General features: G+C 33.7%; 4 protein-coding genes and 1 long non-coding RNA gene across 5 annotated transcripts; 2 read left to right on the top strand and 3 right to left on the bottom strand.

The window, feature by feature from the left end:
- Positions 1 to 2,648: 2,648 nt before the first annotated feature.
- Positions 2,649 to 3,712, bottom strand: LOC140443252 (uncharacterized). The gene has a single exon (XM_072534394.1). The coding sequence runs from the start codon at positions 3,476 to 3,478 to the stop codon at positions 2,720 to 2,722; it is 759 nt and encodes a 252-aa protein (XP_072390495.1). The 5' UTR covers positions 3,479 to 3,712; the 3' UTR covers positions 2,649 to 2,719.
- A 294-nt stretch (positions 3,713 to 4,006) lies between these two features.
- On the top strand, positions 4,007 to 33,933 carry Rat1 (5'-3' exoribonuclease 2 Rat1). Its single transcript, XM_072534392.1, has 13 exons — positions 4,007 to 4,243; positions 4,406 to 4,909; positions 5,216 to 5,447; positions 5,707 to 6,011; positions 6,097 to 6,306; positions 6,770 to 6,932; positions 11,649 to 11,799; positions 11,899 to 12,067; positions 12,126 to 12,215; positions 15,047 to 15,378; positions 15,938 to 16,156; positions 17,668 to 17,798; positions 31,993 to 33,933. The coding sequence occupies exons 1-13, from the start codon at positions 4,169 to 4,171 to the stop codon at positions 32,205 to 32,207; spliced, it is 2,796 nt and encodes a 931-aa protein (XP_072390493.1). The 5' UTR covers positions 4,007 to 4,168; the 3' UTR covers positions 32,208 to 33,933.
- A 45,413-nt stretch (positions 33,934 to 79,346) lies between these two features.
- On the bottom strand, positions 79,347 to 81,968 carry LOC140443248 (uncharacterized). The gene is made up of 3 exons (XR_011951189.1): positions 81,724 to 81,968; positions 81,379 to 81,623; positions 79,347 to 81,319 (listed from the first exon to the last, which is right to left on the bottom strand). It is a non-coding gene; the product is annotated as an uncharacterized lncRNA (long non-coding RNA).
- Positions 81,969 to 125,184: 43,216 nt separating this feature from the next.
- scro (scarecrow) lies at positions 125,185 to 250,899 on the bottom strand. The gene is made up of 7 exons (XM_072536535.1): positions 250,601 to 250,899; positions 241,985 to 242,231; positions 234,747 to 234,946; positions 210,862 to 211,022; positions 201,682 to 201,777; positions 155,976 to 156,062; positions 125,185 to 125,641 (listed from the first exon to the last, which is right to left on the bottom strand). Exons 1-7 carry the CDS (start codon positions 250,608 to 250,610, stop codon positions 125,375 to 125,377), a joined length of 1,068 nt encoding a protein of 355 aa, XP_072392636.1. The 5' UTR covers positions 250,611 to 250,899; the 3' UTR covers positions 125,185 to 125,374.
- On the top strand, positions 178,837 to 180,548 carry LOC140443050 (uncharacterized). Its single transcript, XM_072534095.1, has 2 exons — positions 178,837 to 179,012; positions 180,039 to 180,548. Exons 1-2 carry the CDS (start codon positions 178,962 to 178,964, stop codon positions 180,546 to 180,548), a joined length of 561 nt encoding a protein of 186 aa, XP_072390196.1. The 5' UTR covers positions 178,837 to 178,961.
- Positions 250,900 to 266,627: the final 15,728 nt, after the last annotated feature.

The raw sequence follows: 266,627 nt of genomic DNA, 5'->3' as shown, positions 1-266,627 counted from the left end.
GTTTATAACAAGAGGTCTAGTTGGCACAGAAAAGACCTTGAAAATATCCACCTAGAAATTGAAAAGAGCAAGCAACTGAGAATTAAAGGTAAAGCAGAAGTGATTTGTTTCCCTATCAACGGAATACTTAAGCCTCTTACATTTGACGGCGAGACCTCCTGGCCAATGTATAAAAGACAATTCGAAGCCGCTGCACAAAATAATTGATGGACATATGAACAGAAGACAACAGCTCTCATATTAGCACTTCGATGTAAGGCTATCGAAATTCTCCAAAACATCCTAGAGGACGCACAAAAGAACTATGAGACCTATATCCACAATAAGACGAAGCAGCGACAGCTTAGATGCCGGCGGACTTCTCAATAGTCACCGAGCAGGAAGAAGTCATGGGAATGCCTACGGACTCTCGAGATCATGCGAGGAGTGCAACTGCCGATTCCATAGAGGGCGGAAATAATGAAGAAGCTCTAACCGAGGAAAACCTCTAGCCTGAGCAGAAGAAAGATCCAGATCCAAATCTAGTCTGTGAGCAGAAGAAAGATCCAGATGTAAAGCTAGTCCTTGAGATTACGAAAGATTCAGATCAAAAGCTAGACCGTCAGCAGACAAAATATCCAGATTTAAAGATAGACCGTGAGTGGCTATAACGGGCTTGGAACGAGAGAGACACTGTTTGGAATGAACGTACTTGCTCAAAGATGTCGATATATATCTGTAGATATATACTGTTGTTTCATTGACTTCCAAAAGGCATTTGATCGTGTTAAGCACTCTATATTGATCGAAGCTCCAAAAGACATTGGCTTGGACGGCAGAGACGTTCAAATAATTGCAAATTTATATTGGAATCAAACAACATCAGTTTTAGTGGATGGTGTGGAATCACAGGCTCTTAATATTAAAAGAGGAGTACGGCAGGGATGCCTTTTGATACCCCTGCTTTTCAACGTTTACTCCGAAAGAATTTTTAGAAAAGCACTTTCTGAAAAACAAGAAGGAATACTTGTGAACGGTGAAGTCATCAATAATTTGCGATATGCGGACGATACGGTACTCCTAACTTCTAGTCAAGAAGATCTGCAAACACTACTTGATAGTGTCGTTGAGAGTTGTAGGGAGGCAGGTCTGGATCTGAACGTACGGAAAACCAAAATACTCAGTAATATGGTTGAAGAACTTGCGAGATTGGTATGGTGTTGATACAAGCATGCTATTTAGGGTGGCAGTGAATAAAATTAAGATAGCTATGATGGTAACCAACGTTCTGAAGGGACATGGTACATGAAGAAGAAGTGAGTGACTGGATAGCTGAGCTCGACCACAGTGACAAGAAATTGCCAAATATGGGCAAGCAGTGAAGGGCTATTGGCTTCAGTGAGCTTGTGTCTGCTAGATGACGTCATCACTCGTAAATGCGAGAGTCCAGATGAAACAAAAACATGGCTTTAAGTTGTTCTCCTAAGGTTATGTGTTAAGAACATGCTTTCAGATCTCCATGATAGCCATTCCGGGGGGCATTTTGGGATTAATAGGACTCTGGCCAGAGTCCATGAGAGCTATTATTGGTTAATTGTCGGCAAGATGTGGAAGAATGCTGCAAACGATGTGACCTGTGTACATTGAAGAAGGGACCCAAAACGAGACTTAGGGGAAAACTCAACAATACATCACCGGGACTCATGGGGACGAGTTGCTGTTGACATTCTGGGACAATTTCCAGTAACAACATCGGGAAAACCACATTTCACGGCGTGTTTGCAAAGGCACGTCTTCAAGAAATACTTTACCAACTGGTAAATTTATGCTAAATTTTCGTTGAAAATTTGTCCTACGTATTAAATAAGGGTTCTCGTTACCCCGTATGTGGTAATTATGAAAATTATACACACCATTTCTTGTCAAACATGCTTCATCCGCACATAACACTAGATGGAAATTCAGATTCTCTGACGAGTTTATCTTGAAACCTACAAAATGTTAATCTTTGAGGAAGATCACCTTGGTGTAAATCTTGTAATTTTTGATAGTGGTATGGATGTAGAAGTTATTCCCAAAATGTTCTAAGATCAACATTGTCGACATGCCAATGATTTAAGCCACTGTTCCTGTACTTACATTTGGATTATTATCCCCAGCATCTAAAATCTCGTCTTCTACATTTAATTCATCAGATCTTTCGGGATACTGATGTACATAAATTTGGACAGCTAAATTACTGCTACACTGCGCTTCTCCATAAATAATCAACATATGACACTCACAAATCAAAAACATTTTCGCAGTGACACTAAACACGATTGTTCCAACTATCTGTTTATTAAAGTTGTGACTGTATATGTTTAGATTTTCGTACTGCACGTCGTTGACAGATTTCTTTTTGCACACCAAAATATATTTTCTTTTTTTGGTCAAACAGTTGAATTTAAAAAAAATGTTATAAGATTTTTTTGCTCTACATGGTGCCTTCTACTTATACCTTTAAGGGAGATTATAGATTAAGTTATAAAACTCATATGAAGGAAGCATTAATAATGAATGTATATAATACATCTAATATTCTTATTTCAGCTGTTTTGAACTGAACATGATTAAGATAATTTGAATTGGTTTACTAGTTGAAATTTAGGAAAATATGAGCATAAATATTTAGTAGACATTAAAATAATATATTTAAAATTATAACAATTTGTTTATTCAACTTTATTTCTAAGACAAATTATTTCCTAATAAATACTCTGGGTCTCTCAAACATCTTAATAGCTTCTTCTATTTTTTGCAATTCACCCTCAATTTTCATCTGCTTATTCCTAATTCTTAAAGTATCACAAGTTAGAGGTAAACTATTTAATTCGTTAATTAATTTGTCATAGTTCTTTTTATATGTAGCTAAAGTTTCAATTCTTTCACTTTCTGGTAACACTGTATGTCCAGGAGGATACTGAGGTTCTAAAGTTACAACTTCTTTTACAATAAGTGGGACTTCAGGAGTAATTGTTGAGCTATGGCCTTCTTTTATATTAGATACTTCAGGTGTTATAGTTGGACTATTGATTTCTATCAAAAGGCTATCATCAAAGTCAGTTTGTACTGATCTGTCAGAATATTGAGGTTTACATTTTTTCTCAGAAACAGTTTTCTTTGGTCTAAAACCTTTTGATTTTGATAAATTTTTAATCTTGTCAATTGCTGATAAAGTTTTATGTATTGATTTAGCATGAATACTTTGATCTTTGGTGTGAGGAATGGTATTTTCTTTTGGAACTTTCAAATCCCCTAAAGAAAGTGATTTCGTTTTATCCCTAGGGAAACGTTTAGGGCTGCTTCCTCTACTTAATGACTTGGTTTGCTCAACCTTTTGAGCTTCTTGTACTATACTTTCCAAGTGTTTGAGGGCTTTAATATTTTCTCTTATAAAATTCTTTTTTGGGGTTTTCTTGGGTTCATCAAATATTCCACCCAGAGTTTTTAAGGGCATGTTTTGTCCTGTAAACTAATTTTTCATAAGGAACTGAATCCTAAATATTTATATATGTGTAAATTCAATTTATATTGATTATTTACAATAATAAAGTTCATTATATCTCAAGTATCAACGAATATAAAGCGTGTTCAGGCACTTCAGGTGAGAATAATAATTAAAAAATGCAGATTAAGTTTTGTATGTTGTACGTCAAAACAAAACATTTACAACCTTTTCATTATGTCAAATGTCGTGTCATAGACCTTTGGCCTGGTTGATAGAGGCGGATAAGTTATTTAGGCCATTTTAACTAGTTTTTCCCAAGATATCTTAAGAACACAATTTCATATACTTTATTTGACTACGGGTTGCTTTAATTGTTTTTTTAGAAAATTACATATTGGTTACAGACACAAAACGGATATAAAAATGGTTCCAAGAACAGTTTCGAACTACGAAAATTATTTCAGCCAACACAATTTATTTTGACAAATAGAATTATCTCCTCCTTGTTCTGGGTCTCTAAACTCTAAATAACCTGTCGCTTGTCTCTTGTCTCGTGAATGGTGGTTGTGGCTGCTTGTGTTTTTATGTTTGTATTTTCTATTTCTGCCAGCCTGTAATTTTTCCGATATAGAGAAATAATGTAAAATACAAATTAGTGTAATTAATTATTTCACTATTTTCGTATTTTAGTTCAAAATCATGGGTGTACCAGCGTTTTTTAGATGGTTAAGTTCAAAATATCCAAGTGTGATAGTGAATTGTGTGGAACAAAAAGTAAGGTTAAAATTGTATTAAATTTATGTAGTAATTATTTGATAAAACATTGTAACACTCAATTTTTTTTTATTTTTTACGATAAATCTTTAATTGATGAATTGTTTAATAATTACTTTGTTATTATATTTGTTACCTTTAGTTTTATATTAATTTTTTTAGCCTGTTGATGTTAATGGGGTGAGCATACCAATAAATTCAGCAGAACCGAATCCAAATGGAATCGAATTTGATAATTTATACCTAGATATGAATGGTATAATTCATCCTTGCACTCATCCAGAAAGTAAGCCAGCGCCGAAAAATGAAGATGAGATGATGGTAGCAATTTTTGAATGTATTGATAGATTATTCAGAATTGTAAGGCCAAGGAAGTTGCTGTATATGGCCATCGATGGTGTGGCACCAAGGGCTAAAATGAATCAGCAAAGATCTCGACGTTTTAGAGCATCTAAAGAAACTGTTGAGAAAATCCAGGAGGTAAAAAGAATTAGAGCAGAATTGCTGTTAAAGGGTTGTGTTTTACCACCTGAAAAACCAAAGGAAGATCATTTTGATTCTAATTGCATTACTCCAGGTACTCCATTTATGGCTAGGTTGTCTGATTGCCTAAATTATTATATTCTTGAGAGACTTAATAATGATCCTGGGTGGCAAGGTATTAAGGTAAGCAAACTATGTATTTATTGCAACATCACTTTTAGTTTTACGTTCAGTGTTTAACTATTTTGTTTAAATGATTTGTATTCATGGATTCTTAACATATTATATTAGAACATATATACATATCAATTGGATATTTTGTTGTAATAAGACAACCTTAAGTTTTTGCTACAATTTTCTATTTTGAGACAAAACTTCGTCAATATATATTAAATTTCTCGTTTTTTCACAAGATAAGAACTTTTCACCACTCTTCATGAGCAAAATTAAAATTTACACAAGATTTCTTTAATTTTGTTTGTTTTTTAGGTTATACTTTCTGATGCAAACTGTCCTGGAGAAGGTGAACACAAGATAATGGACTACATAAGAAAACAAAGAGCTCAACCAGACCATGACCCAAACACCCAACATTGTTTATGTGGGGCTGATGCAGATTTGATTATGTTAGGTTTAGCTACACACGAACCTAATTTCACTATTATCCGTGAAGAATTTAAACCAAATCAACCAAGACCTTGTGAAATTTGTGGTCAAATTGGTAAGTTTTTATGATTAGATAAAGTTAGAAGTGCCCTTACGATTTCTGATTGTTTTTCCACAGCTTTTTGTTAGTGATACCTGTTTATTTCAAATTATTAAATTTTCAGTTAAATTCTTTAATTACCCTCTTATCAAATCTTAAATCTCTAAGAATTGTCTGGAAGGAGTTTTGAGTCTGAGGTTTGGATAGGATTTTTATGTTTTTATTGTCTTAATAAGAATTTATTGGCATAAATAATGTGTTTATTTGCTTTTAGGTCATGAAATGAAAGACTGCGCAGGAGGAAGTAAGTCAGAGCATGAAACACCAGGTGTTTCTTTCGGATCAGAACCAGATTTTATCTTCGTAAGACTGAATGTCTTAAAAGAATATCTTAAAAAAGATCTCCTTATGCCGAATTTACCGTTCGAATATGACTTTGAAAGAGTAATAGATGATTGGGTGTTCATGTGCTTTTTTGTTGGTAATGATTTTTTGCCTCATCTGCCTAGTTTGGAAATCAGGGAAGGTGCTATAGATAGATTAGTACGTCTTTACAAAGATTGTGTTTATAAAACAGGGGTAAGTATATATTGATCATAAAATAAATGTAGTACATGAACTAGAAACCTATTGTTATTTATCTATTATTAAATTTACATTGTAGGGCTATTTAACAGATAGTGGTGATGTTAAATTGGAAAGAGTCCAGATGATAATGTTGGAATTGGGAAAGATGGAGGATGAAATTTTTAAAAGTCGACAACAAAATGAGCTTAAATTTAAGGCTAGACAAAAAGCAAGAAAGAGGCAACAGGCATATAATGAATTTAAACCAAATTGGAATTTGGTAAAAGGCACTCAATTTGAACCAAAGGTTTGTACTACTTAAAACTAGTAGTTTAAAAATTGTTAATCTCCCAATACAAAGAAACATGTAGTAAAAGTATTTCTTAAAATAACATCGTTTCATTAGTATATTTTAAAATATTGTTGGCTAATGATTTCTAAGGTGGTGAGATCTTAAAATATAGACAGGTGATATTCTTCTCTTTAGATCTCTCTATCTAATCTTTTTGATGTTTGTTCATACTGTTTAATGTAACTTCAGGCAAATGCTAGTAAAAGATTATTATCATGTATCTTATACCACAAGTTTCTTGATATTGATTGGTGATATTGATTCAGATCTGTGCAAAAACTTACAGGCATACCAAGCGATAAGAAATATTCACTTCAAAAAGTGAATCTCTCATTTGTAATATGTAAATAGTTTTTAAGCTATAGAATATAAACTACTGTGATAATTTTTTTTATTCTTTTTATATTTATATATATAGGCTATTGGACATCAAAAGACATTGGTGAATGTAAGAGACGAGGCATATAGTATTAGAAAAGCGGGAATGCACACACAATCCAAGGTTGATATCAAGCTTCAAACTACAAATGCTAAAACTGCATTAGAGTCAATGTTCAGACCTGCTGGTAGTTCAAGTTCAGGTAATATCATAATTATTGTATGTCATTATTTAGTACATGATACACCTAAACTATCAGATCACTCATATCAGTTTGCCTTAAAAAAAACTTAATTCAGAAAATTCTATGAATATAAAAAAATATAGAAATCTTTAGATGAACAATATGGGGATAATTAATTTAGAATTAATATATAATCAGTCCTTCAATTCAGTTGATATTAATTTGATCTACAATGAGATTTATACTAAATGTCAAAACATAATTAATAGGATTTCTCCAATTCTTACTTCTACATAATAGGATGCATGTATCTTGGTATGATAGTAAAGTTTTAAGTAGAACACAGAAAAGGGTTAATAGTTACAGAGAATTCAGAGTTGGCAGAGGTCAAGAAAGAGAAATAAAATGGAATATTTTTAAGTTTCACAGAAACACAGTGTTAAACTTGTTATATATAAAGAAAAAATTACTATTTAGATAAGATTGATAGGCCTTTAAATAATCTTAAATGCATGTTGATAAACCTTAAACAACTTGTTAATCCAACATATACTAAAAACAAACTAAAGAAGTATTTTGTAAATAGTATTGAGGAAATTATTGCCAATATAAACTGAAGTGAAATAAGTTTTCATAACTTTAATGCATATTCTAACTTTTCTAAATTTCAACATTTCTAAATCAAATCATTAATTCTTGGGATATTAGTTGTAGTACATATGAAACTCTTAACTGTAAAATATTGAAAAATAACTCTAAAATAATATTCCAGTCATTTTATACTTTATTAATACTTGATTAAAGACTGATAAATTTCCTGATGCATTATAGGTCAGTACTATATAGTTCCCATTAGGTGAACTAATATCATCATCATCATCAAATCTTAGAGCTTATTACCAGAAATCAAATTTTATTTAGCAATCATTCAGGTTTTCTTAGAAACCATTCATGTGGGATTACATTGCAGTTAACCATAAGTAGCTTTAAGGCAGAGGTTGACCAAGATAAATGTCTAGTAGCAGTATTTATTGACTTAAAGAGAGCATTTGAATCCATTGACAGAAATCTCTTAATAAATTAATGGGATATCGATTTGGTGGTTTAATCCGTAGGTGGTTTAAACATAAACAGAGGGTTGGAAGAAAATATCTATGTAAGATGAAATACAGTGTAATCTTGGTGTCCCTCAGAGAAATGTGCTTGGCCTACTTCTCTTTATACTTTATTTAAATTATTTAAATTTATTAATTGATTGTGACTTTGTGAATATGTTTGCAGATGATACTTTGTTAAATTGTTATAGTAGTGATATAAATATTGCTAGTTGTAGAATGAATGTAATACTTAAAGCAGTTAATGAATATTTAAAATTAAATAAACTTAAATTGAATGTGACCAAGACTAAAGCCACGCTACTTACCACCAGGTACAAATAACAAACCCTAAATTTGAATAACTTAAGTTTTTAATGACAGTGACATAATTGAATTTCTCAACTGTATCAAATATCATGGTTTTCAAGTAGAATGTTGTCTAGTGTTTAGTGACGACCTTGAGTTCATAACTAAAAAATATAAAAAAAAACTATATTTTGTATCCTATATATTTGCTCCTCTATCTGTGCAATCCAGAATAACAGTGCATAGAAATATAATCCAACCACATTTTGATTATTGTTCTTCGATCCTATATCTTTTTAATCTTAATCTGAAACAGTCAGGAGACATTTGTTGGTCTTAAGTGTTTAATTTTGTATTCACACCCGCACTGATTAGACCATAGGAGGTCGAAAGGACAGCATAATGCAGTGTTGTTTACTAATTCAAACACAGACGCAACAAATTGTGTTCCTATGACATGTACTATCTTAAATACAACAAAGCGATAGCAAGCTTTTGCTAGAAGATGTAAACTTTTACACATTTTCATCACTTAAATGTGTACCATTCGGCTGTGTGATTTGTAATAAAAATAATAGCAAGATACTAGTTTTATTGAAAAAGCATTACAGAACGGTCATGATGATTTGTTCTCTGTTGTATTTCTCATTGCTGTTTAATTATTTTTGTTTTATGAATGATCATTACTTTGGTTTTCTGAATAATTATTTCATGAACCATTGTCTGAGTTTCTTTTTTGTCTGGCATTGTATCTATCTTGAATCGGTTTTTCTACAAAACAAAGGCTATAACGGGATAAAATGGTAAAATCTGCATTCAGCTAGACTCTTATTTTTAATTAAGCACTCAAAAGTATATTGTATTTTTTTAGAAATTGCTTTGCCAAATTTTTAGCTCCCATCGTGGCCCAAGGGTCCTCTATCGCAAAAAATGTGTTTTTTCGGAAAAAAACAAAATTCCTGAGTAATCCCTTGCTTAAAAAAATCTGAAAAAATTGATGAACATACATTTTAATGCCCAAAAATACCCTAACCTATTTTTTTTTGAAAAATTTAAATATTTTTCCTAAGCTCAATTTTAATCCAAAAAATCTGAAAAAAAAAATCAGTGTTTTTGGGCATGAAAATATTTAAATGATAATCACAATTTGAATAAATGGGGGGAAGGGGCAAAAAGCGATATTTTTTATGTTTAAAATAACTTATGTCCTTAAAAATCACTGAAAAGTGCAGTTTTTTTTTCTATTTTAGAGTATGTTTCAGTCTGAAAATGGCCAATATGACTTTGCTATTAAAAAAAAAAGGAAAAATAGATCAAAAATCGTTCTTCATTCACTTGCAGTTGAGGTTATGTGCTAAAAACATGGGAAAAATATAAAAAAAATTATTTATAAGTTTGACAAAAATGACATACATAACCTAAATTTTTTTTGAAAAATTCAAATATTTTTCCTGCGCTCAATTTAGATTAAAAAATCTGAAAAATATCTGAGTATTTTTGAGCATTATCGTTATCGTAAGAAAGTTAACATCAACAGAAAAGAATTTAAGGCAACCACAAGATAATACAGAAGTCAGAATAGCGACCTATTAACATGTATTGGGTAAAATACTTTAACCAGGCACTTAATATAAAGGAAGAAGAAGAAAACGTGGAAGACGAAAGATATGAGTAAGGGGAACAGACGAGAGAGAAGAGGAACCACCAACGATTCTTGAATGATGCAGTTAAAAAGCTAGCCAGAAACACCCGGAATAGATAATCTCCCAGCTGAACTATATAAAGAAGGTGGCCATGATGTCATAATGGCATTACAGCAGCTTATAAAAGAAATATGGACACAGAAATCCCTCCCCAATGATTGGAATATTGGAATACTTTGCACCATACACAAAAAAGAAGATATCTTTGAATGCTCTAACCACAGAGGAATTATGCTTCTAAATGCAGTGTATAAAATATTTTCCACCGTACTATGTCACTGTATGACAACATTATGCAGAACGGATAGTAGGAAAATACCAGGCTGGTTTCAGAGGTGGTAAATCGACAATTCATCAGATTGAAACCCTGAAACAAATTTTGGAAAAAACAATGGAATATGGCATTGATACTCATCACATATTTATAGACTACAAAGCAGCCTACGACTCTGTGAATAGAAGAGAAATGTTCAAAGCAATGAAAAAGCTGGGAATACCAAATCAGTTGGTAAATTTAACAATATAATTAATTCAGGGGGAACTGTCTGAATTTTTTAAAACAAATAACGGGCTGCGCCAGGGAGACCCTCTCTCCTGTATACTGTTCAATCTGGCTCTGGAAAAAGTAATACGTATGTCACAAATCACAACCACTGGTTCAATATATAATAAATCAGTGCAAATCCTGGCCTATGCTGATGATATTAATATTTTTGGGGAACAGAAAACACTGTAGGAGAGGCGTATGTAGCATTAAAAGAATCAGGTACAAAAATATATATGAAAATAAGCACGCAACCACAAATTCTACGACCACTTGTTATAGAAAACGACGTCATCGAAGCAGTGAACAAATTTGTATACCTGGGAGATCTCCTTAACACTGAAAATAATACTACTGCAGAGATAAACCGCAGAATTTGCACGGCCAACAGATGCTATTTTGGGCTCAATCTTCCCCTTAAATCGACAATTATATCGACAAATAAAAAAATAAAACTCTACAAAACAATAATATGCGCAGTTCTAACATATGGTTCAGAGACCTGGACTCTAACAAAAAATAATGAAAACATGTTACGATGTTTCGAAAGAAAAGTACTAAGGCGAATCTATGGAGTAGTGAATGACAATGGAGTGTGGAGAAGACGATACAACTTCGAACTTTATAGAATATACCAGGAATCTGATATCGTAAAACATTTTAAGATAGGACGCCTGAGGTGGATAGGGCATGTAATAAGGATGGAGCAAAATGACCCAGTTAGAAAAACCCTCCTTGATAGACCCATTGGTCACAGAAGACAAAGACCCAGAACATCAATGAAGACATGAGAAATATGGGAATACATGCTTGGCGGAGGAAGGCGATGGATAGGGATGACTGGATAGAAATTCTTGAAGAGGCTAGGACACACGCAGGGTTGTAAAGCCAGAATGATGATGATGATGACACTTGATGTCACCTAATGAGCTAAACATTGTCTAATCTTTAATCCCAAATAAGAATTCAGCCGAGTGCACATTTTACCATCTTATCCTGTTATAGCATTTATAGCGCTTGTGTTAAATATTTTAGATTAGCGCAAAGAGTATTTTACGTTTATAATAACTATTTTATTTTTCAGGCAATGACGAACCTCGAGGAGAGAAAAGAAAACATGATGACGATTCTGATGATGATCAGGCTCATGATGAAGTTAGGTTGTGGGAAGATGGATTTAAAGATCGGTATTATGAGTCTAAATTCGATGTTGGACCTCAAAATTTAGAGTTTAGGTAAGTATGTTAGTCTAAGGAAAGGAATTGGTAGTTACGCTAGTTGTAAAAAAAACTTTTGTAATCTTGAACAGTTTTATCTAATTAAGAAATTTTCAGGTATTCTGTAGCATTACATTATGTTCGAGGATTATGCTGGGTACTTCGATACTATTACCAAGGTTGTGCTTCGTGGAAATGGTATTTTCCATACCATTACGCACCATTTGCGTCAGATTTTTGTAATATAGCTGGATTAAGCACTGAATTTGAAACTGACACAAAACCGGTAATAAAAATTTGTTATCCTAATAGAACCTTCTTATTTACAGTGATATCTTTTGTAGTTTAATCCACTAGAACAACTTATGGGTGTTTTCCCAGCTGCCAGTTGCAAGCATGTACCTGAACCATGGGCTGAGTTGATGTCGGATCCGGTAAGTATCCATATTTAATTATACAGGATCTTCCAATAGGGAATTTATTTATTTATTTATTGACGGGATAATTCCAATAACAATAAAATACAATCAAGAAAAACTCAATTAGGCTCCATGCTCCATGAATCATAAATCTAGACAGAAGTAATAAACTTATTATTATAAATAATTATTTAAACAGTAACAGACTAGCCCAATTGTGTCAATTGTCACTCCTCCTTCAATCATGATTTTATTTATTCCTATACATCGTCAACTATTCTCTTAGTCTTACATTCTTACTCACTTTCTTTATCTTTTTACAATTCTTCATGTCTATTATTACTATGGCATTCTGTATCATCCTAACTAATTAGCATCTAAGTATCTACATTCTCCAATCTAAACACCAATTAATATTATTAACCATTCAATCATTAATTCTCCCACATCTTTCTTTAATACTCTCCCATTTTTTTCACAGTCTTAGGTCTAGTACACCTTCTCACATCTATCTTATGCAACTTCTATCTATTTACTTCTATGACCAATTTTTACACCTTCAATTCGGTTTCCAAATTACTCCCACACCTCAAATTTTAAATTATCTTCCCCTCTTCCTTTTGCCTCTGATAGTTTACAAATCTGTTTCCTTCGTTACTTTCAGTCTATCATCTCATAACCTTAATTTCTCTTTACAACCCCCCAGCTTACCCATTACTAGCTGACCCGCCGAATTTCCTATCGCCTTAAAATTAAATAATTTATAATAAGTTCAATAAGCTCCTCTTTCGAGTCTGTTAAGTAACAGAAATCTAGGGATAATGAAATGAATCCGGTCAAGGTTTTTTCTTTCTACACGTAATTTGACAGGGTACGTCAAAATAAGGTATCTTTAAATAAAAGTTGTCTGGTCTGTATTTAATTTAAATACTGGCAGCATTTTATTTTATTAAGTAATAAAGGACGCACAACTCATCATCATAAGTGGCTCGACAATCCGTTGAGGATCTTAGCCTGCTCACAAAGAAGTCGCCACTCCTGTCGATTCCTGGCAACTTCCCTCCATCTTCTGACACTTAGAATCTGTAGGTCTTCTTCCACATCATCAATCCATCTCCTTCGTGGTTCGCCTCTGTTTCTTGTGCCCTCTGGTTTTGAAAATGTTAATCTCTTCATGTATTCGTGATCTGACATCTTAACAATGCGTCCAGCCCATCTAAGTCTCTGCACTTTAACGAATTTCACAATATCTGGATCGGTATATAACCGGATCGGATATAGTTCAAAGTTGTATCTTCGACGCCATAGCCCATTTTCATTTACGGCCCCAAAAATCTTTCTAAGAATTTTTCTCTCAAAAATACCAAGAAGTCTTTCATCATTTTGAGATAAGGTCCACGTGTCAGCCCCATATATCAAAACCGGTCTTATTAAGGTCTTGTATATATTGAGCTTTACTGCACGTTTTATATTTTTATTTTTTAAATGTTTCTGGAGAACGTGAACAGTTCTGTTTGCTATTGCTATGCGTCTTTTTATTTCGTAGCTTGTTGTGTTTGTTGCGTTTACTAGCGATCCAAGATATGTGAATTCTTTGATTTGCTCAAAGGTATGGTTGTTAATTTGAATTCTCTGTTGGATATTTCGGGGGTTTTTAGAAACCAACATATATTTGGTTTTTTCCTCGTTTACCAGAAGTCCTAATTCACTTGCCGCGTCCGCAAGCCTTGTAAAACACAGCACCATGTCTCTCATACTTCTGCCCACTATTATATTGTCAGCGAATGCGAGAATTTGCGTAAATCTATTAAAAATAGTTCCATTCATTTTAATATTTAATTGTCTGATTTCCTTTTCCAATGCAATATTAAAGAGGAGACACGACAGCGTGTCCCCTTGTCTTAGACCATTATTAATGTCAAAGAACATAGAGTTTTCTCCTTCAATTCTAACGCATGAGCTTACGTTTTGCATTGTTAGTTGGGCCAACTTAACTAACTTAGGTGGGATCCCAAAGTCTATCATTGCATTATATAATGCAGTTCTTTTCACACTGTCATAGGCTGCTTTGAAGTCGACGAAGAGATGGTGTTTCTATGTTATATTCAAGTGACTTTTCTAGAATCTGCCTATATGCTTGGATTTGATGTGTAGTTGACTTTCCAGCAGTAAATCCGCATTGATATTGACAAACAATATCCTTTGTAAAATGTTTAAGTCTTTCAAACAATACATGGACGAAGATTTTATGCGCAGATGCTAACAGAGTAATGCCTCGATAGTTCTTACACTCCAGTTGATCACCCTTTTTATGCAACGGACATATTATTCCCTTTAGCCACTCTTCTGGTACCAATTCATTCTGTCATATAAGTACTGTTAGTTTATGAATTGCTGCAAAAAATTGATCACCGCCTTTTTTATACATTCCTTAACAGATTACATCAATTCCTGGGGCTTTATTGTCTTTGAGTTTTAGGATGGCATTTGACATTTCTTCTTTTGTTGGGTCTTCACTGTGTAGTTGACGTAGATTTTGTTGATTTTCTATGTTGTAACCTCCATCAATATCGTTTAAATTTGGATGTTCGCTGAAAAGGACGCACAACTGCGAATGCGTATATGTCAAAATAAAGGTGCTTTTATTAAAGGATGACTTAAAATACGTCTAAAATAACTCTATATTTATTTTATTATTCATAGCTTCCTTTGTTAGTCCTAATATGGCGCCATCTATTAGTTATATTGCGATTTAAAATGAGAGAAAAACTATTAAGTTCGTAATTTATAAAATAAAATAATTTCTAACACTTTTTTTTGTTAATAATACAATTTTTAATTTCCAGGATTCCCCGATCATCGATTTTTACCCAGAAGACTTCAAAATTGACTTGAATGGTAAAAAGTTCGCCTGGCAAGGTGTGGCTTTACTCCCGTTTGTAGAAGAAACAAGGCTTTTCAAGGCATTAGAACCCTACTACAAGAAGTTATCTCCAGCCGAGATCAAGAGAAATATTAGAGGAGACGATAAGTTATATGTAAACCCCAAAAATAAGGCGTTTGATACAATGTCGGGTTTATACAATCAGAAAGTGGACACTGATGCTGAGTGTGCTGTTTCTTTTGATGGCATGAGAGGAACTATTCTAATATCAGAGATAAATGTTGTCGTTGGAGGGTAAGCTTTTGTTTTATTCTGTGATATTTTGTTTCTTATAGAGATTGTTGCATTCTTTAGCGATTTTATGTATAAGATCGAACTTTGGTTGAACTTTTTTACTTCGTTTACTTTATTCAAGATTTTCAAAATATAGTGATATTTCTGCTATATTTTTATAGTTCGTTACAAAACGACGTCCTCTCTGCTATTTTTTAAAGTAAGTTTGGGAACAGGAAATAGTTACATGGGTTTAAATCTAACAAATACGGTAAAAACTACCAAAAAGTATACAAAAAATGATTACCAAAAAAGCAAACACCAAACAACTTTCAACATCACCTTTACGTCCGATCTGATGGTCTATAATTCTTTAACAGAATGCAACAATCCATCAATCCAAGGAAATGTCAAATGGCCCGCTTTGCTATTTAAAAAAATTGAGGATGTGGCTGTCACCTAAAGATGGTTTATCGAAATACTGACAATGGTATATGTCTAAGGCAATCCATTTCGTCTGCACACACTTATAGATTTATTACATGAATTTATACTGATTGTCATTTATGTTATTTTTCAGAGGCTTGAATTCTCCTGTATCTGATTTAGAACCGATTACTGAAAACAAAGTATGTACAGTAAGATTCCGGGATCCAAAATATGACAAAGGATTTATATTTCCGGCGAAAAGGCTCGAAGGAGCTAAAGATCCTCCAACAGTTTTAAAACCAGGCGATCTTAGCAGAGAAGACAATAGGAATTGGAGACCACAAATTGGAATGGCCAGGTCTAACACCAGGTTAGTATTGATTAAAAAGTTTATTTAAACATTATGATGTTTAAATGTTCCATAAGGTTTGTGAATAACAAATTTATATTGACAATTTATTTATTAGATTATTTGTCCATTGCTGTTAAACCAAATAGCGAGTGGGATAAAAAACATAGACATTCTCATAAATTCTAACGGCAATGAATTGAAATTTTAAAATTAACACAGACGAATTCAACAGATTCTGAACATCTCCCCATTTTTCTTCATTTTCTTTGTTTTCTTCAATAACTTGAAAACCATGTTGAACATTTTTTTAAATTAAAAAATTACTTCAGAATTATACATCATCTTGGTCCAGCTGTTTCCGAAAGTTATACAGTTCATAAATTGTTTCAAGAATGTTTAGGCCCGCTAGTGCCGACTAATTTATAGTTTTGCATTTAACTTATTCCAGTAGTCTCTTTTCCAATTGCTGATATGTGCACAGACTTTTTCCCGTACAGTCCATGTCAAGTCAATGAAAGAAAAACATTATCTATTGCGTATTTTTTATTATTATATACAACATGGTGTGTTAAACAATCGTAGCAACTAAAAAAAATGTACGTCAAACCTTATCTTCATCCTTTATCCAAACCTTTATCCTTTTTTCAACAATTAATAAATTTGAATATCGTTCTCTCTCTCTCTTTCTCTCTCTCTCTCTTTCTCTTTCTCTCTGTTTCTTTCTCTCTCTCCCTCTATATATATATATATATATATATATATATATATATATATATATATATATATATATATATATATATATATATATATATATATATATATATATATATATATATATATATATATATATATATATATATATATATATATATATATATATATATATATATATAAGAGTAAGAAAAAAGAAGTACTTTTGACTCGTTTGGAAAAAATATATAAATGTTTTGGATGGATTGGAGTCGATAAAAGGGGCTATTGGTTAACTATTTATTATCTCGAGCTTTCAATTGTGTTTACAATTATTATCAAGAGCTGCTAAAAAAGACAAAATATCTTACAAAGTTGAACTAGAAAGAAAAAATTTTTTTGTTAACTCACCAAATAAAATTGTTTGGTTAATAAAATTGCTGCAAATACATTTCCAAAAGAATTAATACAAAAATGTCCTTATCTAATAAATGCTTCTCTGAAATTTTAATATAATTTTGAAAACATTTTCTTTACACAAAAACAATTGAATTTATAAATAATTTAAAGTAGCGACCAATTACAAATAAGCCTCAATGTCATAAATGTCAACTTAAAATTTTTGTTTTTGACAATTATATTGCCAAAAATAAAAGCCGACCCACATAGGGATAAAGGCATAGATAATGATTATGACTTTTGTCAATACAGATAGTGCTCTATGCAGATTATTTGAAATTTTGATGTTTTCGCATGGTAGTAATTGATTAGTTTAACTTTTTATGGCAATTTGAAATTATACTGGGCAAGCCACAATAATTTGTTTCTTTTGTTTTAAGGGCATCATTGGATGTTTCCGGACATAGAACACTTTCACACCACGTACCGCGAGGTGGATATTCCAGATCTATGGGTCAGTATGGTAATGTTCCTCCACCAAACAATTTTGACAACAGGAATTCTTATAATGGTATGTACTGAATCAACTTTCCTTTCTTGTACATTTACATTGTTCATTGTAGTTATTTGTTCAGTGTTGAAGCCTATGTAAATTTAATTATCATCAATTCGATTGCACTTTGTAAAATTTGCCGGAATTCGCCAATCATATGATTATTTTGACTTTACATAGCTACGTTAAAATATAAACTTAACGTACATTTGAAAACATTTAGGCCGTTTTGCAACTGATATCGTATATTCTTACAACTGTTTGGTTTATCCGTTATCTATTCATTGTATCTGGGGTCTATATAGAGTGAGATATATTTGGTTAAAGTGCGGCAGAGCAGGACGGAGTGCTACAGAGTGATATACGTGACATCGTCACAGTGCGGACGACGCAAGAGTGTGACAAAGCGGGGCACACTTAGAGCAAGAATGTAAAGCACGTCGCATTAAGTCATTCGACATTACGTAACTGTTCTTTGCAGGATGAAAGATCTATATTTACAGATATGATATGTCAGAGTTGGCTCTGATCAGAGCCTGGTTGAGCTGTCGCTAGACCTATCTATGCTTTCGGCTGACAGCTGCTATTGAATCTGTTTTTATCATCCAAAGCTGGATTTAGACCTGATAAAAGCGGTTCCTCGCAAATACTTCAGCTAATTCAATACATAGATGGTTTCGAATATCGCAAAATTAGTGGTGCAATTTTTATAAATCATAAAGTTGCCTATGATACGTTAACCAGAGGCTTCTTGGTGAACCTTATATTATGACCAAACACCCGTTTAATTAACAATTTGCTTCAAATCGCAGACTTTTCCTAGAATTATAAGGAAACAGGAGTTGCTGGAAGATAGAAAAGAATTGGCTGCCACAAGGATGCATCTTGGCCACAACTCTATTTAATATCTATACAAACGATCAACCCTTGCTAGCAGGCGCACAGAACTTTATATACGCGGACGATTGTGCCATTTTAGTCCAGACCGACGACATTGAAAATATTGAAGGAAAATTATCTGAAGCTCTTATAAATCCTACTGCCTACTACAATACAAATCACCTAAAACCAACCAAAACCTGGAACATTGCTATACACCAAAATATTCCGGCGTAACCGTGGACCAAGCCCTTATGTACAATATCTACTGTCATAACGCAAAACAGAAAGTTGCTGCTAGAAACAACAAAATATGGAAACTAATAGGTACTTTTGAGGTGGAGGCGCAACCGCAGAACTGAAAACTCCGCAGCGGAATATGCGGGCCTGGTATGGTACAGATCATGCCACGACCATGTCATGTAGATACAGCTCTAAGTAAAACTTTCCGCATTACCACGGGCTGTCTTAGATCCTGAATCAGTAAGGTGTACTGTTTGGCCAGTATAGCACCGCCTAACATTAGACGTGAAGTAGCAGCTTGTAGCATCCATCTCACACCAACCTTCTCTATGGCTATCAACCTTCCCTTTAACGCTTTAAATTCAGGTATAATTTTCTGCATATCACCGAAGATCTGACTCAACCGGCGCCAGAAACTGGAAGGGGCTTGTGGACAGCTTAAAGTGAGAACAGTAATGAATTGATGTTGCCTTTTTAGAACCCTCACCTAGATACAAAGAATGATAGCGTTTTATAGACTTTCTGCTGGGGTGATAAAATCCAGAACTAACCGAATAAAATGGGGCTTCCCCTGTGAGTCGGCCATATGCGACTGTGGAAAAGAGCACCTGGTTTGTTCTTTATGCCCAGCCACATGCCCAATGGAGGACATGGTTTGCGCTGTACCAAATGCGTTTGACATCACCAATTTTTGGCTAACCAGTGTGTAGCAGTCCAATTTTTATTTTTGGTTTACCCTAATTATATATATACCTTTTATCTGTTATTTATGTTATTTATATGTAATGTATATACGTCTATTTTAAAATGTATGATGCTTCTGACATGAATAAACAAAAAGTGGACAAGAACAGGGTGGGGCAGAAAGTATGAGGCAACACAAAGCTAAATAGGGAGTTGACAGAGAGTTATAAAAATATATAAAATATCGAATCTTTAATGTACTCCCAGATCTATATAGTTCCTTAATTTATAACAGTGCTCTAATTGAAACTAAGAGGGGCCATTTTAGGTTTAGGGACAACTCCTCGTTATATAGCATGTTCCTATGAAATATTCTAAGGTTTAGCAACAATTTGATAGTCAAACTTTCCATAGAGACATGGAGATGATTATGTTGTTGTAATCTACTCTCAGAAAACTCCTACATTTCAATATGTACAAAAAATTAAGAGAGATAACGGAGACCTACAAAAAGTCAGATCGATGTACTTATGGACATATATAGAAAAATAATTACTGATCTAAAATATAAATTAAAAAGATACACCATATTATATGAATTATTTGGAGACAAAGTCTTCCAAAGATAAACAGTGAAACAGGATCAGAAATATTAAATGAAGAAAAGTTTTGCATAGATAATGCAAGGAAAACTTATTTTTGTATAACTACATATGTACACTCTTTTTAGACCACATTCTGTTCTTATTCTTGACAAAGACAAAGATAACACTACTGTTGCTATAGATAAAATAGAATACAATAACAAAACAATAGTATTAAAAAAAATCAGAATATTATAACAATAAACAAGCATCCAAAGTTCGGTGTTGAACACATTACAGGATTCACAAAGTTCGGTGTTGACTACACCGATTTTATATAAGAGTTGAGGTAAGCTTGCATGTCCAAATTTCAGCCTAAAATGGCCACACTATCATTTTTTGTAAAATCATAATCTTGGTGCCACAACACTGTCGGAATACTTTGATGTCACAGTGTGTATCGTGTGATGCTATTAGAGCAATAGTTTTTCCAATGCAATTCCCATTTTCCCTTAAAGTTACTCTTAGATATCATTAAATATTCTTGAGCTCCTAAATTGTTTCTTAGCAAAACGCTTTGTTTGGCTAAGGAATCTGCAACTTCATTGCCACGAAGTCCTAAATGAGATTTTACCCAAGTGAATTTTAATTCGTATTGACTTTTTTTAATTTATGAATTCTTACTTTTCTTAATTTATGAATTCATCACATACTAGTATTTTGTTTTGATGCGTCGGTATATATTTCCAGAAAAACTGACAGATTTTATATACAGGCGCTTAATGTATCTTTACTTATCAAAGAATTCTCGTTGTATACAGGAATATTAATTTCTAATATTAACAGGAATATTAACCTGTCAAAGAATTTAGATTTATCGATTGAAATAAGTCTTTTTAAACCACTATTGTGAGTACTTGTACTCTACGTCTAAAAGCCATACATAATGGAGGAGAAGGTTTTTTTTGACCAGCACGTGTTATTTAAATCGTGATTATTTAAAAAGGCTATTTTATCTAACAGAGTAGGGTTAAAAAAAAAAGACTTAATAATAAATTTTCCTGATAACGATTCCGTCCGCAAAAATTAGAGGTACTTGTACTCTACGTCTAAAAGCCATACATAATGGAGGAGAAGGTTTTTTTTGACCAGCACGTGTTATTTAAATCGTGATTATTTAAAAAGGCTATTTTATCTAACAGAGTAGGGTTAAAAAAAAAAGACTTAATAATAAATTTTCCTGATAACGATTCCGTCCGCAAAAATTAGAGGTTCTAGTACTTTACTTTAATCCGAAGTGGTTCCACAGGCGTTGAACACATTGCACTCAAACAGAGACTTACGGAAGTATTTTGAATGATTTCCAATCATTTCCAATGATTTCTTTAGGGTGTAAGGACTGGCTGATCCATATAACGTACATCCGTAGTCCAGGATGAAACTAATAAAGGCTTTGTAAAAAGTTAAACATTTCTCCTTATGAAACAAGTTCTCCTTATGAATTAAAAAAAAATGTACCTTTTAAACATTTTGATTCTACACTTTGTATAAATGGTTTCCAGCAAAGCTTCTTGTCAAGAATAATTCCAAGATAAGTTGCAGTATTGTGCGAATTAATGTTAACAAACAGAATTAATTTATAAATATGATTTATTTAGGCCAAAGGTAAATTTAGGTACACTTCCATGAGATTTTTTCAATTATTCATCCATCCACCATATTCACTAGATTTGATTTCTTTTTGTGTCCAAACATTAAATTCTAGGTAATAACTAATCTGGTTGTAACAAATATTTTGCAAAAATCTAAATCTTTTCATAACCTTGCTATCATGGATCTGTCTTTAATTTTCAGCAAAAAAAGTAAAACTGCTAGGAAAACAAACATTTCCGCGTAAAGAACATAAATTATATCAAAAGGATTTACTGTAAATAACTTATTAATACTGTAAAAAAGATTATAAAAGGATTTCTTTTAGTTCGATTTATAAATTAGACAGGTGTTTCATATTTTCATCAGGTACCTACTAGAGCAATTTACTTTCGTACTTCTTATGCTGTACAGTATAGTGGACCATTGGCTGTCGAGTTTATAGCGATAATCCACATCAGCAGCAAATTCGTGCAATACAGTATATTTATATGATTTTCGAACTCTTTTCGAATTCATCTGCCGAGAGTTTAGTTTTTACCTAGTTAACCTATCGAGCTCCTTTAACTTGTTTATTTCATCAAATCCAGAATTTAGTAATATCATTCACTCTTCTCCTGTATATATGGTGTGACACATTTGACGCATTTTCTACAAGTCCACTTTCCGACTCATTATTGGGGATTCGCCGCCTCGAATATATAATATTTGTGCAATATTATCATAATTTGATACAAAAAATTCAATAGGAGCACTTGGTGTTGTGGTTTAGATCACATCCATATGACATAAAGTGTGCGATAGAAAGGGAGAGAGGAGATAGGAATCGTCAATCGTGAAATTAGGCGTGTGAGTGTCAATGACGGCCGTACAAAGGCCGCAATTACGCGGTCGGTCGCTGCCGACGGCAAAACGCTGTCAGACCGTCATTGTTACGTCACACCCACAAACAAACGAACAATGCGCGACAAAATTGTTGTTGGTTCGAGCTCACGGCCTTCTTCGTTCGATTACCGGCTACAATAAAAGGGGCGGGAGGGTGGCAGAATGCGTTTTGAGAATCAAATGCGATTATAGAGATACTGGTGAATTAATAACATGCATTTGTCACAAATGATTAAATATTGCAGCTACTTGTCAACGATATGTTGGCTGGATATTGATGGTATTACAATGAAAACAACTTTTAAGTAGCAAATCGATAGAATGCGTTGTTTTTTTTTACATTTTGATAATTTCTGTTTTAAAATTGTGGTATTTTTGCGTATCAACGAATTATATATTATACCTAAATTTAACCGGTAACTCTAATAATGAGAAAATATTGTCAAAAAGGTGTTTTTGGCAATACATTTCTTCTTCTTCTTCTTCTTCGTCTAGCCATTCACGTCCACATCTGAACATAAGCCTCTTCAAGTCTTCCTTTCCATTGTTTTTTATTGTACGCTACTTGTAGCCAATTTTTCCCGGCAGTCCTTTTCAGATCATCTGTCCATCTCATAGGAGGTCTGCCTCTGGGTCTTTTGTGTTGGTATGGTCTCCAGGTTAAAATTGATCTGTGCCATTTGTTTAGATCGCTCCTAGCTGTCCAGCGTATTCCCATTTCAACATTAATGATTTTTGCACCACATCGGTGACTTTGGTTTTCTTTCTTATCCATGTGTTTGTTTTCTTGTCCTTAAGTGATATACCTAGCATTGCTCTTTCTATCCCGTGTTGAGTGACTCTAAGTATATTCATATTCTTTTTTGTGATTGTCCATGTTTGTGCCGCATAAGTTAATATCGGAATAATGCACGCATCAAAAACTTTAGATCTAAGATGTAATTGAAATTGTTGATTTCTGAGTATATAGTTCAGTTTACCGAATGCTGCCCAAGCTAACTTTCTTCTTTTTATTTCTTCAGTTTGAATTTCCCTATTTAGTATTATTTTTTGTCTTAAGTATATATATTCTTCAACTTTTTCTATAACTTTCTCGTTTATTATTGTCACGGTGTCTTCGGAGTGCATGACTTTTGTTTTGTTTAAATTCATTTTCAGTCCTATTTTAGAAGATTCGGTATGTAGTTCTAAAAGCATGGTTTGCATTTCTGGTAGGTCAGTAGCTATCAGGATTATGTCATCTGCAAATCGTAGATTACTGGGGTAGCGGCCATTGATGTTTATTCCCTTATATTTCCAATTTAGGTTTTTAAAAACGTCCTCCAAAACTAAGGTGAACAGTTTGGGTGATAAAGTATCTCTCTGTTTGACTCCCCTGTTTAGTGGTACAGGGTTCGTGTGTTCATTTTCATTTAGGTAGTATGTAGCTGTAGCTTGGTTCATAGTTTCTTTTATTAAGTTAATATATCTGCTGTGTATTCTACAATTTTGCATTGCGTTTATTACGGCCGTGTGTTCTATGGTATCTAGTATGGTGAGTTACTAATGTGGAGGTCCTGCGTAGAATGGGGAAAGAATGTGAAATTCTCATGACCGTCAAAACTAAAAAGTTGGAATATCTAGGACATGTAATGAGAAATCAAGAACGTTACGGCCTTCTCCAGCTGATTCTCCAAGGGAAGGTAAATGGTAAGAGAGGACCTGGAAGAAGACGCATTTCCTGGCTTCAAAATTTACGAAAGTGGTATAACACGACTACCACTGAACTGTTCCGCGCTGCAATAAACAAAGTAAAGATAGCCAACATCCGGAACGGATAGGCACTTTAAGAAGAAGATGTGTAAAAGTGTTATTGTTCGCACAAAACATCTAAACAGGTTCAAACAAGAAAAAAACGTTATCGCTAATAAGGCATAAAATACAATTCAAACACATTAAACAAGTTTTGATCTAAACACCAACAAAAAGCAAACAAATCTGAGTGTCCGTTTAATTTTGCACCCTAGTGTATTTTAAATAACATATCAAATATAGAAAAGCATTAAATATTTAGTACTTACAATTTTGCCGCAAACTGAACCATAAACTTTGTACATATTCATAGATAGCTCTGTAAGGTATAATCCAAGTAGCGACATTAGTTATTTTCGGCATTTTAAAATCAAAATAGTAAACAAATTAAACAAGCTCAACTGACGATGTTTAATAACTTTCACTTTTGAGAACAAAATGATTTGCAATACGACAATTCTATTCATACCCCACGCAATAAACTTTTGAAACACCCTTTTATTTCGGAATTATAATCGTTTACCAAGATTGGAAAATAACAACGAAGGGCCAACAATTCTGAAATCTGAAATCATAAATGCAATTAATCATCTTAAAACAAATAAAAGCCCAGGTCCAGACGGAATATACCCAGAAACGTTAAAATTAATCAGCGAAGAAAATATCGAAATATTTGTCCTTTTATTCAATCGCATTTATGATACAGGTAAAATACCCCAAGATTGGCTGGAGTCAATATTCATCCCACTACCAAAAAAGCCAAACCCACAACACTGCAATGAGTTCCATCTGATAAGCCTTATGAGTCATGCAGTAAAAGTCCTACTAAAAATCGTACATAATCTTATCTATAGAAAGTGCGAAACAATCATCGGAGACGATCAGTTTGGATTCAGAGCCGGCATGGGAACGAGAGAAGCCCTGTTCAGTTTACTAGTTCTCGCCCAAAAATGCTACGACCAACAGAAAGATATATTTATATGCTTTATAGACTTCGAAAAAGCATTTGATAGAGTAAGACACGACCTACTATTAGAACGTTTGCAAGAAGTCGGTTTAGATGGAAAAGACATAAAATTCTTAAAAAACTTGTACTGGAACCAAAACGCCAGAGTTAGGATCGAAGGTTCCACATCCGCAGAAGTAGAAATTAGGAGGGGAGTTAGACAGGGATGTGTTCTGTCGCCTCTGCTGTTTAATCTTTACTCCGAGTTTCTATTTAAAGAAGCATTGGAGGATTCCAAGGATGGAGTCAATGTGAATGGCGTAAATATCAACAGTATCAGATACGCCGATGATACAGTGTTAATTGCGGATTCCGACTTAGGTCTACAACGACTCATCGACAAGACCAACTTGACCTGTGAGCAATTTGTTATGAAAATAAACATTAAAAAAACCAAAGTGATGTCAATCCGAAAAAACCAAAACGTACCTCAACCTTGCACAATAAATGGGCACATTTTAGAACAGGTCAATAGATTTAAGTACCTGGGACGTTGGATCGATAGCAGCCTAAATCCTGATCTAGAAATAAGATCGAGAATAGAACAGGCCAGAAAATCTTTCGAAAAAATAAAAAAACTGCTTTGTGATTCTCGAATCAAACTCGAAATTCGACTACGTTTATCAAAATGCTACGTCTGGTCGACTCTTCTATATGCAGTTGAAACGTGGACCCTTCAAACATCAACCGTAAATAAATTGGAGGCCTTTGAAATGTGGATCTACCGGAGAATACTCAAAATTTCATGGACATCGCATACCTCAAACGAAGAAGTGCTGCATAGAATAGGCAAGGAAAGAGAACTTTTTAACACAGTAAAAGTTAGAAAAACATCATACCTAGGCCACATACTGAGAAATAATAAGTACCAATATGCCCAACTTATAGTGAAAGGAAAAATCGAGGGAAAGAGAGGCATAGGAAGGAAAAGACTATCGTGGCTCAGAAACATCCGACAATGGACAGGGCTAAATTTTGAACAGCTAATAAGAACAGCTGAAGATAGAGAAGAGTTTAAAATTGTAGTAGCCAACCTCCATTGAGGAGAGGGCACTTTAAGAAGAAGAAGAAGAATCGGTTACCTGCTACAACAATACCAAGAGTATTAGGTAGTATCTATAAGTACTATCGGTAATATTGAAGACTGAAATATTGAAATAAAATGAACTTTGGAATTTCCAGTTAGTCATACCATTAGGAATCTAAGGTTGGAAAAATATTATTTAAAATCCTCAATTCGATATAAATTGACGTTTATGCATTTTATGCAATTTTTTGTATAAGTATGGAAAATCCCTAGGTATTTGCATACAATATGCAATATATGCATTTTGAATATTTGCCAAGTCTAGCCGTTACATATAATTTGATCAAAATTATATAAAAAATGTGAATATTGCTTAAAAATATCGTATTACGTTAAAATTTTAAAAATGTAAATTCTATTCATCGATATCTATCTTTATAAAAGCAAAAATCTACAAATCGTTCGTATGTAGTGGATCTAATTCATTTTTGTTGCGTTTTAGTTGTGTTTTGTTAATAAGTGTATTTTTGTAGCTTCCTTTCCTTAAAAGAAGTTCAAGAATAATATATTATTGAACTATCTAAGTGCTGGAAGGACTTTATTGTAACCTTCTTCGAACTATCGTATTAAGTTAAGTTTACCGGACTAATCTAAGTTTATACCGGACCGTAACCGTCAAGAAAAGAGACCGCGAATCCGATAAACCCTGCACTTGACACCAGACACCATCAAAGCACTCCAACTTTGAATTTCTATTGTAAATTGGATCTTGCGGCCGATGGCGTGTCCATGTCCAGTTGCCTGGCCCTCTTTCTATTGTCGAACTCTTGATTGAAAATCCTTTGTGGTCTGGAACTCAGGTATTTGCCAGCGATTCACTTCTGATAACTTAATTCAATATTCTATAATAAAATTGGCATATGCGTGCGACAAGCTCGAATAAATAGGATTAACAGTATATCGGGCAGAAATTCTGAAACTAAGGGGTATATTCTTTAAACAAGATTACAAGAAAAAACTCACATTGACCTCTCAAAGCATACTCTTAATTTTCTTTTAGGGGAAGTCTAGGTAATAATCACTCTAAATACTTATAAAAATATTCTGAATATATCTATGCGGTTAAAAAATATTTATTTATTTTCACACACCGACATAGAGGTCAATAATTTAAAATATTTTACCCCTAAATGAATAAAAATTTTTGCCCCTCAGGAGGTAAGATTCTCTAAGTAATTAAAAATAATTAATAAAGCCTTATGTATAGATGTAATAACAGCAGAAATATTAAAGACGTTTCAAAAAAAGCACAGTAAAAATCACTTTTCGTAGCAATTAATACTCAAGTCGCCAGAGACGAAATTGCCATTGAACTTCTAAAAATCATACGAATAAGCTGAATTTTATGTCAATTTTGGGACCCCAAAAAATACGCAAAAAAGTTAACCACTCCTACTCCCGGCTTCCAAAAACCTCCCCTTTAAAAAATGTTTCGAATAAAAAATGTAGCTGAAATAATTTTCAGCAAAAATGTATATTAGCACTTTTTCTGTAGAATGAACTGTTCTCTCAGAAACAACGATTAAAGCGTCCGGCGATTTTGAATATCAGTTACGCGCGCGAAATCAATTTTTTAGAGAAAAGTTGTATCAACTCGACGGTAAAAATTTGATATCTTTTAATCAGAGTGTCCTATCGACACAAATCAAACTGCATTTTAAAGGTGAATAGTACAGCTTTCGTATGCAATTTTTGCATTTTGCCGCAAACAATGTCATTTTCTATAAAGCTGTTAAATAAATAAACGTTGCGCGATTTTTGTCATTTTATTAAGATTTTCATTAGATCAATAAAATGTATCACTTTCATTGTCCGGTCGCTGTATAATTTCCATTGTTAGAGCCTAGGGCATTTGAAATATTTCTAAAAAACGCTGAATTAAAACTTTCACATTACAAACGATCTAAAAGGTTTAAAACTACTCCTTTTGGATTGCAGAAGTATATTTTTCGAAACAACTTCAGTTAACTCTGCCCAATATCGTCTTCTTGGAAGCATTTCACGTGACTTACGATCGTTTGTAATCTGCATAAAATTGCATAAAAATTGGGAAAGCCGTTTCGAAGGAGCGACACTAATTTCATAAAAATCGGTTCAGCCCTTTCGGATAAGTATCACAACCAACTCTGTGATACTAATATGGCTATTAAAAGAAGGGGTTAGTAATAGAATGGTGAAAATTAAGGACTGTATGTATTTTTATACATACAGTCGTCATAAAAACAATATTAAAAAAATTTGTTTAAAAAATAAGAAAAAATGTTTGGTGTGGACCACCCTTACCCCTTAGGGGTATGAAAAATACATATCATCCTATTCTCAGACATACAGAATATACATGTAAAATTTCTTAAAAATCGGTCCAGCCGTTTCGATACGATCGAACGAAAACCGATATATTCAGTGTTACATTCATCTATTAGTTATATTGCGATCTAAAATGACGAAAAAACTGTTTTTGAAGTCTTTCAAAAAGGGATTCAAATCTTAACTGTCTTTTCCTTTTTAACAAAAAAGGAATTATCTAATTTGGTACAGTCATTCTGAAGTGATGCCTGTACAAACATTTCGGCGATTCATTTTTGTTAATATAGATTCATTGGAATAACAGTGGTGCCATCTGTCGAAAATTGGTCGTACCAACTTAGAAACCTTCTTGGGCTCATGCACAACAACTTTGACAAAGATCATTACATGATCAAATGTATAGCTTACGATTCTATAAAGGACATACAGACAAACATTCATATTTATATATTATATAGATTGATTTCGCGCACGTAACTAACATTCAAAATCGCCAGTCGCTTCATTTCGGTGTTGACATTTGCCATTCATGACATGACGTCTGTCAAAATTTTAAGTTTTAAAAACAATTAGTTTGGTTTTTACAGCCGTCAAAAGCAAGCACATTTTGTGTTTCAGAGAAATAGAAAAAGTTGAGTATCGTTCGGTGATTAAGTTCCTCCACAAAAAGGGTAAAACGAATGTGCAAATCAAAGCCGACCTGGACGAAGTTTATGGTGAGGTTGCACCTTCGTTAGCAACAGTAAAATTTTGGAAAGTTGAATTTGTTCGTGGTCGTACGAGTGTTTTTGATGATGAGCGTCCCGGGAGGCCAAATGATGGCACCACGCCTGAAATGATCAACAAAGTCCATGACATGATTATAGCAGGTCGAATTAAGCTCCGCGAGTTAATAGAGGTCCTAAACATTTCCTACGAACGCGTACACAACATCATTCACCATCATTTGGACATGAAAAAGCTATCCGCGCGATGGGTGCCGCGTTTGCTGACAATCGATCAAATGCAAAAACGTGTGACCACTCGGGTGACGCTTTGGCGATGATACGGCGCTATCCGAAGGATTTTTTTCGCCAATTTATCACCGTTGATGAAACCTGGGTGCATTATTACACACCGGAAACCAAAGAAGAGTCGAAACAGTGGCGCAAACGCGGCGAAGGACCGCCGAAGAAGGTAGTGCACATTCGGCCGGAAAAGTGATGGTGACTGTTTTCTGGGATGCGAAGGGCATCATTCACATCGACTACTTGGAAAAAGGAAAAACAATCAATGGTGAGTGCTACGCAGCATTATTGGATCGATTCGATGCCGAATTGCGTCGAAAACGGCCCGGTTTGGACCGCAAAAAAGTGCTCTTTCACCAAGACAATGCACCGGCTCACCAATCGGCCGTCGGCATGGCAAAATTACACGTTATGGGCTATGAATTGGTTGAACATCCACCGTATTTCCCAGATCTTGCCGCCAGCGATTTTTTCCTGTTTACAAACCTAAGAAATGGCTCGGAGGACGCCGTTTCGCAACAAATGATGAAGTCGTCGCTGAAACTTCGGCCTATTTTGAAGAGCTCGAGTAAAAGTACTATTCGGATGGGATAAAAAGTTGGAACATCGTCTTACTAAGTGTATCGAGCTAAAAGGGGACTATGTTGAGAAATAAGTCGATTTAATTCCAAAAAACTTGTTTTTTTCTATCAAAGGCTAGTTTTATATCAATCCACCCTCATATACGATCAAAAATAAGAAAAAGTAGGTGACATAACTTCCCTGTTGACAAAAACCGATTTTGCCTCATTTGACAGCGGAGAACTTATGTGTGTACATTGTTTGGACTGTGCTTTCGAATCAAAATATTTTAATAAAGTTGGCATTATAAATTCCGCGATAACGTCATATTAATTTGACACTTAATCCCTTCAACAACCCAGTCAAACAGTTATCAAAACGTAGACTCAGCCGTATGTGACTGACGTGTTTTGACGGGGGCGGAAGCGGCGTCGAACGTTAGCGACGTCCTCGTAGCGTCGTTTGTTTGTTTTAATAGTTGATTGAGGACACGCGTCCGCTGGGGGCACGTGACCTTTAGCGCTTTGGCCCTTTTATATTGTATGTTTGATTGCAATTATTATAGGAAAATGACGGTTTACTAGAGGTACTAAGGTTAAGGATTGAAATTAATGGAAAAATAGTAAGAGATAATTTTATTATCGATATTTGTTATAAGTTAAGTTACTTGATTTAACAAATTATCTATTTTCTTCAGTATCTCGTTGTAGTGGCAGTCGCCTGTTTTATTTCCCGATCTAAATATGTTTAACGCATTAGAAACAAATGCTGATGCACATCCAGCGTGTAAAATGATGAGACGTCTTAATATTATAGCTTACAATTTACAATTGTTAATATGTGATCGGAATTGATTCACGTCCGCTGTGGCTGCTTCGGTCGGCAGTTGAAACTTGGAGAGAGAGATTTGTATGTGCAATCTTTCGCAGGGTCAAATTTTGGTCAGCGCATTGTTGCAGCGAGAGAAGTGGGGTATGAGCGCTGTTGTCAGTTTGGATTAAGTCCGAACAATGATAGTGACGCAGAAAATACGGAAGAAGGAAATTGAGATAGAAAAAAAATAAAATAAAATATTAAGAACTGTTAGAAATAAAAAGCTATTTTATTATTTTTTATTTTCATTAGAAATAAAAGCTATTTATTATAAAATAACTCCTAAATCCTTCTGGCATTTACAATTTTTAAGGAAAAATAATAACATGGGAAATTAAAGCTACATTTAAAAACAAAAAATGTATAAAAAAATATAAATCTTACAGTTCCTCTACCTGGAACCTTCTTCTGAGGTAATTAAAAAAATCTTTCTATTCTACTTTCATTTCTAGGTAGAGAAAACGTAACGCAAAGCTTCTATTTGTGACTTTAATTTCCCATTGTATTTGTTTTACTTAAAACTAATTATAATGTTAAGCATAGCCGTTAAGATTAGACTACCTCTACTATAATGTTTCTCAAATTGATTTATCAGTTTAATAGTTTTAACGGTTGTTTCTTTTTTTAATTATATTAAGTTTACTTGTTGTTACAGGTTACAGAAATCAGAGACAACAAGGTCATAATTATCAACATCCATACAACAACAATTATAACAGTAGCTATGGAAATCAGAGCAATTACGGCAACCGTGGCAACTACAACCAATACGGGAATCAAGACAGGTCGTATAATCGGGATCGACAAGGAAGACCTCCAGGGCCGTACAGGGATAGATACGAAACGGGAAATAGATATTCCAGAAGATAAATTGCAATTTATAAAAAAGATTTACTATATATAAGAACCTTTGGGTTCAAATCTAATATTTACGAACGTTGAGATCTCCTAATTTTCTCATGAAATAAAATTATGAATGGTGTATATGTGTACACGACGATTTTAGTGATTTTCTCTTTGTTTGTAAAATATTTGAAATACGATTTTTTTATCCCGGTATTCTTTAACACGACTGGTTAAAAATACTACAAGATAAGTCTTTTTACTACAGTTATTTTTATATTTGCTACAGAAATGCTGATCTTTAAGAGTAGCTTTCGTCCGTTTGGAAGCTAAAAACAAGTAACTTTGTACATGAGGTACAAAATATATTTTATATACGATTCTCCAATACAATACTGCATCAATCCAAATCAAATTTGGTTTGCTCTAATCGGCTTTTTTGCTTAATTTGTCATTATTAGCATTTATAATAGATTTAAGCTTTTAGTGAAATACTCGGAAGCAAGTATTTTGTTCGTATGTGTATAATTTTACAAATAATAAAATTGAAGTAGGTCTTAAAGTAAGAAACTTTTACGAATTCTTTTATCACGAATAATATAATTGTGCATCTCTTATATCCCTACGTTACTCTCCTGCATTGATCAATCCACTTCTTTCTTCTACGATAATGGAGTTCTCATTTCCTTCTTTCCTTCATAATGTACGTTAATATTGTTTGTATAATAATATTCTATCGTTGATAATTCATATTTATTAAACGTCCAAACAATTTGATTTGTCTTCCTTGGATCATCCGATTGAATGTTTTTGTAATATTCGTACGACACGGTATACTGCATTCCTATCTTACTTATCTATAGCAGAATGAGTTTAGCATTTGCGTATATCGTTCTCGCTTTGCAATTCTATTTTATCTTCCCTACTCGTACGAACCTTCCTGTTGCGCTTTTTATCACATCGCTTCTAATATCAAGTCTGATGCTCTTTGCCTCATAGTGAGTAAGATTCCTGGTGAGACCACGTTCAAATATTTTCTAATTTCCTTATTATATAGCTTATGTTATCTTCATCGAAAGCAATCATAGGAATAGTCTTTCGCGATTAAAGGAATATACAAGCAGTCTTCTTCAATTTAAATGCCTATATATCTGCAATTGTCTCTCACACGTTTTTTTTAACCTTGTTAGGGTGCGTTCATTACTGAGATCATCGCATGGTATCCTCGCCTAGAGCATAGCACTGACAGTGAACGCTCGCATTTAAAATAATGCATTTATTTTACGTGGCGATGATAATATAACACCATCCTATGGTCCGATCGAGGGTCGGCGCCTCGTTATGAACGCACACTAAGGTGCCAGCGGTCATCTATAATCCCTTTGTCAACTTGAAACGAACTTGGTAAAGTTATAATAATAAATATCATACGAACTAATTTCACGCAAACTGAGACATATATACAGGTGGGTACGGCAAGAGTTGGACGACTCAAAAACAATTGGCTTCTTGTTGAGTTGTTACAGTATTGCATTGGTGCCTCGAATGAATCACACATTACAATAAATATGTAATGATAAAAGGTAGGAACTTCTTTCAACAAAAGGTAGGAGTTGAAAGAAGCAGTATTTTAATGTGTTTGACAAATTGTTACAAGGTGTTTGGAATTAAAGTGTATAAAACAAAACTTTTTGTATTGTACCTCAAAAGTATCTTTTGTCATAAAAATCTAAATAAAAATTATAGTCTCAAATATTTGTTTTATTGGAAATTCGAAGACTGCTATATTACTGTTGAGATATGGAAAAATCGGCGTGGAAACATCCAATCTGATATCAACATCCTAAAAAGTTTGACCTATCGTAGTTTATACAATCATTTCGATCAAAAGATAGAAATAAATTAAGATTTTAATGTGATCATTTTAATGATCTTCGACGTGGGGCATAAAGAGCATTCTGGCGACCCCTGGAAGCGATTTAATTGGATAATCTCTTCACCAGAGAAAACTAGATAATGAGAGGAATGAAACCAACCTTGGTAACGCCTTTAATAATTGAAGGAATATCTGTATATATACAGAAGATTATTATCCGACATATTTGATAAACAAGAAGATAATTATTACTCCCAAGAAACTCTCAGTGGTACTACAAAGCGCAGGCCTAAGATAAATAATATGAGAACTGTTCTGAAAGATCTCATGGTCAGCATGGAAGTAAAAACATTTCAAAACCTCAGGAACCTTGGAAATATGCACGCTTAAAAAAATAAAAACGAATCTTAAAAACATTACCTATTTTAATTTCATTCTGAATTCAATATGAAGTACTAAACACCACTGGTAGAAGAAAAATAATAAATAATTCAATTACTTTACTAATGCAAAAACTAGTTCGACTCTGTCTTGTTAGGATAACGTACTGAAGAGAATTAAATGTTTTCATGATCAAATGCTGATTTGATCGTTTCGTTCATCGATTGTCACCGTATGAGTGCTTCAGATTCACGAAATTTCAAACTCAGTTTACAATATTTGTTAGGCCGGACATAGACGTCATATCTACTGCTTTTACTCGCGAAAGTAATATTGCCATTCCCACTGTTGAGATTAGAGGATGATGTATTTGTGTCTAATTGTCACAACACTACGTAGGGTTATAAAGAAACGGACCAGAGTGAGAAAGACCTGGAGAAATGGACAGAACAAAAATACCTTCAGTTAGTTCACGACCCAAAGTTAACACATCCTTGCAATCATTGAAGATGGGGACGAGGGTACAACTCTGACAATATATTTGACAGCTTAATCTAATCTAAAACCAACACCAAACATGTATGAAAATTTTGTTGAATTTAATAAAATGGCACTCAGGTACCACCAGATGGGACGTAAGGGCTTGAAGAATCACGTGCCAACACTCACACGGTGCCTTACAGGGGGACTTCGACCAATCAATTCAAAGTCCAAAGTTCACACTGCGTAAATTCCATTATCGATGGATTTATGGTTTTTCTTACACCAGGAATTAAAATAAAACAACATTTTGACAGGTGGAAACTATCCAGCCACAGAGTCTAAAAGAGTAGAGCGGAGCAGAGCCCCGACATCGGACTCCTAGGGTGCAGAGACCCTATTTGGGAGCCGAGACCAGACTGAGGCCGAGAGCAGAAAATGTTCAATATTTATAAGTATATTAGTATTTATATGGCATTTTCAGATCTCTCGGCCAATGATAAAATTGGAAACGGTTTTAAGGCGGGGCGATGCGCATCAGGGTGCGTATTAGTCCACGACTTATGCACCAGGATAACACAGGAAGTATGTCCCAATAGGTTGTCGGACAGAATATGTAGCAGGTCCTGACGCTTAATCGAAATTCTTAAATATAAAGGTTTCAATCTAAGAAAAGTCACCGGATGAATCCAAAAATGTCTCACCTAAGGGGAGTATTGGTACCCCTTGTTAATAACATAGAGTGTGGTTACCGCCTAAACAACCATATGCTAAAAAAAAGTTGAACATAACACGAAGAAGTGAGCTATATAGATCACTGCAAAGAACCGAAATATTTTGGGTTAAGACTGGATTAAGCTTTTACACTTAGAATAAGTTGGGAGCTCAGCCAACGTGCTAAGCCCTAGCTTTGTGTTTCTCTACAGCAGAGTATTTGAGTACTCAGCTCTAGTTTGATCCCGCTCTGTCCACATTTTTCACGTTGATCACGCTACTAATGAGACTAGCCGAATAATATCTGGTTGTTTAAGATCGACTGCAGCCTCTACGATAGACGATAGACGCTATAATAGGTATTGATCTTCTCATCATTAGAAGAATTGTGGTTTCTGAAATCTAAAAGAAGAAACAGGAATTCAACATCGTGTAAGAAACATTCACCTGCACCATGAAGACGTGAAGAAATAGCTAAGAAACATCCACTGCAGAATCAGTACATGAAATAGTAGCAGTTCCGACAAGCAGCTTTCTTCAGTAAAACCTTAATGAAGATAAGTAGGTAAACATCACATACACAGAAAAATAACAAAAAGGCTAAACTTTTTATACTCACTTATTTTCCTCCTGAAGATACCAAAGTATTCTGATGACAGATCAAAGAACAAAACTTGTAATGCACAATTCTAGTCTTGTTGAAAACAAAACAATAAAAATAGGAATTATATTTAAAGATAGAAAAATTAGAAGGAATTTCTTTAGACAGAATATAAAATTCTTTTTTAGGGATAGATAAACAAGAAAATAAATAGCAACAGCATTACATATGACAATTTTTAACATATATTTTAAAAGAGAGAAAGCCACCTTATAAAATCAAACATACATCAGGTTCAGGTCCGAAATACACCTGATCTGTACTTTCCTTAGCTGCTACATCGACTGCCTGATTCCTCCCAATATCGGAATGCCCAGGCACCCATTTAACAGCTTCTTCTTCCTATGCCGTCCCCATTAACGGAGGTTGGCGACCACATTTCTAAAAGTTTCTCTGTCTTTTGCAACGTGGAATAATTCGTCTACAGTCATGTTTGTCCAGTCTCGAATATTTCGCAGCCATGACTTCTTCTTTCTACCTATTCCCTTTTTGCCATCGACTCTACCCTTCATGACGACCTGCAGAAGACTATATTTAACATCCCTCAGTATATGTCCAAGGTATGCAGTCTTGCGTACTTTTATTGTTCTCAACAATTTTTTGTCTCGATCCATCCTTCTTAGCACTTCCTCATTGGTGACCCTGACAGTCCATGGAAGTCTCAACATTCTCCGGTATATCCAAAATTCAAAGGATTCACGCTTCTTAACTATTTGCGCTTTTAAAGTCCATGTTTCTACCCCGTACAATAGTTGGGACCAGACGTAACATTCAACAAACCTCAGTCTCAGCGCAGTATTCAGATTTTTGCCACAGAACAATTGCTTGAATTTTAAGAACGCTGCCCTTGCCATTTCTATTCGTACCCTGATCTCTTGGTCTGAATCTAATTCTGTGTTGATGTAAGCTCCCAAATATTTATATTTTGTCACTCTCTCTATTTGCTGTCTACCAAAGGTTAGTTGTTCATTATTTATTGGACTCCTTGATACTTTCATAAATTTGGTCTTATCTGTGTTGATGTCAAGTCCCATTTGAATGCATTCACTATTTATTGCATCTAGTAAAGTTTGTAGTTCTTCTTTACTCTCAGCCATAATTACCGTGTCATCTGCAAATCTTATGATGTTTACGATTTCTCCACCAATTCTTATTCCCTCTTTTCTTTCCGATAAGGCTTTTCTGAATATGACCTGTGAGTACACGTTGAAAAGCGTCGGAGACAAGACGCATCCTTGCCTGACCCCTCTCGCAATCGGTATATTATTTGTTTCTATATCGTTCACCTTTACTACTACTTTCTGGTTCCAGTATATAAACTCAATGTCTTTTTTGTCTAAATTGATGTTTTTTAATTCATCTATTAACTTCATGTGCTGCACTCGGTCAAAGGCCTTCCTAAAGTCTAACATTTAACAGCTAGTTTGTTATTTTTAGCTTGCAACTCATTCAGAGCTTTAAAACAGGTACCTAATTATGCAGCTTTGTCCTTTGATAGGATTTATCAACGCTATCGAAGCTGATTCAGAATTTCTTTTCTGTGATCTTGCTAATCACTGTTTATTAAAATCTTCAGTAAACAGGACATGGCGATTCAAGGCCTTTATGAAATCAAGACAAGACAAACACAACCTACATCATATAGTTGTCGATTTGGTATTCACATTGAGAGCACATAAAAACTTCAGATTCACCTGCCATATTGTTTCCTCTTTAGTAAATTAGATTTTATAAAATTATTGATTGTTCCCTCTATATTTAAAAATTAATTTAGGCCAGTCAATCCGGCCTTAACTTAAGACAAAACACGCAATCTCCAACCATTACTCTGAATGGAAATTTTTTCCAAGTAGTAGATGAAATAAAGCTTCTTGGCATTATTTTGGATAAAAAGCTTTCCTGGAGACCACACATTCGAGAACTTAAGGGTAGCTACCTTCAAAGAATGAATCTTCTTAAATCACTAGCTCTTTATAGTTGGGGAGCCGATGAGGAAACACTACTAAAAATATATCGAGCTCTTATTCGCTCCAAACTTGACTATGGTAGTGTTATCTACATGTCATCAAGTAAATCACTACTACGTTCACTAAATGTAGTCCAAAATACTTCCCTTCGACTCTATTTAGGAGCATTCCGATCCAGTCCGGTGGACAGCATTCATGTAGAATGTTTCGAACCTTCGCTTCATCTAAGACGATAACAACTTCTACTGCTCTATTTCGCTAGAGTTTCAGCAAATCCCACAAGAAACCTCAACTGTAATAGACAATTACCAGTTACTAATAATCCTAGAATGGTACCGTCCACTATACAGATGTTAATTTCTTATTTAGATATCAATCTGTTGTCGACCAGCCCTGTACTCCTCCATGGATATATAAACTTCCAAATTTCAATATCGAATTATCCAAATATAATAAGAATGAAATATCACCTTCCGTTATCAAACAAAGATTCTATGAAATACTACATCAATGCAAGTTCGATAAGATCCTTTACTCAGATGCATCTAAGATTGAAGAAGGTGTTGGCTGTGTTGTTACAACGACTACAACCACCGTCAACTTGTTTCGATTCTCCAGCAATCGCAGTATTTATACTGCTGAACTATATGGAAAAATAAGCGGTGAAAACTCCACGCAACGATGATAAAACTATAGCAATATGTACGGACTCTTTGTCCTCCATGCAGTCCATAAGAAACGTACATTCTATCCACCCAATAGTTCAAGAAATCCAGAGTATGTGTAATCGCCTTCAAACTAATGGAATTACAGTAACAATATTGTGGGCCCCATCACACGTTGGTATTCCAGGTAACGAAAAAGCCGATCAAGCAGCAAAACAAGCATGTTCTCTTAACGTAACAACAGACATTCAAACATCATCAGATTTAAAAAGAACAATTAAACATAAAATAATGGACCTTTGGAATGATGATTGGAAAATAAGCAATACCAAGTTAAGCGTTCTACAACCAAACATTTTCTACCACCAGCTCCCACCAATGAAAAGAAAGGACAAATCTATCATTCGAAGATTGAGAATAGGGCACATACGCCTTACACATGGACACCTAATGAATTCCAGTAATCAGATTTTGTGCCAGTACTGCAACACCACGACTTCCGTAACACATGTACTTCTTGACTGTCAACACTACCTAGCGGCCAAAAGAAAATACAATCTTGGTAACAACCTAAAAGACATACTTATCTCAAACAGCAGCAACTATGAAAATGTATTAAACTTTTTAAAAAACACATAGTTATACAATTTAATTTAAAACAAAATGTATTATAAAAAATGTATTGTAACTAATTTGTACCCAATGTAAAGTATTAACCATGTAAAGATGAATGTAAATTGTACCTGTGTCAATGACCATTAGCTGTCGAGACACTACTTTTCCTTGAGAAAGGTTATAATTTTTTGTGCGTTACCTAGTCATTAGTGTTTTTTCATTATTCATTAAATTATCATTTAGTTTTTATCTTTTTACTATTCAACAACAGCTAAATTGATATATTTTATAATAGATCATCTAGTTTTTTAATATTTATTTAATAAATTATATTATCACATTCAACACATTGTTTTAACTAAACAATGGGCTTAACATAATTGAGAGTTCATGTTGTGGGACCTCTCCCGAAGGAAAAGATTTTTCCGGGCGAAATTTTTTGACAGAAATTGTTTAAACATTTTTTAAAACAAATTCCAAAAATCACCTTTTTTGTCCCGAAAAACTTTTTTTAGATTTTTTGTGTTATTTTAAACAAAAAAAGTATCTTGTCATTTTCTTTAAATTAAAGTTGGCAGTTTTAGATTTATAAGCGATTTAAAATCTGAAAAATGCTAAAATATGCATTTTCGAGGCTTGAAAATTTATAGGATTAGAAAATGCGTATTTTCGCATTAAAAAATGTTTTCCCGAGCAAAAAAGGTGATTTTTGTAATTTCTGTCCAAAAATTTAGCCCGGCGTCCTTCAGACTTGATTGAAAGGGATATTTTTGAACAAGAATCCACAAAGAAACAGAATCAGAAACATTTTTCCTACGGGAGCTGTCTCACAACATCAACTAGGTATATTAAAATAAAATAAAATATACTAAAGCCACTTTCGGTATTTCCAACTTAAATTTTACTGTAAATACAGAGAAATACAACAACAAATCTTTTTCTTGAACAGCAAAATCGTTCTTCCGGATTTGTGTTGTTGAAATATAATAATTTATCCTGTTTATCCTGTTTTATACAAAAACAAGCGGTTGTGTTTTAAAAAATCTTACCATATAAATAAATCTTGGAATAAAAAATCTTTTGTTGCGATTTTTAAATGATATGTATTGCAAAATTGGAAATTGAGTCACCATATTTCCGTTACAAACCACTCGAAATAAATAATGATCATCAAAAAATGAAAGTAGGTATCGACATAAAGGAGCATGTAAGTAGAAGTAAAAAGGCCACAAACAATGGCGAATCAGATTCCGTGTCAGTGCACTCTAGATGAGAGAGCAAAGGGCTCCCTGACGGTGTTTCGAGTACTCTTGTCGCAACTTCAGAGAATTTTCAGCTGGTCGCATATTGTGAAGTTATGGTAATGCCCTTTGTATATGGGTTGATGCTGTGACTGCACTGTACGTGTGGATTGCATTCTTAAGTACTTTTTACTTTGACTTTTGGCCCTTCTTGTATGTACTTCTTCGCTCTTGCCGTTACTTACGAGGTTGTATTAATTTGTTCAACGATGCTATAAGTCATCCTAATAGTTAATGTTTGCAATATAGATTAATTAATAATATCTACATACACTGTAAAAAGATATTATATCTACCGGTAAATATTATAAAAATTTCATCTAAAGATATTACAATTTTACTAGGGCTACATTTCTAAGAAAATAATATCTATACCTAGTATTTATACTATTATACGATTTTAAATATAATGCATTAAAGTTTGTTTGCTAAGTGTGGCAAACAATACCTAACAAAGATATTCAAAATTATAAGGTTATAACATCTAATAATTAGGATAATTTATTATTATAAATATTAAGTGTGGAGCTTTTTTACAAAACTGCATAAATCCACTTTTCAAAAATTTTCAGGAGACGTAAAAACGTGCTGCAGCTGTTGTACTAAAATTTTCGAAATTTCAGAGAACGTAATCAATTGAGGTTAGATTTAGAGAAATAAAACGTTAATTAACATTATTTTTATTGATTTGCATTAACAAAATATAGCCACGTGTCTGTTGGAGATATCGCGTTTTGTAAAAAAAGATGGGAGATATTAACTTTTGTCAAACTAACAATCTCTTAAAAAATAAAAAATATTAAACGGTACCCACTAAAAAAACAAAAAAAATGGGGAGTACAAAAAATTTAAATGTGAACATTTTTTGGCTCATCCTTCAAGCAATCACACTCGCCATCATGGTAGTTGTGGGTTTCTGGATTTGGATCACTAGTAACTTTGTGTTGAAGAACATTAATATACCAATGAAGATCAGGGATATCTTTCCTCCAATTTTGTCCAAAGTGGATTTGCGATAAATGAAGGACATCTTTTTTTTTTCTCTTCAGTCACCGAATGAGATAGTAGGATTTGGGGAAGAGCCTGAAGAAAATCATTTATATATTTTTTACAATGCTTCTAAAAGTTTCTGTTTCACTATAGAACCTATAGTTGGCGCAGCATTTTATTTTGGTTGAAGTATGCCGGTCCCTTGTTTTGATTTTCTTAATAATGAGGCGTTTGGTTTGACTGATTCCTTTATTTTTTGATAAATCATTTCAAGGCTTTTGATATCGTATATCACCCAGTCTTGTCCCAGTTTCTGGACAGAGCCAAACTCCTCGTAAATGGAAGCATACTCTTCGATCGAGATGATGGTATCAGTTTTTTTCAAGCGCTTCTCCACACGGCCAAAAGCTCGATCAGCTGGAAGAAAATTGTAGCCACGAGTCGGAAAGGTTACATGAATTTTCTGTACATTCTCTGGAGCCTCATTTTTAAGTCAATGGCACAAAACATGAACGATATGAGCAATTTTACTAAAAATCTTGACATCTTAAGTGATGGATGAGTGCAGATCCGATTTCATTTACTCCTCTGCTTCCCTGCGTTTCATTCCACGTATAAAATGTTGGTGCCTTTGTGTCAATACACACAGCAAAATACATAGAATGCAATTTGTCGGCGATAAAAGGCATCGCCGATTGGAGTTTTAGGGTGTGGGTGCACTTGTTGCAAATCAAAAACAAAACTATAAGTATCACTGGGAACTTCCTTCATTAGGTTGTAAAACGCATCGGCTCTCAGCTTGTGAATACGAAGTTCAGTAATTGGACTAATTCTTTCAACTGAGCCGCGAGCGTTTTGTTGAATAAGATATTTAAGACGAGTGCACGTAGCTCATGCGTCTGTAGCTGGAGAGGAAAATCCAATGTTAAAATCGGTTACAAAAATACGGTGAAAACATGAATAGCTCACGTGCAAATCGGCATCCTTAAACATTTTATATAACTTATTTACACTTAACTCTGCTGAAAGATAAACTCTCTTACTTTTTCCTCTTCCATAATGAGATTCGACACAATTTAGTTTACGAAGAAATTGACGGACTGCTTTCTTTTTGGCTCTGAAAAAAGCTTCTCGTCGATAATCACCTCTATTTTCTTTGGGCAGCAGACCTTGATTGACGACCTTTCCAATCCGCAGTAGTCGAGAGACAGGTATACCCATTGAGAAAGCAAAAAACTTTTTACAGAGAGACTGACAGTTTCTGACTATTGAGAAAAAATTTCACAGAAACCGTTCTTGTGCGAGTTACAGAGACAGGCGCACCATTTCCCCTTCTTCTTTGGGGCTCGAAAGCAGAGATATATTCCATCAAAACAAGATCTTGTTTCTCTTTACCCTCTGTCATGTAGACTGCTTGTCGATTAATTTTTATATCATCGTAGAATACCGTAGCACAACGAAGATTTTTCGAATTATGGGCACATGATCTGGTCTTCTGTTTTAGAAACACTAAATGAGTATCACTTTCCTTGTACTTCATAATTTTTGAACGCCCTCTCTCACTTGTTTTGATGGATTGTCTTTTTTTAGATCCCACCGATAAATTAGCAACAGTATCCATCTCAAAATAACACGCAAAACACAGAAACAACGTTGACATACAACGAATTCACAACATCCCGTCTCATCGAACGGAAAGTAGGTATAGGTAATGGATTTTGACAAGAGCTATGACCTTGTAAATAACAGGTAAACTTGTGTACTGCATCGGCATGGCTCATAGCTCTAGTCAAACATCTATTAAAAGATCTTCACGGTAAATTCCGAAAAACAAACCTGGAATATTATTATTATTATTTTAAAATCGTGGACCAATTGATTAACTGTAAACTACATAAAAGAAAAACAACGTTAAGGTATGTTATTTAACTAATTCCAATCATCAATGATCCAATCTTTATGACGTTTAGCCTATTGAAGCTTTTTTTTCTTCATGGCTGGTGCGAGTAGCGGCTTTTTTGCAGGAAAACAGGTTGAAAAACCCAGATCGTTTAACTGCAATTGGTGTAATATTGATACCAGAATGCATTATTTTTGCTATACCTCTACAGATAATCTCATACAGCGTGGCATGGCGTGGCTACGCTAAACACTGCTAGTGAGACCCGTGAATAGTTTTAGAACTAACGAATATTATATTTTGTTGTTGAGTTATATAAAACTGGCTTATTATATATTATAATTAAAATATTGTCATTTTGTCTTTTAACCAATTATGGGATATATCACATTTTTGCTAACATCCTAAGTGCCCTAAACTTTGTTGCAAACACATCGTAAACACAGTTGCTCGAAATGACATTGTGTAGTTTACCTCCGAGGTCCAGATATGTACACCCCTTTTTGTACAGCCACCTTCTTTATATAGTTCAGCTGGAAGATTATTTATTCCGTGTGATTTGTTTCTGGCTAGTTTTTTAATTGCATCTTTAACTTCAAGAATCGTTGGTGGTTCCTCTTTCCTCTCGTCTGTTTCTCTTACCTCGTCTCTTTCTTCTTCCAGATTTTCTTCTTCTTCTATATTAAGTGCCTGGATACGACTTACACTACATCTTTCTTTGTTGTTAATAGGTCGCCATTCTGACTTCTGCTTTGTCTTATGGTTGCCTTGAATTATTTTCTGTTGATGTTAACTTTCTTATAGAATGCTTTGAATTCTTTCTCTCTGTTGAGGTTTTCTATATATTTAAGTTCCTTATTTAAGTGCTTTCATTTTTTTCTTTTGTGTATCTTTTTTCTTCTCTTCTTTTTGTTTGGTAATTCTCTACAGATGTTCTAGTTCGCCGGGAAAGTATCTTTCTGCAGGCTTCATTTTTTTCTTTTGTTGCATTCTTGCCTTCATCGTCAAACCAATAATTTTTACGGGTACAAATTTCTGTTAATATTTCATCATTCGCTGCTGCTTCAATATCTTTGCTTATTCTGGTCCAGGATGAGTCTATATCTGTCTGGCCTTCTTTATTTACATTTTGATTCCTTAGCCTGTTGATTAGCAACGAGTTACAAACGCAGAAGTGTTAAGAAGGCTACAAAAGGATTGCGAGGTCATAAAGCACATCAAAACAAGAAAGCTGGAATATTTAGGCCACATTACCAGAGGTGTGAAATATGAGATATTAAGGCTCATAATGCAAGGTAAAATCAAGGGTTAAAGATTCATAGGAAGACGAAGAATTTCCTGGCTGAGAAATTTAAGAGAGTGGTATAGTTGCATCTCAGTAGATCTTTTTAGAGCAGCCGCCAATAAGGTACGGATAGCTGTGATGATAGCCAACCTCCGATAGGAGAAGGAACTACAAGAAGAAGAAGCCTGTTGGTGATGTTTTCCGAGTACCGTTCTGCAATTGTCACATCTCTCAGCTTTTGCACGTTCCATTTTTATCTATCCATTTTATTTTCTTTACTGGTGTTTGAAATTCTAGCCCTCAATGTTGAGATCACGATGTGATCTATCTGATTCATTGTTTTTCCATCTGGAGAGGTCCAGGTTACCTTGTATGTTATTGTGTTCAAAATAGGTACTAGCGAATGTCATATTTAGTGTTGCTGCTAAGTTTATCAGTCGTAATCCATTATCGCTACTGATGTTGTGTAGGCTATTCTTTCCTATTGTGGGCATAAAAACTCGCTCTCGTCCTATTCTTGCACTCATGTCACCTAATACAATTTTAATGTCATTTCTGAGACATCTCCTGTAGACTTGCTCTAGGCCTTCGAAGAACTGTTTTTTTATTTCATCTGGTTTGTCATCAGTTGGGGCATGTGCATTGATCAAACTGTAATTAAAGAATTTCCCTTTTAAGCGCAAATTGTACATTCTTTGACTGTATGCTTTAAAGTCAATAATAAGGCCTTTTGTTCTTTGATATCCGATAAATCAGTTTTTAATTTTCTTTACGTGTAAAAAATAGCACCCTGTTTATTACAATTACAATTGTGATGTATATTTATTCAGAGATCTGACTCAAGATGAGAAAATTATCTCATCGGTTTGAATACCTTCGATAAAATTTGAGTACTCCACGTATATCAAGAAACATATTCAAAGACTCTACAAAACAAAGAAAATTTAATTGGGAACAAGAAAAGCGAAAAAGCAAAAGGGTCGTCGAGTTTCCGAAACAATAGGAAAAGGGCAGGAACTTGGAAGCAGAGAAAACTAAGGGCCGGAAAGCTGAGGGCGTTTTTTTCGTGGCAATTGGCAATTTGTCAGCAATTAAAACAAGACATCATTAAATCAACAACTCGGGATGCTCGATGGGCTTTGTTAGGTCACGTATGGGCCCTCGCCGAGTGGCTCTCCCCCTTTGTGATTTCCTCCCTCTCGCCCACTACGTGTTTTGATGATGCGGCTGAACTGTAAGCGGTCGATCTTTTAGTTTAGTCTTTAAATTTTTCTTTCTGCATTGTTACGGATTTCGCGTATATCCATTATAACTTAATATTAAAACCAATTTAGAATTATCTGCAAATATACGAGTTAAATTCCCAATGAAATCATTGTTATTGCGTAGTTTATTATTCGAATATGCAAAATATATAGTAATAACTGAAAAAAGGGATATTAGATTAAGCTTCTACTTGAGATTTATAGTCATAACAATAAAAAGTCGTAGTTTATTTCCAAGGGACATACAGTGCTGTAGATAACATGACAATGATCGTTATAGTCAGTCCGCTGGTTATTTGCATATGTGACATTAGGAACGACTTATTTTTCGTATTTCGCCTCTTAATGTTTCTTTTGTTTTTCCAAGGAATTCAATTAACAGGTCACATACTGATATATGTTAAATATAACAACTAAAAATGATATATTGGCTGAACCTGAAATATTTAGGTTAAACAATTTTAATAATAATTCTTTGTTAGAATTTTTATGTTTTGTTGATGTTTCTTCTTCTATTTCTTGAGTAAGTACGGCTGTAAGACCAGTATCACTAGCGTCAAATTGGTTGGTGAAGGGTTCATTGAAATCAGGTTAAACGAGAACGGGAGGGGAGACTAAAGTTTATTTGATAGCGATAAAGGATTTTTCCGCATCGGAAATCCATTTTATAGACTGGTTTTTCCTTCGTCATTTAAATGGTTATTTATAAGAAAAACGAGAGTCGAAAACTTTTTGACAAACGCTTAACTTCAGTCGAATTAGTTGGTCTAGAATAATTATTGCCGAAAACTTATCAGGGTATATAGCCAAGAAATTTAAGGCTATATTAAGGTTGTCGTGTTTAGTGGCATCATTTAGCGAAATGTCGTCAAAGCAGAAAAGAAAATTTCCTGATTTATTTTTAATTAATAGAACAGGGGAACTCCAAGGGCTATTTGAAGGTTAAACAACTTTTAATTTTATCTAGCTTTTTTATCTTGCTCACAATAATTATAATATGTGGTTCAAATTTTCCACGTGTCAGCAGAAACATGACCCGACACAGAGGACAAAAAAATGCTAGAGACAGCAGAGATGAAAACACTTAGAACAATTGATGGCAAGACACTATGGGACAGAGCTAGCAGTACAGATATGCGACGTAGATGCAAGGTGGAAAACATCAAGAACTGGGAAATCAATAGAAGAGTAAAATGGAACGATCATGTAAGCCGAATGACAACAAATAGAGTAGGAAAGACAGCAAGAGACGATTCCTCAATAGGAAAACGATCAGTAGGAAGACCACGAAAACGATGGAACGACAACTTACTGAGTCATGTCTACACAAAAAGAAAAAGAAAAGAAATTTTAAACTGAGACATAATAACACTGATAAAAGAAATTCTGTAATATTCCGATTTTAAAAAAGATAAGACGGAAAACAAGCATGCTCCAATTTAAATCTTTTAGTATTTACAGAGTATGATTTAGACGGACAGAAAGTTAGATGAGGGTAACTTTTTGAGCAGAGTTTATTATAAAAAGACCGTCAGGTTAATATAAAATATAATTAATATAATATAATATAAACAAATAGGTTAATAATCAAGCTTTTAAGTATTCTTAAGACCAAAAACATAGATAGTAGAGATCTACAAATATCGAATTTGTATCAAAATCAGAAAGCAAGAATAAGAGTCGAAGGAAAACTGACAGAGGAAGTAAGTATACTTAGAGAAGTTCGACAAGGGTGCATACTTTCACCAGTCTTATTCAACGTCTACAGTGAAGTGATATTTCAAGAAACTTTATTGGATATTGTGGAAGGTATTTTGGTCAACGGAAATAGCATTAATAATATTAGATATGCAGACGATAGGTCATATTTGCAAGTGACATGGAAGATCTACAGTACATAATACAACATGTATACAATGCATGTAAAAGGTACGGACTGCAAATGAATCTCAAGAGAACGAAATCAATGATATTCTCAAAAAAAACACAAAATGTAGATAACCTGATCATCAATAATACAACGATCGAAAGAGTAACAACATATAAATATTTAGGAACGTGGCTAACCGAAGATGGAGATCAAACAAAAGAAATCAAATCTATAATAGAAATCGCAAGAAACACGTTTATAAAATTGAAGAACTTACTTTGCAACCGTAACCTTAATCTAGAGATCCGCACAAGAATGCTACGTTGTTACGTTTTTTCTACTTTACTATACGGCATGGAAGTGTGGACAATAAAACAGACTGAAATCAAAAAATTAAACTCCTTTGAGATGTGGTGCTACAGTAGAATCCACAGAATATCGTGGACTGAAAAAGTAACTAATATAGAGGTATTACAAAGAATGAAGAAAGAATGTGAAGTCATAAAAACTGTTAAAAATAGAAAGATTCAATATCTGGTGCCAGGAAATATGTGGTTTTGCCGAGTCTCTTATCTCAGTGAGGTCTTATCTAAAAACTAAGCGAGGAAAGCCTTATTTTCAATATTTCTTATAATGTGTCCAAATACTCCAATTTCCGTTTTTTACTATGACAATCACTTTACGTTATATTCCCATTCTGCTGAGAAATATAGGATTCGCCACTCAATCATTCCGTGAGATTCGCAGTAGAGACCTATTCGTTTGTACACATCTCAAAAGCCTCCAATCTCTTCATAGATGACTCCGACTCAGTCCAAACTTTCACAGTGTATCCGTTCTTCTCGTTTATATGTAAACCTAGGACGACTATATCTTTGCTTTCTATCAACATTGTCCATTTCTGATATTAGATTAATATTCGCCTTACTGATGATGTGTGATCTCTAAATTTATTAAATAGAACGAAAATTAAACGTCAGTTACTCTTTTGTTACAATGGACTTTTCTATCCAAACTGTTTCTTAAAATTAGTTTCTGCAGAACGATAAGTAAGAAACAAATGACAAGAAAATCCCTAAATTCCTTCTAGGAGAGAGAGAGTTACATGAAATGCACTTCCGATTCGGTTCTCATCAGGTGACAGCCGAGCAGTCTCGATTTTCGAACAATACGCGCATAAATAGTGCATTAGGGCTTTTTATCGTGATAAGTGCGTTCTTTTTTTCGTGCAAGGACAATAGTATGCTGAGCCGGAGTTTCTACTATAGCACAATAGCCACTCGAGTTTGGTGATGGGAATATCGTTTCGGAGGCGATCGTGACATCTACCGTTACAAAATACCTTTTTGGTCAATTAGTACATAGGACATTATTACAACCTTACATATTTTATACATGTGAGTTCTCTAGTGCTAATTACTTATTACTTCAATTTAATTATTTTTTATTTTCTTTAATAATAAACTTTACAATTTGGTAATCTTTTACGTGTCCCTGGAAAACACGGAATAAAGCTGTTAACCTAGAATAAATCCACGCATATTTTTAAATATTAAAATCTTAATTAGGTATTTATATTTTAAATTATGTAAATAATTTTTATTAGTCAAAAAGTAAAAGATGGTGAATACTAGACACCAGAAAATACAGAATATTCATTTAAAAGAGTTTCATCCACTTAGCTATCATTGCAGTTGACATTTTTGCAACTACTGCAAAAAGTTACGTAGCAGAACACTTTTTCAATCAAAACGAAGTTTTCAATTAATTTTTATAGAACAAAAATAAGTCTGAAGATGAGTCTTGCAGTTCTGTGATACTGCCAAAAACTTATTATATAACAAGAAGAACGTAGATGTCAAGATTGCATAAAAATTGGTAATAAGAATAATATTCTCCTACATTTTGTCAATAAATAAGAAAAGTGAGCCAAATATTGCTACCCTAAGGTTTGGTTCCGAATAAACCCTTAACTAAACTAAGCAAAAATTGAATAAAGAATACTTTTTTAATGACGTTGCGAATGGCATTATTAGGATTACAGATCTCCTATTATTGCCACTCATGTCAATATTAGACATTGCAGAACTACAGTTAAAAGTAACACATTTTTCTGAAAAAATAAAGATAATTAAGTAGTATAAACGTAACAAACATTTCTGAAAAATATAACTGGAGAACATTGAGGGCAAGCAAACTTTTCTTTGTCATCTTTAGTCAGTCCTACACAGGCCTCGTGAACATAACGATAGCACACTATGCAAAAGCGCATATCTTCTTTACATGTTACAAAGAAAACAATACTACAATTCTTTATTACTTGATTTCTTTGTCGTACTGCTCGTTGCTTTTTTGACAACTTTGATTGGATTATTCAATTTTGATATTGGTGCGAACAAATCTTTGATAACTTGTTAGGCTTTACTGTTTAAAGCTGGCTTTTTCTTTACAGTGGTTAATTTCCGGTGTAATCAGTAGTCCTGTATCTTTAAAAGAGCTGTTTAAACATTTGGAGTCAGAAGTTGTTACTTGATTAGACCCCGGATTACATTTTGTTGTTTCTTTTGTAACCGTATTTCCTTTGTGTTTATATTTTAATTCAATTAGTGGACTGTCATCTTCAGAGCTGCTGCTCCTCTTAGATATTTTCATAGGTTCATCTTCACTAGAGACATCGTCAAGTGAGTCATCGTGAAGACTAAAATCTGATAATGATTTGCTACTTGAGATAGTAATTAAACGCTTCTTTTTTTTGTTATTAGTTTTCTCTTTCACTTGATATCCGTTTGTACTCGCCTCGTTTTTATCTTCTTCTCATGGCGCCGTCTTCTTTCGAAGGTTGGCGATCCAAATGGCAATTGTAGTTTTGGAAACTGCTGCGCGAAAGATCTCTGCGGATGAGCGGTCGAACCATCTCCTCAGGTCTTTCAGCCACGAGTTCTGGCGTCTTCCTACTGATCTTTTGCCCTGTACTTTTCCTTCCAGTATAACTTGAAGTAATTCGTATGTTTCGCCTCTCAACACATGACCAAAGTATTGCATTTTCCTCTCTTTAATTATTCTTAGTAAATCTTTTTGTTTACTCTTTGTACCCATGGAATCCTCAACATTCGTCTGTATATATACATCTCAAAGGCATCTATTCTTTTTTCTATTTCAGAGTCCATTGTTCAACTTTCACAGCCATACAGTAAGACAGAAAAAACGTAACATCTGATCATTCGGATTCTAAGCTGCAGACTAAGGTCTGATCTTGTATTGTTTTTATATGCGGGTTCAATCGACTTGCTAGAACTTCTAACGACATCTGATAAATCTTGGGAGCTACTGTGGTTTACTTCGTCTTCTTCTCTGTGAGTAAACAAGCTTGGTACAAAGGCAGCTTCAGGTATAGCGTCTTGTCTAAACGGATAAATGCTGGTGGCTGCAAAACAGGAGATAATATTTGATGGTGTATTTGCTTTTGGCCAAACTGGAGTAAAAATTTCTCCAAACCTCATTTTGGTAATCGCCTCGACAGAGTTTGTTGTTAAAAACTGTAGAACTTCTTGGTCCCAAAATGTCTTGATTTTAAACACTGATTTGTACATAGGTTGCAACTCGTGTGACCTGTTGCTAAGAAGACAAAATAAAGTTATGTCCATGCGGTTAGCTACCTCAACTACGGAAATATCTAGGTGACTTTTAGCTTCATCAAATATTAGTGGGGTAGAACCAGGGTTTCTGAATGAAGAGAAAAGTTTAAGACACAAAACAAATGCTTTGCATGTCATACTACCTTTATTTGTGACAATAGCTTACGAGCCAAGGGACAAGTGATCAGACCATTCAAATTTATACTGAATTAGACCGGTACATGTTGACCAAGCGCATTTCCGCAACCTACAATTGACACGTTTTCTCCGTGCTCGGGTGCGGTTAAATGTACCGGTTTTGCTCGCTTTTAGCAAAAACAATTTGTTGCTTATGGATTGCCAATTAGCATCCTTTTTCGTGCATATTATGTTGCCCGGTTTATCATATAGGTTTAGGTATCTTTCAATTTATGAAAGAAGTCATCGACGACTGTTTTATTCATTTTTTGGGCTCGAGCCATATTCATTTGTTGAGCTTTTTGCCTAGCTACATCTGGATGCCTGTATAAGAATAACTTAAAGAATTTGATACCAGCTTTATTTTACTCTTTAGAAAACGGATTTGGTATGATTTGTTGTAGCGTAACAAAACACACTTTTCATTAGAATCTTGCTTGTAATAGGCATACCTACCTCAGCTAATCTGTGAATTCTTTCGACAAAATCATTTTCTTGTAATGCAGACAATACCGGTAATCTTTCAGGCTTTCTTATGGGAGTTTATGTTCTGTGATGAAGACCTAGCATTGAGCTAGAAATGTTATAATACTTGACAGCACCTTTGATGGACCTTCCGTTCGCTATGGCTTACAGCGCCGAGCGTAGATCTTCTTCTGACAACTCAGCTCGTTTTCTTAGCATTCTGTAAAAGAGTTTAATATTTAGTCCCTAACATTGCCATTGGCAATAGTCCGAACGTTTTCATTATTGTTTTCTTTTTTTTTTTGAATATTCTTATGAGTTCTGATATTATTCTCGTAATCAATGTAATATCGGCTGCAAAACCGATAACTTGTTGTCTCTTGTATATACCATTTACCATCTATTATATCATCTGTCTCTATAGCACTTTGTCGTAGGATAGTTTCTAGGATAAGGTTAAATAAAGTTGTGGACAGTGGATCTTCTTGTCTTAATTATTTTTTTACCGTGAAAGTCTCTGACAATCTTCCTTCCGGGATCACTTTATTTAATATTTCTTTTATTTTTATTTCCACTAACTTAATAAGTTGGGTAGGTATGTAGACCTTCCTCTTCTAGATCCTCCCTGATATTCACCTATTATTTCAGATTCATATTTTGTTAGTCAGTTTCGTATTAATAAAGCCAATATCTTATATGCTACATCCAATAAAGCAATTCCTCTATAATTTTGGCATAGGCTTTTATCTTCTTTTTTATGGATCGGATATATGAATGCATTTTTCCAGCCATGTTGTAATTTCTCATTTTTCCAAATTCGTTTTATTAGGTTATTTATTCGTTTGAGCAAAAACTGTCCACCTTCCTTGAATATTTCTGCTGTTTTATTACCGTTTTCTCCTGGACTCTTGTTATTCTTCAGCTGATCTGATGGTTAGTTTATTTCGGCTTCATTATTGCATTGCTTCGGTCCTGTTTGTGTATTTCATTGGTATTTTCTTCTGGGTTCAGCAGTCCCTCAAAGTATTCGGCCCACCTCTCTAGTTTTCATGGTAAGTTACCTATTAGCGTGCCTTCTTTACTTCTGCAGCAGCATGCGCTTCCGGGACCCGTAGCTTTATTGACTTTGACTTCTTGGTAAAAATTCTTAATCTCTTTGTTTGTTATATGGTTTTCCACGTTTTGTAACTTCATTTCCCAGTATTCTCGTTTCTTTTTTCTGCAGGTCAGTTTTGCTTTTATCTTTGCTGCTTCATAACTTCTTTCTTTTTCTCTTTTTTCCCTTGCCATTTTTCTAATTACAGCCTGTATTCCTCTTTCCATTTTTGTTATGCCCGAATCTATATATATATATATATATATATATATATATATATATATATATATATATATATATATATATATATATATATATATATATATATATATATATATATATGCTCTGTTCTACTATATCTCCTACTCTTTAAATTAAATATCTAAGTTGTTGCTTCAATTTCTTTCTAATGATTTGACAAAGTCGATAATCTAGGAAGAAATCATAAGGTTTACATAGAAAAAATGGAACAGATTCCATTCCCATGTAATGGGGAAGCCCTACTGCATCCGCGCATTTAATGCAGAACATATAATGCAGATGGAAAATAATTCATTCAAATTTGTATAAAACGCAACTGCTAGCTTTAAAGAATTTTGATTACATCACGTTGGTAACATCTACCTCCATAATTAAATACAGGCAAAGATAAATGGAAAACTAACACAGTGTATACCAGCACAAAGCGGAGTCAGATAGGGTGACTCGTTAAGCCCTCTTTTCTTTAATATAATAATGGATGAAATAATACAAGCAGTACGTAAAGGTTATGGTTCAGAATGGGTAACAAAGAAATCCAAATATTATATTATGCAGACGACGCCGCATTAATCGCCGAGACAGCAGACGAGCTCCAAAGATTAACACACATCTTCAATACAACCGCCACGAAATACAATATGATAATATCAGCAGAAAAAACCAAATGTATGACAACATCTAAATGTATGACAACATCTAAATACCCACTACGATGTAAAATCGAAATTGATGGGAAAATAATAAAGCAGGAAGCAAGGTTTAGATATCTGGGAATAGATATAACTAGTTACGGAGATGTTTAAGAAGAAGTACGACAACAAAGCTTAAAAGCAAGTAAAGCGGCGGGATCTCTTATTGACACAATTTGGAAGAACAAACACCTAAGATAAGACACAAAAACAAGAATCTATAAAGCAGCAGTTAGACCTATATTAACTTACACGGCGGAGACAAGACCTGACACATCTAAAACGAGACGACTACTAGAAACAACAGAGATGAAAATACTCCGACGAATATCAGGGAAACGTCTGTTAGATAGAGCATGCAATATAGAAGACATAAATGGATGGGTGACAAAACGGAAACAGGAGTGGAACGAACACATTAGTAGAATAGCAGAGAATAGGATAGGATAGTACGAATAGCAGTACAGTACAGTAGTACAATTTAGGAGGCTAATATTGAAGAAGAAACATACTTTAAAGCCTACATACAAGAAGGAAGAAGAAGAAGAAGAAGAACGTTGGTAAAATAAAAAGATGTATTCGTTAATCCCTAACATAGACACACTGAGACTATAAAAATCCAAAGAGGAGTTACACAAGGTTGTATACTCTCGCCAATATCTATTATTGTTATCGCTGCGTAAAATCATGGAATGGACAGGACTAGACCTCCAAACCTTAATATAAAACTCAAAATAGCAAACTAATTTGCAGAAGTCATCACCAACCTTCGTTAGCGACGTGTGTCTCTATATAAAATATTTTATTTTGAATTAAATACACAATTTGCTCCTTAGGATAATAAAATATTGAATAAAGCTTTCTACGGCTTTTGCTATTTACACTAAATTAATCAACGAGCGAATATCGTTCCAAAATATCGTTCCACTGAAAATTCTTCTCTCTAATAAACAGCATGCTGTACAATAGCCACTCGAGTTGTAGCTGTAGGTAGCGGGTAGCGAGGTAGCGGGTAGCGAGATGAAGACCACTTGAGTTGAGCTCACTCTGGTACGTTCACAATTTTATTCAGGAATAGAATGCATCGTTGATGATGACTAGATGATGATTAGGGGAAAGGTTGATGTATTATTTAGATTTTCTTTTCAGAAACACAAAGAAATCATACATTTTTTGGAACCTCGACATATTCCGGCTCAAGGGAAATGAGTGTGGGTGATGGGGAGAGAATTTTTTAACTAAGATTCTGAAATCACAAAAAAACAAAAATCTCTATATTATATATAAACATATTTATTTTACTATTATGATTTATATATACAGGGTGAGCCACCGAAAACTTTCCACGCAGATGATACTTATTGATTGATAAAAACAAACAAAAAAATCTCTCGGATCCATCAATTTTAATTATTATCATAGTTATTAAGCCACAAAGTGAAGGTAGCCTTCATCTCTAAAATCTTATTTTAAGTCATAAAACATAATGATGGTATTCGATTTTTATTTCGATGCAGGGCAGCGGCAAGCCGCTTATACGTATTTCAACCTCTTTAGGTCTCATCAGAGCGGCATATGCCACTGCTCTGAATCGAAACAAATTCTGTCCCGTCTTAGGACAATAATTATCGAAATAATTATTTACAGACGTAACAACGCCATCTAATATCAACAAGAGAAATCATAAGATTTTTTACCTGGTGAAACTGAATTCAAATCTTTAACACTGTGCTTTCTACAACTTAAAAAGCAAATAGATTGATGAATTGGTCGGTAAGGGAATCTAAAATATGCATTTCACAAGCCGTTTATTATGGTCAAAATTCGTAGTAAATTCAGTTTCTGGTACTCCAAACAGAGTAAAGAAATAAAACATAATGACGGTATTAGATTTTTATTTCGATGCAGGGCAGCGGCAAGCCGCTTATACGTATTTCAACCTGTTTAGGTCTCATCAGACCGGCATATGCCACTGCTCTGGCCATAACCTCTTAAAAATGCTTAAAAAAGGATGCGAAAAACACACCCTAATTTGTACGATGCTTTGACAAATTATTGACACCAAATTAATAATGAACGAGCCGCTATTGCAATACCCGGATTGTTCCAAATCGTTTAATCTCACAACAGATGCCAGCAATTACGCTATCGGAGCAGTACTTTCCTAAGGACCAGTTGGTAGTGATAAACCAATTGCTTTCGCCTCCAGAACATTAAATAAAACAGAAACCCACTACTCAACAATAGAAAAGGAAATGTTAGCAATAGTATGGGCAACTAAGTATTTCCGACCACATTATTTGGAAGGAAATTTAAAATACTTTCCCATAACCCTTGCAATACCTATTTTCCTTAAAGGAACCGAACTCTACATTAGCACGTTGGAGATTAAAATTAGAAGAATTTGACTACGAGGTTAGTTACAAAAAAGGCAAAGTTAACACAAACGCAGATAACACAAGGGGAATTAAGGACATTGATTCACAAATTAAGAAGTTTTTGATGATTTAGGCGACATTGAAGATAATAGATCGTCAACATATATTAATCCAGATGTGGATCGAATAGTTAACTTGATTGTAAGGGAAAAAGCAAAACAATTAATTCCAGAAAATATTTGCCTTATATTAAAGCTTAAGTAGCCAGTCTCGTATTTTGTGGATTTATAAATCTTAATAAAAGTAGAATATTAAATTAAATTTTTGCCAAATTTACATTAATTCACGCTAAGCTAACAAAGCTAGTCTAAGTACTTAAAAAAATAGCAAACCCCATTTTAATTAAAATTTTTACGGTATAAACCCAATTGTAGAAAGCACTCAGTCAAGAATTTTAATTTTCTTCTAATAAAATCTTTGTAATTCAGAGAGGTGTGCCTTTACAGGGTATGGGATGTATAAGAAAATGTTTTGATTCATTTTATTAAAGATACACTTTTTCAAGAATGGAAATAGTTTTCGTAGAAGAAATGAAAAAACAAGTTTATGGTTAAAAAAATGACTACATTCATCTTTATATTCTTCGCTTTGTACTTCATATTCTAGCAAGTTAACTTTAGAACACTTTTTCTACCGATTTTCTAAAGTAGGTAGGTATATTTTTCATGTTCCGACATTCTTTAATGATTCTACAGGTTTTCTGTCTTTTTAGTTTAAAAAAATTTTAGTTTAAAATAAGTTTATTTTGATGTTTCAATTCCCACTTCAGAAATCATTCTCAAAATACCTAAACAGACTTTCGGACATATTTGATGCCTGAATGTCACTATGAGCATCACGTTCTGCATTATTTAGTCAACAAGAACAAACCCCGAATGCAACCGAAGTATAGGATTACCCCACACCTGCTTACATTTTTTTTGTACAGGCCGGTATCATACTGTAAGGACTGACCTATAAACCACTGTATTGTTGCCCGTATCTCGCGACGAGGAGGCATGTACTATTATTATAGGATCATCATTCAATCTTCGCTTATCCACTGCTGGACATAGATCTCCCTCATAATTTTCCATCTATTTCGATCTTGTGCCTCTTGCATACAATTCCTATGACAACGTTTTAGATCGTCAGTCCAACGTGTTGGTGGACGACCTCTGCTTCGGTAGGCATCATCTCTTGGTCTCCATTCCAGTATCCGCTTTGTCCATCTATTATCTGTCATTCAAGCCACGTGACCTGCCCAGTTCCATTTCAGTGTTGCTACTCTCTCTACTGCATCAGCCACTCCTGTTCTTTGGCGTAGCTGGCGATTTGGGATCTTGTCTCGTAGTGAAACGCTCAACATAGCACGCTCCATCGCCCTTTGACACACACGGATCTTTTGAACTGTTCTCCTTGTCATGGTCAACGTTTCGGCACCGTAAGTTAACACTGGCAAAACACACTGATTAAACGTTTTTCTTTTAAGGCATATTGGTATATCAGACGATTTGAAAATATGGTTCAGCTTGCCGAAGGCTGCCCAAGTCAGTCTTATACGACGGAGAAGCTCAACGGTTTGGTTATCTTTTCCTATGCGAATCTCATGACCTAGGTATTTATAGGCCATTACCTGGTCTATGGATCTTGTTCCTACGCATATATCTTCGCTGACTACAAGATTTGTCATCATCTGGGTTTTAGATATATTTATTTTTAATCCCCCTTCTAGCGAGGAAAGGTAGAGCTGATTTAAAAGTTCTTTGGCCTCATCTATCCTATCAGCTATTAGTACAATATCATCTGCAAACCTTAGATGGCTAAGCTTTTCTCCGTTTATGTTTATGCCCTTGTCTATCAGTTTTGCCCTTTTACATATATATTCCAAAAGCGTAGTGAACAGTTTCGGCGATATGGTGTCCCCTTGGCGCACTCCACGTTGTATTGGGAATTTCTGGGTTTGACCCACTCTAACACTGGCTGTTGCGTTTTGGTATATATCTTTAATTATATTTATATACCGATAGTCAATTCGGCATTCTGTCAAGGCTTCCAACATTTTTTGTTGATTTACGGTGTCGAATGCCTTTTCATAGTCGACAAATATTAAAGCTAGTGGTTTATTATATTCAGTGCATTTTTCTATAAGATTTTTTATTACCAGTAGGTGCTCGTTTGTTCCATAGCCTTTTCTAAAACCCGCCTGTTCTATGGGCTGATAAAATTCCAATTTATTTTCTAGTCGTTTCGTAATTATTTTTGTAAATAGTTTATAAATATGTGAAAGTACACTTATGGGCCTGTAATTCCTGAGGTCGGTAGCATCCCCTTTTTTATGAAGTATGATAATTTCTGCGTTATACCACTGGGTTGGTGTTATTGCTTCCTGCAAACATCTAGTGAATAGTTTGGCAAGGACCTGCCATAATCTTTTTCCAGCCACCTTCAAGGCATCTGCCACTATTTCATCGCCTCCGGGGGACTTATTGTTTTTCATTTCTTGCACTGACCTTCGAACTTCATTGGGTGTTACGTCCGGTAAAATTTCAGATCACTGATTGATTATCTTTGGTAATGATCCATTCCGGTTACATTGCTGTTCTTTGTATAGTTGTCTATAAAAACTCTCTATCGTATTCATAATTTGAATTCTATCCTCAATGATTTGCCCCTGTTCATTTCTTAATTTGTGGACGTTTTTTCTTCCAATGGACATGCTCTGTCTGAGTACTTTCAAGCTTTTGTTTTCTTCTATTACTCTAGTTATTTCCATCGTATTGTATCGTCTCAGATCTTTTCTAACTTCCTTTTTAATTTTCTTATTCAAAATTCTTAGTTCGTTTTGGTTATGATCCTGATTTTCCCTAAGTTTTCTTCTTTCCTCTAGAACATGTTTTGTGTTGTGGCTTAATTTTTTGTTATTATTTTCAGGACGAGGACAGTATTTCTTTTCAGCTTCTTTCAATATTTGAGTAATATTATTGTTCATTTCATTGATGCTGATATTCTCTAAGTCGTGTGTATCCAAACTAGTCTTAATATTTTCTTCGTATAGATAGGATAGATAAGATACAATCTAATAAAAGACTGAGAAATCAATTATACTAATTTATGGTGGAGGAGCTAGTACAAACACTAAGAGTAAAATAAATTTTAAATGCATGTAAATTTTATTAAATTTTATGAACATGAACTGAAAGAATTATTGTAGATAGTAAGTAGATAGAGTTCCAATTCACCTTGCCTACGGTAGTTCTAATCATATGTTAAAATACAATATTGTTTGAAAAACATCAAAAGATAATATCAAGCATCAGTAAAAAAAATAATTTTTATATATTTTTAAAATTATATAAGTTTATATAAAAGTATAAATAATGGTGGTAATTTTCGACCGAAGAGGACCAGTGGGAAGACAAGCCAGGGGAAGACCAAAACTTAGGTATCAAGATAACATAGAGGATGATCTAAAATCCATCGAAGTTAAAGCATGGAGAAGAGTTGCCAGAGACAGAGGCGAATGGAAGATTGTTCTGAAGAAGGCTTTGGCTCATAACAAGCTGTAATGCCACTAATGATGATGATGATAAATAATGGTGGCCAATATCTATATAAATCTAAATATATATAAGGGAATAATTTTTTTTTGCTTTATTACCGATAAAAACGTTACAAAGTGCTGTTTTCCAGAGAAATATATGTGGAGATACTGAAATTTTAACGCTTAAATTTAATGGTGAGATTTAGCAAATATGGCAGCTTTTAAAAATTATTTTCAAATAAATTTTTAATTTACAGCTTAAAAGTTGGGGGCTGTAGCCAAAATGAAATGACTGCTAAATTAAATGTTAGCAAACATTGCCTACTTTACGTTAAGAATCATTAACAAGAATAACAAAGATTCCAACGACCTATATGTGTAGGTACAGAGAATATTACTGACGAAAAATAATTCAAACGATTTCTCAAAGGGCATATGCAGAGCCAAGCTCTGATGATACCTAATGAGGTTGCAATACGTATAAGCTGAAGGCAAGTGCCCTGCATTAAAATTAAATCTAAGACCGTCTTTCTGTTTTAGTTTTTTTACTTGGTTTCGAGTACTAGAAACTAAATTCACTAAGAATTTTTACAGTGATGAACGGCATGTGGAATGCAAATTATAGATTCTCTTATCGTCTAATTTATCAATCTGTCTGCTTTGCAAGTTGTAGAAAGCGCAGTGGTAAAAGTTTGAATTTAGTTTCGCCAAGTAGGAAATCATAGCATTTCTAATATAGTTTTGGGAACCTTTATAAATCATGTCAAATGTTAAAGTAGTATCGTAAATCACAGTTACATACTCTGATTATTGATTCCTTTTTAATTATTCTATTTATAAGGAACATTTTTAATGTGTTTTCATACATTGATTTTTAAATCATAACAACCTAAATTTTTCAAAATTAAAAAAAAAATTCTGTTATATCTAAATAACCCTAATGTGTATTTAATCCCCCACCTACGTCTCTGATTGTTAAACAACAGTTCAGCACCTCTGACGCGACGTTTGCAAATTTTAGCGATAATATAATATTCATAGGTTCCGGCGAAGGCGTCTTATAACAAAGGGTCCTGGGGAGCGTCTGGGACGCAAAAGGGGTTGTCTCCGGTGACGTGCTGAATTTGAATGCACCCTCACACGCCTCGCTTTGCATTCCGCTTTCTACTTCCCTATTCTATTCTTCCTGTTCCCGTACGATAAACGGGACGTGTCGATATGCTGGCGATCGTCTATTGTTACCGGAAGCTACTCGACGAGATTGTCACATGAGAAGAATTATTAACCTGGAAATATTTTATTTGACGAATTTTGCATTCTCTCATCAATATTATAACACATCGGTTAATTTGTTGGATAATTTTTCGACTGTTCTAACAACCATTCAAATTTCGTCATTTTGTGTCATGTGGAACAATTTCACCCAATCATGTCAACATTAGACTGATAATTGCATTCAGTGCAATTTTCAATCCCTATGACAACACGATCGAGTTTGACAACTTCATCCAAATAAATTTCAAAATGTCACGTTTCGGCAATGAGAATGTTCAAACTATAAATGCGCTAATCAAAGAAAAAATTCCCAGAAATACAACCTACAGTCACAAATATATTTGTGGATATTCGGCGGATAATTTTTCGAAAAAAAAAAAATCATAACGAAACATTTATTTATTAAAAGTACAGTTAGTGAAAGTACAATTATTAAAATTTAAGTTAACATTAAAAATTAAAAATTACTGGTCATGGCAATCAGAATTCTATAAAACCATACTTGAATCTCGATCAAGAACACCACAACAAGATTATAAATATTATGCGTGGTAATAGATCTTCTATAGTAGAGAACAGCAACGAATCTAATGTTAACTTAAATTTTAATAATTGTACTTTCACTAACTGTACTTTTAATAAATAAATGTTTCGTTATGTTGAGTTATGATTTTTTTTTTCGAAAAATTATCCGCCGAATATCCCTCGGACATTGATGAATGCCTCATAATTTCATGACAAATTTCTCAAGCTCGTTGCTTGGTAACAGCACTCAGCCTTCGGCTTCGTGCTGTTACCAAGGAACGAGCTTTCGATTGTCATGAAATTATCTCGTCTGTTATCAATGTCCTAGGGATATTACTACTGAAAATTAATTTGTTAGTAAGTTTTATGAAAAATATACTAATAGTTCAAGATAAATCTTGTTTGAGAAAATATTTTTCTGTTTTTCTTCCGTTTAGAGAGTCTTTTATTTCATCTTGTTAGATTCTTTTATCTTTAGAAAGGCTGATAACAACCATTTCATTATTATCTTCATCATCATTGGCTTGATAATGATTTACGCTTCAAAAATCGTTTTCAATAACGACTTAAAAATAATATTGTCAATATTTTTGAGTTGCGTTCCTGGAACGACTTTATTTTGGAAGATAGTTCATTCGATTACATGAAATCAACTTAAGATTACCCAGAAAAATCATAGCATGTGATTTGTCTTTAAAAGGTAACCACATGCAATAATGAAAGTAAAAAAACTCCTGAACTACTGATCCCACAGTAAATCATGAGGAAAAAAATATAAAAAACCTCATGATACTATCCAAAAAAATTATCCAAAGATAGAAAGAGAGTTAAGTCTTTATAAAGTTCTGCATGTTCTAAAACCTAAAATACAATCATCAGATATTAATTTTTTTTAGTCGTATATGCAGTTTGTCAAAAAATATGAATTCTATGAAGAGTAAAGTAGGTACCTTTATTTTTAACAATATCGACAATCGTAGAAACTTTCATTCCAATTAAAAACTACGGTTTTTATCTTTATCTTTAAGATATTTACTATGAATGTTCATTTAATTATTTTTTTACTGTATTTCAAGGTATTTTGTTGTTGTTTTTATCAGAGTTATTATGTGGATACCTTTGTATCAAATTGCCATAAGTGTTTAAAAAAAATTTTTTTTTTGAATGTTTGAATGTAATAGTTTTTGAGTTTATATTTTAGATTTGGTCAGTTTTTGTCTATAGCACTGGAAAACGCGACTGTATATATTGTATTTTATGTCTATGGATTTCCGAAGTGGAAATCGAAACGTCAAAATAAACTTATTTTTAAAGTAAAATTATGGCTTATTCTCATTAAAAATAGTAAATTGTATTAAATTGCCACAAGAAAATAGCTTCAGAACAATATTCGAGAAATAGATTAAGAAAGCTATTAAGAAACACAAAAATCGCAAAAAGATGGACATATGAAATTAGTCCAAGAGATTGGAGAAACGTTTACATAAATATCATCCATAAAAGGAATACAGGACCAACTGATTATGGATTATGGAAGAATTAGCAATAAATTTGGTATTACATTACTAAAGCTCTACAAAATTGTCTTAAAAAGATAGAAGAGTCCTGGATATTGAAGAACAAAGTAGATTTCGAATGGAATGATCCTTCGTGGACAATATGTTACCTGTTTCTTCTTTAAGTGTCATATAGTTTCAAGGGTATAGACTTTCATCCGCATTTATTCGTAATTGTCCTTCTCTGGCCAGCGTAAAAATTTCTCCTGCATTTCAAATCCTGCACCAAACTCTTATATCTCTCACCCACGAATTTTACTTTATTCCTGGACCTCTTCTTCCTTTTACTTTGGACATCAAAATTAATTAAATACTACTTAGATAAAGAATCTAATAATGAAGAGAGTCAAAAGAGAAATAAAAATTTACAGGGAAAGTCCGGTTCCAGTGTTGAACAGTACTACACGTTGTAGATAGATGGATAATTGATTGATGTATATTTAAGGTAAGCATTACCAACTATATTCAACACTCGAAGATATTATAATCAACACTCAAAGATATTGTTCTTATGATTTTGCTCACATTGTAATTATTTTTAAATATACCCACTGTAATCCAGTTTTAAATTATTTTGTAACTCGAAAACGATTAAGTTTATAAAAAAAACTACAAGGGACCTACTTTGTTCAGAAAATCCAAAAAAAAATTGTTCGGGCCAAAAAAATTGATTGTTACAATTTATTTAAAAAAATTTGGACAACTTTTCGCCTGGGCGACCTATTGAACCTTATTTTGGGGTCTCTCATGAAAGTGATTATGCAAAAAAATCTCATGTTAACATTTTTCCGAATGTACCCGAGTTTTTCGCTTTGTCTAACAGCAGTGTGAGAATAAAAAATATTTAGGTAATGTTTTTGCGGATTGTTTCAGTAGCTCGGTCTTATCAATAGTTCCAAATAAAAGTGATAAGTGTACACTATTTAATTATATAACTTACTGTTACTGTTACAGTTACTGAAACCGATGTAATTACACACAAACCAATATATAAATTAGTAATATTTCAATAAATATCCACATAAAATCTTTAAACTCCTGTCATTTTAACAAAGAAAATATTCCTCGTCAACAAAAGATGATTATCTTTCAAAAATTAACCCTTAAATACTATAGCACCTTCATTGATGCCCAAAAGCCAACATCAATGACTGCATGTCAAAATAAAGAAAACTTAAGGAAGACAGCCAGTCATCACCGCAGTGGGTGGGCAACTTGGAAGAAAACATTCTATCGAAACAGAGTTGGCTTTGATATCAGCTTGAATTCATAAATATATTAAGCAATATATTTTCAAATATCATGAGGGCTCTGTAGTCTAACTGATTAATTTCATTTTAAAATTTTAAATAAAAACAGCCAGACAGGTTACTCTTAAAAAGAAACAGTGACTAAAAAAAAGGTTTAGATCTGTAAAAATAATAATGGCCACAAATATATAAAATACAACATAAATATATAAACCAAGAAAAAAATATTTAGAATCAGATGAGGCGATCTAGGTTAATAGAAAAAAGAATAGAAGAGTTACAAGAGGACTACATAAAAACGATACGGAAATTTCAAAATATATTAAAACAAGTAATGAGGAAAAGTAAATTTCGTAAAAGGGACGAAAGAGAATAGACGAAAGCCATATCGGTGGAACCAAAAAATAGACATCCTAAGAAAAAAATACATAGAGACAAAAAGAAAATACAAAGATTCTAAAGAAGAAAATAAACAAGGCCAAGAGAGCATGCTGAAACATTTTATGAGAAGCAATAAAACAATACATCTTGGGGACGTCTACAAAATATCTCTAAAACCAATAAAGACAGAAATGCCTTATAGTTTAGAGAATAATAGATGTGAGATGACAATAAACCTGTTTTCTTTTCAAGACAAAGTGGAACTAAAACAAACCACGTTAGAAGACATACCAATAGATTTCACAATGGAGGAGTTAAGGGAGGCAGGGTTAAAGCTCAAAAAACCACCGGTGGTTCAGATGGGATACTACCGAAGTTGATAAAAATATTAATCACCAGAAGTGTTATTGCGTGTCTGTGATTATTTGCCTAAAAGACAAAAATTTCCAGATGAACTAAGATTAGTCAACCTGGCACTATTATTAAAGCCGGGTTGTCAAAGGAGCAGATAAATTCGTTTAGACTAATTTGCTTGCTGAATATCCTGGAAAAAACATACTAAATACTTATAAAAATACTGATTATAAAAGGCGTTGAAAGAAGGTAAACAATATCGAAACAATTTAGATTCCAAAAAGGAATATCAGCAATTGATGCAATAAAATGGGCAGTTATAGCAATGGCAGATATTAAAAATGCCTTTAAGTTTTAATTTAGCCATGGTAATCGAAATAATGAAAGATATGAATATACCTAAATATCTAACCAAAATTATTTGTTCAGAAAAACAAACAAAAGAGAAATAAGAGTCATTAGTAAAAAATTGTTTGATACAATGGTAAGAATTTCACAAAGATCGATGTCCAATGGGGTATTAGAGCTAAAGTTTGGGAAAGGGAAAAGGAAAATGGCTTTTGCAGATGATCTAGTCATCGTAATAGAAGAAAATCGATTTAGGGGATTCTAGAAAAGGAAACAAGGCTCTGAATAAAGTACCCATATGCGTTAAAAAAATAAATTGGTATTAGCGGCGGATCACACAGAGAGGGTTATACTAAAAGAAAAAAAGAAAGAGGGACTTTATGAAAATCAACCTAAAAAAGGTTGAAATTGTATCGAAAAAAGAGGCGAGGAATCTGGGGGTTCAACTCATGCAGAACAATGGGTCTCATTTCATACAGAAGGAAGACGTATTTACAAATAGAACACTCTATAGTTCTATATGCGTTCCCAGTGTAGGAGAAAGTACTAAAGAAAAAAAATTACATGAAAATAATCCTTTTGGCGCAAAGAAAACCACTACTAATTAGCATTGATTGTACCAATTCAATTAATAATAAAGGAGAGGGTGATTATGTATAATACAAGAATTGGGATATAAAGAAAATTAAAGAGAAAAGTAAAAAAATAGCGTAAGACAGTCGCAGAGAGAGTGGCGAAAAAAAAAAACTAAAGCAAATTGGATGAAGGAGCTTATACTGGACAAATTGCAAATCTACACAAACCGACTTTTACCTCACACATTATAAAAATATTTTATAATTGCACAAGTGAAAAGTTTTCAGTCATTTTTCATTTGAAGGGAGGGCCGCTCGGTCCAATGCTGGTTTCTAATCACCAACCTGGCCGTTTTCTGTTAGGCTTGTCATGTAAAGGTAATTTCCCCATCTTTTCTTCTGTAGGATTAGGTAGTATCATCAACGTATGTTGACTAGGTCGTTTCTTGCTATTTAATGACAGCACATTCACCATCTTCCTTTCCTACTTAGAACCGACAATGGCGGAATTAGTGACAGTCGAAATTAGTGACTATCGAAAAGGTTAAAACACCTGTAAAACGTCAATATATTTGTGAAATGCACACATCGTTAGCAGATTAACCAATTTTAGAGGAAAGATCAAGACATTGTCAGGTTAAAATGATCCATTTTATTAACTAAGTCGTTATCCTCCCACAAATTTAAAGATTAAGTTCAAAATAAAAGCACACTGAATAGAGCAAGATTTAAAAAAATCACTCATTAAAAAATGATTTTCTAGTTTTACAATATCCTATTTCTTTTTTCGAAAACCATATAAACAATGACAAATTTTGTTTTGTTGTTTACAATGTTTCCTTAAACTAGTCCTGTAGCGAACGTGTGGTAGGTAGGCAGGTATAATGAGTTTTGAGGAATGAAGACATCCTCTTGAAATAGGTGGCGCTTTATTAGGTGTCATCATTACAAAAAATGTGTGCGTCTGGCAGCAAAATTTCGGCTCCAGCTCAATTTGTTGGAAGATATAAACGCACCAATACATTTTCTAATTGCACATAAACCATTGGCGGCTCTGTTACTGTTAAGTACTAAGCAATATTAATATTATTATTAATTTATAAATATTAATAATGTGATATATCTACATCATATTAGGAGATGCTAATTTTTAGCATTATTTAATTAAGCAAATTAAGTCATTTTTGCATCCTGAATTTATTTATGAAGAACATCTTAATTAAATTTAATGCCTTAATGGATATAGTAGATAGTATACAGATTTCCAATTAATCAGTAAAAAAGAATACTTAGAAATCATTAGGCTTTTTCACTTTTTTATTATTTAATATTTTAAGTAGTATCTATATGTTTATTACTTATGGTGGAAAGATATGGCAACAATGCACTAGCTAAAAGGGTAATTCCTGCTAGTCAAAATTACAACATGTAGGTGGGTACTTAATGTAGATGGAGGGACAATCCACCAAAGGAGGGAGTAATACTACAATTGGCTTAAAACCTATTTGAATACACGTCATAAATTTTATAACATCAAGAATCAATAACCAATATGATGCCAAACAAAAAATCAACAATTTTGATAAAGATACAACTATTATTTCGGTGTCTCCACCTCGCCAGTCATTCGAGCTGATTCAAATTTAAATTCGAAAGGGGATTTTATCTAAAAAATGTGACTACTGCAATTTTTTTTACTAAAAAAGTTGATTTATTAAATTTTAAATACATTTCTTCATTCTACCTTCATTACAAAATTCTTAGTGTTTCCACATGCTGAGCCACACCTTTTCCTTTCAGTTCGTTTCTTATAAAAAGTAGGTATACAAGCAGTGTGAAAATTTTTACTGCGACTAAATCAGGCACATTTCTCAAACGAGCCGAAATGTTTTTATTGAAATTACTTAATGTTTAGTTTTGAATATGTAATGTATTATCTGTTGTATCGTTATTTTGAACAGATTGAATTTTTTCTTTTAAAATATTACCGAAAAACCCACTCCGGAGAAAGCAATGAGACTAAAAATTAAATGTAAGAGCGTCTTCATTTATTTTTTCCTTCCTTGGATTCTTTCTGCCTTCAACTACGAAATGTAGCTATTGCAGTCTTATCATTATATTGACTTTCGATATTGACAAGTTCGATAAATAAAATCTGATGTCAAAGTCTCAAATTTTTTGTATTTACTAAGTATGTATTTTTTATTGGGAATGAGCCACAATTTAAATTTAAGATAAGTTTATTTAGATGTTTCGATTTCCACTTCGGGAATTGTTCTCAAAGTGTTGTATCTGGACATCCAAAACATATAATGTTTAGAATGTATGGAAGATAACTAAATATGTCTCGTAATTAATCATGGAAACCTTTTCTTTCATTGTTATCCAGATCGGCTTAAGGCTCATGTGACTTCACACAAATACACACACATACACACACACACACACACACACACGCACACACACACACACACACACTCAAACATTCAACATTTTTTTATGCAGTACATATTTCACTAGTATCTATTATTCTATCATCTTCTTTTACTAGGTACGTCTTTAACTCAACTCAACTGTTGATTGTTATTTTAACTAGGTACTTACCACAATTTGTGGTAAATCTCTCCTTTTTTTAATCATCATCATCATTCTGGTACAAAGTAGATGCTAAAGCATCTACTTTGCACGTGTTCACTATGTCTAGTAAATATGTGAGTGCTCCAGTTCGGTACAGGCTTCAGGTATTCCATGTTCTTAATCTCAATTCCTTTCTTCCTTTTTATAATCACACCTATCAAATCCATACTTTTACAGACTTCAAAGATTCCTAAATTCTATTTTTATATTTTTACCAATCGATTTAAATTTACAATCATAAAAGAGAAATAATAATGTAACGTACTTACTGTATGAAAATGCCATTAATAGTTTTCTTTCATTTCGATAATATTTATAATTGTCTTCAGAACTAAAAAGCTGTCGATATAAAGTTTTTTTAGTGAATTTAAACAAAACAAAAGTGACCGATCGAGCACAGACCCCATTGTCCCCCTCAATGGGCGTCCTTGTCAAGTTTCAGACATTGCTGTCAATTGTTCTTTTGATTATTGACATAGAGGAATTCAGGGAACGATGAGAAAGCAGTTTTTGCCGATTGTAGTGGTGTTATGAATTTGATTTGACGTTATTTAACGTTTTGTGTTACAAGGAACAATCGTACTTGTCACTCAAGTGAAGCAATTAATTGTCGTTATGTAAATAAGAGTGTGGAATGATTGGAGTTTATTCATTCCCTGGATTTCTATTTTCACTTGAGCAAAAAAAATATTGAAACGAGGTGATTTAATAAACAATTATATTATTATTACCTATAAGTTGTCTAATTGGCAATTTAATATTACTTAATAATAACACAGGATTTAAAGGAAAACAAAAACATTCAACGCTTTATTACGAGTTTTTTTAAAGACTTATTCGGTGTTAAATAGTTCTGAGATTTGTTTTATTCTTGTCAGTAAGACTTGTAATATTCCTTCCACTTCTCTGCTCCAATTAACGAAATATTTCCATGTTCCTTATTGTCCATTCTAAGGTCTTTCAATAGTTTCCATGCTTTACTGGTTTGAGTGTTTCCCTTACAGTTATTTATCTCAGAGCATCTATTTTCGCACATTTTCATGCGATTTCTCGCACAGTTGTTTCTTTTCGTTGACAAGTGTTTTGATACTATCACTAAATCAAACATTTTTCTTCTCCCAATGCTTCGTTGGCGCATCTTGTATTTATATCTTTAAATTTTCATATAGTTCCTCAACCGAATTTTCTACCCAGAGCTTCTGCAGTTTACTAGCAAGTCTTAGGTGGTACAGAAATCGAGTGGAATCATAATTCAAACTTCCAAAATTATACTGTGTGAGATTTAGAGATATGATTTTATTTTCCTTGTTTTCTCTGAAGGGGAAGAACAATTTTTTCTTATAAAGAAATCTTCTTTTTAACCCCTTATTATTTAAAAGCTGGATGGCCTCGATGTTTACATGTTGATGGACTCGCTGTTCATGACCACTTGCCATTTTCTAAAATATTTTGTTGACTGCTCCTATTTCCAAGTTTTTATTCACATTGATGTTTCTTATGTACTAATAAGCATCACATATGTTCCTTAATACTTTATTCTGAAATATCTGAATGATTTGGATGTTGTCTGTCTTGGTACAGCCCCAGAGCTGACTCATCAGATGTAGAATTTCTCTGTAATAGCCTATATACATTTTTTATATCAGGTATCTAATTCCTCCTTCTTTTTTCTAACGTAAACTATCCAGCAAAGTCTAGCATCGAGTGTGATACCAACTATTAGAGACACACAGAATTTCTGCGAAGAGAAGAACAATCATCATCATTATCATCACAAATCACCTACCTATTATTAGTGGTCTGTAATTATCATCATGTAGCCGTTACTGTCCACTGTTGAACATGGTGGTTGACTTCTGCTACGTTTGTCTTCTGGTGGTTGCCATTCTAATATTCTTCTAGTCTACCTGTCATACGATGTTGTCGCTACATAACCTGTACATCTCCATTTCATTGTAGTTACATATTTCACTATTTCTTTGACATTCGTTCGTTGTCTGATGGTGTTATTAAGTATTTTGTTTCTTTTAGTGATTCCAAGCATAACTTTTTCCATGGCTTTCTGCTACTCTTCTACTCTTTTTTCTACAACTCTGTGCTTCTTCTACTCTTAAATTTTACGCTATATTTTTTGTCATTATCGGTAACACGCATTGCTAATATACTTTTTTCTGCAGACATCTTAAACATCTCCTGTAATTTTCCAAAAGCAGCTTAACCCAAACCTATTCTGCGCTGTATTGCATGCGTTTGGCATGCATGTGACAATTTTTATCTAGTCAAAACTTCAAGAAAACTCAGAATTAGGATAAACCAGCTATTAGGATGAATCTTACATCCAAATATAGAATTTGACAGATGTCAGGTGTGCTAATTTGCGGAGAACAATAAGTAGTAAAAGAAGAAAAATTTATGCAATGAATCAAATTGTGTAGTAAACTCATCAATAGAACACCACAAGATCTGGTTACCGACGTTGAAAGAAGAATTTACCAGTAAGAATATACCAATACTAATCAGTTAGAAGCAGGTCAGAAACACATAATCTGTAATAAAGAATAACCCAATACACAACTACCAATAAGCACATAAAAAAAGTTTATTAAGATACATTACATACAATAAATTATATATTAAAATAAAAATCCTCACATTTCATATGATACCCGCGCAATTACTGTACGTCCATCATTTTATTTCTTATTTTATTACAAAAAAATGACCTCTGGGATTTTTACGTCCTCTTATCCAGACTAACTTTACATAAATAACTTGAAAAGTAACTGATGGATCGAGCTGAAATTTTCAGAGATTTTAAAGCACCATATTTTGTTTGAAATTTGAATTATTTCGATTAAGGGTGACTTGCGGATTAAAAAAATCTAAACATGTGGCTTAAAATTATGCACCGTTTTGCCGGAAAACCGAAAAAATTTTCCGGTTTTCGATTTTTCCTCTTTTCCGGCAAACTGGGGTTAAGGGATCAGAAAATAACACACGTTTGGAATAAGCTGGACCAAGTGCATGTACCAAAACATTAAACAAAATTTTTTTTTGGAAAATTTGGAAAAATTTTTTTAAGGGGGTACCTTTGGATTTTTATCAAATTTGGTTAATCGGCTATATTGGCGTCAATTTTGGTCCGAAAGTCAAGCGAATACATATTTCCTATATAAAATTGGCCGCTAGTTCTTCTGCCATACTCAGAATTTTCCTACATCTAACGGTTCGTGAGAAAAATTTCCACTTGGATGTCTGTATTTGCTGAAAATTTCGTGAAAATTAAAAGTGTATATTTTGTTGGAAATTTGAATTATTTGGATTAAAAGTGACTTGCTGATTAAAAAAATCTAAACACGTAGCCAGAAATTAGGCACCGTTTTGCCGGAAAATCGAAAAAACGGTAGACCATTGGAGTTTTATCAAATTTCGTTTATCGGCCATAATGGCGTGAATTTTGGTCCGAGAGTCAAGCGAATGGACATTTCCCACATAAAATTGGCCGCTCGTTCTTCTGCCATACTCAGAATTTTCCTACATCCAACGGTTCGTGAGAAAAATTTCCATTTGGATGTCTGTATTTGCTGAAAATTTCGTGAAAATTAAAAGTGTATATTTTGTTTGAAATTTGAATTATTTCGATTAAGGGTGACTTGCGGATTAAAAAAATTTTAACATGTGGCTTGAAATTATGCACCGTTTTGCCGGAAAGTAGAAAAAACTGTAGACCGTTGGATTTTTATCAAATTTCGTTAATCGGCTGTGTTGGCGTCAATTTTGGTCCGAGAGTCAAGCGAATACACATTTTCTACATAAAATTGGCCGCCCATTCTTCTGCCATACTCAGAATTTTCCTACATCTAACGGTTCGTGAGAAAAATTTCCACTTAAATGTCTCTATTTGCTGAAAATTTCGTGAAAAACAAAAGTGTATATTTTGTTTGAAATTTGAATTATTTCAATTAAGAGTGACTTTCTGATAATAAAAACTAAACACGTGGCCAGAAATTGTGCACCGTTTTGCCGGAAAATCGAAAAAACTGTAGACCATTGGATTTTTATCAATTTTCGTTAATCGGCCTATTGGCGTCAATTTTGGTCCGAGAGTTAAGCGAATGGACATTTCCCACATAAAATTGGCCGCTCGTTCTTCTGTCATACTCAGAATTTTCCTACATCTAACTGGTCGTGAGAAAAATTTCCACTTGGATGTCTGTATTTGCTGAAAATTTCGTGAAAATTAAAAGTGTACCCTTTGAGAGGAATCACAAAAGTGTAAGTTAATTTTGACAAAAGTTATAAACAATTAGCGATTTTGTCATTTTAAAAAAAATTTAAAATGTGCCATATTGAAGGTTTTTGTATCTTCAGATAAAATGTTTATATTTAAGTATAAATAAATAACTTTTCAATTACAAGCGAAAATTCGAGAAAATGGCACTTTTTGCTCTAAATTGTTAATAGTTGAAAAACACCACCGAAATTTCTACAGAAAATGTACATTTTCTATACGTTTTCTGTAAACGTACAAAATTATAAAAAGAGATAAGGTACAGTTAATAAAAAAGCACCTTTTGTTTACTAAATTTTCACTACATTTAAATATATGTCATGCAATATTGTAAGAAATTTTAAGTATCAGAAATAAAAGGCCTTGATGACGATGATAAAACGTCGGTAAAAGTTTTACCAATATTTTTTAAGCTATGTAATGTTATTAGAATTTAAGTTATATTACTTTTGAAATTGTATTAAAGAAAATAAAAAATATGAATGAACGTTAAATCAAAAATAAATAATATTCTTCCTTTGATTATGTCATTGACTTACGCCAATTGTTCGCCATTGACAATAGAATAGATTCTTTCACATAGCTAGATTTGCATCAACCACATTATATGTTCATTCCGTTGTCGAAGAGCATGGGGTTCTGTATCGGAATGAGAATTCTCAGTTGAATGCTTCGTGTGGGAGCGCGGACCACAGTGCAACTCCGCTCCAGGAGTTCCTTGGTCCACCCAGTGCGTCGCGTTCACCTTTTATTGTCCTTGATCATCCAGATCCTTCGATCGGCGGGTGATCAGAAGGGGCGCTGATAGTTGATTGCTCACTGGAAGAAAATTTGCTTGTTAGTGATGTACTTTACGCGTTTGAGAGGTTTTTTCCTTTATTTTTAGCTGACTTGGAAATAATTCGGTGTGTGAAAATATGGGAGGTATTGCGCATAACGATGAACGAAATTATTTGACGGTACTGGTCTGAGAAAGCGGTTTATGCGTTTCAATCTAACTAATAAACCGATTTTAAAGTATATTTAGAAACAATCACATTTGAAGGATATTTAAAAATGTCTACAATTAAATACGAAAAAAGAGTTTTATATAATTTCCATCTATATAGATGAAAAGCAACATCATAATAAAAATGTTTTCTTGCTTTTCTTGAATAGCAAATAGATATATATATATATATATATATATATATATATATATATATATATATATATATATATATATATTAAAGCTATTTGGGACGTGGATATACAGTATGTATGACAGATGACGACTGGCGGTTGTGACACGACTGACGACGTGGATAACAGAGAACTTTAAAAAATCTTAAAATACGTTCATTTTAATTTTTGAATGGCCATTAATTGCTGTATACAGTGAGCAAGTAAAGGTTGAAATAAATTCGTAAATGCTTGATTTAGAGCAATTTTTAAAATTTTGTGGATGCTGAGGAGCTAGCCCAGCAGCCCAACCCCCAACCTGAAGGCTCACGTAATTTTTCACGTTTCAAGATTTTCTTATTATAGAAAGATTGCCTTTTACGCAGTTTCAGAATTCTTTCTACCATTGGTTTAATTTCAGATTTTTTTTTCCTAGATGGATTCTATTGTCTAAAACCAAAGGTCTTCATATACTCTGTTCTGCCTTGCTCATTGGCTGTGCTTGAAAGCATGGCTGTCACTTTCGCCATTGACGCTGAACCGAAGATCTCCTACGCCATCACCACCGTTGTGGTCTTCATCGCTGACCATGGGGAAGAGACCCTAAGAGGTACTAGTTTCTCGTAGTAAGAAACACCTGGAACCTATGGAGGACAGGAATTGATTCATTTTCCTTGGTAAGACTATCCTATCCTTACTACCCTATTACAAATATTAGTAAGTTGATACATCAAGATATCTGGGATACATTATTTATAAATAAATAATTATGATATTGATTAATACATCTTGGTCTATTCCATGTAAAGTGTAAAGAATCCTGTGGTAGTTAATTATCTGACCCAATTAGTTGAGCCATATCTACATTAAATTACCATAACATTTACCATTACCATTTACATTAATAATTACCAAAATATATATATATATATATATATATATATATATATATATATATATATATATATATATATATATATAACAGCGTTACAGCCCTTGTAGGCCCTGGCTTCTAAAAACTTAGTTGAGTGGAGGTTATTTTCCTCCATCTTTTTCGCTCCCTTATTTTCTCTCTCCAATTTCTCACGCCTATTTCCAACCATTTCTTCTTTGGACGTCCTCTTCTTTTTTCCCCATTTCTTCCTCCTTCAGTATTGTTTTAACATTACAATTTTCTGGCATTCGTATAATGTGATCAAACCATCTAGCTCTTTGGACTCGTATTTTTGCCGTAATTGCTGGTGTTCCATACATCCTCGTTGAATAAATTCGTTGATAGCGGATCACCTTGTTTTAAACTTTTATTCAGTGTCAACTGTCTTGAAAAGCTTCCTTCCATTGTTACCCTATTTATTGTATTCCTAAGCGTCATTCTTACTAGCCTTATAAGCTTTTCTGGTATTTCTAATGTTCTCACCGCCTCATATAGCATCATTTGATTTAGGGAGTCATATACTTGTTTAAAATCGATAAATAGCATATGTTTTTCCTGGTGTAAAACGTCTCTGGTATTTTCTGGTATTCTCCAATCACTTTGTTATCATATTATTTTATTAATCTTTTCGTAATAATTTTTGCAAGCATTTTGTAGACTACTTCTAATAGTGCTATACCTCCATAGTTTTCGCACTCCATTTTGTCTCCTTTTTTATAGATAGGACAAATAACAGCGGCATTCCATTGTTTCGGCATTTCTTCCTTTTGCCAAATTATTAGTGTCAAGTGAAATAGAAACTATTCTACCCTTACTGTGACTTCATTCAAAGGTTGTTCCTCGCACGTCCCTTCTTCATCTTCTTGTCAATTGTCATTTACCTCAAGTTCCCCTTGTTGGTCTGTATTTAATAGATCTTCTAAATATTCCGCCCATCTGTTTAATTTTTCTGTTAGTTCACCTAGAAGTAAGCCTTCTTTGTTTCTGCAATACTGTGGATGATTCTTTGTAGTTTCTCTTGATTTTTTAACATCTTGGTAGACATTCTTCACCTCATTGTTTATGTAGGCTTCTTCTATGTTTTTCAATGGCTTTTCTAGGTGTTCTCTTTTTTTTTTTTCTGCAAATTCTTTTCACTTCCCTTCTTCTTGCCATATAGTTTTCGAACGCATTTTGGGTATTTTCTTTATCTCTTTGTAGTTTTGCCTGTTTCTTCTTGCCAAAGCATTTCTACATTAACCAGTCTTGCCGTCTTTGTATATGCTCTCTTCCTGTACACTTTTGCGCTGCTACCGACATGGCTGTCTGTATGGTCTGCCACTCTTCTTTTATATCCTGTTTGACTGGATATCATAGAATAGAAAAGAATAAAATACTATACAACTATATCTTTAAATGTTATGTTTACAATGTATGTATTTTATTATTATTTTATTACGTTGTGATGTTTCATATTTTAATTATAAAAATCAAGAAAAATATTAAATTTTAACTTATATTTTTATCAATAACAATTAATCAATTTTATTGAACGATAACAAGCAGTCGTTTCTAATCCCTTTATAATCAACTCATGTCCATTTCTAATGCACACAGCCCAGCAGGATATATGTCAGCAGAAAGCAAGCACACATACACAGTGTCGTGTATGTGGCTATAATTTCTCCATAGGGTCCCGCCGTAAACGACCAAAAGGGCCGCAGGGCTGCCAAAAGGGCCGTCGGTTAAGGCAAAGCAAAAGTATCAAAGAGCTGTTAGCGACAGTGTGTCGGATGTGTGTATTGATTGCTCCATAAAATGCTGACGGCGTTGGCCAATGCTGTTCATGACATTACAGATTTATCACTCTTTATATGACACACAGTGGCAAAACCGGCCAACGCCCACAAAAACTTCACGCGAATGATAGTGTGTGGTGGACGGAACTGGACTAGAGATATATTTTGGGAAAACCTGACATATATAGATATTCAGAGTTAAAAAGACTTTTAATATAAACGTACGTTTTGTATGTTACACGCATTTATTTTTAAAACTTGTTAACTGCATACTATAAACATTTTTATATTATACATATCGTTTATGTAAAAATGTAAGAATTGAAAAAATAAAATAAAAAGTAATAACGACAGATCATCTAAATATTCTAAAGAGGTATTACCACAGTATAGACAACAACCAGTATTCTCACTCTACCGCGGTACCTTTGATCTTTTTAGACAAAATTCGGTGACCTTGACGCCATATTTTCTGGACGAAAACCGTGGACTGGCCCTGCACATATGGACGCGACAGAGCCGACTTTGATTTATTTAACAAAATTGATTTTAATTTCAACCAATTTCAAAACTCTTCTTGCTACTCATTCATTCTTCGAGAAATTAAAAAAAAAAAAACCTAAAATTGTTTTGCGTTGTATTTATGATTTTGTTTTCTAAAGTTTCACAACTATTTGTTACAGAACTGTCTTATACACTATCAAAAAAAAATCAAATGGAGAGTTATGCAACAGTTTTTAATAAATATGCTAGTTTTAAAGCTGTATGGTTATAAAGTAGAATAAAATGCAAAGTTTCATTTCAAAATTCAAATACAGAGTTTGAAATCAGTTAATATATTTTAATTATATCTCACTAACAACACAAGAGGATGTGAACAAAACTCCTAAATATGTATATTGATTAGTGATTGATCTTACCTGTTCATTGTAATAGACTATTTTGACTTGTTATTTCGATATAAACGATTAAATAATGTGTTATTGATGTTTCCAAATAATCATTTTATTATTTTTTCTTTTAGTTTTGTTTTCATATTTTTGAGTAGGGAAATTTCTGTTATTGAATTTTAATAAATAGTACAAACGTACACGGCTAAATAAAGTTGTACAATATTTGAGTGGACTTTGTTTAAAAGGTGACTAAAAGTTATGGTACTAAGTCGAGAAACATGTTTTAATAATATTCGGCTTTACAGCTAATATGTCAAAATTCTTTTGAAAGAGAATGTCAAGTATACCTACTTATAAAGTCAGCAGAATCACCAGTAGGGATTTTTAGATTACCAAATGTGTCACCGGTTCTATTTTTATATACATTAACATATTGATATACAGTTTTAGCCGACAAATTAGTTACACTTTTTGAGTAGCTGTCTGGTATATTATTTTTAAATAATATATTAGGGCTGGGTAAACAAAATTTGCTACACAAAACATTTTTGTAAAACTTTTGGCCCCTTGAAGTACATTAAGAGACATCCTGTTTAAACTGATTACTGAATCTTCTACCTCTTGCCTTTTTCTAGACTGTAAAATTTGAACATTTATGAAATTAGCTAAATTTAACGAAGGACAAAATTTAGATGTAAGTGCCATGTAGTCTTCAATTGTCACATTATCGACACATTTCTTTTCTGTAGAATGTACAGAATGTTTTCTGAATTTTTTATTTAAATAATGGTTTTCCTTCCATAATTTTATAACTGTACTTCATAGCACAATTTTTCTTTGAGTTTTTTCTTACAATCCTTGTTGATGTACATTAGACGTCTAACGGAATCGTACAAAGTGCTAAAAGTAGCGTCATCCTGTTAATGGTAAGAATGTATTTGTGGAAATAAAAAATAAATTTTTAAATGAACTTTATTTATTATTACATGTTGCATTAGATATTACATTTATTTGTTTATTTAATAATAACAAAGGTGACAGACCCACTGTCAAAATTAGACAAAAATACATTGTAGATAAATACAATTACAGATAAAAATCAAATATACATGTATAAAACAAGTACACATTAAGTTTACAAAGTATCATTTTGTAGTTTAAAATTTCAGAAGTTATACAAATTATATCTCATGAGCACTGGTTTGCATGTATGAGAAGTCAGATCATACCTATATTTGAACCATAATTAGTTCTGAGATGAGATATATGGAAATGTAAATTCTGAAGAAGTGAACGGGAAGGAATATGAAAAGAAATTAGCTAAAGCTATTTAGGAGTATGGATTATTCTATAATTAATTGCTTTTGTTCAAATGTGATTTTGAATGATATTTTACATTTTTGTTTACTTGATCTTGATTAATGTCAATATAATTAATTATTAATTAATTAGAAGAAACACTCTAATACATTTTTATGGAATATGATCAGATATTTTAGTTATATCTCACTAAAAACATAAGATAATGTGAAGAAAACCCCTAAATGGGTATATTAATTATTGATTGATATTATCTGTTCATTGTAATAAAAAAGAGTATTTTGACTTATTATATTGTTATAAACAAGTAAATAATGTTTTATTGATGTTTCCAAATAATCAATTTATTATTTTTTCTTTTGGTTATATTTTCATGTTTTTCAGTCTTGAAATTTCTCTTCATGAATTGTAATGAATATTATAAACATACACAGCTAAATAAAGTTATACAATATTTTATTTTAATAATATTCGGCTTTGCAATTAATATGCCAAAGGAATATGAAAAGAAATTAGCTAAAGGAATTTAGGAGTATGGATTATTCTATAAACAATTGCTTTTGTTCAAATGTGATTTTGAATGATATTTTACATTGTTGTTTACTTGATCTTGATTAATGTCAATATAATTAATTAGAAGTAATACTCAATACATTTTTATGGAATATGATCAGATATTTTAGTTACATCTCACTAAAAACATAAGATAATGTGAAGAAAACCCCTAAATAGGTATATTAATTATTAATCGATATTATCTGATCACTGTAATAAAAAAAGAGTATTTTGACTTTTTATATTGTTATAAATAAGTAAATAATGCTTTATTGATGTTTCCAAATAATCAATTTATTATTTTTTCTTTTGGTTATATTTTCATGTTTTTCAGTTTCAAATTTCTCTTCATGAATTTTAATGAATAGTACAAACATACACAGCTAAATAAAGTTCTACAATATTTTAGTGGAAATTGTTCACAAGGGTGGCTAAAATTTATTGTACTAAATAGAGAAACATATGTTTTAATAATATTCGGCTGTACAGCTAATATGTCAAAATTCTTGTGAAAGAGACAGTCAAGTATACTAATAAAGTTAATAAAATCACCAGTAGGCATTTTTAGATTACCATATGTCTCACCAGTTCTATTTTCATATCCGTTAAATATGAATATACAATAGTATCTCACAAATTGGTTACACTTTTTGAGTATATGCCACATATTTCACAACTATGGAATTCTTAAACATTTTTTTATTAAATATCCACACAAATAGGTTATAAAATTTCAATTTTTCAATTGTCAATATACTTCTTTTCTGTAGACTATAACTTCTGAAGTTTATTTTTTAAATAATGGTTTTTCTTCCTTAATTGTATAACTGTACTTCATAATACATTTTTTCGGGGAGTATTTATTGATAATTGTTGTGACACTTGAGTTGAACTTGGTGTTACTGGAAGTGTAGTTACATGTTCAGGTTCTCCATGGAATATGTTGTTTTTACCAGGAGTAATAGTAATATCCTGAAGTACAGTTATAGTGGATGGTTTATGTTTAATACTAACATTTTTCTCTATATCCATAGCTGAACTTTTCACTACTTCTAAAAGAAAAAGAGAAAGCTTACATATGTGTTACATCTTAATTATTTATTTTATTTACCTTCATTAATAGGACATCTTGGAAGACATGTTTTGGACTACTGCAGAATAAGTATGATCAAAAGTTGATGAGCCCTCTGTTAAAGGAAAGTTTGTGAGAACTGCAGAAGGTTGTAATCGATTTCTCATATCATTCAGAAACATCTTATTGTCGAAATGAGTACCATAAAGACGATGACTTCTATGTAAACGTTCTGCCTTATTCAATAAATCTTCTCGTCCACATGCCATTAACCAAATTTTTGCCTAAATACAAACATTTTTTTAATACACGATGAAACGTTAATAAATAATATAACATCTTAACATCTGTAATACACAATTTTAATCCTAATTTAACACTCACCTATTAACATCTTTTGGAAAGAAAACAATACTTTTCCTAGAATTATTACAACACTTTGTAGCTGCACAAGTGTGGCAAGGCTTTTTGTTTTTATTTTTGTACATATCGACGTACTTATACAACGTAATTGCGAAATAAAAAATGTATAAAGTTTATTTGTATCTATAAATACACAAAAAGTAAACAAATACAATGGCCTCTATATTATTTATCTATGACAAATGACAATGGCCAACGACCAATGAGAGCCGTCAAATTTTTCGGAGTCCAGAGAAAATGGCGTCGCTGTCTGCGCGAGTAAAATGCGCGAACTTTCGCGCCAAAGCGGAGTGGGAATACTGGTTGTTGTCTATACTGTGGTATTACATTATACTAAAAAACTAACAATCCCACAGGAGAGGACAAAATCATATCAAAATTTAGCACAGTTTGGTGAAACCAGAGATGTGCAAATATGATTAAATGCCAACAAGAATTTTTTTGCTATACACAACGCAGTTACATCTATTAATCATTTTTGTAATTTTTTTTAATGTTTTTAAAAATCTGAACGGGAGATCCAATCAATTGCCATTTAAATCATTCCACTCAATTTTTTCTGACTTCCTTCTTTTTTATTGTATTTCCCTCCAATTTTTTCTGACCCTCTCTAATTTTTTTTGACACCCTCCAATTTTTTCTGACTTCCTTCAATTTTATCGTGTCTCCCCTAATTTTTCCGGACTCACTCTAAATTTGCTTGTAAACGGGAGTAAATTCCTCACATCTTCTTCGTTCCCCTGAGCTCGATGGAGACGTTGTCACTCAGCGTCACTGTCCCTTCTACTAACGGCTTCCTTAAGAGTTTGCACACTTTGGCGAGCTTGGTGCAGTACCGCTTGTTGTGCAAACTTTGCGTGTCATTCTTCTACAGTCTCCAGATCTCGATGTCCACGAAGCCGCACCAAGACTCTCTTCCTTCTACTGGCGACGTCATCTCGAGTTTCCTAACATTGGCATGCCTGCCGAAGTACTGAATCTCGGTTTAGTCGACCTTGCCTTTCAACGTTATATTCTAACGATTTTTGTGTCCTCTGTGACTCGAATTCTCGCTGCTGCCTGCTTAATCTAGCTTCAGAACTCTCTTCTTCGCGACGTCGCTGTTTAGATTCCGCTTGCTGAACTCGTTGTTCTTCATTTTGCTGAGCTCTAACTTTCTTTCCTCATCGGTATTATATTTTTTAGGTCTCTCCGCATTCGCAGCCAAAATTTTTGGATCAGCAAACAAAAAATTAAAAATTATACTCTGTGAAATGGTTTTGACATCAGTTCTGTTTCCGTATACAGAACCTTACATTACCAACTTATCAAATCAAATTAATAATATATTTATTATTACCAACACTATTACAATATACAAATGATTAAATTAAATTAAAGTCTTTATTTAAAAAAAAAATTGAACTTAGGATAAACCACACATTTTTGAAAACAAAGTCCAACACAAATATACATTTTTTAATAACACCCGTGGACAAAGATCTATGATAGATTATGTTATGTTATGATAACCAACAGAGATATACATCCATCAAAAATAATTTATGTAAGATGCCTCAACTCAACAGATGTAGGTAGAGACCATAGCCTGGTATGTGAAATAAGAATCATCATGAAATACTTCACATCAAAGAGAGCGGCGCCAATCCAAACCAAAATCAAAATCGAACGATTAAATACGGAATCCACGGAATACTCATACAGAAATAGAATATCAGACAAGGTCGCTGGGAATAAAATATTAGAAAACGATAACATAGAGAAAAGCTAGAAAAAACTGAAAAATGACATAATTAATGCAGCAACAGAATCACTTGGAGAAAGGAAAGTAACGAACACTAACATATCAAAAAGAAAACCCCATGGTTTAGAAAAGAAGTGAAGACAAAATGTGAAGAAAAGAAGAAAGCCTTTTTACAATACAGAATACAACAAATACAACAGGCATACAACCACTATAAACGAATCAGAACTGAAAAACGATTTCGTTAGTTAGACAAATAAAAACGAAACACTGGCAGAGATTCTTAAAACAGATGGAACACGACTTCTACGGATGAATAACATCGAAACATATTCAGAAGGAAACATGGGTAGACTACTGTAGATCCGTATTTGCTATAGTTAACGATAATGAACCACCAACACCAGAGGTGACGACAAACGAAGAAATAAATATTGAGGAGGAAGAGGTAAAGGAAGCATTAAGGAAATTAAAAAATAGAAAATCACCAGGAGAGGACAGAATACCGAACGAACTTCTAAAGAACGGAGGACCAGATCTGACCAAACAACTACATATTAAAACTGATCCAGAAAATAATAGAATAATAGAACAAAATAAAATTCCTCAAGAATGGAGATTGATTAGGATGAATATCTTAATACCTAAGAAATGCCCACAGTTCTTTTAATAAAACATTCCAGCAAATCCTACATCTATGTCCCGGTTCGTGACTCTGGGCAATGCATATGATTTGTAGTAGTGACATTCATACTAGTTTTTCCCAAATTTTTAAACACTTTTTAACATATATTGTGCTATACTCTTTATAGCAGCTTCAATTTCTTTCAACATAATAACTGTTCTTTTCTTAATCATTTTTATCGATGTTTATTTCATAGGTAGTATCGCTCAAATATAGTTGTTCACAGTAATTACACCATACTTGTACTACGTAGTTTATTTCTGTTGCCAATAAATTGTTAGCATTTTATACTGCTCAATTTTTTGGTTTGAAACAGTATAGCCAATTCTTATTAATATGAACATTGAAATGCACCGGACAAGACAGCATATTATGCACAAGGATACTTAACCTATATAGTGTAATATATAATGAGACTTGTTCTAGATCAATAGAAAGGAAATATTTCAGTAGGTGGAGTCAAAGTATCTGACCTTCGCTTTTACGATCATACATTGTTTATAGCCCAAAGTGAGGATGAGTTTACATTAATACTCAACAAACTACAGAAAGCGAGGAACATGGATTACGAATTAACAAAGAACAAGATTAATGTAGTGATTGTTGATAGAATTAACAACAACACAACAGAAATTCAGAACATTTATGAGTATGAAGTAGATGAACGTTTCATTTATTTAGCCAGCATCGTCAATAACACGGACGGAAGCTGTAAAGGAAATTCGATGACGTATACAGGTGAATAGAAACTATATGTCCAATCTCAATAAAATATGGAAAAACACACACACAAAACACTAAGTTGAATTTTGAACGAACACTGTTTTTCCCAATATCTAGCTGTGCCTCTGAAACGTGGACCATCCGAAGAGGAGATAGAAAAATAATAAGTGCATTTGAAATGTGGCGTTGGAGACGAATGCTTCAAATTGCTGGGACAGACAGAAAAACAAATAGGTACATCATTATTGCGGAGATTAACAATCCACAACGTCTCTCCAGTTTTATATATTCAAAAATATTAAGTTTATTTGGACATATAACACGTGCCGATAATATGAAGAGACTAGTAGCCCAAGGAAAACCGAAGAGAAGAAGAAGTCAATGGTAATCACCAACAAGATGGACTAATACAGTCGAGAAGTTATTAAACACGAACAAAATTGTGATAGATGGATAGACAACGTAAAAAGAGCAATACGATCCATGGAAGAAACGCAACATTCATAATAACTACACATCAGTTAAGATGTGTAGATTGCACCACTACTACGAATAAGATGGGTCGACAGAGTTAGAAATAAGGAGATGCTTAGACGCATGAACCAAACAACACAACTGGTCAATATAGACACCCTGAAAAATATGACTTTTAGAAGAGAATATAAACTTTTACATCTGATCATTCTAGATCTGATCATTCTAGACGTTTCTATACGTCTTTGGGCGTGCTTGCCAATCTCCGAAGTAGAGGAATATACAGCTTGAGAACAGTGAGAAGAAACAGAGTACCCAATTGCAAATTATCGACTGACGCAGATTTGCAACAGAAGAAAGTTGTCCGTGGCTATTCAGAAGAATTTGTTGGTAACGCATATGGTATAGATATTACCTCTGTATTGTGGAACGATAAAAAATATGTGCGACTATTGTGTTGATTTGATGGATGGACTATTAGGTCGGTATCGCATTTATATGAAGACCAGAAAATGGAATAATCGTATTTCTTACCACCTCATAGATGTGGCGGTGATCAACGCTTACCTACTGCATCACAGGATTCATCCCCAAAAAGAAAAAATTGAGTTGCCAGTATTCAGAACACAAGTAGCTGAGTCGCTCTGCTTGTGTGGCATGGCTCCATTTAAACGACCTGTTGGCCGACCTTCCAGTTGTTCACCTAAAACCACTGCAAGAGCACCAAAGAGAGCGTATCTTCCGACGGAGGACATCCGTTACGATCAAATAGGCCACTGGTGTGTATTTCGGCATCGTACTGGTAAAAAACAGTGCAATTTCCAAAATGCGCATCCGAAACCCAAGCATATTGTATAAAATGCAATTTATCTTTATGTAATTCAACTACAAAAACATGTTTTTACGATTTCATAATAAACAATAATTTCAATATGTTTTTATTTGCTTAGTTATATAATTAAAAAAAATTAAATGCTGTTACTTTAATGCATGGTTACTGCACAAGTCCGCCTCAAGGCGGATGTCTGTTTTTTCCTTTTAGAGGTACACTTGGCAATAATATCCATTTTTGCCTCAGTAGATTTGTGTTTGTAAGTGCAAAATCTAACTTTCCTGAATTTTTCAGCTCGAACAAAAATTGATGCATTAGAGGGTTAAATATCTTTAGAAAGAACGATACTTCCTACTTCTTAATAAAAATGACTTTTGAACTAAAAATGAACTAAACTACCATCTTTAAGCTGCATACATACCGGCGAGCTATATGCCGTCTACCAAGCTCTCACTCATATTAACTCCGTTAAAATATCCAAAATTACCGATTCCCTCAGTTCCATCAATACCATTAAACAGCTTTACACAACACATCCAATTGTTCTCCTAATTAAAAAAAACTAGCTACCATACAAAACAGCAACCATACTGTACAATTTCTGTGGGTTCCTTCACACATTGGACTTCAAGGGAACGAAGAAGCGGACGGCATTGCCCAACAAGCAAGAAACAGTGAAACCGCGAGTGAAGTGAGAAATGTAGTACTAAATGACTTAAAATCATTTGTTAAAGTGAAAGTTGAACATTTGTGGCAAAACCAGTGGGACGTTAAAAGTCGTTATTACTCGACTTCGTCTAGGACATACCAGACTTACCCACGGGCATATAATCGGCCACACTGATCCTAATCTATGTGACAATTGTAATTATTCAATCAGTGTTAAGCATGTCCTTGTAGAGTGTCAAAGATACCAGTTGCAGAGACAGACCAACCACATCATCGGATCAACAACTGAAATCTTGGAGAAAAATGTAAAATTGAACGATTAGTAAAAGACTACCAAAACAAAATTTAATATTTATAAGTAAATTATTTCATGTAAGTATATGTATATATGTCGCTAATAAACTCAGAGGTTAATGCGACAATGTTTATAATAAAAAAAACATTTCAAGATAGTAACGAAACTTAAAACGGTTTTTTTCTGTTCATTTTGACTGTGACTACTGAAGTAATCATGTCTGCATCGTACGTTGAAAGTAAAAAGGGAAAGCCGAAGTTATTGGTAAATAGATAGGTACTTATTAAAAACAAAGTTTTGCAAGATACAGTGTATTGGTGTTGCTTGAAGTATCAAAAGCTAAAATGTAAATCTCGAGTTATAAGAATCGATGAAGAAGTGGTTAAAAAATCTGGAGAACATAATCACACAGCAAATGCTGTAAAAGTAAAAGTTTCGTTATTCAAAAAAGATTTTCATACTGCTGCTAGCAATTGTGATCCACCACACTATACGCTATATTATATTAATTTATTTTAAAATAATATTTTATTATTATTTTTTTTATATTAATTTATTCATATATTTTCCGTAAATTTTTATTTTGGTGAATTGTGTTTCGGTGAATTGTTTTCGATGAATTTTCCGTCTACGCTGTAAATTTACATATTTTAATCATATCCAAAATTCTTTAAAGTTTCTTATCAGTAATTGAATATTGCCAAGGAATATCTTTATAAGTGCCTGTTTATTTTGGAAAAATAAATTCTGCTTTTCTATCAAAATCTTAACATTTAATGACCGCCTACACAGACCGCTTATTTCTTCAGCGAGCAAATGCTAAAGATAAAAGGAGAAAGAAGGTTAGACTGAATGAGATAAAGCTATAACGTTATATATGTATGTGAATTCACCTGTCTCGTTCTCAGGTTACATATTTAATTCTCAAAGCTGTTCTAATTGTTAAACGCCGAAGCAAATTGCGAATTCCCTATTAACAGTGGAAAGAATGCAATATCTTCGACTCGTGAGTCTCGACGACGGCGTCGGAGTCGAGTAGCGAGTAGTCGAGAGTGAAGAGAGGGCGTCGCCGCTCCACTTGACCCGCGTTACCGATGGTTACTTAGCAACAATTAATCGTAATCCGGCAATCCATATCGCTGGCTATGCTAGTGAAATACGAGGAAACGACTTAACGGATATTGAAGCCAAGCGAAGGTACAGCAAAGGGGAGAAAATACGTTAGCGCATTTAAAAAAATCCGTGCTTGGAGTACGAAACGAAACAGGAAAATTTCGTTTCAATTGTTAGCTTTAGAAATAACAGAAAACATCTTACTCTACAAATGGTTGGTTATAAATGTATTGCATTTTAAATCCTATGTAAATCAATCTTTTTTGTTTTTCGATCGATTTATATCATTCAAGATATTATTATTGTCTCCTCGGATACAAATAGGGAAATGGCATGAAAAACATAAGTTTATTAACAATTGTATAATTGAATTCGAGGTTTCATACCGTATAATGCACATGGACCCCCACGTGTTTATAGGTACCAATATAATTCCAGTCCTCCAATCGAATTGATTTATTTATTTTCTGAGATAACTCGATGCGTTACTAAATCAAACAATTTCTCAGCAATATACTCGGGATTGTCATGGAATGGATTTACCATCTCAATATTGTATGATGGTATATACATGAACATACTTTGTACTCTTTGTAAAAATGACGCACCAATGTAACAGACGGCAATAAAAGTTTAGAAGTCCTTAAATAAAAAAATCGTTTGTGGCAGAAAGAACATTTGCGTAATAACAAACACAAGAGGACAAACAGTAACAAATGGAGAAAAATATCTTGAGACAGTGGAAACTTTTTACAAATAATTGTATCAAAAACGTCACGAAGACACGACAGACACTACAATATCCCGATATTATTAATCAGGAATCAAAGGAAATAATTGATTTTACTCCGTGGGAGAACAGAAAAGCATTTGTCGACTTAAAAACAAAAAACAACGGGTGAACACGAAATAAAAATTTAAGCCAAAAAGATATTAGTACAAGCAATAAAAGTCCTATTTAAGTCCTATTCTAAGAAATGAAATTTCGATATAGAAATCTGAAGAAAAACCGTAGTATAGACGGTGGAAAGAATAAGCAACCCGAATAATAAATCCGCCAGCAGTGCAGAAAGGAGTCTTCAGCAAGGTTAGCGCCCTACTGATAGACTATAAATACTTTGCTCATAGATACAGAGTTGTCTCAAAACAGGACGGATGACGACGATGCTACGGGTTTCGATGCGAGAATAAGAAAAACGAAAAATATTCTTCGAGTCGATACGTGGAACGTTAAATCACTAACCACAGTAGAACAAGAAATAACCAAAGAACTTAAAAAGAAAAGAATATTGATATCTGAGCAATTCAAGATGAAAAGAAAAAGGGAAAAGGTCAAGATATGTTAGATAACTACTTAACTAGTTTTTATTTACAGTATTCTTACACTTATTTTAGTTTATTTACAGTTTATTAACACTAACATCAAAAACACAATGAATTTATAACATTTATTTATTTCACGTTACAAATATATTTATTAGGCTAACTCCTACAATTTAATTTTACCTATTTATATTGTGTGCATATGCTTCCAGAAATCTCTCGATGCCGTTAAATCATCGTCGTACACAAATCAAAAATAACCTAGAATTAGGTAGTATTAAATACTCATAGTTTTGAAAATATAGGTATTCAAATAGGTAATACTAATATTTTTTCTTTATATAGGAAATGTAATGGTAATTTAGCTCAAGAAGACGTAGAAAAAATGACGAACTCCGCCTTAAAGTAGTCCTAGCCGGAGATGTATATATATATATATATATATATATATATATATATATATATATATATATATATATATATATACAGACGAATGTTGAGGATTCCATGGGTACAAAGAGTTACTAATGTTGAGGTACTTCGTCGCATGTGTAAACAAAAAGAATTACTAAGAATAATCAAAGAGAGGAAAATGCAATACTTGGGTCATGTGTTGAGAGGCGAAAGATATGAATTACTTTAAGTTATACTGGAAGGAAAAGTACAGGGCAAAAGATCAGTAGGACGACGCCAGAACCCGTGGCTGAAAGACCTGAGGAGATCTTTCGCGCAGCAGTTTCCAAAACTACAATTGCCATTTGGATCGCCAACCTTCGAAAGGAGACGGCGCAATGATAAGAAGCCGGAGATTTCAACGCACATCACACAGTATGGAATTGTACAGACATAATTACAGCAGGAGAAGATCTACTAAGTTCGTCTTCTTATTGCGCCGACTCCTTTCGAAGGTTGGCAATTCAAATGGCAATTGTAGCTTTGGAAACTGCTGTACAAAAGATTTCTGTGGATGAGCGGTCAAACTATCTCCTCAGGTCCTTCAGCCACGAGCTCTGGCGTATTCCAACTGATCTTTTGCCCTGAACTTTACCTTCCAATATGATTTGGAGTAATTCATAGCACTCACCTCTCAACACATGACCCAAGTATTTCGTTGTCGGCAATTAATTTAAGTATTTCGACATTGATATTGTCTGGACCGGTGGCTTCTCCGTTCTTCTAAGCTTTTACTGCATAAATAACTTCTTCTTTATTGAGATATTGGGATGATAGAATCAAGATGATTTTTGCAACAGATAGATCAACTAGAATCAGCCCTAATCCAAGGGACAACGACCCAATACTCGACATATTCATCACAAAAAAGTAATAATTGAAGACGTAAGAACAGACTAAGAATGCAGTTCCCACTAAAAACCAGTTACTGGAATTATGCCTTAAGAATTGATATCCCAACTATAGAATCGGTGAAAAGAAGGAATTGGAAAGAAGCAAATTGGCTAAATTACAGAAGATAGCTAAAGGAAATAAATATGAAGAGATAATTTGAATTCGAAGAAGTGGAAAGAAAAATTAAAAAATTCTAGAGAAAATCATCTACAGAAGCTTATGAAGCATTCCGAATTAAGTAAAATAATACAAGAAGACCAATTCGGATTCAGAATTGAAGAAACTGCGAACTATAACTAGCAAGAGTGAAAATACGCTTCAAGAATAAACACGAATGGCTATACTCGCCATAGAAAAAGCGTACGATACGGTCCGAAAAAAAAAACGCCTATTTACAAGATGGACAGAGCTAGATTGACTCGAAACTTAGTTAATATATGTGACTCATACATATTTAACTAAAAGAACAGGATGTAACAAATTCGAGAAGAGATGCCGCAGGGTAGCATTTTATTGTCCATTTTATAAAACATATTTGTTTCATATTTACTTTCTAACTGATTGATTGTTTGTTGTAAATGTTTTTGAATAGCTGTAGAGTTTTTTGCTTTGCGTCATCAGCGTATAATCTTCCTTTAATAATCGGTGAGCATTGTTAAAGTGTGTCGTTTAGGCTACGGCTCCACGAGCGACATATTGTCGCTAGCAGTTGCAGTAAAATTACGGCGGCAGTAACGGCGGGCTCCACGAGCGACAGTTTACAGCGCGCATATCGCCGCGTTTTGGTCTTGTAGTGGCTCCATGAGCGTTAATATGACACAGCTACAATCAGTGGTATCTTGTCCGTTTATTTAATGTCCGTGTATATAGCAGATAAAATAAATAAATAAATAAATAAATAAGTAAAATAAATTCACACCGATAATACAATAATATAGTATGGATAATCTATCATTTCAACAAAAAGTTGCTTTAATATTGGCATTGTGCCGTCGACGTAGGGTTAGGCTTCTTTCAGACAGACGACATTTTGTCGTTGTGGTGCAGTGTCGTGTCGTGAAAAAAAGTTTGGCTTCTTTCACACGGACGACATTTTGTCGTGGTCCTCCTAAGGTACGGAGGACCAGATCTGACCAAACAACTACTAAAACTAATTCAAAAAATAATGGAACAAAACAGAATTCCTCAAGAATGGAGATCAAGCATCCTAATACCTCTCTTCAAAAAGGGAGACAAATCGGACCCGGAAAATTACAGAGGAATTAATTTATTAAACACAACACTCAAATTAACAACCAAAGTGATAACAAATAAATTGAATGAAATGATAACACTAGCAGAAGAACAACAAGGTTTTAGGTCGGGAAGATCATGCACCGACGCTATATTTATAATGAAGCAAGTGCAAGAGAAGTCATTAGAATACAACAAACCATCATATCTATGTTTCGTTGACCTTAAAAAGGCATTTGACCGGGTCAACTTAAAAGACGTTATCCCCTTACTGAATGCAAGAGATATACCTCTAGAAATATCTACCAAAACAACACAATAAAAGTATAAGTAGAAGAAGAACTAACCGACCCTATTGAAGCTGGCAATGGAATAAGACAGGGAGATTCCCTGAGTCCTCTATTGTTCAACCTGATTATGGATGCAATAATAAAAAAAGTAAGAACTAAAAAAGGATACCAAATGGGAGAAAAACAACTTAAAATAATCTGCTATGCAGAAGACGCAATACTACTCTCTCAAAGTGAAGATGATTTACAACGTATGCTGCACCAATTTAATATAACCGCCAGAAAATTGAACATGTTAATTTCCCCAACAACGACAAAATGCATGGTTATAACAGCAAATTTACTAAGATGTAAATTGGAGCTGGAAGGTCAGATCTTAGAACACGTGATGGAGTTTAAATATCTAGGTATCACATTATCTAGTTACGAAAAGCTTGAAACCGAAGTGGAAGATCAAGTGAATAGAGCAAATAGATCCGCAGGCTGCCTAAACGAAACAATATGGAGAAATAAAAATATCGGGAAAGAAACTAAAGGCAGAATTTACAAAACAGTCATCAGACCAATAATGACATACGCGGCAGAAACAAGACCTGACACAGAGAGGACAAAAAGGATGTTAGAAACAGCAGAGATGAAAATACTTAGAAAAATTGATGGTAAGACACTATGGGACAGAGCTAGAAGTACAGATATACGACATAGATGCAATGAGGAGAACATCAAAAACTGGGTAAAAAATAGAAGAGTAGAATGGAACGATCATATAAGCCGAATGACAACAAATAGAGTAGTAAAGACGGCAAGAGACCGTTCTTCAACAGGCAGACGATCAGTAGGAAGACCACGCAAACGATGGAATGACAACTTACTGGAGGCACATTGAAAAACAGACAGAGTCATGTCTATATAAAAAGAAGAAGAAGAAGAAGAGAAGATTTTTTTTTAAATTTAAATATTTAACAAATATTTTTAAATCTAAATTCACTACCACTGTTTAGAATAAATCGCCATTTTTTCGCCTACGCACGACAAGTGTGAAAACTAGAATGGACTTGCTTGTACCACTGCAGTCGTTCACGACCACGACATCGTGTCGTCGCAGTGATCCCGCTGGGGTACTACGACAGTCGTGTACGACTACGATTTTAAATCGCGTCGTGTGAAAGTTTACATTTAATCAATGAGTTAACTGCTATACACGATATCGTTGCCGTACACGACTACGACGAAATGTCGTCCGTCTGAAAGAAGCCTTAAAAAACAACGGAAATGGTAGATTCACCCTGTTCTAGTGCCTAGACAGACAGAGGGAATTTTTTCTTTTACACAACAAATTAAAAGAATATCCTGACAAGTTTTTTGAATATTACAGGATGTCAGTGTCTTCTTTAAATTTTTTATTATGTGAAATAGAAGATGCCATACCAAAACAGGATACATCAATGCGTGATAGCCTAAGCCCAGAAGAAAAATTAGTAATTACCTACCTTAAAGTAAGATTTCACATTACATATTTTATAATCCTATACATGTATCTACCAAAATAAAAAAAACAAAATATTTAACTATTTAACTTTCATTAGAATAAAAAGGGGCCGCCACCACTTCTTACCTCTGCGTATTCTGTAATTAGCCACTGAATTATTAAGTAGATCGACAGCGACGGCTCCCATATGTCGATTATATTCATTTATCATATTGGGTTGATGTAATGAATCTTCCTTTTCCAATATCTAACTTGCTTTTTTATGTTACAATAATTTAAAAAATTCTGATGCGACATAAAATCTGCTTTGTTGCATTCTTTTATTTATGAATCACGCCAAGCTATCGAAAACGAAACATTAGTACTGAAGAATAATACAATTTTACTGTAAACAATAAGTATTAAAATTTTATTTATATGACATGATTAGACAACCACTTATATAGAAATGAATCACCAGTTCGAAGAAGGAAATCCAAAAAATAGATTTTCGGGAAATCAATAAAAACTGTTTATTCTCTCTATTCAACTTTTTCTTGTTTAATAATGGCATCTATTATTAAGTACAGTTTGATACGGTTAATTGGGATTGAAAAAAAAACCATCCATTGATTTTTGTTATCTAGAATACCGATAAAGAAAATATTGGATTTATTTCTTTCTTAGAACTTATAATTTTTTGTTACGATTTGAGACACAAAATTGTATGAAAAAACTAGTAATTTATAAAAACAAAGAAACAACTTAACAATCACAAAGAAATAAACAAACAAGAACAAAAATATCCGATTAAATGGCAATTACCGCTACAAGCGACGAATTACTGCTAGTGGAGCCACAAACGCGCTACAAATTACTGCTAAAAAATAGGTCCGGATCTATTCGAACGCGACACGACCTTGACCTGGCGTCTCGGTCTCGAAACGAAGCGACAATCTACAGCGCGTGGAGCCACTCAGTATCACTGCTGTTATTTTCATTTATCAAGCTACATTTTACTGCAACTGCTAGCGACAATCTGTCGCTCGTGGAGCCGTAGCCTTACAGATGCAAGAACAAGCACAGCAATACATACAACAGGAAAATAAGACGGAAGAATAGTCCAAACTTTAGAAAATCATCTAGAAAAAATCTCCGAATTTACGGACAAATGGAAAATCAAAATCAACTCCGAAAAGATGCAATTCATCATATTTATCTCATTATAATATCTATGAATCCATCTAGACAGAAAACTCAACTTCACAAAGAACACTCAAACAAGAAAAATAAAAGCGACGTTAGCAAAAAGACTAATTCAACATTATATGTTCAGAAATAGTTCCCTAATGACGGCCAATAAGATCTAATTATACCAGACCTACAAGGACTTCCACGGCAGAATACAGCTGGAGGAAACTAGAGACCATAAAAACGTCATGTTATCAATTAATCGACGCATCATCATGGCAGGACAGAATATCGAATACAACTATCATAGAAAGGCTCCAGTACACACCACTGAGGGAGGAGATTGAGAACAGGACAAAGTTCTTCTTCCAACAAGCCATAAGAAGACTACTTAAGACCAAAGACATCCTCAACAGGAATCGAATTCAGAGGATGTATAAAGAAAAACATAGAATAATCGACCACTGATCAGCGCCTAGAATAGTGGTTGCTGAAGGCAACCAAACAGGAAAGTAGGTACGATGCCGAAAAATAAAGTACCTACAGAAAAAAATATCCAGGAGTTGTCAATGTCGTCAAAAAAATGTCAAGAACAAGAAAAATCAGGGTCCAGAAGAGGATGCAGTTCTAAACAGAAGGCGAAGGAAGTTGGACGTTGGACGAACGAAAACATATCAAGTACTCGAAACACGTGTAGAACAATGTTGGCGTTTTAATTGAAAGGAAAGGCAATCGTGTCTTCTTCAGGGCTTCCGAGGTCTCAGTCTCCCGAGCCCGAGACACTACTACACTGATCACTAATTAATGCATTACTGCTACTGGGAACAGCGGATGGCAAATTTAATGAGAAAATCGACAAAATTCTTAAATAAAGAGGAATAAAGACAATATTTACGCTCCCAACAAAAACTTTCATCTCTTGTTCAATCAATTAAGACAACATTAAAAATGAACTACACGGAGATTATGAAATTTCTTGTGCAGACTGCCCACGATCTTATATAGGCCAAACATATCGTAGAATCCAAAATAGGATTTATGAACATTCCATTTCTGTTCGCAATTCCGATTTAATTTCAGCTCTAGGCAAGATGATCTTCATACAGGTCACAAAATTGATTTTGAAAACTCCCAAAGCAAAGTATCCATCCGCTTCTACAAACCAAGAATTATCCGAAAAGCCATACAAATTGAAAAAGACAAAAAATGGAAGGCCTAGACTTAGACAGAACATAATGATTATTGATTACAACTTCGAAGTAGAAAGGAGCTTAAATTTCTGGGGGCCATAATCACAGATGACAACCAAGTAGAAAACCTTAAAAATTAATAAAATTCTTAAATTACTATTGTTACCTGTTTTCTATTGTTTATTTACGAAGTATACACAAGCACGTATGCATGAAGTATAATACACACAGCGTGTTTACACTATATCAGTTATCTAAAACTCTAAGAGCACAATTTTACCTGAGTATTTTCCCAGTTTCCAATTTTTAAGACATTTTTCACGATGCTGCTTTTTGAAATACCACCGAATCGTTATAGATGACAATAGTAATTGGATACATTTTATACATCTGCAATAAAGGCTAGAAAAAATGACTTTTAAATAATGAGGCCACCTGTAATGTGCCGTCATAAAAGATTATAAACTTTACTCTGCAGTGATGTGAAAACAAATCTAGTTACTGGTTAAGTCATTATTACATCCAAATAATCAGTCGTCACATGCTCGCATGTTGCCCATACGCTTACCTACCGTTTCTTCCGATAAAATAAGCCGGATAATACTCGAATAATGCCATTATTCCAGCAAATATCGACTGCGATGGGAAGTTAAACGGGATTTAGTCAATATTAAAACAACCCCAAATTCCTGCTCGTTATATTCAATCATCTCCCGTTTCTCCCCTGATAATCCCTAAATAATCTGCGCTATGTTAAATTGTGCAATATATTTACTGTACCACGCTCCCTACCTGTACAGTCCAAGTTTGATTGCCGAGGGGACAATATTAATTCTTGTTTTGATGACGAGACAAGTAAAATAAATTATACATTTGGTTCTGTTCATATACTCATAAGATTTTAAATACAATTTACATATTAAAAAGTACCGTACAATTTTTCGAAAAATTAAAATATAACTACATAGAAACAAAAGCAACCTAATAATATGTAACTATATTATTAAAAGCTTTAATCGTTAACCTAATGCAGTTAATTGTATAAATATCATGATTTGACTAATGTATCCTACAGAGTCTTTACTACGATATATTTCTTTTCTTGTAGGTATCTGCACAATTTTAGCAACAAGTAACAAATTTACTTAATTTCATTACGAATTTTTAGTTGATTCAATAAAACCGTGAGAACTGGTCCCACATAGAATATTCACCAAAGATATCGAATTCACTATGTTCAAGGATTAACTCTGTCACATTACTCAACCGCTATCAAAGACTGTATGATTAAGACCCTTTTAGTGGTGATACTCAACAAGCTGGACAAATTTCACCTGCTGCCACCGAAGACAAACGAACTTCAAAATGTTACAACCTCCTGGAAAACCTGAATTTTGAAAAAATTAGAAAACTATTGAAGAATCTTGACCAAGACATGATATTCCTGGAGAAAGGTACTTATTATAATGTCATAAGATCAAGCTGATTTAGTAGAGGTGGCGTTATGGGCCTTTCTACCTCTTTCTTTTTGTGAAACCTTTAGAATTTTCTCTTCTCCAAATGTGTGCCTCTCCAGCGAACTAGTGACTTGGGTTTTTGGCCTTAGTCACTGGCTTTTCGCACAGGGGTTTTGTGTGTACCAGACGATCGATTGCCAACTTGACAAACGGGGTTTGCTTACCTCGCCAGCCGACCATTCGGAGAGTCTTGCCTATCCAAGGAACGGATCCGATTTGTTGCCTGACTATGCACGGTCTCGATGCATAAGAATCGCGGTTGTTCCATCTGCAGTAACATTTGCTGTCCTCTTTTGGATAACCTAACTTTTATTTAACCTAAATCAGTTGGAAGATTGTTGTATTTAATAAAAAATTGAAGTAAAACCAGAGAAGCCATGTTACATATAAGATTTGGAAGTCCAGACTCCTAAAATATTTTAGGAGTGATAATGGACAAAAAAAATGGCATACACACCACATGCCAACAGCGCTATCACTAAGAGAAAGATATTAAGAAGCATGCTAAGACCTCTTATTGGAAGAAATTGTAAGTTAATCCTTAAAACGAAGTTAAGAATGGCAAAAAGCATCATTATACCATCCAAAACAAATGGATCATAACAATACTATAAGGGAAGATGTAGACATCCCCATATACGTATCTGAAAGCTTCGTATAAAAGAAGCCAAAGAGGTACAAATTCTAGATAAAATAAATGAAAAGCGTATGGAATCTTCAACGAACTAAGAAACTATCCGAATAAGAGTCTAAAGAACTTGACAAACTAATATGAAAAAAAAAAACGGCAAGGCACAGAATACTCAGAAACCAAAGGGTATCAACCCGAAGAGTGGAGAGAGAAACATAAAAAGGTAGTTACATAGTAAAAAACGGGTTGGCATGGCACTGGAGCTGATAAGTAAAGTAGTTAGAATAGATTAGTTAATAAGACAGGAAGGTAGGTTAAAAAAATGAAAAATATATCAAAAAGACATACGTATCCTCTTAGGATAAGTACTACTACTTCACATCATTTAATCAACTGTTCTGAATTTTAGGTTATTCAAAAGAGGACACCAAATTTTTCCACAAATACCCCAGATGGAACAACTGCGATTCCTAAGCGATATGTTCCAAGTATAGATTAAAATACTTGGATATAGATTAAAAGGCATAAAGAGAATAACCGAATGGAGTCCCATGGGAAGGAGGAAAAGAGGACGACTCCGAAAATCCTGGAGGAACGAAGTAGACGACGCCATGAGTAAGAGAGGCCTAAAAACGATGGAGAATGGAACAACAGAGAGAGATGGAAACGGTTCAGTGGATACTGTAGAATCCCTGAATATATATATATATATATATATATATATATATATATATATATATATATATATATATATATATATAGATTAAAAGGCACTTCTTATGACTATCTCGTCCTCTTTCAACTCAGACAACGTTAATATGATTTCAGTTGTATTCATATCCCCTATGATTTAAACTTTTTTTTGTGTCTATATTATCTTGGCAATCATTATTTATATGTACGAAAATTTAAGAAAAAAAAAAAAAAGAAATTTAAAGATTTTTTTTAGATAAATAACCTAATATTAAAATATGAAATAATTTCTTTGTACGCTCAAAGTAGTGTATATTTAGTCGTTTTGTGACATCCCTGCGGATACTTACATTTTTTAACAAAGGATATCGAACAAAAGGATACTTCAGTTTTTACAAAAGGGTCATTTTCACATACAATAGAAAATAGGGCCGGGATAGAGTGGGTATACATCAAGAGAAATATAAAAGAAATAGGGAAAATTACACTAAGACAATATCTTAATTTTATGAAGTACTTTATTGACCATAAATTTTGTAGAAGAAAAATATTATTTTAATGTCATTTTTTTAATGTATAAAAAGCGCAGTATCGGAATCTCTATTCTATTATTAAGAATATGAAACGCAAAAAAAAATGAAATCAGTTATGATGGGTAAAAGCTACTATAAATATATACTCCAGCAAAGAAATATTTAAATGAGTCATACGCGTGACCTTTTAAGTTATCGTTTTTAGCTGTTTCTATGAGTTTTACCAAGAAGCGTGTCAGTAGCGGAGAATTTATTTTATTTATTTATTAAGAACACACAATTAAAAGCAACATTTTTATAAAAAACTTTAAGTGGAGTATTACAAACAAACATCTTTGTAGTTTTTGAAGTTCTTTGTTCATATTTGCTCTCTTCTTTGTGTTTTTTATTCTTTTTTTCCCTTCCTTTCTTAAGTATTCATATTCCTTTTCTGCTTGTCGGGTTCTGTGCCTCTGTTGCATCAGTAAATATGCTCTGTTTTTTGAAGTTATACTTCTATACGCACGGTCGGCGTTGGAAATTTGCATGAGAGTGAATCTGTGAAACCATTACATATGTAAGATAATGAGTAAGAGAGAGACAGCAGATATATTTTCTCTCTCTTCCTCTCTCGAGAATAAAAATGTTCCTTTTGTATTTAATATTATATATATATTATATATAATATTGTATATATATAATATTATATATAATATAAAATGTATTAATATTATTATTTATATGACATGTTTTGTATTATTTAAAATTAAACGTTTATAATCATTTTAGGCTTTTGTATTTCAAAATAATCACTCTTTTACCGAGAACTGTCAATTTTGAAATCCGTTAGTGTTGTGTCTAATTGGCAAATCCTTTACGTATTTGGTTCATACGCTGGTGGTTGTGAGTTCGAATCCCAATTATAAATTCCCTTTTTTATTTTTGAAATATTTAAAAACTTCACGTTAATCTTATTAAATATATGTAATATACGCAAGAAACATAAATTTTAAAATAAAATAAAAATTTACAACATAATCAGAGTTGTTGGTTTTTTATTTTTATCTTCGTAAATTAAGTTATGTATATTGCCAGTTTTAAATACTTATGAATATTACATTTTAATTTACATTGTATTATTATATTGAATTATGTTGCAGTGTATTTATTGTATTGTAATTTTTATATTAATAACAAAATAAACAATGAATTTTACTGCAGAGTATGTGTAATTTTTTTTGCATTCAACTCCTTTTATACATATATAAAAATAAAAATATATATTTTCATTAAAATATTGATACAATCCTTCATTTATTATACTCCTATTACAGGTCAAATGTTTATATACAGCAAACGATGCACCATATACCTATATAACTAATTCTTTTTCTCTTTCTGCCCTCTGTTACCTATAGCATTACATATGTAATGATTGTGCAGATTGACTCCTATATAAATTTTTAACGGCGAACGCGTGTATAGAAGTATAACTTCTACCGGCAGTCCCACTGGACTGCCACACCCGTTTTTTTCTTTCAGTTATAATCTGACATTTTTCAGACAAAACAATCATTCATCCTTGTTCTTTTTTGTTTACCTTCCATGCCTAGTAATTCTTCAGCTGCTTCTTTCATGATGTTTCTGGACCCTTCCCACTCTCCATTTATGTTTTCATGTTTTAGTCTGTTTTCTAGTTTGATGTTTATATTTTGTTTATATCAATTCTCTATTTTTGTTTGTATTTTTGAGTCCTTCTACACTATATCGTTTATGTTTAGAACTTATTTTCTTTTTTAAATGTTTAAAATTTCGGCCCTTATCCTACTTTCGACCCAATAGTGCTCATACTTTGCATTTGCTCCTCTTTTGGTGTGATCGTTTATTATATTCGATTGGTGTCTTGAGTCTACAATAGCATGATCTATCATATTTACTGTAACTCCATCTGGTGATTTCCAGGTGCCTTTGTATATATCTTACTTCGAGCGAAGTTAAAATTATACAATCGATTAAAACTACTATGAAAACAAGAAGTCATTTTTGAAACAAGAATATCAAAAATATTAAAAATTCGTTATTTCTCAAGTACCAAATTTTTTAATTTTTTTGGGTTCTGTTATTATTCCTGTTCCATACTATGTACACACGAGTTAAACGTTTACTTTGTATTCCAGTTCTTCCTTTGACGAAATTTTTAGTTTTTATTAACGCTTATAAAATAAAAGTATTTGCTGCATTGTGTAGATGCAGCAACCTGCTGATTCAGCTGCTCATTCAACTGTTGTGTCTTCATTTTGCTGTGTAAACACATTTCGACATAATCTCATGATATTGATTAATTCCGTTATTAAATAGAGTTCTCGGTTATTTGACACTCAAATTTGACACACATCTTGATAATTGCGTTTCGCTGTATTTACTACCATAAACGTAATTCTTCCTATTGCGCCCTCTCCTTTCGAAGGTTGGCGATCCAAATGGTAACTGTAGCTTTGAAAACTGTTCCACGAAAGATTTCTGTAGATGAGCGGTCAAATCATCTCCTCAGGTCTTTCAGCCACGAGTTGGCGTCTTCCAAATTATCTTTTGCTCTGCATTTTACCTTCCAATATTAGTTGGAGTGGAAACACAGAGGACATGTGGAAAAATATAAAGGAACCCATTTTGAATTCAGCTGAAGAGGTGCTAGGACGGAGTGAAATAAAAAGAAGGAAAGAGTGGTTTGATGCACAATGCGAAATCAAAATCAAACAGAAAAACCAAGTAAGAGATAAGTGGATATCAACTAAAGAAGAACATCATCAAAACGAATATAAAGAAAAAAGAAAGCAGCGGATAATTGTTGCAAGAAAAAAAAACTGTGGATGGAAGAGCTGTTAAAGGACCTAGAAAAGAATAGTAAAGACAGCGCCAAACTATTTGGATACCTAAAAGCTCAACAAAGAAAAGGCAGACCAGTAGTTAAAATTGACAATAGATCATGGGAAACACACTTCACACAACTATATAGATGCAAAGAAAGACCGGAAAAGGAAGTAGGCGGAATGGAAGACATTAGAGATAATGAAATAGGGATACCAACATATGATGAATATTGATGAATAAAAAAGATGAAATTCCCAATGAGCTGATTAAAAACGGAAGGGAAAAGTTATTAATATGCATCAATATGGGAAGCAGAAAAAATGCCCGAGGATTGGAAAGAATGCAGAATTATACCAATATAGGAAAGGAGAAGTAACAAACTGTAATAACTATAGAGCAATATCTCTACTGAGCACAACATATAAAATTCTAACAGCCCTCATCAAGCAAAAACTCACTCAATTCACAGAGAAAAAAATTGGGGACTACCAGCAAGGATTCAGAGAAGGCAAATCCACTACAGATGTGATCCACATAGTTACACAAACAATCGAAAAATGCCACGAACACAACATAGAACTTTACATCCTCTTTGTAGACTTCAGACAAGCTTTGACAAGCCAATTCCAGTTGTTCTCAGAATCTAGATCATCTTTTGATGGTTAACGCAGTCAAATGCTTTTCCATAATCAATAGAACATGTATATACATCTACATTTATGTCTCTGCATCGTTGTATTAACACATTTAAGACAAAAAAGACAAAAAAATTGTCATTTTTTACTGGCCTACCAGGTAATTCTTCACATTTGAAAGGAGAATAATAAAACAAAATTAACTATACTTGTACATTTTATTAAGATTTAAAAACACAGTTACCCGACAAGATGTGCAGTTTTTCTAGTTTTAGATATATTCATTATAAACATGTTAGTTCTTATGTTTGATGTAAATTGTTTTATGACTTTTTCCACTGAGATATATGTTCTTTGAGCTTTCTGTCTTATTCAAATAGTTTCAAATTAATGACTATTTTATAAATACAAATAATAAGTAGATTAAATAGAAGATAACTTGATAAAACACTTCACAAATTACATGCTGTAGCACAAGCTACAGAACACTCATCTTTAGATATAAATTATTATAAAAGCGTACAGATAAGAAGTAAGTTTTATTTGATTGGTACTTTCATTAGATTTTTTGATATACAATAAAATATATTTTATGATTTATAATGAATATACCTGTATATTACTATATTGACTCTAAAATAAAGTACTGTACAGCAAATAATTTGCTACACCTATTTAATAATTTAATATTTACATTTATAATGGACAGCTTATTGCGATTTTGAACAAACACTATATAAAAATAAATAATGCAAATAAACAAATCCAAATATCATGTAGACTGAAAGGATTTAAGCTAAAATATTGCCAAATAAGTTAATTTAATGAGAGAATTTTAAATAGGTTATTAGAAAAGTGAGATCGAGTTTTATGAAAGATGTAGAGAGGTTTAAAAGTTTTTCCCTCTAGATCATTTTAAATACTTATTTATAACTAGAGAGCGGAATATACTGGGTGTTTCAAAAAGGTATATCATAAATTAAATCACGCATTTCGGGGACAAAAATAAATTGATTGAATCCAACTTACCTTAGTACAAAAGTGTACACAAAAAAAGTTACAGCCCCTTGAAGTTACAAAATAAAAATTGTTTTTTGCATTATCTCCTAAACTACTTGACATTTTGTAATAAAAATGGACACATTACTTTCTTGTTCTGAAAGCATTTTTTATAGAAAAGAAACAACAAAATCTAAGCGCACAGAAAAATTTTAAGGGGGGTGTGCAACCCTAAATCCCCCCAAACGGTTTTCCTTATTAAAACGATATCGAATGTGTATTGAAGAAAATAGGGGCCATTTTGAAAATTTATTGTAATATCATATTTATAGAGGTTATAGACATTTTTTGTACTTGGTAATTCATTTAAGCCATTTATTTACTTGCACGTAATTTTTTAAAGGTTAATGAAAAGGGCCGTAACTCAATAAAAACTGTTTTTTGAAAAAAGTGAAAAGAGGCAAAAAAGTTTTAAAAATAATGTGTTAAACTAATGATGCCACAAAATTCATTTGATTTGAACGTACTCAAAAGTTTGGGGGGATTTAGGGCTGCACACCCCTCTTAAAATTTTTCTGTGCGCCTAGATTTTGTTGTTTCTTTTGTATGAAAAATGCTTTTAGAACAAGAAAGTAACGTGTCCATTTTTATTACAAAATGTCAAGTAGGTAAGTTGCATTCAATCAATTTATTTTTGTCCCGGAATGCGTGATTTAATTTATGACATACCTTTTTGAAACACCCTGTATACAAAGTGCATGTAGATGCATATTGCATATTTTTGATCATTTAAAATAATATTACATATTTAAGCCAAACACGATTTATTTTGCATACCTATTTTAAAAATAAATTAAATAAAACTTTATGATGTTCCTCTCTTAGTTGGAATTTTATAACTTGGATATGAATCTATCATTATCTATCTATAATTTTGGGGTTTCCAAAAAAAAAAAAGATTATTTTATTAGCATAGCAAGTCGTAGATAACATTTGTTTAGTAAACGTTGTATCTTATTTAGTGTTTTTGAAGTATTTGGTATATTAAATTTAAATATGTCTACCATTCAAAAAAGTGATACATTTAGTCTACATTTCATTTCTTAAATGAGGAAATGACAAATAAAGAATCGTGCCCTACAAAAGAAAATTTTCAGGGAGGAGTATTTTTATTGTATATCCATAATCTCTTCATAGATTTCCGGCAAGCGTACGACAGCATTAAAAGGGATCAGATGTGGAATGCAATGGCAGAACTTTCAGTTCCAAAAAAACTTATCCAGTTTGTTAAGTTATGTGTGAATAGCTGTAGATCCAGAGTACGGATAGGTAACAAACTCTCAGAATTTTTCGAAATAAGCAATGGCCTGAAACAAGGAGATGCGCTGTCACCTCTCCTCTTTAATATCATCCTGGATAAAGTAGTAAGAGCAGCACACCTTAAAACAGAATTACTGACAGTAAATGGACCAAAATTACTACTAGCATACGCAGATGACATTGACATTGTGGGAAACACTGTCACCAATGTGAAGGAGACTTTTAATAAATTGGAGGTAGAGGCAAAGAAAACTGGTTTAAGGGTAAGACAAAAGGGACGAGATAGAATAGGGCAAAATGTGACAATAGACTCATATAACTTTGAAAGAGTGGAGAGTTTTAAATATCTCGGAGCAACAATCACTGCAGATAACGATATCGCGGAAGATATTAAAGGAAGCATTCAGGAGAAGAATTATAACACGAACATCAAAGATTAGAATATATAAAACGGTAATTAGACCGGTGCTCATGTATGGGTGTGAGACGTGGACCCTGACCAATAAAACTGAAAGAAAACTTGGATGTTTTGAGAGAAAAATCCTCAGAAGAATCTTTGGGCCTTATCACGACATTAATATCAACCAACACCGAATGAGAATAAATGCTGAGGTCAAGCAGATATATAGATCGAGCGATATAGTCCAAGAAATTAAATCCCAACGTCTTAGATGGGCTGGCCATGTCCATAGACTCCCTAATAACCGCCTTGCCAAATTAATATGGGAGGAAGCCCCCACAGGAAGAAGACCCTTAGGACGTCCACGAATGCGACGGAGAGACAATATATGGTCAGCTCTAAGAACAATGGGGCTGCCCACTGACCCAACTATTATGGACGACCGTTCAAGTTTATTTCTTTTTGGTGCTTGAACATGTTTTTTCTTCTACAGATTTTCTGAGAGGTAAAAAAATTGCAGTAGGACCAGTTCAGCAGTCGATTCATATATCTCTTTAAAATGTTCAATATCAAGATGAATCAAAAAAAAGAAAAATGTTTGTTTAATCAAGACCTGCGTAAAACTCTGTTAGCAGCAAATATTCTGTTAAAAAAATTGCAAAATACACAGTTTAGGCCACTTTGCAAAAATATTGTAACTTTAATATTCCTTAAGGGAGGGCAATGTGAATGCATTATATGACGGAGTAATTGAGAAAAAAAAGTTTCTTTAAGCGATAACAATTTTTACGTAATTTTCGATGAAAGTACAGATGCATATGGTCGATATATGGTGTATCTTATAATCGGCGCTTTAAAAGAGGATGAACCAGGAAAACCCTATTTAATAGCTGCAAAATAACTGAAAAAAAAAACAATAATATAACTGTAAGCCGTTTCATTCAGCAAACACTCTTTGCTTTATTTTTGCGAAAAGAAATAAAAAGTAAAAATTTGAAAATATTTTATTCAAATTTTATATACGTCACGTGTCTTCTACATGGCATAAACAGAGTAGCAGAGGTTCTTAGAAGTGAATTTGATTTAATCAATAAATTTCAAACATTAAAAAGTATTTTTGAAAGTACCTTTACGTGTGAAAATCTATAAAGAAAAATTATCAGGTATAAGCTTGCCCCCAGGCCCCGTTATTACGAGCACAAGATGGCAAACAGGAATAAAGCAGCATTTTCTCAGCAAATCATTTTGATGCCATAAAGACGTTGTTTTAGATATTCAAAAAGACTCACAGTGTGTAACTGAAAGTCGAGATTTTAAGTATCGTACAAACTGCTAAAAAAGTTAATTTGAGTTTTTTACGAGATCTAATAAAGTCGTTAGAACAGAGGAATTTATAATTAAGTGATTCGGTTAATCTTGTTAACACTTTTTCTGATCATTGCCAAAAAATTCCCGGAAATACAGGGATTAAAATGAGAAATAAATTAGAACAAGTATTAGAAAAAAAATGAGGGCTGCGATTGTTTAAGGAAAGTCGTATCTTCGGGTAACCGTTGTTAATAAATATCTCAAGTAATTTGCTCTAACTGTTACTTAGAAACTAGTCTTCGCATATATTGAGTATTCTATTTTTCATAGCAAGAACTGTACTGTATTTCTGGGTTTTTGGGTGGTTGGAAGCAAAGTTTAGAAATCTGCCAGATGCAGTAGGTTTTTATATCAATCTGATTGTCTTCCGTGCGGATTACTTTAGTTTCCAATAAAGGTACGCTACTGTTAGTTTCTCTTTTAACAGTAAATTGTATTTTGTCTATAAAAGAGTTAAACGTATTTAAAATGGTGTCAACCTGATCGTTTGGTACGGCACAAATAATGTCATCGGCAGATTTGTATAGGAAGGTTGATAGTAATCCGCATTGATAGTTGAAGTAATCCGCACTGAAGACAATCATAAAATATTAGATATACTAAAATCACAATCAAGATGCATTAGAAATAAACAAACCAAGACAACTTAAATGTTACAAGGAGCACTCTCAAATAATTTTTTACAACGTATATACATTGTATAAATCCCAAATCATGATTTACAAAGTTTATACATTATAAATCATGATTCGGGAGTATTCCTCGTAACATTTAAGTGTCTTAGTTTGTTTATTTCTAGTGCATCTTGATTGTGATTGTAATATACAGTGGTACCAAGAACATACTGCATCAGGCAGATTTCTAAACTTTGCTTCCAACCAACCAAAAAACCAGAAATACAGTACAGTTCTTGCTATGAAAAATATAATACTTAATATATGCGACGACCAGTTTCTAAGTAACAGTCAAAGCAAATTACTTGAGATATTTATTAACAACGGTTATCCGAAGACACTCCTTAAACAATTAATTTACAACTCCCACTATTATGATGGACCATTGGATAGAGATGCGCAACAAAAATTCAAATATAAAATATTGCTCTTCATTGGTAATCTAACAAATAAGATTACAGCTCTTTTTAAACCATACACTAACATCAGAATTGGTAGGTACGGCGGTATTAATAACAAAAGTTAGTTTTTTCGTGTTAAAGATTTGACACCAGTAATGTATACTACCAATACAATCTACAAAATACCGTGTTTAGGCTGCGAAGATTGCTATATGGGACAAACAAGCCAATAATGGTTAAAACAACCCAGCACAAAAGTGACTGCCATAAAGGTAAAAACACATGCGCTGTTGTCGAACACTTTATCAACACAGGTCACAAGTTTGACTATACTAATGTTAAAATCCTACAACCAGTAACTAATTATAAAATCATGCTGTTTCTCGAAATGTGTTATATTACCAACACAAAAAATGTAATAAATTACAAAACAGATACGAATCAGTTATATCAGTTATAAGCAGCATCTACAGCAATATTCTGCAATCCATTTAATTCAAAATTAATTTACCATGTACCTGCTACTTTATTTTTATACAAATAAAAAGATACTCGTCTATCCTATTATACACTTTTTGTTATTTTATGTGTATTTTAACTTATTTTAAAATTGTCAGTCTATTTGTAAAAGTGTAGTAAAAATGTTTGTCTTGTTTTTTGTGAACAGTTCTACCTTTGTGAGTAAATATTTATGTAATTTTATCTTAATGTAATGTTGTGTTGCATGTATTTTGCTCTTTATTTATAACAGTACTCTTGATTTAGGTTGCTAAAACAAAACGACAAGATGACCACTTACAGAATTGTCTCGAAGTTAGCAGAATCAAAAAAATTAAAATACCAGTTTTTTAGTTATTTTATCGGTATTTCTTCCATTTCTATCTTTAAATAATTTACATTTTCCTATTTTTAAATTTCCTTTTAGTACGCTTAAATTTAGTACATTTAGAAAGTGTGGGACAAGTAAATTTTTTACGGTGAAAGTTTATACTCATTAAGTAATTTTTAAGAAGATTACAGCCAACCTTGAATAGCTTTATATATGAAATATTGTGATTTGAATTTTAAAAATACCAAAGTCAAAAGTAAATTTTATTAGAAATTTGATTAAAGTGCTGTAAAGAAATATATTAAGCCCAAAATAGCATCTATTAGCCGTGCAAATTCTGCGGTTTATCTCTGCGGTAGTGTCATTTTCAGTATTGACGAGCGTTCCCAGGTATACAAATTCGTTAACTGCTTCGATGACGTCATTTTCTATAACATTTTTAAATCTACAGTTATATATCAAGAAATACAAAAGTAAAACTCTACAAAACAATAATACGCCCAGTCCTAACATATGGTTCAGAAACCTGGACTTTAACAAAAAGCAATGAAAGCATGTTAGGATGTTTCGAAAGAAAAATACTAAGGCGCATCTATGGAGCGGTAAATGAAAATGGTGTCTGGAGAAGACGATACAACTTCGAACTCTATAGGATATACCAGGAACCAGATATCGTAAAACACATAAAGATAGGACGTCTGAGGTGGGTAGGCCATGTAATGCGGATGGAGCAAACCGACCCAGCTAGAAAAACGCTCCTTGATAGACCTATTGGTCAAAGAAGAAGAGGAAGACCCAGAACAAGATTCCTAGATAACATAGACCAAGATATGAGAAATATGGAAATACGTGCTTGGCGGAGGAAGGCGATGGATAGGGACGACTGGAGAAAAATTCTTGGGGAGGCTAGGACCCACACAGGGTTGTAAAGCTAAAATGATGATGAAAGAAATATATTTTTTGTTTGACAATTCGCTGAAATGTTAATTTGTACAACTAATCGATACTTGCCTAATTTTTCAATTTTTTAAATGATATTTACATTTTGAAATCCGTTTTAATATACTCTACATACCTATTTCATATTTCTTATAATTTAAAATTAATTCCTACACATTAATTTAACCCATTTGGCTTTAAAAAGTTTTAAATATTGAACATGAAAAATAAAATTGACCTAAAATTGCACTTCAGTCTGTAAAACCTAATAATTAGAAATTTACAGGCTCCAAAGATTGTAAATGCCTACAAATCGTATTTTGTTAGAGACGAATCTCCCAATTACACATAAAATAATCTATTGACTAAGTAAACAAGTAATGTTTATTAAACAATAAGATTTATGCTTTTTATTATACTGTTTCTCTCATCTCACATATCAGTATTATAATGCTACAAATCATCAATGAGAGGTTGAAAACTTTCTTCAAAAAAAAAAATACCAGAAGAGTAGGCTGGATTTGCCAAAAGTAGAGGTACACGAGAACCCCTTAATATAACACCTGAATAATTATATACACTAATAATAAATTAACACTTGAATATAAGAGAAATAATCAAGTAGTCAAGAGAATTCAATATCCCGTTATACATCTACTTAGATTATCACAAGGTGTTCGACAAAGTTAAATATCAACAGTGCGACAAAGAAAACTGACGCAAAGCAATCCCTGCATCTCTTTCTAATGGGCTGGGTTTATCGACCACGTGACCAAAGTGGCAAATGGGATGGTCACGTGGTTGATACACCAGGCCCATTAAAAAGAGATGCAGGAACTGCTTTGCCTCAGTTTCCTCTATCGCACTGGGGGAACGGTACTGTATTGCAGCGCTTAGTCTATTTGTATTATATGTCTATGGTCTATGGTCAAATATATCAAAGACAAAAATTATGATAGTGGATAAACAACACAACAATCATCCACATATAACCAAAATAATTGACCGGTTTAATCTTGTAAACCCATACTTACATTTGGGATCATTGATCTCAAACACAGGGACACTCCAGGAAAAGATCAAACATATATGTAATCTAGCCAAGATCGCTGTGGAAAAGATGACCAAATATGGAGAGATCCCAATATTTCAAGAACCCTAAAAATAAGATTGACCTTCGTATATACCAGTGGCGCACCCAGAATTTGTCTTAGGGGGGGGGTTTTGAAATTTTTTATGCTACCTCCATGTTGAGTCCCTACAATTTGGGTTTTAGTTTAATTTAAAGTACTAAAGATAGCAGTTCCAAAGATTCAGGTATCTATTATCCTACCTACCAACTAAAACCACCCTCTCTTACTTATGCGCAGTTGACTGTCGCACGTACCGTACTCCGAAAGTGGGATGGCCACTGTAAGGCTGACGACATTTTTGGAACACTCCCTTCTCTTATCTAGATCTTATCTATTGTTCTGAAGCTATTTTCTTGTGGCATTTTAAAGTAATTACTATTTTAATGGGAATAAGCCAAAATTGAAGGTTAAAATAAGGTTATTGACGTTTATACAATAGACAAAATACAATACATTTTGAAGACGGCTATCGCCGTATTCCCGTTCTCCTCCGGGAATCCTGCCGGTGCAAGGCATGCTCCTCCTCCAAACCTGTCGATTCCATCGCTCTTCTAATTCCTTCATTTCAAGAGCGTCGAGGTCTACCTCTTTTTTTTTCTTCCAGGGGGCTTCGATTTGTGAAGTTTTTGGGGCCAACGTTTGTCAGACATTCTCAATTGATGTCCAAACCATTTTGAACCTCTTCTTTCTATTCTGTCAATGACCGTTTCAGTAGCATTCATGTTATTTCTTATAGATTCGTTAGTCTTCCTTTCCTGCCTTGATATTCTAGCACTTCTTCTCAAAAAATCCATTTCAACTGTCAACAATCTTCTCTTCAGGTCTGCATTAACTGTCCATACTTCAGAGCCATAGAACAAAGAACTGATTCAACCATGGTTTGCCCTATTCTTTTTTTGTTCCTTTTGGAAATGTGGTGATCCCACCATAAGGAGTTCAGACATCCTACAATTTTACGTCCCTGATTACTTCGTGTTTAATTTCGGTTTCTCCCAAGCCGTTCTTAGCAATGAGTGGATCTAAATATTTAAATTTTTTCACTTGTTTGATTTCCACGTCCTCGTCTATCAACACTTCAAACCTTGCATCTGAACTGATAATTAAGTAAATATTCTGTTTTCTTCATGCTGACTTGTAACCCCCATTTTAAATATTCTCTCTATAGACACTTTATCATAAATTCTAGATCATAAGAATCTTGAGCTAGGATGACTTGGTCATCCGCAAAGTTTAGGGAGAACAGTACGTCATTTCCTATGGATTCCCATTCCCTGGCAGTGGTTTTTCCAATTTTGGAGGGCTGCCTCAATATATAAATTAAACAGTAAGGGTGACATACTGCATCCTTGTTTTAGTCCTTTAGTTTCTTTTATTGGCTCTGATAGTCTATATCCGATTTTTAGGTAAGTAGTGTTATCCCTGTATACTTCTGTAATTATTCCTAAAAGGTATGGACTAATGTCGAGTTGTTGTTAAGCTTTCCACAATTTAAGTCTTGGAACTGTATTATACGCCTTTTCTAGGTCGATGAAGGCTAGATGTTTTTCTGTACCAACCGCTATTCTTTTTTATATTAATTGTTGGAGTTTAAACAAGTTATCAGTGCAAGATCAAAGATCAAAAATTCAAACGTCAATAAACTTATTTTAACCTTCAATTGCGACTTATTCCCATTAAAATAGTAATTAGATCTTATCTCTGTTATTAACCCGGTTGGTATTTCTCTTCTTCTTCTTTGTGAACACTATTCCATCCCTCCGTATTTCCCGTCATCTTTACGATCATCTCTTACAGTCACAGGGTTCATACCTATTTCTTTATACATTCTGTTTCTCTCCACTGTACATCTATTACACTCCAGCATTGTGTGAGTAACAGTGTCGGAATATTCGCAGTATAGGCATTTATCTGAATCTGTCTTTTTGAACCTATAAAGATACGCAGTAAAACAGACAATCTACCCAGTCCCTTAGGCTCGGGATCAGCATCTTTGTCCACTGAGCAACATCTTCCTTGTTGTTCCACTCTTCTTGCCATTTTTCCATTGATCTTTCCCTTTTCTTTTTTTTATAGCTGTTGTCAAATGCTTTCTTCTCCCATAGAGATGTCTCTTTTCTTTTCTACTGCTCTAACACATGCAGAGGAACACAACCCGTGATAGTCCACAAGGCCGCCGCAGATACAGTCCTGTAGGCGCATGCTACTCGCAACAGACTCGTTCTGTCTAATTTTTTATAAGCCTAATATTAGGTATCTATATCTAAATATAATGAAAAATATTATTAATTATTGCGTATTTATACAATAATTATTGTGTTCTACATATTTAAAGTGGTAATTTAATTATTCAATCAGCGTTTTGGATTTTTTGTATTGTGTGTGAAAGACAAGTTACATTTTTCTACTATTCTTTATATATTGTTTACTTTATATGCCCTGGGGGGGGTTTAACCCCCAAAACCGGGTGCGCCACAGGTATATACAGTAATACCATATGGACGCGAATCTTGGACACTAAGGTAATCAGAAAGGAGGAAAGCAAGAATGCTGTGAATTCGATAAATGGCCATAGAACAAATAATTTTATTATAAGAGAACTAAAAATTAGCAAGAGATTCTCCCGCAACGTCCAACTGCAACAATTATAATATTTTGGACTTGTCGTGAGATCAGACATAGACAATATGGAAAGGCTATCGTTAAAGAAACGGTAGAAGGCCGAAGACCAAGAGGAAGATCTTCAACAAGATGGATTGACCAGATCACAGAAAGTTGCAAAAGACCTATGCGTGATGTGATAGAAATAAACAGAGACGTACGTTTATGGAGACGGATCATACATGAAATCACGACGACTACTAAACTTACTCCAGGATGTCAATACTTAAGAGAGAAATTGCACTATATGTTTCTTGAATATTTAAATACCGAAATATGTTTCATAGAAGATGTAAAAGGATGAAGAAAATAAGTTAATGAGAAGTATTTTTGAAATACCTACATCCAGAACAGTGGAAGAATGGAAATCCAACTGAACATCCAACAATGGAAAATAAAGGAATATCTGAAATAGGAACATCTTTAAACAAATCAAGGGAAATAATGGAAAACAAGCCAAAAGAAGCCTTAATGAAACTGAAAAATAAAAAAAAACAGCAATGAAGGCCACAATGGCAAACAAACAGATGGTGGAACACAGCTGATAAAACAATTAACAATTATGTTTAATAAGATATTAAAATGATCAAGAACGCACGTAGAATGATGATGATAGTGTGTTTGGCATGGAAACTAGTAAATTCGCCATAGATTTTTATACCCGTGGAATGGAGAACGAATATCATGATCCTACTCTTTAAGAAAATTAAAGAAAAATGACCAGAATAACTAAAGAGGAATAAGTCTGTTAAGTATCATTCTGAAACAACAAATGTTATCTACGTTTCGTACAATTAAAGATACCCACAGCGTACTCCCACAATAGACGAGCGTACGCTGTGAAAACATTTAATCTTTGAAGAAGGAAGATGCTTACAGTCTAACCTCTGAAAGTGGAGAATAATAAAAATATTAAACAAATTGTCGATCTTTTGGGGGAAATTCGTTTCTAACCTAAAAAATATTACACAAAATTTACAACCAAATAAAATTCTATTTTTATTTACAAATCATAACTAATAATCGTCTTTTTTTCTAATATACATATACTTCAAGTCATATTTACAAAGAATAATCACATAATACAATTTATACAGTAAAAATAATAGCTAAGAGAGCAAACACCCTGTATTTTCGATAGGTTCACTTTCTAATGAAACTAAACTAAAATAATGACAGCTCTTTAAGTACTTGTAATACTTTAAATGTTGAACATCTGTACTTGGTTCTGAAGTTCAAAATGAATTGCGTAGTGTTCGGATTAGTACGTTCCATGAAAACAGAGACGTGCAAAGTTTGAGTTTCTTTAGAAAAGAATGGAATAAGAACTCTTAATAAATGTTTTTTAATGCATATATTGTTAATTTATTGCATTATTTATTCTAAAAGATGAAGTAGGTACGTATTTAAATTAAACTTTTGCTGAAAATGATCGTACATAAATACCTATTAATATTTCTGGCATGGAACTGAACACATTTTGAACATTTTTTCTGAGTTAGAACTGTTAATTTGCTGAATTTTTCGGAGTGAGTGTGTTATGTGTATTATTGTAATATTGTTTCCAATTTTAATAATTAACGACGAAAATAAAAACAAAACATTAGTCATCTATGACTAGTAAATAAATATTTGAATAAAAAGCTCATCTCTGACTCAAAAAAAAACAAAATTGAGAAGTTAAATTGTCGAGTTTTACGGCTACCTCACTACCTACAACATTTTTCAGAATGTGAAGTTAAATATTAAGTGATGATCCTACATTGTATAGTTTTTAACCTTCTTAGAAATATATATTGCAATTGTTTAAGATTGACGTGGCATTGCAAATATTATAAAAAATTAATAGTTTGATTGGATGCACATAAAATCACTGTTAATCCATAACACCATAATCCATAAAAGTATTGATAAAGGTTACTTCAATTTAAAAATCCAAAATCTGTATATTATGAAATAATCGGTAACGTTAGAAGTAAAATAGACGAGATTGTGTGGTTTTGAACTAAATTCCCAGTTAAAATTAACAGCACAAACATTGTTAAAAACATTCGCATGGTTACATGAAAGCTAATGTTGAAATATAGGGGATAAAAATATTTAGAGTAGTGAGACCAGGATGCATCTTGTCACTGCGGCTATTTAATATTGATCGTAACCGATAGGATCGTAAGTATTAACCAATAGTATTTTTCCAAACAAACGAAGGAATAGTAATCAAAAGGGATGTTATAGATTATAGAGACTATTTGATATAAGGACGATACAGTATTATGTATTTTCAAGAATAGCTGAGGACTTACGATTATTTGCACATATGAATACAATTCACGAGATTTATAGTATTAAAATCAATATTAAGAAAACTAAGTATAATTTGTGCAATAAGAAATTATAGAATATTTGCATTAGAATACACATATATTATTATAAATGAAGATTTAAATCGAAAAAGTAACAAATATCCCAGTCAAGGAAGGAAAAAAGATGAACAATCTAATAGAGATATTTAAAGGTTCTAAAAATATTAGGGGTAGCTGATGAAAAATTCGTGAAGACGTACAGCTGATATTGCTTTGTTTTTTTAACAATCTTAAAAAGTAAAAAAAAAATTTTTTTTGCTTATAAAAGGTTTCTTATACATTCTAAAGAAAAATGGTTCAAATAAAAGTTGTAGATCATTCTTTATTTTGAGAGTTTTCAAATTAAAATACATAAATAATTAACCAGCATTTGACAGCATATGCATTTGTAGCTGCATTTAAAAGATTTCCTTCAAGAAAAGGACAGTGCAGCCACATATACAGTGACAATGGAACAAGCTTTTGTAGGAGCAGCAAACTTGTTATTCTAGGATAATGAGAAGGTGAAGGCATCATTAACAGACACCTTAACAACATTAGGAACGCATTGGCACTTCATATCAGCGGTGAGCCACATTTCGGAGGTTTATGGGAAAGCGCTGTGAAAACGATGAAATATCATTTGAAGAGAGTAATTGGGGACTGCGCATTAACATATGAAGAGCTAGGCACAGTGCTAGCTTAAATAGAGGCATGCATGAACTCCCAATCTTTATGCGTTGATACGGAAGATACAGAGAACAGAATAATAATAACATAATAAGAATAATTGCAAAAACTCTTATTCTTGTAGTAATTTATAAATGTTAATACCTTTGTTTTTTTTACATAAAGACATGTAATATAACTACTCACAATTGTGGCAGTTACTACAGTTATTAAAGTGTATGAAATCAAGAGCGATTATTTAAATAACTGCTACCTGACAGTAACTCTAAAGATATTTTGTAAATCGCAATCGATTCTTTAAGGCTTCATTTTTCAAGTTTATTAAAAAAACTTAATTTTATTAAATTTGTTATTTTATAAACAGTTTGAAAAAGGGCTGACTTTTTAGCTTCTAAACATTCATAACTTTGATATTTTTATGTCACACTTACCAACGCACTTATCAAAAGAAGCAGAACCTTTTATGACCAATAATAAGAAACAAGCCGAGATATTGCAGCGGGCAGTTCTCCCCTCCATTTTTCCTTAGCGGTATTTTACGAGTACCATCACTTTAAGTGTTACAACTTTTTATTTCTTCATTGTGTATGCCATCTATAATATTCATCATGAAATTTAGATCTCCATTTATAGTCTCTTCAAGTTTCAGTTCTTTCTTCAAATTTATAAACAATGGAAATATGCTATTAAGAAGAAAAAATGTTATCTTGTTTCCTATTGATCATAGAAGGTTATGTTTTGTTTTGAAAGTGTACTTTTTCACCAGCTTTTTATTGAGTTTACTTACAAGTGTTCGACATAAAAATGTCGAAGTTATAATAAATGTTTGTAAGATAAAAAGTCAGCCCATTTTCAAACTGTTTTTAATAATAAAGTGAATAAAATCTTGAGGTTTTTTAAAACACCTTAAAAATAAATCCTCACAGAATTAATTTTGATTTAAAAAATACCTCTAGAGTTACTGTTTCGGTAAGTACAATTGTTTAAATAATTACTTTTCACGATAAAAAAATTGAATATCTTATAAACTATTTGGTTAATCCATTTTAAATTTAGCACACTTTAATAACTGATTAACTGCCACAATTTTGTTTAGTTATATTACATGTAATTATGCAAAAACAAAGTTATTAACATTCATAAATTACAGCAAAATTAAGGATTTTTTGCAATTATCTTGATGAATTGTTTATGGATTTTAATTAAGAAACTCGCAATTCGAACAACTTTTTAAGATCTATAATTTTTATTTAAACCATTTTTCTCTAAACTGCATAAAAAACGAGAACCTTCAAATATCTGTGTAAGATTTTTACGTGAAATCAATTATTTTTTCCCAGATAGACTTGTGTAGAACTAGGGATATTTGGGAACTACAATAAACTATATAAAAGACTGTATATTTCGAAATTGCCCTGGAAATTTTTTATCTAGAATATCTATCACAACTTCTGTGGATTTATTTACTTTTTTTCTAACTGCAAGCGTTTGGTTTGTTGTATTTTGTAGGATTTTTTCCGTCACTCTTTTTTCTGCCTCAAATAATCTTGGCGTTTTGGTTGTATCTGTCCTTGTTTCCGCAGTGTACGTCATTATGGCTCAGTTTGTAGTTATGATTATACGATTTTTGATTTCTATTGTAAGGTATTTGTTTCTTTATACAATAGATAGATATATTATTATGTTGTATTAGTCTCATTCATCTGTGTTCTTACCTTTTCCTTCACTATTCAGTAGCTAAATATTTTGATTTCCAAATGTTTCACTTTCACTTGTTCTTTTATGTTGTTACTAACAATTAATTTACATCTTCTTGGTTCGTCTGATATAACTATTGTTTTAATTTTTCTATTAAAATCAACATTGGTGCAACTACTTTTCGAATTGTCCAGTTAGTCGTTGCAAGTTAACTTCATTTTCCGCCATCAATTTTGCGTCGCCAACAAAAAAAAACTGTAATTATTTTCTTCCATTCTGTATCCTTCTATTTTTCTGACTTTCTTGATAATTTATTTCATAATAATAGAAAATATTGATGGACTTTGTACACAATTGGCTTCTGACAGCTCTACCTTCACCTTTACCATCACTCTCTCCGGAACTCTTGCCCTTCTTGTAGAGTACGTATCCTCATTCCCTTTGATGTTGATATTATTCTGATATTGATCTTTGGTTAATTTAAATATTATATTCAGTAAAGTTTTTTCTTGATAACTATTAAGGTCTCTTCTTCCTCTTTTCGTGAAAAAAAATATATCAAAATTATATCATGAGAATGTCAAAATCCAAATCTTTAAATATCTAAAATAACTATGCAGTATCGTTTGAACCTTCGAAGAGAGAAGTCAAACAACAATAACCGGCTTACCGATTTGTTATTAATTAGTGTTCAAGTTTTTGTTTTTTCGTGTTGCTAAATTTATCAAAACAATTTAAATAAGTTAGATTTTAAAAACTTCGCCCCCGCCATGGGGAGCGTAAAAAATAAGACGCCAGATGGTGATAGTGGAGTTATTTGTGAAAGTGATAGTTTTTCCAATATGGAAAGTACTGCTGCCGTCATGGAAACGGGAACAATAGGTGCTAAGGAGGACGAACCAAAACTATTTGACTCGATAAATCCAGATAAGTACTTGTTAAATAATTATTGCGTATATGTTGAAAAAACTAATCAGCAAAGTTTGGGTCGTTTGCATCCTATGTTTGTAGGACATATTTTACACAAAAATCTAAAAGTACAAAACATTCAGGAAATTAAGGGAATAGGTAGAAATCGCGTTAAAGTAATATTAAATTCAATAGCAGAAGCTAATAAGTTGGTCACAAATAAAAATTTAAAAGAATTAAACTTAAAAGCTTTCATACCTAATCACCTTTTAGAGGTCAAGGGTCTGATCCGAGACGTTGACACAAGTTACGACGTTGATTATTTAAAACAAAACATAAATTCAAACTCAAGAGTTCTAGACATCAGACGAATGCACAGGAAAATTGAAAAAGATGGTAAAGCTGAGTATGTACCTAAGAAGACCATTGTAGTCAGCTTTGAAGGAAACATATTACCCAGCCATATATCCGTTAATTTCGTTTATTTTAATGTGGAAAAGTTTATAGGCAGGGTCACACAATGCTATAGATGTTTGAGATTCGGACACATATCAAAACAGTGCAAAAGCAGCCAAGAACATTGTATTTTATGTGGATCTGTCAAAACCGAAGAACATAACTGTTCTGAATTTAATAAATCATGTATACATTGCAAGAGTACACAGCATACATCGATTTCCAAACTATGCCCAATTTACGAGGAACAGAAACGTATTAAAAATTTGATGATAGAACAGAAAGTATCCTTTTTAGAAGCCAAAAAGCTTTTTCAATCTTCATATTCAGAAATATCAACGAACAATCGCTTTTCTGCCTTAACAAACTACGAGGCAGATTTCCCGAAACTACCTCAAAGTTCTGGTAATAAACATGCTTTCCAGCAGCCACAACCTACAAATTCTCAACGTTCGGATAGTAGCAGACCCATGGCACTAACCCATAACAACAAAAAACGTAAAGCCACTACTTCTCCCTCATCCCCAAACTTACAGAACCCTCCCATGTTTAACTTCCGTTTTGGACCATCACATCCTCTTCCCCAGTATCCAAAGCAATCTACCTTTCAACCCACAGAAGGTGATAATAAAGATATTGCTCAGGCAGTGACGGAGTGTGTCATTAATTTTTTAAAAAATATTCACACACTTGAGGATTTAAAATCTGTAGATAATGAGAGCATAAATCAAAAAATATTTTCAGTATTGGAGGGTACTAAAACATTGAAATAAAATTCTTAACATATATCAAAATCAAAATTATTTATCTAAATTATGTAATTCAAATGGAACTTTTTTCTGGCAGTATTTCTTATTTAAACATTAATCCAAGATCAAACTGCACTATTAAAAAAACAAATATGAATGTTTTCACTTATTTTATTATACAACTTTTTACTTATTCGTTAGAATCAGATGTTGGAGGACATCTTCAGTAAATAAGGTTTTCCAAGGACAAACAACTCTGAGAATTTTACAATGGAACGGAAGGTCCGTTGCATCCAATAAAAATAGTTTAGTTCATTTTTTAACAGCTGAAAACATTGATATAGCGTTGTTAAGTGAAACATGGTTCAAACCAAATCAAAACTATATATTTAAAGGTTATAATATAATCCGCCAGGATAGATACGATGGATATGCCGGTGTAGCAATTTTGATTAAAACTTCTATCTCATTCTGTCAAGTGAATATTACTAAAAATTTCAATGATAAAATTTTAGTTTGTGGCATCTCCGTTAAATTTAACAATTTAGAATTAAGTTTCTTGTCTGTGTATAGGCCTCCTAAAGTCCATACTTCTAAAGATGATTGGAAAAATATCTTCTCTCAAGTTACATCACCTTGTATAATTGGAGGGGATATGAATGCTCATAACTCTTTATGGGGCTCACTGCACAATGATGCTGCAGGTCATCAAATCGTCAGCAGTGTCGAGGACCTAGATCTTATTATTTTGAATAATGGGGAACCCACATATCTTTCCAAATATGGTACTCAGAAATCTATGATTGACATTTCTCTCTGTACAGCTAATCTAGCCAGTAAAGTTTCCTGGTCCGTATCTTCAGATACCTTAGGGTCAAATCATTTTGCTATAACCATGAACCTTTCCACAACTAACACATCACATGAAACAATTTATCCAAAAAGCAAATGGAATATCAATAAAGCCAATTGGTCACTTTATACATCCTTAATAGAAAACATGTTTGTCAACTATAGTATCTCTTTAAACACTTACGAAAATTATAATTTTCTTATTAATTGTATTAATGAATCTGCTTCAAAATCTATCCCTCAATATAAAATTCTTAAACTCAAAAATCGTCCCCCACCACCATGGTGGGACCCTGAATGTGATATTATAATTAATGAAAGAAAAAAGGCTTTAAAAGCTTACAAACTTTCATCGAGTTTTGATAACTACTTAAAATGTCAGGAAGTTACTGCTCGAACAAAAAAGCAGTTGAAGCAAAAAGCTAAATCCAGTTGGATCAAATGGTGCTCCAATTTAAACAAAAATACCTCTGCTAAGCAAATATGGTCACAGGCCAACAAAATGAATCGAAAACCGCAGAATAGTATAAAACCTTTCAGCAATGAAGTTTTAGATGACTTCTTTAATAAAGTTTCTCCTCCCTGGGTTCAATATTTCTCTAACCAATCCGAACAAAGTCACCAATCCAATCACTTTTTGTTGAAACCTTTCACTAAATCTGAATTAGATTTCGCTCTCAAAAATTGCAATAATACCTCCCCAGGGATTGATCAAATCAAATACCCTATGTTAATCAATCTACCAAGAGCCGCTAAAGATCTGCTGTTACAGGTATTTAATGACATCATTCAAAATAACATCGTTATTGATTCATTTAAAAACGCCATTGTGGTTCCTATCCTAAAGTCTGGTAAAGATCCAAATATTGCAAATTCATACAGACCAATATCGTTACTTTCCTGTGTTTTTAAAACTCTAGAGAGACTCATAAAATTTAAACTGGATTGGTGGTTACAAAAAAATAATTTGCTACCAGAAAATCAGTTTGGTTATAAAAGAAGTTTTGGAACACTAGATGCTCTAACAACCATTGTGGTAGATGTACAAAATACCTTAACCAGAAACAACTATTTAACAGGACTATTCTTGGATATTGAGGGAGCATACGAATCAGTTTGCTTGTCAACTTTAAGAAATAAAATGGTTAATTTATTTCATATGCCAATCGCATTCGTGGATACAATAATTGGATTTTACACAAAGAGGATCATCTATGTAAGAGATCATAATAACAAGCTAATTGGACCGCGATATAATTATCAAGGAATACCACAAGGCTCAGTTTTATCTCCAATCTTATTTAATATATACAGCTCTGACATACATAACATCCAAATAAATAACAGTTCATTCAAAATCGTACAGTATGCCGACGATTTCTGCATCTATACAGAAAACAAAAAATATGAAACCTGTATACAAAGCCTTAGCAAAGTATGTGAATCCCTTTTTTCATGGTTCTTAGAGAATGGTCTCAATTTATCTATAGAAAAATCAGTAGTATCTATCTTCACAAGACACAACATTCCTACAAATGAAAATATCATTCTGAACGATCAATGTTTTAAGCTTCAAAATCATGTCAAATATCTAGGCCTTATTTTGGATAAGAAGTTAACTTGGAGACAACACATAGAGTACATGCTTGATAGATGTAACAAAGGCAGCAATTTCCTCAGAATGACAACTAAAACGTGGTGGGGTTGCGATGTAGAAACATCCTTGTTGTTTTATCGCGCATATATACGATCTATTCTAGATTACGGTGCTACTCTTTATGGTTCCGCCTCTAAGAACCTTTTAAGAAAAATCGACACGTTTCAAAATTCTATTATGAGGATATGTTTGGGTGCTATGAGATCAACCCCTATACAACCCTTATATGTTGAAGCCGCTGAGCTACCCCTGGAAAATAGAAGAAATTTTTTAAGTGAAAAAAGCCTTCTTAAAATTCTATTAACTAACTCCCAGTTATTTTCAAGCGTCCGTCAACTTAACGAGTCAGATCTTACAAACAAATATTGGGAGAAAAAACCTTCCCCACCTTTATGCATGGCATTACAGAATAATCCTATTTTTTTCAAGAAATTGGACACGGTTGACAGAAGCTTAGACTACTATTCTTTATTCCACAGAACTCAGGTTATAATACCCACTTATAGTGAGAACACCATTATGAGTAGCAATCTTCTAATATCTCTATTGCAGGATTATAGGGAAGCCACAGTAATATACACGGACGCATCAAAAACAACAGAAGGGACGGGATGCGCATACTTTTTACCTGCTACAAACGTAGATTTCAAGTATAAACTACCATATGAATTTTCAATCTTTTCAGCGGAATCAATAGCTATACTTGAAGCTCTAAAATATGTTAAAAACACCTGTAATAGACATATCTTAATTCTGTCAGATTGCCTTTCAGTTTTGCAGAGCATAAAAAACATAGAATTACCCTCAACATTTAGCAACCCCTACATATTTGAAATAAAAGACCGATTGTATCATTTATCATCGACTGGAGTCAACATAAAATTTATTTGGGTCAAAGCACATATTGGTCTCAAACACAATGAATATGTAGATCACTTGGCTAAAATGAGTGTAACAACTGGCTCTACGTTGAAATATATGCTTAACACATCAGATGTTACTACGATTTTCAAAAAAAATCAGCAACTTAGATGGAAAGAGCAATGGAAACATTACCGTTCTACAAACTCTAAAAGGTATACCTCTTTACAACCAACTCTACCTCAAACAACCTGGTTTCAGAATTTCAAAGCTCCTCGTAAATATATTACTACTATAAATCGAATACGCTTTGGACATGCATGCTACCCATGCCATTTATTTAAAATTAAAGTCATCGATGATGATAGTTGCAAACATTGCGGCAAGCTAGGTGACCTCGATCACATCTTCTTTGAATGTCCTAAATTTATTCAGCATTCAAACTCCCTGTATACAAAATTAACTAAATGCAATACATACGCTCCATATAATATACAGTCTTTGTTAGCCATAGGTTCTGTAACAATATATAATTTAATTATAGAATTTTTGTCAGACACATGCATAGCTTTATAAATCTGGTACTCGTTCATGAAAATTTTCATGAGCGTGTATAGGATTAGACTTGTACCCTTTGTTTATCCTATATGTAACAATACCTTATCCGTGGTCCAGTATTGTTTGTCTGTTAAAATAAATGTCTTGACGGACCCCTAGACGAGAAGCGAGTGTCCTTGTATTTTCCTTCGACGTCTTCTTCTATTAATTATTCGTCTATTTCGTTTTAGGGATATCGCTGTGCATTTGTCTGAGAGAAATAATCTGTACTCATCTGTCTATACTTTTTTAAGGAGTATATTATAACCTTTCGAGACTGGCTGAATGACGAAAGTCAATGCCACAAAAAAAAAAAAAAAAAAAAAAAAAAAAAAAAAATAACTATGTACTTGACTACAATCTCTGATTAACTTGTACTTGATTCTTTACTTTTTTGATAATAAAAACGAATTTAAAATATTATATCTTGCAAACATTCATTACGCCCATCAAAAATTACTATAAACTTTTTTCAAAATTATAATAGCTAATTAAAATAGTTTTGCAATATATGTATGAAACTTTTAAAAAACTAATAAAAAATATACAATGTAAAGGAAATCTTACTGCACATATAAATTCTAACTTTACACATCTCCGCAGTACACCAATCCGTATTGTTCATAGCAAAAATTTTCCATTTCGTACTACCAAGCCCGCGTCTGTAGTGGCAGGTAGCCTGCGCATTGCTGCTGGTAATTCCCCTGCTGCCGATAGGCCATTGCAAGCCCGCTGTTAGCCATACACTGCGTCTGTTGTTGGGGCGGTTGGCACGCAGGTGATTGTTGCGTTCGCGATGTGTCAGATGAGGCGCTCGAGGTGGCTGTCTGATTCGTGTTATTACCACCACCTGAACATGGTTTGCCATCTTTGACTAGAACTGGAACTGCTACTCGTCGTGGTGAACTTGAAGACTATAACAAAAGAAAAATACTTATATACATATAAAATACAATTCGGTTTTATTTTATTGTAGAGATATGTAAATTTACAATAAATTATTAATATCTCTAAAGAAGCAATAAGAAAATAAGAGGATGAATAAAGTTTATAGTGGACGATTTTAGAAAATCTAAATTGTAATTTGCATAACAAAAGATGTTGTCAATATCTAAGAACTGAAAAAAATACGGAAGGTGAATCGATTGTGTTAAGATGTAAAAAACAGTAACGGGAGTTGTCCACTTACACGTTCACGGTTTAGCAGTAGTAAAATTGTCTTTAAAAGCATCGAAAAAAGGGCTGCTATTGGGATAGTCCATTATTTAATTTCTTCTGTTTGCTTATGCTATTACCGGGAATTACCTGGAAGTATCAATCAGAGAGCTTGTTGTTTATTCGTTTTAATGTTCTTTGGCATAAAATAAGTTTGGTCAGCTTATATAGGAGTCCTTTCTTCCATACTGTATCGTAGGCATGTCAGATCCACAAAAACTACAGCCGTCTTTTGTTCCTGTTGGAACCCGCTTCTATATGTGTAGTTAGACCTAGGACCTGGTCTGCACAGCTTCGATTAGCTATGAAACCTTCTTGTTCGAGTGTGATATTTTCAAAAATTTGTGGGCCTATTCTGCTTAAGATAAGTAGTTCTAACAGTTCATAAAGCAGCTGACAAGTGCTATGGGACGATAGCTTTCAACTTTATCGTGGGGTGTATTGGGTTTTAATATATCAATTAGTTTGCTCTTTTTAAAAGCTGTTGGTATGTTTCCATACTCGTTAATCTTCTCAATTTGAAGTCGCTACATTTGACTGCATTGTTTTTGGCATTGTTATAAAGAAATATTCTAACCAACTTTCAGTTATCTGGTCGCTTTTATGGATTTATTTAATATTAGTTCCATCCGAATTAGGTTGAAAATAACTAATTCATTTTATTTTACCTGGTGTATAGCTTTTTCTATTTTTGAATTAAGATCTAAATTCCTTCGTTAAATATAATGTTTATATGGGATTAAGTCTCAATTTATTGCAATGAAAATTACATTTTTAACTACTGTTTGACTTTTCCATTTCCACTATGGAAAGCGTTCTTAAATATAACCAACAAGTTGTTGGTAGGTTATGTTTTTTTTTAAATGAAGGTTGAATTACTTTGCCTCTATCTCCTAGACATTGCCGTGCTTTTAGTTGAAAGAAATCTGAGGGTGGTGTTTGTACTCTCGGGATATCAAATACTGACTGTTTTGTGTGTTTTTTATATTATGCGTTTGTGTAATGTATGTTTATGTATTATATGTAAGTGTATTGTGTGTTGCATATGTATTGTGTACAATATAATTGAGGCGGTGAAAAGAAATGTGGTGTAAGTCACTTTTTTTATACAATAGAGAAAAGTGCATATTCAAATTCTCCATATTCAAATCTATCAGAAGCAACAGTGGTGTAAGTCATACCTCTTCTATTTGCTCACAGATAGCAGCACAAACTTGATAGTCAAAAAAAATCTCTGTAGTAGTAGGGAGAATAGTGGTGCAAAGTCAGACTTACACCACTATTCCTTCATTCCAGAGGCAGTTATATAGTATTTTGCGGTTGTGATTTTTCAATACAATGGATGACGACAGTTTAAGTAATGTGAGTGATGAGCTTAGTATTTTGGCTTACTCAGGAGATGAGTGGGTACCTTCTGATTCTCAACAAGAAAGTACTGGTAACTTAAACTTGTGTATTATATTTGTTTGTATAAAATCGAAACTAACCTCAAAATGTTAAATTCTCTACACTAACAATGAATAAACTCCTATAAATAGATAAAGTTTGTGAGTGTTATTTTAATAAAATTGGTTTGTTTTAGACTGTGAATCAAACGAGGAATTTGAAGAAAACGTCTCAAAACCACGAAAGGAAAAGTAATAGAGAAGAAGTAGACGTTCAACAACCCAAGATAGCACAAAAACGAGAGAGGCATGAAAATAAAAAAGAAAGTGACTTCGCAACTCCGGTTGTGAGTATAAGACAACAAAAGGAAAAGTAGTGCCAGGTAAAACTTTTTCAAACAACAACTGTTTTTGCAATAAAAAATGTTTTGAAAAGATATAATGTGAAGATAGAAAAAAAAACATTTGAATCATTCTGGAAATTGAAATCATTTGCAGCACAAAATGCTTTTATTTGTGGTTTGATCAAACAAAAGAAACCTGAAGCAAAACGTCCTAGGGATCAGTCACGACCTGGTAAGACAGTGTCTAACCAATATTTCATTCATAACCAAGGCGAAACCACGAAAATATGTAAAAAGTACTTTCTTGGAACCTTTTAGACATCTGATGGACGAATGACACGGGCCATTAATAAAATAAAACAAGGGAAACGACCTGGTTCAGATAATCGAGGCCATGGTATACCAACAAATAAAATATCTGAAGAACATATGAAATGTCCGTTTCCTGTGATATTTATCGCCGTACATTCAATAATGAGTACAACCTTCATTTTCGTGTACCACAAAAAGAAACGTGCTCTGTGTGACGCTTACAAATTAAAAAAAGCTGCAATAACAGATGATAAAGAGATTAGACAGATTGAAGTAGAGTACCAATTTCATTTTAGAAAAGCTGAGCTTGCACATACTTCTATGAAAAATGATACAGAAAAGGCCGAGACTGATGATTCTTACTATGCATTCACTTTTGGCCTAGAGAGAAAGCCCTAGCTTTCTCAAAACTAACCAGATCTATAGCATACTATAAACGTAATATGTACATTTACAACTTGGGCTGCCTTGAGCTATCATCTGGCTTAGGCTACATGTATGGATGAGATGAATTAACAGCTTCGAGAGGATTTCAGGAAATCAGTGCCTGTGTCACAAAGTACATAGAATTACGTGCAGCAAATTCAAAACATGTTGTATTGTACAGTGATAGCTGCACCGGCCAAAATGGAAACTGGAATTTTACCTTGGCCTTGTTACAGTTAGTTCAAAGTGAAAATAATAGTATCGTAATATTTGATCACAAGTTTATGGTAAGCAGACACTCTTACTTACCAAAAGACTCAGACACTCTAAAGGTAAACAGATTTATGTGCCTGAAGATTGGTTTGCAGTCATAGTTCGGTGTAGAAAGAAAAAGCTTTCATTTTCACACAAATGCTTAGAGAAGACTTTAAAGGTCATGTCATGGTTAAAAATGCAGTGGGTTTGAGTAACAAAAGATGAGCCATTTTTACTGTTCCATAAAGAAACACTAAATGAAGATTTTTACTTTTCACTAATTAATATCCTTCGAAGCAAGCAGAAGGGAAGACCAACATTGTTGAAAAATCTTCAACTGGATTGCTTGTACACAGCACCTCGACCAGTCATACCAGCCAAAAAACGGGATATGTGTGATTTACTACACTACATTCCTCCAGTCCACCATTCTTATTTTAGAAATTTTATATCATCTGATAAAGTCAATGACGAAGCTGGACCACGTCCTGATGTAGACGAAAATAATGACTAATAAAGTAGTGAATTTATTTTTGATTTTCTAATGTAAAAACAATAAACATGTTCTGCTTTCTGTACATTCTCTTTAAACTCTTAAAGGAAAAGTGGTGTAAGTCATTTCACCCCTTAAAAACTACACTTAACATAGTTTTGTTTGTACAAATATGTTAGTAGAGTTACATATGTTCTTAATAACTAAAAAAATACCACAAGCATGTTTATAAACGTTCATCATCATGCAACCTCTTCTGTCCACTGCTGGACATAGGTCTCTCCCATTTTTCGCCACTCTTCACGGTTCTGTGCTTCTTGTTGCCATTTCTTGGATATTCGTCTAATTGTCGTCCATCCAGCGTGTTGGTGGTCGTCCTCTGCTGCTGCGTTTGTCTTTTTATTAAATATATATGTCTTCATCATATAAATGTTACGTAGATTTAATTACAATATTTCTAATAAAACCTTTTTTATCTCAAAATGATGCTCAGATGACTTACACCACTTTTCCTTTTACCGCCTCATTTGTAGATGATATGTCTCCGACTTTTTATTAATCCGCTATTAATATACTAATTAATATAATAAGATGAACAGTACTGTGATTCCGGGACACTATTACGATGAGTTTCAGGCGAGCAAATAGGAAAGAAAATTGTATTTTAAACTTTAAATCGGCGAACGAGATTAATTATAATTTTATTCAATTAACGTTGTTTCATTATACTTTTCTGTGTTTGTAGATACTGTTTAAAGATAATATAATTAGTCTTTAATGTCATAAATGCGAATCTAATGACCAATTAATTTATGAATAAGTAGCTGAACCCGGCTCTGGTTCTATCCCGACAGTTCGCGTAACACAGATCAGAAAGAGAAAGGTAGACAAAAACGCGTAGCTGGTGTATACAGTGCATGGGGGCGAAATATTATGGGGGCCTCGCCGTGGCCCACTTGAGATAACGTGTGTTTTCAAGAGGGTCTGCAGCAGGAGGAATATAAAACCTTTCAGATTTACCCTTGGTCCCTTTTATGCGCCTCTATGGATTTAGTCGAAGAACTTGAAGAGAAGAGATGAAAATTATTGGAATAAAAAAGCGTATATACGCCTAGCAGAAATTCAAATATTTGCTCTGTAGATGTGTGCCTAATATGAGAATAAATACAGTTTATACGATGTCCTGCGTCGCAGGGGGATGATGAATTGAAGTACATATATTATGTATAAAGGAGATATTTAGAAGTCATTACTTTTAAATTAGTTGAGTTTAAGATCGCTGCTACTTTTAGTTTTTCTTTTTATTATTCCTTATGCCTTCTAAATTAATATTATTATTCCAAGCGTTAATAATAGCACACAATAATATTTAATTTAATTTTACATATACCGTGACAGTTTATTATATATATATATAATGATGCAACTCTACACATCTCTTTACATTTCATATTGTTTGGTTTCAAATTAAATATGAATGATATATGCCTCTTCCACCTGCGTCCTCATCCAATGATTGAAGAATATTTTCTCTTTCGTGTGTTTTCTACGATCATAAGATTTTTTCTTCTAATGTTCAAGCTTTATAGGTTGTCGTGAAGATCACGACAAATTGGATTACTGCCTAACCACAATATATATATTCTCTTGATAATTAAGTAGCTAAATTGACGATGAAGTGTGAAGAAGATGAATGATGAAGAAATTTGCTCTTAGTCATCTCAAGGTTTCAAATGTTGTGAACTTTGTATTTGCTCATCTAGTTACATGTGAAAAACGGTTTAAAGTCGCTAACTGAATGGAAAATTGACTATAAGTTGACTATAATTGACTATAGATATAAAGAAAATTAAGTTAAAAATATATATATCTTAATAAAAATTTTTGCGAGGTTGTACGTCACGATTACTTCAGTCGAAGCTAAGATATGATCTTTTGAATCACATTTTTGGCATCTCTTCACCCCCAAATCACCCATAACTCGAATAGGAAGTCTTAAAAAAATGCTAAAGACTAAAAAGTATTTATTTTACCAAATTTACCTAAAAGAAGGATTTGCAACGCCTATTTTTACTTTTTTTCATTTAGGAATAAATTGTTAATAACGAATTATCTGCCATTGGTACCAAAATATAATTTAGATTTTTTGTTTCAAATTACATACAAAATCTATTTCTTTTTGAATCAGTTGTCATTTTCAAGCGGTTATTTGGCATTTTTATGCATCTTTTTAGGGGTGCTCGCCTATTTGACGATACCATAGACTAAAAAAAACATTTTTATGCCACTTTGTTCATTTTATCGATGATAAAAAACATAGACAAACCGTAACAACAGCAACGAACAAGTGCTTACAATTAATAATTCCTCTGCATTTAATATAAAAGAAAAAGAAAACGAAAGTAAATGTAAGGGAAATTTAATGATAATCAGGCCACTTGTTGATGATTGTTGCATATCTAAGTACGAGTCCATCAAACTTGAGACATTACAATCAATCAAAGTTAATTCAATAAAAGTAGTTAAGTCGAGACAGGACTCATGCCTGCTACTTCCGACGGAAACCAATGTTTATTTTTGGCCAACAGGCCAATAAAAGAAACTAGTAATAAAACACGGCTACTAATATCATTTTTACATAAGCTGGAGTTAAAAAGTTTTGGGAATAAATTGGTTAAAAAATATTTAGATCAGATAAACTTCATTTAATAAACTATTAAATCCAATAAACATACAAATAGAGTATTTATTTACGACGTACCTTACATTTTGATACATAACACAGGATCTGGTGCTTTCTTAATTATCAGAAGTGGAGCTTTCATTGTCAGTATTTGTAGGACTTTCTGCCAAAATAACGTTACGTGCTGATGTTCTAAGATCCCTACGTAATTGAATATCTTTCAACTTTTCTTCCTTAATGAAATGTTTTCAGTCTTTATAATTGATTTAAGAGAAAACCAGCTTTTCCTATCTTTAACAGAATGTGAAAAGTCATGAAACTCATACTAATTGATTATTTGCTACTTGTTATCCGTTCGGATTTCACTTCTGATATATTAAAGTCCATTTTGGACCTAATGTGTCTCCTAGTGGATTGTTTCCAGTCATAGGTAAGTTTTCTCCAAGTATATATATTAAATTCGTATCAAAAATTCTCAAATATGTGAATGAAACTAATGATGTTAACGATGATGTTAACGAATTAGGTTCTTAGTATCATTGATCCGAATATTAATACGTTTCTCTCTTTTTCTTCTTTTTCCCTACTTGGAGAAACAGTTTGTGATTATCTAATCTTCAAGCAAAATGAGTTCAACACGTTTCATAGTAATTCTAAGTATACTGCAGAAACTGACAAATCAGTCCTTAATATTCCATCTTCTGTCTGAACAAAGTGAGATAAGGAAAATGTTCTAGTCTATTCCTTTAAGTCCATATTTCCCTCGTACGTTGTGTGGATGTTGCTTTGCTTTTGTTATTAAAAAAATTGTCACTGAAACGCTTTCTATCTGCAGAACCAAGAAAACAAGCTTTATAATATTATTTGTTATGTTTATAATCTTATTTCGGTAATCGAGTCATCAATAGTGTGTTTATCGACTTTTCTTCGTTTTTTCTCAGTCGTTCAAGATCTTTTTCTAGCTGTACCTAGCTCACTGAAGTTTTTAGCCTCATTTAGAAGAAACAATCAAGTTGTTCAACTTGAGTTTAAGAAACGGGTTTTTTCATCTGAACTCATACATTGAAGTCCACCTTGAGTAATTTTAAATCTTGTATAAAAAAAGAACACTAGAAGGATCTGGCAGTCATAAAGAGAGCTATCTGGAAAAACTAAATTAAAGAATGCTAAACAGCATCTGTATCTGTATCTGCAGAGTAGGGGGGGCGAGTTAAGTTTCACAGCACTTATGCCACAATTGACCCATTGTGCATCCTCCCAGGGAGCTGTCACCCTTAGCTCATTGTCCATCCTGCCATTTCTAGGAAGGTGGACAAGTCACCAGGAGACATCTCCCTTATTTGGGCAGGTGTGGGCCAGGACTCGCCGAACGCGTACTCTCGTATTAACGATAACTCCGGGCATTCACATAGGACATGCTCTACAGTTTCATCTTCTCGTTCACACTTAATACATAGAGGTGTGTCTGCTAGCCCCAGTGTGTGGCTTAGTGTTACCCTGGCAAGTTTACATCCTTGCCCTTCTTCCCATCTTTTTATGGTTTGCGTATGAGAGTGACATTTGACAATTTCCGCGATTGTTGTAGTTGACCAACCAAAAAGATTCCGAGGTCCTAAGAGTCTTAGGCCTGCCGCCTTCCTAGATAATTGGTCAGGAATTCGGTTGCTTTTATTCCTATTGTGTCCTTTAACCCACCTCAGGATGATGGTATTACCATCCGAAGCTTGAGTTAGTGACTCGTGACACTCCATTACTAAACCTTATATGACACGTGGTCTATTCAAGGTTAGTAGCGCTTGTCTGCTATCTGTGCAGATCATTATAGTTTTCCCTGCTATACCTCTTTAGGTTATCTCTTTTGCGGTTATGGAGATACCAGTCAGTTCTGTCTGAACTACGCTAGCATTTTTGCCCATACCCCACTTTATTCTTAGGTTCAGTGATCTGGAGTATATCCCGCATCCTGAGCCTTCTTTCATTTTGGAGCCATCGGTGTATATGCAATAGGCATTTGCCACGTTTGTCTCCATATACTGTCTTGTTTCAATTTTGTAGGGTTTGTTAAAGACAAACTTTGGTTCAATTGAGTCGCAGCCTGCCTGTAGCAGTGGTAGCGCATCCAGTCGCATCATTGTCACTAGCGCCACCTCTTTTACATATATATCTAGAGGCGTGATGCCAATGGTCAACTCCATTGCAGCATTTGGTGTTGTTTTCATGGCACCTGTTATATTTATGCAAGCCATCCGCTGAATATCGTTTATATCCTATCCTACACAGCATATTAAAAGAGAGATTAGGAAAGCCAAAAATTAATCAATTAATGGCTTCTTAAAAGAATTAACAAATGATCAAACTAATTGAAGGATCACTGCGAAAAACGATCATAGTCATTTCTTATAATTTCTGTAAAATCATGATTTTAAGGTTTAAAGTCGAATTGTTTGGGTCGATTTAAAAATATAAACAAATTATATTGCAGAAGTCATAGTCGAAAGATTTATTTATAACCATAATACAAAAGAACCGATTATTACATAATACAAACTATAAAACAAAATATTTTTCTTAACAGTGTTCTGACATTGATCCTTTTTTGTCTTAATCGATGGGGAGGGAGGTCGTCGGCAAATTCTCAAATTCGATGTTGTTCTCATTATCGTCTTAGCTATTTTCCGAAATCAAGGATTTGTAGAAAATTTGAGCACTAGGGTTTGTTGAGAACTGACAGATGTAAAAGTTCTTTTAATTTCGCAGCTTTCATAGGCAACGTCCCCTTGTACAATTTACGTAGTGTCGTGAAGTTCGATTCCAAAGCTATATTTTCTTTTTTCTTGCTCTAACTTGTCGGAATAATGACGCCTTTTAGGTAACATCCACAATAATTTTCTTTGTGTAAAATAAATCTTGGTTTGTTTTTTTTTCAATGTTCATGATTCTCATTGGTCTCGTCCAAACTTGGTCCATGTTTGAAAGTTCACATAATTTGCACGCTTGATCACTTTAAAGGCTGAGCGTTTGGATTCTGCAGTTTCTTAGGAGGTCCCTCCTGTCATCTGCTGTTTCGGTGTAAAATTTTGCGTTGATAAGGCTCATATTTACATCGCACTCCAAATAAGTATGCCTTTCGTTTAAGGAATAAAATTTTTGCACTCTCAAGACGGTTTACTGTAAGGACCATGTAGTGTAAAAAACATATCACTGTGTAATTTTTATTTTGGCCCGTACAAGAGTCACAAAATATGTTCAAATGTCGGATTTTAAGTTCTATTATTACTGAGAAAAAATGTTCCATCATAGAACAAACGTCATCAGCACTCTTCCGAGCTACACTTTTATCTTACGTATAGATGTAGATTCTGACAAAAATGGATATTGAACGAAATAAAATTGAGCTAACGTCGGTAATAAACATGAGACGTTGTTATGTTGGGTGTCGGTAGATTTTTTGGAATTCCATCATTATTGCTTCTACTTCCTCTTTTTTTTGTGATAGTTTTAAATGAGCTTTTTCAACGAATAAAAATTTCTCATTTTTTGCTAAGTGAAGATTTCTTTCTGTCTTCAATAAGTCACTACTGCACTTCAACTTCAACTACTGCACGTATCTTGTCGTGGAAATCCAAAAGAGATATTGAATAATTCTCGAAAGATGTTATGAAACGTTGTATAGAGTACTTTGTTCTCATTATTGGAATCCTTGCACATTCGATGGCATTTGGCAATATCGAGTTCTTTCAGCAAATAAATTGTGGATCGGAGTGAATCAGGATGTGGAAAATCAGAGGAAAAACGTCCAAGAACCAAGAAATGTTGCAGAGGGAAACCATGTCAGACTCGGCCTAATGAACTTTATAGAGAGTATCTCCCATAAACCTTTTTTGCCCACGAGCACTTTAGATGTTCTTCTAACTTGGTGTATATGCTCGAGTGAATGATAGTAAGGAATACTTTAAGTCCATGGTTCAACAAACTAACTAATATGTTTACTTCGCATTTCCTTGCGTTGTCTTTTGTGGGAAGTAGGATCAATATTGATAGTAGCCTATCTTTTCTTAAGTGACTAGTCTCATACAGTACGTTGGATGAAAGAGAATACCAGGATACACAAATTTGTGCAACAATCCAGGTAGATTCAACACGTTCAAGTAGAAGCGTTGCTAGAGAGTTAGATGTTAGCAATGTTACTATAGCGAAAGTATGAAAAAAGCACGGTTACTAGAATTTTAAATATTCGAAAACGCAGCAGCTTTATCCAGTCTACTACTTTCGAAGAATGTAGTTGTTTGAAACTCTAATAACAAAGACTAATAATGATGAACCAAATTTTATTAAAAACATTTAATTCACTGATGAATCTTCTGTTTTGTTAATAGGGAGACACAATCCTTCCATTATGGGGTATTGGGCGCGGGAAAACCAGCACAGAAGTGTTGTTTACCGAACTCAACGTCTTCAAAAAGTTAACGTCTGGACTGACATTTTAAGAGACCACTTACTAGGTCCAGTTTTTATTGAGAGTAACTTGAATAGTAGAGTATACTTCGATTTGTTACAGAATCATGTTCTTCCCGCTATTCTCAATCTTCCTGATATAAATCTGGAGAATGTTTGGTTTCATCAAGACGGCTGTTCTGTTCACAACGCTCGAATAATTAGGGAGTACGTAAACAATACTTTCCCGAATCGAGTTATCCGTGGAACAGGCGATATTAAGTGGCCTGCGCGATTTCCGGATCTTACACCCATGAACTTCTTTGTTTAGGGAGATTTAAAAAGCATAATCTACGATTATCCTGAGACTAGAGCCCAAAATTTGGATGAATTAAAAAACCGAATAAGAGAAGTCTCCAATTCTGTTAAAGCAGAAACTCCTTCATTTGTCCGCAGAAGTTTTTACGACAGATTGGGATACTGTTTAGCCGTAGAAGGTCAAATATTTGAATCATTTCTGTAGGGCATAAAAAAATATTTCTTATTTTATTATGAATTATTTTTTAACTTCAATAAGAGTATATTTTTTGTTTTATCTTTTTAAAGAAATGCGCTTTTATTTTTAATTCAACCACAAAAAATTGTTCACATTATAAAAAACCGATACAAATGAACCGCGTTATAAAGGTCAGTGTATTTTTATCAAGTTTATGTTATAAGGAATGAGCCGAGTATGCGTAATGGAAACAAAAATCGACAGACGGAGATGCATATCCCATACGTTGTTATGTGTTACTAAATGATTGGCTCGTTTTCTGTCTAGGTGTCGGAGGGGATCGGAGACTTATAATTACCTCTTACGAGGCAATGTTGCCCATTTTAGCGCTTTATGTAGTGTATATTGTGTAATATCTAATCCAAAACTTTACGTACTGTATATGTACTTGAGTAGTTTTTTTAAGAGCTGTGATTTGGTGTGCTCCTAAAAGCTTTAAAATTTCACCACGCACTTCATCATGTCCTGGTAATTTTTCATATTTCAGCCGGTCTTCTTGCTGCATCTTCGAATAATTAAATTATTTGCCTTATAAACAAGTAGTGAGAAGAATAAAAAATAAGTATAAATGTTGGACAGCTGTGGCGGTACATTCAGATAAAGTGAATTCGTTCGGCCACCGCATATTGTAAAAATAAATGAGTGCTACTCCGTAGTGACCTAAAGATGTTGAAAGAACTGAATAAATAGTAATAGTAGTAAATGAAACGTTTTTAAAAACGTGTATTATGAATAATGTCACAGGAAATTCACAAAATCATCACTGCGATATTTTGGTTTTGGCATTCTCATTCGACAAATTATTTTTATACAAATAAGAATCGTGAAATGAAAACTGTTTTTTCAATTACATCACCGCCATACAAAAAAATTCAAAAACTTTTGTTTAATATTATGCGTAGGTTGTATATTTTACCTGGAGCCATTCGTTTGAAGTCACGTTCAGTTTTCACTTAGTTTACCGAACGTAAACAGAAATTGTACAATGAAGCCAAAAATGACACACACACTCATCGGGATCTATTTGAAGAAATATTGAAGTAAATATAGTCACTGCATTGCTAGTTCATAATTATATAGAGCACGTATCGCAATTGTTCGAAAAACTAATAAGAAGACTGAAAGAAGAGAAGAAAAAAAAGAAAATATCAGATAGTTAAACTGGTGAGATTGATGTAACTTTAACTTTTTATTGATTTGTATCAATATGGTACGAATTTCGTGGCTCAAGAACCTGAGAGAATGGTTTGGATGCAGCTCAAAACAACTATTTAGAGCAACTGCCTCAAAAATTAAAATAGCTATGATGATTGCCAACCTCCGTAGCAGAGATGGCACCTGAAGAAGAAGAAGGATCAATATGGTACTATAAAAAAAAATATTTTCTTTAATGTGCCTTCTTACTTCAGTCGTCAGAGACGAAAACGCCACTAAACCTCTAAAAATCAAACGAATAAGCTGAGTTTTGCGGATAATGCCATTTTTTTTCTTCTTCTTCTTTTTCTTCTTCTTCTTTTTCTTCTTCTTCTTCTTCTTTTTCTTCTTTTTATGTAGACATGACTCTATTTGTTTTTTAATGTGCCTCCAGTAAGTTGTCGTTCCATCGTTTTCGTGGTCTTCCTACTGATCGTTTTCCTATTGGGGAACCGTCTCTTGCCGTCTTTACTACTCTATTTGTTGTCATTCGGGTTATATGATCGTTCCATTCTACTCTTCTATTTCTTACCCAGTTCTTGATGTTTTCCACCTTGCATCTACGTCGTATATCTGTACTTCTAACTCTGTCCCATAGTGTCTTGCCATTGATTTTTGCTCTGTTTGCTCTATTCACTTGATCTTCCACTTAGGTTTCGAGCTTTCCGTAGTTAGATAATGTGATGCCTAGATATTTAAACTCCATCACTTGTTCTATTATCTAACTTTCCAGCTCCAATTTACATCTTAATAAATTTGCTGTTGTAACCATGCATTTTGTCTTTTTTGGGCAAATGAACATGTTAAATTTTCTAGCGGTTATATTAAATTGGTGCAGCATACGTTGTAAATCGTCTTCAGTTTGAGAAAGTAGTATTGCGTCGTCTGCATAGCAAATCATTTTAAGTTATTTTTCTTCCATTTGGTATCCTTTTTTAGTTCTTACTTTTTTTATTATTTCATTCATAATCAGGTTGAACAATAGAGGACTCATGTAATCTCCCTGTCTTATCTCATTTCCAGCTTCAGTAGGGTCGGTCTTCTTCCACTTTAACTTTTATTGTGTTGTTTTGGTAAATATTTTCGATCGTTTTGATTATTTCTAGAGGTATTTCTCTTTCGTACAATAAGTGGATAACGTCCTTTAATTTGATATGGACAAATGCCTTCTTAAAGTCCACAAAACATAGATATGCCGGTTTGTTGTATTCTAATGATTTCTGTTGCACTTGCCTTATTAAAAAATATAACGTAGTTGCATGATCTTCCCGACCTAAAACCTTGTTGTTCTTCTGATAGTGTTATAATTTCGTTCAGTTTATTTGTTATCACTTTGGTTTTTAATTTTACTGTTGTGTTTAATAAATTAATTCCTCTGTAATTTAATTAATTCCTCTGTAATTTTTTGAGTCCGATTTGTCTCCCTTTTTGAACAGAGGTATTAGGATGCTTGATCTCCATTCTTGAGGAATTCTGTTTTGTTCTATTATTTTTTGGATTAGTTTTAATAGTTGTTTGGTCAGATCTGGTCCTCCAAAAAATGTCAATTTTGTAAGCTCAAATAAGATACAAAGAAGTTTTCCACTCCTGCTTCCGGGCTTTCACCTAAAACCCCCATCATAGCTGGGGGAACAGAAAACATCGATTTTCAAAGAATCTGTACGTCGCGTCGTAAAAAAATTTTTCAAAACAAAAAATGTAGCAGAGATAATTCAGAATAAAGTTGTTTCTTAGCACTTTTTCTGTAGAATGAACTGTTCTTTCAGCAACAACGCTTGAAGCAACCGGCGATTTTCAATGTCATTTACGCGAAATCAATTTTTTAAATCAAATTTGTATCAACTCGACGGTAAAAATTCGATATATTTTGATCCGAGTGTCCTATTGACAAAAATCTAAATGCGTTTTAAAGATGAAGAGTGCAACTTTTGTATTCAATTTTTGTATTTTGCTGCAAATAAAGTCAGTTTCTATAAAGCTGTTAAGTAATTAAACGTTGATTTTTGTCGTTTTTTACGATTCTCGTGAGATCAATAAAATTAATCACTTCCTCCAACATAATTAAAGCAATAGTCCTTTGCAGCAATGATCTAAGCCTTCGGTTTAAAGTACGAATACTGATATGTTTTCGATGTTATTTTAAGGAATAGAGCCATGCACACTAAAAAAGAACATTAGCAACCAAAAGAAGCCTTTGAGAAGTGGACTTAAAGGAGAATCTGAAAAATAAGCTGGTTGAATAACGCTAAGAACAAAGACGTTTTGAAAAGGATGAGGCAGTAGAGGCAGTTTTGAATACAATTAACATAGGGAAAGGGAAACTGCAGTATCTCGACCATGTCATAAGAGCAGAGATATACGTGTTGCTGCTGATTATCGTTCAGGTAAAGATACTTGTAGAAAAAACATTGAACGTCTACGTATATCCTGACTAAGTAAATTGTGACAATGTGATTGAAGACAATTAAACAGAACTTAGCATTGATATGTCTTGGAACAAAATTGGGAAAAACTCTAATTGGGAAAGTAAATCCCCAAAACGAAATAAAAGAAATTGATAATTATGGAGAAGTATCTCATTCAATTTAGTATGTCCGTTCTTTTATTGTTTCAAACGTATGTTTCACGCTGCTGTTCTAAAGTTATTACTTTTTTTATTGACACATATCAGAAATTAGCTGTGCTATATTTTATAATACACCAGAGATACTCATTACCAAGAATTATATACATGCTTCTACGTACGTAAGCTTTTAAACGAGTGTACACTCTGTTTTTTTTTTCTTTTTAGAACAAATATGACTGCATCAATATTGAAAGAGCGCACCTGTAGCACCAAACTCTTTCTAACTCTTTCACCGGTAATTTGACTTCTCTTCTACTTAGCTACCGTTCAATATTAATAGATACGGACGAGTCGAATAGACGCACTTTCGATCGTTGACTAGTATTTGGATTATGAGATCGAACAGCTATTCATATACACTTCGTGAGGTAGTTCTCATGAATTTTTCAGGGTAAGCAAACATTTACGGCCCAGATATGGACTGCGTCGTATAAGTAGTAAGTATTGCACTATGTAATTATTAACTTTGTTAAAGCGTTCAAAATTTTTACAAATTAAATTTAAAAAAAAAGTTATAGGAGATGTCAAAAATGAAATATTGTAAAAAAGTCTTAGTGGATTAATAAAAAGTAGAGATCAATCAATAAAAAAACGCATTACCTACTTTAGTCCATTGAAATGTGTACCTACTTTAGTCCATTGAAATGTGACATTCAAGTCAAGTCAAGTCAAATTTATTGATCACATGCGACATTATACAAAGTACATATATGAGACAAGTCAAAGTTACAGACATACATCTTAAAACTATATAAATTAATAAACACGATAAAACATACTTAAGTTATTTTTAGAATATGGCTCTAGCTCACAAACGTATTGATGTACACACCTCCGAAAGTTTGGCTGATGTAAATTCATTCGTATTTCTATTGGTAATTTGTTAAAGAAACTTATGGCTGCATAATGTGTGCTACCTTCCAACAAAACAGAACGATGTTGTGGAAGCATAAAGTGATTGTCTCTGAATCTTGTTGAATAAACATGGTTAAATTGAAATTTATTAAATTCATAAATTTTGCTACGTAAATATATTATACACGAAAATATATACAAACCAGGAATTGTAAGAATATTGTTTTGTCTAAAGATGCCTCTACAAGAATCTCTAAATTTCATTTTATACATTATCCTAATAGCTCTTTTCTGAAGTACGAATATCTGCTCTAATTCAGAGGTACAACCCCAGACTTCAATGCCATATTTGGCTATTGAGTAAAAATGGGTAAAGTATACTGTTTTTAGTATTGATGTATGAAAGAGACGTGAAAGAATTCTCAATGCATAACATGCGCTACTTAATCTGGATTTCAAATTAGAAATGTGGTTTGACCATTTACAATTACTGTCTAAAAGTACCCCCAGCAACTTCGTGCAGTCTGTTTTATCTATTGCTGCTTCTATAGTGGCTTGATGGTTTAATAAATTATTTGACGTGAAAATCATATACTTTGATTTCTCTTCATTTAAAACTAATTTGTTAGATAAAAAATTTTTAGGCCTTAGCGTGCATTTTTCAGAGGAGGCAATTTTTTACGTAGTATCCCCAGTACGCCTAATCCACGGACAATTTCCAGACGAAATAATATTGAGGATAATTATATTAAAAAGTTCTTTTCCAGTTATTGTTTTTCATTTTCTTTGATGATCCAGGCTGCATTTGAGGATCTAATTCAGTATCGGAGGTTTGCGGAATAACGAAAGCCAGAATTGCAGTATGTAATATGCAATAAGTACAGTAATGTCAGAAACAGTTTGTAAAAATTGTTCTTTGTCCACATCGTATTAGGCTTTAAAGTTTTTGCTCCTTTTGTCTTCAGATTTCTTACCTTAATGTTCCCTAGAGGTTTATTACAAATGAAACAATCACTCGTGATGCACGCTTAAAGAAAGTCAAAATCCTTATCACAAAATTAAATATTTTGCCCACAAAACTCTTAATTATACCTTCCTATAAAACTCAAAATATTTTTCACAATCCAATAAGTCTGCACATGCAAAATGTGTAGCACAAATGAAAGAATAAGTACAGAAGGACTAAACAGCAGAACTTCACAGGACAAATAATTATAACAAGTGTTCTACCTGCTTAGGATTCTTGTAAATGTACAATGTACACTGACTAGAAATATTGCAAAAACAAATAACATTCTAAGTTTTTTGGTAGAGGAAAGGGTCGATAATAAATAGATAATAATATAGGAAAATATCGCAGCTAACAACTGCAAGCCAAAAACGATAATTAATAGCCTTTTCTAGTGTGGCTGATAACACTTTGAAGTACCTCCCTTTGGCTTGTTTCGTTTACCAATAATTTCTCTTGTGCGCTCCTTATCACAATACGCCACCTTCTGAATCCCAGCTTTCTAGCACTCTACCACTACAACTCCACACGCATATCACCCTTACGTTTACCACACCCCCTGGCTCCACAGAAAAAAAATGAGCACCCATCAGTGAATAGGCAGAAGCCTAAACAAGGTAAAAACATGGAATCATCATAAACGTTAAGAAAATGATAAATTATATGAATAAAAAAATATATAATAGAAAACTAAGCCTAATGGTACGTTTTTATCCTATTCTTACGAGTATTTAAGAACCCGCTTAACTTTGGAGCGCTGTACTACCCAGATAAATTAATAAATTAATAAATCTTCATTGGAAGTGTGAGAATCCCAGGGACAAGTAATATGAACAATAAATGTTATTTTAGGCGAAAAGAAATAAGAATAAGACTTAGGCTATGGCTCCACGAGCGACAGATTTTCGCTAGCAGTAGCAGTAAAATTACGGCGGCAATAAAGCAGTAAAATCATGGCTCCACGAGCGACAGTTTACAGCGTGCATATCGCCGCGTTTTGGTCTTGTAGTGGCTCCATGAGCGTTAATATGACGCAGCTACAATCAGTCGTATCTTGTCCGTTTATATAATGTCCGTGTATATAGCAGATAAAATAAATAAATACATAAGTAAAATAAATTCACACCGATAATACAATAATATAGTATGGATAATCTATCATTTCAACAAAAAGTTGCTTTAATATTGGCATTGTGCCGTCGACGTAGGGTTAAAAAACAACGGAAATGTCGGATTCACTCTGTTCTAGTGCCTAGACAGACAGAGGGCAAATTTTTTCTTTTACACAACAAATTAAAAGAATATCCTGACAAGTTTACATATTTTATAATCCTATACATGTATATACCTAAAAATTAAAAAAAACAAAATATTTAACTATTTAACTTTCATTAGAATAAAAAGGGGCCGCCACCACTTCTTACCTCTGCGTTTTCTGTAATTAGCTATTGAACTATCAAGTAGATCGACGGCTCCAATATGTTGATTATATTCATTTATCATATTGGGTTGATGTAATGAATCTTCCTTTTCCAATATCTAACTTGCTTTTTTATGTTACAATAATTTAAAATATTCTGATGCGACATAAAATCTGCTTTGTTGCATTCTTTTATTTATGAATCACGCCAAGCTATCGAAAACGAAACATTAGTACTGAAGGATAATAAAATTTTACTATAAACAATAATTATTAAAATTTTAATTATATGACATGATTAGACAACCACTTATATAGAAATGAATCACCAGTTCGAAGAAGGAAATCCAAAAAATAGATTTTCAGGAAATCAATAAAAACTGTTTATTCTCTCTATTCAACTTTTTCTTGTTTAATAATGGCATCTATTATAAAGTACAGTTTGATACGGTTAATTGCGATTGAAAAAAAAAACCATCCATTGATTTTTGTTATCTAGAATACCGATAAAGAAAATATTGGATTTATTTCTTTCTTAGAACTTATAATTTTTTGTTACGATTTGAGACACAAAATTGTATGAAAAAACTTAAAAGTAATTTATAAAAACAAAGAAACAACTTAACAATCACAGAGAAATAAACAAACAAGAACAAAAATATCCGATTAAATGGCAATTACCGCTACAAGCGACAAATTACTGCTAGTGGAGCCACAAACGCGCTGCAAATTATTGCTAAAAAATAGGTCCGGATCTATTCGAATGCGACACGACCTTGACGACGCGTCTAGGTCTCGAAACGAAGCGACAATCTACAGCGCGTGGAGCCACTCAGTATCACTGCTGTTGTTTTCATTTATCAAGCTACATTTTACTGCTACTGCTAGCGACAATCTGTCGCTCGTGGAGCCATAGCCTTACTCACAATCTATTTATTCTAAAACCAACGACCGGTTTCGCATACTATAATTTGCTATGCATCTTCAGGTCTTAAGGTACATGGTAAACTAAATGATGCCGATACAAGGATTATTATTTAGTGTTTTAGAAAACATGGTCCAGACTGTTATGGTAAACTGGTGACGGGTAATCATCAGTTTTATTGTAACTATTTAACAAATAGAGGGGAAAGTTTTTGAGAGGAAAGGATATTAACCTTCGGAGTACGGAGATTATTTTACTTACTTAGATTACGATTATGGGTCAAGTGTGACCCATTCTCATTTTATTTATAAGGATGTTTTAAATAGTCAGTATTATTAAACAGTATCTTTAATTCAACAAAAAACAAAGAAACATAAAAATTATAATCCTAAATTATTGTATTTAAATTTTTTAAGATGGTTCACCATCCTGGTCTTTTTGGCACTAGTTGCATTTAATTTTGGCAATATGGACTTCTTCGCGTTTTGAATATGTATTACAAACAAATCTTCTACACATATCACACCTTTTTGAATATTTATTGTCACTACCCTGACAAGAATAAAAACGACCTCGTTTTTTTGCAGATTGAGGCGCTTCTATTTGCTTTTTACACTAACACCGGTGGTCTCTATTGCAGCGATTACGGATTTATGGTACCCGGTGGGTTCTTCATGTATTGCTTCAGCTCTTCGTTTTATATTGGGTGAGGTTAATTGTTTTCCAAGCTCCTCCAGAAATAGTGTTCTGCGATGTTTTATATTTACTCGGGTGTTCCATTCCGGATTTTTCATATTTATCTAAAATATCAACTCCACTTTTAGTTTTGTTGTAATCAAAAATAATCTTTGGTTTAAACTTTTGGTCTTCACCCGAAATTTCATGTTCATTGTGTAAGGTCGATAATAATACAACAAACTTGTTAGGCTTGGTTACATATGAAACTAAAGTAATGTTTCTAGTGAAAAAAATTTTGAAGAATACAGTGAGCGATCTGTCATTTCAAGCACTGATTTGGGTAAACTCTTCATATTTTTTCTGATAGTACCCAAAAGAGTTAAATTTTTGGATAAGAGTTCTTCAAATAAAGCAATGTCGGTAGAAAAATTATCAGTTGTAATATTTCGACCAGACCTATACCAATGTTCTGCATGTGTTTTGACAACTCTTGGGACTTGGTTACGTTCAGATTGATCACAGATATTAAAGTTACATTAAAAAAAATTTTCAGGGTCCAAGCCTTTATACCGTATTTTTTCGGTTTACTAAGTATATAAATCAGAAATGGCCAACGTCCCCTAAAATCTATAAGCTGCTCGTCGATAGTACCAAAAGCAGATTCTTCTTATTGATGTGCCTATCCGTTACGAATGTTGGCGATCATCATGGCAATCTTTATCTTATCTGCAGCAGCGCGGAAAAGCTGCACAGATGTTGTATTGAACCAGATTCTGAGATTCTTTAACCAAAATGTTCAAAAGTAGATGGTTCATATAATTCCCTACAAGTTTGGGCAAATAGATCAGCGATTTCTCGAATAGGAGCTAACTTATCTCGTTCTCTTCTTTTTGCTCTCGTATCCAAATTATCAAAGCGAATATACTTCAAAATATTTATAAATCTATCCCGGCTTAGAGATGCTTTATAAATAGGACGCGTAAATGCATTATTTGTATTGGACCATAAATTATGCACCTTCTCATGAGACTCTCTGAACCTTCCACATAATATAAGTATACCAAAGAAAGCACGCAGTTCGACTAGATCAACGTCAATCCAATCCTTCATTTTTTTCTCGTTCTTACTGTTATATGCAGCTATGAACTCAATAGGTCTCTTATTGGTATACTCGAGAATCATTGACATTATACTATCAGAAAAAATAAATTGAAGGCATTCATGCATGTCTTAATATTTTGACTTCTCGTAGTGAGACCTATGTTTTTCTGTAATAATTTACATGCCAATATCTTACCCTTTTTTGGAGCTAAATAATGCCATGTTCGTCCTTCGCACATAACATCGGACACGTTATATCGTTCACTATTTGTATTTTAAGAAGTTGTCGCTAAAACTTCCTCGTTCTCGAGTTCAGTAATTGATAAATTACCTTCATGTGCTTCTGGCTCACAACCTCATGGCCTCTGGCTCATTATCAGTCGCTTCACTATTGCTTTCATCCAGCTCTGCAACGTCATCTTCTTCACTATCTGATAGGAGTAAGGCATACAACTCAGCTTCACTCAAAGGTTTATTCTTTTTCCACATTTTGATATAATGCTGCACACTTCAAGAATAGGGCTTATTCTTACTTCTTTTTACCTATTTGTAAAGGACTCACACAGGCAACACATTCGAGATTTAAAATGTTATTTTATTTATTACAAGCTCTTAGGATATGAAATAATATTTGAGTCCATCCCTGTAAGAATCTAACCAAGAAACGTTGTGAAATCTGTCAATGAACAAATGCGTGTGTATTTTGTAGCTCGTTAGAGATATTTAATCAGTTGAAATTCTTGACAAGTGAATGTGTTTGGTTTTCGATGCCTAAATAATTATTTGTTATTTCGATTTATTTTCATTAGGTAACAGCATAACTTTGCTATTTTTGTTATTGAATTCTTTATGTATATTTCTATAGCATTCAAAGAAAATTTCTTCATATTTAATTTGAATGGTTTCTCAATTCACTTTATTACGTAGAAACTATATCGATGGTTGATCTGTATTGTGTAGCTTATCTCTTTAAAGGTACAAATAGAGTGATTTTTACCCCAAAAAAGAAATTACACCAAATTATCTTATTTTTTGAAACTTCGTATTTATCCAGAAAAATGGAATTGTTCACGTCTGGCACCCTTTTTAAACAAAAGTTCTACGGTAGTTTATATATAATTAAATCTGTATTCATCATCACCATTAATTAGGTCATAAATTTGTCCACTGCTTGATGTAAGTCTCTTGAATGTTTCCATATTTCTGTACTTTCTGTACAATTCTTGTATTTAGTCATTCATTCTTCTGCTTTTAAAATTAAAAGACGTTATCCACTTACTGTACCCAAGAGTGATACCTCTAGGAATAATCAAAACAATCGAAAATATCTACCAAAACAACACAATAAAAGTAAAAGTAGAAGAAGAACTAACCGACCCTATTGAAGCTGGCAATGGGATAAGACAGGTAGATTCCCTGAGTCTTCTATTGTTCTACCTGATTATGGATTAAATAATAAAAAAGTAAGAACTAAAAAAGGATACCAAATGGGAGAAAAACAACTTAAAATAATTCGTTATGCAGACGACGCAATACTACTCTCTCAAAGTGAAGATGATTTACAACGTATGCTGCACCAATTTAATATAACCGCCAGAAAATTTAACATGTTAATTTCCCCAAAAAAGACAAAATGCATGGTTACAACAGCAAATTTACTAAGATGTAAATTGGAGCTGGAAGGTCAGATAATAGAACAAGTGATACGAGTTTAAATCTCTCTCTAGGCATCACATTATCTAGCTACGGAAAGCTCGAAACTGAAGTGGAAGATCAAGTGAATAGAGCAAACAGAGCCGCAGGCTGTCTGAATGAAACAATATGGAGAAATGAAAATATCGGGAAAGAAACGAAAGGCAGAATTTACAAAACAGTCATCAGACCAATAATGACATACGCGACAGAAACAAGACCTGACACAGAGAGGACAAAAAGGATGTTAGAAACAGCAGAGATGTAAACACTTAAAAAAAATTGATGGTAAGACACTATGGGACAGAGCTAGAAGTACAGATATGCGACGTAGATGCAAGGTGGAGAACATCAAGAACTGGGTAAGAAATAGAAGAGTAGAATGGAACGATCATATAAGCCGAATGACAACAAATAAAGTAGTAAAGACGGCAAGAGACGGTTTCCCAATAGGAAAACTATCAGTAGGAAGACCACGAAAACGATGGAACGACAACTTACTGGAGGCACATGACAGACAGAGTCATGTCTATATAAAAAATAGAAGAAGAAGAAGAAGATTCTTCTGCTTTACGCAGATTACAAGGTGTGGCCGCTTTTGAATTTTGTATTATATTAAAACTAATTATTACTCCAGAAATAGTGGTTATTACAGTAGATTTTTTTTATTTAGCACAAGTGCCTCGACAATTAAGGTCATTGGCACGGAACAGTTGAGTTATTCTAAGTAATTACAAAATAAGTATTACATTGTATTAAAAATATTAGTGTCTTTGAGGAACTGTAACACTTATAGGTAAGTATATTCACTTGGATAGTTTAGAATATCTACAATCGATATATCCAAGTTATTTTTTCGAGCATAGCTGGTGTACTGTTGGCGGTGTTAATATATGGTTTACGGTAAGGACACAATTGCACTGTTGATATGTTGGACGTTCATTGGTGGATATTAAGTAGCCATGTGTCAATCTTGTATGGCCAATTCGTAGTCTTTTTATTATCCGTGATTAGTTCCGAGTGATGTTAGTAAGACTTAGCCGGGTAATTTTAGGTTGAATTCTGAGTAGGGTTGTTTCACAGTTATTTCAACGAGCTTGCCAAGTTTGGAAGATTACAAACGAAGTATTTTATTATTTTAATTTTATTTTAATTTTTTGCTGAAAACAGTTGAGCAACTTCAAATCATCATTTTTAGGATGCATTTTTCAATTAAATCTTCTTGGTATGCAAATGATCATTTGTGCCATATCCTGCCTAAAGCCTGCTTGTTCTTTTGGCTAAGTCTCTCCGTTAAGATTTTCATAAAGAATTTGTACGTATGTGTCAAGAGGTTGATGGTTCTATATTTTAGTAATATCACTTTTTTGTGTAACAAGGCTATCACTGCAATGTTCCAGTCTTTTGGAATTGTATCCTCGTGTAAGCATTGATTAAACCTTTCGCTTACTGAATATAGTAGGGTCTCTTCTCTCGTATACCTACAATAATGCCTCATTATTTAGTGTTCATTGGATATAATATGGATAATTTAAAAATGGACTGATTTGGATGAAATATGTTAAAAATGACAAAGAGTCAAGAAAAAATAAGTTAATAATCACATACGTAAAAAAAAATTGAGTTGTCATTCTTTCTACAGCACCTTGTACTTTGGTTCTCCTTCTGATTTCTACATTTGTAATCCGATCTCTTAGAGACTCTCTTAGAGTTCCGATTCGATTCGAAGAGGACCGATCTCTTAGAGATCCACATTGATCATTCCATTGTATACTGTGAGGTTTGCACCTTATTGGTTATTGTTTTGGTAATGGTTACTGAGGTACGAGAGGCAAAAAAAGTGATTCTCCGACAAATGCAAGAAAATAAAAGATCTGGGGAAAAATTATGGATAAGCTTTAATTTTCACAAAAAAATCAAAGAAGTGACAGGTTATAGAAATAGTCCAAGAATCAATATCCTTAAAAATCATAAATGGGATATAATTACTGTTGTGAAGGAAATATTGCGTCAATGGATCAATTACATCCAGCAACTATTTAGTCATAAATGAGGAAAACTATCATTAGAAACTGAAGAGGATACCAGAGCATCAATATTGCGAAAATAAATCATAAAACACATAAGACGGCAAAGCTACTGGACCAGATAATATGCCCATCGAATTATTAAAACTTATTGATAAAGATATTATTGATGTAATGGTTGAACTCTTTAATCTAATATATCAGACTGCCACAATCTTTCAACAATGGCTACAATCGACCTTTGTAGTATATCAGACTGCCACAATCCCACAACAATGGCTACAATCGACCTTGGTAGCAATTCCAGAAAGTGAAGTGCAACAATCTGCTTAGATCACATAACGATACTGAACAAAATACACAGAATTGTTAATTTTTTGGAATATGGAATTAGTGAACAAATCCATTTTTATATCGGTGTCTTTATCTTCGCTCGATGCATCTACATTGATTATAGATAATTTACGGTATTTTCCTCTCAAACCTAAACAGCTGATCCTTTCCGAGATTGGTTTAAAGTCTACTACACTTCCCTTGAGAATTTCATTTATTAAAAAACCCAGCAGTCAGTCAGTCAGAATCAAACAGCGAAAACGAAAGTTTAAAATGAACTGACTGAGGATAATCAGATTTCCCGTTGGGTGTATTTTGTCATCATTGTTTAATTTATACAGTAGACCCACTGAGGGACTAATAATAAACGCTGAGCCACTTAATAACATAAGATTTGCTGACGATATAGTCCTTCTGGTGGGAGAAGAACTGCAACACCTTGCTTAACAAATAAATAAACATTACAACGATTATGGACTAAAATATACAATATAAAATAGTACTAGATAATACAGAAATTAAAAAAATATCTTCGTACAAATACCTTGGAATATGGATCACAGAAGATACTAAGATACTGATAAAACAAAATAAATAAGATGCCTCATTGAATTGCATGGTCAACTTTTAACAGAATGAAAAAAAATTTCTGTAATCGCAATATCAATATAACGCTCCGGATAAGAATTTCCACCCTTTTGTATGGGGTTGAGGTCTGGAATTAAGGAATATAATGCAGGGCAAAATCAAACGCAGAAGAAGCCTAGGAAGACGTAAACTCTCGAGGCTACGCAATCTCCGTGAAAGGTTTGGACGCAGTTTAATTGATCTATTCAGGCGTGTAACCAAGAAGGAGCGGAACTTGAAGAAAAACACCCAGCAGTCTATTTGTCCCACCACTACTAAGCAAGATTGTTTTATCAACATTCCATGTTGTCTTGTTTTGTTTCTTGGAGACAAAGAAAGTTTAGTTCTTATTGAATAATGATGCTGATTAAATTTTTCACTTCTCCCTTTTCATAAATACTTCTAACGTTCCTCGTGGCTATTTTTAGTTGTTTTTCTCTTAATTTATATCCTTTTTTTATTTGCACCTCTACATATGTTCACACATATCTCCATTTATTTTCTTGAATGCAATAGAAAAAATAAAAAATATATTCAAAAATGTTCATCAACGCAGAAGCTGACAGTCCTTCTTCTTTTAATTTCTCTTCTAATCCCTTATTAAAACACAGCAGGCATCTAACCACCAATGTAAATACGGATAATAACAATGGGGTGTCATAATCTCGAGACTGAAAAGTGAACGCATTTCCCTCGATGAAGAGGGAAAATATTGTAAGAATACAAAAAAGAAGAAGGTAAAAATGAGATTAGGGCATTACCTAAAGTGTAAATAAATTCGACCACAGAACTTGCTTTGTTATCGCTGAATGGGGCGCTTTGTTATGATAGGATTTAAAAAATATTAGTAAAAGAAAGAATAGAAGGCAACTCAGGGTCGTAGATCGAAACACCTCAATATAATACTTAATTGAGATATTGGAAATAGCACAACTTTTTCAGGTTTATGTTTTTTTAATAGAGTGAACAATATTCACTATTTTAATAAAGATTTTGTGCTGATACTGAAAAATTATATTAAGAAAACAATTTGGAATAAAATATAAGTTTTTTTTTAATTATTCTTAATTTAACATCCCAATATATTTACCATCTTTAATATAATTACAATAAGTAAATTGTCTACAGTGTTTAACAATATTAAAAAAATGCCTTGTAGAAAATTGCCTATTGACAATTTCCTGTGTATTCTTGACACTGGAATAGAGTCACATATGTCTTAGGGTTTGGTTGGGCTTCTGCTTCTAGATGCTATTGGGCTTTTGCGACTATAGTTATAATTTATAGTTAACAGGTCGGCTGGGGTCTTTCATTTGATTGTCCGATTGGTTGTGTCATTAAGTTTTGGCTAGGCTATTGAGGTGGTCTATTAGTCTCTGTTCATATTGTTGGCAGAATTTGGTGACTTCTTCGTTGACAGTTGTCATTTTGATGTCTCGTCCGATCGTTTTGTTTTGAATGTACTATGGAGCATTAGTTATTATTCGGAGAACTTTCGATTGGAATCTTTTAAGAATGTCCATACTGGATCTAGCTGCTATTTACTATAGTTGAATTCCATAATTCCATATGGATTTTAGAATAACTTTATATGTCAAAACTTTGTTATCGATTGAGTTTTGATTTCCGGCCAATTAACCAGTATAATTTGCTGAGTTTAAGACCCAGCTCTTTTCGCTAGGTAAAGATGTGTTTCCTCCAAGTGAGCATGCGATCCAAATACAATCCCAAGTATTTTATGTCATCTTTCTGTGGCAGAGTTTGACCGTTTAACGATACCTGAGGACAGTGTCTCTTGCGGTTTGTAAATGTTAGCCACGCAGATTTTGTCTAGTTGGCTCGTAAAAGCCACATTTTTAACCAAGTTTGTAGTGCATTTAGGTTAGGTTTAGGTGTCATGCTACGGCTGGATCTTCATGAGAAGAGATAACAGCTGTCCCATCTGCCTAAGTTGCTGATTTGACTTCTGGTGATGTAAGTAAGTCCGCAGTGAATATCAGGTACAGCACCGGACCAAGGACATTGCCTTAAGAGACTCCAGCCATAATTAAGTAAAGTTTGGTATACTCATCATGATGTTTTACAAGCTAATGGCGGTCTTCCAGGTAGGATCTTAGGATTTGGAAGTAATTATTGGGAAGGTATTTTTTGATGATCAATAAAGCAGTTAATAGATATATCTATTAATTAGTCCAAGTTCAAATATTTTGATCAAAAACTGATTATATGCATAATCTTTTATTAGATTAGAATCAGATTATTTAATTCCGATATTAATATGGGCGATCTAGTTCATTATTCATCATTACCACTATTGTCTCGATAATTTTTGGCAGCCTCTTCTTATTTACGTTGTTTTTCATGTTGGTTATTGTTATTTATATTAAAATCTAATCGACAGAAAATCTATAGAATAAAACACTGGTAGTGTTTCATTCTATAGATTAGATTAGATTAGAGATGGCTTTAGTCCATTTCACTGCGATCTTTTTAGATCTATTGGGGCCCTCTAGCCCTAAATTACATTCTCTAATCTGACCCTTTTTAAAAGGTCTATTAACTTTGAGACTGAACCTTCCATATTGCTCTTTGTCGGTGGCTTTCTTTCGCCTATTGCAAAGAACCGCACATTTTCCAGGCTGTTACACTAACATAAAATGTTTCTTCTTCTAGGTGACAGAATCTGCATAGGTCATCATCTGCCTATCCCATCAGCTTCAACTGGTATTTGACTGTTTTCCTGGCTCTATTAGGTATTTGTCTTGGTGAATTCCTCCACCATTTCAGAGATTTGTGAGCTACACACTTTCTTAATCTTGCCTTTTTGGTTCAATAATATGTTAGTTCTAATTTGGAATTTAGCATGGTATAAAATTATTTTATATGATAAACGGCCATATGACCAAGAAATCGTAAGAAATATGCAGCCAGCTCAAATCAACCCGAAGTGCCCCTTACCGAACGGTGTAGACATTCAGAGTCGTTGTCCTGTGATTATATATCCCAATATATAATTACAGGATATAAGACCTAATGTTATTAATCGGTGAGCTATTGACCTTTGTTCTACTGTTTTCTCTCTTTGTCTCTCTTGAATTTTCCTCAAGAATTTTTCAGAGGGTGCGTGGAATACTCATTTCACTTGTAATTATTATTTCTTCATTAAGGTGTATTTTTGCTCAATAATGTATTCACAATTTATAATAAAGATTCATTTTGTTTTAATAACATTTATTAGCTCTAAGTGATGCCCTTTACACGCAATCCTCATTGTGTTTCTTCTATATCCATGTCAAGTTTTTTGTGCTGTACATTTATAAAGAATATTTAGGAATATTTTTTAATGTATGAGATTATTGTTACGGCGATCAACGGATACGCTAAAATTTGAATTTTTAGGATAAATAAAAGTAGAACTTAAACATTTCTTGGACAACGAGTTTATTTTTTTTTTATTATTTGAAGCAGTTCGATATTTAGTTCGTTTGGTTGAGGACTTTTTCACTTTCTGTAATCTGTACTGGAGGAACGTGGAAGAACATTGGAAAAATCAGCTAATAGCTTCATGATATCACGATACCTGCATCAGGCTAACGACTAAGAAGAGAATCTGTGCTGTAAAGAAGAAGAAATATGGTAACAAGGACTAAAAACGTCACATACACTGCGATTACACAACCCAAGGTCATACCAGGAAGAAATAGAGAGTAACCTCCAGAAATAAGTGCAAGAAGAAATCAATAGTGAACATGTTAGTGGACGCTCTAAAGAAGGCACAAACAAAGTGCCAAACCAAGCAAACAAGGAAAAATGCAGAACATTGCAGAGCTAAGTAATTTAAATTACGAAGAGACAATTAAACAACATAGTTAAACAGGAGAATAGGACTAATGTGGTCAGCACTTCGAATTAATTTAAGTGACAGTGAAAAAGCAGAGCATAGTGATTGTGCGCGTTATGTGCTAGATTAGACAGAGAACATCGTATGGTAAACTCTTGATTTCAAGCAACTTTAGTAATTTAGGATAGATTAAAATTGCTTATTGATCATTTATTACCAGATTGTAATCATAAATAAATAGAAAAAAAATTTATCTGTTTTAAGTAAGTTAAATAACTCGAGTATTTTTTCTGAAGTTCTTTGATATCTTTACAACTTTCTTTAACGTTTTATCTTTCTTATCTTCCTTATAATCTTATTGTCAAGACTTATGTGTATATGGGCATGTATAAAAAAATATTTAACTACATACAAAGTCTATACTTTTTTCGTACATTTTATAGTTAATGATAGATATTTAAGGAACTATTGAGAATTGCTAAATGAAATCTAATTCAGATCTTACATATTTAAATGATAATTAATAATACACAAATAACTAAATATCTCTCAAAGAACGTAATAATAGAGTTTTGTTTACACCTATTCTTCTGAATCAGCTGCACGATTCACCGTTAAATTAATTACCCGTTAGCCGTATTGTAATCCATGACATGCAGTAAGTTTCGATGTGAAGAAAGCCTCATTGTCTGTGCAACATATTTTTTAATAACAATAATCCTTAATCACACTTTGAAATTGACATTGATCCATCACTCGTGGATTTAAAGTTCAATGCTCGTTAAGAAATAAACGGACTACGCTACTGTTTGCATACCTGGTTGTGCTGGTTTTGTTCAGCCATCGCCTTTTCTTTGGCTTGTCGCTTGCACTTGTACCTGTGATTCTGGAACCAAATTTTCACCTGTAACAACAAGAATTTATCAGTCTGACAGAATTTTTAACTTAAAAAAACAATAAAATGTCAATCTCATCAAATGCGTACAGGAATGCGAAGTAAAGGTCGTATTATTTTTAAATTGTAAGAATTTTAGGGCAAAAGACAAATAAAAAGTAATATTAAAGCTAATGCCTAATCATTCTATAGAACCCTCGAAAGAAATTGTTTTGAATGAAATCCTTTATTTGTACCTAAGGCTTGTTGGTAGTGTAGTTCCCAATTTTCGCCGAATGATGTTACATATATGACTTGGCACTGTCATTGTAAAGTTTGGTTTTAAATGTACATTTTTCACATTTTCAAGCAGCAAAAAGCAAAAATTGATGTCAAGTATCTATGGGTCCCACGAGAGTTGTCTGTGTTAAATTAAAAATACAGAGCATCATTAAACATTTACAATCAGAGATTAGTTTATTAATTCTTCTTCTTCTTAAATGCTGATTCTTAGACCTGCAACTTACGTATGGAATAAATAAAAATCCACTTAAGGAAATTTCCATCCATTCTCGTGGAAGAATAAATTTTAACATTGCGTGACTTTCCATTGGGCGGCCGAGATAGAAAGTCAACTTTTGGTCTGGAAGTAGAGGGAAAAAGATCGCCGGCGAAAGCCGGGAAAAAGATTATCAGAAATATCTGATAATACCAGCTAAATGTAACAGTCATTGAAATACACAAGTTAATATTCTCATTTAAAGATATACCGTTTAGCAGCTAAGCAGAAATGAAGTTTTAAGTGTCTTAAGTTAGTTAAATAAAGTTTAAAGTCAGTGCCGACTAGATGAACATGATGACCAGAGTTCTTTGTAAATTTATTTAAATTAATTTAAAACTTGTCAAAACAGTTGGAAACACAATGCTGAATATTTTCTAATGGCGAATGAACAAAAATATACGTGGTTTTATTTTTTCATTTTTGTTTCATATGTATTTAGTGCAGTGCATTGCTTCGTTTGTTGTATAGGCTATGTCCCCCAATTTTGTTGTATTACAGAATAACCTTTGTTTTTTATGGACAGCCCAAAAATTTTGTATGTTCAGAACTCGAGTAATCAAAGAATAATTACTAAACTTTTTGTTTAGCTATATTTGTAAGTATATTTTACTAGATACCTAATAAGTTATCATACCCACATATTATCATATGCTAATAACAGGTAATTTAATAACATTTTTGTTTATTTTTACTATTTAATTTAAGTATCATTTAAATTAAAACGAAATTCAACTTCTACCCAGTTATAAAGGTATTCCATACAATTCCAGAAATATTTGTTTAAAACCTGATTTGTTTTAAATTACATTTAAAATTTTGCTATTTGCATCGTTTGGTTTATGTTTATTTTGTTAATATGTTGGTATTTCTATATTGACTTTTACTCGGTTGACTTTTTACAATATAAGATATAAAAATTGTTAATAAGTAGCAACTATATTTATTACTCTCTTATAATCTTCCTTTCTTTTGAGAAATAATACGATAATGACAGGAATATAGAGCGACCATATAAGGTAAGTGTGTTTGTTTCTCGTTCTTTTTGCCTAAGTATGTATTTTGGTTTTAAGGAGAGGTTTAGCATATTTGTCATTTTTTTGGTATCTTTCTCAAACCAATCTTCTCATATGTCAAGTGTCGAGTTTTCCTCTTTCCTCGAAAAAGGACAAGGAGGCGAACTTTAATTTTTTCTTTCTTTTTGTGCCAAATGCTGTCTAACTCCATTGGTACGTTTCAATTCCCATTTTTTTTATCCGAATGTACCCCATGCTAGATCAATAGACCCACGTCACAAAGCTCACCGTTGTGTCCTTTAAAACACCTGAGCGCCGATTTGCAAGGTGAACATACTTGCACCTGGAATTCTTATTTCTCTTTTAAACCTCAATATCCCTTTCAGGCAAAGTTATGTTACAAGGTTGGGCACCAGAGAGATAGTCACTACAAGAAGAAGCTATATCTATACCAATTTAATCTTCTCTCTTTTATATATTTTAATATTTCTGTTTTAGCCATCAGTGACCGATAAATTTTGTGAAATAATTTCCAAAGATGGATATTTCAATCCATCCATCCAGAGACACCACAAAAGACTAACGTTATGCGAAAACAAGCACGGAAAACTACTATTTTAACAAAGAAACAAAAAATTATAAATACATACAAGAGAAAATTATAGAGAGAATACTTTAAGGAAAACGTAAAATCGCCAGCGACGGATGGAGTTTCTGCAGAAGTATTAAAAAATGAAGAATCTGAACGGTGGAAAAGAATGATCTAATAACATTAATATGGACAAAGGAGCAATTGCCGGAGGAATGATATTATATTGCTAAATGTAGTATACAAAATTCTTTTTTGTGTTATCTATAATATTATCTATTATTAGCGATTGACACAACTCAATGCAGATGAAACTGGAAACTCGCTAATTATTTTGAAGACAAATTCAATAAAAGTAATATGATTTCCCCTCCCAGTCCTTTACACACTCAATCTTTCACCAACTTCTCGTCAACTCCATACGATGTCACGTTTATGAACGCCCGTTTATCCTACATGAACTGAAACATCTCTCTCTCCAAACTTCTTGAAATTTATAACCTTAACTGGAACAAATATAAATTTCCAGATATTTTGCGCAATTCTATAATCATTCCAACTAAAAGATCTGACCAACCCTCTATAACTCTATAGATTCCTTTGGTTCCTTGAAAACCTTGATAACTCTTGATAACCTTATTCTTCTTCAAACACACATTTTTCAAGAAATCAACAATCAACAAGATGTCGTAACAGCTATATTTGACACTTAAGTTGCATTTGATTTAATCTCCAGAAAATCAATAATTGACAAACTCTCCTCCTACTATAATTTAGATGGTAATATTCTCTCATTTGTAAAAAAACTTTCTAACTGGAAGAACCTTTAAAGTCCTTGCCAATGGTAAACTTTCTCAAATTTATTCCTCAAAATCAAGGTGTGCCTCAAGGATCTGTATTAAGTTCAACTCTATTTATTCTTGCAATCAACGAAATTTGCAGGTCCTTCCCTGCTTCCTTCAAGTATGTTCAATACGCTGATGAGCTAATCATTTACTGCCATGGTAAATCTGTCCCCACCACATGTAAATTTATAAAGTGCAGTAAACCTACTTCACGACAAATCTAACGAACTAGGATTACCACTGTCTCAGAGCAAAACTAAATTAATAACATTTTCCAGGAGGACCTTCACTCCCTTACCCCAAATTTTATTCAAAATTTTCCACTTTCTATTGTTAATCGATGTAAAATTCTGGGTTTGATATTTGACTTCAGATTAAATTGGAAGAATCAAATCTCTGAACTTTTCTCTATGGCGATGCTTCTCAAACTGCCACTGGTGTTAGCTGTGCAGTAACCACTAAACATGAACTTGTAAGATCATCTCGGTTACCCTTAACATGCAGTATTTACACAGGTGAACTATATAGTATTCTGTTTGTTAGCTTTTAAATGCCTCTCATCAAAACAGACACATTGCCATTTATTCAGATTCCCTTTCATCTATCCATTCAGTCAATACAAATTTCACTGACCACCCATTAGTTCAAAACATTCATAACATATACCAAAATCTCTCTGCTCACGATGTAACAGTCTCTCTCATATGGCTGCCTTCTCATACTGGAATTACTGGTTATAAAACAGCAGATCATTTTGCCAAAGAAGCTACCAACCATAGTACTGGAGTCACCTTAATTCAACTAGCTAACGCTCTCAAACTCTTGGCAACACTTATGGAAAAATAGCAAAACAACTCTTCATGAACTCTAACCGTTCATTGCTCATCTCTCCCTAGACTTTCTAACTAGAAGAGAAGCATCCCTTACTGGAATACTCCGAATCAACCACATCAAACTTACCCATGGTTTATTGATATCTTCTATAACTCGTCCAACTTGTCATCATTGTAATATTTACCTGACTGTAAAACACATCCACATAAAAAAGTGAAAGAACTTGCAGGTACACAAAAACGTAAGCAGCCAAATACCCTGTATAATGTCAACGGAAACATAATAACAGAACTAGAAGAACAGTCGAAGACATGGAAAAACTATATTGAAGAACTCTTAGCAGATGATAGACAACAATCTGAGCTAAGTAACATACAAGGAGACGAAGGTCCAGAAATAACGGAAGAAGAAGTAATGTACGCACTAAAAAGAATGAAAAATGGTAAAGCCCCAGGTCTAGATGAAATACCAACGGAAATCCTTAAACTAATAGAAAAAGACTCGATTCACATTTTAGTTGAACTTTTCAATATCATTTATACATCAGGAAAAATACCACAAGAATGGCTTTTATCCACCTTTGTTATTATACCAAAAAAGATAAATGCCAAACAATGTATTGATTACCGTACAATCAGTCTGATGAGCCATGTACTGAAAATATTTCTGAAAATTATACACTCTAGAATACACAGAAAACTGGAAATGGACATCAGTAATACCCAGTTTGGATTCCGAAATGGACTTGGAACGTTGGAACAAGAGAGGCGTTGTTTGCACTGAACGTTATGTCTCAAAAATGTCTTGACATAAATCAAGATGTATTCATGTGTTTTATAGATTACAACAAGGCCTTTGATAAAGTGCGGCATGATCACCTAATCAGACTCCTGACAGAAAAGAATTTAGATAAACGAGACATCCGACTAATAGCAAATATGTACTACAATCAGAAAGCAGTAGTGAGAGTAGAGAAGTAGCACTGAAGAAATTGAAATAAAGCGAGGTGTGAGACAAGGGTGTATACTGTCACTAACCCTGTTTAATCTCTATTCCGAAGACGTAATGAATAGAACACTCTCTGAGCAATCCGTAAGTACTAAAATAAATGGTGTTAGATTAAACAATCTGAAATTTGCCGACGACACCGTTCTGATCGCAGAAACACTTGAAGAGCTACAGACATTGGTGAATAAGATAGCAGACTGCAGCGAAGAATATGGACTATCTTTGAACATAAAGAAAACTAAATTTATGGTAATATCGAAATCAACACAAAATGTCCAAAATTTATATTTACACAATGAAATTATCGATCGAGTTAGCAAACACAAATATTTAGGCACTTTATAAATGAAGACAACGATAGCTCAGCAGAAATCAAAATAAGAATAGAAAAAGCCAGATCCATATTCACTAAAATGAAGAGAGTGTTCTGCGGAAGAGATTTGAGCCTTGAAATGAAACTTCGCCTGATGAGATGTTACGTACTTTCTGTGCTGTTCTACGGAATGGAGTCATGGACGTTGAAAAAGATTGATACCAAAAAATTAGAGGCATTTGAACTGTGGATGTATCGCAGAATCCTGAGAATATCATGGACCGAGAGAGTCACAAATATCGAGGTCTTGAGAAGAATGAATAAAGAAAAGGAAGTCATATTTACGGTCAAAAAACGAAAACTGCAATACTTGGGACTCATTACAAGAGGCGAAAGATACGAACTGCTTCGAATAATTATGCACGGGAAAATAGCAGGAAAAAGGTCCATAGGAAGAAGACGAAACTCCTGGCTAAAGAATCTACGGGAATGGTATAGCTGTAGCAGCAACGAATTGTTTCGGTCAGCAGTTTCGAAAATACGTATAGCCCTGATGATGGCCAACCTTCGGAACGAAGATGGCACTTGAAGAAGAAGAGAAGAAAACACATCCTCAGCGACTGCAAACAATTCACCAACCTGTATAAAGTACTGGACTTGAAACCTACTCTTAAAGAGATGCTCAATAACCCTACAGAGATCATAAAAACTATACAGTTTCTATAAAAAGCTAAACTTTACCAGAAGATTTAATCTAATAGACATTAGTTAAGGTGATATAATTATTATTTGTTATCATTATTTATTATATATTATTGTTCCTGTACCAATGGCCATAGTTGTCGAGGTACTTTATGTAAATAAAAAAAATATGCATAAGTCAAGGTACTGTATTTGTGAATGTACCTTACCATGTACGATCCCAACAAAGATAGCAACGACAGTAATTATGAGTTTGAATCTAATGGTGGCTAAAACTGTAAGATAACATTTTTTTATTACAAACAATCTTTAAGAAAGTGTATGTTGTTTTCATTTTAAATTATACCATTACAAACTAGAACACTGAGAGAATTTATTATTATCGCTAGAAAAGTTACCCATTGATGGAATAGACTGTAATTGTTTTGTATCAATTCACTGTATGAAGTACTAACATCACGGAGTTATATTAAGACCTGATATAATCACTGATAATTTTTTAACAAAGCAGCAAGCAAAGTGAAAATATAATGTATATCACAGATCGCAGTATGACTTTATACCATATAGGCACATGCAAGTTGTATTGGAAAGAAACTACGATGAGTCAGTGAAATAAAGTCGCCAATAATTATCTATTGTGTTTTCTATTTCCATTAATAAGTTTCCCAATCGAAGAAACGTCAATCACACAATAATCCTTTTGTACACAAACATATAAAAGTTTCATAAATGCATAATATTTTGCACGTTAATTATTACATAATCACTATTCTAGGATAATTATTATAATTATATTTTTACCTCGAATGATTAATGATCAGTAGAAAGCTATTGATTTTCATATGTAAGCTATTGATGAAAAATATTTATTTAACGATGCAAATCTACACACAAGAAATTTCCAGTCATCGGATTATTATTAAGACTTAATTATTGTCAGTTTTGTTAACGGAATTCAACGCTGCAGTTAATTTTTGGTGACCTCCATACTAATGAAGTGTGTCGGTGGATAATAGTTTATTAGTTCCTTCTTTATGAATTCTTTAATAAATCTTTGGACGGGAAATTCTACATTGCATACTAAAAATGTTGAAGAATATACAAAAACTATTAGGAATGTTGAAAATAAGTATTTTTTTTAAATTTTGAAACAAAAGTATCCCTTACATCAATTACTGACAATTATTAGCAGGGGTACAACACAAATTACAATTTTTCACGAAGTATACAATTATATTATTTTAAATATTGCAAAATTTAATGTCTTGTAAATATTTTAATACTTAATTGAACTGGCAGCTTAGTAGATCCTTCAGGTTGGTATTCAAGTTGTTTTTTCTTCTTTGGTTGATGTATGTTTGGTATTCTAAAAGGATATATTTAACAGTGATTGGGATGGTGCAGTTGCATTAGCAACAGCATTAATAAAAAAACTAAATTTCTACGGAATTCGAGGTATTTTTTGAATTGGCTCTAATCTTACTTGAGGAACAGGAAACAACTAATTAAGGTTCAGTATTGGTCCTCTACTTTTCCTTATCTTTATAAATGATATCACTAACTTAACAATGGATGGAACAGTATCACCTGGAGGAACTCTAATATTGTAACACTTCACGCAACTATAACTTCTGATTTACTTAAGCTAAAACCGGGTTCGATTCTAATTTACTCTCTTTTAACGTGGATTCAACCCTTGCTTCTTAATAACAGTCAGATCAGTTTCGTTGATTCTATAAAATTTCTTGGAATTTTTATAAACAGCAACCTTTAATGGTCCCTTCATATCAATTTGTTCAATAAGAAATTAGCCTCAGCCTGCTATGTAATAAGATCTGTTTCGAAAGAAATTAATTTAGCATCTTCCAAAATAACATATTTTTCCTTGTTCGAGTCTCATCTTCGATATGGTATTCCTTTTTAGAGTTCTAGTACAGCTGCCCAATCTGATATTATTTTTAAATTGCAAAAAAGAGCAATACGGTATCTTTTTGGCCTCAGTAGAATAACACATTGCAGAAGCTACTTCAAAAATCACGGGATTTTAACTCTTCCCTCTTTATATATTTTAGAAACTGTTTGCTTCATTAGTAAACATCTACATGTTTTCTAGCAAGACCTAATCATGACTACTCCTCCAGAAATTCAACCTTTGATGTGTATTTACCGATCCTATTTACTGAGTTAATAAAGAAATCTATATTATATTCGGCAAAAAAATTATACAACCATCTCCCTTTGCAACTTAAATGTACAACTTCTTTTCTTAAGTTCCGTAAATTGGCAAAAGCCTATCTATCTGAAGACTATATTATTCAGTGGAAGAGTATCTTAACGAATAACTAAGAAATTGCAGTACCTTTATGTACAAGTACCTAACTAAAGTATTTTTATATATATTTTTGTATCACATGCAGCAACTTAAACTTATTAGTTCAATTTGCATTTTATTTAAATTTTGCAGTGGATTGTGTATTTTATTATCTTTTATTTTGTGATATTGTTATTGTTATTTTTCTGAATTTTTATGAGCTTTGTCCATAAAATTGTAAAATTTTCAGTGACAATAAAGCATATTTCTATTCTATTCTATTCTATTCTATATTTAATGTTAATAAGTTATTTACTTAAACAGCTAGGGAGACAGTCATTAAGAGTGTCATCAAGTGCGTTAAGAAAGGACGAACTATTGAAATTGGAAACAAATAACGTTCAAGACTTGGGGTCAAAGTTTCTTGTCACAATAAAAGTATCAAAAACACACACAAATAGAATATTTAACATAGTAGATAACGAAGCAAATACCATTCTCAATGTGATCAAAAACTATGTTCCACACACATGAACAAATGTTCCAGACAGCCAGTTGGCATAAACACGTTTTCCAAAATTCCTTCCGTTATTGCTAAATTCTTAAAATTAGAGCACCCGCATCTCTACACTGGGCATTGTTTTAGACGTTCCTCTGCCTCAATACTGTGTGACAGTGGTGCCATTTGTGTACTTTTCAGCTATTAAAAGACTAGGTGGCTGGAAATCGACTGCTGTAGCAGAAGGTTATATAGATAATTCTATGCAGAATAAACTTGAGACGGCTGAAAAACTCTTGGGACAAAATACCACTAAACCTTGTCAAAGTACTTCCTTCAGCACCACCGCTTCTTCTTCTATCACAGAATTTACAGAGGTCCAAGAAGACTTAAATATAAATTTTCAAAATGCTATACAGCAGATAATCATTTATCAATACCTTCCTTTAATTTCAGTAATTGTACTATTTCGAATATCAATGTTTACAATAATAAAACTACCACTAAGGAAAATTAGACTTTGAATAAAGTTAATGAAAGCTGAAAAAATTGTTGTTTATCGCTAAGTAAATAAAAATTTAAACTAAGATATCTTTATTTCTGAAAAGTACGGTCGACGGAAAAGTTTTGTATCGAACTCGTGAATTAAAATGGCGATTAACAATCTCGAACATTAACGCGCTCGCTCCGCTCACGCGTTAAAATATCTCAATTGTTAATCGCCCTTCTTGTTGGTTAAATAACTATTAACTATAGTCTTCTTCACAGAATAATTCGTCTCTCTTGAATTTTAGTTTAAGTGTCTTAATTCTACCTTAAGCAAATATAGAGATATTTTTCTATTCCGTTAGATCTATGACATGTGTTTACTGAGTTATGTTTATAATATTTGCGGTTCTGATAAGCAACTGTTTTGTCATTTCTATGATTTAATTCTATGATCTTAACGATTTTTAATGGTTCCTTTCAATCCTCTCTGCCTTTTACAATCTTGACTATTCCATTATGCTCCATTCCCGATCCCAGATGCTCGATTTCCTATATTAATTCACACAAAATACCTATCAAATCTTATGTAATACTTAAAAAAATTATTCCTTTAAGTATCTTGTTAAATTGCTTTTTGTATCGTATTGTAGATCGTCGTCCACTTTAGATAAGCGTGGCATCAGCAAACAGCCATGTCGCCATTTTCTTTTAAACACCTATTGTTCTTAACACATATACAAAAACCTAACATGCAGTAAAAACAACCCCAACAGCTGGTTTTTTCTAACAATAACCACTTGAAAATCTGTTCTCCTAGTGCCCTCGCTTATGTATCCCCTCTTTTTTGTCCGTAATTCACTTTATATAGACCAACATGGCGGCAGTTATTCATGGTTGATCGTCCTTTAACGAAATCATCAACTGGAGCCCTAATTTGCAGGGCACACCGCACAAAAACGTGGACCATGTGAGCAGGGACGGACTGGACCATTACAACAGTTTGTAAAAAATATCGATAATATCAATTATTCATAAAAAGATTTTTACTATAATTATGATAATTTTACAAATGCATTATAAGTAGAGAATAGTCAGAAAGAAATATACATTTTTATTTCCAAAAATTTCACAATAATGCAATATTGTGCGCCCAAATCTTCGAATATTTTTAATTGGGGAAGAAAATGAAATATATTCGCAAAACGAAAAATGAGATTGCACCTGTAAAGTATGGCTGCACATTTACACCCCCTGGAATATCAGCACTAGATGCATAAATATTTGAACAATTGAATAGAGAGTCTCAAGGTATAGAATCAATGTTTTCTACTTTTAAAAGAGAGCGAAGGGTCAGCTGTAACATTAGAAAAATCAACATCTCAAGGTTCTTATAACTTTGTCAAAGCAGAATTAATATTTAATTTTCAATCAATTAAAAGAGCAAAAGAAAAATATATAATGACTATAGAAATTCAGTTGCTACCTATATAGAGACGTTGGCTCAGGGCCAAAAACCCCAGTTGGAAGTTTTACGTTGCCATGAAGTAAATCTAGTTAAAACTTTAACATCATATAAACTTATCAGCAACGATGTAATATATAACAAATTTAATAACATATAAAGGGTTTTTACCCATATATTTAGTGGCTTTACTGGTAGTGGCTTTATATGTATACCTTGTAACAGCACTGATGATGGACTGGTAAGTCCGAAAACGTTCTGTGATGTAGCCCGAAAGGGTTCTTCTTTTTAAATGAATATACCCTTTTATAAATATACATATATTTATTTATATACACTTTTACAATTGATATTTTAACTAAATTTTTTTGTGATTTATGGTATACAGCCGATTACAGTAAATTAATTATCCTTGTGGATTAATTATATAATGAAACATCCAGGGCAAGAGGTATATCGACAGGAGAAGAATTTCAAGTCGAATTTTCAAATCTGTCAAATATATTATTATAACATATGCATATAAATGCCTAGCTTTTGAATTAATGTGGCTAATGAAATAAGCTGGCTAGAATATCTTATTTTGATGCCTTTATATGCCTTCACTTATTAATATGAATTCAATTTGGTTTCTTTTAATGTTGTCATTGTCAGCTAGAGATTTCCGACTATACAAACTTCTTTTAGTGATTTGTAATATGTATTTGATGCTAGAATAATTTTCCGTACGTATTAACTTGGTACTAATACTGCTGCCTTCATCAGTAATTACTTACATACCTACAAAAATGTTATCTATTTATATAAAAGTCTAGGATGATACGTCTGCAAATGCAGTTTGTCCTGGACTCCTAGCGACACCTAGGAATGAAATCTGAACTACCAACTGGCTTTTAAACCTACTGAGTCAATCATATTTTGTTCTTGAAATGATAATGTTTAATTAATAATAGTAATAACATTAATACTCAATCAGAGTGGAAGATACTGCAGAAGAAAAATGGAGACAATTAAAAACAATAATAACGGAATCTGCAGAGGAAACTGTCAAAACAGCCAAAAGGCAAAAGAAATGCGGAACAATAAGATGATGAATGCAGAACTGCAGTAGAGGAAAAAAGGCTATCCAGGCTTAACCAACTTCAACTAAACACAATAAATAGCAGAGAAATTTATAATGAAAAGAGAATACAAGCGACTAGAATATGCAGAAGAAAAAAAGAGAGGCTTTGAAAAAACAAGTACAAGAAATCCTAGAACACAACAACAGACATGAGACCAGAAAATTCGATAAAAGAATAAAAGAAAGCACACAGTCATTTGGACCAAGATTGACAATATGCAAAGACAAGGGCAGAGAACTAGTAACAGAGAAACAAAAAATGATAATAAGATGGAAAGAATACTTTGAGGAAACCTAAAGACAATGGAAATGGTCAAAACGAGACAATATATTTTACGGCGGAGCAGCAGATTGAAAATCCGAGTTATGAAGAATTAGTTCAAATAATAAAGAATATAAAAAGCAGTAAAGCGCCATGAACGGACGGAGTTTAGGCAGAATTGTTGAAATATGGAGGAGCCGAACTCTGGAGAAGAATCCATCCGATAAAGTTGGTATGGACCAAGGAGCAACTGCCGGAGGAATGGGCAGTTGGTCTTATACAGCCAATATATAAAAAAGGAGATAAGACTGAATGCCAGAATTACAGACCAATTACATTGCTAAACGTAATATACAAAATCCTTTCTGGCATTATCTACACTAGATTGTCAGAGTAATCCGAAAATATAATTAGTGATTATCAAAATGGATTCAGACCAAATAGAGCGACTACAGACAACATATTCATACTTAGAACAATACAAGAGAAAGCTTATGAATATGACACAGAACCATATAATATGTATAGTCAATATGTATCCCAGTCAAAGCTAGGACATGTTCAGCGACAAAAAGACACGAAAACGACAAAGAAGATGTTACAGTGGAAGCAGGTAGGATGGCGGAAAAAAGGAAGGCCCAGGACGAGAAGAAGAAGAAGAATAACATTAATTACATAATAATATAATTAATAATACGATTATTTTTTTCGTAAAAAATTGCCAAAAATGTTGGTTGCTGTAATTTTACGGCAAGGTTTATTAAACAAAATAATTTAAAGCTTTATGTTAGTTTATATTTGCTTGGTTTACATGCATGTCTACTTGGTTTACTACATGCAAGAAGTTTATTATTTTAAAAATTTATTTTTAATTCCTTTGAAAATTTGTTGATCCTAAAATATTGGTTGAGTAAATGGTGATACGTAAAAAATATAATACAAAACTCGAGCTTTCCCAACAAATGACTTGCCAAACTAGAGCTACGCTGGTTTCTGTACGTAGATCGATTTCATAAGACGACTTCACGCAAAAGTTGAGCGATTCTCAAAAAGTGACTTATTTTTTATGAAAGTTGTATAACAGACTAAAATATCATTTTGTTGTCATCCTAGCCTTAGAAAAAATTGAGTGGAGTGACTATAGATGGCAATTGATTGGATCTCTCGTCGCATATAGACGAACAAAATCACTAGTAATACAATAAAAAAGTTTGATTGTTACCCATTTTTTTTTCGGTTGATAAATTAATTCAAACAAAAATAATAATAATACATTCATTTTATACCAAATACTGGATACGTCATCGACTATTATAAAACTAATTTTCATGGAAATATTACCTGTTAAGACAAAACATACAACGAAATAATAAGAGTATTTACTCTTTTTCATTCTTACCTTGAATTTAAGTGAAGAGAGACATTTTGTAGAAACATTTTTTAATGTGAAACGGGCATCCCTATATGCAAATAGTTTAAAATTGTCAAGTTAACTTGATAAATTTTCTTTTTAAAAGATTAAATTATCATCTCTTTATAATAAATATATAAATGGGCATTTGTTTTACAAATTGACACTCGCATAAGGAATGGCATCGAATACATGGAGCCGATCCTGTTCAGACGATATATAAATAGACCCCAATCGACACCATTTGCCCTCTCAATGTACTGACAAATTTTCTAGAACAGTAAATGTATCTTTTGTTGGGTAGATAGTATGATGCGATAAAACACCCCAAGGGGTTTTGTCGAAATTTAATCGACGGGAAAAGTTCTCCGGGATTTTGACAGTTTAGGACGCGGATTACATTGTTGTTGAATCTTTTGCGGAGCCTCAAGCTAAATTTTGCAAAAATCTCAACGTATTGGAGGAATAAAGACAAAAGAAACCAAACAAAGTGTATATATATTACGTTGTTTGGGAAAACACTATAAAATTTACTATTTTTATTGGGAATTTCCGTTGAAAATACGTTTATTTTGATGTTTTGATTGTCACTTCGGAATTGTTGTCTGTATACTCTTTTGTTCTAAAAGAATATTTAATTTATTTATATATATTTGTTTGCTTACCATGCGTATTTTTATATACTATATGTATACTAAAAATATTCGATCCATACATTTCATGTTTAAGCAAAAATAGATTTAATCTTTGGAATTGTAACCTTTCTCCGATCATCGACTAGGAATGCACGCTGGACGTTCCGTCCAACATTTTGTCCTAAATTTTGTACCGCGGGACGGGACGGAACAGCGATTTTTGCTGCGGGACGAAACGCGGAACGCGTCAGTGATTTTTCTACGACTGGCGATTATCCCACGGGACGAGAAATGTAAGTTAATAACACTTTTTAACTGTTGGCCATTTTGACAGCTGTCACGTGATTTATGTTAAGTTTAGTTTGGCATTTTAGCATGAATATACTTCACGCCTGATCAACGCTTCCAAAATGTACAAATTTATTTTGAACATTATGGTTCTGGTCGAAATACGTATTGCTCACTACGTCCATTTTACGGTCAACATAATACACACAACCAAACTTATATGGAATCACCCAGTATTTCCGAAATTTTTTTTTTAATGGAAAATGAACTACATTTTATACTAAACCAGTTTAATTACTATCAAAAAAAAACAATCAAAAAATGTTACAAATGCTTGAATTTAACAAAAACGCAAAAAGACACGAACAAATGAAAACATTGCAATGGTTGACCAAAGAAAGCTCCAGTCTTGTTGTTCATTTTAATAGTCAGTGTTGCCACCTCTAGCTCTAATACAAGCTTCAATCCGACGGGGAATGCTTCTAATCAAATCGTCAACTTGTTCTTGAGGTAAGTTTGCCCATTCTTCTAGAGTGGCTTGCATGAGCTGATCCGCATTACCTGGATCATTACACATGCTAAATGGGATTAATATCAGGTGAGCAGGCAGGCCAGCTCAGAACAGTGACATCTTCAGTTTCCAGAAAGTCTGTGGCAACTCTGCTGGTATGTGGAGGGACATTATCGTGCATCAAAATAAAAATATTTTCCACTGCACCTCGCCACAGCTCAACTATGGGTTCTAGTACCAAATCGACATACCGGCGACCCGTTAAACTTTGCCGTAAGGGACTCAAAGGTGTTTTTTCTCCCATCATAATACCTCCCCAAAACATTACAGTTCCTTCTTTATATTTTGGAACGGATCTGACAGTTTGCAGTCTAGCTTGTCTGCCTCGACCTCTTAAAATCCGAATTCGACGGTCATCTGATCTCAGGCCAATTCTGGTTTCATCTGAAAAAAGGACATTTTGCCAATCTTCATTTGTCCAGTTCTGGTATTCCAGACACCAATTCAGCTGATCAATTTTGTTCTGTCTGGATAACTCGGGAACCCTCAACTGCCTCCTGGTAAATAAATTTTGGGAACGAAGTCTCTTTCGTACTGTTTCAACTGAAATGTCAATACCTGTAGTCTGCAAAAGTTGCCTTTGGAGCTCCGGATGAGAAGAAGTTGGATTTCTTCTAGCTATTTGACCTAAAAACCGGTCTTGTCGATCACTAGTTACTCTACGACGACTTTCTCTAGGCCTGTTCTTGAGTGTACCCAATTCTAAAAATCTTGCATATGTTTTTGAAACAACGCTCTGCGAGACGTGTAGCGTAGCTGAAATTTGCCTTTGTGACATTCCCTGCTCAACAAGAGCAACAATTCTTCCCCTCTGAACATCTGACAAACCTACGTAGGGCATATTACCTTTTTTGAACACAAACTTAACTTTACTCTGACGTCTCGGTTTTACAACTTGACACAAATAATAAAATTTTTCAATGTGTACTTGATCAAATTTTATCAATTATGAGTCGTATTTCCAACAAAAACCTTTATCTCTTATCTGCAAAAAAAGTTGTCATACATTTCTTATTATTAGTAAGAAATACTGGGTGATTCCATATAAATTTGGTTGTGTATAGTCCATCAAAGCAAGTAATTTGATTAACCATAAAACGTTTTTGCATCACGTTTACTCTAAATGATAATATGCATCCACAGACACGTCGTACAGTGCGTACAGAAGAAGTTGTTGCTGCTGTAGAGTGTAGCATACAGGAAGACCCGAATCAGTATATCTGCCATCGTGCACGATGCAGATATACGTGTACGAGCAGTTGGATACGTGTTGGTCCACTTTATGGAAAATTTTGCGTAAGATCTTGCTTTGCGTGCTTACAAAATCTAACTTACTCAAGATTTGAAGGTAAATTATCACCTACCAAGGCGTAGATTTGGTGAGTGGGTGTAAAACGAGATTGCCGTTGATTCCGATTTTTATAAGCGAATTTTGTTTAGCTATAAAGCTCACTTTTGGTTGAATGACTACATCAAAAAATAAAACTGCCCTATTTGGAGTTAACATAATCCTTAATGTTGAGAAACCATTACATCCAGAAAAACTGACTGTTTAGTGCTCTTTATGGTCTGATGGAATCATTGGACCGTACTTCTTCAAAAACAATGCTGGCCAGAAAGTTACAGTCAATGGTGACCGCTATAGAGCCATGATTACTGCCTTTTTCATTCCCCAATTGAACAACCATGATGTGTAGGAGCTGTCGTTTCAATAAGATGGCGCACAGAGCGTGTCACACAGCTCGTGCCACAATTGATTTATTGAAGGGAACGTTTGGTAACCGCATAATTTCATGTTTCGGACCGTGAATTGGCCTCCAAAATCGTGCGATCTAACACTACATTGTATGTGGGGATATGTGAAGGTACTAATCTACGCCGATAAGCATGAAACGATTGACTACTTGGAGAACAAAATTCGGCGCGTTATTGCCGATATACGGCGACAAATATTGAAAAAAGTGATCGAAAATTGGACTTCTAGATTAGACTACGTCAGAGCCAGCCATGACGGTCATATGCCAGAAATCATATTTAAATTATATTGCCAAAATATTATCTTTCGAATAAAGTAAATTTCATGTCAATTTATAAAAATCATCTTTGTTTTATTTCATTTCAAAGTTTCATATCTCTAAAAAAAACACCCTTTATTATTAACGGAATGATTTTGTAATTCAAGTTATACAAGTATGTATCTGCATTTTGTTTGCAACATAAAAATATCCAAAATTAGTAACCCAAAATGAATATCATTTAGAATCCAAGAAGCAGAATGGGATTTACTAAAAGCAATAAAAGGTTTCTTAAAATACTACAAAAAAGTTTCAGACTTACTAAAAGGGGAAAAAATGTCAAGCTTCTCAGAATGGTCATGTACATAAATTTATTACTTGACTATTTCGACAAAAAAATATTAGAAATTCATACTGACCAAAACAATGACGAGGAATTCAATTTGAAATACTCTTTATAGCAGCAAGAAATAACATGATCAAATAATAAAATAAAACAAGTTGGGTGTACGGTATTTCTCTAGTAATCGATCCTCGCCACAAATTGGAAGCTTTCGATTTATCGGAATCGGGCCCTTTTCTTGAAACAAGAAACAGAGACAAACCCAGTGAATTATATAAAAAATATAAAAAAAAGACTCAACCTGGAAACAACAAACAAGGAAGTTGGATCTTCTTTTGGGTCCTCTAGTGGCGAGGATGATCTCAAAATTTTGTCGCTGTACAAGAAAAGGGTGCGCCTTGATGACGAACTGGATCGATATCTACCAGAAAAAAGAGAAGATACAAACGTAAACATCTTATCTTGGTGAAAAGACGACTAGGATAAATTTCCTACCATGTCTCGTTTGGTCAGGGATATCCTAATCAATTCCAGCTACGTACATCCCAGCAGAAAGGCTTTTTTCCAAAGCCGACTTGACCATGAGAAAACAAAGAAGCCGGCTTAGCGAGGATTTAGTGGCTGTGATCCTTTGTGTCCAGTCATGGACCAAAGATAAAATATTTTTTTAATTTAATTAAAGAATATTTGTAGGTGTCTATATAAATTTAGATTTGTAAAATAGATGAATATTAAAATAAGTAGGCACTGTTTTGTTTAAGTGTGGCTTGTGACTCTATTATATACAGATGAATCGAAAATAAAAGGGAGCATCAAATTTAATACATTGTGTCTGAACGAGATTTGAAACAGTCAACCAATAAAAAAAGTTACACATTAACACCATATATTATGACATTAAATTCGACATGCAAAAAAATCTCACTCAACTTCTCACTGCATCACTCCTTTTGCGAGGCCAGCCGAAAATAACCGAAATTTTCATTTGTCAAGCTGAGCATGGTTGTTTAATTTCGAACGTCGCGTCAATGATGCCAAACGTACTCTACGATAATTACAACTTTTTTTATTAATATGTATACGTACTCAGGTATACGTAACTAATAACGGATGAAAGAGATTCTGAAGAGGGCCAGAGTTCATCAACTCCTCCAAAAAAGAAAATTTGTATCAAGAGAATCTAAAAATATCGCAAAGAATGGGAATTAACTTTTACATGGGTTTGTAGCGATAAAGAATCCAAAACAAAGACAAAGGAAAAGTTTTTTCTAGTTCACTGAAATCGGAGATTCGCGTATTGAAACTTCATGAAAATAGTGCAAAACATAAACAAATGATAAAGTCTCACACTCACAGTTATAATAATAATTTTACTCCAAAATTACGCATACAATTCCAACATTCCATTTAAAATAAGAAAGGACAGCAAAAATAGCTGCGGGACGGCCAGATGGAAAATTGCGGGACACGGGACGGAACAAGAGCCTGTCCCGCGTCCTGCTATCTCGCGTGAAACCCTATCATCGACACACTAGCTCTAAGTAAATTTTGTTGTAACCTTGTGATTGAATATGATAGAAGTAACTTCAACTTTAGTATGATGTTGCTATTCTTATGTTTTCGTAAAAATTCAATTGAGATTTCACTATGCGCCACTGCCTGATTTGTGACCACATTCGTCCAGTACACTCTAAGAAGGGAAATAAGAAAAAGCCGCTGTAGACACAGGCCTCTCAGTAAAACGGTAGAGGCCACATTTCAAAGGCTTCTACCTTTTTAAGGAGTTCGTCATTTAGTTTCAAGCCAATGTCAAGTGTCCACACCGTATAGAAGAATGGGAAACACATAACACCTAACCATTCTGTTTCTTAGAGTCATAGAAAGATACGGTGCTATTAACAGTTTTTTTTATTTTGACGAACACAGCTCGTGCTTGTTCAATGAGTGAACGAATTTCTTCTGAATTTTGGTTAGTGCAGTTGACAATAGTTCCAAGATATTTGTATCGGGAAACCCGCTCAAGGACCTTATTAAAGAATCTCTGAATCTCTGCAGGTCTCTTAAATTTTGAGCTACTATAGTTGTATCGTCAGAATGTCTGGTGTTGTTGACAAGCATTCTATTTATCGCTTTTACAGTTGACTCATCTTCCAATGCTTCACGGAAAATATATTCAGAGTATAAATTGAATAGGAGATAATGAAGCCACAAAACTCTACCTTTATCCTATCTGGTGTACCTCAGGGTAGTGTGTTCGGACCGATCCTGTACCTGATATATACCACTGACTTACCAACAAACAATAACCTAACGCTTGCAATATATGCAGACGAGACTGCTTTCCTAACCTCTCATAGTAATCCAGTAATAGCATCAGAGTGACTGTAACTACATCTAAACAAGACTAATGAATGGTTTAAACTCTGAAAAATTAAAGTAAACAATTCAAAATCTACACATATTACATTCACTCTGTTAGGGGTACATGTCCACAAGTTAACGTCGATGGACATCTTTTACCCCAAAAGGATGACGTAAAATATCTAGGCATTCACCCGGACAAACGATTAATATGGACCAAATATATAATGAACCAAGCATATATGGACGAAAAGACTACAACTAGGAAATTTATACAGTAAACTTTACTGGATGCTGGAAAAAAACTCACCTATCGATCAGCAACAAGCTGCTGATATGCAAAGTAATAATAAAACTCATTTTGTCATATGGTTCGCACCTCTGCGGATCATCTAGCAAATCTAACGTTATGAAAATACAAAGATTTCAATTGAAAACTCTAAGAACAATCACTAACGCCCCTTGGTATATCGAAAATCACGCCTTGCATAGAGCTCTAACAGGTACTAACAGTCTGTGAAGATTGCAAAATAATTTTTGAACAATAACGAAATGGGTTGCGCGTGCATCCTAACACACTGGCATACAATCTTCTCAACAACCAACAAGCAACAAGCAAAGAGATTGAAACGATATGATCTGTGTATGTTTCTAATGCCGAAGTCACTCGATATTAAATCTCTGTGACGTTGTAAAGACAAATAATTTTACTTATTTTTTTATTGTGAAACATATTGAAAAAATCTTAGATGTTAATAAAAAAAATCATTAAATTGAATTCTTCTTCTTCATGTGCCGAGCTCGATTATCGAGCGTTGGCTATCAAATTGGCTATAGTAATTTTGTTGACGGCAGCTCGGAAAAGAGATGCAGAGGATCTGTTAAACCAATCTCTCAGGTTTCTAAGCCATGGCGTTCTTCTTCGACCTGGCCCTCTTCTTCCGTCTACCTTGCCTTGTATTATTAAATGTAGTATATTATATCTCTCTGGGTGGCGCATAACATGGCCAAAATATTCAAGTTTGCGATTTTTAACTGTTTTGACGACTTCCGTAACTTTTCCCATCCGATGCAAAACAACTTGCCGTTTGACCCCAGTATAAGCTTGATATTATTTGAACATCTTGTAATCAATGTTTAGATTTTGCAAGAATTCCATTAGCTTCTCGTTCTTAATGTTATCAAAGGCCTTAGTATAGTCAATAAAGCAGACGTACATCTCTTTGTCAGTAAATTCAATACAAACAGGGCACCGCTGGTTCCCAAATCACTGCAGAATCAGTTCTTGTAAACTTCTGTTATGTATAACAGCCTGTTCAGGTGGTACAGATTAAGATTTTTGTTCCAATCAATAAGAATGTAAAATTGCTTAGGCACATAGTTTTAAATGAGCGCGAAAATTACTAAGTTCTTATGAAGAACCTCGTTGAGATTTTAAAACTCGACATTTCGGCATCCATTTTGGAGCCATTATCATGATTAAACTTTGTGAGGAGATAACTGGTGATGAGCAGTTTAGGTACTCAGAAGGCTCTTTTTTGCATGCGAATACTCTTACAAAATAGCATTGTATTTTGCATGTTTTATAGGTTTCGGAAAATTCTTTTGATAGAGTACCACACAGTACCTACTATTTCAATGCTTGGACTCTTATCAAAGTTGGTCTGGACACATATGACATTAGATTGCTAAAAAATCTACTACAATCAGACAGCTTGTATTAAGGTGGATCAGGAGGTTTCAGCTAAAGTTTCTATTAAGCGTAGTGTCAGACAGGGATGTGTGATGTCATACCAGTTTTTGAGATAGCGTTAAATAATCGTCGCGAAGGTGTTAAAATCGGTGGTGATATTATTAGTAACATCGGATACGCAGATGACACCCTCGTGAGTCTAGAAGACCTTTAAACACCGTTGAACGCTGTAAACAACGAAGGCACTGAAAAGGGCTTAACAATCAATGCAAAGAAAACAAAATGGATGGTGATCTGAAAAAATAATATCGAAGACTCGCTACTAAAATTAGATAACAAAATACTGAAAAGGGCGGAATACTTTAGATATCTGGGTAGTTGGATTGACTGTAGGGTTGAAAGTGACGAGGAAATTTCGCCCAGAATAGAACTCGCACGAAAAAGCTTTATTAAGTGGCCTTATATATTGTGCAGATTCCTATTGGACTGTCTGGATTCGATCAAAATATCGTTTGGAATAAATTATCGTATTGAGCTTGCGGTGTGATCGGGCTGTATATCGTAGAAAGAATTTTAATACATGACTCGCTAGGCTTATAAGCTGGTAATCATCACTGTTGATACGGCGAGACTTGAAACAGAATATCATTACATTTTTGTTTACTGAAAATTATATATCATAAAATATTTACCCACAAGTTTCATAAATACTATACATTTGTAACGAAATAATTTATATAATATAATTTCCAAACCCTTTTCAAGTATATACAAACCCGCTTCATCAATTAATCACAATTTAATTACAGTCAGCCATGATTAAATTAGTCTCCCCTCCTGTCTGTGTATACTCAGTTAAAAGCTTGTTGATAAATTATTGTTTAGAAATTAATTTCAGAATTTAATATAGTTGTTACAATATTCATAATACCTATTTTTTCATACTTAAGTATTTGAATATTAAATAAATATACATGCTGGTATTGGAACGTACATTTGAAAATATTGTAAGCATATTAAAAGAAGGGTTTGATAGACAATCTAAAAAACAGTAATTTCAATGATGTTTAAAATAACCATTGAGAAAATATTCAAGTATTATATAAAATAAAAAAGATTGAAAAGCACTTGGGCCTGATAAATTACTGGAGAAGTATTGGTACAATTGCATATTATAGACTATAAGTATAAGTTATAGTATCAAAACCTTTGAAAATGGTAAAAAGTTTAAAAAAACAGTAACAGGGTGGAATCCATTGTAAAAAAAGAAAACAACAAAAATTACAGGAAAAATAATTTACAGGCGATCTAATGTCGGGAAGTGGACGAGGTGGGTTTTTAAGGGTAAGAACCGTTTATCATGATTTCCAGCAAAACTACAAGTTCCATGGACAAAAGTTAAATAGTAAAGTTGTAGTTAGTTGATTTTATTATCTAAATAAGCGTATCTTTTGGAGTGGAGAAAGAGGAAATCGAAAAAAAGATTAGATATCTCTTAAGTCACTTTGCACGGGAAGTAAAAAAAGAGAAAGATTCAGAAAAAAGTGGTAATGGAACCGAAGAAACTTACAAAAGTAAATGGTTTGCGTATAAGTTAATGGAATTTCTGAAGGATAAGAATAAACCTATTGTAACGCAAGATTCAGAGGTATGTATATCATATTTACACTGTAGTAGATACTTTATTCATTCTTAATAATTGAGTTCATATTTATACATAAATTTGAAAATATTGATATAATCATATTGGTATATCGTATTTCATTTATCATATTGAAAAGGCAATGCTCCTTCTTGAGAAATGAAGAATTCGGCCAATTCGTTTCTCACATTTTGTGCCGCAGCTCCACTCCTTCTTGCCCTTCTGCCAAAACTGAGCAATTCATTAGAGGAAGCATTTCGTTTCCAAAGCCCAGGATTAATTGCTCCAGTATCCGAACATTCTACATCAATCATTCCAGGTGGAGTGTAAAGATTTCTTGAAGTGTTTTTTCGCAAGAAATTGTGTAGGTGAATTAAGGCCAAAACTACGTTCGTTGCAGTTTCTGGTTCCAACAACATGGGCCTACGGAGCACTCGGAAAACAGCACTTAAAATGCCAAAAGCATTTTCTGACACTCTTCTTGCGCGGCTCAATCGATAGTTGAATATTCTATTTTTTGAACCTTTTTCCTGATGTCCTGCGAATGGCTTCATTATGTTTGTTGATAGTGGGAATGCGTCATCCGCCACAAAAACAAATGGAACATCAGTGCTTCGTCCTAGTAATGAACAAGCAGGTGGAAGGTTTAGGGTATTTTCTTCAAGGCACTCTTTGAAATATGAATCGTTGAATACGCCCCCGTCCGATATTCGTCCCTGACATCCCACGTTTGCATATATAAAATTATAATTTGCGTCTACAACAGCGAACAAGACAATGCTAAAGAAGCTCTTGTAGTTGAAAAAATCGGTTCCTGAATTTATAGGAGCTTGTATTGATATATGTTTGCCGTCCATAGCTCCGACACAATTTGGAAAATTCCATTTGTCGTTGAACTGCTTGGCTATAAAGTACCAACTTTCGTTAGTTTTATTCATCTGAAAATAAAAGTTACATACCATAAACAGACGAACGAACTATAAATTGCAAAGCAAAAAGTGGATTAATTTAGAAATTAATATTTTGTTTCAGGGTAAACGAAAACGAAAGGAAGAAGATTCACAAGAAGTAGAAACAGACGATGGAGAAGAGTCGCTACAAGTATTGGAACAGAGCATTGATGGTTCCGAAAATGATGTTGGAACAAGAGCTCAATCTCAATCTAAATCAAACTCAATTAACATTGTGAAGTCCAGTGGTCGAAAAAGTATGGCTACTAATTTACCAATTGTAAACGAGGCAGTGAATCTTATGCGATCTATTACTACTAAAAGGGCTGAAAAGGATGAATTTTCATTGTTTGGTGAACAAGTTGCAATGAAGCTTCGAAAAATTGTGTCGCCATTTGCTAGACTTTCCGTTCAGAATATAATTAATACTGTTCTATTTGAAGCAGAAATGTTCAAATACGATAATCCTCATTTCATAAATCATTCTCATCCATCTACTCCACAAGCATATCCACTGCAATCATTCAATGTTGCCCATAATTCAATACCATCTCCAGGACAATATTGCAGTTGTAATTTATTATATTTTTAAATATATAACAAACTACGATGAATAGTTATTTTTTCTTACCTTTACGTAATCTTGAAGAGCATCTATAAGCGCTTTGCATACCTCTGCAACACATTTTGAAATAGTTTGCTTAGATATTTTGAAGGTATACATGAGAGAATGGTAGGAATCTCCACTGGCAAAAAAACGTAGCGTAAGTGCAAGTCGTTCAGAGGCAGGAATTGCTGCTCTAAATGACGTATCTTTTTTTGAAATAACAGGTCCAATAAAATCTAACAATGTTTGGTAATCTGTTTTGGTCATTCGAAAAAAATTTCTGAATCCTGCGTCACATCTATATTCCAAATTTAATTCATCTGCGTCGTCAGAAATCAAATCTTTCATAAGATCCGTGGCACTGTACCTATTACGACTTCTGAGGCTTGGGCGAACCCAAAACCTCTTGGGACGTTTATATGAAGTAGAGGCAATTATTACAACAGCTGCAGCCGCAAGAATCATATCCTCTTCTGAACTCATTATTGACACGCAACACTGTACGACTGCTACGTACACACTACAAATATTGTGTGGACACCAGCGACACCAATCGGTTTTGCCGATCGGCAATACCGATCGGCAAGGTATGGCATAATGTGGATGCGCCTTAAGATCTGCAACTATTGTCTTTATACTTTTTCACATTACCTCAAAATTTCTGCAAAATATTAAAATATCCGAGTTTTTGGTTTTTTATCTTTATCTTCTACAAAAAAATTATTTTTTTTCACAAAATTTGGTAAAAACTTATTTTTAAATGTCCTAAGTACACTGCAAATTTTTTTAATTCTTACTTTATTCCTTTTATTTTGTTTTAATATCGAAAAAGCACCTTAATTCTCGATCGAAAATTCTCACGTCAAATTATCTGCTTTTTTAAAAAAATCGGTGCGCTTTTTTGTTCGTTGAAATCTTCGGGAACATAATCTGATATATAAATAATCTTTACTGGCGAGGTAAATACAGACTCTAAATATCATTTGATATTCTATAGGAGAATATCAAAAACAATGTAGTGTAGGTTTATGCTACAACTGAAAACGCGTATGATGGTGAAATAAATACTTTTTACGGAGACCTTAAATAAGCTATAGACAACAACAAAGAACTTAAAATAATAATTATAGGTTTTAATGCCAAAATTGAAGAATTAATAGAATTCCGAAAGGTTTTAGCGAGTAAGTTCGAATCAGATCCTCCTCACAATCAGGACCAAATTAACGACGTTAACTAAAACATAAATAATAACCTTCTCGAAGCTGGACTACAGATCACAATGAAAAGAAGAACTGTGGAAGACAAAATAAGCAACGGAACTATGTAAGCAATTAATGAAGGAAAGAAGACAAGTGCTAGCGGAAAAAACGCCATACTCAAGAATACGTCAAATTAAATAAAACAATTAGAAAAGAACTAAAGTGTGACATAAAAAATGGAACAAAAACTTAATAGAGCAAGTCATAGAAAACAACTAAGGCTTAAAATGTTTTAAAAGAGGCTTAAATTGTTGTTAAAAAAGGCCAACACTGGGCATTCAGACAATTATCAAAATAAAAGATACCAATAATAAGGAAGAGGGCAAATATTGTATGGGAAATGATGAGGTAGCTGGTTCAACGATTTAAAAGCAAATATTTTGTAAAACTATATTCTCATCATCCCGCATTTAGTAGATAAAAAATAAATACAAATCTCGAAGGACCAGCGACCAACAAGTCGGAAAATTGCAGATTAGTAATAGTATAGGAAATTGCTAATAAGATAAGTAAACTAAAACTTTCGCTAGAAATATTTCATTTTTTTTCCGATTTACATAAATAGCAGTATGGAAATTGCCAACAAATCATCCTTTTGAATGATACTGAAATTACAACTTTTTCCAGAAATCTTATTTCACTAAAAAAAGGTGAGTACGTTGTGAATATATGTTAATATATGTAAAGTTACTTAGTAATGATGTGGTCTTAAATAAATATTTAGAAATAATGTAATATAAGTATAATAATGCACACACACACACACACACACACACACACACACACACACACACACACACACACACACACACACACACACACACACAGACACACACGTATAGTATTCTGATAAAATCATGTCTGCGGAATAATATATTTTTGCATATAAGATATACTAAACAAAAATCAACAATTATTTTTCAGAAAAATGAATTAAGAGAAAGAACAAATGATTTTAAAGAGTCTAATGTAAGAATACCTAAATGAAGACAATTAAGCTGAGAAAAGTGTTGACGGCGAAAGCACAGACGAATTGGGGTACCAGGATGAAGACCATTCTCCGGATTTCCGAAGAGTAGACGTGAGTTGGTTTGTATGGGAAAGGACGGTATGAAGTAGAATATGTTTCCCAGCTTAAATACAAGGATGAGAGATACCAAGGGAAATATTGTCAAACAGCTGCCTCGACCAAAAAGAGGTACTAAAAACTTTAAAAATACTAAGGATATTTGGAGTTTTTTTTATAAATGATAATATGCTGGATATTGGATATAATAGTGGCAAATACAAATATGTATATGCAATCTTTGGCTAGTGACTATGCTTGCGCGCTAGAGATGTTAGACCTACTAATATAGATGAAATTCAAGCTCTTATTGGTCTCTTATATATCACAGGAACATATAAAGCAAGTTATGTCAATTTGAAAGACTTGTGGGAAAGCAGCGGTGGAGGAATTGAGGTATTTCGGCTCACGATGTCACTGAAACGGTTGAAGTTTTTTCTCAGATGTATCAGGTTTGATAAAAAAAATGACCTTGAGCAGAGAAAAAAGTTAGATAAACTAGCAGCAATTTGACAGTTTTTTTATTTGTTCATTGACAATAAGTTGGGTATGGCTTGTCCGAATTAGTAACTATTGACGAAAAATTAGAAGCCTTTAGAGGGCGATGTTCTTTTCGACAATATATACCCAAAAAGCCAAACAAATATGGCATAAAAAATAAAAAAAATTTGCTTTGAACGATGCCAAGATGTTCTATACTGCGAATTTAGAAGTTTACGTTGGACGTCAGCCAAAAAGGCCGTTTTGTTTCAGCTTCTTATGTTGTTAAGCGCCTTATTCAACCAATTTTAAATTCATGAAGAATTACGCTAGATAATTGGTTCATGAGTATACCCTTAGTGGAAAAGCTATTTGAAAATCATAGACTAAGCGTTGTAGTAACTCTACATAAGAATAAAAGAGAATTGCCTCCTTTACTTGTACAAGGAAATCGCCCTGAAAGGCCAAGTATTTTTGCTTTTAAAAAAAATTGTACCCTTGTATTGTATAAAGAAGAAGAAAGTTGTGCATCTAGCTTCAAGTATGTATTTTAACGACACAATAGATGCCGAAACCGGAGATTCCCACAAACCTGAAATATTGACACCATAAAATCCGACCAAAGGCGGCGTCGATGTTGTCGGCAAGATATGTGCAATAATGTGTAACATGTAATTGCGCAAGAACTACAAGAAGGTGGCCAATAATAGTTTTTTATGCTTGTCTAAATGTTGCTAGAATCAACAGTCAAGTTATTTAGTAGGCAAATAATATTGAAGAGAAGACCATCGTAAGACCAAAATTTTTACGAGATCTAGGTTTTGCTTTACTTTAAGGTCATTTAAGCACAAGGGCTTCAATCATATCATTACCAAAAACTTTGAAAGTTAGAATTCGGGAAATTTGTGGTTTTCGAGAAGAAGAACAACGACCAAATATATATTTTCCCCGAAAAGGCAGATGTAAATATTGCGACCGTAAGAAAAATAGACCTACGAAATATTTTTGTAAAAGATGCCTCGTTTGGAACATGCCAATTTTATATGCAATAACTGATATGGAAATTAAGTTGTTTTCAGTCATTTTTATAAAAATTACTGTGATTTAGAAATCTGATAATAAAGACATTCAATATGAATATTAACAAACCATTATTTTTCAAACAGAAGTTTGATTTGTTAACCAAAGTTTGCGTCAATACACAAAACTTTAAGAATATCTTTCCCCTACATATACTTATTAAAAATTTTATACAAACCAGTTCAAAATATGAATGTATCCCTTCTCTTTCAACAAAAAAACTGCAAGTTTGCATTATAAATCGCATGCAAACAATCAGTACAATAGGTATTAACGTTGTCATGAGAAATATTGTGCCAAGCGATTACTTCCGACTGGGGAAAACTAATCCTTGGCAAGCCGGTGGTTAATTACCATAAGCTCAGTTTAATAATGATTTAACCCCAATATTGCACGATCTAATGAGTCCCGGTAAATCGGACCGAACCGTAGACGCGTACACAATAGGGTGTTATGATGTATTAGGACCTGTGTTTATACAAGAAGACGACCATTTAGCCGAATCAATATTAGTATTTGGTAAATTAATAGCGTAGATGTTTGCCACTGTTAAAGAACAACTAACATAATAGCTCTGTATTAATGTTTTGATAAACAAAATATAAAGGTTTTAGTGTGGTACACACGGAATTTTGTTGGAAATTTTACAGCGAGAAGAAAAATAATAACATATTAGCAAAGCGGCAACAAAGTTGGAAAAATATATTAAATTATCTGATGCTTTAAAATTGAAACTTTATGACTAGCTTTTATGTAGTCCAGATTTTAATGTTAAGTTCAAACGACGAAAAAAGTGTTAAGAGGTTACCTTCATCATCATCATCAGTGGTGCTACAGCTCTAGTTGAGCCTTGACCTTCCCCAGTCTATTTCACCAGTCGTTTCTATTCATCGCCAACCGTTGCCAATTTGCCGCGCCGATTTTCCTTGCGTCCTCGTCCACACCGTCCCTCCATCTCAGTCGTGGTCTGCCTCTACTCCTATTTCCCACTGGGACCGATAATAGAGTTCGTCTGGGTGGGTAATTTTCATTTGCTCTTGACACATCCGGCCCATCTAAGCCTACCTATTTTTATGAAGGATATTACATCTCTACCATTTACTATTTTTTTATACTTCTCGTACAATTCGAAATTATATCGCCTTCTCCAAATACCATTCTCACAGAATGCGCCCATTATTCTTCTTAGTATCTTCCTTTCGAAGACGAGCAGAAGATTTGCGTCTGTTTTGGAGATGGTCCATGTTTCTGACCCATATGTCAGCACTGGTAGGATGAGTGTTCTATATATTATTAGTTTGGTTTTCTGGCTTAAATTTCTGCTTTTTAGCTGCTTGCTTAGTCCAAAATAACATTTGTTTGCTAGCAGTACCCTCCGTTTTATTTCTTCAGATGTGTCATTATCGTTTGTTATGAGAGAACCCAAATATGTAAACTTATTTACTACCTCAAAATTATATTGGTCTATACTGAAGTTTTCTTCGGCGTTTCTAGCTCTATCTCTGTTATTTGGAATAGATGCTAACATTTTGGTTTTTTCCTCGTTTATTTTAAGGCCCATATTTTGTGCGGCTGTCAAGAAGGTGGAAGTCATCTCTTTAAGTCCTCGTGTAGTACGTGCGATCAAATCCAGATCGTCAGCGTAAGCCATAATCTGCGTTGATTTATTAAAGATTGTTCCCCTATTGTGTAACTCGGCATCTCTTATAGTCTTTTCTAACGCTATATTAAAGAGAAGGCACGCCAGCGCGTCTCCCTGCCTTAACCCTGCATATGTTTCAAACGCTTGTGACATATCGCCTTGTATTTGCACTCTGCAGATCACTTTACTCATAGTTGTTTTTACGAGCCTTAAGAGGTTACCTTACTTCTATAAAAAAAGTCCATATTCCAAAGGACGTATATGAAAAAGTGTTAATAAATACACTGCTTATTATATTTTCAACCGTGGAACAATAAAATCAAACGTTAGTAAGTATAAGAAATATGTTTTGGTGCGCTCAAGAAAATATTCGAATATGTTGATAGTCTGATAACATACCACGTACGAAGACCGCTTTGCCATTTAATGCTGATAACTTTATTACTAGTAGACCAAGTAAGCGAAGATATCTTTTACAGCATCTTCATGTATAACAGTTTACTACTCTGTTATATCAATCAGTGCTGCTCAACCAACCATTGTCACTAAAACTACATGTTCTTTACTTTAGAACGTATTATTTATAATTGAACTTTGATCAAATAAAAGGCAGATATCGAGCACAGTTTAATAATTAAATCTTGTCCAAGTACTTTCGCTTTCTAGAGCATCTTCAGGGGCACTCGTCAATTTTTGGATCAAAAATGGAGATTTGCTATCTGATTCCAGTAAAGATTTCTAATTATTTTCAGATCTTGGTTGTTAATTCCTGCTTTTTTTAGTATTTCCATCATCTTGGCATGCTGTACTCGATCAAACGCTTTCCGTAATCAACCAGACATGCGTGTACGTCGCAGTTGATGTCTCTTCATCTCTGGAATAAGTCTCTCTAGTACTAACAGCATTTGTGAAACCGAACTGGTTGGGGGGAAATTTGACTTTCACACAGCTTGTAGATTATCTTATGAATTATTTTTAGGAACAATTTTAGGAGATGACTTATGAGGCTTATAGTGCGGTAATCTTCGCATTTTTGGGCTCCTGTTTTTTTTGGAAGTGCAATAAACTCAGATTTCAGCCATTCTGTTGGTATTTCTTCAGATATGAATATCTTTGCGATTATTGCTACTGATTCGTTGTTCATTAGTTTGAGTAGTTCTGCTTCTATATTATCAGGGCCTGCCGCTTTGCGATCCTTTAACTGTGTTATTGCGGAATAAACTTCCTGCTGTAATATTCTTGGTCCATCATTTACCTCTTCTTCTAGCTCAAAGGTGTTATCTCTTTGGTCTTCAAATAGTTTTTCTAGATATTCTTTTCACGTTCTTATTTTACTCTGTTTGTCCAAGATGATGTTTCCGTCAGAATCAGTTATATTTCCTTTCTGCCTTCGTCTTAGTCCCCCTGCGAGTTCTTTAACTTTCCTATGTACATTGTGACTATCGTACTTTGACTGCAGAGTCTCAATTTCTTCGCATCTTTCCCTTGCTTCTTTTTCTTTCGCTTCTCGGATTTTCGTTCTTATTAATATATTTATGGTTTTATATTTGTCTGGGTCATTTTTGGCTTCTCTTCTCTTGTCCACTAGTTTCAGAATCTCATCTGTCATCCATGATTTTTTCTTCATTAATCTATCTGTCTTTAAGTGTTTATCCTTTACATTTTGCACTATTTCTGTAATATGTTTGATCGTTTGTTCTTCGTTCGATTCGTCTCTAATTGCAGTCGTGCTCATTTAACGTGGCTTGGACTCTCATCATCGTTTCAAAGTCTTTCAGCATACGTAGGTCGTATGATTGTGCTTTCCTTTTCTGCACTGTTTTGAGTTTGACTCAAAATACTCCCACCAGTGGAACGTGGTCTGTCTCCAAGTCTGCTCCAGGATGTCTTGGCAGATGTAAAGCTGTTTCGGAATCTTTTGTTAACTAAACTGTAGTCTATTTGATTCCTAATAATTCTCCCGGGTCTGTCTTGAGGGGATTTCTAGGTGTACAGCTTGCGAGTTGGTAATTGGAAGAATGTGTTGGTGACAACTAGTTCTGAGTCTTCTGCGAATTTTTCTAGAAGGTCTCCTCTCTCGTTTCTGGCCCCAAGTCCATATGCTCCAATGTACTGTGTCTTATCCCAGCTCCAATCTTGGCATTAAAATCGCCCATAATGATGAGAATTTCCTGTCGAGTAATTTTCTGTATGATACTGTTGATGTTCTGATAGAACTCAATTGCTTCTTCCTCATCTTTGTCTGCAGTGGAAGACTGCACAGACTTGGATGATGTTTATATTAATAGGGTTGGCTTAGATTATATCATCTTATATAACAAATATTATAAAAATCTTATTATAATAATTCGTTAAAAAACAAATATTGTAATAGATTATAGTGATTCGTTATGTAAGAGACTGTATTTAAATATCTGTAATGTGACTTTATGTATTTAACTAACTTAAATGTAATACAACAGACGTTTTTGTACCCGTGTCAATGGCCGTAGCTGTCGAGACACGTTAATTTCAATAAAAAAAAATTATCTTCTTCAACATGACATGTGTAAACAAATACAACATTTTTAAAAACAGTTTATTTATTTTTTTATTCATTTAATTAAACAATCGTTCCATTTTTTCCCAAAATTTTTATCTATGCAATACGAAGTTTAAACAAAATTTAAATTTAAAAGATACACGTGTACAGATTTATTATGCCACCACAAAAAATAAAGATCTCATTCTACACCAAACTCTATAGGGAGCATAAAATTATTATTTGATTGCCGAGACCGAGCACGTCATTATTTGATGCAAGCAGATAGAGATGTGGGCGCGATGTGTACACGCACGAATAAGTCCTTTCAACTCTAACAAATGCCAATGCTTTTGTTGGGCCATATCTCTATAGCCGCAGGGATATGGTCTCCTCTCTTGCTGCAGATTCGATCCTTTAATTGGAAAAGAATTTATAGCCATTCACTCCCTTTATTCTCTATTATTGTCGACATGTTTTGTCTTTAATAGCTATCTTACGATGATAATTTTATATTTACATTTAAATAAATTCAAATAAAGATAAGTTTAGAAGTGACGTACAGTTTTTTGACATTTATAAACGTCAAATATAATCTAATCTAAACCAGCTCCCGAAAAAGTTAATTTAATAACTTATTAAATTTAATAACGTTGTGAATTTGTAAATAAACAAACTAAATTGTTTCCCCGTAATGGGAAACAAGGCTTATTAAGGAAGTCCTTTCAGACGATAGATCACTTTATTGATGTGAACATAAAAAATTGTGCAAAGGAATATAATAATGTTGAAACTCTATCTATCCATCTATACAGCCCTTGCTGTCCAATTTTGGACATAGACCTCCTCTTCCTTCTTCCACGTCTCTCTATTGTAGGCAGTTTGTATCCACTTCGGGCCTGCGTGTTTCTTCAAGTCATCTGACCATCTCATTTGTGGCCTTCCTCTTTTTCGTTTGTAACTATATGGTCTCCAGTGTATAATCATCTTATTCCATCTGTCGTCTTTCTGTCTCATGGTATGTCCAGTGAACTTCCACTTAAGTTTTGCTATCTGCGTTAATACATCGGTCACTTTTGTTTTGTTGCGGATCCAAGTATTTCTTTTCTTGTCTGATAGTCTGATGTTCAGCATTTGTCTTTCCATGGCTCTTTGGGTCTTTGCTCAAACAAGTGATATAAATAAAAGTGCTACTCTGCTTATAGAAAATAAAAAGTATATTAAATGTTTCAACTTGGTCTCAGATAAGTACAGTTTAGATATATTTGGGTATATATTGAAAAAATTGGAAGCGAAAACTTGGGTAGTCTACATTCCATGACAGTAGGCCATATATTATTTACAATTTTGAAACCAACAAACATTAAAGAAATAAAAAGTATTGGCAGAAATCCTATCAAGGTTTTACTATCATCACGATTAGAAGCTAATAATCTTCTTAAAAATGAATCACTAAAATATCAAAATTTAAGAGCATACATACCAAACCATTTGTTAGAAATTAAACGCTTAGTTAAAGATATATATATACCCAATATGACATTAATTATCTCAAGGAAAACATTGAATCTACGTCTAAGAATATACATATTTATAGGACAAAGCGTGTTTACAAAGAGATTGACTATATAGGTATAGATAAAAAACTATAGTTGTAACTTTTGAGGGTAATATTTTACCCAACTATATAGCTTTTAACAGAATTTATTTCCCTGTCAAACAATTTATTGGTAGAATAATTGTTCAATGCTATTGGATTTGCTTGATATGCACTTCGCTTGTGCCGCTGGTTAATAATCAAACTCCGTGCGAAAACAAAACTGACTTTATTTTGAATTACACAATACATGAATATATAAACGCTTATTAAGTATTATGTCCGCTCGCTCTGAATGCTGTGTCACCGATCTCGTCTCGTATTTGAGTGCTGTCTTCTTTGGGGTGCCTTAAGGGACTCGCCTTATCTTCACATATGGCACAATATATATCCCTACGCCACTATGTTGCCGGATTGTAAAAATGCATACAATAAACTTGAATTAGATAGAGGCGTGAACATGGCCCCCGCCTTGGCAAACACTGCCAACAAAATCGTCTGCTAACGCTAAATGTTCAAATGTTTAAACTACACTTAGTCCGAAACGGGTAGCGGACACACCTTGGAAAAAGAACGAGTTATGATACCATTGTCTGTCTTTATCCTAAAAACTCTGGCTACACCATCACTGCCGCGTAAAAGTTCGATCACGCGACCTAACTTCCACCTTAATGGAGGTAAATTGTCCTCTTTTATGAGCACTAACGTGTTTTCCGCAACTTCACCGTTAGTAGTAGTCCATTTCGTGCGTTTTTGTAGTTCGGAGATGTATTCTTTGTTCCATCGTTCCCATATATGCTGAGAAAGCTGCTGAATATGCTGGAATTTTGAGAGCCGATTAACTGGAACATGACGCAAATCTGGATCTGGATTGGTAATAAGTGGTCTTCCGATGAGAAAATGTGCAGGAGTTAATGGGGAGAGATCATTTGGATCACAGGATAAAGGATGAATGGGTCGGGAATTTATTATAGCTTCAATCTGCACAAGCAACGAATAAAATTCCTCGAACGTTAAGTGCGCGTTTCCCAAAACCCTATGCAAATGATGCTTAACTGTTTTTACTCCGCTTTCCCACAGTCCGCCAAAATGTGGAGAATAGGGAGGTATGAAGGACCACGAAATATTATTCTTTAGCAAGGATTCTCTTATCGCGGGAGTGTGCTGCTCTAAAAATTTGCTTAACAATTTTAACTCCGAACTAGCTGCTATAAAATTGGTTCCATTGTCGGAGACCATCTTTTGAGGCTTGCCTCTTCGCGCAATAAATCTTTTAAAGGCCAACAGAAATGATTCCTTAGACAGTTCTGTAACTAATTCTAAATGTATGGCCTTCGTACAAAAACAAATAAAAAGACACATGTAACTCTTTATTAGTTTACAACCTCGACCCTTTCTATCGCGAATTAAGAAAGGGCCCGCATAATCTACACCTGTTACAATAAATGGTGGGCCACCTGCGAGACGCTGGGCAGGTAGGTCACCCATTATTGGCTGAATGGATTTAGATTTTAATCTAAAACATTTTACACATTTGTGTACGGTACGTCGCGCTAAATTTCTTCCTGATAACGGCCAGAAAGTTTCTCTTATAGTTGCAAGTAAAAGCTGAGGACCAGCATGCATAAGATCCTTGTGAAAATGATTAAATATTAACGACGTAACTATATGATCTGCCGCTAAAATGATGGGATGTTTTTTGTCATACGTAAACTCGGAATGCTTTAAACGCCCGCCTACTCTCATGATGCCCTGATTATCAAGAAATGGAGATAAATTGATGAGTTTGCTGTTTTTATCTAAAGATCCCTTTTGGTTCAAATGCTTTATTTCATTAGAAAATGACTGTGATTGACACAGTTTTAGAATACGATTAAATGCAGAATGTATTTCATCCAAAGAAAGGGGTTCAGAAGTTCTTTCCTTATTTTTACACATGCGAATGAATCTGAACACATATGCAGCGGTTCTTTTTAAACGTAAAATATTAGAGAAGCGCTCAAATGAAAATACTTCCGTATTCTGTGTTTCATCAAGTTTATTCGTAAAAACCTTTATGTTTTTCCTTGTTTCGCTTGTTTCAGTAGGGACAACTTGTAAATTTGGCCATTTATCTGAATCTTGCACGATCCACTCCGGTCCATGCCACCACAAGTTACACTCCATTATTTTATCTGGTTCCACGCCTCTGGACACTAGATCTGCAGGATTATCCTTGCCTGGCACATGACGCCACTGCGCAAACGAAGTGGTTTCCTGGATCTCTGCTACGCGGTTACTAACAAACGTCTTCAATGCATTGGCTGCTGTTTTCAACCAACTAAGTACTATCGATGAATCTGTCCAGAGGTAACACGTATCGAATTGCACATTTAATGAATTTTTGACCTTATTGGTCAAACGCGATAAAATTACTGCTCCACAGAGCTCTAAACGCGGCAAGGTAACTGGCTTTAAGGGCGCAACCTTGCTTTTTGCACATAATAAGAATGAATACGACCTGCCTAACGAATCGGTAGATTTAATGAATATGCAAGCACCGTACGCCTTTTCTGAGGAGTCGCAAAATCCATGAAGTTCTAGTTTGACCTTACTAGAACATATAACATGCCGAGGTATTTTTAAATTGTTTAAGATTCCTAATTTATTCCTAAACTGTAAATAATTATTTGCTAAATGCTCCGGTATGGGATCATCCCATGAAAGACGCTCGAGCCATAGTTGTTGTAACATAATTTTCGCTATGATGGTACACGCACTTAATAGACCCAAGGGATCAAAAATTTGAGCTATGTCCGATAATAAAGTTCGCTTTGTGATTATATGGCCTAGAGATGAACTTATACTATAAAACATAGTATCTGATTGCGGTGAGTACAATAATCCCAAAGTTTTCGCCTTCTCGTTTTCACCGAATTGAATAACGGAACCCGTAGTTGAATTATCCGGTATATCTCTTAATATTTCAGGATCATTTGAATAGAATTTACGCAGTGTAAATCCTCCGCCTTTGAGGACCTCAAAAAGTTGTTTACATGCTTCGCGCGCTTTCTGTTTTGAATCAAAACCTGTCAAAAGGTCGTCCACATAAAAATCGGATTTAATAATGCTAGCAATGTTAGGATTTTTAGCTTCTTGCTCCTCTGCCAATGTCATTAGACATTTAATCGCTAAGTAAGAAGAGCATTTCATACCGTACGTAACTGTTTGTAACTGAAATATTTCAATCGGTTCTTCCGGATTATTTCGCCATAAGATACATTGTAAGGATTTTTGATCATCTGCAACCAATACCTGACGGTACATTTTTTCTATATCCGCACTAACTACATATAAGTGTGTTCTAAAACGCAATAAAATGGAGAGTAAATCATTTTGTAAGGTTGGTCCGGCCATTTGAATACTATTTAATGAAATGCCGTTTGTAGTTGGCGCACTACAATCGAACACAACGCGCAAACGTGTCGTCAAAGAATTTTCCTTTAATACTGGATGATGTGGCATAAAATAAAATGTATTATTTACCCTAAAGTCTGTTGCCGCTTCCGTAATTCTGCATAAACCTTTCATATGTCCTAACTCTTTATATTCCTGGATGAATTCGCTATAAAGAGTTTTAAGATTGGCATCTTTATTCAATTTACGCTCGAGATTTAAAAATCTATTTTTTGCTTGACGAAATGAATCACCGAGTGAACTTATCGGTTCTTTGAATGGCAATGATACTATGAATTTGCCTGTCGCGTCGCGTTTCACCGTATCTTCGAAATGTTTTTCGCATGCAATTTCTTCGCCCGAGAGTGCAGGTTTTCCATTGAAAACCTCTTCAAGTTCCCAGAACTTACTTAGCTGTTCTGTAACTTCGATTGTGTTTGTGAAATTACACTTAGTTATTCGCTTTTCTGATGCTTTGTTTTGGCTGATATACGGCCCTGCTATGATCCAGCCAAACATTGTTTCCTGCATGAATGGTTTATTTTTACCTAAACTAATTCTGTTTGCGCCCAGTATTTGCCAAAATAGATCACTTCCTATCAACAATTCGACCCTTTGTGGTTTATGAAAATAATTATCCGCTAATTTTAAATGTTTAGGTATCTGCAAATCGCTAATGTTTATTTCAGATGCCGGCACGCACCCCATAATTTCTGGTATTACGAAACAATTTAAAGTTTTATGAAAAGTTATATCGCTACGCGACTGTATATTTATTTCGCATTTGAATCGAACGGGAGATGCAATATTATTTATGCCCATGACTGATGTGTTCGCGCTTGTCGTTTTTAATCTAAGTTTATCGCATAAATTTTCGGTTATGAATGAGCTTTGTGAACCGCAATCTAACAAAGCTCGCACTATGTATGCCTTACCTTGGCCGTCAAAAATATTAACTAATACTGTGGACAGTATAGTTTGATCTGCAGCGCTAACTGCCGAAACTGACAAATTGGTAGTGTTTAAACTACCTTGTATATTATCTGCAGATCGTATATCGCTCGCGTTTTCTACCGGTTGATGTGCTAAAGCTGCGTTCTGTTCGCTTGACCTATCTGGATGCAATAACGTATGATGTTTTGACGCACATTTCTTGCATATTGATTGTCTACACCGCTTATAGAAATGTCCAGGTTTAAGACAATTCGTGCAAAGATTGACCTGTCTTACTTTATCAAACCTGTCCCTAGATGAAAGTTTTGAAAATTCGCCGCATTGATAAATGGTGTGTTCCCTTTTGCAAATAGGGCAACACTGTGTATTATCCGATTTATTTAAAGTTCCCTGTGATGAATATAGACCGCGAATGTTATGTGAATATTTCGTATTCCGTGAATACGCGCCCGCCTGAGAAATATTTCGTGTATTTTGCTTTTCAGCTTGATTTACCTCAAGAGATTCTAAGAGGTCCGCCCTTGATTTTAAAAACGTTTTAAAATCATCAAAACTAGGAATTTCATTATGTGTTTTGCTATTCTCCCATGCGCGTAAAGTCGATGTATCGAACTTACAAGAAATAATATGAATAAGGAGTATGTCCCACGAATCAGTAGGTAGCCCTAGCTGCTTTAACGCGTATAAATGCTTCGAAAAAATGTCAACTAATTGCCGCAATCTATTAGATGACTCTTTATGTATTGGCTCTATATTAAATAAGGCATTAACATGATTGGAAATTAATAATCTCTTATTATCGTACCTTTCCCTAATTAATTTCCACGCAACTGCATAGTTTTCGGCGGTAAACTCTAATGTTCGTATGACCTGCGCCGCACCGCCCTGTAATGAACTTCGTAAATAATGAAAACGCCTTATGTTGTCTAAGTACTCATTTCTGTTAACTAAAGATTCAAAAAGATCTGCAAAATCTAACCAATTATTATAATTACCATCAAATTTTGGTAACTCGATAGGTTTAAGCTCAATACAATGCCCTGTATATGAATTCTTAGAGCGCTCACTTGCTTTATCGCTTTCTATACAAGCTACTTGTTGATTATCGCGAATGATTTTTCGCGCTACCGCTAATTGTGAATAATATTTGTTATAGAATTCTTCGCGTTCCGTATATTCATCCTCTAATAATTCAAATTGAACCGTATTTTCTATTTGCCCCTGAACGTCATCGAATTCGCCCTGTAAATGTTCTATATTATTTACCATTTCAATAGCCTGTAATACTTCTAAATCTGAAATCGTTTCACCCTTAGTTATTTTATCATTTAACGCTAATATAAATTTCGAAAATATTGTGAGTTTGCATTTAAAACCGCCCCTTTTTCGCTTTAAATTCTCCATAATTTTATAATGAATTATACAGTAAACAGAAACAGAATATAAATCGCTAGATATTCGACCCTAACGTTCTCAGAATTATCACATGTGCAGAATAAAGATACAAGACTGATAAATAAAAGGAAATGTGAAATGGATATGCTCACCAAAATATTGTATGTTTATTCTAACAGCCCTAGCCTCCTGGCGCCAAGGATATTCCTCAACTCGTATAATAGGTCTTCACAGATTTCAAACCCACAGTTGTCCAATTATGTAACTGTCTTAAGATTAACGTTCGACAGTCTATAACGCGCTCGGGCCACTATGAATGCACTATTTCGCCCGCTAATTTGATGACACAAATATGAGTTCGGAATTCGGTGAATTTACACTGTTTCAACACAAAATTTTGATGATTCGGCTCGAATAGACCATGGATTTGCTTGATATGCACTTCGCTTGTGCCGCTGGTTAATAATCAAACTCCGTGCGAAAACAAAACTGACTTTATTTTGAATTACACAATACATGAATATATAAACGCTTATTAAGTATTATGTCCGCTCGCTCTGAATGCTGTGTCACCGATCTCGTCTCGTATTTGAGTGCTGTCTTCTTTGGGGTGCCTTAAGGGACTCGCCTTATCTTCACATATGGCACAATATATATCCCTACGCCACTATGTTGCCGGATTGTAAAAATGCATACAATAAACTTGAATTAGATAGAGGCGTGAACAGCTATAAATATTTAAAATTTGGACATGTGAGCAGATACACTTTCGTCCGGAATATCGTAATGAGTTCAGTTTTACCTTAAATTTTTACCTGAAGAAATAACACTTTCGTCCAAGTCAATATTTTTGCATATACACTTTCGTCCAGGGGTCGAGCTCCGCAGGGATCAATCCCATAATTAAGAAAAAGTTGTCGTACTGCGTTATAAAATTTATTATCTTAGATTAGTGAATTTCATTTACAACTTACAATATAAATAGCAAATAATAATAAACTTACTTAAAAACTAAAATAATGGGATGTATGTATATTTGACATATTCCAGCCTAGTAATAGTTTTTTCAATCCAATTTTCTATTTTATTTTTCAAAAATTTCTCACGAGCTACAGTTTTGTTATTAGGTCTGTTACATTTATGAATACTTTGAATTCTAATGTAGAATCTCATTTTGATATTGATTGATAGCCTCTAAAACACGAATATATTCGGATGGTATGTATTAAAGGATTTATGTAAATGTGAATGGAAAGATTCACATGCATTGGTTGTTCTCGTAGTTTCTGATGATTTTCAGCCCAGAGTATCGATGGAAATGTTGAGTTTTCATCAACATGTGTCTCAACTAAATAATCAACAAAAGAATTTAGTTCGACACTCTCGGGCATCTCGATCAGATCAAAAACTAAACAATCACCGACATCTTGGTAATCTAGAATAAGAATATGTACCAAAGCAATGACCAATCCATTTTCCCACTTCAGTTCTATTTTTGTAATCATTTGTTAAGCCAAGTTCTTGAATTTTACGCCACCAAGAATGCGAAAGATGGAATCTACATCTGATTATTTTAGATTGACCCCAAACTGATTTAACAGCCTTACGAATTGATTTTTCAAAATCAATGACAATATCTTTTGGAAGAAAATTTAAAGTTAGCTCTGAACATTTGGTCCTTATCAAATTGAAACATGTTTCATATGTAGATGATAATTTATCTGGCAATAAACAAAATACTAGTGGAATGTAGTGGCCATTGTAGTATCCATGAATTGTAAACATTTGATAATAGAATTTTGGGCAATATTTAAATGTACTATCCATAAATATTCTAGAACACTTACATAAATGTCTGAGATTTGTCTCACAAGATATAATAGTCAATTTTGCCCTTTTATCATTTACCAATAAAAAGTTTTCATTTCTAGACGTGATGATAGGGTACTCTAATTTTTCCAATGATTCTAGTACTTCTTCTAACGTTTTTGGTAAAACTGGGAGTAATTTTCTTCTTCTTACATTATAAATACTTCGTTTCACTGATTTCACATTCATAATAGTTAAATTGGTATTTTCTTCTTCACTTAAAACGCGAAGTAAAATTTTCCTGGGTTGAGTACTTATATCTTCTGCAGCTTTACGCTTAACTGCTACTCTTACAAACTGGTGTTGAATGAAGTTGGCCTTCAGACTTTCATGAGAATGATTTAAGTTTTGTCAAGAAATTACTACATCATCCCCAATTGTGTATACGGCAGCGTTACAACCTTTGGTACAACATCTCCAGCGTGATTCCCCACTTTTTAACTTTTTCGGCAAAATTGAATTTATTAGTTATTCACGAATAAAAGAGGTGCTCCTTCTTTCGTTGCACTTTTTTTCACCACCATATGTTTGTCAAAATTCTCCATAACGTTTCAAGAATACGTGATTTTCATAATACAATTCAAGACTATAGCAATATAAACACTTTGAGAATATTTTCACAAATGAATAAACTCGAAGATTCGTACATATTTATATATTAAATATTAATTGCTTCTTCGAAAAGCATTACGAAAATTTACCTGACACTTTGGACGAACTTGTATACCTCAATTTTAGGGGCTTGGACGAAAATGTATACCTTCTTTTATGACATTCATTATTTTGGACGAAAGTGTAATCGCCGGGACATGTCACAAACCAGTGCAAAAGTTCCCAGGTGTTATGTATTCAGTGTGGTCAAACTAAAACTGATAATCATACTTGCGATAAAGCTATATATTGTATACATTGTAAAAATAATGATCATTTGACAATATCGAAAAGTATAATGATTGAACAAAAAACTACTTTTTTAGAAGCAAAAAATTTGTGAACACTCATTTTCTAGTCTTATGAATCAAAATTCTTTTTATTTACTTGAAAATAATGAACAAGAATTTCCTATACCTACTTCCAAAAAGAAATAAAAATTCTACTTCAACTCATTTAGGCGCAGATACCTATAAACTTCATTTTCTAACATTTCCCCAATTGAATAATAGCTCAGATGTGTCCACAGGAAAGAAAAGGAAACCAAACTCTCCTATCACACAATCTCCAATACATAAACCTTTTTTTCCTTTTACATTCGGACCTAGCCAGCATTTACCGGCTAACCCACATAAACCAAATTGACACAATGTAGAAAATAAAAACCAATTATCAAAAAGTGTAACAACTTTTGTAATTAACATTTTAAAAAATATTCGTTCAGTAGAAGATATAAAAATGTTAGAGACAATAATCACTGGTTTGGAAGACGTTTTAAAAATAAGTCAGTGGAATGTTAGATCTATTATGTTAAATAAATGCAGTTTAATGCAATATTTAAACAATAAAACAATCGATAGTGTGCTCATTAGTGAAACGTGGTTAAAAAAGACTCTCAATATTCTTTTAATTGTTATAATCTTATTAAAAGAGACCGGGACGATGGCTATGGAGGCATAGCTATTATAATGCCGAAATAGAAGTCTGTGGCATCAAAATTAAATTTGAAACAATTGAACTAAGTTTTCTATCATGTACAAACCTCCTAAATCTAAAAGCACATTAAATGATGGGACAAACATTCTCACAGGCCCATTAATTTTAGGTGGAGATTTCAATGCTCATCATACAATTTGGGAATCTATACCTGAAGCAATTATCACGAAAAGTAAATGAAATATAAGGAAGGCTAATTGGTCCGTGTTCGAAATCTCAGCGGAGTAATTTTTCAATAACTATCACCAAATAGAAGATATACGCGTGGTCAAAATTATCGCACTACTTGAATGTTGCCACCTCTAACTATAATAACAGCTCGAATCTTTAACTATTTTGTAAATTTGTTGTAAATTTTGGAAGGTTTGTGGGGGGAAAATTTCTACTAAGAATACGCCATTTAAACAGGTTCTGAATATGTTCTATTCAGCCACGTGGTCAAGCATTATATATTAGCAAACAATTAAGTACATCAAATGAAACTACATGTTCTACAATGATCTCCAATACATAAATATATGTATTAAGGGCAGGTCTAGGTACAGTGAACAGAATGGGCATCGTAAGCTATACCTCCCCAAAACAGGAGACTTCTTCTGGCAAATGGGTGTCTTAGAGAAATACATGTTTAGACAAATATTTCAGCTGTCTTTCCATCTGGTGCTCGAAATTCAATTCTCGTCTCGTCTGTAAACAGGACGTGCTTTCAATCATGTTAATTCCATCCTAATTGTCTGGCAAATCTTAAACAACTAATACAGTGTTGTCTGGCGAGAAGAGGTTCGCCTTCGATTATTCAAATTTGCTTTGTTTAGACGTCTTTTAACTGTACGATCAGAAATATCGACATGGCTTCTCTAACTAAATCGTTTATGCTTAGGATGATAGAAGTTATGTTTCTCAGAAGTTACTTTCAGCTCTTTAGCTCTATGTCTAGCTTTTATAGTCATCTTGTGTGTTGTAGTCTGCCGAAAACGTTGCAACGACTTGTTGGTCTTTATATGATGTTGGTCTAAAACACGGACCGCTTAACGGTGTCTTGTAAATAAAGCAATTGTCTGGACAGCTTCATTTTCAGTTAGATGCCTCGGTCTGTCGATGCTCAATAGAACAAAAGGTTTATATTTTGAAATAGCGTAAAATATTAACGTAATCTTAAGCTGTACGAAGTAGGTACTGTTTCTCTAAGGAACAATCAACGAAAAATGGAAAACAAGAATTTCACTAACTGAAGAAATTTGAGCAAAAACATATAATTAAAAAATTGTATAAGTTAATATTGGATTTAGTTCTGCTTATCGTTCTATAAAGCCAAACTACTTTGATTGCTGTTATTTTTTATTTGTCATTTGTCAACAATATAAGCGGTGGTGCGATAATGTTGTTCAGGAATATATATTATAAATAGCATTATAATAATATATTAGAATGATTGCCATAATATAGATGTTTCTTAAAAGAATCTCAATTCACTCGATTATTCCGTCAAGAAAATTTACACAAAAAAACTAATAAATTTTCAATTATTGCTACCTCAATAATCGTAAAAAAATCAATTATTATTATAGCAACTATAGGTATCTAGGGCTGGACGCGTGAGCGTTTTCCTATTTCCTTTCACACCCGCTCGCGAATATTTAATTTCACTCACCCACGTGAGTCCTAAATTGAGTCCCGCTCACGAACACTTGATTCACGCGTAGCTTACAAATCACGTGATATAAAATGCATGAAATAAGTGTAACAAAAATTTAATGCAAATTTAAATATAAAAATCGATGTACGTTGGAGCATTTTTCTTTAAATCCGATAGTTGATTATTTTCTGGCCTTTGGAACTGTATTTATGCATACAATTTTGAAAACAGTAAAACTACAAACTATAAACCCAAATCGTAATTGGTATTAAAATTAATATAGATATATACTTCTATGCTTTCTGTGCTTTTCCGAGTTTGACTCCGCGTTGAATAATTATGATTTTGAGAAAAACCATTGTTTTGACGACGTTTCGGCAAGGTGTCACTTGCCATTGTCAACTCAGGTAGAAAGTGTGAAAAAATATTTTGTGTAAATGAGTTGTAAAAACCATATAATTACGAAACATTGTAAAAAATATAAAGTTGTTGGATTAAAAAAAAATTTAAGTTAAAAAATTTAATGTAGATTCTTACTTGAGTTGGTGTTAAATGTATTAAGGATGCTAGATGCTCTCTTTCTGGTGCTGATAGGTATTTTTGTTGCTTGAACCGCCTCTCCAATTCGTAAACCTATATAAGAAAAACAATAAATTCATTAATTATAACGTAATCTACTTTAAACATAAATAGTTTTGTTTATTTCCTTAAAAATTGTCATGGATTTACGAGTCCTAACAACTAAATGTTCGGACAAACCAAAATTTATTAAAAACGTTCATCTTCACGATCTTTCTTATTGAACCAAAGAACGAGATCAATAATAGAGTAAACTCTATCATTAATAACAAAATATTGAAATATTTCGGTCTCTATAAACTTTGAATTGCAGCGTTGGCGGCAAAATAAACGAAAATGCTACATAACATCATGACAACTAATGTTCGGACATTTCAAAAAATTACTATTTTAATATGGGGTTACATCGTCACGCGCATTTAGAACCGCGGCAATCCTGTCTGGCTTTGTTCGTACTGATTTACACAAGTCTGGGTTAAAACTATCCCATAATTTACATAATTTATTTTTCAAATCAGCGACGGTTCTCTAAGGATCATTACGCATTTTCTGTTTCATCTTATGCCAGAATGTCTCCAAAACATTAAGGTTTGGACTGTTCGAAAGCCATACGAGAACTTTGATATTATTGTATCCAAACCATTTTTCAGTTGTTTTAGCTGTATGCCATGTAGCACCGTCCTGCTGGAATATAAAATTCAAATCCTCGTAGAGATCATGAGCACTTGGTACAAGACTATTTTTCAAAAATTTTGATACTTTGCTACATTAATTGTGCCTTCCACCACCTCATATCTTTCTAGACCCGCTAATGATAGGCATCATCAAATCATGGTTTCTTTGGGAAACTTTACAGTTCTTTTGAGGGAGGCAATCTTTCTGGAATGCTTCATTTTACTTCTGATAACCCGTTTTCGAAAGTTTACCACGCAAACATCAAATTTCAACTCATTACTGAATATCACTCTGAACCAGTCATCAACGGTTCATGAAAACTGTAAGCAAGCGCTTCAATTGGACAAGATCTAGGATTTCATGGACCGTTGATGACTGGTCCAGAGTCATATTCAGTGACGAATCGAAATTTGGTGTTTGCGTGGGAGACTTTTGAAAACGAGTTAACGAGAAATCCTGAAAATTATAGAGGCATTAGTCTAATGAATAGTACATTAAAATTGTTAACGGCAGTGATAAAAGATAAAATCGAGGAAAAAGCGGACATCGAACATGGCAGATGAACAACAAGGCTTCCGGAAGGACCGCAGTAAAATACATCTTAAATTTATTACAAGCTGAACAAATAGACCATCAGATAATAAGGACAATTAATAAAATTAACAAGAACCACAAGACCAGAGTTATAATGCCAACAGGGGAAACAGAATGCATAGAACCAAAAGGAGAAATCCGCCAAGGAGACTCGCTCAGCCCATTGTTATTCAATATGGTGATGAATAAAATAATTCACGAAGTAAGAAAACGACACGGATACCACATGGGAGTGCATAAAATCACGATACTATGCTATGCCGATTATGCAGTAGTAATTGCTGATAACGAAGATGACCTACTTCAATATCACAGCAAACTTAATATGAGAATATCAGTAGAAAAAACTAAATATATAGTGATCAGTAATGAGCCGCGTAGATGCAAACTAGAAATAGACGGCAAAATTGTAGAACAAGTAATGAAATTCAATTACCTAGGAGTAGAGATCACTAGTGACAGGGATATAAGAACAGAGACGACAAGGCAAGCATCAAAAGCGGCAAGAGTAAGTGGTTGCCTCCGAGAAACCATATGGAGAAACAAATATCTGACCACGGAAAGCAAAATGAAAGTATACAAGACAACAGTAAGACCAATCCTAAGATATGCAGCGGAGACAAGGACCCATACAAGAAAGACGAAACAACAAATCAACAATATCGAAATGAAAGTATTAAGATCAATAACGGGCATATCATTAAGAGACAGACAAACCAACAGAAGTATACGCGAACAATGCAATATTAACAGGTGGATAAAAACAAGAAAAAAAAACTGGAACGAACATGTAAACCGAATGGGACCAGATAGATTAGCGAACATCTGTAAAAACAACAAGCCGTATAGCAGAAGACCCGTTGAAAAGCCGCCAAAAAGGTGAAAAGATAATGTACAGTCAACAACGACTGAAACAGAACAAGAGGCAGACAAACAGGACTAATCCTAGTCGCACGAACAAGAAAAAGAAGAAGAAGAGTTATCAGAAGTAAAAATAAAGCATTCCATAAAGATTGACTCAAAAGAACTGTGAAGTTTCCCAAAGGAATTATGATTTAGGGTGCATGTCATCAGCGGGTCTAGGAAGATATGAGATAATAGTCCAGACCTTAATTTTATTGAGACATTGTGGCATAAGATGAAACATAAATTGCATAATGATCCTCAGAGAACTGTCGCCGATTTGAAGAGAAAATTAGGTGAATTATGAGATAGTTTTAACCCTGACTTGTGTAAATCCTTAGTACGAACAAGCCAACGCTGCAATTTAAAGTTTTTCAAGACCGAACCATTTCAATACTTTGTTTTGATTTGATTTTGATAGAGTTTAATGTATTGTTGGTCTCGTTCTTTGGTTTAATAAGCAAAGTTGTGAAAATGAACATTTCCAATAAATTTTCGTTTGTCCGAACATTTAGTTGTTAGGGCTCGAAGAACAGTGTCCCAAAAGCTGAGGACTCATTAAGAAATATTGGTATTTTAATATTTGTAAGAAATATTGACTAAAAGTAATCTTTGTAAAAAAATACATTCAATATTTTCAATAAAAGAGATTCGACTTCAAATAAATAATCACTGATTGTATGTATTAGATAAAAAATGATCAAAACCTTGATGGCTATTAAAACTGGGATATGATTTGCTTTCTCTCGCTGTGGTATAGAAAGTACTATTATCACCGCGAGGATTACTAATAAAGTGAAAAGGGAACATAAAAGAATATAATTTACGAACTAAACTGCTTTTTGCTCTAATTATTTTTTTAACAAAATCATCTTGTTCAACTGTATGAACTGTATATGAACCTACATTTGTTCAAAGGTGGAAGAGATAGTCGTCTATTTCAGAGATTTGTTTTTTTTTATTTAGGCACATTACTTTTTTTCTTCAACGATGAGTATTATACTGTTGGAATATTATCATTACATATCTTTCTAGGTCAGACTATTCTAAGTGTTCTAAGTTCTGTAATCCTATTAATGTCGGTTCCATTTTTTGTTTCTACATCCACTCATTTGTGGTGTCTATGAGGAGAATGGATTTCCTGCAAATATGAAGGTTAGCTGCCAATTTATTGAATAAGCAGTCCTCGATCAAACAGCAGCGATACTGGCGGGTGTAGTGTATAATCAGACCGCTTGCATTAACACGTCGCATGCTTAAAGCATAACGATATGCTATTTATATGTGCTGAGAGTAGTATTTTTTTTAATCGTTATAACTGTTATTGGTTTCTTGTTGGCAGAATTCATTTATAAAGTTTTTGCTAAATTCTGTCTTTTTTTAACGCGTGCCACTCATAAGCATCGTCAGCACTAGATCATTAATGTTTCATCCATATGCTAAGAGACTCACATGTGCGTCTTTGATTTTTAAATTGCATAAAGTCATTATTGTCAGAAGAAACATTCACTGGAAATTTTAATAGAAAACATATTACAATAATAATATTAATAATTACAAATTATTATCATTATGAAACTGTACAAAAAAATTTCCAACACAAAAGCCCGGTTTTCCAGACCAGAAGCTGCACTCAAATATCGTGTCTTTTCTTAAATTATTTTTTGAACATACCTTACATCTTTTTCCCTTTATCCGACCTTTAATATCAACATATAAAATTTTTGAAATGTTGTGCTTGTCTGTTGTTTGTACGCTGGAGTAACCAATACTATTTCAGAATTTTTAAAAGATGTCTTATAATTTCTAAACGATATTCATATAAAATCATTTTTCTACCAGTGTATGGAGCATAACTTTTGTACAAATAATAGGAATTTAATAACAAAACTTGAAATATGTGAATACCTATTTTTTTATACCATCTGAGCTTCTTTCGCTCACATGGATAGTAAGCGAGCATTTGATCTTTGCGATCAACAGCACTCATAAACTCATTATATTTGGATATAGGTAGAGGTTTTATTTTAATTTGATTTCTTTTGTTTTCAGTTTCGATAAGATCATGTTTAGTTTATCTTACATTAGTTCTAAAACTACTTTTTCAGAGTGGCCTTTTCCACCTGCAGAGTCATAACGTGCTGTATATAATTTCATACAAAGCGCTAAGCCGTTGGGTTCTGCCAACACATACAATTTAAGTCCGTATTTGTGACGTTTGCTTTTCATATATACTTGACAACTAAAAAGCATGGTAACCTATTATGTAGGTACGGAATTCGAATGAACTTTTATTTGGCCCATTGGAGAAAAGAAACATTAGACAATCAATTTCGTTTTAAACGAAAATTGCAATTTTAGATCGCTTAGGAAATGAAGAAGGATCTACGGCAATCGGAAAACATTTTAATTTAGACGAATCAACTGTAAGAGCAATTAAGAAGAATGAAGTTGCTATAAGAAAATCTATAATTTCTGGTACAAAATTAAGCGCCAAATTTTTATCTTACTCAAGGGATGTATTATTAGAAAGAACAGAAAGAGCCATCGCAATTTTGATTGAGGAACTAATTCAAAGAAGAATTCCTGTAAGTGAGGATTCCAAGAAAAAGCTCTTCAGTTTTATGAGTTAATGAAACAGTCAGAGCCACCAACTTTCATTTCCCAAGCTAGTAAAGAATTTTCAGCCAGCAAAGGATGGCTAATTGGGTTTATAAAAAGAAATGCATTTCATAATATCAAGATCACAGGAGAGAGTGCTACAGCAAATAAAGCAGCAGCAAAAATATTTCCACAGAAGCTAGCGAAAATTATTGAAGATGGGGACTACTGTGCCGGACGTATACAAACTCATCACTAAATAGCCCCCCATAAAATTATTAGACCCTCGGAGATATAGTAAACTGAACACCGGCATCCTTTGGAGATTGGTAAACTCATCACCAGGATTTTTGTCTGGTTTCTAATCGAAAGATTGTCTCTTACCTGTTATACTTCTCGTTTATGTGATAATTTAATAAATTCAGAAATTATTTTAAGCAAGTTGTTTTAAAATTTAACTGAGATATTATCTGCCAATCTAAATGGTTTTGAGATCTAAAAATTTAGTTACATAGGATTTCGATAGTGAACTTTAAGATGAAAATATTTGTCAACATGTGCTATTTTTGTTTATATCGTCTCAACTTCGTTATTTGATTTTCATTGCATTTTTATATTTCTCATTGAATTCTCGAGATAATTTGTTAAGCATACATTCGGTCTAAGTCTTACTGTTTTGGCGTTATTTGACTATCTGGAAAATAATAGACGATTTTGGACAGGAAGTAAATATAAAATGTCTAAAAAATAGGAAAAGCTAAAAACTTGAGTGTGCTATTAGTGCATTGAAGTCGAAGGAAACAACTTTTTACACGTGCAAAGCTTTACATTTTAATGCATCATTGGCGGAAATTTTTAAATTTGAAGTAATCAGCAATGCATTTATTGTGACAGATTACATCAAAATGCTTAAGTACAGTTTCCTGTACTTTATCTTTTAATGACTTGTACAAAGATCCCACAATTAGAGTGCTTTTAAAAGCAATTTTTTTACATTTTTTGGTGAGTTTTCGCCATTATTTGTAGGAGTCAGATGAGTTGTTCATTTCATTTTATAAACGTCATGACAACTAACCTCAATTAGTGTAAGATACAAAATAATTTTTATTCTGTAATTTGTACTAATTTTGTTTATTGTAACACCATGATGATGCAAATAAAGATTTTCGAAAGCTTGGTAGACTAAAAAGAGTACTTCTTTGTTCTATCTTCAGCTGCACACCCAAATAGTTGTGTTTTGTAGTCTAACTGATCAGCGTTGACTACAAGTGTTTATCGCTTTTTCAGTGTAATATATATATATATATATATATTATATATTATTGACTCCAACCCATCCAAAACAGTTATATATATATATATATATATATATATATATATATATATATATATATATATATATATATATATATATATATATATATATATATATATATATATTCCAAGTCCAATTAAGTCGGTACCATATGGAAAATTTTTTTATTTTTAGTTTTATGAAAAAAAATTTATTCTCTAGTTCTGAATGATCTAGAACTTCAATCATCAGAATCAGATATTAGTATTCTTCAGTCATTTACGCGGTTCGTTAAACAACATGAATTTTATTAAGACTTGAAAATATCCACAATTCATTTTTTTGACAAACCGCGTATACAACTAAAAAAAATTTAATATCTGATCATTGTATTCTAGGTTTTAGATCATTCAAAACTTTTTATGTAACATAATTATTTTATATAACAAAATTCATAAAACTAAAAATAAAAAGGTTTCACATATGGTGCCGACTTAATTACCCTGTATATATATATATATATATATATATATATATATATATATATATATATATATATATATAACAATGTGACTTTAACAATTTAATTAGAAATCTCAAAATGTAATATCAGAAAAGGTAATCTACAGCAACAAAGTAATATTATGCCTTGCCTACAAGAAATATCTTATACAGTTAACTTAAAGAACTTAATTACGCCGATTTTTTTTTTGTTTGATCAGGATGATTCGCGAAAACCAGTGCGAAACAACTAAACAAAAACGGTATAAAATCTCTACTCACCAGTTGTATGACATTTAGTCTTACACCCTTTCGTCGCACAAGTCCACAAAAGGCAATTCGATTTTTTTAGACTCTTTCGCAATTGAAATTTTAAATTATTGATAACCATTATTTTTTGTCCGCGTTCGCTCAGGACGTAATCAATTAGCAGTTCACTATCCATGTTGAAGAAACAAGGGCAAATGAAGAGAAATTTTTCTTTTCGCATGATTTTAGGTAGCTATCAATAGAATTTTGTGGAATTCCCAAATAAAATCCAGTAAATTGCAGTTGCATTTAAGACATCTGGATTTGGATTATTCTGTGAAATTGTCAAAAACTAGCCGTTTGTTGGGATTTTATGGTATACACCTGATCAGGGGTGCAGGTAGGCCAGTGATCAGTTTACCAATCTCTTAGGGTCTATTTTGAAAACCCTACTTTTATGGCGGTGATGAGTTTGTACTATGTACGAGGGTATTTATGGTAATTGGTGATGAGTTTAGGTGTACCCATTGTGCCGATCAAGTATTTAACGCTGATGAAACGGAACTTTATTGGAAAAAAATGCCTAACTGTACTTACATCGCAAAAGATGAAAAAACTGCAAGTAAACATAAAGCAAGTAAAGATCGAGTAACATTATTACATACTTTGTTGCAATACTTCAGGAGATAGGATGTTGAAACCGCTCTTAATAAATAAATCTGTTAGACCACTTGCTTTAAAAGGCAAATATTTACTTTACAAGTAAAACAAGAAAAAGCAGTTGATGTTATAAAATTAATAGAAAAACATGATTTAAACTGGAAGAGTATTGAAGAATTAATCTATTTTAATCATTTAGAACGAGACAACTTTGAAAAACATCCATGTGCAGACCAAGTTTATAAATAATTAGTTTATTTTCAACAAAAATACTAGTAAAATAAACAGGTTCCCCTGTTTTCCTGTTTATCGACACGATAATGAATAAATATAAATAGTCACAAAAACGAATAGAAATATGGACCAGTTTTTTTTAGCTTCTGTATGAATTTCTTTCAGATATTCGATATAATTTATTATGCAGCCTATTTCTTTTAATTTCTGAAAACTTTTATCTTTTTGTCTTGGTTTTATGTAATTTTAGAAGGCTACGGAACATATCCCTACTTTTTCAAGGCAAGTAGTCTTTTTTATGCATTTGTTTTATATGCGCTTTTCTACCACATTTACATTTATTTACATTACATTAATATACATTTTTTTCCACCGCATAGAACGTGAACTTACTGTACTATAGACGCACATGGGCAACCTTATTATCATTTAAAAATCACATTTAAACTTGAAGCTATTGGTCATCTACTAAAAGAGTCAGCATTAACAAAGAGTCAGGTGAAAATTGGCAAAAAGCTATAAGACTAGAAATGGCAGAGTGCATCAAGTGATGATGATGATGCTATCTAATCCGAAGAGAACGACAAAGTACTTATTTAGTTATTAAATAAATGTGTGTGCTTATTATATACTATATTATATAATAGTTTTCTAGTTTTTGATGGTAAAGTAAACCATTGTAATTTTCTCCCATCAAAACTGCGCTGTCATGTATTTCCAAATCTAGTATAAGTACCTACTTAAGTCTAAAAAAAGTAACAAAAATGGAAGACCCTTATTCATTAAGCTTGCAATAGAGGAAAATTTACTACCTAATTGTGAAAACCACAAAAAAAGATAGCGCTAAAGAGGGGGAGGCAATTTATGCTGCCTACTCAGTTATAACCAAGCAATAAGATGTATAAAGACAGTTAAGTAGACAAGTTGATATTTTATTATTATTTTCCTGATATTGATACTTGACTAGATATTTTATTGCTGCCCATCAGAAGCATATGAAAATAAGAAGAATTGCTATATGCAGCTATAGATACTAAGATGAAAATTAATTAAACATTAATGAAAATTAATATATAGGTAGCTATACAATTCGAAATAGACTTACTAAGAATTGAATATCTTACCGTAAACAGTTGAATAGTCAAAATTTAGACTGATGCACATATTTAAAAGTCGTGTACACCTTCACTAACCCACTTAGTTCCTAATTAAATCCCGTACTTTAAAAGTGCTCTCGAAAATAGAGAAAAAATTGAGCTGCCGAAATTAACAGACTGATTGTATTTAATTTAGTTTTACGCCGTCGGCCGATGGCCGTTCCACGTTCATTTATTTTAAAGTTTCACGGCTGGATTCGCCCCGTCTACAATAAAAAGCAACAAGAAGACTTCGAAAGTGGGCGGGAAACGCCACCACGACGGACTTACCTGTGCCTGCGTGAAGAGGACCCGCCTTTTCCGACGTTGCGCCAACGGAAATTGCATAGGTTTGGAATCGGACACTGCGCACGCTCCTAGCCCGGGCATGCCGCTGTTAAGGCCGTGACCCATGTTCGCTGCTGTTGCTGTGCTGCCCATCAATCTAGAAACTAAATTTAATGTTCCTGTTAGGGGGTTTTTTGCTTACTTTTTGTTGGGATAAAGTTTGTTTTTTGTTTATTTTTATCTTTTTGTTGGTTTGAAATTTGAAGTTCAGAAAACGAGGAAAATAATTTAGGAACTTTTGTTCGTAGTATACACCATACTTTTATTTAATTATGTCAATCAACAATTTTTGCTTCAAAGATTTTGGTCAATCTGGTTAAATTAGAAACAACAATACTAACATTCCCAACAAGGTACTTGTAAGATTAAAAATAACAGAAAAATAATGTAAAGAAACAGTGACTCTCATAATAACCCCTAGACTTAAAGTAAACCTACGATATTATTCATATCATGCAACATTGAAAAGTAATAGAAAGTGCCTAGAAAAAAAAATATAGACACAATAAAAAAATTATAAGACTCAGATCTGTATAAATTGAACAGAGCAAAACTCTTTCACTTTCTTTTAGAATATGTAAGTATCTTAACAGGTTGGATGCCGCTATTTTGTAACTTACTTTTACGTGGTCCCAAATTAAAAAAATAGAAAAAACGGTATGCTGTTGCTAATAATTATGAATACTGATGTTTTATATGTAATTGCTATTTCAAATATTTAAGAAAAGGAAAAAACTGACGCTCATAAGCGACAGTCGCACTGAGGTTCGGCATTCATAGCCGTGTACCGTTGGCGCTTATAAGGGTTGCCTATATTCTACAGTAAAACATTATTTATTTCAAAACATGTAACAAAAACAAACCTAAATATTAATAAAACTTTGGCTGCTATATTCTATTTGTGAATTATGATGCTGCAATTTAGACAATATCCTGGATTTCCAGGACAAGATTCGCACGTATGTTGTATCCGTCCGTTTTTTTTTCTTTGGAACAGCTTTGACATCTTTTTCTGTCGAGTTGTTTTTTACCTGGAGTCGCTTCTCTTTTTATTATCCTATGTTCGATATTTGATGCTTTTTTTATTTAAATTCTCATAAGGATGTAAAAGTTCATTTATGATTGCCATTCTAAAATAAAATGATGACATTTTCTGTCCAGAATATATAATATATAAGTGAAAAGCATTATTGAGCATCATGTCCATAATATGGAAAAAAAGTGTCTTTGGCCATCTTATTGTTTTTCCTTCGTGAAGGTAGTATGCAAGCATTTGATCAAGGTGATCTACACCTGACATATGTTTATTGTATTCGGCGACAGACAATGGTTTAGTAACTTTTTGTTATCTTTTATTTTCTATTTCAACCATTGTATTTACATATTTATTTGAAATATGTAAAACATCCCTCTTATCCTTCCACTTTCCTATCATTACTCCTTTAGCATATTGCGCAATGGTTTCTTCCTTTTTTAGCTTAGTTGAAATAACAGCTTTGGGTGTTATTTTTCTATTAGACCGAAGTGTGCCATTGCAGTGAGTCTGATTCTTAATTAGAGTTCTGGCTAAAGAAAAACTTTTGTAATAGTTGTACATATAATCATGATGGCCAACATTTAATAATAAAACCATTAAATGTAGGAAAACTTTTGAGAATGTCCTTTACCGCCAGTATCCTCCATACCAGTATATACAGCAAATTTCTGAGCAATACTTCTAGGGTTTGTTAATAAATACAACTTAATCCCATATTTGTGTTTTTTGTTTTTAATGTATTGCTTGACAATACGCCTGCCGCGAAAAAGAAACATGGATTCATCTAGAGATAATTCATCCTGAATAAAATATTTCTGCCATTTTTTCGTTAAAGAAATTTATTATCAGTCTTATTTTGTATACTTAGACCTGAAGATAGACCTGAAGTCTATTTTCAGGTCTAGATTCACTTGGTGGGGGATTTCTGGAGAAATGAAGTGCTCGCAGTATCAGCAAAAACCTGTTTTCTCGCTTTCAGGGTTCGGTCTCGTTTCCAATAATCGCGCATCCTTGGTTGTCGTACAACACCCAGGGCTCAATAGGCCCTTCTTCTATGCCTCAATTTAAAACAGATTGCCTAATAAAGGGTGGTGGGGGAAATACGTACAAAATGACATACATGGAGAAAATGACATAGGCGGGTTATTTTAAAATTGGGAGACTTTAACACGAAACTTACAGACAGACATTGGCAGACAGTTACACCACGTGGCCATAACGGTACTCTATAATCTGTCAAATTTTGAACGCATTCTTTTTATTCGTCTTGGTGTCTTGGCCGATGACATATTCACAGGTTTCGAATTATTTTCGTACTGACAACAGTTTTGTCCAAATTGTAAGTTTTTTGCTATTGTATCTATTTATGCAGCATTTGTTTCGTTCCTAAAACACTTATCTTCAAATTAAATATCTTATTTTAAGAAAAAGAGCTCTTGTATATTTATTTACAAATTTTATTGTTTTAAAACGCTCAACGGAGAAAACGACATATACCTCATAAGTATAATTAACGGACAAAATGGCCTAGGTATGTCATTTTGTCCATAACTTTTGTATTATATGTAGGTATATATTCGTTTCAGATACCAAAATGCCTCGCGATTATAAAAGAACGACTGCTCTGCAATCTTGGTGTACCGAGTCAATGAAGAAACCCATTGAGTCAGTGCGAGATAAGAAAACGAGCTGGACATTTGCATCAAAAATATTTGGTGTTCCTCAAGCAACTCTTTGCAGGCATGTTTTAGGTACTATTTAAAATTTTGGAGTCAAATTCAAAAAGCCTTGGTTGTTGGAAAGCTATCTTTCCATCTGATGTGGAAAGGCAATTGGTTGAGCACATAAAATTACTAGAAAGTCGTTTGTTCGGATTAAGAACAAGATCGGTACAATAATTAGCTTTTCAGATGGCCGAGAAAAACGGTTTCGCTCATAAATTTAACATCCAAACGCAAAAGGCAGGACAAGACTGGTTGGTTGAATTTCTAAGTCTAAGATGTAATAAAGATATTTTTGCGCAAACCAGGAGCCACTTCAACAGCTCGCGCTCAAGCTTTTAATCGACCGCAAGTCCAACAGTTTTATCAGTGGTACGGAAGCTTGCTAGAATCTGTTGGCTATAGACCGCACCGTATTAATAATCCTGATGAATCTGGGCTATCTACAGTACAAAAACCTGCATAGAAATGACGAGAAAGATCTAGGATAGTGTGTAGCTGAGAATTTGTATAATAACACGAATCTTCAGATGCTATGTGTTTTTTACCCTTTTATATGAAGTAGAAAACTGAACGTTGAGGGTGACAACATCTACACAACTACAGACTTTTTACACAACTACAGACTCTTTTGTAAACATACTCAGAATTTTATACATTCACCATGCCACAATAAACAGTGTGATTTATCGTATGAACAAAATCTGAACGTAATAAATAGATCAAATAAATCACGAGCGTCGAAGCTCATCGTGGTTGAAGAATATCAGACAGTTTGCGGAAATAACGATGGCGCATTTGGTGTAGAAGAATTATTAGGCACATCAGCCGATAGAGAAAGGTTTCAGGAAATTGTAAACATGTTGACAACCAATGTATGAATATGGATACGGTACTTAAAAAAGAATATGAAAACGAGAAAATTGAGCTAAGCGTGATGTAATAAAAGCCACAAGGAAAATGAAATTCCTGTAGTTGGCTGTATAGCATGAATCACAAAAGTTTTACTTAAAAATCCTTTATGAAAGGATGTAAAGTTATGTAATTAAAATTATTCTTTCGGGCTACATCGCAGAACGTTTTCGGACTAATAAATCCATCATCAGTGTATTTCCATGTGTACATGAGTCAAGCAACTTAATATTTGGGTAAAAAGCTTTAAAATGGTACAAAATTTATTATGTGTTACATTTTTGTTAAAAAGATGGTCTAATGTTACAGTTTTTAACAGATACCCTGCATGGAGGTTGCTGCAGACCCTAAGACAATGTCTTTGAATGATAGAGGATATGCAATATGATGACAAGAAGTATAGGTGATTCAAGAAATTAAAACTGGATAATTAATAAGAAAAGCGAAGACAAAATAAGAACAACAGAGTCTCCTCAAGAGTAGTGGACTTTGCCATGGAGGCGTCCTTCATGTTCAGTTATGATCACTACATTAAACATCTTACAACACTGCTTAAACGGCAACAGTAATACATAATTTTTTAATAGACATTAATATGGAATACATAAATTATTCGGATACTTAAAACTACGGCGTAATTCTATTTTTATTCTATTTATTTTAGGTTATTCTTCATTATTTGCTACCAAGTCCATTCCTAAGTAGGTACATGATATGATAATCTGTTCACGTTGCGCTTGTCTATTTGATCTGGTTCTGGAACTTCTGCACTTTGTTGCAATTCAACGGAAGTTTCTTGTATATAAAAGAAATCTCTTTTAATTTTAAGCTTTCAGATTCTTTTATTGATGGCTTGAACGTCTGTTTGAAGGTGTTTTATAAAATCCACTATAAAGGCTACTACGAATTCTTTACTTCCTTCATCTTTACCTCTGTACAGAATGGTACGTGTTTTGTGTCTCGGATACCGTTTTCAAACCATTTTGTTTCTTGTACTGCAGTGAGTCCGATTTTATATCATTTCAGTCCGTTTAAAAGAATTGTATGTGCTCCTAGTATATGTAAAGTTCTGACATACCACATTCCCAGCAAAAATTTCATATTCCGTTGTCAAAGTAAAACAATGTTTACTTTCATTTTAATAATGAATCATTAAACTGTCCGTATGGTCATTAATATTTATATATAACCATACAGTATCACTTTTCGTTATAACGGGTGTTTGAGATCGTATTATCTATGAATCTGCATAAAATGAACACCATCGGAATTCACCTTGATGTATTCAAATCAAACAAAACTGAAAACGTGTTTATTTACAAAAGAAATGCCATCACACGTACCAACCAACCAACACATAAGAAAATAAATATCCTTGAATATAAATAGATCGTTTATTCTATCTACAATATGTCATTACTGGTAAGTAATTACACATTCCCCGTATTTGTTTTGGACTCGCTGCGTTCCGCAGAGGAGTCGAGGGGACGAGGGATTTTATCGCTCCTCTCGTCAGCTACTGTATTGTCATTGGATTTGGAGTGCTTGGCAAACAACGACTGGTTTAGTGTATTTGCCAGCCTGTCAGTCGGACGGGTATTATAAAACCGGACCTGAAGCCGAGCAAACTTGGCCACTTTCTTGCTTCGTTTGTAGACACTTCTCGGGAAACTTTTCTGATAAATCTATACCGAAAAGTTCGTGTCTTTAGTCCTAAAAGTCTAATGAAAAACTATCACATATTGCAGCTATTTTTTCTACTATTTATATCTATTCCTACATACGAGGGTTACTCTAAAGTTTTGATACACGCTGTTGTGAATCGTCTTTTATATAAGATTTTTGGTCATTTTTATGGTGATAATATAAACGGCACAAAAAGATGCCCAGCAAATTAGTCAAACGAAAAATAAATCCATGAAAGCAATATCATTTTAAAGTCGTCTACTTTAAAATGTATAATACATGTCTGGATTGTCAATATAAATGAGTCAGATAAAATGAAATTATTAGAAGGAATTTTTCATCAAGTAACAAAAAACAAAGTTTGTTTAATTTATTAATGTTTGTATTTTGATAACGATTTCCGAAGTGGAAATTGAAACGCCAATAAACTTATTTTATACTTAAATTGGGGCTTATTCCCATTAAAATAGTAATTACTTTAAGATGCTACAAGAAAATAGCTTCAGAACAAAGTTCAAAGTAAAGTTCAATAATTAATAAATCAAATATTAAGGAAAAAAAAAGAAAAATCACAAATTTTAATGTTGGCTATTTTCAGTTTTGCTTCTAGTCACACACTGACATCTGCGATTCATGCTTATACATATAAGATACTCATACTTATAAGATTTTGAAAGTTGTTTTGGTCTAGGCCATTCCAAAGTTCAGCTAGAAGTCACCCCAACTTCTCCAAGGTGTTGGATCGATTCAGTTGATATCGCAATTACCTCTCAAGGATCCCCAGACATGTTCTATGGGATTAAGGTAAGGGCTACGTGCTGGCCAGTCAATTGTTTCAATGCCAACTTCCAAGAGATTGTCTCAAACTTATCGGGCTGCATAAGGTTGGCCGCTAATAAAATTTTGGCCACTACAATAGGGGCAAAAGGCACTACATGATCCTGAAGAATATGCAATATGTAATGATATGTAAGATTTTCGGTATTCAATACTACCACGTCCGTATTACTAGAGCGATTTCAATCTAAAGTTCTTGTGCTATCACTGATGTGTCGTGGTTAATTCCAAACGCAGATATTTACAGGGACTTGAAGATCGAAACAGTGAAGTAAATGATTGTTAAAAGCAGTGATAAATATTTTAAACGACTGGAACCCAACGAGGTAGCAGTAAATTTATTGGACAACTCCATACAGCTAAATAGATTGAACATTGGAACTCCTCTTGACTTACCATTTAGAAAATAGGTTTCTAGACTTAGTTTTGGTTATATTAGTAATAAACTTATTAGGAGTTAATAGTCATTGGACTAAAACTCTTGCTTACATATTATGTTCGTTCAACAAAAATGCTAAGTGTTACTTGTTTGTATGTAACAGATTGTATTTTAAAACAAATAAAAAAAACCACGTCCGTGCGTGCTGTTAATCAAATGCGTCCCCATCTATTCGCTATGCTACATTGTACATATCATTCATTTTGTCTTCTAAAAACACGAACTCATCTACCACTTATATGCAAACAAAATTGTGACTCATCTGTCCACAGAACTCGTTCCCAAACGGTTTCTTCCCAATTTACATGATTCCTGCCAGAAATCCTTCGAGGATTTCTGGTTAATAGACCTCGGACAGTAAATTTTTTTCTAGAAGATGTAGTCGAACTGTTTTCAGGCTTATTTGGGCGCCACTTATGTTTTGAAGCTCAAATTGCAACTGTCGGGTTGTTACAGATCGATGCTTAGAAATGATGATGTGTAATTATTGAAGGAGTGAAGTAGTATTATCCTTGTTCATTTTCTCCACTTCAGTTGCCCGGTAAACCTCACACCATAAGCACCCGTGTGTAACTTTTTGATGTATATGAAATTTGAGGTGAGGACCTGGGAATCCCCAGTAGCAGTTAACAGTACCTACATCGTATTTCTTTTCTTTACGTGTATTAGGTTATCTTATTTTTTTCAAATGCAACTGACCCAGTGTCAGAAACATTTATATATCTAATTGATTTGTTTTTGCGTGTAATCATTTTCCAAGGTATGTTATCATATGTAATTTGTAATTTTACTGAACAAATTTAATTTTATTTATTTCCTTCTACTCCTGTGGTTATTGAACACTAGATAAAGACAAAGGTATTTCTAAACTTCTGTCTAGAAAAACCGTCTGAAAAGAGAACCATGAGATATAATAAAATTCTAATTAGCCATTTGGCGTCTGCAATTAAAATTATCCAGATATCTTAAATATATCTTAAGTACACTGGAGTGCAGTAAGACACCAAAGTTGAACGAGCTGTACCTTTTACCATAGATGAACTCAACGAAGTGTTGAAGATTCTAAAGACGCGAAAGACTCCGATAGGATACCAAAAGAAGCGGTGAAACGCATTGACAGGCATTGAACTCGGCGATTTCCGGCAAATTAGAGAGGCTCGTGCTACTCCTAAAGGGAGAAGACAAGTATCGACCTGTTTGTCTTCTGTCCTGTATTAGTAAATTATACGAGAGCCTTCTAAGCGGGCGAATTGACACAGCCATTGAAGAGTTGGGCGGGCTGTCATCTAGGTAGTACGGTTTCTCAAAAAACAGGAACACGGTGGATGCGATGATGAAAGTATTCCGAAAGTTGCGCGTGGTGGAGGTTAACCAGAGGTGATGATCCTACTGTTTGACGTCCGGAATGATTTCAACATAATAAAATGGAAAGAGATAATGAAGGCTTTACGAGAAATAAGATCCGAGGTACTTGATGAATTTGGTCTCGTGTCAGAAAGAAAAATTGTGGTAGAAAAAGGAGTGGTGGTTGACGTGACGGCTAGAGTGCCGCAGGGGTTCTGTTCTAGGATCCACGCTGTGGAACCTGGCATATAACGGGATTGTGGGCCAACAATACGAAAAGAGTGTAACCCTTTTCGCACTTGCGGACGAACTCGCTATGTTGGCAATGGCGCAAGAGAGGGAGAACCTTATCTTCGGTGCACAGCGTATATGCGACCAAGTAGAGGAACAAATGAAAATGTATGGCTTAGAACTGGCTGCGGGTAAGATCGAGGCTATAGTTCTCAAGAGACCAAGGAAAAGGTACGGGATAATATTCGAAAGAGAGTGGTTTCAAAAAAAGGGCGTGAGATATTTAGGTGTGGCTCTGAGTCAAAACGGAAGGTGAAGGAGCTCGTAAAGACAGTGACTTAAAGGGCTGCGGTGAGATCCGCCCTGTTGGGAGTATCATGCCCAATATCGGAGCTTCCAAGATTGGAAGAAGGAGAGCCCTTCATTCTGTTGTGCAATCGATCGTCCTCTACGCGGAACATGTTTGGGGTACTGCAGTTTTAACAAAGACGTACAGCAGGTAGCTCAATCGAGCAGACAGGAAGTCTGTTCATGGTGGCATGTGCATACAGAACAGTCTCCGCCGAGGCGCTGGGAGTTATCACCGGGTGTATTCCGATGCACGTGCTAGTGAAGAAAAGAGAAAGAGTATACGAGAGAAGAAATGAAGACATAGCAAAAAAACGTTTAAAAAAGAAGAAAGGAAGAAGTCTATTATGGTGTGGCAAGAGGAATGGGACGAGATGAGAAGGGTGTTGCAGTGGACGAAGTCGCTGATTAATAATCTGCGAAGATGGATAGACTACGAGCATCGGAGTTTGGATTATTTTCTAACGCAGATGCTCACAGGACACGGTTATTTCAGGGCATACCTTTACAGATTTGGAAAGGCAGATAATGACAAATGCTTGTACTGTGAAATATCGGACACTGTCTCACACACTGTTTTGGTATGTGATAGATGGATAGCCGACAGGAGCTTGCTTGAGAAGGAGCTGAAAAGTAGGGTGCAATCAGTCACGGAATTGGTGGAAGAGATGCTTAAATCATCAGATCGGTGGAGACCAGTTCAGAGATATGTAAAGAGAACGTTGGGGAAAAAGGAACAAAAAGAAAGGCGACACGAAGGCAGCTGGGTGCCCAGGAGCAAGCAAGATGATATGGCAGAACGAGAAGGGGCCATATTGAACATAAACAGGGAGGAACAGAAAGAGAGAAGGATTCAGTCCTAGTGAGAAAGTGCGAAAATGGTTGAGAATTGTGCGTGAATGAGAGATAGGGTTAATGCCGTGTCGACTTTGCGTTCTAATCAGGGCTGTTCCGCCGGTAATTCATGGTTGAGAAGGGTGTTTTTTTTAGCAAGTATCTGGCATTGACGACAATGGTGTCGGTCTAATGTCGATATCTGGCGGTTCTGCCCACCTTCTAGGATCAAGGTATGTTTAGAACATTTTGACCATATCTTAAGTATCAAATTCAATATTTTTTTGTTGGCTTTAATTCTATTGAAATTCATTAAAGTAGGAATTTAATTTAATTTTCATATATATGTATTTCAAAATCATAATAATATATACTATTCTTAAAATTTAAATAAAGTTTTGTAAATAGTTTTCCAACGATTATCGTTCACCCTTGATATATTTATTTCTATTGTAGGACGTATCTACTGTAGTAAAAACATTTCAGTATTTATTTTAACGTTTAGAATTTGTCAGTTCCAATTTTTAGAAAAATTTTACCTTAGAAAAATATTATCCATTTAATCTCCCATATTTGTTTCATTTCAGCTGTCCCTCCTTCACAAAAGAAACTGAAAGCCATTAACCATCTTCTACTGTTTATACAAGAGTGCCCCTACTTTATATCTATACATTCTAAAATTGATGCAAGGGACATTTACTAAGCAAATATTTACTTTTTGTATTCTGCAAATCATATATTTGGTATTGATGGGTCTATAAGTGGGAGGGTACGTTAGGGATGCTTCTTAATTTATTGAGTTTTAATTAGATACCGAGAGAGAGAGAAAAATATATTTTTTTATTCATCTTTATTATATGTATTAGTATATTTTATTATTTTCCCATCTACGTCGTTTTCATATTCTTTATCGTGAAGTTATTAATAATAATAATAAAGTTGTTACAAAAAAAACTTTGACGTTTACCTTGTTTCTTCTTGAACTAGAATTTTCTAAATTGTTATGTAGTGTAGGAAGCGGCAGCTTTAACACGAAGACCAATGAAGACATGTGGTCCATAACAAATAATCTAATAGTAAGTAGAAGAAAAACAAAAAAAAAGACTCTGGTATATTTAGGAAACTAGACCAGAGTGATGTGGGCATCAATAGAAGAAAAATTTACACCATGTATGAAGAACAAATGATCCCTAGGTTAAAAACCATCATGCAAAGATTCCAGATGAAGACTATTTACGAAACAATTTAGGCGTAATAGAGAAGCATAAGGACTGAGCGATTGCTGGTATAAGCAGTCACCCACTTATTAATCAAGTATTCATGGCTTTAAATAATTTACATAAAAAGGTTGTTAGTTTTACACCACAAAGTGTTGTACTTAAAAAACCAAAGTGACTAATTGCATCAGAAAAATCTGGCAACATTGCAAGCATCAAATTTGAAATCTCCATATTGCAGAATACACGTATGTTAGTTTTTGTACAATTCGGGAGATAATTAGGGATTTCCAGACTTTTGGTCACTGGATTAATTACATCAAAAAGCTATTTAATAATGAAAGAGAAGAACTATCATTAGAAATCACAGAGGATACCAGATTACCAATATTACAGGAAGAAGTCATCTATGCCATCAAAAACACAAAAGGGGGCAAAGCTACCCGACCAGAGATGATGTGCCCATTGAATTATTAAAACTCATTGATGAAGATGTTATTGATGCAATAGATGAACTCTTTAATCTCATGTATCAGACTTCCACAATCCCCAGACAATGGCTGCAGTCGACCTTTGTGGCAATACCCAAAAAAAAGTCTCTGGCCCAGAGATGCATGGATATGAATCAGAACATGTACTTATGTTTTGTAGATTTTGAAAAGACATTTGATAAGGTTAAACATAAAAAGCTTGTAGAAATATTAAAAAGCAAAAACATTGACGTGATATAAAATCGTGGTATAAAAATTATATCTAATCTATACTGGAGTCAAACTGCTAAGGTAAGAGTTGACAACCAGAACACGCGAAATATCAAAATACAGAGAAGAGTCCGCCAGGGTTGCGTGCTGTCACCACTACTCTTCAATGTCTACAGTGAAACGGTATTTAAAGAATCGCTCTCAGATTCAATAGAAGTTATATCATCTATCAATGGAGAAGATTTGAATAACTTGCGTTTTGCAGACGATACAGTAATAATGACGGATAACAACAATGATTTAGAGAACTTAATGCAACGACTTAATGAATGCTGTCATGAATATGGACTAAGGATGAATTTGAAAACTTGAGAACTAAATGCATGGTCATGATTAAATCAGCAGATGCAAACATCCAATTGATTGTTGAGGATACTGCAATTGAGAGTGTGGATACCTACAAATACTTAGGAACATGGATAACATCAAATGTTGACCAAACCAAAGAAATTAAGACACGTATTGAAATAGCACGTGCATCATTCGTTAAATTTAAAAAGTGTCTTTGTTGTCGGGATATAAGGTTAGGACTACGCCTAAGAATGCTTCGGTGTTACGTATTCACTATTCTCCTTTATGGCTTGGAAGCATGGACATTAAAACAAGTGCATCTAAATAAGTTAGCCGCCTTTGAATTTTGGTGTTATATAAGAATCCTACGAATATCATGGACTCCAAAAATGTCAAACACAGAAGTTACTAGAAGAATAGGAAATGAAGCTGAAATAATATTGACTATCAAAAGAAGAAAACTTAAGTACTTAGACCATGTGATGAGAGAGCAAAGATACTTATTATTGCAGCTTATTATGCAAGGCAAAATTCGAGGAAAGCGAAGTGTGGGAAAAAGAAGAATATCGTGGCTTAAGAACTTAAGGAAATGGTTTAAATGTAGTAGTGCAGAACTATTTAGTGCAGCAGTCAACAGGGTCTGCATATCCATGATAATTTCCAAAAGGAACTTTAACAAGAAGAGTTTTGCCCCCTCTGTATATTTAGACTTTAACAATAAAAAGTTATTAAAGATAAAACATGATAAATATGTAAATACGTTTTTAATTTATTTGGGATAGTAACTAAAATGAATTATCGATTTAATAATAAAAATATTCAGTACCGTGAAGCCCCTCCTTTATCTTGCATTGTCAGCCAATACCAATAATATCCGCAAGAAAAGCAATCTATCATCACTATAGTCTGGTTAACCATGTAAAGTGAATATAAATTGATATAAACGGGATGTAAACAGGAAACGGATGATTGATGTTCCCCAGATTAATAAAAAGGGTACCTATCCACAATCTCTCTATGGGAGGTTTTTCAAATAAAAAAAATCAGATATCTACCTCGTGAAGGAATTAAAAAGTAAAAATATAAATCGAAAGTTCGAATTGTCACGCAATTAAAATTTTAATAGTAAAAAAACATCATTTAATGCTGATATTGATGGCAAACTAAATATTAGATGGAATATTTACGGCTTCGGGATAATACCATTAAGTTTGTTTCTGTTTTTTCTCATTATTTACAACGGAATTGTTAACAAAAAAATTTGGATACATAGTCGTTCCTCTTTTACCGTTAGGCTTCGATGGAGGTGCGTAGCTTTTGATAAATGTTCATCATTCTTTTCTGTTCTTCGTTATTTATGTTGCTTCTTGCCAAGGTTTGCCCTTATTTTGTAATATCTCTGCGAAGTCGCTGGTCCACTCTTTTATTGGTCTGCCTCTTCTGTTTTTCCCTATTGCTTTAGTTTCCCACACTCTTTTCACTTAGCTGTTACTGTCCATTTATGTTTATAACCGAACCATACTAATTTTTTCTTCTTTATTGCGTCAAGTAACGGTTTAATTTTGACTCTGTTTCTTATTTCTTTAGTCTGTTTGAGTTCATTCTTTGAGTCTGTTCCTCTTGTTCCTATCGTTCTTCTGAGGTATTTCATCTTTGCTGCTTGTATCCTACTCTGGTGTCTTCTGTTTAAGATCCTTTTTCTGCTGTGTATGTCAACGATGGCCTATATTATTTCATATATTGTTATCTTCGTTCTCCTTGATATTTCTTTATTGTTAAGTAATCCTCTATTTAGTGCCTGGAATAGTTTTCCTGTACTCTGTAGTCTGTAGTTGAGATCGTCCTCAATGCTTTCTGTGTTATTTATTACTGTTCCCAGGCATTTGTATAGGTTTTTTGCTTTATTTTTTGTTTATCTATTACCACTTCGACTAGGTCTTCTGTGCTATTTTTCCTTGTTATTTTCATTATCTGTGTTTTCTCTATATTTACATTTAGGTTGTATTTTTTTTTGTTGGCTATTGCTTTGCGAATTTTTACTTCGTCGTTTGTCGTGTTTGATGTGTTAACTAGCCATCCAAGATATGTGAATTCTTTAACTTGCCCAAAGGTATAATTGTTGAACATTCTGAGGGTTTTTTGCTTAACATATATTTGGTTTTTCCCTGTTTACAACAACTCCGAGGCTCTTCCGATAGTTCTGTGAGTAAAGTCCTTCTTTACGACAGGTAGGTTACTACTATGAACCCTCCTTCCTTGCCCGTGCTTGGGACCGGCAGTAATAGCAATGCAACCTCCTGAGCTACTCAATCCACCCAGTCAGCTACACTACTGCCTCAGGTGGAATCTGGATATATTCAGGGAAACTGCAGTTCATGGTGAGGTGGATTATATCAACAGAATGGAACCAGGAAGAAAGCAAAAAGACATAAACACAGTGTTCAATTTTTCACATGCGAAAAACAATCTTGTATTTTTCGCTCTATCATTCCTATAATTACCGACCTCAATTTCAAATCATTACTTAAGCCAACCCTTAGTAATAACTCCTACTCCTGACTCTAACCCCTACCTTGAGAAACAAACATTCCTTAGACAATGCAAAAGTGAAATCTCTCTCTGATATTGGTCCCCGCAGATAACAGGCCTGTTTATCGCATCTCTAACCTATTGATTTCCGTAAACAACAGACGCTTTTTTCGACCTCTATTAGCTAGGCTGTCGTAGATAACCACTTTTTTCGCTCTCTTCTCAATGATACAATCATATGATACAATCCTAAAACTCCGAAATTATTTTAATAATTTCATATATTATGATCATGCCTTAAACAGCAAGATCTCGTCTGTGTTTTGTGGGAAGGGACCAAAAGACGTTGTGGAATAAATTTCCCGTAGCTGTTTAAAAAAAAAGATCCGGAGCAGAAACATAGTGACTCAATATTCTGGAGTAATTAGAAAAGCCAGAGAAGCAAAAACCATTATTGATGCTTGGCAATTGTTTTTTCCAGACTTCGTCATCAGAGAAATAGTTGAACACACAAACAAATATATTCTAAAGCTTCGGACAAATTACAGTTGAAAAAGAGATGCCACCTGTAGAAATATGGAAGACATTAAAGCACTTATTGGTCTTCTATATTTTGCTGGAGTTTTGTGGTCATCACACCTACATTTGAGAGATCTGTGGGCAAAGGACGGAACCGGCGTAGAGATTTTTCGTCTTACAACAGATTTAATTAATTATTAATTAATCGATTTCAGTTTTTGTTGCGAGCGCTTCGCTTCGACGGTCTTGATGATAGAGAGGAACGGAAACAGTACGATAAGCTAATTTTTTTATGGATTTGTTGACCGATGCAAAGCCAATTATGCTCTAAATGAATTTGTGACAGTTGATGACATTCTTGAGTCATTTCGCGGCAAATATGGATTTCGGCAATATATACCGATTAAGCCTGCAATGTATGGAATCAAAATATTAGCGCTTGTTGATTCCACGTCATATTACACCTATAATCTAGAGGTGTATGTTGGGACTCAACCAGATGGGCCCTATAAAGTTGACAATAGCGCCTCTTCAGTCGCACAAAGATTAATTAAACGAGAAATTAAAAGAATAATTTCTGGAACTGGAAGAAATGTAACTTTCTATAATTGGATTTACGTCGATAGCTTTAGCCTTAGATTTGCTAAAAAAACACAAACTAACTGTTACGGGCACAATTCGCAAAAATAAAAAAGAAATTCATGAGATTTGACACCGAAGACATGACTTTGGTATCCCACAAGCCCAAGCAAAACAAAATAGTTACATTATTGTCAACAATGCATTACAAAGACGAGATTGATACAGAAAGTGGCGATGCATACAAGCCAACAATGATTGCATTTTACAATGCAACAAAGGGATGTGTTGATACCGTTGATGAGCTAAAGGGAACTTACTCTGTGTCACGAACAAGTTCCCGATGGCCTATAACATTATTTTTTACTTCCTTGAATATACCTGGAATAAATAGCCATATCGTTGCTGACAAAAATAAAAACACTCATAGTACTCGCCGAAACTTTTTGAAATCATTAGCAATGAGTCTCATTACACCGCAACTTGAACGTCGTCGAGAAATAGTTATGTTACCAGAAACTATGAGAAGTCTTATAAAAGAAATATTGGACATCCCTAAGGTATCTACGCAACATAGCCAGCATGAAGTTCCAGGCAGATGTCATTTTCGCTCGTTGAAATAGAACAGAAAAACGAAGACCCTATGCGTGCAGGGGGAACTCTCATATTTGAGAGCATTGTAACAATATGTAATTTTAAGCTCGTCATTCTGTAGTGTTTAAAGTCAAAATAAACTGTACAGTTCTTTGTGTATATAATTGCTAAATTATGAAGCCTTAAGTTGCAACATATACCTACATACTAAAAGGAAAATTTATTTAAAATTATACTATATATAATTTCGTATGACCACTTAATAAAATTACTGATAATACAAAGCCCAATCCTGCATTTACACACATACACATACACCATTAACAAAGTGCAAGAATCCGAATGCCTGGTCTGGCGGTTGTAGAAGGAATGTAATCGATGCTAGCCACTTTACCCGCGTGGAATTCCTGCCTCTACGCTTCGGCTCTTCAGCTCTCTACAGGCTGATGTTTGGTCGTATTTGGCTTTGGAAATTTGAAACCGACAACGTGTCACAGGGATGCTTGTCGGTATTAAAATGGGACCCTCATCCTACAAGTATCCGATGATAGTGTTTTTCGACTCATCTCAAGTTAACTGTTCCCACTAATGGTGCATAATATAAGTAAATACGGATATTTATGTATCGATGGATTTGCGAACGAAATAGGTATTTGTTTAAATTAGTTATTGTATGCAAACAATAACTGTTCTAAATTCTATTGGATATTCCCGTTTATTAAAATATTAATTCGTTGTTAATACTTATACTAATAAATTAATTCTATGTAATCATCACTAAAGGTCAACGTATATGAGGAACCCTTGATTGAAGGATCACATTTGGCGTATCATCCAATGGGTCAAACACTCAACAATTAAGATATGTTTATTGGAATAAAACAACTGTACAGATGTTATTGAACTAGAAGAACAAAAACAGAGAAAAAGAAGTGTTGCATATTCAATTTAATACTGCTACCAAAACAAAATATAGTAACATTTGATTTCTCTGCATGTTTAACTATAATAAAATAAAATAAAAAACCGACAAAATAGTTACTTACGTAACAAGTCGGTAAAGTGTCTGATATTATGAGCAGAGTGAGCGTAGCGAGCGAGGCGAGTAACGGACGAGTTCGATAAAGAGTGTTTACTGGCGTGGTGCATACAAATTTTTTCGCCAACCATAAAAACATTAACAAATACCCATATTTTGTGTAATCTTTTTATTGCACGAACGTACAAAAGAAAATAACTATAAATACAACATTTAATTTATGTTATATTATGATATTCCATAAGTGGAAAATGCTTGAATTGAAAATGATTTATTAAAGTTAACGTTTATATCGGTATTATTACCATTAACAGCTTAACACTAATAGTATATGATGCCACTGCAGGATCACTACCTACATTTTTACATACATTTAAAATTAGTAGAATACATTTGTCTTTTATTTTATCTTTGACACCTCGCGTTTTTAACGGATGACAACCCTAATTTTCCACCATTTTTCTTAAGCAATTTTATATTATCCTATTAAGAAAAAAATTAGCTTTAATTTGGTATAAAAACATGCATATAAGTCATAAGCAGTGAATTATACTTATTTAAAAAATAAATTAATGAAATAAAATATTTGTAAAAAAAATAATTATTATTAATTGAATTAAAAATATTTGCGGTCACTTTTTTACTGGCAACCTATTATCAATGTATTCTCCTAATTCTAAATGTATGTAAAAATGTGAGTTTGATTAACTACGTTATGAACGTAGTGCTCCTGCAGCGGGATCTTAGGCTATGAAGAAATTTTAATTGTAGACAAAATAAAAATTTCATATAACGGTGGTGACAGATGTCTTTTGTACAATGGCCGCTTTAAATTTTTAATTTTTAATTGATAGTTGCCAATACTGAATAATTACTTAATAGGTCAATTAAATTTAAGTTTTTATTTATTTTATATAAATATAATTTTTTGACTTGAATTTAAATCCGACACCCTGTTAGGGTAAAAGGAAGGGGAGAAAGAAAAAAGACTTGAATTTAATTAATAATAACGTTATTTTTGTAAGATAAAATTTAAGTTTATTCAAATTAATAATCGAATACTGCCGTCGACCACTGACATTCAATTTTAGTCAACTTGATTAATATTTGTGGCAGATAAAATTCTTTTTCTTTCAGTACAATAAAGTGTTATTTTACTGTTGCAAATGAGTACAATAATGAATAACTTTAGTCACGGTTGGCGATAAACGCAATTTATTTAATTTTAAATATTAAATTGTCAAAATTAGTGGGTGATACATAGAGTACATTCGGCTATTCGCGATAAATCCGAATTACATTTGAATTTAGCGCCCAAATTCGTTACCTATCAAAAAAACAATATTCAGTCTCTTGGCAGTGTATTAGCGGAAGAGATTTAGAGAAGTTGTTGATTTTATCTTGAACCGTGATATTTAGTGCATCTAAGGTAAGTTTTTTATGTTTAATTTATTGCTTAGTTTTAAAGAAATATTTTTAAATAGAAATTTAAATCTCAGTACAATTTATAATAAATTATTTACTTTTTATCCTATCCAAAAAACATAACCTCCAAACGTTAACGAGTATTTGAATTTAATTTAATATTATTTTCATAGCCGTTAGTGAAGTTTCGGCTGGCTTTTACGGTGAAGATTCGGCTGGTAGACAAATGCTCACGATGTTAATTTTTAACACATATTTACCTTCTTTGGCTAAAAGGAAGTAATGATTATTATAAAATAATTTATTCTAGATGCCCAAGAATTACATAAGAAAGACCGATCGCTGCAACATTAATGAAAATAATGTGAAACTCGCAACTAAAGCCGTTTTGACAGGTCGTTTAAGTTAATACAAAGCAACCCAAGATTATCAAGTAAGAAGGCAAACCATACAATCTAGAATCAACATTCTTGAGCTTCTTGCTAGTTGGTCTGATTGGGGTAATGAGAGTGAGGTGGAGGTTGCTTATTATACTAACAAATACACAGTTTGTTGTTTACTATTAACCAAGAGTTAGAGCTTGTGTCTTACATAAAAACAGGTTATACATAATAAGGAAACTGGCCTTAAATTTTGCCTGCGCTTTACCAAATTCTAAAGCACCCAAAAGTTGGGAGTTAAATGGAACGGTAGGTTTGTTTAACTTTTTGAATATTATTATGTATAATTAAGGATTATTCCAAGAAACAGAAATATCTTGTTTGTAGGTCTGGATTGACTGCGTTGATATATGAGGAAATATCGCAAAAATGATATCGCTTCGCAAACCCGAAAATACTAGCATAAGTAGGTCTATGACTTTCAATAAGCCAGTAACCGAAGACTTTTTTAAAAAATATGCGGGCATCATGGAAAAATATAAGTTTAAGCCCGAACAGATCTGTAATCTCGACGAGACAGGGTTAACAATCCGTTTATGTTATGCCACCTGCCAAAGTTATTGCTCCGAAAGGCAAAAAACAAGTGGCTCATGTTTTTTTACAGGGGCAAGGTAAACTTGTGACGTTTACAGGGATGATTGCTGCAGCTGGAGGAGCAGTACCACTAGTCTTTGTCTATTCTAGAGTTAGAAACCCTGAAGAATATTTGGGTGATGAGCACCCAACGTTTGCCATTTCTCTAGTGAATAAAAAAGGGTAGATAACATCTGATCTCTTTCCGAAAGTCCTATAACTCTTTTCAAGTACTGTTAAATGTTCTGTGGAAAACAAGATAAATAGCCACGTTCTAGATAACCACGAGTCTCACATATCTATAAAGGCCATTAAATTATGTCGAGAAAAAGGGATCGTTTTACTGTCTTTTCCACTTCATACCACACACAGAAATCAGCCACTTGATTTTGAGGTATTTAGTCCCTTTAAATCACACCTAGCTATGGCTCAGCATGATTGGTGATTGGTTGCTTTCAAATTTGGCGAAAGCCATTACAATTCGACATCTGGCACGTCTGGCTAAGAACGTGTGTTAAGTCTGTGGCCGATTAATCGACTTATATTTAGTAATGCAAATTTTCTTCCAAGTGAAGTAACCGACAAACCATTGACGGAAAATAAAGATGTTAGTTCTAATGGCACCACACAGAGGGAATTAGAAACCAGAACAATTTCACCATTTCGTTCAATATCAAAGCATGCACAAGAAGAAATTAATAACAAAACTTGTTACTATAACCGTATCGAATAACACAACTTGAAGAAAAGAAAACAAAAAAAAGTGCACAATCCACAATATATACGGAGATGCTGGAATACGAAAAAAACCAAAGTTTAAAAGCAGAACACGAAAAAATACTAAGTTTAAAAAAGAACAACGCATCAGTCAAAAAAGATTTTGTTGCAATCGGTAAAAAACGAAATATTTCAACATCAAGCAAGTCAGGCACTGAAGTTGTTTTACAAGATTGTTCATCAGACGATGAAGATCAAGACTTCGAACCCATTTCTAAGAATAAAAATATTGATGTGGAAAATTTTGTCTTGGTGAAATTTATAGTTTCCAAGACAAAAATTTTTTACGTGGGTCAAATAACTTCTTTCCGAGAATACGTGATTAAATTTCTACGTCGTAAACGTAACACAAACACTTTTTTGTTTCCTACAGTCGATGATATTTCAGTAGTAGAAAAAAAAGACAATGCAGCTGCTATTTTGCCTTTCTCTTCTGCTCAGGGGACTGCAAGAACTGCAAGTGTTTTTCAAGTTAATGTTATTTTTTCTGGTTTAAATTTAAGATAAGTTGATATGTATAACTAAAATGCACACATTTAACATGTTTTTTGTTTTTCTTTTACTATTATGGGGTATTTTAATGGATAGCTGAATGTTCCCCTCTACATAGCTGAAACTACCCCTCCGTTAGGGCAGTTTCGGCTATTTGTCAAAAGAAAATAAAAACTCAAAATCGTAAACTTATTCTTTAAATACATCTTTTTAATTCTTAAAACAAGTGCCCAATAAACTAGTTTTATTTAAAAATACCAGTTTCGGATTAATCCTTGGAGTTTATTTATGTTTGGCTTCTAAAGGTTAATATGCCAAATGTGCACCACTTTCCCCTAAGCTGCGGACCGTGGTATTAGATTGGCAGCCCTAATGTACTATATATATAGGGTGAGTCATGAGGAACTTTACATACTTCTACCATATGTAGAGTCCCTCAGGGAGCATATCATGTGGCCACTAAAAAATGTCAACTCCTTTTCTTTATTAATTAACAGGGTGATTTGTGTAATTGACCATTTATTTCATTTTACTGTAGTGTTTATACGGCTCATTTGATTTTTTAAATTTTTGCATGATACAGTACACTACTATCAAGCATTCGACTGGTATTAGCTAAACTAAAAAATTCCAGGACTGGCTTTGGAAAAATTAATTTAGGGATTCGTATTAAATATTACACCCTGTATATATTTTTTTTAAAATGCAATAAGTGATTTTCAAACTACATAAATAGCCAATGAAAACGACATATGCGACAATGTTGTCGCACTTTTATTAAATTTTTAGTGAACGATCAAATCTTACCAAAAATAGAACAACCATAATGAAGTATTAAATTATGAGGTAATTAATTTAAACAAATGTTATAAATTTCAAACATTTTAATTGAAATGATAAACTGAGTCACTGCACAACAAAAAACAGTAACTACTAACAATAACGAAGAACAATTTAAAAAAAAAACTAAAAATATGTACATAGTTATGATAAACCCATAAATTAGAACTGGAAAAGATACAATAATGGTAACAAAATAAAAATAATTCAAAATAGATTTTCGAAATGGAACCCTGCAGCCTGTACACATTTTTGTTGCCGAATTGTTAATTGACGTATTGAATTACGGATACTCTGGGGATCGTTTCTAATAGTATTACAACAATGTATAATTCTATCAATTAATTGTTGTCGGCGATTAATATTCACTGCGTAAACTAGTTGCTTCAATCGTCCCCAAATATGGTAATCAACGGGATTGAAATCAGGGGATCTTGAAGGCCACAAAATAGGACCTGCACGTCCTATCCACCTGTTGCCATAAACATTATTAAGATGTTGTCTCACTGCCAGTAAAAAGTTTGGGGGTGCCCCATCATGCTGAAAATACATCCCTCGGATAGCAACGTTCGCGTTGACAAGCAAATTCGGCAAAATATTTTGTAGAAAGTTCAAATAGACCTGCCCTGTTAAAGGACCATCAAAAAAGTGAGGACCTACTAATTAGTTATTTATGACACCAATCCACACGTTAACCGAAAACCTTAACTGAGAACGACGTTCTCGAATAGCATGGGGATTTTCTTCTGCCCACACATGTGAATTTCGTGAATTATTTATCCCGTCTCTGGTAAATTGGGCTTCATCTGTAAATAGTGTCCTGTATAGCGTTGGTCGATTATTGTTAATCCATCTACAAAATTCCAACCTATCGATCTCATCTCCAGCATGTAGTCGCTGAACCATTTGAATGTGATATGGGTATAGATTATTTTTTTGTAAGACTCTACTTACTTTTGATTGAGTAACATTGAGTTCTCGACTTACTTGTCTAGTGCTTATTGTAGGGTTCATAGTAACGGCGTCCATAATGTCATCTTCCTGCGCTTCATCTACATGTCGCTCTGTTGTTCCACTAGGAAAAGTGCCATTTTCTCGCAAATAATTAAAAACTGACCCAAATGTTGGATGACTGGGAGTTCGACGATTAGGAAATCTCCTGCGATATTCTCTACTAGCAGCCCTACCATTCACATTACAGAATCCATAAACAAATATTATGTCTGCATATTCTGTGGTCGAAAACTGATGTGGCATTTTGAACGAAAGTAACAAAAGCTCTACCAAAACTAACACAATGTACTTAACGTAGATATGACAGAAGAAATATGTATTCTTGTACACATAAATAACAATTGATAATGACAATAATGACAATGGGTATAAAATATCAAGAAACGTCAAACGGTCAACGCCAACCTTCATTTTAAACTTTTTTAGATTTATTTTTATTTAGTACAGTTGATGCAATGTATTATTATTTGACATTAAATTTTAATCATTTACAATCAACAAAAACTAACACATACAAGAGGTTTGACTTTTTAATCAATTTAATTTATTATTTATCGAAAATAATGCCCCAATACGATCTATGAGTAAAAATTTAAAATTGAAAAACAATTGATTCTATCGTAGAGATAATACAAAGTGACAGTAAAGATGTTAATTTTCTACGTATTAGATTATGTTGTAGGAACTCATTTTAATTAAAATGTTTGAAATTTATAACATTTGTTTAAATTAATACCTTATAATTTGATACTTCGTTATGGTTGTTCTATTTTTGGTAAGATTTGATCGTTCACTAAAAATTTAATAAAAGTGCGACAACATTGTCGCATATGTCGTTTTCATTGGCTATTTATGTAGTTTGAAAATCACTTATTGCATTTTAAAAAAAATATATACAGGGTGTAATATTTAATACGAATCCCTAAATTAATTTTTCCAAAGCCAGTCCTGGAATTTTTTAGTTTAGCTAATACCAGTCGAATGCTTGATAGTAGTGTACTGTATCATGCAAAAATTAAAAAAATCAAATGAACCGTATAAACACTACAGTAAAATGAAATAAATGGTCAATTACACAAATCACCCTGTTAATTAATAAAGAAGAGGAGTTGACATTTTTTAGTGGCCACATGATATGCTCCCTGAGGGACTCTACATATGGTAGAAGTATGTAAAGTTCCTCATGACTCACCCTGTATATAAGAAATATATCTACACTAATTAAACAAAACCGAGGCAAAAAGGGACCTCGACTTACGACTTCCTCGGTCATAGTAACTATAGTATTTCTACTTTTAACATTAATTGTTGCTGTAATATTGATCATATTGATGTTTATTTGTTACATACTTGCAAATCTAGGGTCTGCCGCTGAGGTTTGGTACCATCCAGAAGAATAATGGGGAGTAAGACCTAAGTTTTCGGAGACAGGACAGTACTGGCCTCCGCCGAATTGGCCCATTACTGGATAACTGCCGTTCATACTGCAGCCGTTACCACCGGAACCACTAATCCCAGGAGAGTTTATACTGCTACCGCTTGAAGTTGATCTAAAATTAAAAAAAAAACAACTATTATTCATTGTTCCACTGCTTTTAGTAAATTTTAGGTAAAATATATGCTATGCTATTTAATAAGGTACTCAATAATATTTCTTTTAATTTTGCTTCTGTCATAAACTACTATTAAAAATAACTTCACCTACGCAACTAACAATTTTTAATCAAATTCAGAGGCAGTTTCTTCAGAACAGAACATATTGAATATATACAAAAAATGATGCAACATTAAGAATCTGTTGTTCTTGCGGTTTTCCTGTGAATTAATGATATTTCCAAGACAGCTGTTTCTACAGAAGAATCTAGGCGTTCAAAAGATTTGACAAAAACATGGTGATTGGTAGTCAATAAAACTCCCTTTCTGAATATATTAATATATTAATCTATTTTTAAAGAAAATCGAAAAAAAAATCATGTTGATTAGTGGTTAGTATAACTTTTTTACCTTGGGCATGATTTGGAAAACTCAGTTGGATACTTGAGGAGCAAAGTATTCAACCGGTTGAGTTGAGTTTATTTATTTAACTACATAACAAATACAAATACAATTAGAACTATGATCAAAACTCTTCAACAGTATATACAAGACTGGTACAATTCCACAAGATTGGTTAACGTCTACGTTTGTGCCTATACCCAAATCAAACTACGCAAAAAAATTAAACGACTTTCGATTAATAAGTCTCATGCCCCATATTCTGAAGCTATTTCTAAAAATTATCCATAACAGAATTTACAAAAAATGCGAAGAAGATATGGGTCCGGAACAATTTGGCTTTCGAAACGGTATGGGAACTCGAGAAGCTTTGTTCAGTCTCATTGTTCTCATGCAAAAGTGTCGGGATCAACAAAAGATGTCTACTTGTGCTTTATAGATTATGAAAAGACTTTTGACAAAGTCAAACACGATCAGCTAATAGAATGCTTGCAAAAAAAGAACCTGGATCCAAACGATATTAATACAATACGTGAACTATACTGGAACCAAAACGCCTCTGTCAGAACTGAAATGGGTGATACTGAAACCATAAACATCCAAAGAGGAGTTAGACAAGGTTGTATACTATCACCATTATTATTCAACTTGTACTCAGAGGACATATTTGCACATGCTCTAGATGAAGCACAAGAAGGAATAAAAGTCAATGGAAAAATCGTGAACAACATCAGGTATGCCGATGATACAGTACTGATTGCTGGCAGTGAAGAAGAACTACAAATTCTGTTAACCAAAGTAGTGCGAGAAGGAGAACTATACGGCCTTAAGGTGAATGTAAAAAAAACCAAAACAATGGTAATTTCAAAAAAACACACACCAGTTATTAACATACTAGTCAACAACAATCTAGTTGAACAAGTGAAAAAGTTTAAATATCTAGGCTGTTGGATACATGAAACCTTAGACCAAGAACAAGAGCTTAAATGTAGAATAGAACAGGTAAGAAACACCTTCTTAAAGATGCGACAGTTACTCACTATCCGTAATCTTGATTTGTCCCTACGATACCGCATGATAAAGTGTTATGTATATAGTGTACTATTACACGGCGTGGAAGCTTGGACGTTAACAGTCAGCTAGTTACGACGTTTAGAGAGCTTTGAGATGTGGGTATTTCGTCGTATGCTGAAAATTCCATGGACCGACCGCGTTAGAAATGAAGAAATAAAGAAGTGGAAGTGAGAGAGTGGAATAAAGAGAAATATCTCATTTTTAATGCTTCAAAGTTGACAACCCTTGCTAGTTGGCGTATAACAAATAATGAACTTGATAGTTTTTTCTTAAGTTGTGAGATTTGAGCCGACCAGTTCAGTCGATTATCTATAATTATTCTCAATAGTTTAACAGTCTCTTTGTTATCTGGATCATTGTGTAAATTACTTCCAGATATAACAAAATTTTGCGTTTTGTCAGAGTTAAGTTTTAGTTTGTTTGCAGCAAACCATGTGCTAGTTAGTAGAAACTTCCTCATGAGACATTTTTAAATCATCATTATTTTTTCCTGATCTAGCGTATTTTCTTTCATCTGCGAATTGTATAAATTTGTACAAAGATATAAATTTAAGCAAATCGTCGGTTTAACCTTGTGCAACTTCATGGTTCACGGATAGAAAATCGGAGAGATGACCTTAAGACACTACCGCCTGGTGTCTGCCACATAGATAAGAAGTTATAAGCTTAAGAGGGATACCTCTGATTCCATAGTAATTTAATTTTTAAAGCAAAATATGTGAAACGCAGTCAAAAGCCTTCGACAAATCGCAAAGAGAAATTGCTACGCGATTGCCGCGTTCAAGTCCCTCAATCACGTCGCTGGCAAGATTAAATACCGCGTTCGTAGTAAAACTATAAGTAATAGCAATGATGATTGCCAAACTCCGTAGCGGAGAGGGCACTTGAAGAAGAAAAATAAGTAAAACGAGCAGTTCTGAATCCATATTATGAGTTTCTAAAGTAATTATTTGACTCAAAATAGGAATAAAATTATACTTCTTGAAATACTCCAGTTGATAGAATTAAATTAATAACATGAGTGCAAGGTGTTACAACTATTTGGTAAGTTTCTTTTAACATTTTGCTATTAATTTCGCGCAACCGTCATGGCTGCGCAATCTAAGAGAGTGGTACAGATATACATCAAATGAACTTTTCAGAGCAGCCGTCTCAAAAGTCCGAATAGCTATGATGATTGCCGACCTCCGCCGCGGAGATGGCACTTGAAGAAGAAGATTAATTTCGTGAACGTCTTTCACAACGGGACGAAAAAATAGACTTTCTCAGATAAGGATAATTTCTATAATTGAAGAGGACATCGACATTAATAGTGGGAAGAGATGTAATTATATTATCTGCAATTGTAGTGAAAAATTGATTTATTTCGTCTGGAGGTAGATCAGGTTGTACCGAACTTTATCTTGAGTTGTTTCTTCCGGAATTTACTCTGTTCCAGCAGTCTCTAGGTTTATTATTGGAATTAGTAATAAAATTGTAGATAAAACGATAAAACGGGGAGTACGTCAGGGCTGCATTTTATCACCGACGTTGTTCAATTCTTACTCGGAAATGCTGTTCAAGGAAGCTATTGATGGTTTAAGGTGAAATCATAAACAATTTAAGATATGCGGACGATACGGTTTTGATTGCTGATAATGCGGAGGATCTGAAAATATTAATAGACCGTGTAGTGGAAGCCTGTGACAGATACGGCATGAAAGTAAACTGTAAGAAAACCAAAATTCTTGTAGTAAGTAAAAATGACCTAATACAGCACCAATTCACAGCTTATAATGAACCCTTGAAAATAATCGACAAAATTACATACCTTGGATGCAGTATAAATAAGGAATGGGACCACTTACAGGGAAATAAGGTGTCGTATAGAAAAGGCGAGAGCTGTCTTCAATCGCCTCAGGAAGATTTTATGTAATATGCACCTGAACATTGATATAAGAACATGAGTCTTGAGATGCTATGTATTTTCTACCCTTTTATATTGAGTCGAAGCCTAGACCTTGACGGAGGCAATATCCAAACGATTAGAAGCCTTCGAAATGTGGTGCTACCGCCGCATGCTCAGAATTTCCTATATCCATCATGTTACAAACAGCACCGTGATCCAACGTATGAATAAAGATCTGGAAATTGTGCGTATCATGAAAATCAGAAAGATGACATACTTAGGGCATGTGATGCGCAATGAGAAGTATCAACTAATTTTACAAGGCAAGATAGAAGGCAAAAGAGCTCAAGGGCGTAGAAGGACATCGTGGTTGAAGAACATCAGACAGTGGGCAGGAATGACTACCATACATCTATTTAGAGCAGCTGTCAACAAAGTTGTATGGACCAACGTGATTGCCAACATCCACAGAGGATAGGCACCAAAAGAAGAAGAAGTAATAAAATCAGAGTAAGTTGACTTTTTAGTAATTTGTAATTACCGATTATATTCAAATTTTTATTGTTTATATATTTTGAACAAATCGGGATCCTTAGTGGAAACTGCAATGTGTTTAATAAGACAAAGATTAGATCTGTAAGACCTTAATTCATTATTAAACCATTGCACGGGTGTTTTTTCAGCAGTTTGTCGTACTTTTTTTAGTATAAAATGCTTTAATACTAAGTTGTTATAAGTTTTGGTAAGAAAGACTGTCAAAAAATCAGGATCATTATTAATATCATAGAAAAAGTCCATCTTTGTACTAGCTAGCGCACGTTTAAGCTTCTGTAAACCAAAAGAAGTAATAAACCATTGAAATGCTTGATTAGTCTCAACAAATTTATGCTCAGTCAATAAATAAAAATTGAGCTCGATGGTCAGAAAAACAAGGTTCAAATACGCCCACAAATTTATATTAAAATCACGAAGTATGATCAGTTTGTGTGCTTTACTAAACAAGGACGTTATGACATTTTCAAAATTCACCAAAAACAAGCCAAAGTCACCCTTACCCGATCTGTATACAGTTAAAATATTGGTTTTTATTGAAGGTACATAAATTACCAGTGTATCCTTCCTATTATAACATATGGATGTCAAATCTGGACCCTAACCAAGGCTAATATGAATAAACTAACCACAACAGAAAGGGCAATGGAAAGAACAATGTTAGGTATACGACTGTCAGATAAAAAGAGCAACGACTAGTTAAGATCAAAAACAAAAGTTGAGGAATATCATAACAAAAATTGCACTCAAATGGAACTTCGCAGTTCACACTGCTAGACAAAAAGACCAACGTTGGTACGCAACAATACAACATTGGAGACCTTACAAGGGTAGACGATCAAGAGAAAGACCACAGATAAGATGAGTGGACGACATAAAAAGAATTACCGGAAAAAATTGGAAGTATGTTGCTCAGGATAGAGATCGATGGAAGGAGTTGGGGGAGGCCTTTATCCAAAAATGGACGATAGAAGGCTACAAAGATGAAAATAACTCCTTTTCTGAATTCTTAATAATTTAATCATAAACATTAAGTGACATTCCTAAAATTGTTGACTAATTTTGACAAAGTAAGTCTAAAATGTTATATAAAAATTTTTTTTATCAACCATCAACTGAGTTTTTTCGAAGTTAATTAATTTTCCTTCAGTTGAAAAAACGTTTCTTGGTTTATTTCAGATGCCTCTGAAGATGCTCTGAGAGCGAAAGTACTTGGACAAAATTTAATAAAAAACTGTGCTCGATATCTGCCTTTTATTTTATTAAAGTTCATTTATTCGAGCATTCAACCATATATCACTTTACTTACATCCATTCAGAAACTATAGGCACTTTCAACTTGTCCCCTTATTGCAAGAACTTGTTTGCCTATCAACTTTAAAACATTAGTGATAGTAGTTACCTTAGTTCGAATACTTCCTTTTTCCGTTTTAGTGATTGTTTTTCAAACAACATACAGTCAACAAGTGTTTTACTCTTATAAGAAATATACGTTTTTATATAATCTTTATGAGCATTTTCAAGATCATTTATTTATATGTATAAACCTTGACAAAAAATTGATGAACCAGCAGAAAATGACAAACAAATACTGCTGTGCAGCTTTTTTCACTTCTATTGTAACACAAGGCAATATCTCATTATTGGATTCGCTTTGAATATTGAAGAGGAAGAGGTAAAGCAAGATTAACGAAATTTAAAAAACAGAAAATCACCAGGAGATGGCAAAATACCGAACAAAACAGAATTCCTCATGAATGGGGATCAAGCATCCTAATACCTCTCTTTAAAAAGGGATGTTATCAAAAGTGATAACAAATAAACTGAATAAAATTATAACACTAGCAAAAGAACAACAAGGTTTTAGGTTGGGAAGATCATGCACCGACGGTATATTTATAATGAGGCAAGTGCAAGAGAAATCATAATTATACAACCAACCGGCATATCTATGTTTGGTGGACCTTAAGAAGGCATTTGATTAGGTGAAATTTAAGGACATTATCCACTTATTGTACGCAAAAGAGATACCTTTAGGAATAATCAAAACGATCGAAAATATCTACCAAAACAACACAATAAAAGTAAAAGTAGAAGAAGAATAAGGTTCTCTGAGTCCTCTTTTGTTCAATCTGATTATGCATGAAATAATCAAAAAAGTAAGAACTAAAAAAGGATACCAAATAGGAGAAAAACAACTTAAAATAAACCGCTATGCAGACAACGCAATATTACTCTCTCAAAGTGAAGATGATTTACAACGAATGCTGTACCTTTTTAATATAACCACCAGAAAATTTAACATGTTAATTTCTCCAAAAAAAGACAAAATGCATGATTATAACAGCAAATTTATCAAGATGTTAATTGGAGCTGGAAAGTCAGATAATAGAACAAGTGATGGAGTTTAAAAATCTAGACATCAACTTATCTAGCTACGGAAAACTCGAAACAGAACTGGAAGATCAAGTGAATACAGCAAACAGAGCCACAGGATGCCTGAATGAAGGAATATGGAGAAATAAAAATATCGAGACAGAAATGAAAGGCAGAATTTACAAAACAGTCATCAGACCAATAATGACATACGCTGCAGAAACGCGACCTGGCACAGAGAGGACAAAAAGGATGTTAGAAACAGCAGAGAGGAAAACACTTAAAAAATTGATGGTAACACACTATAGAACAGAGCTAGAAGTACCGATATACGAGGCGAAACAACAAATAGAGTAGTAAAGACGGCAAGAGACGGTTTCCCAATAGGAAGACGATCAGTAGGAAGACCACGAAAACGATGGAACGACAACTTAATTGATGGACATTGAAAAACAGACAGTCGTGTCTACATAAAAAGAAGTTTAAATTTAAAATGAACCACAACCTGTGCGTAAACATAATAAACCGCATTCGGAACCAGCATGACTACAAGCCCATTACGTCTCTCTCATAAAACATTTTTTTCTATTTACGTTTTCTATTTCTCGCTTGTCGTACTATACCGAGTAAATATTAAATTTTTAGAAAACCTCTTTACTAGGTAAATTACTTCCCAAAAATAAGGTTTGAAAGCTTAACTAACCTATAGGGTGAAGGAGGATTTGTAGACAATTCCAGTTTTCGATATGATTCTTCTATGGGGCTTAGAATGTCCGTAACGCTGAAAGGAGTCGAGTGGTGGAGCTGTTGCAAGTGACTGAGAACCTGTGGGCCTTGTAGATGCTTGGGGCTCAAGCTCATAGCCAGCTCAACGCCATTGAGCTCGGGTAGCAGGCCGTGGAGGTCACCTCTATCGCCGGGAACTACGGGGCCTTCCCCGTAGCTGCCACCTGAAAAATAAAAACCTATTGAATTCTTGATGAACTCAGGTAGAATCGATGATTTTATAATATTTTGGAAAGGGTTTGTCTAAATTGGAAAAAGTGGGTGAAGTAGAAGATACTAAAGTAGTAGAACGGAAAATAATCTTACTGAACTAAAATATTTGTTCTCTTTAAATATACATAAGTATATGTATTTCAAAGTAGCTGCCTAGGCTTCTAAGCTATTGTATTACATTTCTACTTTGTTATTTCTGCCTACTGAATAGGAAAAAAATAAATCATACAAAAGTTTGGGAACAAATATTTAGAATTTGCGTATTCCCTACGGTATAGAAGCAGCCACAAACTAAATAATAAAAAACTGTAAAATGAGACCCCAAAGTATGGCTGAATAAAATTTTACTACGAATAACGTATATTCAGACGAGAACTTTATAAATTTCCTTAAAGAACTGGAATAATTAGAAAGTTAACATAGAAAAAAGATGCATGCTATACCTTTACAATTAAAGAGCAGATACTATTATTCAGACATTTATGTCCACTTCTCGACAGAGGCCTCTCACATAGAGAACTTTCTCTATATTGTGCAGTTGCAATACAATTCCTGTTATTTTCTTTAGATCCTACTCCCAGCTGGAGATAGGTGTCCTTAGTTGCTCTTGGTGCGCATTTTACAATGTTTTATCCATGAACGTGTTTTCCTTGCCAAGTGATGGGCCGACATCCATTTCAATTTTGCCACCTTCTTTATGATATCTTCTTTTTTCGTTGTCCTTGGGATATCTTTATATCTTTTTTACATCTCAATTATGAGCGCTAACTACGTTAATAATAGGAGCCATGCTTTGCTCCCAATTCTTTGTTGAGAGAAATCATGTCCCATATCTTTATCCTTCCAAAACCTAGTTACCTATTTTCTATCTCTCAACATCAAGGCAGCAACGATCATCAGTACCAGCTGAATGCCCAGAGGAAATGATCCTGGAGCCGCTTAAAACTGGACTACCAACATGTTGTGAGGTACTGAGCGAGAAATGGTTGTGGTACTGCGATGAAGAAGGCAACAGAAAAACCACCCCATTATTTACCCACCCCATTTCACAAAAATCTTAATTACAGAAGAAACAAGAAAATGGACAGTTCGGGGTACCCCATAAATGCGGAGATGGTGCGAAGAATCTCCCTGACAACTAAGATTGAGATCCAAAGAAGTATACAGAGAATCCAAATATATGACAGAATCCAAATACTGAAGCCGAAATGAGAAAAATGAAAGTAGACTTAAGGATGAGTGAAGTAAGATGGCCTGGTTCAAGAAAACAAAAAACGAAAGATGGTTACATCTATTATTCAGGAGGAATCGATATGTACACCAATATAGAGCGGCTCTTTCTTTCTGAAAAGGCGTCCGACGCTTTCAATGCGTACTCCCCAGGGAATGTCATCTGCTCGAGTAAAATCGTTTACTGCTGAAAATATATCCAAGTTCTTTGACCTGTATGAACCAGAATATCTTAAGCTGACTAACCCTGCACAACGTATATTCAATGTGGACGAAACAGGCCTTACAATTGTTCAGGACAAACATAGCAAAGTAATTTCTATGAGAGGGAAAAAGCAGGTTTCATCAGTTACTTCAGCAGAAAGGGGCAAGCTGATTACTTTTATTACAGCTGTTATTAAGCTTATAACAGCTGCGACGATGGACATATCTTGCAATGGTTTTCGAAAAACTGGACTGGTCCCTATTTGTCGCCGTATTTTTAGGGACTTTGAATTTGGAATCCAAGAGAACTTGGAAACACAAAACGAAATGGACGAACAAATAATAGAACCAAACCATGGACAACTAAATCATCCAGTGTGAGAATACATAATTCCTATTCCACCAATACCTTGTTTCTCCGAAACAACTTGTTTCTCCGAAAGACATATGTCGAATCTCTACATACAAAAGAGATACCACTAAAAAACCACATGCCAGACCAGGAAAGGCTTCAGTTATTACTCTAACACCCTACAAAGAAGAATTAGAGAAAAGTTTGTAGACTAAAAAAAAAACTAGTAACCCAGAAAAACTTGGATTGTGTATTAGCTCCAGAAAAAAAAAATCAACAAAAAGTGTTAGATTCAAAAAAAAACAGCAACGCCCGAAAAAGAAATACCAGTACATGAAGACGTAGGTCAACCTTCTACATCAAAAGACAAAACATTAAGAAGAAAACGGAAAGTTTCTTCAAGTTCAAGCTCAGACAGCAATGAAGACCTTACATTAGCTACTTAATCTTCCGACGAAAGTGGAGAAAACGACGCGAAATGTTCTGACGATATATATGGCGAACAATGGGCAAATTGTTAGCAGTGTGGCAGGTGGGCACATGAGGACTATGGAGAAATAAAGTCCAGCAATTTATTTACCTTTTCTGTGAAGGAAAGGGCTTTTTTGAAAAGTCTCTCAAATTGGGGTACCTGTCTCAAATTTAGATACCCGGCTATCCCAAATTAGGCCACTTTTTTTTATTAACATAAAATGCCGCAAAAAAATTATATGTATTTTTTTTGCAAAAATATATGTTTTACTAGCTTTATATTTTATTTGTATTCTAGAAACATTAAATTTAAGTTTTGGAAATAAATGTTTTAAAAACTTTTGAATGTTCTGTTTTATTATTTGTTTTTCAAAAAAAGTGTCTCAAATTTGGTGCCTTTTCTCTAATAAAGAAGTGATACATATACTGAGACCTTGGATCTACATACACAATTATCTTACATTGTACTGAGAAATTACCAATTTGTTTCGTTCAATAAATTGTAAGGAATTTCTTTTCTTTTTACTACCGATTCTTTAGGTTTAGGAATGTAAATAATGATATATTTATCTGCTTTCTAAATTACAAAAAACCTCATCAAAACAAACCACAGCAAACTGACCAATATTTTCAGAAAAACAGACGTTAAAGGTAATGCCTGCCCATACGTCTAATAATCTGAGCCTCACAGCAAATTTATACGTACAACAAAAAGGCATAATTAAAGGGGACAAGAAATATTTAGGAAAGTTTAATATCCAGAGTGGAGTTTGACAGGAATGTGTTTTTTAATCTTATTATCCCATATTTACCCTGAACACATGTATAGAAAAGCAATGGCGGAATCCGACGATACACGTTAGAATAATGGAATATTTATTTTTTTTACGAAACGCTCAAGATACTATCTAGCTGGCAGATAGCACAGGTCTTCAACGTCTAATTAAGAATATATTTATACTAGAAATTTTAGAATAAACCGTAAAATAAAACATTCCAAAATGTGGTATCGCAGCATGATGTTTATCTCATAGTTAAATTTTATATCTACCCTCAGATAGTTCACATAAAATCCAACCATTAGACAAAACCTTTATGGGTCCGTTAAAGTCTCGCTATAAAGACGAAGTGAGATCATTTTTAAGACATAGCTCAAGGCCCTTAAGTGTTTTTGATATGATGGAATTGTTTGACAAGTGTCTGGTCTTTATCCTGTTAATAGAAATGCTTTTAACAGTGAAGATTTCATTGCTTCTACACTCACCGTTCTTAGGCCTGAAACTAAGAGACCAACTAATGACCTTCTTCCTTGTTCGTCTACCATTTCTGATTCATTTCAATCCTGTTCTTCTAAGAGTCCTATTGTGCTTTCTTTTGTCCTAGTCACAAGTCAATCAAAAAAGCAGAAGTCAAAAAGAGGCAGGAAAGCTGGATCTTCTTCTATAATAACCTACTTTCCATATATAAAGGTCTAGAGGATGAACTGAATGAAAAGACCAGAAAAAGAGAACCAGAGGTTTTAAAACAACAAAACAAAGCAAAAATGGAGACCTCCTATTAAGAAATTTAACTTATAATTACCCTCTTCTAGACCTAAACTTACTAGAGATAATTCTAGTGTAAGCAATGATGGATCATTCCACTTGATGTATCTTCTGTAATGAAAAATTCTCCGAAGATGAATGAGGAGGGATTTGGATTCAATGCTTAAGCTGTGGTTTGTGGGCCCACCTTGACTGTCCGGAGCAGGGAAAGGGAAAGAAGATTATGTATGTGATTTTTGTAAATAGAGTAGGAGCAGTTTTCCACAGAAGTAAAGCACAGAAATCCCTCCCCAATGATTGGAATATTGGAATATTTTGCACCATACACAAAAAAAGGAGATATCTTTGAATAGTCTTATGAAAGGCAGCGTATAAAATATTTTTCACAGTACTATGTCACCGTATGGCACCATATGCAGAACGGATAGTAGGAAAATACCAGGCTGGTTTCAGAGGTGGTAAACCGACAATTCATTAGATTGCAACCCTGAAACAAATTTTGGAAAAAACACTGAAATATGGCATTGATACTCATCATATATTTATAGACTAGGTATAAAGCAGCCTACCTAGCCTAAAGAGCTAAGAATACCAAATCAGTTTTAATGGTAAATTTAACAAAACTCTTGAAAAAGTTAAATATAGAATACGAATTCAGGGGGAACTGTTTGAACCTTTTAAAACAAATAACGGGCTGCGCCGGGGAGACCCTCTCCCCTGTATACTGTTCAATGTGGCTCTAAAAAAAGTAATACGTATTTTACAAATCACAGCCACTGGTACTATATATAATAAATCAGTGCAAATCCTGGCCTATGCTGATGATGTCAATATTGTTGAGAGAACGGAAAACGCTGTACGAGAGGCATATGTAGCATTAAAAAAATCAGCTACAAAAATGGGTTTAATAATAAACACCAACAAAACGAAGTATATGAAAATAAGCACGCAACTACAAATCCTACGACTTGTTATAGAAAACGACGTCATTGAAGCAGTGAACGAATTTGTATACCTGGGAGCGCTTCTTAACACTGAAAATAATACTACCGCAGAATTTGCACGGCTAACAGATGCTATTTTGGGCTCAATCTCCTCCTTAAGTCTACAATTATATCGAGAAATACAAAAATAAAACTGTACAAAACAATAATACGCGCAGTCCTAACATATGGTTTAGAGACCTGGACTCTAACAACATATAATGAAAACATGTTAGGATTTTTCGAAAGAAAAGTACTAAGGCGAATCTATGGAGCAGTGAATGACAATGGAATGTGGAGAAGAGGATACAACTTCGAACTTTTAGAATATACCAGGAACCTGATATCGTAAAACATATTAAGATAGGACGTCTGAGGTGGTTAGGGCATGTAATGCGTATGGAACAAAATGACCCAGCTAGAAAAACGCTCCTTGATAGACCCATTGGTCAAAGGAGAAGAGGAAGACCCAGAACAAGATTCCTTAATAACAGCGATGAAGACATGAGAATACGTGCTTGGCGGAGAAAGGTGATGGATAGGAACGACTGGAGAGAAATTTTTGAGGAGGCTAGTACCCACGCAGGGTTGTACAGCCAGAATTATAATCATGTAGAAGCAGTGATGACTAGCATACAATCTTAAAAATATGGTTTATTAAAAATATTTCTTTTCAAGTTAATGTTTTATGAACTATAATTTTTTTTTCAATGATTATAACACGTATTCCATATTACCCGACGGTTTCATATTAACCTCCATTTGTAACCTTTTTTTTTGTATAAAATATTTTTATAAAACAAAATAAATATTTCATTTCTTACAAGTGATAGTTTACTGCAATTAGTTGTAGTATGGAGTCATGATGATTTTGGGAGTTATTTTTAGAAATGTAAATGGTATTGCATACCTTTTTCTCCAGTAATGCAGCAGTTTTGGAAACATCGCAAGAAGCATTGAATACTGCTACTCCTGCAATTTGGGAAAAAAGGGTGCGGAAATGAGGAAAAGGGGGTCCATTGATTTAGTCGAGAAACCCATTCATGTACTTAAATTTCAAAATTTGTGAACTAATTTGGCATTTTACAATGGATTTAAGTGGATAGTGATATCGATGCATTTGGAAACTATTAGCAACTGTTATATTGCATATGTTTCTTCAAATGTAGATCTATCTGAAGCCTGAATCGTCTTTATTTTTCAAGCGTAAGATATTTGGAACGTTGACGAATCTGGTATCACAACTATTTAGAAGCCAGATAGAATAGTGGCATGACGTGGCTTCAAGCAAATAGGCAAACTCACGTCCGCAGAAAGAGGAACCCTTGTGCCCTTTATTGTTGCAGTTTCAGCAAGTGGTAGTATTGTTCCTCCGTTCTTCATTTTCCCGAGGGTACACTACAGGGACCACTTTATTACAGATGCACCTATCGGAAGCCTAGGCGATGCAAGTTCATGAGGATGGATGAAAGATCAAAATTTCGTGAAATTTGTCAAACATTTTCTGTTTCACATAATATTTTTTAAGGAGCGCTCTATACTTTTGTTGCTCGAAAACCTTGAATCTCACCTTTCTCTCGAGGCGTTAGATATTTGTAATGAAAACATTAACAGTTTTATCTTTTCCTTGGCACTGCTCGCATAAATTGCAGCCTCTAAATAAGAATGTTTACGGACCTCTAAAAAAATATTACAATTCAGCTATGGATGGTGAACAATTCAGGTAAGACGTTTTACGTATATGATGTTCTTGGCATTGTAAAATTGAGTCTTTATCTAGCTGCTACGCCAACCAATATAATGGATGGGTTCAATAAAACAGGGATATATCCTCTGAATGAGGGTATCTTCACAGAGAGTGACTTCCTGCCATCATATATGACAGACAGGCCTACACCAGCGAATGAAACGCAACCGAAAACAACAGAAACATTTCATAAGTGGATCAAGCTAAAATCATGGAGAATCTGCAGCAAATTCTAAAACATTTCCCAGATGTCAACGACAATTTGTCTGCAAACACAGTCTCATCAAGAAAAATAGAACCTGCAAGTTCGATATTACTTTCCCCTGCAGAAATAAGGCTGTTTCCAAAACCAGGTCCTCTACGAAATTCGAGAAAATCACGGAAGAAGAGACAAACTGCTATTTTAACCAATATTTCAATAAAAGACGCTCTCACGGAAGAAAGGCAGAATGCGAAAAAAAAGAAAGATTTACATAAAAGAAAAACATGCAACCAAAAGAAAGAAATCATAAACACGAAAATTAGAGACGATCGAAAATTTCTTTTTCGGGAAGAAAGCCCGATTCCATCTACGTCTGCAGCTCATCATGACCCTAGATCCTCGAAATCTGAGGCTGAAACTAAGTGCTTAGTATGTGAAGAACCCTATCGGAATAGCACTAGAGGTGATGACTGGGTGCAATGCACCCATTGCAGCAGATGGGCTCACATGAAATACACAAATAAAACAAAAGTAATAAATATCACTTTTTTCATATGCATCAATTGTGATTCAGATGATGATTTGTGAGTTTCGTTTTTAATTGTTAGATTTTCAATGTCAATGGTCAAAATAAACATGAAAAATTTAATCTTCATTTGTTTTTGCATTGTGTCACTACTAGTTCCCTTATTATATCACTAAGAAAATATTGAATCAACTAACCCCAGGTCGTTAGTCAACTAACCCCGCACCCGGGGCTACTTGACTTACTTGGCAAGGCAGTCAAAATTTGCTTGAAACAATTTTCTATGGAGAACTCGAATAAATTGAAAATGTATGTACAATACCTGAAGGAGTATAGAACCAGCTGACATAGTACTTAAATTTAACAGTATGCAAAAAATAAATCAGTAAAAATTAATTATTGAAAAAATACGTCAACAAATCACGGTCTCCCCTAAATACTAACCACTACAATTTAAAAACAATATAATTTGGAATTTTCTTCTATTTTTGCAATAATAATTGTATATTTAATAATCTAATAATTATATATTTTACTTGCCTTCGACAGTGCTTCATATATTAGGAGAATTTGCTAATAACTTTCTCAGTATTGCGGACCGTTAAAGTCAAAGCTTTCATCCCTAATTCAAAATACGCGCAAATTCGTGAAATATACTCCAGGTACGTTTATTCCCAATTATATAGTAGGTTCCTAAATAGAAAAACAAAAAGGTGATACCTAATTATGATTTTTGACCACTTTTTACTTAGTAGTTACATTTTTTATATTGTTATGCAATTTTCCTACAGATAGGTATAGTAGGTGTACAGGCATTGTATACGGAAAACCAGAGAATTGACAGAGGCCCCACCACATTGTCATTGATACCAGAGGTGAAATAAAAAACAAACCGTTTTAGGTGAGTTTGAATATGTGTATCTATTAATTTTTTTAAATAATTACATTTTCTGAACCTATATGTAAAAGCTGATAGAGTTTGAACCTGTATTTATTTCTAAAGCTAAATCATTGATAGGATTTATTGCAAATATGAAGGTTGAAAGAGCTAGGGCACTAACCTGCCGACATGGACTCCAGGACCACCGAGTAAACAAGGCGGCTCCACCAACCAAAAAATCAGTCAGTTCATGTAAAAAACTTGCATTTAGTCACACACTTTGGTACGCGAACAACTCACTACCGAACCGGCACTTCTCGAAAAACCTTCCACAACCACCCGACGCGTTTTTCAAAAGAAAACCCTCTCAATGCGCTAACCAAATCCAATAAACAAACTGTCTAACTATATAAATAAATCACTGATCGGGCTATAGCACACTTGATGTAAGACTCTTTAACTCGAAGTGTGCTTAACTCTCCTAAGCGTACTCTTAGAGTGTCCTCAAAGTGTACATGGCTCTTGTGCGGCGACCGGGTGCACGGATCCACTCGAACCGCCGACGGGGTGTGTTTTCACCGACTCCCACCAATCACTACCTAAGTAGGCGGAGTTAATTTTTAAGCGAATGTGAACGCTATGCACTGCGATTATAGAGACCCTACCCCCTACGAGTTCTGCCTATGCTCGATACTTAATCTCGGCGAGACCTATCCACCTATTGTAGAGACTCTCGACGACAAGAGGGCTGTTCTCAGCTCTGATATTGTATTTATATAGTTTTATTGGGCATATTGATTTGAGGTTATAGAGAGAAGTTTTTGGAGTATCATGAATTGATTTTTTTAAATGTTTTGTTTGACGAGTAGTTTTAAATTATACTTATAATGATGATTGTGTTGGTATTGACTTGCATCTCTATTGCGTTGCCATTATAGTCGTGTTTACATATCTGCTAAAGTTAAAAACATCAATAGTAGATCATTAAAAACATCAATTGTAGATAATAGTAGAATACACAATCAACGGATTATTTTAACACGTTTGGATTTTTTCTAAAGCTGATCCTTAAGATTACTTACAAGTAGGTATGTAACTTAAACAAACATTCAATTACCATCTTAAACGGCAATTACATGTCTTTCAGAATAAACGCGAGAACATTTTCCCGACTGTGTTTATTGATCTTACAAATTTCATTAATATTAGAAAATATCAATATGGTATGTACAACTACCACTTAAAATAACGTTATAAACTTGTTAGGTATTCATCATAAAGATGAAGGAAATGATTGGACTAGGTGTAGGTATAATATATTATATTTTATCCTACAATGTTTATGATAAAATACTTACGTAGGTACAATGTGTTCATATTAAGATAGGTGAACAGTGGCGGCTTGTGATAATTTTGTTACGAGGAGCGTGTTCAAAAAGATTTTATTCTAAGGTATTACTATTTAGATTCTTATAGTATATTCGAAAAAGATTGATAGCACGCATTTTATATCAAAGGTCTAAATATAGGGTTGATCAATGCAGAAAAAGCGTAATAATTGATATTGGTACCTTCTTATCCGAATTTTCACTCGACTTTAATGTGACCACCCCGACAAACTTCAAGTACAATACATCATAAAATGCAAACGAGCAAACGCTAAGGTATTAACCAATAATTAAACGCCTGAGTGACGGAGAACATAAAATTACTTTAATATAAAAAAAAAACTAAATTGTCAATATTACGTAGGTACCCACATTAATTTTTATAAAAATACTAAAATTAATAATATAAATATATAATTACATACCTAAATACACAAGTATTTAGGTATGTAATTGTATATTTAAAAAGGTATGTAATTGTATATTTTGTGTAGGTACCTATGTAAAATAAAGACGCATCATCATCATCACCATTATCAGTTTCTTCATTTGCCACGGAAATAATAGTTAGCTTCTTCCTGTTTGCAAGTCGTAACTAGGAAGATTATAAAATTTATCAAATTTGTAGAGCTTGACAGAGCTTGTCTATCTACCTCAGAAATAATTTTGTTACACTTAAATCTGCATGTATGATCAAAAGGTTTTAATAATTGCTTACTTTGATGGATGATGTTCTTGTGTCCTATATACACTGGCGGATCCAAGGGGGGGGGGGGTCACGGAGGTCATGACCACCCCCAAAACAAAATTAAATATCAATCAAATAATCCTAAAAAAAAATTATTTAAAACCCATCAACACTATAAGCAGGACGTCAAGAATTGAAATGATTCAAACTCATTAAATGTAGGGGTAAGTGTAGAATTATACGGAAGCCTTTTTAAATTGCGCTTAAAAAAATCAACAATTCTGAATACAGTAATACCTCGATTAACAATCTGACTTCCGCGAATTCAGAGTTACGCGATTTTCAAATTATGACAATTCGTCATTTGAGTGCCAGAGAATCGTTCGATTATCGATGAGATAGAATTACCGCCCACACATTATTGCTCATTCAATGTACATGACTTTTCGCACGAAATCAGCACATTTTTATTTTTTATTAGGTATTTTTTATCTTCAGTTTTGTCTACGAATTGGTTCTTTTTAATTTGAATATGTATTATAATAATTGGTGAGACTGTGTGCTACATTTTATAATTTATCTATAATAAATGTCAAAGTGAATATTGTTGTTGAATTAGCTCTGTCTGATACTTTAGTAAATACAAATAAATTAACTGGGGGCTGCTGTCCAAGGTATTTGTGAAACTGTGAAACAGTAGTTTATCTTAGTGATGTTTTAGGTACAACTATACCACTTAGTCGTCTTCTTCATTCAGCAAAATTAGATTTTAAGTAGGCTACTGAGGCCATAGAGGACACTAAATGCATTTTTTAAAATAAAAGATCAAATGCTGAATTTGTTTTTAGCAAACTTTACTATGAAGTAAACAAATAGCTGAACAACTAGACATTGAATTGAAGATGCCTCGTATAGTTTCTCGTCAAACCTTTCGTCAAAATCAATCTGCTAACTCTTGCGAAGGATACTTCGCAAGAGTATCTTGCGCAAGAGCACCTTCCAGGATAATATTGGACCAACTACTTACTGCATATTTGACAGTAGAACAAGAGTTTTCACTGTGGATTCAAAAGTGAAAAAGAGTCGTGCAAAATAATGAAAAACTTCCTGATTGTATTTTAGAAGTATTAGAAAACTGCGATATTCATCCTATGTATCCAAATATCAGAATATCTCTGCAAATATTAATTACACTGCCAGTCAGTGCAGCAACAACAGAGCGTTCTACGCTTAAGCGTCCACAGACTTGGCTTAGAAATAGAACTTCTGTTAACTGGTTTAACACTCATCAATGTGCATCCTGAAATTTCTCTAGATGTTAATGCAATCATGGAGCGATTTTCTAAATCGGATAGAATACATTTTTATAAAATTATATAATATTCACTTTTCTTATAGTATTTTTAATCACTGAACTTTTATTTACCACTTGTTCCCGGCTGTTGTTGACGATTCGTGCACTTATAACCTAATATGCCTAATTATAGAAATAACTATTCCTTAATTATCTTATGTTTTTTGTTGAATAAATTAATTTAAATAAGATGCTGTTTACATTTATTCTTAAGGTTTCTTCTTCATTACGGAAGGGTGGCTATAACTACAGCAAAGTTTTTAGTATCGAATGTGTGTCTGTCCAGTCTCATACATTCTTCAGCCAGGAGCATTTTTTTCTTCCTGGACCTCTTTTTCCTTCTACTTTTCCTTCCATTATAAGTCGTAGAAAGTTATATTTTTCTTCTCTGAGAATATGTCCTAGATAACGCGTTTTTCTGTTGTTTGCAATATTTAGGAGTTCTTTCTCACTCCTCATTCTTCTCAGTACCTAGTTATTGGACACGTGCTTTGTCCACGAAATCTTCAGCATTCTTCGAAAAACACACATTTCATAGGCTTCTATACGCCTCATACTTGTAATTCCGAGAGTCCATGTTTCCACTTCGTACAGCAATAAGGAATAAATGAATGTTGTTACCAATTGATATCGGATATCCAACGATAAGATAGAGTTTATTAGGAATGTTAAATACATTCATTAATGTTTACACTTACATTGAGTTATTGCATTTAAATTGCTTAACTTTGGTTTATACTTATTTATCCTTGGTTTGTTCTTGATTTTGAAGCTATAGGATAGGTGGGTTTAAATTAATTGTCTTTAAAATACCGAGTGTAAATTGACTGTACTTGATTTTTCAGTATTTATATTTTAATAACTTTCCTTTGGTTTAATAGTCTTGTACACTTGATTTTAATAAGTATGTGTGTTTAAATTATTTTTCTTTTATTTAAGTTTAAGACCCCTTAATGTTGTACCCTTCTTTGCACCCGTATGGTATTTGGGTTTTAATAACTTCGCATTGGTTTAATATATCGCTTAAAATAATTATTGAGAAAATGGTTCCCTTACATGAGGCACAAATTATATCAATCGTAAAGATGCAAAAATCTAAATCCTATATCAAAATCACCCTCAAGACCCATGATCCCCCCTTCCCGACGAAAAATTTCTGGGGATCAGCCACTGAAAGGTGTAAAAATCTAAATCAGTATCATATATCAGTATTTATATTTTAATAACTTTCCTTTGGTTTAATAGTCTTGTACACTTGATTTTAATAAGTATGTGTGTTTAAATTATTTTTCTTTTATTTAAGTTTAAGACCCCTTAATGTTGTACCCTTCTTTGCACCCGTATGGTATTTGGGTTTTAATAACTTCGCATTGGTTTAATATATCGCTTAAAATAATTATTGAGAAAATGGTTCCCTTACATGAGGCACAAATTATATCAATCGTAAAGATGCAAAAATCTAAATCCTATATCAAAATCACCCTCAAGACCCATGATCCCCCCTTCCCGACGAAAAATTTCTGGGGATCAGCCACTGAAAGGTGTAAAAATCTAAATCCTGTATCAAAATCACCCTCAAGACCCATGACCCCCCTGACAAAAATTTCAAGATCCGCCACAGCCTATATACTGCTTGCCTTCGGTTCTTAGCTTCTTTTTTTTTTCATTTCTTTTCCAGGCGCTGACATTCCTTTTCCGTTTTTTTTTTAATTGGCATGACATGTGTGAATTTACTAGCACTGTTTGACTCTGACTTTACAGATTCTTCTGAGGAATGTAGGTACTACATCATCGTCTTCTGGTCGATAATCTTCATCTTCTTCTGTTTCATAAGGATCTAACTCGGATTCTTAGGCATCTAGAAAAAAAAAACTGGAACATAACCATAAAATTAAAGCTGAGATTATTAATTTTGATCTTACCCTCTTTGCTGCTACTAGCTATCTCCAAAAATACAAGGTAATAAATATATTTCGGTTTATATAACGTACATCAACAATTCTGTACACAAAAACTTTGTAAACACACCACGTCAATCAAAAACGCACTAGCCGCAACGAGTACGTTGAACAGTCTGCTAGAAAATGTTGAGTGCATAAACGGTACAAGTAATATACCCATTTTGCTCCAACAACTATGCAGAAAATGTTAAGTAGGTTTATCTACCAATTCAAAAATGTCAGTTATATCTTTTTGCACTAACCCCTTCACTTCATCCACAGTATACTTCTTAAATTTTGCTGAATATTGTTTGCTTAGCTGCAATAACTCTTTTTTCAGTTAACCTTCCGTTGGTACTACTATTTCTTTGGTTCTTAACCAATCCAAGAGTTCTTACTCTATCCGTTTAGTGTTAGGTAACGGTTCCTTTAATCTTGAATGGTAACTGGCATTTTCCATGACTATTACAAAATTGGTCGGTAATAAATCTATCATTTGACTGAGATATTTCTCAAAAACATCAGTAGTCATTTCTTCATGGTAGTCGTTCGTAGAATTGGAAATCAAATCTAGCAAGCCTCCATCAACAAATCCTTTATCTCCTCCAATATAAATGATAATCAAACATCGATCTTTACATTTGGAAATTTTAAGCCCGTAGACAAACCTTCTATTAATGCCTTTGCCGAGCATCTGTAACTAATTTATCTTGCCAAACTTTTTTTACAAAATGCTCTTCATGTATTTTCGCCTTATCCTGTTTACCGTAGATTGTGAAATAGGTTCGCGATATGTGTGCCTTTCATAAAAAAATCACCATACTTCTTGTTGAGTCCGTATTTTATCGCCAATACCAATCCAATCACTTTCGGTTAAAAGCATTTTGTAAACATTCGGTTAAAGCATTTGCAACATACCTTCTGTAAAGCGTTAACAATACAGATTTGTACTTTAATATTCTGACAGTTTTTAACGTCAAATGAAAAAAAAAATTAAAAAATAAAAATATTTTTATCATTCAGAGGCTTGGATCACTAATACAAGCTGTTAGATACAAGGTTACAAACAAATTGATAATATAACCATTTTTAGGATGTTTATATCAACACAAACTGCTTTCGTCTAATCTTGATTCCGATTTAGGATATTTTGCGCATCAAATAAACAGGAATCTTTCCTCGTTTATGTTTTGTTTATACCGAGTTGGGAAAATGATGTTACTTTAGGATGGACCGCCAGAGCAGTCAGTTTTAATGTTTGAATCCGCATTTTCTTCGTTATGGTTATTTGTTATTCGTTTTTTGCCATCGGAAAATAGTGTAAAGTATAGTAGCAGTTAGGAGAAGCAGATTCGGTTCGGAAAAGATAAGATCTCGGCATATTAGTTTTCAAAACCGTTAATTTTTTTGCTTAATTTCATGAGTTAAGAGGTGAATTTAAACTCAAAATGCTATTTGGCAGTCTTTGTTCAGTGAATCAGTTAATCACCGATTTGTTGTGCTGTACCTCATGCGACGAACTTGAAAAACAGTGTTTTTAACATTTTAAGAAGTCCACATGGTTTTAAGTAGGAATTAAACAGCCGAGTTTTGAAGAAGACATTTTGTTATCATCAAAGTTGTTGTTCATCAACAACAACATCATTGTTCAAAGAGTGGACTTGTGCAATTTTTAAATTTAAAAGTATGGCTGAGAGATTTGCTAGATCTGTTCAAATTGTTACTTTGATTGATAATGGAATGAGTTAAAGAGATGTGACCAGGCAGCTTGGGAGTCAGTCGTTGTATGGTCCAAAAAACATACCAACCATTCGTAGAGACTGAATTTCACAAACGACAACCAGGATCAGGCGCGAGAAGAAACCGTATATATGGTTGCCTTCCATCTTATATACATATTTTATTATATTTTTTTTTTCTTTGTTGCGAGCTATGCCGATACTTTCTACCTTTATTTTACTATTAACTCGCATTAACTTGTTGTTTGAAACGTTCTAAACGTTTGGCATTCTTTTCCTCAGGTAACTGAGCTTCCTCCGTGGATGTGTTAGTTGTTGTTCTGGAAACCTCACAGTCTTCTAATATTATTGCCACAAATTGGTCGCATTGCTCTTGTAGTGATGCTTTCCCAGGTTAACATGCATCTTTTCTAACTTGGCTGCACTGTACTGTAGACGACCAATAGTCAGAATTCCGTATATACGGTTACCTTCTATCTTATACACATATTTTATTATTAATTTTTCCTTTGTTGCGAGCTATACCATACCTTCTACCTTTATTTTACGTTAATATAAGGTAGGTACAAAAACCATAATTATCATCACATAATATTCAAAAACTAATTTTGAAGCAGTTTTTACTATTAACTAGGTGTTCAATATATTTTAGTTTCGATTTCTCTCGATATAGTCAAACCAAAAGAAAGGGGCACCTACTTAAAAATATGCCATCTATAAAAAACCATAGGTGCTTTAATCTTTCATATGATCAATTCAAAAGTGTTTAGGATTAAACTAACATCCATTCAGCCCAAAGCGGAATGCTCTATCAAATCTTGTCGAAAAATCTCAAATCTCTATTAGGGTGTATTTACACATGGGCTGTCCTATACGATTAGTTTTGTTACGGATATATCAACAATAGGGCGTTTTTGAAACCTTTCTTGCCCACTGGGTCGAAAATATAATCGGTTATTATACCATTCGAGTACCTTTCAGTGTTACTGTCGGATGGACCAGTTTATTCAAATTAGAATGTTAAGGACAACGACACGAGTATTTGTACTGGAGAACTAGGATTTGAAGGATGCGAAATTATTTGCTACATTTAATTTTTGATATACATGGTATTATTTGAAAAGAAATTTGTAGATTTGTGGTTATATTTCTATAGGCAGAGGAATTCGCGGGTACCCGAAGAAGTTGTTTGAATGGGTTTTGGTTTTATTTGTAATCATAAAAATAACCTGTATACTTAGATACTAAATTTCGTGGTTTTTCTACTTGACTACGCCCTCTTTGTAAATAAATACTTCAATAACGTCATAAAATACGCATTTAGTGGTTTTTTCACTATTTTTTATGTTTATATTCTTTAATATTCTTTATTTCTAATACTTAATCTTCTCTTTGAAGCATTACGGATTTCATTATATTGTACTAGAATGTACTACACTGAAATGCTTCTGTTTTGTCACAAAAAAAAAATATTCTGCTAAAAAAATATGCAGATTTATAAATGCATATACAAAATAAAACGTTTTAATCAGATATTTTGACGTCAATTTAGGTCCTAGAGTCAAACCGTGGCGCTTTTCTTACACAAAATTGGCAGCTCGTTTTTCTCTTGTGCCCAGAATTTTTCTACATCTAACGGATCGTGAGAAAAAATTCCAGTTAGTTGTTTACAAGTCCTGACAATTTCGTGAAAATAAAAACTTAATATTTCGTTCCAAATTTAATTTGGAAACGTTTGGCCGGAAAATGAAAAAAAAACTGAATTTTTTTTAATTGGATTTTTTCATTTTTTTTTTTGCCAAACTGTGGGCAGAGGATAGAATAAAAAACACATGTTTGGAATAAGCTGGACCAAGTGCATCTATCAACGTCAAAAAAACGGTTTCTTAAAATTTGAATTTGCCCAAAAATGTTCAAACTGGGTGATACCATTGGATTTTTTTCAAAATTCAATAATCGGGTATATTAGCGTCAATTTCGGCCTTGGAGTCAAACCAATGCACTTTTCTTACATAAAATTGGCCACTCGTTCTTCTTCCATGCTCAGAATTTTCCTACATCTCATGGTTCGCGAGAAAAAATTCCAGTTGGATGTCTACCTACATGTCTGGAAAATTTCGTGAAAATAAAAACTTGATATTTCGTTCCAAATATAATTTATTTACATTTAACCTGACGTTCTGGTTTAAAAAATATATACATGTCATTATGACAAAATGCACCGTTTGGCTGGAAAATGGAAAATACTACAAATTTTTTTTAATCTTTGATCATCATTTAAAAATCCCTTGATCGGATATTTTGGCGTCAATTTAAGTCCTAGAGTCAAACCGTGGCACTTTTCTTACATAAAATTGCCGCTCGTTCTTTTCCCATGCTCAGAATTTTGTAACATTTAACGGTTCGAGAGAAAAAATTCTGGTAGGATGTCTACATATCCCGAAAATTTCGTAAAAATAAAAACTTAATATATCGTTCCAAATTAAATTTATTTCGAATAAGCCTGACGTACTGATTTAAAAAATATATAAGTACATATTCCTATGAGAAAATGCAAAGCTTATTCAACGTCAAAAAAAGATTTCCTAAAATTTGAATTTGCATGAAAATGTTCAAAGGGGGTACCCTTGGATTTTTTTCAAAATTTAATAATCGGGTATATTGGCGTCAATTTCGGCCTTGGAGTCAAACCGATGCACTTCTCTTACATGAAATTGGCCACTCGTTCTTCATCCATGCTTAGAATTTTCCTACATCTAATGGTTAGTGAGAAAAAATTCCAGTTGGATGTCTACATGTCCTGAAAATTTTGTGAAAATAAAAACTTGATGATTCGTTCCAAATTTAATTTATTTCGATTAAGCCGGGTGTATTGATTCAAAAAATATATACATGTTCCTATAAGAAAATGAAATGCACCGTTTGTCCAGAAAATGGAAAAAAACAGAAAATTTTTCAATTTGAGTTTTCCATTTTTTGCCAAACTATGGGTAGAGATAGAAAAAACCGATATTTGGAATAAGCTGGACCAAGTGCATCTATTAACGTTAAAAAAAAATAATTTCTTAAAATTTGAATTTCTCCAAAAACGTTCAAAGTGGGTACCCTTGGATTTTTTTCAAAATTTAATAATTAGGTATATTGGAGCCAATTTCGATGCGAGAGTCAAACCGTTGCAATTTTCTTACATAAAATTGACCGCCCATTCTTCTCCCAGGCTCAGATTTTTCCTACATTTAACGTCTGCTGCACCAAGTGCACCTATCAACATCAAAAAAACGATTTCTTAAAATTTGAATTTGAAAAATGTTCAAAGGGGGTACCCTTGGATTTTTTTTAAATTAATTAATGAATTAATTAATTAATAAATGATATAAATATTGCTATTCATAAAATGAATGTAATACTTGGAGCAATGAATGAGTGTTTTAAATCAAATAAATTTAAATTGAATGTGACTAATGCCCGATTTCACCAACAATACCTAAACATTTTAGGTATTACTTACTTGTGAAGTTTGTCAATAATTTGCTTCTTACCTTAATATCTACGTAAAAAGTACATACAAATTAAAAAAGAAACGAAAAGAATTCCATAAACAAGAACCAGAGATACAGTTCCCCTTCAGCTCCTTCCCCTTCCACTGCTCCAGCAAGTTTCAAAACCAACCGATTTTGGGGACCACATTTTAAAGCTTTATGGACGGTTTCAATCGTTTTCGAGTTTTGTACATTAAAACTTTAAATTATGTTGTTTCAAATGACGCTAATAAGATCTATTAATTGTTATAAGCATAGGCTGTCAATCTAAAAATAAGAGACTAACTTCATCCCAAATTGTCCTAACACAACATTTTCTTTAAATCGTAGAAAAATGCAAGCTTTACATTACAGCCATTGATTACTCACAAGCACTAGTAGCCTTCCTTCATCTACTATTTATCCCTCTTCCATAAATCCAATAAAAAATTTTAGACTACCCATATTTTCCTTATATCAATTTTAACCGCAATTATAACGAAACACTTAAAACTATTTAAGTATTATAAAATTAAATGATATAAATCTAAATAAATTACATCATCCATGGTTAATGGGTAATAGCTAAAGGTACCCTATAATTTAGTGTCATTACGTACAAAATACGCCGACCATGAAAGGAAAATCGAATAATACAAAAGTTGAAATTGACCCTGCTATTAGCAAAAGTGGTTTGTTTGGTCCCCATTCATGAAAGCGGATTCCCTGTGCATCAATTGTGGATGTAAAATAGGTACAAAGACTCGCTTACGATGTTTACTACAACCTTTATCTTTATCTCTGTAGGTACGTAACAAGTTAATATATTGTACTTCCTGTTCCGTTACTTTTATGAAGAGACACCTACGTATCTTAATATTTGTACCTACCACTTATTATAGATGCCTCTTTTAACGCAATAACTTATGTACAGAGTGTTGCAAATAATTTTACTTGAGTAAGTAAATATCAAAATAAATATAAAACGTTCTGGACTTGTTTTTTTTATGACATGTTTAAGTTAAATATTAAGAGAAAGTGCGGGAATAGTGCGCCCTTAAGCAGAAATTGCTTCCGTTGTAAATTCTTTAAATGTACCTATCAATTCGGCCAGTACGTTACAGTAAGCTCTAATTATTCTACGTTGAATATTTAAAATAGGTTTTGGAAAAATACAAAATGCAAAAAGAAAAGAAGTGCCTTTGCTCGCGATTCCCTATTCATGAGGGTAATCATGTGCACGGATTGGGAAATGGTGCGCACTAAATTAATTTTGGAAAAAAATATTAATTTAAAATAAATGTAATAAAAACGCTTATGTCAAAAGTATAATATTATGAAGAAATATTAATTGTGTGGTCTTCTTCTTAGGGTGCCTGCCCGTTCCGAACGTTGCCGAATTCTGGCGATCTGAGCGATCATTCTGGCTATGATGATTTTGTTGGTTGCTATATGGAATAGCTGTGTTGAGGTTTTCCTATACCATGCTCTCAGGTTAGCAAGCCAGGATATTCTTCTTCGTTCTGGGTCCCTTTTTCCTTCAATTTTACCTTGTAAAATTCTTTGGAATAGCTCATATCACCTTTGATTTCTCATTATATGTCCTAAATACTGCAGCTTACGGCCCTTCACGTTGTTGACTAAATTCGCAGTTGTGTTTATCCTCCGTAGTACTTCTTCATTGGTGACTTTGTCTGACCATGATATCTTCAGGATCCTTTTGTATAACAATAGCTCAAAAGCCTGAAGTTTTGATAAAGTTTCCGCCTTCAATGTCCACGTTTCTACTCCGTACAGAAGCACTGAGTACATGTAACATTTAAGGAGCCTTATTTTTGTTTCTAGGGTGAGGTCATGGCTCTTGAACACAGAGCTCATACCCAAGAATGCACTTTTTGTCTTTCCTATGCGACATTTATCTCTTGGGTATTGTCCGACGACTCATTGTTTATAGTTTTCAAGTAGTTGTACTGTGAGACACGTTCAATTCTCATTTGGTTCACATAAAGATTTGCTCCAGTTGTTTTCCTTGCTGATGTTCATTAGCTTGTTTTTGTTGGTGTTTATATCCAGTCCATACGTTCTACTTTTTTCCGTTATTTTGTTCATTAAGCTTTGCAGTCCTTCTATGGTATTTGAAAACACTATTGTATCATTTGCATACCGCAAGTTATTGAGCTTGACTCATTTATTGAGATGCCTTAATCAATATCTTTTAGAGACTTAAAACATGTGCTCCGAGTACAGATTAAATATCAGTGGTGAAATTATGTACCCCTGTCTCACTCCCCTTAAATTTTTGAACTGCTCTGTATATTCTCCATCTATTCGGAGCACCGCTGATTGATTCCAATACAGGTTAGCTATTATTTTTAGGTCTCTTCCGTCAATCCCTGTCCTCTTCAGCACTTCCATTATTTGTTCATATCTAACTCTACCAGGCATGCAAAAACATCACAGCTGACATCTCTACATTTCTGAAACAATATCTGCACGCTAAATAAAGCTTCCCTCGCACCAACGGCGTTCACAAATCCAAACTGATTGGGCGCAATTTGTTCCTCGCATTTCCAGTAAATTCTTTTGTGGATGACTTTTAAAAACAGCGTCAGCAGATGTCACATTCACAAACTTTTGCTCCTGGTTTTTTGGGCAATGGTAAGAACGCCAATTTGAGCGACTCCACTGGTATTTTTCCTGCCTTATTTCAGTTATTATTTTTATTTTTTCTACATCTAATAGCTTATTCAGTTTTGCTGGAATTTCATCAAGTCCCGGTGCTTTCTATCCTTCATTTGTCTGGCGGCTGCAGTTATTTCTTCTGGTAGAATTTCGGGACCTGAATTTTTTTCAATGGTGGGTTCTTGTATTGTTCTAAGATCGTGGAAAAGTTTCTCCAAGTAACTGCTTCGATTACGTCGCGCTCCCAGGTATACAATTCGTTCACTCCTTCGATTACGTCGTTTTCTATAGGGTGTAAAGTGGTCGTAGGATTTGTGGTTGCTTGCTTATTTTCGTACACTTCGCTTTGTTGGTGTTTATTATTATCTAAATCCATTTTTGTAGCTGATTCTTTTAATACTACATACGCCTTTCGTACAGCGTTTTCCGTTCTCCCAACAATATTGATATCATCAGGATAGGTCAGGATTTGCACTGATTTATTATTTATTGAACCAGCGATTGTGACTTGTGACATACGTATTACTTTTTTAGAACCAGATTGAACAGTATACAGGAGAGAAGATCTCCCTAGCGCAGCCCCTTTATTTGTTTTAAAAGGTTCAGACACTTTCCCCTGAATTCATACTTTACATTTAACTTTTTCAAGAGTTAATTTTGTTAAATTTACCAACTCATTTGGTATTCCTAGCTCTTTCATTGCTTTGAACATTTCTCTTCTATTCACAGAGTCGTAGGCTGCTTTGTAGTCTATAAATATGTGATGAGTACCAACGCCATATTCCAGTATTTTTTCTAAACTTTGTTTCAGGGTTGCAATCTGATGAATTGTCGATTTACCACCTCTGAAACCAGCATGGTATTTTCCTACTACGTGTTCTGCATATGGTGGTATGGTGCCATACGATGACCTCTGTAATTCTTCTGTGGTTAGAGAATTTAAAGATATCTCCTTTTTTGTGTATGGTGAAAAGTATTCCAATATTCCAATCATTGGGGAGGGATTTCTGTGTTCATATTCCTTTTATAGCTGTTATAATGCCATTATGGTATCGTGGTCACTTTTTTTATATAGTTCAGCTGAGAGATTATCTAAGTATTCCGGGTGATTTGTTTCTAGCTAGTGTGATTTTTCTCTGGCTAGTTTTTTAACTGCATCTTTAATTTCAAAAATCGTTGGTGGTTCCTCTTACCTCTCGTCTGTTCCCCTTACCTTATTTCTTTCGTCTTCCAGGTTTTCTTCTTCTTCCTATATATTAAGTGCCTGGTTAAAGTATTCCACCCATGTATTCAATACATCTTTCCTTGTTGTTAATAGGTCACCATTCTGACTTCTGCATTGTCTTGTGGTTGCCTTGAATTTTTTACTTTTGATGTTAACTATTGTCGAGTAACTATTTAATATGTTTATTTAAAAAATTCCCTAATCAGCGCATCGCCTCTCTAGCCGAGGACTGGTGAAGGCAATTAAATTTTATGACTTTTTCGTCTGGGAGTGTAGGGGATACCTAATATTAATATTAGGATTACCTATGTAGATATAGTCAGTCGAATTGTACCACCGAAGCAAACTGAAATAAATAAAACTTTAAAGTCACATTTGTGTATTTTAATACAAAAGTAATTTTTTTGTAATAGAAATTTAATTTTGTATTTTTTCGAACCAGGAGTCTCTTGCGAAAATTAACCGTAGGACATTCCTAACGTAATAACTATCTTATAGAATGCTCTGAATTATTTGTCTCTGTTGAGGTTTTCTATATATTTAAGTTATTCCTTATTTAAGCGGTTTTGTTTTTTTTTGTGTATCCTCTTTTCTTCTCTTCTCTGGTAATTCTCGACAGTTGTTCTAGTTCGTCGAATAAGCATTTTTCTGTAGGCTTCATTTTTTTCTTTTGTTGCATTCTTGCATTCATCATCAAACCAATGACTTTTACGGGCACAAATTTCTGTTCATATTTCATCTTTCGCTGCTGCTTCAATGTCTTCCTTTATTCTGGTAAAGTAGGCGTCTATATCTGAATGTACTTTTTCATTAACATTTTGATTCCTTAGCCTATTGGTGATATTTTCCGAGTACCGTTCTGCAATTGTCGCATCTCTCAGCTTTTGCACATTCCATTTTTTTCTATCCGTTTTATTTTCTTTACTGGTGTTTGAAATTCTAGCCCTCAATGTTGAGATCACTAGGTAATCATCTGAGTCTATGTTTGCGGCTCTATAACTTCTGCAGTTTATTACGTCTGTTCAATGCCTCGAATCGATTAAGATGTGATCAATCTGACTCGTTGTTATTTCATCAGGAGAGGTCCAGGTCACCTTGTGTAAGTTCTAGTGTTCAAAATAGATGCTAAGGACTGTCACATTTAGTACTGCTGCTAAGTTTATCAGTCGTAATCAATTATCGCTACTGATGATATGTAGGCTATACTTTCCTATTGTGGGCATGAAAACTTGCTCTCGTCCTATTCTTGCATTCATGTCACCTAATACAATCTTAATGTCATTTCTGGGACATCCTCTGTAGGCTTACTCTAGGTCTTCGAAGAACTGTTCTTTTTATTTCCCCTGGTTTTTCATCAGTTGGGGCATGTGTAATGATCAAACTGTAATTAAAGAATTTCCCTTTTACCCGCAAATAGCACATTCTTTGACTGTGCTCTTAAAAGTCAATAATAAGGCCTTTTGTTCTTTGGTTTACATCCCAATCCCACCCCATCCATGTGTTGGCTTTCATTGCAGCTATTATATATGGAATGGGTTTTCTTGTCAAGAGTACCAGTTCCCGCCCACCGCGTTTCCTGCCGTGCTGAAACATCTACTTTGTACATATTCACTATGTCTAGTAACAATATACATGCTCCAGTTCGGTACAGAGTTGTTTGGGGATTCCATGTTC

Source organism: Diabrotica undecimpunctata, chromosome 6, assembly GCF_040954645.1.
Source record: "Diabrotica undecimpunctata isolate CICGRU chromosome 6, icDiaUnde3, whole genome shotgun sequence".
Lineage (NCBI taxonomy): Eukaryota > Metazoa > Arthropoda > Insecta > Coleoptera > Chrysomelidae > Diabrotica > Diabrotica undecimpunctata.
This window is presented reverse-complemented; position numbering and strand designations above follow the sequence as displayed.

Bases quoted from the DNA above. Each gene is read 5' to 3' on its own strand.
- LOC140443252 (XM_072534394.1), bottom strand. From the start codon at position 3,478: ATGCCCTTAAAAACTCTGGGTGGAATATTTGATGAACCCAAGAAAACC.
- Rat1 (XM_072534392.1), top strand. From the start codon at position 4,169: ATGGGTGTACCAGCGTTTTTTAGATGGTTAAGTTCAAAATATCCAAGT. The intron at 6,307-6,769 runs GTTTGTACTACT...TTATATATATAG, and splicing joins GCACTCAATTTGAACCAAAG to GCTATTGGACATCAAAAGAC. The intron at 15,379-15,937 runs GTAAGCTTTTGT...GTTATTTTTCAG, and splicing joins ATAAATGTTGTCGTTGGAGG to AGGCTTGAATTCTCCTGTAT.
- LOC140443050 (XM_072534095.1), top strand. From the start codon at position 178,962: ATGGAATTTCTGAAGGATAAGAATAAACCTATTGTAACGCAAGATTCA. The intron at 179,013-180,038 runs GTATGTATATCA...ATTTTGTTTCAG, and splicing joins TTGTAACGCAAGATTCAGAG to GGTAAACGAAAACGAAAGGA.
- scro (XM_072536535.1), bottom strand. The intron at 234,947-241,984 runs GTTAGTTAAGCT...TTTTAATTTTAG, and splicing joins AATCCTCCTTCACCCTATAG to ATCAACTTCAAGCGGTAGCA. The intron at 211,023-234,746 runs GTATGTAACAAA...CATTAAATTTAG, and splicing joins GGCAGACCCTAGATTTGCAA to TTTCTAGATTGATGGGCAGC.